The sequence below is a fragment of the Salvelinus alpinus genome, chromosome 6 (assembly GCF_045679555.1).
Source record: "Salvelinus alpinus chromosome 6, SLU_Salpinus.1, whole genome shotgun sequence".
NCBI classification, from domain to species: Eukaryota; Metazoa; Chordata; class Actinopteri; order Salmoniformes; family Salmonidae; genus Salvelinus; species Salvelinus alpinus.
Window position 1 is genome coordinate 25,000,213 of NC_092091.1, and position 254,711 is coordinate 25,254,923.

At 42.5% G+C, this 254,711-nt stretch overlaps 2 protein-coding genes across 11 annotated transcripts; one reads left to right on the forward strand and one right to left on the reverse strand.

The window, feature by feature from the left end:
* Window positions 1–37,310: 37,310 nt before the first annotated feature.
* Window positions 37,311–39,011, forward strand: LOC139578437 (leucine-rich repeat-containing protein 40-like; the record flags this gene model as incomplete). Its single annotated transcript, XM_071406007.1, has 2 exons — window positions 37,311–37,489; window positions 37,720–39,011. Coding segments are annotated over 2 exons (285 nt in total), but the record flags the coding sequence as incomplete, so codon positions are not given.
* Window positions 39,012–39,274: 263 nt separating this feature from the next.
* Window positions 39,275–242,053, reverse strand: LOC139578438 (leucine-rich repeat-containing protein 7-like). 10 transcript variants are annotated; one of them, XM_071406012.1, is made up of 28 exons: window positions 241,804–242,053; window positions 196,298–196,614; window positions 103,934–104,136; window positions 100,114–100,231; window positions 99,845–99,923; window positions 93,262–93,351; window positions 90,902–90,958; window positions 87,838–87,901; window positions 83,482–83,556; window positions 83,091–83,235; window positions 82,207–82,279; window positions 81,197–81,214; window positions 79,878–80,007; window positions 78,494–78,609; window positions 77,466–77,535; window positions 77,241–77,340; window positions 73,727–73,851; window positions 73,464–73,646; window positions 72,732–72,881; window positions 66,110–66,221; window positions 65,123–65,306; window positions 62,324–64,109; window positions 60,507–60,659; window positions 59,316–59,435; window positions 51,274–51,546; window positions 50,865–50,957; window positions 49,593–49,667; window positions 39,275–47,036 (listed from the first exon to the last, which is right to left on the reverse strand). In XM_071406012.1, exons 3-28 carry the CDS (start codon window positions 104,120–104,122, stop codon window positions 46,929–46,931), a joined length of 4,686 nt encoding a protein of 1,561 aa, XP_071262113.1. In that variant the 5' UTR covers window positions 104,123–104,136; window positions 196,298–196,614; window positions 241,804–242,053; the 3' UTR covers window positions 39,275–46,928. The 10 variants fall into 10 exon arrangements, with proteins under 10 accessions (XP_071262113.1, XP_071262118.1, XP_071262110.1 ...); XM_071406017.1 differs by lacking the exons at window positions 196,298–196,614; window positions 241,804–242,053 and adding exons at window positions 67,606–67,692; window positions 151,684–152,339 and having other exon boundaries at window positions 72,732–72,866; XM_071406009.1 differs by lacking the exons at window positions 196,298–196,614; window positions 241,804–242,053 and adding an exon at window positions 151,684–152,339 and having other exon boundaries at window positions 72,732–72,866.
* Window positions 242,054–254,711: the final 12,658 nt, after the last annotated feature.

A 254,711-nucleotide genomic window follows, 5' to 3' on the forward strand; every position in this document is an offset into this window, starting at 1 on the left:
AGTTGGTCCTGCCGTACATACCGATACGTACGCTACGGTCACAAGACGCAGGCCTCCTAATTGTCCCTAGAATTTCTAAGCAAACAGCGGGAGGCAGGGCTTTCTCCTATAGATCTCCATTTTTATGGAACAGTCTGCCTACCCATGTGAGAGACGCAGACTCGGTCTCAACCTTTAAGTCTTTACTGAAGACTTATCTCTTCAGTAGGTCATATGATTGAGTGTAGTCTGGCCCAGGAGTGTGAAGGTGAACGGAAAGGCTCTGGAGCAACGAACCGCCCTTGCTGTCTCTGCCAGGCCGGTTCCCCTCTCTCCACTGGGATTCTCTGCCTCTAACCCTGTTACAGGGGCTGAGTCACTGGCTTGCTGGTGCTCTTTCATGCCGTCCCTAGGAGGGGTGCGTCACTTGAGTGGGTTGAGTTACTGACGTGATCTTCCTGTCTGGGTTGGCGCCCCCCCTTGGTTTGTGCTGTGGTGGAGACCTTTGTGGGTTATACTCGGCCTTGTCTCAGGATTGTAAGTTGGTGGTTGAGGATTTCCCTCTAGTGGTGCGGGGGCTGTGCTTTGGCAAAGTGGGTGGGGTTATATCCTTCCTGTTTGGCCCTGTCCGGGGGTTTCTTCGGATGGGGCCACAGTGTCTCCTGACCGCTCCTGTCTCAGCCTCCAGTATTTATGCTGCAGTAGTTTATGTGTCGGGGGGCTAGGGTCAGTTGGTTACCTGGAGTACTTCTCCTGTCTTATCCAGTGTCCTGTGTGAATTTAAGTATGCTCTCTCTAATTCTCTCGTTCTCTCTTTCTCTCTGAGAACCTGAGCCCTAGGACCATACGTCAGGACTACCGGGCATGATGACACCTTGCTGTCCCCAGTCCGCCTGGCCTTGCTGCTATTCCAGTTTCAACTGTTCTGCCTGCGGTTACGGAACCCCTACCTGTCCCAGACCTGCTGTTTTCAACTCTTAATGATCGGCTATGAAAAGCCAACTGAGATTTATTCCTGATTATTATTTGACCATGCTTGTCATTTATGAACATTTTGAAAATCTTGGCGCTCTCTAATTTTCTCCTTCTCTCTTTCTTTCTCTCGGAGGACCTGAGCCCTAGGACCATACGTCGGGACTACCGGCCGTGGTGACTCCTTGCTGTCCCCAGTCCGCCTGGCCTTGCTGCTATTCCAGTTTCAACTGTTCTGCCTGCGGTTATGGAACCCCTACCTGTCCCAGACCTGCTGTTTTCAACTCTTAATGATCGGCTATGAAAAGCCAACTGAGATTTATTCCTGATTATTATTTGACCATGCTTGTCATTTATGAACATTTTGAAAATCTTGGCTCTCTCTAATTTTCTCCTTCTCTCTTTCTTTCTCTCGGAGGACCTGGGCCCTAGGACCATGCGTCGGGACTGCCGCCCGTGGTGACTCCTTGCTGTCCCCAGTCCGCCTGGCCTTGCTGCTATTCCAGTTTCAGCTGTTCTGCCTGCGGTTATGGAACCGCCACCTGTCCCAGACCTGTTGTTTTTCAACTCTTGATGATCGGCTATGAAAAGCCAACTGAAAATTATTCATGATTATTATTTGACCATGCTTGTCACTTATGAACATTTTTGAACATCTTGGCATAGTTCTGTTATAATCTCCACCCGGCACAGCCAGAAGAGGACTGGCCACCCCTCATAGCCTGGTTCCTCTCTAGGTTTCTTCCTAGGTTTTGGCCTTTCTAGGGAGTTTTTCCTAGCCACCGTGCTTCTACACCTGCATTACTAGCTGTTTGGGGTTTTAGGCTGGGTGTCTGTACAGCACTTCGAGATATTAGCTGATGTACGAAGGGCTATATAAAATAAAATTGATTGATTGATTGATATTACACACACACCATTCACATGATGTCACCAATATCAAACCAGCTACTAATACACTTACTCACTGATCTGGGCCAACTCGTTAAAAAGTTTGGGGACAAATTATTGTGCTTAGTAAAGGTGTCTATTGGAGGTGGGAACGAATGGGGAGTAAGCGAAGGTAACGAAGGAGTAGGGGTGGCACAGGTGTTTAGATCAGCTTAAAAATAATAAACCCCCTCCCCACTGGGAGTTCCCCTTTCACAAGTCCCCTGCTTTTCTTCCCAGCTGTTAAGAGCTACCTTGAACAGCTAATTCCTCACGTGATTGGCCTTTACGAGTGGTGCTGAGTCTTAACCCGGGCCTTGGAGGGGTGATTTGTGGATGACCATGTGAATAACCTTGTTAGGGCCCATATTTCACTTCACACCCAATTAAGAGACGCAGTTACTACTTCACACTTCTCCCAGGAGAATGCTTTATTGACCAGCATTAAAAATGTAACCAAGGGAGCCTAAAGGCAATCACAGATCCCTATAAAGCCCGTTGGCTGTGTGGAGTCTCTGCTTTATTCAGGCCATTAGCACACACTATTCATATAAGCACACAGCACAGTCAACTGGGAGGTACTGTATGCAAAGGCTGATGTGTAATATGCAAATGCTTTATTACGCAACAGTTTCAATTACAACATTGTTACAGTTTGATGAATACAACATTTCCATAATTCACTGCAACGTGAATCACATTGACAATACAATCACAATAATATATATATATTGGTCTTAAACATCTACAACATTAAGTAACATCTTTCAAGCTTTTCCTTGATCCAATTTCCTGGCTGGTTTAATTATTCCATTAGGGTGGTTAAACTGCCATTAAGGCCCTTTAATCACTAATGGTTCATCACTCAACCAATTACAATCTTTGGCAAGTGCTATTATTTCAGTTAGCTGACACATCTATGAACGATATCGCTGTTAATCTCAAAAATATGAAGACAGCATCAAGACAATGGTGCTGTTGCTGATCATAATCCAAATAAATGACTTTATTCACAAGGTTGTTTTTCCCCATTCCCTGTATGAGGAGACTAAGGAAAGGAAGCGACTCTCTCTGACCTCTACAAGCTCCACTCTAGCCTTCATAGCTAGGTTTATTGCTATTTGTGTGTACTATACACTCATCACTTTTAGCAATTCATAGTAAAACGGAAGCTCTATTTTGCGTCTCATTTAGGGCAGGCACAATTACAGTATAATCCTGTAACCAATGACCTGCATTGCTTGCTGTTTGGGGGTTTTAGGCTGGGTTTCTGTACAGCACTTTGAGATATCAGCTGATGTAAGAAGGGCTATATAAATACATTTGATTTTGATTATGGATGAAAACCGTCATGAAATTCAAATAACCGTCTAAACTGTTTCCAAACTATATTTTTTTATTTTGTGGAACGAACAGCTGACTGAAGACGAGACGGCTGGCCATTCATGCTGTTGAGTCAGTTTCCGCAGTAACAAAGTGATGAAAGTTGGATGCTCCTTGCTGAAACAAACAAGGTGTTGTAGCAAACAAGTCTTTGGTTGCCTAGGTAACGCCCCCCTCCTGCAGCAGAAGCACATGAAGTCAAAAGCGTCTTTAAAAATATTTTTAAACAATTATAAAGGTGAACAGCACTGCAGACAACAGTGAGGCAGGCAGGAGTCTCTCTTTGGACCGGAACAGGGACGCAGGGAAAGGGTTTCTCAGCACTGCCTGCGATGGACAGCTGTTACGCATGTCTGCTCTGCTTGCAGAGTCCCGCTTTGTTTGCTAATGCCTGGGAACCCACTGTATGTCCAGGTGAGCAAACGCTGACTATTCCATGTTTCAGAACAAGCGGAGGGCGAGGCAGCTCAATCCCTCCTCTTTCATCTCTCAATACAAGCAGTCATCCAGGCGGCATTTCAAAAACTTAGCACAGACAATAGACGCTGCTGCATGAGCAGGGAGGGGGTTAAGGATGCTAGAAATCAACATGGGAAATGGAGAAATCTGTGACAGCCTGTCAACTTGTCAACATGATTAACACTAATAATGACACAACTCCGTGTATATGTTGACAACTTGTTCAAAGCTGTGCTGTTTGGACGTCTTCATGAGTGGCAAGTGGCAGAGACTTTAAAGATGGCATAAACTGTCTTGTGGTGACTGACTGACTCAGCTGAGAGTATTGCTTTGGTGATTGCTGTGTGTGTGTGGGGGAGGGGGGGGGGGTCACTCCCCTGGCCTCCAGCTTCTGTTCAAACAGTGTTCTCTCTTTACGAGTTGGGGGGTACAGCATCCTCCCCCAAACAGGCATCGAAAAGAATGACCTAAGTCTAACCTTTATTGACACAAACTTCAAAACACAGGCCTTTACTCGGCTCCTCATTGTGCAAATGAAGGTTATTACGTCAACTGATCAGCAAACTATAGGAAACTGTTGTTGTATCCCAAACAATAGCAAATTAGGAGGTAAATGTGACCAAGCGTAAGCATTAAGTGGTTTTGAAACTTGATACAAGTACAGCAATGAATAAGTAGATAAGGTCCAAAAGCAACCAAATATCTATGAAAGGAAAAATGTAAAGAACAGAATGCTATTCATGCTTGATTCTGAAGATGAGTATGATTTTGCATTTTGACAAACACTAAACCCAATAATTATTCTAATTTTGTCACATCAAATTACCTAGTATAACTACATAAAAATGTATCACAATTACATCTTTGAGAAACTAGTAATCTGTGGGAAATGAGGGGAGTTATAATCTGCTCCATGGCATATTGCTCCCATATTCCATCACATCATTACATTAACTTACTGCTTTTAGTAATTCAAGTAAAGGCTACTTTGAACTAGCATAATGATTATGATGATCATCATCTCAATGTTTTACACCATATTATTGTGTGAGCAAATTAAACATACGAGTGCTTCTATGTCAAAGTAGTCAGAAATGAATAGAGCAATTTATCCATATTCATTTCAGAGTTTTAACCATGTAAAATGTTCTAATCAAGCAGGTGGATTGTTTGACAGGCTGCTATGTCAACTTGCATTTAGAATAGGTTATATTACAGCTCAATGAACTAAGAGTAGAGTAACGAGAGTATTTTCAAGTGTAGGGATATGAAGTCCAATCATGTGGTAATTTCTGGCCTCAGTTGTTTAGTTAAAATATTGGACAATGTTTCAAATCGCTACACAATCCAAAGATTCAGAGACAGAATGAAAATCTAAAATCTATGTTTATTGCTTTAGCTGGCTGTGGATTTCACCACAGCTTTTGTTCCTTCCAACATTTGCATAGTTGAAACAGTGCCGTTGGCTCGGATAAGGTTATCATTGTCACACATTTCTATTAGGCAGGTTAACAATGAGCATGTTTATTTTTAATTTCTACCGTGACTTACTAAGACAAAAAGCTCAAAATAACCTAGGCACAATGTTTTGAAGTACTGGTTGCCATCAAACATGGCAGCCATCCAAAAGGTCATGTAGGTCAGCCCAGAGTTCTGGAATAAGTGTCCACAAAATTGAGTGTCTGCTTCACTTAGACTGACTGTCGCTTGTAATTGCAACTGTCATCATCAATTAAGAAGGAATGCAGCACAACACAATTTAAGGCCATTGCTTAACGTTGCATCCATCCATCCACAGGTCAACTACAACCAACACTCGCTCCTCTTCAGTATGGATCAACAACATACAGATGTAGCATCTTAGTTTGACCTACTGTATACTGTCACAGCAAAATAATCCCACAGCAACAGGATTTGAACATTTAGTCCATAATGTTGCTTGATTTGTGGTTAAGCTAATAGCTGGCCAACTGTAGGCTACATGAATAGTGCAGTACTTTTAATATAACAGTGTGTTAGCGTGGGTAAAAAATAAATACAATAAATAATGGTTGGCAACAATATTATGACTGTTGTGTACACAACAAGACCTGATCATAGTTAATTAAACATTTTGAAATCAAACCACATAAACAATTTGAAAAGCAACAAAAAATCTTAACCAAAAGTACAAAACCATGAAAACTTTGCTGTATATATTGCTCCAATAAGAATATCAATCCAGTCAGGTTAGAATATCAATCCAGTCAGGTTAGAATATCAATCCAGTCTGCAAACCTGACAGTCAGTTGAACAGCCAGCTGACAAAATGCACTAAGAAGAAGCACAACAAAGATCCATATGTCATTGGTTTGTGTGCCAGCACACCACTTGGTCTCTAAGAGGTCTAAGAAATCCTGTTGCTAGGTTTTATATGTTGGACACCATCCAACAGCTCATGGAGAAGTGGACTGTTGGTCTGTGAATTTATCCACATAGACATCAACACCGTCATATTTACAATGCAAACTGGGACTGAGACTGAATGCATCACTACGGCTGGGCAACTTCAGAGGAGCTAGACTAAACACACGTTGAGGGGACAATTCCTTTGACACCATTAATCTTTAATTATAATATCTAATTACTCAACCTATTTACTTGTCAGGAGTTCAGTTGGTAAACTCACAGTGGGGAACAGCCGCTTAGCAACCCTTCCTGGCCCCTACTTTGCCCTCCCAGCAGTGTCGGCGTGGCTGGTTGCTTCACCTGCCCAGCAGCAAGCTGTCCCAGGAATGTCCCAGGCTTGTCTGGGGCCCTCCCTCCACGTCATGATTAATGCACAGGCCTCTGCAGGGTCACACTCCATGGGCACAGCCTGAAACAGAAAGAGACCAGCCTTGGGTGGTGTCCAGGAGCATCCGCTGCAGACGCAGATATTTGGGCAAACAATTTAGTGGCCCATGAGGATGGCTCACATCTCGTTGAAAAAGATGAGTACTACAGATAACTGCCCCAAAAAAACGAATTAGGACCAGACTTAGAGAACGCCTCAGTAAGGTAAAAAAAATATAGAAGTGATACAAATGTGTACATGGCTGTTTCTTTTGTATTGTTGTTTTTATTATTATGTATATTATTATTATTTTACTAATAGACATTGACACACTTTTCTAGTATTGACACTTTTTTTTCAAGCAATATTCTCATCTTGAATTTCCTATTCTTTTGTTTTATATATATACTTCCATGGTTGGTTTCATTGACTCCCCGCTTGTACAAACCCATATTTACCAATTTTTACAACTTTTGATGACCAAAGATTGACTTGGAGAGGATTAGCTTGAGCAAAGTGAGGTGTAGAATCTTTGATCTATAATAATATTCTTGGCCAAATAATAGGCGTTGTGCAATCAAGATTCAGAGAGCTACGCCTCTCCTTGACTCAAGTGATCCCTTTGACAAAACATGTGCACACAACCAGACAATGATTGATTGATTGATTGGAGACACCTTGTGTCAAATATAGAACATTTCCTAGGATTTTCTACCTGCAGCGACACTAGTCGGATAATTCTGGAAAATACAGTAAAAGCACAGTGCTATCATCAAGGCCCTAGCCATGGCTAAAGCTTTTTGAAATATTTTATGGATAACAACATGTAAATGACTCAAGAAAATGTATACTTTGTTTACAGTGAACTTCTAACCACATCACGATAGGCTGTGATGGGCCAAACGACACAACACTATTGTAATTATCATCACACACAGATGATTTATCAATCTTGTTCGACAAAAAATTATATCTTTCCTGACATTTCAGATTTCTCACGTGTGCGCAGGCTTTTGTTTCAGAGCCTCGCTGTTGTTGCAACTCACTCTCCTCCAGAGTTGAGAGCTCATACAATTTTTTACACCCTGTATGTGTGGAGGCCATCCGACTGCTAAACAACACAACAGCCACACACTAACACTGGGGAGGCCGGATAAACTAAGCTAAGCTAAGCCAAGAGGAAGCCCTACACAGCCGCTAAAAAATTGTCTGTGAACATCACTGGATTGATGAACTGTTAAATCCTAAAGATGACAAGCTCAAACCAAATTATATTTTTTCCAAAAGAGAGCCAAGGCAAACTTAGAGGTTTTTGTGCCAGTTGTTGACACAATGGATGAAACAGGAGAAAGCTTTTGAGCACCCATAAACCAATATTTACCTGAGTTGAGGGTAACAAGTTCAAGATTATTTTGATATCAGGTGTCCTTCCTTCAGTGCTAAGCTGACTGAAAACAACATGCATTCTATCATCCCTGAAATGAATTGAGTTTTAGCAGGGGACTTTGTTGAAGGTTCTGTTGAACCTATCAGAATTTCCGCTTGCACTCCAGAGGGATTAGGGTCCTTAAAAGCATGGTAGTTCTCTAGCAGCCAAAAAGCAAACAAACAAGAAAATCATTTCCATACACACAGCTGCCATAGTCATGCCTTTCCTGGACTTGCTGCCGTAGTCACGCAGGTTCCTAACCACAAGCCATCTGTTGGCAACATCAATCCACACGGCCGTCTGTACACCTGTATGGAACTTGTGATCTTTTACCCACCTCCGACAGCACTTACAAACCAGAGCACCGTGGAAAATGATGTCACTTGTAGCCATGTGTATGTGTTTGTGTGTGTGTGAGAATAAATTAAAATGTTTCTCTACAAACAAGTACGGACACATACACACACACACACATGGACACACACACACGAACACACAGATACAGTGTCAGGGAGTTTCAAAACAGCAGGCACAAAATGTGCAGAAGAGCACTGGAGCTCGACACACCACACAAGAGGAGCTGAAAAATCAATTTAGCTAAGCAAACAATCTCTCATGTAATGATGCCTAGTTATCCATTTATGTCATATCAGTCTAGCTGAGCCGGGAGAGTGAGCTGCTATATGTGACATTCGACCATTGATTTGCACCACTGCTGTTATTTTCCCCTCGACAACCCTCAACTCTCTGAAGTATATTTAGCCGCAAATAAGGGCTCCCCTGTGAGCATTGATGCTTTTGAGTCGTTGTTTTGCTGTTTTGCGTGGACATAGAAGAAAGAGTTCGGCTTTAGATATCGTTGACTTACGCCGTATATCTTTTTATTTCATTATTGTTATGAGCGAATAATGCTTCTACAGACAAGGAGTATGTTGTTCTGATTTCCCCTCTGGTTTCTGAGAAGATAGGAACTTCAAAATAAGAACTATAACAAGTTGCCTATATTTCACCTGAAATACAATGGAATTTATAAAATACTGCACAATTATATTTGTCTAAAACCCTTTCCAAATATTTATTTTCAAGTGTTCTTATTTATGATTTCTTAACCAAAAGAAGCTGGGCAATGCAATAGACTGAACGTGCAGCTACCATAATCCTACAACCAAGTTGCTTAAGTTATTCTTGATGTCCTTAATTATCTGCAATTTTGAGTATAGAACATAATACATTATCGAAAACGATCATATTCGGTGGTTTCAACAGTTCTGACATTTGGTGTATAACAGGGTAAAACTGAGGTTGGTGGAAGACTGATCCTGTTAAGGCCTGTCTATTATGTAGGCTACCGTGATTCACACACGTTTGCTTGATTTGTCTGTAGAACAATTGTAAATAAAATGTAATTACAAATCAGAATTCACATCCAATCTGAAAATAAGAAGGATCAAGAGATTGTCAACTATCTCTGTGTAGGAATTTGGAAAAACCATGACCCTTAAACCACTAGATTAGATAATAGATAGATATAATAGTTTGATTATAAATACACCGCCAGACTGATTTCATGTTAAAGTAGTGACATAAAATAATAATGTGAGAAGTGAATGCCACATTCTGTAGTGCAGTAACATGCTACATGTTTTATATTGCTTCCTTTATCTGTTCATTGGTGAGTATATAGTGCCATCTGCTGGTTTAGGGGAGATAGGACTGTGGAGATCATTCATTGTTAAGGATTGTTAGGGATGGATCGAAATTTACAGGGTGGGTACCTTGAGGAAAATGGGGGAGGGTCATGCTTCTTCAATTTCAGTGAAGGGGAGGGTTTAGTATTTTTTAAATCTAGTCCAGGGAAGGGTCATGTCATTTGTAATTGATGAAATGTCTATATTTCTCAGTGTTTTAGAATTAGATGCTTATGAGGCTATATATCGATGTGTGCCCGATGCTGCCCCTCATCTCTGATTCTCCGCTGGGCGCGCAATATCAAGTGCACCTATAGGGTATTTAGTGTGGTCTCAATCAAATGATCAATAGCCTACAGGCTACGAAGTGTATGCTCGGAAAAGCACAGAGCAAAGTTATATTTCTAAGATAGCTGCTGGGATAGTGTAAATTATATATATATTTTAAATTACCCTTATTTTAGCAGGTAAGTTGACTGAGAACACATTCCCATTTACAGCAACGACCTGGGGAATAGTTACAGGGGAGAGGAGGGAGGATGAATGAGCCAATTAGAAGCTGGGGATGATTAGGTGGCCATGACGGTATGAGGACCAGATTGTAATTTCTGTCATTTGTGTGGTATTAAAAAAGATTCTGCTAATATGTAAAATGACACAGAATTGCATGAAATACGATGATATACGCATGCAAGGCTTTTACTATAAAGGAGATCTTTCCACCCCTACTCTTTTCCACAGTGGTCTGCAAACCCACAACCTTCTGGCCCACAGCCCTGTACACTAATAACATTCCTGTGTTGCCATGTAATGCTTACAGAACGAAGAACAGTTTCTTAAACTGCATATCTAAGCCTGTGGTCTGTCCATGAAGTGAGGGTAAATGGTAGGCATGTTCTCTGATATCCACTTTATGTTTTAATTATTATTTTGGGTATTTATTTTATTTTATATTTAACCTTTATTTAACTAGGCAAGTCAAGTAAGAACAAATTCTTATGTACAATGACGGCCTACACCGTCCAAACCCGGACGACACTGGGCCAATTGTGCTCCGCCCGATCACGGCCGGTTGTGATATAGCCTGGATTCAAACCAGGGTGTCTGTAGTGACGCCTCTAGCACTGAGATGCAGTGTCTTAGACCGCTGCGCCATTCGGGAGCAAGGGTCACTTGTTTCAAGCGTTCAGGGAGGGTTTAGGTAAAATATATTTTGCGGAAGGGAAGGCCATCCATTTTCATTTCAGAGAGGTCCGATTTTCTCCATGCAACCCTTATTATAAATAACGTTCACTCCCTTACCCATATACTATTTCTTTGCCCAGAGTTAACTAGTAGCTAATATTTTGGATTCTTGTTTAGATTTATGTGCAAGTGTTTATTCAGAATGTAAAGATGAACATTAATTAAATTCAGAACAAGGCATGCAAGATTATAAACATAAATAAAGTAAAACCTAAAAATGTGCTCTGAAAGAGTCAGGCCTATCTCACCTCTAACAAATAGGAATTGAAGAGGATTAAAACTACTTGTGAAGATAAAAATATATATATATAATTTAATACTAGAAAGAAATGGATGGCTTGCTTCCTGCAGCCACTACATATGCCAGACAACATTTTTTACCTATGTACCTGATGTATTCTACTTTTGGGGGACTGGCACAGACATGTGTTATGTTCAAAGCCTGCTTCCCAACCTGCTTGCCTTTGATTCCAGTGTTTAGTAGAGAGGGTAGTCTCCTCTGGAAAAAAGCAGGACCTAAACTATGGGTGAAGAGTGTGATTAGATCTATGTGATATTAGACTCGCACCACAGCTTGGTTGGCTGTCTCTACATTTGATATAGGTAGATCTCAGAATGAAACAGAATAAAAAATACAAACAGAATACACAGCAATATCCCAGTTAGCACATTTGGTTCCTTGGAAATTGTGGGAACGTACGTTTTTGGTTTTCCATTGGTTCTGGGAACGAAGCCATAAGTTTCCTGACAGATAAAATGCTCTGAAAACGGAAGTGAACATTTCTCCTGTTCTGGGAACGTACATTTTTAGGTTGCAGGAAGGTTATGCAAACTTTTTACTATGGTTCTGAGAAAGGAAATTCGAGATTATTCTTAGGTTTTTGAAGAACTTAAAACTTTCACTGAATGTTTCAATAAGACTTTCAATAGCACTGCTTGCTTAGTTGTTTTAGGCCCCTATAAAATCCGTAAAATGTTTCCCTGATTCCATTTTCTCCATTTTGTTTTCCCAGTTTGAAATGTTTTGAAGAAAAACAAAATTGGGGGGGTTCTCTCAATCTCTCAATATCACACTTTTTAATGGAAAACAACAAAATGGGATGTTCTAAGTCCACAATAATGCTTAAACCACATCAGGGGACCACTTTTGGGATCTGGGAAATTTAGAATTTTGGGTGTAGTTACCCTTTCATGTATGTGCTCACCAGCCAGAGACCATTTTTTGGTTAGAGGGGTTTCCGTAGCGCTTGTGTCATTTCAGAGTTTGCAAAACAAATGGCAACTAGATTGATACAAATAATCATGATATTATTCTGCCAGGTAGGCATAGGCTACTTTGTAGTTAACATTTAATTCAAAAGGTTTTTGGGAAAGGCTTTCCATCTACCAGCAGACCATTATCATTAGCATTATCGCTAATGGTTACACAAAGTGCAGACTAGACACACCAGACACAACACACACAGATGGGGGCATTCCTGTGCCGTTTCAGAAGAATACAAATCACTGATGCATTTTGTTCATGTCTTATGATTAACTTGGGCAAATTAACACATTTAAGTTGATTTCCTAACAAGTTCAATACATTTTTGAATAGTACTCCCTGACCAAGGCCATGCAGCCAAAACACGTCAGGGTTTTAAACTTTGTTTCCATTGAACATGCCATACAAATAAAGGCATTTTAATTAATTACATGAAGAGTGCCTTGGTCCTCCTTTCTTTTTGATGACCAATTTACCCCTATCCCAAAGAGCACATTCTGTCTACCAAAACCTACTATTGTGTACCTTCTCTTCCTCCTTTTTTTCTACATTCTTTAATATTGTTGAATTTCGTTTTAATGTCTAGATTCCGTGATTCCATCCGCAACGCGGATTTTATAGGGTCCTACTTTTTTGACCTCCAAGCCCTAATAGCACACATGGAAATGAATTTGCTTAGCCATTAATCGTGCAAACAAACACATTTCTTTTTTTCTTGTGGCACGGCATCATTGAGATTCAAACCTATGATGTTCTGTTCTCTATCCATGGAATTAGTCCACTGCACCACCAGGATGGAGCTAACATGCCGTGTTAGCGGACAAGGCCAACACACATGAACACACTTAACAAGATAGAGGAGTGAGAGTTTTGCTGACGGTGAGAACAGAATGTATGAATGAATGTGTTTTTCAATAACATTCTTAGAGCGTTCTTTGAAAGTTATATATGATTTCTTGTGGTTTTATGGAAAGTTTTCTTAATGTTCTGAGAACATTACTTTAATTAGAACCATGAGGAAACCTGCAGAAAAGGTTACGCTGAAGAACTGAAATTCCCACAGAAGAATGTTGTTTCTTAACGTTCTCTGAACTATTTGAGAACATTCCCATGTCAAACCAGTTGGAGAACATTCCTAGAATATTACCAAACATGTAATTAAATGCAAACATGTTTGGACCTATAGGAAACGTTCTGTTAAAGTAATGAAATACCAAAAAAATAATGTTATTTTGTCATGTTCCTTAAAATGTGGTGAGAATTTCCAAAGAACATTATGGAAAGGTTGCATACAAAATAACCATAGGACAACCATCCTCTCACCAAGCGTTAAGAAACATATGGTTCTCAGAACATTATGTGCTACCTGGGATGGCATGACTGAATATTGTGTATATAAGATAAAGCCAAATGTTTTCATCTTTCTCATCAAAATCTGAGTAGAAAGCAAGGGGAGAAATAATAATGATTAGAGCAAATAAAAAATGATTTGTCACAAACCGCTGGTGCTCTCCATCTCTCTCCGCGGTCATGGTAATGCTTTAGGAAATTATTAATTCCTCTTGGGAGACAGACAGCATTGGATTAGTTAACGATTGACAGGTATACAGCTCTTCGCTTCCAGCAGTTTACATGCAAACACTCCCGACTCTAGACTACAGGTGCAGTAAACCTAGTCCCAAAATCTGGAGTCAGAGCTAGCTTTCAACTACAGTCAGGGGCAATTACTGTAGCCCTGCAAAAGTCACCACTCGAAAAAGTCACCACTCGAAATTGATTTAGTCAGGCTAGAGAGAAAACACGTTTGGATGAGACATTCAAAACCTGTCTTATATTCTGCCAACTGCAGTGAAAACAGTGTTTCTAAGGGGAATTAGAAATGACTCTGTGGCATTCTCACAGCCCAGGTCCAACACAGATACCTATATGTGACTGCATGACACTATATATGATTGTTTTGGGTTATTATAGTATCTAACCATCTTCTTTCTCAGATTGTGGGAGGGAGCGTCGTTGGGGGTCAGGAATGGCAGGAGAGGTGCTTGGAGAGCAGCCTGGGCTGCAGGTGTGTCCTGACAGAGTTTGGGCATTCTTCTCTGCCGCTTAAGCAGAAAAAACAACAGAAATTTTGTGAATTAAGACATATGCAGGTACTAACAGCTCCAAGAAGGTATTTGACATGGTACTTCAACCTCCTACAAGAGAGGTGGAGCTCACATGATGTCATGGCAATTAATTACATGTTTTAAAGGGGGAAAGCTTAGGAAACATGAAAGGCTGTAATATCTATACATGAAAGGCTGTAATATACATGACTACCTATTATTTTCCTTATGTACAAAAGACTGAAGCTTTGATCCATAACAATTTAGGACAATTTATGTTAGACAAATGGTACATTGCTTATATTTCAGTATTCTATCAGTTAATTCAAGTCATTGCTGCTTTTTGTAACACTGAAAAATCAACTACACTTATTGGTCAGACGCGAAAGGTAGGCTATTTCTCAGTATGGATGATTTATTGCATTGAACTTGGCAAAGTTTATCTGGCATCAGAGCAGCAACAAAGACTTGCAACAGCTTGATCTAGACAAGCAGTCAGTGTGAGCAGGGGGTTCAGTCAGAGACTCCATGATAACATTCACCGAAAGCACCTGGACTGTGCTTCAAGGTGTCAGATACCGCCACTCTGTACACTTAAGCAAACTGTGTTCCGCTCTTAGTCATCCCCAAATCTAGAGCAGTTCAAATAGTTTTGCAATCAAACGGAGGTCAAAGAGTTCTCGTCACCACTGCAAATACCTATCCGAAACCAAACACACTCCACTTCTGGCTGAGAAAGGACATGATTGAGTGCAAAGAAGTTATGGGTCTGATTATAGTGGGTCAGACATAGTGGGTCAGATTTTCCACAATGATCATTCAATGTCATTATGATTTTTTGCATTTCTTGTCTCATTATCACAACCCTTTCAGACTATGCAGTATGCATACAATTTCAATTCACCTCTGTGTCCTCAGTCCATTAAAGCCATCATGAATGTTTCTATGACATTTACATTTAACCCTAAAACATAACTATTACATGTATTATTTGTCTATTTAGTAAAGGGAAAGAGACTTTCCACCCACAGATACCCTGTTGCCTTTCCAGCCAGTCTGCATTCCCGCGGGATACCCGCTCCGCCATTTGGCAAAACAAGCAAGTATAGTGTAGAGAATCATTGTACAATCTAAACCGCTGTGAAATATATTTCCATATATTTTCCATAACCAAAAGATTGTATTTTCAGCTGTTTTGAAGCTGGTGTACTAAATCAAAAGCAAAATCAAAACTTCTAAAAAGGACGCATAGAAATAGCTTACATAGAACAAATTTGCTTTCAATGAGAATGACAGATCTTCATTTTGTTGGGTCGACCAAAGAATCACATCTTACAGCTTTAACCTTCTTAGGTTATTTTTGAGCATTTTGATATTGCCTATACGGCGCAAAATTGCTGGGACCATGGCTGGCAAGTGAGCTGCGTCACATAGTCTAAAATGCCTAAAATAACATTGCGGGACTGCGGTTGGGTTCGGGACCAGTTCATGCAGTAGCGGGTGGGCGGGTGCGATATGAACAGCTGTGGGTGCAGGCGGGAGCGGGATGAATAAATCACAGACTTTTATTGTAACCTCCCTGGAGATTAAAGCTGTAAATATTGTGGAGTGTGTGCAGCAGCTTTTAGTTACCAGAGGTCGCTTTCACGCCGGCGTGACAAGCAATTTGACACCACCAACACCATCAGTAATGAGTCCTAGACCACACTCCATCTTCCCCCATTACAAGACAGGAAATGTGTCACAGTCTGCCAGGCTAACCCCACAATCACTCGGCTTCCCCTTGACTACCATTAGTGTGCTGTCGGCTCAACAGGAGTTTAAGGGCTGTCAGCAGGGTAACCTTCCTTCAGACTTCATCAAGCAGCAACCTGTCCCTTTGGAAATGAAGCACATCCGAAATCCTGGTTTAAAAACTCAGCAAAATTCCACTCCCATCACATCACAGAGTAGGCCTATCCCTCTCCCCTGTTTGTTAGCCATCTACCTGCCTGGCCTTCGGCACTGCGGTCTTCTATCTAAATCCTTCACCGTTCTCACACATGCCCTGACAAATACCACCATGAAGACCACAGAACAGGCCACTGTGGTCCATTTATACTGGCATGACATTATCCTTTTCCTTAATAGCTTAATCATCCCTACATTTCTCCCCTTCACAGTGCCATGTTGTGACATAGGTTTCGTGAAGTCTTGTAGAATCTTGCAGCCTTGTAGACTGAGAGCTAGGGGTAATTTCATTGGCAGGCGCAGGCCACACAATCTACACACACACACACACACACACACACACACACACACACACACACACACACACACACACACACACACACACACACACACACACACACACACACACACACACACACACACACACACACACACACACACACACACACACACACAAACCGAATAGATACATTACAAGTGTACTGAGTTGCAAGACCTTACGCTCTTGGTCAGTGATTGCAAGGTGAGGGTGTGGGGTAAAGGATTAGTCCTTTATAGCTAGAATCCGTAATTAAAACAATAAAGCGTTCTCCACGCCCCTGGCTGGAGAAATGTAACCACTCTCAAATTCATAGCCCTATGCATGAAATGACTGACCATCCATGATATAAATGTAGATGTTTTGAGGCTATACAGTATTTATTTACACTGTATACATTGTTTACAAACATTGGAGTAAAACAAACGTATATTTTGGGTTCTGATGGGGTATGACAGTTGATGAGGCATTTATAATGTATATTCTTGAAGAATCAATGGGTATAAGTCAAAAAATGGGTGAAGCAACTAAGGATTATAGCTTTAAGAAACTCAATACCTCACACATGTGGTCAAAGAGTTGGCATGGAGCAACCAACACTTAGGAATTTAAGTGGACAATTACAAGTGTCTCCTATTAAACAGGATTGAAGATACCAGAAGCTTTTTGTTGTGAAAAACAATGACGCTATACATTATTCTTCATCTTCTTCTGTGAGGTTTAACGGCGGTTGGCATCCAATATGTTGCATTACCGCCACCAACTGGACTGGATCTTCCTCCAAAACACTGCTGCTATGTGACAATATGCTTGGCACCTGAAACACCATAATGGGTTTGGCACAAAAGCTCACACAGGATAAGTGATATAAAGTGCCTTCAGAAGGTATTCTCACCCGTTTACTTTTTGCTAATTTTGTTGTGTTACAGCCTGAATTTAAAATGTATTAAATTCAGATTTTGTGTCACTGGCCTACACATTGTACCCCTTAATGTCAAAGGGGAATTATATACAGTGTCTTCAGAAAGTATTCAGACCCATTGACTTTTTCCACATTTTGTTGCGTAACAGCCTTATTCTAAAATGTATTACATATTTTTTGTTCGGCAATCTACACACAATACCCCATAACGACAGAGTGAAGACAAGTTACAAGACATTTTTGCGACTTAAAAATAAAAAAATAAAAACAGAAATATCTTATTTATGTAAGTATTCAGACCCAAAATTGAGCTCAAGTGCATCCTGTTTCCATTGATCATCCTTGGGATGTTTCTACAACTTGATTGGAGTCCATCTGTGGCCAACACAGTGGCCTCCATCATTCTTAAATGGAAGAAGTTTGGAACCACTCGTCCTAGAGCTGGCCCCCCGCCAAACTGAGCAATTGGGGGAGAAGGGCCTTGGTCAGGGAGGTGATCAAGAATCGGACGGTCACTCTGACATAGCTCCACAGTTCCTCTGCGGCGATGGGAGAACCTTCCAGAAGGATAACCATCTCTGCAGTACTCCACCAATCAGGCCTTTATGGTACAGTGGCCAGATGGAATCTACTTCTCTGTAAAAGGCACATGACAGCCAACTTGGAGTTTGCCAAAAGGCACCTAAAGGACTCTCTGACCATGAGAAACAAGATTATCTGGTCTTTGCCCTTTAATTGAAGTCTTTGGCCTGAATGCCAAGCGTCACGTCTGGAGGAAACCTGGCACCATCCCAAAGGTGAAGCATGGTCGTGGCAGCATAATGCTGTGGGAATTTTTTTGAGGGGCAGGGACTGGAACACTAGTCAGGATCGAGGGAAAGATGACGGAGCAATGTACAGACAGATCCTTGATGAAAACCTGCTCCAGAGCGCTCAGGACCTCAGACTGGGGCGAAGGTTCACCTTCCAATAGGACAATGACGCTAAGCACACAGCCAAGACAACGCAGGAGTGGCTTCAGGACAAGTATCTGAATGTCCTTGACTGGCCCAGCCAGAGCCCGGAATTGAACCCGATCAAACATCTCTGGAGAGACCTGAAAATAGCTGTGCAGCGACGCTCCCCATCCAACCTGACATAGCTTGAGAGGATCTGCAGAGATAGATGGGAGAAACTCTCAAATTACAGGTGTGCACAGCTTGTAGCGTCATACCAAAAAAGACTTGAGGCTGTAATCGCTGCCAAAGGTGATTCAACAAACTACTGAGTAAAGGGTCTGAATACTTACAGTATGTAAATGTGATATTTACTTCTTTTTTTATACATTTAAAATATATATATAGGGTATTGTGTTTAGATTGATGAGGGAAAAATTGATTTAATCCATTTTTGAATAAGTCTGTAACGTAACAAAATATGGAAAAAGTCAAGTGATCTGAATACTTTCCAAATGCACTGTATTTAGAAATGTTTACAAATTCATAAAAAATGAAAAGCTGAAAGGTCTTGAGTCAATAAGTATTCCACCCTTTGTTATGGCAAGCCTAAATAAGTTCAGGAGTAAATATGTACTTAACAAGTCACATAATAAGTTGCATGGACTCACTCTGTTTGCCATTATAGTGTTTAAGATGATTTTTGAATGACTACCTCATCTCTGTACCCCACACCTACAATTATCTATAACGTCCCCTCAGTCGACCAGTGGGGTTTTCCAAAGCCTTACAAAGAAGGGCACCTATTGGTAGAGGGGTAAAAACAGCAACATTGGATATTCCTTTGAGTATGGTGAAGTTATTAATTACAATTTGGATGGTGTACCCAGTCACTACAGAGATGCAGGTGTCCTTTATCAAAGTGTATTTACCACGTGCGCAGGATACAACAGGTGTAAACAGTATAGTGAAATGCTTGCTTGCAAGCTCCTCAACAATGTCGTGTAAAACAAATGCACACGAGAAATAAAAAGTAGACATGAGAACAAAATAAATACATACGACAATTTACACTATATCCAAGGTCAATATCAGTACCAATAAATAAAAGGGATACTGGTTTAATTGTGTAATCAGGGTTATTAATGTGACTGAGCAGCAGAATCAATATAACAAATAGCAACAGCAGCAAATATGGTGATTTTGTGTTTGCATGTGTGGTTGTGTACAGTATGCGTGATTGTGTGTGTGTGTGTGTAGTGTGTGTGTGTGTGTGTGTGTGTGTGTGTGTGTGTGTGTGTGTGTGTGTGTGTGTGTGTGTGTGTGTGTGTGTGTGTGTGTGTGTGTGTGTGTGTGTGTGTGTGTGTGTGTGTGTGTGTGTGTGTGTGTGTTTGGGTGCCAGATGTGGGTGTGGATGTGTGCGTAGAGTCTATGAATGTAAGGAGGAGGTAAGTGAACTGGCATTGTGGTGTCATGACAACAACCTGTCTCTCAACTTCAGCAAAACAAAGGAGTTAATTGTTGACTTCAGGAAGCAGAGGGAACATGCCCCGATCCGCATCAACGGGACTGCAGTAGAGAGAGTCACAAGTTTTAAGGTCCTCAGCGTCCACATCACCGAGGAATTATCATGGAGCAACAACACCACCACTCTTGTCAAGAGGGCGCAACAGCGTCTCTACTTCCTAAGGTGGCTGAAGAAATTTTGCATGCCGCCCCGGATCTTCTACAAATATTAACGCTGCACCATCAAGAGCATTCTGACCCGTTGCATCACAGCCTGATATGTGAATTGTATCGTCCACGACCGCAAGGCCCTCCAGCGGGTGGCGAAGATGGCCCAGTACATCACGGGGACCGTGCTCCCACCCATCCAGGACATATACTCAAAACGGTGCCTGAGGAAGGCATGCAGCATCATCAAGGACCCCACATACCCCAGCCACAAGCTGTTGTCTCCCTTATCGTCAGGCAGACGGTATCGGACAATGAGGTCTGATACCAAAACGCTCAGAGACAATTTCTGTCCACAAGTCCTCAGACTGCCGAACACTTGAACTGGACTGACCAGCTGCTCTGATTCTCTGCACCTTAGCACAAATGCACACACACACCCACACACAGACACAGACCCACACACAGACACAGACCCACACACAGACACAGACACAGACACAGACACAGACACACACACACACACACACACACACACACACGCACGTACTGATAAGAGAATTTCCAATCCCAATGATAATAACAATCAATCAATAGCTCTGACCAATTCCCGAGGTTTGTAAGACCATGGGTATAATAATAATTAGTCAAAGACCTAGCTTATACAAAAGGTTAGTACAGTTTATTCAGAGAACGTTCTAAAGTGAAAAATACAAAACAATTAATTTTATACTGACTTCTCACGCCCACACATTCATACAACCATACGCACACACATACACACAACCATACGCACACACATGTCCTGTTACCCAGCCGACAGAGATTAGTGACCTTGTCCTTGAGACGTACTCCCCGTTCTCTCCCAAATCTCTAGTCAGGTCGGCACCAAGCTCAGACAGTCTGTTTAAAATACCATAAAGACATATTGTCTTTACCCTAATTCTGACTAGGACTACACATTTATTGATTATGATTTTATACATTCTAATCAATTCCATACAATTATATGTTTCAGGGCGGAATATTCTAATCATTCAATTAACAGATAATTCTCACCTATCAATCCACCCTTAATGACTAAATAATACACACTGATACATCAATTGTATACAAGAATAATCCAGATCAATACATTGCTAATCATATCCTGCTATATGTTACCCCATCTATTGCAGGCCCAACGGTTTCTCCCCTCTCTGGGTGGGGAGACCTCCTTCCCTGCTATCAGATTCACAGTAGTCATAAGTTATCTGCCACAGTTCCTTGTCAGCTATGATACAAACACACTTCCACATGTTTTACAGTGACAGGGTGGAATCCTTTTAATTATTGCCTAAACATTTACTACAAAAAATTCCACATCTATTTTTATTAATATTGTCAATGTCATTCAAAATCAATCTCACAAAACCAATATGTGTATTTTCATTCCTTATCCATCAATGACAGTTATAGGCCTACATTAGGTATCCTAACACTTCCTGTTTAGGTTTTTATTAGAATCTTTATTAAAAAACAGTCTTAACCCTCAAAAATAGTCTCATTCAACATTGGCTCCTCGTAGTTAAAATAAACGTAGCCATCTCCTAGGCCTGTAGGTCCGTATTCGTCATCACACAGGCCGGAGCTCGAAATCGGTCCATACCTCACCATCTGTTGCGTCATTGACCTCTCCAGAGTCCTGATAAGCAAAACTTTCACACAGGGGACCAAACAACATCCAAACAGAACCAAAACACTCATACAGGTGAAGGTTGCCCACAACACACATTTTTCCATTTCCCAAACATACTATCAAACCAATTTGTTAGAGCATTATCTACCCCAGAGTTCTCTGCCAATTCGTGAGCTAATGTGGTTAAACCAGCCAGGGCCTTGGTCACTGATCCGTCTGGAGCTGTGTTATCGGGGATGAAAGTACAGCATTCTGCTCTGAATATGACACACCCCACCCTTTTCAGCCAGTAACATATAGTTATAGGTCCACGTGTTTGATAAGGGTGAAGGGCATGCCTAACTGCACTAGTGCACAACTACCGGTCCAATTGGTAGGCAGGTCAGACCACAGCCTCACCCCTCCACAACCCACATCCGCTCTAGGCCTTTTCATCTGCCAGTCAGGTCCCTCATTGTCTCATCAGTTGTAACATTCTCTGTCCTATTGCATGTCCTTACTTCCCCTACGTCCTATCCGTGTGTGATGTATCGAGCCATACAATAATAATGTTCTCCTGTAACTATGAAAGGGGCAAGTCTGGATGTCCTAGGCACATGGGGATACAGATAATGCAGATCAATGCAACTGTCATTGTCTGGCTTCCCTGCCTTCATGAACAGCTTTACCATACAGGCCATTCCCCTGGGTGAATCAATTCCATCAACTGGAAAGGGGATAGTTGTCAACTGAGGTTTGGCTGTGGCGCAGGCATAACATTCTTCTTTAGCTACTGATCTGGCTGTATACTAAATCCATTCTAACCATAGGTTAGAATCCCCATAACCAGTTTCCACCTCAATCACTTCCTTCAGATCTTTCGTCTGAACTATCTGCACCGGCCCTTGGCTCTGGACGACTCCACTGTCAGTATCTGTTTTGTCAGGGGTTCTACTTGTATTCTGGCTGACTATAGAGAAATCACCTGCCCTAACCTCTTCTTCCCGGAATGGCACTAGGGTATCAACTGAAACCCTTACCTTCACTACACTCCATCTTCTTCCATACTGGGTATGTGGAACTATGTAGCGCTCTCTCTCGATGTGAGCTATGACCTGTTTCCATAAACAGGGGACCTGCACAGATATCTTCCATAATGGCTCATAGTCCTAGACTGCCAAGGAGTCAGAGACCCCATTTGGTCTACATAGAACTCCACTGAGACATCCTTCCCAATCTCCACTCTCACTTCCTGTTTATCCCAATCAAGTGATCTCTTATGCTTGGTTAATACAAAATCCACATTGTCTAAACTATGTGTCAAGTTACCACCTTCTGCATTCTCGGATGGGTCATGGTGTATTTAGGAATATTGCTCGCATAATAAGACAGCTCAGACCAATCAGCACTCCTGTAAAGCCCCACCCTTTCCCGGAGAACATATCAGCAGCTAGAGGCCAGACCATACTTCCACTTCTATGAACGCACACAGGGAGGGTAGGGCGGGGTCAGGGAATCTTCGTTAGAGAGGTAACCCCCGAACCCTATTGGTTTCGGTTCTTCTCCTAACTCTGTGATTGTTCGACAGTGTCAGTGTGTCTTACCCTCCTGCAATGTGTGATATGCCCCAGGTAGCTCTTTCAGCTATTCTCACTGCGAAGGCTGTCACCAGGAATACTTGGTATGGCCCCTCCCAACGGGGCTGCTTCCCGTCTATTCTCCTCAGGGACTGGATTGAGTGAATCACCTTCTCCTGTAATTCACCTGTGGAGCATAAAATCTTGGACATACAGGTTTGGTTAACTTCTCTAGGATATGTGGGACGCTAACGTCCCACTTGGCCAAAAGCCAGTAAAAATGCAGAGCGCCAAATTCAAATATATTACTATAAAATCTAACTTTCATGAAATCACACATGAAAGACACATTTACATTTACATTTACATTTAAGTCATTTAGCAGACGCTCTTTACAGCTACACTTGTTGTGAATCCAGCCAACATGTCTGATTTCAAAAAGGATTTACGGCAAAAGCACACCAAACGATTATGTTAGGTCAGTACATAGCCACAGAAAAACACAGCCATTTTTCCAGCCAAAGAGAGGAGTAACAAAAAGCAGAAATAGAGATAAAATTAATCACTAACCTTTGATGATCTTCATCAGATGACACTCATAGGACTTCATGTTACACAATACACGTATGTTTTGTTCGGTAAAGTTCATATTTATATCCAAAGATCTGAGTTTAGGCGGGACGCTACTGTCTCACTTGGCAAAAAGCCAGAGAAAATGCAGAGCGCCAAATTCAAATTAATTACTATAAAAAATACTATAAAAATCAAACTTTCATTAACTTCTTTGGGATAGGGCGGCGCTATTTTCACTTTGGGAAAAAATCGTGCCCAATTTAAACGGCCTCGTACTCTATTCTAGATCGTACAATATGCATATTATTATTACTATTGGATAGAAAACACTCTCAAGTTTCTAAAACCGTTTGAATTATATCTGTGAGTAAAACAGAACTCATTTTGCAGCAAACTTCCTGTCAGGAAGTGAAAAATCTGAAATCGAGGCTCTGTTCCAGGGCCTTCCTATTCATTTGCTTGAAATCTATGGATATACATGCACGTCATACGCCTTCCACTAGATGTCAACAGGCAGTGAGAGGTGGAATGGGGTGTCTAGCTTGATCTGAGGTCGAACAAGAGCTCTTGGAATGACGTGACCCCAGTAAAGTTTATGATGAGTTCTTTGATTAGATTAGGTGAGTGTCAGAAATATATCCGGATAATTTTGTGGAGTTTGGCTACGTATTCACATTGTAAAACCACGATTTGTACCGCTAAATATGCACATTTTCGAACAAAACATATATGTATTGTGTAACATGATGTTATAGGACTGTCAACTGATGAAGTTTGTCAAGGTTAGTGAATAATTTTATATCTTTTGCTGTTTTTTTTGCGATCGCTACCTTTGCGGTGAATGAATGCGGTTGTGTGGTTGGCTATTGTGGTACGCTAATATAATGCTATATTGTGTTTTCGCTGTAAAACACTTAAAAAATCTGAAATATTGGCTGGATTCACAAGATGTTTATCTTTCATTTGCTGTACACCATGTATTTTTCAGAAATGTTTTATGATGAGTATTTAGGTATTTCACGTTGCTCAATGTAGTTATTCTTGCTGCTTCGGTGCTATTTGTGATTGTAGCTGCAATGTAAAACAATGATTTATACCTGAAATATGTACATTTTTCGAACAAAACATAGATTTATTGTATAACATGTTATAAGACTGTCATCTGATGAAGTTGTTTCTTGGTTAGTGACTAATTCTATCTCTATTTGGGGGTTTTGTGCAAGCTACCTGTGCTGTGAAAGAAATGTCTGTGCTTTTTTGTATTTGGTGGTGAGCTAACATAAATATATGTGGTGTTTTCGCTGTAAAACATTTTAAAAATCGGACATGTTGGCTGGATTCACAAGATGTTTATCTTTCATTTGCTGTATTGGACTTGTTAATGTGTGAAAGTTAAATATTTCAAAAAAATATTTTTTGAATTTCGCGCGCTGCCTTTTCAGTGGAATGTGGGGGGGGTTCCGCTAGCGGGGCTAGACAGGTTAAATCACACATGAAAGATACCAAATTAAAGCTACACTGGTTGTGAATCCAGCCAACATGTCATAATTCAAATAGGCCTTTCCTTTGACGAGCTTCTGTTGTTGGCACTCCAATATGTCCCATAAACATCACAAATGGTCCTTTAATCCTGTTCGATTAATTCCGTCGATATATATATCCAAAATGTCCATTTATTTGGCGCGTTTGATCCAAAAAAACACCGCTTCCAAATTGCTCAAACGTGACTACAAAATATCTCAAAGGTTACCTGTAAACTTTGCCCAAAAATGTCAAACTACTTTTGTAATACAACTTTACGTATTTTTTAACGTTAATAATCGATAAAATTGAAGACGGGATGATCTGTGTTCAATACAGGATTAAAACCAACTATAGCCAAATTTCTGGTTACGCGCTTCTATCTAACAAGACACTTAATGTGACTCTCGTTCAAGATGGCCGTACTTCTTCATTACACAAAGGAATAACCTCAACCAATTTCTCAAGACTGTTGACATCCAGTGGAAGCGGTAGGAACTGCAAGCAGGTCATTTACAAATCTGGTTTCCCAATGAAACCTCATTGAAAAGAGAGTGACCTCAAAAAAAAAAACTATCTGAATGGTTTGTCCTCGGGGTTTCGCCTGCTAAATAAGTTCTGTTATACTCACAGACATGATTCAAACAGTTTTAGAAACTTCAGAGTGTTTTCTATCCAAATCTACTAACAATATGCATATCTTATCTTCTGGGGACGAGTAGCTGGCAGTTGAATTTGGGTATGCTTTTCATCCAAACGTGAAAATGCTGCCCCCTATCCTAGAGAAGTTAACAAACAGTCTTCTCATGTGTTCTGTCTGATTAGCTAGAATGTCATCCATTTTTTAAAGAACTAGATCCTAGTAAACCACCTCGAGGGATAATATCTTGACATAATATTTCAGTTACCATAATCGTGTCCGCCAAGTAAGTTGGGAACGCTATAAAAACATTTTTTTATAATTATTTAATAGGCCACAAAGTGTCCTATCCCATCCCCCCTTTGATACATGGCTCCGCCCTTGTATCAATACTGCCGCAAATCTAAACAATTCTCTGTCCAGTGTCTTATCTACTTTAAGAGATATCTGTGCTGCTTTGTATGGTCTTAGATGTATATGTGTATATGTGCTTGTCTATGTAAACAGTAACCTTTCTCTCCTTTCTTATTTCACAGGCCCTAGTCAATACTACTATTTCGGCCTGTTGTGCCGAATAATTTCTGGGCAATGTTTCCGTGTTTAACACCTTATTTCCAGAAACCAACTAAGCTTTCTTTCCCCTTTTGTCTTCACTCAGTAACTGTTATCTACCCATTCTGTGTCACTCCTATCTTGCTGATTTCCTGGCCCCCCTTCCCCACCTTCTCCTCTCTGCTCCCAAACCTTCATGGTCTCAGCAGTGCGAGGAGGGCTCCTCCATCTGCCCTTTCTCCTATCTGTCTGTCGCTCTTTCTCATAATAGTCAGTGTCTCACTGTCTGAACTCATAGATTTTGGAAAAATGACCTGTCTATGGTGGCCATCTCTAAAGTAATTACATAGGTTGATTAAGGTTATCTCGATGTTCTCAATAATTCTGAATCACCACAGATGTCATATATCCCTGTCCTGTTGGTCTGGATTAGATTCTAAATACTTAACATAAGTCTACCATTAATCCAAGGCTATGCCATTTCTTTCTTCTCATTGGTTCAAATTACCACTATCTCAAAGAACTATAAATTCGTTCATAATTATCAATTACTCAATTTACCTTAAAATCAGTATCACAAATGACCTTAAATTCATTATCCAAATGGCCCTCCCATGAGGCTGATCAGACCACAAGGGAAAAAGCCAAGATAGAGGTCAAGAGTCATACCACCCTTTTACAGTCGTGTTACTCAATTTATATTATACCAATTAAAGAAAACCCCTCAAACATTTTCTACACGTTGTATCCCAGATGCCCAGAACATTCCCTGATCAACAGAATTCATGTGTTTAATTAAAACTCAGAAAATAAAACTTCTGATATTCCACATGTGTGTACCCCTTTAGATATCGTGTCTCTAGGTAAATGGAAATCTCCTCAAACCCAAAGGCTAAAAACAAACACAACATATCCAGGCCTTTTCAATTTTGGTAGAAACATGCCTCTATCTCACTCACTCGCTCCCTTCAAGATTACAGCCCCGGAAAACATTTCCACAGAAAGACAATGAAGCATTCCTTTTCCCCCAAAAAACACTTTGTCAGACTACCCGGAATTAGAAATCCAAACGTTGACTACAAACAAAACCTAATAATAATGATAATTCCATTGTACTCCCTCCAATCATTCATTTTAAATTTCCTCAATGGTTCATTATACTTAATTGAATGTTCACTCCAAGCTTGCTTTGCAACATTAAATCCCATTCAGTCTGTTGTCTGCAAACAGTCTCCCAAAATGCTTAATAGGAATATCCTGCCATTAGACACCCACAACTGTGATTAACGTGCACTGTCCCTTTAAAATAAAATTAACTCAACCTGCAATCCCCTTTACCGACCGAACATGGTTCCACGTAATGGAAACAGATTTTAATGTTTAGAATACATTAACTTCCTGTTCAAATTCACTGGTGTTACCTAAACAATCAAACCAAAAATCAATAACCAGAAACTATCACAAAACTTTTACAATTCAACTATTCAGACCTGAATCGCTTACAGCCAAATATAGCCCAGTGAGCCACAACCAACCAGTGATGCCCACCTAGCCATTTTGTTGCTAGATTTAGCATCTTTTCCGACTACCCTGACAAATTTAGCTACTTTTTAAAAATGTATTTGGAACTTTTAGAAACTTTTGAAAAGTGACTCAAAGCTATAATGCACGCATTTTCCCTCTAAATGACACAAACAATTTTCTCTGTCCCACCCTCAGTCACAACATCATTGACTGGCTGCAAAAGTGCATTGTGAGTGACGTCAGCAGCAGGCGCTCAGCCCGTGTCCAGGCAGCAGCAATTTCAGTGAATTACAAATCATTGTTGGCTGACTGCAGCAACAGTAGTACGGGTTCGACAAGCCAAACCCAAGGAATATAGTTGGTCACGAATGTTTGATCTTGAACAGAACTTACAACATCTCTCAATCAAAATTGTAAGTACAGAAAAGAGTGGGAGTCTGTATCCGAACAACTGTCAAATCAATTTGAGTAACGTTATTGTGTATTCTACGTAATGACACAGTTTTACGTTATTACGCAAACATACCCCCTACTCAAACCGAGCTCCGCTTTAAGTCTATCGCAAGAGCAAAACCCAACTTTCCAACTTTCTCCACTCCAAAATAAAAAAGTACCATGTACTTCGCTAAATTTATAACGTATGTCAGTCAATCCATAAGAATAAAAACATTCCGATGGGCACAACTTTATCGTATCTCTCCGTTATTATTCAGAATTCATCAGGTTTAGGTAACTGTCTCTTCTATGATTCAGTAATTTAAATACGACTCCAGTCTCAATACATTATTCCATCAGATCATTTAGGCAAGACAACGTATTCCATCGAAATCGCCTCGCTATTATTTTGAATGAATTAGTCTTCCAATTTAACCTAAACAAGCTATTAAAACGTTCAGTTTATATCTTAAACAAACACTAACAACCGTATCTTTCCGGGAAAAACCTATAAATAGTTGAATTACAATCATAATGAATTTTAGTCTATCGGTGCATAGGCTGAGATACGAACCCGAGTCTCCCGCGTTGTAGGCAATAGTTTTAACCCTGGACCACCAGCACTATTGAAGAGAGTGAGGCGCAAATAACCCTATTATTATAATTCTCTGTAGTCATAAACTCCAGCACCGAGACAATTCCCAGAAAATAGCCCTAATTTAAAGGTCCAAGCATTTCCCCAGCGAGGATTCTCATTAATCTCGCTCTCGTTGTCCCTGCCTCTCTCCTTCTCCGACTCAGAATTTAGGAATAATTACTATTATGACTTTTGATAAGTTATTAGGTCTCACAAGCACATCATTTTCCCCCCTGCTGATATCCTTCTTGTAATTTTCTCAATAATGTTGCCAAATCCTGTCCTCCTTTCTAGTCATGCCTGTTCTTCCTCATCCTCGGACTCTTCTCGCTCTCTCATTCGCCTACGTTCCCTCTTCTGTCTCTCCCTAAACTGTCTCTGTCTACAGTTCCTTGGTGGGGCCTTACAATCCTCTGCCATGTGGCCTGTTTTATTGCAGTTGTAGCACTTTCTGTCATCGGGTTCTATTCACCTTCTACTCTCCCTGTTTCCCCCTTTCTTTTTAAAATCTTTCCTGCTCTTTCCTGCAATTTCCCCAAGAGTGGCGATCAAATGTTCTGCTCCTGTCTGTTCTTTCTTAGTTTTCTTTTCCTTGCCATTATGCTCAGGGTGTATAGCATACCTCTTTACTTCGGCCAATGTGGCTGTTCCCCACCCTATCAGAGTCTCTTTTATGATTTGGCAAATTTCAGGCTTCATACCACTCAAGAAGGCTATTTTTAACTGTTGGTGGTAAGGTCCGTCCTCTCCCTGTCAGTTTCGCCATAACCTTGTTCACACTCATGTATCTTTGAAAAGTCTGCATGTCTATGGTAATAGTCCCTAAGATTATTACAGAGCTGTGTCAATTTGTCTGCATAATCCCCATCTCCTGCCCATGGTAAAACCGGTTCTCCTCCTTGCCCTGGAACCCAGGCTCCCCTCACTGCTGCCCAGTCTTTCCCCACTATGTGTCGGACAGCCGTTTACAATTCTCCTGTATTTAGTTTAAAACTCTCGGTCAGTCCCTCCATATCTCTCCTAAACCCTTCTATTCCTGTTTTGGGATGTACTATTCCCTCAACTGCTCTTGCTACATCTCTCTGAGTCCAGGGTCGATACACTTGTAAGGTATCCGATTGGTCAGCTTCGCCTGCTCTAGGATTAGGAAGCTCTATGAGAGGACACTGATCCTCTTCCCAATCTGATTGAACCTCCCTCAGCCCTGGCTTATTATACGGTGCTAATCGCTTTTTAAGGTTAGACTCTCTTGGTTCTGGCTCTTCTTTCCTCTCCCTGGCTATGGCTTGCTCTCTCTGTTCGGGTTCTCTCTTTCTACTTTCTATTTCTATAATCTGTTATTATACTTACATCTCACTTACTCCCGTTAGTCCTAGACTAACGTAATTTACTTTACTTTATTTTGCCTTCTATATTATGTTTTCCGGCTACTGTACTTCAAACAGTTTTACTTTTAGGTCTTACTGTTAGATACTGTACTTCAACCAGTTTTACTTTTAGGTCTTACTGTTAGATACTGTACTTTGACATTTCTTAATTAGATCTGTGACCCATAGATACTTTTGTCTTAAACTTTTCTACATTAGATTATATGGACACTATACCCGATACAAATCTTACTTACTATTATTTTTACAGTTACCCTTTTTTTACAGTTACCCAACAATCCTCCCTCACATTCATCTTGCTTTAATTTTTTGTAAGTTTAGAATTTAACCCCAAACTAATGAATAAAGATCACCGACCTTATCTTGCAGCTGAGAATTCAATGTTGGTTGGATTTCGTCACCGTTTTCTGTTTTGTACCAGTTTGCCACCGGCCTGAAATGGAACCTCAATTTCCAGAGGTCAGGTCTTTAACTTACGGATCTCTGATCCGTCCATGCACGGTTTTCGGCGCTCCCATGGGACGACAGAAACAGGTATTGAAATCCGGCTTCGAAAGGACCAATTGATAAGAGAATTTCCAATCCCAATGATAATAACAATCAATCAATAGCTCTGACCAATTCCCGAGGTTTGTAAGACCATGGGTATAATAATAATTAGTCAAAGACTCAGCTTATACAAAGGTTAGTACAGTTTATTCAGAGAACGTTCTAAAGTGAAGAATACAAAACAATTCATTTTATACTGACTTCTCACGCCCACACATTCACACAACCATACGCACACACATACACACAACCATACGCACACACATGTCCTGTTACCCAGCCGGCAGAGATTAGTGACCTTGTCCTTGAGACGTACTCCCCGTTCTCTCCCAAATCTCTAGTCAGGTCGGCACCAAGCTCAGACAGTCTGTGTTTAAAATACCATAAAGACATATGGTCTTTATCCTAATTCTGACTTGGACTACACATTTATTGATTATGATTTTATACATTCTACTGAATTCCATACAATTATATGTTTCAGGGCGGAATATTGTAATCATTCAATTAACAGATAATTCTCACCTATGACACACAGACATACACACATACTGTATACTGTACATTGATGCTACACACACATCACAACTACTGCTACCAGACTCTTATTAGTCTGTTCAGTTTTTTATTGTTTGCATTGTCGAGAAGGGACCTGCAAGTAAGCAACTCGTTGGACGATGTATACCGACTAATAAAACTTGAAACTTGAAACTTACAGCGCCTTCAGAAATGACTCATAAAGGTAGTCCAACCTGTAACTAGGCAACTCAGGAAAATGTAATGTTGTCTTTGTAAGCAACTCCAGTGTAGATGTGGCCTTGTGTTTTATGTTATTGTCCTGCTGAAAGGTGACTTTGTTTCCCAGTGTCTGTTGGAAAGCAGACTGAACCAGGTTTTCCTCTAGAATTTTGCCTGTGCTTAGCTCTATTACATTTGTTTTTATCCTAAAAAACTCCCTAGTCCTTGCCGATGATAAACATACCCATAACATGATGCAGCCACCATCATGCTTGAAAATATGAAGAGTGGTACGCAGTGATCAAATCAAATCAAATTGTATTAGTCACATGCGCTGAATACAACAGGTGTAGACCTTACAGTGAAATGCTTACTTAACCAACAATGAAGTTACAAAAAAATATGGACAAGAATAAGAGATTAAAGTTACAAGTAATTCAAGAGCAGCAGTAAAATAACAATAGCGAGACTATATACAGGGGGGTACCGATAAAGAGTCAATGTGCGGGGGCACCGGTTAGTTGAGGTAGTATGTACATGTAGGTAGAGTTATTAAAGTGACTATGCATAGATGACAACAGAGAGTAGCAGTGGTGTGTCCCTGCCTCATGCAGGAAGCGGCGCAGGTCCTAATCCAGGCACTTGTCATCTCCCGTCTGGATTACTGCAACTCGCTGTTGGCTGGGCTCCCTGCCTGTGCCATTAAACCCCTACAACTCATCCAGAACGCCGCAGCCCGTCTGGTGTTCAACTTTCCCAAGTTCTCTCACGTCACCCCGCTCCTCCGCTCTCTCCACTGGCTTCCAGTTGAAGCTCGCATCCGCTACAAGACCATGGTGCTTGCCTACGGAGCTGTGAGGGGAACGGCACCTCCGTACCTTCAGGCTCTGATCAGGCCCTACACCCAAACAAGGGCACTGCGTTCATCCACCTCTGGCCTGCTCGCCTCCCTACCTCTGAGGAAGTACAGTTCCCGCTTAGCCCAGTCAAAACTGTTCGCTGCTCTGGCACCCCAATGGTGGAACAAACTCCCTCACGACGCCAGGTCAGCGGAGTCAATCACCACCTTCCGGAGACACCTGAAACCCCACCTCTTTAAGGAATACCTAGGATAGGATAAAGTAATCCTTCTAACCCCCCCCCCCCCCCCCTTAAAAGAGTTAGATGCACTATTGTAAAGTGGTTGTTCCACTGGATATCATAAGGTGAATGCACCAATTTGTAAGTCGCTCTGGATAAGAGCGTCTGCTAAATGACTTAAATGTAATGTAAATGTGTTAGATTTGCCCCAAACATAATGCTTTGTATACAGGACATAGAGTTCATATCTTTAAAAGAGGTGTCAAAGTAGATTCTAGCGAAGGATTTGGAACAGAAAAAGAGGAACCGGCTGCTGTCCCTTATCGATTGTTGAAAACCACCAGAAAAAGCAGGCAACTGAATTTATCTGGGCCGAGGGTGACTGAAGGTTACTGTCTGGGAAGAAACAGTGCCTATCCACTGGGCAAACAGTGGTTGAATCAATGTTGTTTCCACGTCAATTCAATAAAATTACATTGAACCAACGTGGCATAGACATTGAATTGACGTCTGCGCCCAGAGGGTAGTTGTCATGACATATCATTACAAAGGATAGCTATGGTATTGGTTGGTGGTTGACTGATGACCACTTGAATGCATGTACAGTATGCTAGCTAATGCTAACTATTCTCCCACTATTCTGCATTTGTAGTCCCACAAAGTGTGTGGAGGCTGAACTTGGACACATCTGAAAAGGCCAAACAGAACCTGTCCTTTGGGGCAGATGTGCGCTGGTGGGACCAGACAGATCTCACCAAGCTGCTTCTCTCTTCAAACATGCTGGAGGTTTTATCAGAGGATGTGGGTATTCTTTTTTTCTGAAGTATTTTGTGTTGTCTGATTTAAAAAGTGATAGACTAGAGTAGACCCTTTCAAAGCTTGAATGGAAGGTCTATGCACTCAAGATTTATGGGAGAAACATAGTTTGATAAGTTTGATGTTTATGATGACCCTTTGACATTCTATCCTGTATTCCGCTTTCCCAATGTCCATGACGATCAGCTTTCCTATTTACCCAAATCTATTGGAGAGTTGGAAAATCTTCAGAAACTCAGTCTGAGGTATGGAAGGATTTTTCACATCCTTTTATTGTCAACTAAAGTTACTCAACATATGAGAAATGCCACAAGACAAAGTTCCATTATAAAGAAAAACAAGGTCTCTTTTCTCTATAGGCCTGGTCTCTCTGGTCCAGTCACAACAAACTGAAATAGTTTGGAGGAGGAGTTATGCAGTGGTGTAAAAATTACCCAATCATGCTTGAGTGAAAATAAAGATACCTTAATAGAAAATGACTCAAGTAAAAGTGAAAGTCATCCAGAAAAATACTACAGTACTTGAGTAAAAGTCTAAAAGTATTTTGTTTTAAATATACTTAAGTATCAAATGTAAATGTAATTGCTAAAATACACTTTAGTATCAAAAGAAAAAGTATAAATCATTTTACTTTCTTTATATTAAGCAAACCAGATGGCACATTTATTTTATATATATTTTTTTTTTCCGATAACCAGGGGCACACTCCAACAATCAGACATAATTTACAAACTAAGCATTTGTGTTTAGTGAGTCAGCCAGATCAGAGGCAGTAGGGATGACCAGGGATGTTTTCTTGATAAGTGTGTGAATTGGGCCATTCCTGTCCTGCTAAGCATTCTAAATGTAACAAGTACTTTTGGGTGTCAGGGAAAACGTATGGAGTAAAAAGTAAAAAATAAAATTTAGGAATGTAGTGAAAGGAAAAGTAAATGTTGTCAAAAATATAAATAGTAAAGTACAGATACCCCCAAAAATTACTTAAGTAGTACTTTAAAGTATTTTTACTTAGTTTGAAGAACATCACCTGTCTCCAGCTGCAGCAGAATCCACTGGAGGAGCTGCCAGAAGGAGTGGGACAGCTCACTAACCTGGATGACATCGTTAGCTCAGAATCGGGCTTAAAACACTAGTGAAAAAAAGATGATGGAGAAAACGTGTCAAGGTAACAAAGTGATTATCTTAGACAAACTCTTTGGATTATCCTCGCTGACTTGTTTTTCTATTGTTGGTGAAAGGATCTTTCCAACAACAAGCTTACTGCCGTCCCTGACTGTCTGGGCAACTTGAATCATCTGGTGAAGCTTCCCTCAGGAATCAGTGTCATGGAAAGTAAGACAACATTAGCAGCAAGATTTTGTTTTCTTTATTGTTTAGTCTTTTTATATATTGTCTGCCGGATGGAAATGGGTGCGTCCACTTCAATATTCTTGTCATAAACATGGCTGAAGCATAACATCCTGTATGAATGCCTCCACAGATTGGACTGCACACATAATTAGCTTGAGAGCATAGCTCCAGTCTTGTCTCAAATGGTGTCTCTAGACCAGCTCTGTCTGAGACAAAACAAACTGCTCTTTCTTCCTGAACTTCCCTCCTCAAGGCTCAAGATAAGGATACTGATGGTCAGGTTTCCTCGATGAAGAGCTTTTGATCTTAATGAGATCACCTGTATGAATTATTTGTAAATTAATAAGTGGCCTATGCAATCTCTGACAGCTTTATATCACCTGTCTGGTAGGAACTGCATGTTGGTACCCAATTGGCACAGACGTCAATTCAACATCTATTTTGTGTTAATTCAACGTTATTTCATTGAAATGACGTTGGAACAACATTGACTCAACCAGTGTGTGCCCTGTGGGTTATAACCAGATTGAGGTGGAGGCAGAGCACGTGAAACACCTGAACACTCTTAGTGAATTGGAGCTGAGGGACAACAAGGTAAAGAGTGTCCCTGAGGAAATCACACTAGTTCAAGGCCTGGAGTGCCTAGACCTAATCAACAATGACATCAGCAGGTAAGTTTGCCTGATCTGATCTCCCCTGGTCTCTCCTCAGTGCATACTATACTCTTTCACCTGTGCACATAACACATGTATACACAGAACAAATACCAACAAGTGAAATACCAACAACACTAACAAGTCAAAACACCCCAAAATGTCCTGTCTAGTGTTTAACTGCCTGGAGCTATCATTGAGTGTTGTTGACTTTCTACTGTATGTCTTCCTTGTATGTGTGAACCAGTCTGCCAGCTGCCCTTGGCCTAATGCTCAGACTGAATATCCTGACCCTGGAGGGCAACCCTCTGAGACACATCCACGGCGACCTGACTGCGAGGATGACATCTCTTTACCTTCTCTCATCAATGTCTAAATACATACAAAGTCCTGTTTGTTTTACCAATGCAGTAGAACCTCAATGAACCTCAATCTCGAGTTTCAATGTAGCCAATTTAGACTCTGTAATCTGATAATGTTTTGTCTACTTCACAGAAAAGAACCAATAAACTGCTGAAATACTTGAGGGGTTGAATAAAAGGTATAAGTATGTTTCAAGGTATAAGTATGTATAAATATGTTTCACTGTCTTTTTCTGTCTATGCAGAAGGACATGTTCTCGTAATCACTGACTAGACCGTTTAATTTACTTTGTAAGGTTTTGTGGAGAGGCCACTTTTCATTTACTAGACTGTCTCGTATCACTAGACAGATGAGATTTTTTCTTCTTAATTTGGTCTAAAGAGGATCCAGATGGCAACAGAGATGAGCCTGACACTGCTCAGTCAAGCAAAGATCAACGTGCACGCCATTAAAACACTGAAGACTTTGGACTACACGTGTGTGAACTATTGTTGGTGTTTGAAGCTCTGTTTTTAAGACATTTTGGGAAAGTTAAAAACTTCTTAAACGTTCTAACACAAAATGATACTGCAATGCCATAGCATTGCTTAGTCACACTTTGAGCAGTGTTGTGATGTAATGTAGTGCTGTCAGTAAACTGTTGTTTTGTGTGTGTGACCCTGGTCCCAGTGACAAGCAGGCGGTGTGTGTTCCTGATGACCTGTTTAATGCTGTGGACAGTGAGCCCATTGCCAGTGTCAGCAAGAACCAGCTGGCTGCAATGCTCCCTAGGTACCCTGCTTACATCAGTGACTTCACACCACGGTCCGGGCCTCTGGAGGAAAAACACAAACAGTGTGGTAAGAATCCCAACACTCTGAAAAGTTATCACAGTTGAAAAAGCCATTGTTGATAGAGAATGTCAGCTAACTGTTGTAATGACATTGTTGGATGTGTTTGAGGGAGCCTCTGCTTGGTCTTCACGGTTGTGGAGATGAAGGACTCTGTCTCTGACATCACACTGTCATTCACCAGGTAAGCACTCAGATCTTAAAGGTTTCAAAGTTTATTTATCAGATGGACAGGATACAGCAGGTCTAAAACAGTACAGGGAAATTCTTACATTAAAGGGATGTAATCATCGTAATATACACAAGTACATGAGTTATACTGATGATTAATTTGACATGTCATATTTTGACAGGTTAAGTTGTTCCGGAGGTGCTGTACCAGGTTCCTACCCTGGAGACCATTCTGATCAGTAACAACCAGGTGGGAGCCATCGACCGACTGCAGCTCAAAGCTTTAGACAAGCTGTCCACTCTGGACCTGCCGAACAATTACATCATGCAGGTGCCACCTGAACTTGGCAACTGCACCAGCCTGAGGTAGGGACCAGGATATGACACTGTGTTTAGGGGACAATATATTTGGGTCAGGTGTGGTGTTGAATAGCAATCAGAAAAGGTATGAGCTTTAGGACATCCATATATGTCTTGATCCACATACTGTAGTTGTGATTTTGTCTGAGCTGTTGTTGTCCAGAGAGAAGGATGTACTGGCTTGAAGCTGGCTTGAATCTGGTCTCTCACTCATTTCTCCCTTGTCTTCCCCTCAGGGCCCTCATGCTGGATGGAAATCCTTTCCACAACCCGAGAGCAGCCATCATAGCCAGAGGAAATGATGCTGTTCTGGAGTATCTACGAAGCAGGATCCCTACATAGTGAACTGCATTAAAGGCTACAACACTCAAAATGAGATAAGTGAGAAAATAACGTTTGATGATTAATCAGTGTACGATATTTTCCTTGAAACTTACTGCATTTATTTTGACATTGGAGCCTATGATTTGAAGCGTAACTTGTCTTGTTGAACAACAACTACAGGGAGACCCTGCTGTAATATTGTTTACAAGATCATCAACCAATAGCAATGTTTCATGGCATTACAAACTGAAAAGCCTGTAGGTGGCTTATTTTTCTCTATATATGGTGAAAAATAAGTGTTACTTTTCAACAAAATGTGTACTAGCAAGCTTATTCTTTTGTAAAATGTTTCATTCAATGTTTCAGAACATAATGCATGGGTTTACTTTTGAATGTATGGTTATTGTAAGATAATCTGATACATTTCTACTGATTTACCTTGACATGTTTGATACTCAGATCCAGACAGACTTTTTAAATGTTCTATAATTCTCAAGAATGAATTTCTAAATGACACTGTGGAGATACACTGAGTGTACAAATTAGGAACACCTGCTTTTCCCATGACATAGACTGACCAGGTGAATCCAAGTGAAAGCTATGATCCCTTATTGAAGTAACTTGTTAAATCCATTTCAATCGGTGTAGATGAAGGGGAGGATATGGGTTAAAGAAGGATTTTTAAGCCTTGAGACAATTGAGACATGGATTGTGTATGTGTGCCATTCAGAGGGTGAATAGGCAAGAAAAAATATTTAGGTGCCTTTTGAACAGGGTATGTTAGAAGGTGCCAGGCAGTTTGAGTGTGTCAACAACCGCAATCCTGCTGGGTTTCTCAAGCTCAACAGTTTCCCATGTGTATCAAGAATGGTCCACCACCAAAAGGACATCCAGCCAGCTTGACACAACTGTGGGAAGCATTGGAGTCAGCATGGGCCAGAATCCCAGTGGAATGCTTTCAACATCTTGTAGAGTCCATGCATCGACGAAGTGAGGTTGTTCTGAGGGCAAAAGCAGTTCCAACTCAATATTAGGAATGTGTTCCTAATGTTTTGTACACTCTGTGTATATTTGATTGTTTAAAGTACCTTTTAGCCTAAAAAAAATTGTAATTTGTCTTCTTCAGTCACTTTCGAACAACTATATGGATTCAAATCCAACCACATTAAAAGTGCACAAGGCAGCGGTGTGTTTGGTGCTTTGATCCTTTGTTAGTGTTGTTCTTTATTCTTTTTCTAAACGGTATCACATGTGATACAACACCACCTAGTGGTAATGAAGTGAAGTGTGGAGGGCAGTGAGAATATGCCAGCCTTATCATACTGTATAAACACCTCACAAACATACACATACAACTGTATTATATGAAATATGTTCAAATTAACTTCATAATGTACAGTAGGGGAAAGAAATACTATTTTTGATATGATCATTGTACAATATAAAGACCACAGCAGACCATGAGAATAACAAGTTACATTTTTAATATTTGTACAATATACTTTCATACATTATTCAAAACACTTCTTAAATACTGAAAAAATGTACATCCAAAGCCGAAAATGGCTCTGTTATTTGCTGCACAACATTATTTGTTCAATTTTAAATATTATTTATAAAAATGTATCTTAAATATTTACAGATCGCATCTGCAAAATGCATTCTAAATCCCCCCCACACACACATACATATATATACACACACACACATATATATATACAGATATATAGATATATATATATATATATAGTACCAGTCAAAAGTTGACACACCTACTTATTCCAGGGGTTTTCTGTATTTTTACTATTTTCTACGTTGTAGAGTCATAGTGAAGACATCAACATTATTAAATAACACATATGGAATTATGTAGTAACAAATCAAAATATATTTTATATTTGAGATTCTTCAAAGTAGCCACCATTTGCCTTGATGACGGCTTTGCACACTCTTGGCATTCTCTCAACCAGCTTCATGAGGGAGTCACCTGGAATGCATTTCATTTAACAGATGTGCCTTGTTAAGTTAATTTGTGGAAATTCTTTCCTTCTTAATTAGTTTGAGCCAATCAGTTGTGTTGTGACAAGGTAGGGGCGCTGACAGAGATGGCCGCCTCGCTTCGCGTTCTCAGGAAACTATGCAGTATTTCGTTTTTTTATGTATTATTTCTTACATTGTTACCCCAGGAAATCTTAAGTTTGATTACATACAGCCGGGAGGAACTATTGGATATAAGAGCGACGTCAACTTACCAAATTTACGACCAGGAACACGACTTTCCCGAAGCGGATCCTCTGTTTGGTCCACCACCCAGGACAATGGATCGAATCCCAGCCGGCGACCCAAATCAACGGCGCCGCAGGAGGGTCAGAAGAAGCGGTCTTCTGGTCAGGCTCCGTAGACGGGCACATCGCGCACCGCTCCTGAGTTTACTACTCGCCAACGTCCAGTCTCTTGACAACAAGGTAGACGAAATCCGAGCAAGGGTTGCCTTCCAGAGTGACATCAGAGATTGTAACGTTCTTTGTTTCACGGAAACGTGGCTGACTCGAGACACGCTATCAGAGTCGGTACAGCCACCTGGTTTCTTCACGCATCGCACCGACAGAAACAAACATCTCTCTGGTAAGAAGAAGGGCGGGGGGGTATGCCTTATGATTAACGAGACGTGGTGTGATACTAACAACATACAGGAACTCAAGTCCTTTTGCTCACCTGACCTAGAATTCCTTACAATCAAATGTCGACCGCATTATCTACCAAGATAATTCTCTTCGATTATATTCACAGCCATATATATCCCCCCCAAGCAGACACATCGATGGCCCTGAATGAACTTCATTGGACTCTATGTAAACTGGAAACCACATATCCTGAGGCTGCATTCATTGTAGCTGGGGATTTTAAGAAGGCTAATCTGAAAACAAGACTCCCTAAATTTTATCAGCATATCGAATGCGCTACCTGGGCGGGAAAAATCCTGAACCATTGTTACTCTGACTTCTGCGACGCATACAAAGCCCTGCCCCCTTTCGGAAAATCTGACCACGACTCCCAGCCTATAGACAGAAACTAAAACAGGAAATGCCCGTGCTCAGGTCTGTTCAACGCTGTTCCGACCAATCTGATTCCACGCTTCAAGATTGCTTCGATCACGTGGACTGGGATATGTTCCGCATAACATCGGACAATAACATTGATGAATACGCTGATTCGGTGAGCGAGTTTATTAGCAAGAGCATCGGTGATGTTGTACCCACAGCAACTATTAAAACCTTCCCCAACCAGAAACCGTGGATTGATGGCAGCATTCGTGCAAAACTGAAAGCGCGAACCACTGCTTTTAAAATCAGGGAAAGGCGACCGGAAACATGACCGAATACAGTGTAGCTATTCCCTCCGCAAGGCAATCAAACAAGCTAAGCGTCAGTATAGAGACAAAGTAGAGTCGCAATTCAACGGCTCAGACACGAGAGGTATGTGGCAGGGTCTACTGTCAATCACGGACTACAAAAAGAAAACCAGCCCCGTCGCGGACCACGATGTCCTGCTCCCAGACAAACTAAACAACTTCTTTGCTCGCTTTGAGGACAATACAGTGCCAACGACACGGCCCGCTACCAAAACCTGCAGGCTCTCCTTCACCGCAGCCAACGTGAGTAAAGCATTTAAAGCGTTAACCCTCGCAAGGCTGCCGGCCCGGACGGTATCCCTAGCCGTGTCCTCAGAGCATGCGCAGACCAGCTGGCTGATGTGTTTACGGACATATTCAATCAATTCTTATCCCAGTCTGCTGTTCCCACATGCTTCAAGAGGGCCACCATTGTTCCAATTCCTGCTAAGGTAACTGAGCTAAATGACTATCGCCCCTTAGCACTCACCCCCTGGGACCCAATAGGTCCACAGACGACGCAATCGCAATCACATTGCACACTGCCCTAACCCATCTGGACAAGAGGAATACCTATGTAAGAATGCTGTTCATCGACTACAGCTCAGCATTTAACACCATAGTACCCTCCAAACTCGTCATTAAGCTCGAGACCCTGGGTCTCGATCCCGCCCTGTGCAACTGGGTCCTGGACTTCCTGACGGGCCGCCCCCAGGTGGTGAGGGTAGGAAACAACATCTCCACCCCGCTGATCTTCAACACTGGGGCCCCACAAGGGTGCGTTCTCAGCCCTCTCCTGTACTCCCTGTTCACCCATGACTGCGTGGCCATGCACGCCTCCAACTCAATCATCAAGTATGCAGACCACACTACAGTGTGGCTTGATTACCAACAATGACGAGACGGCCTACAGGGAGGAGGTGAGGGCATGGTTGAGGTTATTCCTTTGTGTAATGAAGAAGTACGGCCATCTTGAAGGAGGGTCACTCGAAATGTCCTGTTTGTTAGAAGCGCATGACCAGAAAGCTAGCTACAGTTGGTTTAATCCTGTACTGAACACAGATCATCCCGTCTTCAATTTGATAGATTATTTACGTAAAAAAATACCTCAAGTTGTATTACAAAAGTAGTTAGAATTTTTTTGGCAAAGTTTACAGGTAACCTTTGAGATATTTTGTAGTCACGTTTCACAATTTGGAACCGGTGTATTTCTGGATCAAACGCGCCAAATAAATGGACATTTTGGATATATAGACGGAATTAATCGAACAGGATTAAAGGACCATTTGTGATGTTTATGGGACATATTGGAGTGCCAACAACAGAAGCTCGTCAAAGGTAAGGCATGAATTATTTTTATTTCTGCGTTTTGTGTCGCGCCTTCAGGGTTGAAATATGCTTCTCTCTCTTTGTTTACAATGGTGCTATCATCAGATAATAGCATCGTTTGCTTTCGCCAAAAAGCCTATTTGAATTCTGACATGTTGGCTGGATTCACAACCAGTGTAGCTTTAATTTGGTATCTTTCATGTGTGATTTAATGAAAGTTTGATTTTTATAGCAATTTTTATAGTAATTAATTTGAATTTGGCGCTCTGCATTTTCTCTGGCTTTTTGCCAAGTGAGACAGTAGCGTCCCGCCTAAACTCAGATTTTTGGATATAAATATGAACTCTACCGAAACAAAACATACATGTATTGTGTAACATAAAGTCCTATGCGTGTCATCTGATGAAGATCATCAAAGGTTAGTGATTCATTTTATCTCTATTTCTGCTTTTTGTTACTCCTCTCTTTGGCTGGAAAAATGTCTGTCTTTTTCTGTGCCTTGGCTCTAACCTAACATAATCGTTTGGTGTCCTTTCGTTGTAAAACCTTTTTGAAATCGGACACTTTGTCTGGATTTACACAAAGTGTATCTTTAAAATGGTGTAAAATACTTGTATGTTTGAGGAATTTAAATTATGGGATTTCTGTTGTTTTGAAATTGGCGCCCTGCAGTTTCACTGGCTGTTGACGAGGTGGGACGCTACCGTCCCACATACCCTAGTGAGGTTAAACAGCCATCACTAACATTGAAAGGCTGCTGCCAACATACAGACTCAATCTCTAGCCAATTTAATAGTTAAAAGTAGGATGTAATAAATGTATCACTAGTCACTTTAAACTATGCCACTTTATATAATGTTTACATACCCTTCACTACTCATCTCATATGTATATACTGTACTCTATACCATCTACTGCATCTTGCCTATGCCATTCGGCCATCGCTCATCCATATATATTTTTATGTACATATTCTTATTCCTTTACACTTGTGTGTATAAGGTAGTTGTTGTGAAATTGTTAGATTACTTGTTAGATATTACTGCATGGTCGGTACTAGAAGCACAAGCATTTCGCTACACTCGCATTAACATCTGCTAACCATGTGTATGTGACAAATAAAATTTGATTTGATTTACAGAAGATTGCCCTATTTGGTAAAAGACAAAGTCCATATTATGGCAAGAACAGCTCAAATGAGCAAAGAGAAACAACAGTCCATCATTACTTTAAGACATGAAGGTCAGTCAATCTGGATTTTGGGGGGGGGGGAAGTTTCTTCAAGTGCAGTCGCAAAAACCATTAAGTGCTATGATGAAACTGGCTCTCATGAGGACCGCCACAGGAAAGGAAGACCCAGAGTTACCTCTTCTGCAGAAGATAAGCTCATTAGAGTTACCAGCCTCAGAAATCTGCAATTAACTGCACCTCAGATTGCACCACACAGAGTTCAATTAACAGACACATCTCAACATCAACTGTTCAGAGGAAACTTCGTGAATCAGGCTTTCATGGTCGAATTGCTGCAAAGAAACCACTTCTAAAGGACACCAATAATAATAAGAGACTTGCTTGGGCAAAGAAACACAAGCATTGGACATTAGATCTGTGGAAATCTGTCCTTTGGTCTGATGAGTCCAAATTTGAGATTTTTGGTTCCAACCGCAGTGTATTTGTGAGACGCAGAGTAGGTGAGCGGATTATCTCCACATGTGTGGTTCCCACCGTGAAGCATGGAGGATGTGTGATGGTGTGGGGGTGCTTTGCTGGTGACACTGTCAGTGATTTATTTCAAATTCAAGGCACACTTAACCAGCACGGCAACCACAGCATCCTGCAGCGATACGCCATCCCATCTGGTTTGCGCAGTGGTACTATCATTTGTTTTTTCAAAAAGACAATGACCCAACACACCTCCAGGCTGTGTAAGGATTATTTGACCAATAAGGAGAGTGATGGAAAAGCAGCCAACAAGTGCTCAGCATATGTGGGAACTCCTTCAAGACTGTTGGAAAAGCATTCCAGGTGAAGACAAGGGTGTGCAAAGCTGTCATCAAGGCAAAGGGTGGCTACTAAGAAGAATCTCAAATATAAAACATATTTTGAGTTGTTTACACTTTTTTGGTTACTACATGATTCCATATGTGTTATTTGTAGTTTTGATGTCTTCGCTACAATTTATGAAATAGTAAAAATAAAGAAAAACCCTTGAATGAGTAGGTGTGTCGAAACTTTTGACTGGTGCTGTGTGTATATATATATTACACACACACTTCACCAATCTTCGTGTTAATACATAAAAAGAATGGAAGGATTAAACTTGCATGTGCAAATAAATAGTATAATAAACTGTCACGAAATTTGTCCAACTAAACAGAATTATTCTCTTTCAATAGTTAAAATTACTTTTTGCACAAAAAATGAAGCAGCATTCAAGTCCAGTTAGTCTTCATACTGCAAAAGCTTGGAGTACATTCACAATCTATATGGATAAATTATCTCAATTTGTTTTCAATCACCATTATTTACATCAACACCGTAATTAGACAGAATAGTACCATAGTCACTTTATATTTAATTGTATTTTAAACATATACAAAAATGACTATTTTTATATTCATGTATATAATATATTTGTATAACACAAATTCACAATTACTGTAGAAATATGGTTTTATACATTTGATAGTACAGCTTTTATTCTCCAAGTCACAAGTACTTCACCCATACTTTTTCATTGTCCTTATAAAATCTCGCAATTTGAGCAAAGCTAAGGTATATCAATATATTCTGAATAATAACCTGAAAACATTTAGTAAAAATAATTATATTATCAAACTTTCTCACAATATCTTGAATATTTTAACTCGTAATTTACTGGATATTGAAGTACAACGTACCAGCTTAGCTTGGCACAAATTCAACCAGGGTCCCTCCATGGGGTTATAGGTGCTTGGTTTTGCTCAAGAATGTCACAATTGATGCTACATTTGACAAAAATAGTAATGAAACATTGTTAGGGCTCATAAGGTATATGTTTTTGATTGTAATAAAATGGCACCAAATGTCACAATATAATAATGTCTCTTTGTAAACCTCACCAGTTTGCAATGAGAGAAACTTCTTTACGAGAGAGATCCCAAAATTTGAAAACACAGAGAATGTATCCAAAAAACATGACCAAAGACCCTTATAACCATGAAAGAAAGCATGCTGTGACATCAGAACTTAAAATGAACATCCATCCAGAAATGGAACAGAGTGAAATGCTTATTCTGGTCAGTAGCATTGTTCAAAAAAAATGATACATAATTCTCACATGAATACTTTTCCAATAGTGCATTCTCATAATAAACTGAGCTTAAAATGAAGACATCGAAAGTAATTTGTGTTCTACAGAGTGGTGCTGAAAAGTTCAGCAAAATTACTTCAAATCAGTGTGAACAAACTGTTTTGTTTTTAACACAAACAGATGAGAAACAATGTTACAACTTTTCTGTATGGAAATTCTTTAGGAGTTGAATATGGGGGTATGTGACATTACATACTCCTTGGTGCAATTGCAGTACATACGTGTAAACACATAATGTAGCCAGCAGATGGCCCTCTAGGGTAGTCTTGTAATCTAAAATAAACCCTTTCAGATGTGGGATTGAATATTGCTGTACTTTTAAAATGTAGCTAATTTGTGCAAACATATACATTATTGAGCAACTACCAAAAATCTACCTCATAGAATGTAGTGACTGGTTGGGTATAACAATCAATATAGTGTTAATATATTAATGAAATAAACCGGTGGGAAAACCTATAATAATAAAAAAAAATGAAAAAAAAAACAACTTGATAAATTGGCCCTGTATTAAGGTAGGATTTCTTTTTTTTTTTTTACATTTAATTTAAACAATTTAAGAACATTGTAAACATTTATTTTCTGTACCATTCCTCTCGCTACTGTTCATGTCTTTATTGTAACTGAAAATATGTACCCACGGCATATACAAAGTTGAGGCAGTGTTTATGGCGATTAGAATTCCTAAAGAGCTAGTGTGTTTTCATGCTCTGAGAGTAAAATGAGAAGCTACAATGAAAAAGGTACAAAATAAAAGGCAATATAAATACGCAAAAAATGTCCAAATAAAAACTAAGAAAATTGCTCCAACCTACAGCCTCAGGCTGAATGACAAAAATGACTTTCCTTCACATCAACTCAAGAGATACAATTCCTGTTTACATAAAATTCATAGATAGGTTATAAGATATGTATCCTATAGTACATTTGGCACTAGTATTTGCCATTGGTCCAGCAATCGGCAAATGTCACTGTTCCTAGATAAAAACCGGTTGTATACATTTCCACAACCCGTTTGGGAGAGAAGCAATGGTGTTATAAAAAAATATTTAAATTGTGCTCTCCCTCAAGATTACTAAATCCACAGTTTTCTGGAAATTCTTCAGAAGAGACACAGCAGTTTCATGTTCCATGTGTAAAAAACTATGTCCATTGGCCTGCAATGCAAAAATTAAGCAGAGGGTGAACAGAGTGACGTGAGTGAGAAGTGGCAGGGCGGGGCAGGGCGGCACGGAGAGGACTGGGAACAGCCCTAGCTCAGAGGAGATAAACAAACAACACTGTCAAGGAAAAGAGGAGAGACAAAGCAGAGAGATGCACACAGGAAGAGGAGGAGGTCATGCTGTAAAGGAGAGGAGGAGAGAAGTGGTTCTTTAGAGGTATGTCCTTCAGCTAACACTTGCATCTGTGGAGAGAGAAGAGAGGTTCCTGCTTCTGCAGGCTACGGGTGGGCGAGGGGCGAGGGCTTCTACTAGCACACATTTAAAGCCACACAGATACAAGAGACATGCCAATAACTGTAGGGACTATTCCAATCCCATTAAATTGTATTGGCACAGAGAGCCTGGCTTGTTCATGTAGGCTTCACTGTCAGGTGTTTGACTAGCCTCGACAGTAGCTTCACATGGACCAGGAATCTGACAATCTACAAGGGGTACAGTTCCCTCTCTGCACTATGGTAAACACTTACTTTGACAGCGTCAATCCTATGTACTGTATGTGTGATGGTGAGTTCCCTTTAAAATAACAGCCCTCTACCTAAGCTAAATACAACACCACATCATAGTGTGTAATTCGTGTCTTATCGCATGGGGTGGAAGAGCTCTTATGCTCTTCCTAAAAGGTTGACTCCTGAACTATTTAGAAAAAGAGACTCAGGGATCTGATGATACTGAAGTAGAAGAGAAGACCCAATACAATCTTTGCTGCACAGTGCAAAGTTGAAAGATATAGAAAATAGTTGAGAAAAAATGGCTGCAGGGCTTTCAAGGTTATCAAAAAAGTTGAGATCAGGTGCCGTATCCACAAAGCATCGCAGAAAATATGCTAGGAATCCTATTAAAAATTGGTTTAAGACAACAAAAAACCCAGCTCAGAGTAGGTTTTGGGATGATGTTAAGACGCTGCTCATACAAACTCTGTGCCAGGAGTAATTTAATCAATTTACAAAAGTTTCACTCAGCTGGTAATCATGAGAGTTTGAGGTGCCGCAATGGAAATATAGTGATGACGCACATTTATATTGTTGCAAATGATTGGGAATAACCAATCGCGATGAAGCATCGCCAGCTGTGAACTATATCACACTTCTGATAATGTTGAATGTGACTGTAGGCTACATGAAATGTTGAAATGGTAAAACGTTTGAAATCATTTTCACCTGACACGATCACTTTGCCTATTCTTAATTATTGTCTAATATGTTGGCCTGCATAACCTTTTTTTAACCAATTATGATAATTGTTAAGTGTAATTTCTATAATATTACTGTTATATCAACACACTCGTCACTCCCGTTAAACAACTCTATAACACTTTGGCACAGTAGGCATCAAGTCAGGTTCTATCATTTTCATCAAACACAATCAAAGCTAACATAGGCCCTAGTTGCCTTCAATTGCCCAAAGATAGGCATGGTCAATTTAGGAATATTTTTACCAATGTGATATTGTGCTCCAAAGGGATAACTTGAAATAACATTATGTAGGTTAATTAAATAATCTAAAAAAAAAAAAAATGTGTATTTATTAGTCTCGTGGTTATACTGTAAGTGTTTGAATATCATGTGAAATTGCCCTTGTGTGAAATCATTGTGAAAATCACAAGGGGGAACTGTTGCATGTAGTCTAGGTCTAGATTACTAATGGATTGATCAGATATGTTTTGATATTTCTTCTTTTAACCACTTTTAACCGCACTAACATTTAGCATTTTAGTCATTTAGCAGAAGCTCTTATCCAGAGCGACATACAGTGCATTAATTTGAAGATAGCTAGGTGGGACAACCACATATCACAGTCATAGTAAGTACATTTTTCCTCAATAAAGTAGCCATTAGCAAAGTCAGAGCTATTAACTACTGACTCGCTGCCGTGCTGCACTTTTCTATTATCAAGACATCTGCTGGTTAGTCTTCACTTGTTAGGACAGCTCATGAGGTCTTCTAAATATCTGGCGATTAGGTGGGACTCTTATGAAAGAGGCTTCATGCATAGCTTTTATTTTTACTCATAAGAGTAGGAGTAAAATGTCTCTATTCTCAGCACAATCAATGTTCTACTCTTAGACGCTTTGTAGATACGGGCCAGGTTGTACTTTGACCTTCACTAGTATTTCAGAAACAAACTAATTCATCCAGCACATTACATTGCTGGTTACTACTTAGTTTTCAGGCATCTAAAACATCACATTAGAAATCGTATCATATCAGTAAAGTTACTTGTATGTGATGCACTTAGATTGAATCTGTTTCCATGGGCCTTTATTAGGAAACAATAACCACTATTCCTTTTGTCTGACTTAGGGACAAGTAAAGCATGTTGGAGGTTTGACAGAGGTCAAAACAGAGGACCATGCTCACTTGGTAGACACACGTACGTCCAGCACAAAATGCCACATGCAAAGCCTCTACAGGCAATGTGGAGCAGGGAGGATGCGCTCTCATAGACTCAGAGGACAACGATGATCGATGCGGTGATGAAGAACACGGTTACCTTCAGTATTTTGTCCCCAGGCTGTAGCAGGTTGGAGGCCGGTCCATCAGGCTGTACCCTAGTAACAAAGATACCCTATAAGTCAAAAGTGATATGAGATTAGGAACCACATGGTGAAGATGGTTTAGAATCTGTGCCTTTCAAACTGGTTGTTTGTTGCTTTTGTTTGTATTTTCCTCTAACTCAAGATCTGTGCGTGATTTTGATTGACATGCTGTTGCAAACATTAACTTGATAAGTTTAGCTAGTGGAAGTGGAAGTCTATATGTGCTGTTTGTTAAATTCAAGAACTAGGTGTACTGACATGGCATTTACGTCTACCTTTAATGAAAACATTTTAACAGTACTAAAATAGTTACTTTAAAAAAAAATCTATATTTCCAAAAATATGAACACTGGGGGATGTTTTTTTTCCATTGCATGTTTCCAAAAAATGGCTAGTCAAGGCAGAGATTATAAGTATACCAATCTTTGCATGTGTTCAAACTATATAATACTATATGAAGAGCCTCAATCAACACAGTTCAACAGTTAAACCGCACTTGAACCCGAATTACGTTACTATCATCTAATGACTCAGGTATTATTACAGCAGGTACTCCTTGAGGCATCACAGGAAAGCAGGCCCTCAGAAGATATCCTCAGCAATCAGCATGCACCACCTTTCAGTGGGGTGTTGAGATGGGAGATGATATGCACACAAAATATACAACACATTCAATGGCTATAACAATTTTTACAACATTGAATCGGAATTCTAATCCTATGGCTTACAAGACCTTCCCCATACAAATCTAATGTCAATGAGAAGAAACTAGGCTTTGATATTTTAAAATGAATAATAAGAGAAAATATTGCCAGTGGCAACAACATAACTGATTTAGAAAAATTCTAAATGGAAATCTATAAACATTTTTCTCACTGGCTCTTTTCTTTGCTGTTACATGGCAACAAGACATTATTGAACTATTTGACAATCGCCAACCTTATGACTGACTACATTACAAATCATTGCGGAAAAAGTGTTGTCTTTTCTTGATTCTTGCTTATTATTGGCGTATAATAAAACGGTTCAAACCAAGTCAACTGCAGCACCCCATACAGCAATGCAGCAGCACCTGTTACCATGGAAACTCTGAAGTGAAACATACAGTGATGTGCAGTGGTTATTGAAACACCTTAAGGAATAAGAGAAAAATGGAACATGTTCCTATGGCACAGACTGCACAGTATCAGATGCACACAGAGAACATTTAGTTGCTTTAATCTTACCATGTCAGAAGGCTTGAAGGGGTTCCCTTGGCCACTGATTCCCCCTGAGATGCTGAACCCTAAACCTGGATTCTTCTCTATCCGCACACAGAACTGCCAAACGACACAAAAACAACATCATGCCAAAAATAGACATTTGGTATTGTATAACTGTGCAATTACATGGTGCAACATCTCTCCTCTCTATATACCACTAGCCATAATATAGGCCTCTCAGAGATCTGTTGGTGACAGATTGAGAGAAAGGGAGAGAGCGGGAGAAAGAGAGTGAAAAGATGATTGAAATGGAGGGGGTGAGCGAGAGAAACACAGACAGAAACAGAGAGAGAGAGAGAAACACAGAGACAATCAAAGAGACAGAGAGAGAGAGAGAGACAGAGAGACAGAGAGAGAAAGAGTAATGGCCAACCTGCTCCTGGAAGTCGTCCATGCTCTTCTGGCCTTTGGTCTGGATGAGGCAGCGTGCGCTCTGGGGCCGGGTGGTGGTGGCCATGGGCAGAGGAGACTGGTACTGCTGTATGGAAATCTTGTTGATGGCACCCTCATACTGCTGGTTCCGCACTGAGCGGTGTGGGGGTGTGGCCGACGTGGATGTCACGATCATGGTCTGTGATTGGTGGGGGTGGGGGTGGTGGCCGCCTGCCTGTGGGTAATTCAACCCGTTAGGCAAAGAGTCAGGAAGCTGCAAAGATGCAAACGTCACGTCTTACAAAATGGCAGATAACATACAGATGAGGTGCAGCATGCTTTTTCAAACCTGAATTACCATATAGAAACTTTCCTTCAAATCCTGTCGTCAAATCAAATTTTATTTGTCACATGCACTGAATACAACTGGTGTAGACTTTACCGTGAAATGCTTGCTTATGGGCCCTTCCCAATAATGCAGTTTAAAAGTAATAATACAAATAAAATAGTAACACAAGAGGAATCAAATAAAATACACAAGAAAGGAGCTATATACAGGGAGTACCAGATCAATATGCAGAGTTACGAGGTATTTGAGGTAGATATGTACATGATTTCAAACCGATTTAAAAACTGTAACTAGGCGACTTCAGTGTCGTCTACATGATATATACTGAACAAAAAATATAAACGCAACATGCAACAATTTCAAAGATTTTACTGAGTTACAGTTCATATGAGGAAATCAGTCAATTGCCACCAATAAAATGCAATTGTGTTCGTTGTCCATAGCTTACGCCTGCCCATACCATAACCCCACCGCCACCATAGATCACTCTGTTCACAACGTTGACATTATAAAACCACTCGCCCACACAACGTCATACACATGGTCTGCTGTTGTGAGGCCAGTTGGACGTACTGCCAAATTCTCTAAAAGGAAGTTGGAGGCAGCTTATGGTAGAGAAATGAACATTCAATTCTCTGGCAACAGATCTGGTGAACATTCCTGCAGTCAGCATGCCAATTGCACACTACCTCAAAACTTGAACATCTGTGGCAGTGTGTTGTTTTAGAGGGCCTTTTATTGTCCCCAGCAACAAGGGGCACCTGTGTAATGGTCATGCTGTTTAATCAGCTTCTTGATATGCCACACCTGTCAGGTGGATGGATTATCTTGGTAAAGGAGAAATGCTCACCAACAGGGATGTAAACAACACACTGCCACAGATGTTCAAGTTTTGAGGTAGTGTGCAATTGGCATGCTGACTGCAGTGCACACAATTTGAGAGAAATATGCTTTTTGTGCATATGCAACACATCTGGGATCTTTTATTTCAGCTGATGAAACATGTGACCAACACTTTACATGTTGCATTTATATTTTTGTTCAGTGTAAGTAATAAAACAGGACACACAACCCACAGTTTTCTCTGTGCATTAATAATTCAGAGGAAGTCCCTGGTCTACCCTTATCATTATTCTTGTACTGATGGTTAGAATGTGACCACAATGAAATGACTAAGACACTGACAAACAGAGGTTGCCATGGAGACCAAGCAAGAATCGAGCGCTGCTGGAATGAATTATGGCGCTTAGACATTCCACAAGAGGAATAAAAATAAAATACACAAGAATGGAGCTACACAGTACCAGATCAATGTGATGAGGTACGAGGTATTTGAGGTAGATATCTACATGAAGGCCATAGATTTTCAAGCAGATTGAAGTCCCTGGTCTAACTGTTTCATTATTCTTGAACTGATAGTTAGAATGTGACCACAGTGATGTGACTAAGACACTGACAAACAGAGGTTGCCATGGAGACCAAACAAGAATGGAGCGTTGCTGGAATGAATCATGGAGCTTAGAAATGACTCCTGACATTTAAAAACATTGACATACTGTAGCAATCACTTAAGTGATAATGACCGAGAAGCCAGTGTTTGGAGGATATATTGGCACGGGGATTGTGCCAATATATCCTCCAAACACCGGCTTTGTTCTTTCTACATACTGTATGTTCAAGTTGAGGGAGCGTGCAATTGGCATGCTGACTGCAGGAATGTTCACCAGAGCTGTTGCCAGAGATTTGAATGTTAATTTCTCTACCATAAGCCACCTCCAAAGTCTTTTTAGAGAATTTGCATGACCAACATATTCAAATAATGATTGACATATTTTCATTAAAAATGTTATTTTGATGAATTTATTCATACTATTTCATCCTTCCACAAGATATAGTCCCGACACAAATCTAGGGTTGCTACCTAAGCCGGCTGGTCGTTTGTTCTATCGGTTCGGTTGCTAGAGGCGTGACCCAGTCTTTCAGTCTTTTTGTTCTGTATCTATGGACGCAATGTTCCACTGGAATGCTACCTGGCAACTTTCTTATCTCTTGCTTGCCAACTACGACTAATTTACAGTCACGTCAAAAAGTGCAGCCAGCAAAGTAGCTACATTTGCATTTGTTTAAGCAGTTTTCTAGTGACATTTATTTGGATACATCCATAACAATGAGCTAATGACTCTGGATTTCGCCTGGCATACAAAAAGTGCTCACTCATCAGGACACTGTTGTTTCAGAGGAGCTAGCCAACAACACAGCTAACACAATCACTTCAAACTGAAGCTGGAAAAACTACAAACTAGCTGCACTTTGTTTCTTTATACCTTTAAAAAAAGAAATGTCTTTGTGTATATATATATATATATATATATATATATATACACACATCAATAAAAATGATGCCAGCTGATTCATATGATTTTGACTGGCTGAGAAATGCTGCCTACCTGTTTGTCTCATCCCGACACGGTCATTTATATGGGACAGCTGGAGATCGAATTTCAATACATAAACAATGTTGCAAATGTCGGAAAGACAGACAACAAGGTTTATACAAATCTCCGCTGTTGAAAACTAAATGTTAGTGTAAAAGAAATGTGAGATAATGTCAAGATGTTTTTTAAAGTGGAGATCAAGTTTATAAATTGCCTGGCTGGGCTGAGACAGTGGATTGCGCAGTCCGATGGAACAGAGTAAATAAGAATTTTAACGACATAGATTTAGCCGGTGGTGACTTATGGAATGGACACTGGCTGGAATGCAGTTTTAACCAAATCAGCCTTCAGGATTAGACCCACCGTTGAATAAAAGTAAATAAATGAGCCAATTAAAAAATAAATTAAAAAAGGTGGAGGAACCTTAAGAAGTACAAAAGGGACAAGACCGGGAATCATGACGCATATGGTTTTACAAGTGCCTCCAGAATGTAATCACACACAGATTTTTTCAACATTTTGTTGTGTAACAAAGTGGGATTAAAAAGGATTTAATTGACAAGGTTCTACACAAAATTGTTGTCAATTAATGGAAAATAAAACACTAATATATCTTGTTCCTTAAGTATTCACCCCGAGTCAATAAATATTGTCTTATTTCACTGCAGAGCCCCCAGCCCTGCCCAATATGCCTTAGATAGCCCTTGAGTCCCACCCCCCACACATGCGGTGATCTCACCTGGCTTAACTGGTGCCTCTAAAGACAAAACCTCTCTCATCGTCACTCAATGCCTAGGTTTACCTCCACTGTATTCACATCCTACCATACCTTTGTCTGTACATTATGCCTTGAATCTATTCTTCCACGGCCAGAAATCTGTTCCTTTTACTGTCTGTTCCGAACGCACTAGACGACCAGTTCTTATAGCCTTTAGCCGCACCCTGATCCCACTCCTCCTCTGTTCCTCTGGTGATGTAGAGTTTAATCCAGGTCCTGCAGCCCCCAGCACCACTCACATTCCCCAGGCGTTCTCATTTGTTGACTTCTGTAACCGTAAAAGCCTTGGTTTCATGCATGTTAACATCAGAAGCCTCCTCCCTAAGTTTGTTTTATTCACTGCTTTAGCACTCTCCACCAACCCTGATGTCCTAGCCGTGTCTGAATCCTGGATTAGGAAGGCCACCAAAAATCCTGAAATTTCCATCCCCAACTACAACATTTTCTGACAAGATAGAACTGCCAAAGGGGGCGGAGTTGCAATCTACTTCAGAGATAGCCTGCAGAGTTCTGTCATACTATCCAGGTCTGTGCCCAAACAGGTCGAGCTTCTACTTTTAAAAATCCACCTTTCCAGAAACAAGTCTCTCACCATTACCACTTCTCTCAGCCCCCATCTGTGCCCGGGACAGCATATGTGAATTGATTGCCCTCCATCTATCTTGAGAGTTCGTACTGCTAGGTGACCTAAACTGGGATATGCTTAACACCCCGGCCGTCCTACAATCTAAGCTAGATGCCCTCAATCTCATTCAAATGATCAAGGAACCTACCAGGTACAACCTAAAATCCGTAACCATGGGCACCCTCTTACATATCATCCTGACCAACTTGCCCTCTAAATACACCTCTGCTGTCTTCAACCAGGATCTCAGCGATCACGGCCTCATTGCCTGCCTCCGTAATGGGCCCGCGGTCAAACGCTCCCTAAAACACGAGCAGGCCTTTCTAATCGACCTGGCCCGGGTATCCTGGAAGGATATTGACCTCATCCCGTCAGTAGAGGATGCTTGGTTGCTCTTTAAAAGTGCCTTCCTCACCATCTTAAATAAGCATGCCCCATTCAAAAAATGTAGAACTAAGAACAGATATAGCCCTTGTTTCACCCCAGTCTTGACTGCCCTTGACCAGCACAAAAACATCCTGCGGCGTTCTGCATAAGCATCAAATAGCCCCCCGCGATATGCAACTTTTCAGGAAAGCCAGGAACCAATATACACAGTCAGTTAGGAAAGCTAAGGCTAGCTTTTTCAAACAGAAATTTTTCTCCTGTAGCACTAATTTCAAAAAGTTTTGGGACACTAAAGTCCATGGAGAATAAGATCACCTCCTCCCAGCTGAAAAACTATGTCACCACCAATAAATCTACGATAATCAAAATTTCAATAAGCATTTTTCTACGGCTGGCCATGCTTTCCACCTGGCTACCCCTACCCCGGCCAACAGCTCTGCACCCCCTGTAGCAACAAAGCCAAGTTAACAAACAGATCACCGACCATTTCGAATCCCATCGTACCTTCACCACTATGAAATCTGATTTCCGAGCTGGTCATGGGTGCACCGCAGCCACGCTCAAGGTCCTAAACAATTCTAGGGCCGACTCTTTTCTCTGTACATATAAATGATGTCGCTTCTTTGGACACTGTTAACAAACCTGTAGACAAGCTTCAATGCCATACAACTCTCCTTCCGTGGCCTCCAATTGCTTTTAAATGCTAGTAAAACTAAATGCATGCTCTTCAACCGATTGCTGCCCGCACCCGCCCGCCCGACTAGCATCACTACTCTGGACGGTTCTGACTTAGAATATATGGACAACTACAAATGCCTAGGTGTCTGGTTAGACTGTAAACTCAGCTTCCAGACTCACATTAAGCACCTCCAATCCAAAATTAAATCTGGAATCGGCTTCCTATTTCGCAACAAAGCATCCTTCACTCATGCTGCCAAACATACCCTTGTAAAACTGACTATCCTACCGATCCTTGACTTCGGCGATGTAATTTACAAAATAGCCTCCAACACTCTACTCGGCAAATTGGATGTAGTCTATCACAGTGCCATCCATTTTGTCACCAAAGCCCCATATACTACCCACCACTGTGACCACCTGTATGCTCTTGTTGACTGGCCCTCGCTTCATATTCATCGCCAAACCCACTGGCTCCAGGTCATCTATAAACCTTTGCTAGGTAAAGCCCCACCTTATCTCAGCCTACTGGTCACCATAGCAACACCCACCTGTAGCATGCGCTCCAGCAGGTATATTTCACTGGTCGTCCCCAAAGCCAACACTTCCTTTGGCCGCTTTTCCTTCCAGTTCTCTGCTTCCAATTACTGGAACGTATTGCAAAAATCACTGAAGCTGGAGACTTATATCTCCCTCTCTAACTTTAAGCATCAGCTGTCAGAGCAGCTTACCGATCACTGTACATGTACACAGCCAATCTGTAAATAGCACACCCAACTACCTCATCCCCATATTGTTATTTATCTTTTTGCTCCACAGTATCTCTACCTGCACATCATCATCTGCACATATATCACTCCAGTGTTTATGCTAATTTGTCATTATTTCGCCTCTATCGCCTATTTATTGCCTTACCTCCCTAATCTTCTACATTTGCACACACTGTACATTTTCAATTGTGTTATTGACTGTACGTTTGTTTGTGTAAATCTGTGTTGTTGTTTTTGTCGCACTGCTTTGCTTTATCTTGGTCAGGTCGCAGTTGTAAATGAGAACTTGTTCTCAACTGGCCTACCTGGTTAAATAAAGGTGAAATAAATTTTTTAAAACATGCTAGAATCACCTTTGGTAGCGATTACAGCTGTGAGCCTTTCTAGGTAAGTCTCTAAGAGCTTTGTACACCTTGATTGTAAGATATTTGATTATTAAATGCTTTATTCTTTCTTGCTCTGTCAAGTTTGTTGTTGATCATTGCTAGACAGCCATTTTCAAGTGATGCCATAGATTTTCAAGCCGATGTAATTAAAAACTGTAACTAGGCAACTCCGGAACATTCAATGATGTCTTGGTAAACAACTCCAGTGTATATTTGGCCTTGTGTTTTAGGTTATTGTCCTCCGGAAAAGTGAATTTGTCTCCCAGTGTCTGTTGGAAAGCACACTGAACCAAGTTTTCCTCTCGGATTTAGCCTGTGCTTAGCTCTATTTCATTTATTTTTATCCTAAAAAATTGCCTAGTCCTTGCCGATGACAAGCATACCTAAAACATAATGCAGCAACCACCATGCTTCAAAATATGAAGAGTGGTACTCAGTGATGTGTTGTGTTGGATTTTCCCCAAGCATAAAGCTTTGTATTCAGGACTAAAAGTATATATTTTTTGCAATATTACTTTAGTGCCTTATTGCAAACAGGATGCATGTTTTGGAATATTGTTTATTCTGTACAGGCTATTCACTCTGTCATTTATGTTAATATTGTGGAGTAACTACAATGTTGTTGATCCATCCTCAGCTATCTCCTATCACAACCATTAAACATTGTAACTGTTTAAATCACCACCGGCCTCATTCCTGAGCTGTTTCCTTCCTCTCCGGCAACTGAGTTAGGAAGGGCGCCTGTATCTTTGCAGTGACTGGGTGTATTGATTCACCATCCAAAGCGTAATTATAACTTCACCATGCTCAAAGGGATGTTCAATGTCAGCTGGTTTTATTTTTGCCCTACTACAAATGGGTGCCCTTCTTTGCGAACCATTGGCAAACCTCCCTGGTCTTTGTGGATGAATCTGTGCTTAAAATTCACTGCTCGACCAAGGCGACCTTACCAGTGATTGACTTGGACTGAAAAGGTGCCGTTACTCATGTTGGTTGCCAGTACAGTTTATATGTAGGTGAAGGAGCACCACAATACCTTTGAGCTAATATTTTATAAGAGGAATTGGAGATCAAGCAGTAGAACATTTGAGGGGCCGGTATTCAGCTCCGGTGAGCTCATGCCCAAGTCAAGCACTGGACCATACAGCCAATTCTGTGTGTGGGGTACAGAAATGGGGTACTCATGTAAACACTAGTATTACACACTGAGTGAGTCCATGCAGTCTATTATGTGACTTGTTAAGCACATTTTTACTCCTGAACTTATTTAGGCTTGCCATAACAAAAGGTTGAATACTTATTGACTCAAGACATTTCAGCAATGACGGCCTACACCGGCCACACCCAGACGATGCTGGGCCAATTGTGTGCCGCACTATGGGACTCCCAATCACGGCCGGTTGTGATACAGCCTGGATTCAAACCAGGGTGTCTGTAGTGACGCCTCTAGCACTGAGATGCAGTGTCTTAGACCGCTGTGCCACTCGGGAGCCCCAAACTACCAGCCCAATGTTTCATTCAGCAAGCTAGGTGATAATGAGCACTATGTTATCAGCATAGTTCAGACGCAAACTAACAATGACATTAGAACACTCAGGCCTCCCACCCAGTCCTTTGCCAGTGTAAAGCACAAACCTTTTTCATTATGTTTTCTGGGGGCACGTCTCTCCTGCCCAGTGAGTAGGGGGCCCACTGAGTAGTGGGAGAGACCACCTCCTGGCCGTTGTCTAATATATTGCTCTGTTGAGAGGGGGTCTGGAGAGAGAACAGGGTAAAGGAACACAGTTTAGAGTATCATCACTGCTATGGGGGTAACCTGTATATGCTGCCAACATGACTACAGTTTTTGCAGAGATAAAGGTGAATCAACTTGCTGTATTGATTATAACCTTATAGTCATTGATAATAATAATACTTTTGGAGGAGTATTGCAGCTAGTAATCCAGCGTCCTTGGATCAATATCATGACCTTAACTTTAAAGTCCTATACGTATGAATATATCAGTTGGGTTGTTTGCCTCCTGTCATTTTGTCCACTTACAATACCTCTTTGATAAGAATAGACTGACAGGTTTAGAGAGATTTTGGCAGACAAAAAAGTATAAGTTGACTTACAGGCACTAAAATACCTATACGAGAAAGATAAGCAAGCGAGAAACTCTGATAAAATCTCTTTGTTTCATTACAATGTGCTTGTCTGTGTCCTTAAATGCATAGTGTCTATAAACTAGGCCAAATTGCACTGAGGCTACTGAGTGACACAGGGTACAATAATAGCCTTACACAGTAATACTAACAGAGGAATACTGCTGTAACCCATAGAGCAGACACCGTAGCTGACACACATGCAACACACTGCTTTAATATGTCAGACAACAGATAAAAGACAGCGCTTGGCTTGAAGTTGAAATGGGAGGGATTCTTAAGGCTTCTTTCACACCAACACAGCTGAAATTGTATAATACTTGGCTTCACTGTATGCATTTTATGCTGATACATGAGTCTCAGGTCTAGACTAGTTTTTTAATGCTGGTATTATTTCTGGGCTCAAGTTTCATCCTTCAAGATTAGAATGTACAATAATTGGAATACAAAGTGGACTATAATTTTTAAAAAGATATACAAGCATAGCATTTCAATGTAATAACATTCTCCATTGTAAGGAAAATGCAGCTTTTGGTAATATTGTGTTGCTTATGATGAATGTTATTTTTAAGCTTTTATCCTGACAAAATAGTAAATATGCAGTACACTCCCTGTATCAAATGAATGTGAAAGGGTTCATCTGCACTGAGACTGTTTCTGTGTTTTCTGGTTCATACTCACATTGGGTAGAGGTAGCCACTGTGTTGTTTGGTTTTCATGCTTATTCATGTTATTGTAAAAGTTTATTGTCATGCTTCTGCTGGCATGCGGTGCAGCATAGCCTCCAGAGCACAGCATGCCGAAGTTTACTGTGTTGTGCTTAAGGACAGCGCTCTGATTGGAGGGAAACAATCACGTGACATGAGTAAATGGGTGAGCCACTGGGTTAACGGGATTGCACCAAGACACATTGCGTAGCTGCAACAGATAAAGTGAGCTTGACAAACAGAACAGAGTTACTACAGTAGGCTACCAGCACAAACACATTAAAACACACTCATGGATACAGTACGACTACGTTTTTCATAAAAGCAACAGTATGTACTTTTCTTTAAGCGATGTATAGCACTGAAGTACTTGCCTATATTATCAAGGGCCGGTTTCCCGGACCCAGATTAAGCCTAGTCCTGGAGTGCTTTCTAGTTCAGAACTAGGTTTAATCAGTGTTAAGCATAATTCAGAGTCCACAGATGCAGATAGTTCGGCGTCCAATTGCGACACAGCTACATGGCTGAGTCCACCGTCCGCAGCCCAAATGCGCACCTGCCCAAAATTCCCAACCAACGCAGCTCCACGAACGCATCCTCCATTTCAATGAGGATTTGAAAGTATGAAAGCCATTGTTCCAATATTATAGAATACTGCTGTGCGTACGCGTACACATTTTGGTCTCTGACAGACCCTTTAGGGCAGGGATCATCAGCTAGATTTGTTTCTTGAGTAGATGGTATGTAATGGATAGAAGCCCAAACAGATATCATATTTGACTAAAACAGAATAATTTCAAACTATTACATTTGCATAGGATCACATACACTGAGTGTACAAACATGAAGAACACCTGCTCTTTCCATGACATAGACTGACCAGGTGAATCCAGGTGAAAGCTATAATCCCTTATTGATGTCACTTATTAAATCCACTTAAATCAGTGTAGATGAAGGGCAGGAGACTTGTAAGAGAGGGATTTTTAAGCCTGGAGACAAATTAGACATGGATTGTGTATGTGTGCCATTCAGAGGGTGAATGGTAAGACAAAATATTTAAGTGATTTTGAACTGGGTATGGTAGTAGTTGCCAAGCGCACCAGTTTATGTCAAGAACTGCAACGCTGCTGGGCGTTGCAACTCAATATAAGGAAGGTGTTCCTAATGTTTGGTATACTCAGTGTATATCTCTCTATTATGCGTGGGAATACTTTGGAACAGATATTGTAAGTCGCTCTGGATAAGAGCGTCTGCTAAATGACTTAAATGTAAATGTATATCCAACATTAAAATCACTTGGAGCTGATTTGCTGGTGTTTTTACAGTCTTTCATGTCCAACAATAAAACACTAGAAAAAAAGTTAGTTTTTGTTTGATGCTCAGAAAACTTATTGGGGAAAATAAAATCCCCCACGGGCCACCAGTTGGGGGACCCTGCTTGAGGAAAACCGACCCAAATAGTAGTAGTACAGACAGATATACTTGTCTTGTTAAAGTATGATTTCATACTAACAGTAAAGAAAATTAAGAAAATAAAAGTTAAGAGAAAGGAGAAAGGAGGTAAAATGTTTGTGTAATTTATACATATAGTGAAACACAAAATGAGACTGGTGCCACAACTGGAGAACATAACTAAGCAGTGGACTGAACACATGTCAATACTGACGGTCATGCAGTCAGGTGGCGTGTGTGTCAAGACAACAGAAGGCCACATGTAGATGGTGTGCAATCGTGTAATAAACTGGAGGCAACGGTGTATTCCCAAGGTGAAAAATAAGTTGTCAGACTTACCCGGTCTAATCGTTTGGCCTCTATATGTCTAAGCAGCTGTTGCCTCCAGTCTACTGGCATTTTAGAGGACATATCATCAGGCTTATGCTGCAGCTGCATGGTGCGCATTTTCATCTCATCAGGGCTCTTTATATTCTCAGTGCACGTGCTCAGATTATAATCTGGGGGCATCTTCTCCAACAAGGCAGCCATGGTGGGTCTGGCAGACACAGGCCTGGCCTGGGACGCCCCGAACGTCTCCGTGCTGTAACTCCTGGCCGACAGAGGCCGCCGCTGTGTCAGGCTCTTAGTGGGGTAGCCCATGATGGGCTTCTTAGGCTCCTGGTAGGAGGAGTAGTCTTCCTCGTACCTGCCATTCCTCTTGTTGTACTGTTGGTCCTGCTGGGCCATGCTGGCCAGACTGTTCTGGTGCTCCAGCATGCCTTTGAAGTGCTGCCGGCCATAGTGGTCCGACTTCTGCTGCATCTCCTGGGCCTCCTGAACCCTGCGGAACAGGGCCAGCTCTGTGGAGCTGACCAGGGAGTCGGCCCGCCTCAGGAACCCAGGCCGGGAGCGCTGACTGGGGATGGGGAAGGGTTGCTGCTGCTGGGACGGCTGGTTCTCCTCGTTGACTGAGGGCTGAGAGTAGGAGAACATCTGGTCCATGGGCGGGTAACCCCGGTAGCCCCTGGGGCTCACCAGCTCCTTGGGCAGGGTCTTCCCCGGATGGTTGACGTACTCAGGGGTGTTGGGGAAGGGTGGAGGGGCCCTCCTCTCCTGCTGCTGATTCCTCATATCCATAGCCCCCTGAGGGTTGAAGCTCTGGTCGAAGTGGTAGACCTTCTTGGGGATGGAAGGCTTCTGCTGCTGGCTATTAGTTCCGTAGGCATCATCATCGTCCAGCATGGGGGCAGACTGGCTCCGGGACATGCTCTGCTCCATGGGGCCCGGCATGTCTGGACGGTCAACACTCCCCTGATTCTCTATGCTGGAGCTGTAGGTGTCCACGGGAATACTGTACACATTGTAGGAGCCCATGTCTATCTCATCGATGCTCTGGGACTTCTTGAACTTAGCCTTCACCTCCTTCATCATGGGAGAGAGGCGCTCAGAGCTCTTGCTCATCACCATGGCCCCAGAGCTTGGTCTAGTGGGCTTCGATTGGACATGTTGGTACATGTTGGCCTGCTGGCTGCTGCGCCCCTGCCCAGAGTTCCTGGAGTCTAGGTAACCCCACGTTCCTGTGGAGGGGAACGTGCCCGGCAGCTCTCCATGATGCATTTCCTGCTCAAAGTCGTTGCGGTCAGGATTGGGGCTGTTGCATGGGGAGCTCAGTTTGGAGGGGAAAGCCGTGCGGTCCTCGAAGGGACTGGGCGTCCTTGTCCAGTTCTGCCACGGGTTGGGAGGAGGAGGCTGAGATACTTCAGTTTCGGGCGTGTTGCGGACATTATGGAATTGGTGGGAGGGGTGTTGGTGAGGGGCATCCTGCAGCTCCAGGGGGATGCCCACGATGCGCTCCTGCCTCATGAGGGGCCGGCGGCCCCCATGGGAGGTGGAGGCGCTGCAGGACTTGGAGCCCAGCATGGGGTTACCACTGCTGCTACCACTGGGAGTCTCCAGAGGAGCCTCTTCAGACACGAAGCCTGTGTTGTCATAGTGGGAGGAGTCGTTCCACTGGTCAAAGGTGTCGCTGAGGGGGCGCCGCTCGCTGCGCTGCTGCAGTGTGCTGGAGGGAGGGGTCTCTCTGGGGTCTCTCTGACTCAGTAGAGGCTTGGTCTCGATCGGCTTGGGGAACTGCTGGGCCAGCCTGCAGAAAGAGAGTGGGCACAGGTATCATAGCATATCATTTCATCAAGGTTTTATTTACAATATAGAATAGAGGGTAACATTCATAATGGACCTGGAAATATGCTTTGAAATACAGGTTTACATTTATTTCCAACTTGGAGTTTTGATAGGTCAAATCAAAGGCTGCATTAAAATAGAAAGGTACTGTGTATTTTAAAGTAATGTTTGCCTGAAGCTATACTGCTGGCATTTCAAAGGGAATCCAATTGCTTTTTTACCAATATATCATAAAAGGAAAATTTGACCTGGACTGTTTTCCATAGAGGTCTGAAAGTATCAGTAGGAATATCAAACAGGTCAACTATAATTGTATCCACAGATGAAAAAAGTATTTTTCAGTGAGAGCTCAATCTGTATAATTTCAGCCAGGATTCAGTTGGAAAAAGAACAATGTTCTTGGAAGTTCTGGCACGAACGGACTAAAACAGTTTCAAGAGCCCCAATGGTAGAGTAGTGTTTCAGCTGCATTTCAATGAAGAAGAGAGTGGAGAGGAACTGTCCCTGTGACCTTGGCTGGGCTGACAAGCAGACACACAAAGAACGAGAGAGCGAGCCAGCCAGCCAGCCAGCCAGAGAGAGAGAGAGAGAAAGCGAAAGAGAGAGAAAGCGAAAGAGGAAAGAGACAGCGAGAGAGATGTCTGTTAATGAGAGATGTGCACCACGCTTGACAACTGGAATTTCACCTCCTGTTCACCCAGGTGCCCTACACAACACCCCTCTGTCTCAGGAAACCAACAGGTGGAATCGATGCCTGCTGGACGACATATTGACACAGTACAGAACAGTACTGGAAGTGACCCAGCTAGCAAGCACTTATCAGACCACAGGTAGCTGTGAGGCCACTGAGCCTCGGATTTTGCTAAGGGCGGACCGATGCCGATCCTAGGTCACCGTAAGTTTGTTATCAGGCGAGTGTCTGTCTCTGGTTCAGTGTGAGGACTGTATGTTGAGAGTCAGTGAGCCACTACCCACCTGTTGGTCCAGTGTTGTTGAGGCACTCCTCCATCCTTCCCAGCAGCCTGCAGGGTGGCCCCGTTCCCCGGGGGGTTGGAGGAGCCAGAAGAACCCTGGGACGGAGAGTAGTCTGAGTAGGTGGCCGACGAGCCACTGTTGTTCAGGCAATGCATCTTGTCTGGGTCTGACTCATCTATAGATTCTGACGGGAGTGGGAGAGAAAAGCATTGATATGTCTCTGACAATAGCTACCTGTGAAATGAATCTGAATAGGGGCTTAAGGGGACATCTCATTTTCAAAAGGTCACTGCTCATGTTTCCACTTAAAATGTGGGTTAAAGCTGGGGGGCAAAAGATACTGGAGAGAATTGGATGCCTTTTCTCCTCAAATCCAACAGCGAGCCATTATGTAATGGATTGCAATTAATATGCTTCATACCGTACCTCATTAGAATACAACAATCCCCAAGGACATTCTATAATAATTGTGCATTTCAGGACTATGTTTTGTAATCTCACAGGAGGAAACACACACGCAATTAGAAAGAACAATAGCAAACACAGGGATTTTCACTGGAGAGCTTAGAATGCTTGAGGATTTTTCATGTCAGAACAGGATTAGAGCGGAGGGTGAGCGTTTTTACTGATAGACGGCCAGCCTCCCACCGATCGAGATATCAGCCCAAATGGCCTGTAGCAACTAGTCAATCAGCACACTCTGGTTTATCAGTGTGAGACAAAAAAATACAGTTTGAAAGTACAGCCTCAGAATATAGATACTGGCTTTAAGACATATATACTGTATAGTGTAGTTCCTATAATTGGAGCATACTGTAACAGCTCTTCTTCAACTGTCAAAGTTGACTGTAAATGCGCTAACATCACTGATAGGCTAATTAACAGCATTCTGATAGGGGAACAGAGGACAGTGATTGCGTATCCTTAAATTATATTGGTTGTGTTTGTACTGAATTAGAATACCAGCGACAAAAGTTTGCGGCCTACCTTTCTTGTCTTTCCCCAGTAATACAACTTTTGGTTTGTACATGGGCGGTTCCACCAGGGTGGGCCTCATATCAGAGATACGGATGTCATTCGGAGAGCCGCCCATAGAATCCTGAGAAAAAAAAAAAGTGTTATTACACCATCGTTATTTCTGAACAAAAGACAGAAACATAAAAACACACACACACCGCTTCTTTAACACCTTCACCGACTTAACTTGACAATCTTGGTGAGGTTCCTGAGTCAGGAACTAACTAAAGGACACAAATATAGTACATAACTGTTCATTATTGTAATGCTTGTATATATTGCACTCATAGTGTCTACAGGAACTGATATATTTTCTCTATTTCTCAGTGGAGTCCACTGGAGCATGTCCTACCTGTGACTTCCTGCTATCTTAGGGCCCAGAGGGACAGCTGTTTGCTACAGGAGAGCCTGCTTCCCACACCTGATGTCCCACATCTGCAGCCCTGCTCTGCTCACTGTTCCCCCACAGGGCAGGCTGAGGTTGCTGAGCGAGGAGACACCACCAGCCCAGGTTGCCTGGCGATCCCCAGGAACCACATCCCAAGAACACCCCCTACACAGCAGCATCTTACTGACATATCTGAATCTCACTCCATTTCCCATCTCTGTCCTCCCTCCTGTTTTCCTAGCCAATTTCCATTTTTACAATGCAAATTAAGTGGCGCTAGTGTAAAAAGAGGCTGCAACAAGTTCCAATAGTTGTGCGGTATATGTTGTAAAAGCTATAATTTCATAAGCAATACAATCCATATCTATGATGGGGCTACCATGAGGGTTTAGCATGTTCAGTGCAGAAGATAAATGACACGCAACGATGCTGTCGTGTAACGGTTGCATTCAAAGCTCAATTTGATATATATGCCTCCGTTTCAAGTATTCAAAGGGATTCAGTCCATTTTGACAGCTGCACCGTTTTCTGCTTTGGGTAAAAATGCCACCTTAAATCACTCCCAAGGTTATGTTTCCATGATTGACCAACACCTTCTCTGTGCCTGGGAGTAATTGACAAGGCAGGCTTGATGCTTTGACCACATCTCAAATGAATGCTTGATTAACTCAAAACAAACAGCTGTGTAGAAACTGTAGTGTGTGATGCCACTAAGTGCTAGAGTATGCCTTGGCACTGCCAATCTACTGCCCATTTGCACACAAAACTAACAGCTATATAAGCTACACTACAGTATACTGTATACGCTGAGTTTTACCAGTCATGAGCCACAGACTTTGCATGAAACAATTCAAGTCCAGCTGTAGTACTGTACATTATATACGTTACAGATCAACATATCTTTGCAATAGATAGTGTGGCTGTTAGCTTTCTTTCATCCTCATGGTTCATGCTAGTCAGACTTCGTTTCTCCAGATGTTTCATAGCCTTTGTCAGGGTGCACAGAGGCAGTGTGAAGTCACGCCAGCCGAGCCATGGTTGAGCAGACTGTCTAATGTCTGATCTCACAGCCACTTACTATGAGGCAGAAACAGGAAGAAGCTGTAACGGCCGATGATGTATTCTCTGGCTGTGGCAGCTTGGGAACCATGCGATGTAAAGAAATCTAAGCAAACAAACAAACACACATACAAACAAATAAAAAATGTAGAGGAAGTGTTCATGGTTCTACAAAAAAAAGTATGTGTGAGGTAAAGAAGCATGGGTTATGGCATCAGCACCCCCACCCAGTGCCCCAGTTCTCATTGCGTCACCCAAGTGTCTCTTTTCCTGGAGCTTTGCGGGGGGAGACAGCATGAGGCAATCCAAAGCAGTAATGGACACAAAGTACACAGGACATTGCAACTCTGTCAAAGGGCATTGCAACTCTGTCAAAGAGAGGTAAAGATATAGCAGAGTTTGCCAAGCATAGGAGGACCTTCCAGCTTTAATGAAAATAAGCCGTTTCTAGCTGACACCTTGGAACCTATTTCCACTGGAAGATGATATGTATTTTCATTTTACAGGTAAAAAATACATTTTAAAAAATCCCCATATCATCTTAACTTAAATCTATGCTATGTTAAAAGGACTAACAACCAGCATAAGTGCATTTACACCCCTGATGTAAATGGCCCAAACCCTGGGCTCATATATATATTTAAAAATTGATTTAACCTTTATTTTGACATGGAGTCAATGCTGCAACCAAGGTCTCTTTTCAAGCACCACAATACACATCAAAATACAATAAACACATTAAACTACACATTCATATGCACAACAAAATACACATGGCCAGCAGCATACCACCCTGCATACCACTGCTGGCTTGCTTCTGAAGCTAAGCAGGGTTGGTCCTGGTCAGTCCCTGGATGGGAGACCAGGTGCTGCTGGAAGTGGTGTTGGAGGGCCAGTAGGAGGCACTCTTTCCTCTGGTCTAAACAAAGATCCCAATGCCCCAGGGCAGTGATTGGGGACACTGCTCTGTGTAGGGTGCCGTCTTTCGGATGGGACGTTAAACGGGTGTCCTGACTCTCTGAGGTCATTAAAGATCCCATGGCACTTATCGTAAGAGTAGGGGTGTTAACCCCGGTGTCCTGGCTAAATTCCCAATCTGGCCCTCAACCATCACGGTCACCTAATAATCCCCAGTTTACAATTGGCTCATTCATCCCCCTCCTCTCCCCTGTAACTATTCCCCAGGTCGTTGCTGCAAATGAGAACGTGTTCTCAGTCAACTTACCTGGTAAAATAATAAAATAAAAATTATTATACACAATACGCAAAAAGAAAAACACAATCATAAAAAACAGACACATTCTTCAGTAAAAAGGTCCTCTAACAACAGTCTGAAATGCAGTAAAGGCGCCAATTGTGTAATGTAGATCATTCCACACTTAAGGTGTAAGGAAATTACAGGCTGATTCACCTAACTCTCTAGACACCAAAGGAGTCTCCAGAGTTAACCAACCCTGTGAACAGGTTTGATAACTTGTAATTTTAAATCTTAATAGATACATTAAGTCGAAAGTTTGTGGAGCAGGGCTTTGTAAACAACAAGAGCGTAAGGATGTGATCTACGTGACTTCAAAGAGGTCCAGTCAACCTTCTATTAAAGAATACAGTGAAGAGTAATAAAACGAAGGGCGCTATGAAAAACGGAATCCAAGGGCAGCTAGAGGCAGCTGCACTTTGATAAATAGTATCACCATAATCAAGAACAGGTAGAAAGGTTGACAGCACAATCTGCTTCCTGCTGACTAGAAAGAGACAAGATCTGTCTCTGTAAAAAAAGCTAACTTTAAATCTTAGTTTCTTAACGAGCTCAGTCGTATGTTTTTAAAACAATCAATCATTGTCAATCCAAATACCAAAGTATTTGTATGCAGGGACTCGTTCGATTATAGAACCATTCGATGAGTAAAGATGTAATCCATCTGAGACAATCTTGCGAAAACTTGAAAACAACATGTATTTAGTTTTGCCTGTTTTGCCTGTACGAGTTATAAAATCAGTAAAGGATCCTGCACAAGTGCAAAATCAGACTGTAGCCTTGTCACAGCCAGGTCAGCAGTCGGGCAATTGCGTACATAATAGTAACATCCGCATATATATTGGAAAACATTTTTTTACTGATTGACCAATAGCATTTATATAAATAGTGAAAATAACAGGTCCTAGTATCAACCCCTGCGGAACACATTTATGTAATTCAAGACTTAATCCCATCAATCACGATGGCCTGAGCTTACAAAGAAATGACAGTAAGAAGATACAAGAGACAGTAGATATTGTATGTCCTGCTTTATTCATCTCCAGATGCTGGCCACTTGACTCTGGGAACAGGCGTTTAGAGATGACCTATTCAGATCTAGCCTCTGAATACCATTGACATTTAACACTGACCTTTGCTCTGTTTGTTCAACAGCCTCTGCTGTTCGTTGTACAGTATTTTTCTAGCCTTATCACAGCCAAAACTTCAGCGCCAGGTTACCCCTTGGGGACTTGTAAATGCACTAATACTTAACATTTGAGTTATGGCCGAGATAACTTCCATTTTAGCCACAATATGATATTATGCTTGCCCAAAAAATGCACCTTTTTGCACACTGCATTAAAAAAAACAATGAAAACAGCACCTCAGCAGACATTAACTCCTCTGCGTATTCAGAGAAAGAGAGCTAACGATTTAACAAAGACCCAGTTGAGGCCATCATGGGGGCTTTGAGGCTTCCAGATGAAAGGATCCTATGATCACTGCAGGTTTTATTCACATCACCTCTAAAAAGCTGCTGAGCCACAATTCTATGGCCCTGGATTTAATACATCATCCTCTCAAGCTCTGTCATGCCTGGCAGTATGTCAAAAACACTGAAACCTCCCACTGGACAAAAATTTGTTGAATCAATGTTGTTTCCATGTCATTTCAACCCAAAAATGAAATGTGATGACGTAGAACCAATGTGGAAAACTGATTGGATTTGCAAAAAGTTATCAACGTAAGGGAATTTAGTCTTTTTTTCACCGACATTTGTACCTAAAGCCAATGACAGGGTGACATTTGTGACTCGTTTCGGGAAAATACGCCTTCACAGGAGAGGCAATGAACATAATATTTATTTATTTATTTGAATCAAAATGCGTTTTTGGACAGAAATGCCTTCTGGAACACGTGAACTTTCATGTGCCTTAATAACAAATGTGTTTGCCTGTGAATACGAATACAATTGTTAAATTACGAGCCTAGTTGGTTTAGCCATGGAAAAAGACAGGAACCTTCCAGCTAGCCATGATTGGTTGAGATAATGGATAGGCTGGACATGCCAGGAGATGAGTTCGGATTAGTCTGCCATGTAGTGCGCTTCTGTCTATAACAGGAGCTACTTAGTATGTGTAAATGTGTCATTTTTCTAAAGTGGCTTTTTTGAAAGACATCACGAAGAACTGCAAAAGTGTTGATAAGGCTCTCCACTTTCTGGAGGCCCGAGTTTTGAAATCAGTGGAATGCCCGGTGAAAGCAGAGTATGATAGCTAAGGAGATGGAGAAAATTCAGGAGTTTGATTGCAAATACGGAGGGAGTCGAAAAGAGAACACAGAAAGCTGTCGTGGGCAACCATGGCATCTGTGACAGAGAGGGAGAAGCGTTCATCCATGTATACGGGTAAGATATTCAATATAGCTACATTTTCAGACATTGTACGTTTCAAATTTGGTCAGAAAGTTGTTTTCATTGCAAGTTAAAGCGTACTGTTAGCAAGCTAGCTGGCTAGCTAAAGTTCTGTGTATGATCTGTGTAGTAACATTACTCATATCTCAGATCCATTTGCATTGCTAGTTATAGCCTAATGTTAGCTAGCTAGCTAACATTGAACCTAGCTAGTTGGTTAGCTTTAGCTACCTGTAGATTCATGCATGGTAGTAACATTATGATTTTGTATTATGATTCATTGTTTAGCAAGCTAGCTACATGTTAAACAAAATACTCCACTAGTAACCATTTCCCTGTACCGTTTACACCTTCTGTATTCTGTGAACGTGACAAATAAACTTAGATTTTACTTGATATAGTGCGTGTTTAGCAGGGATGTTAATGTGAAGAACAACATGACCTGCACTAAAGTCAAATTAGGATTTAACGTTAGGCCAACGAGACAGTGTCCAAGTTCTAAAAATCTCCGGTAGAATGCCCTGCTTTTATTAACAAGCTAGAAACAAACCAAAACATTGTTAAGAAAGTTGCTTTTAGTTACCTTGTTTGGTAGATTGACATACACTAAATTCATTTTTAAACGGATGGGTTTATTGGTGTTAAAATACACCAGTTATGCTATTTTGGACCATCATGCAGCCTGTTGTTTTTGTGTTTATACCTTTACATAACGACAATGACAAGTTTGATGTCAGACGACAATAGAATGTTCATGATGTCACTACAACAACTGTAGACATGTCTAGTATAAACCAGCCTTTAGTCATACCCACTGTTCAGAACATGGCCTCACATGTGAAATCCTTAAAGAGATGGGTGGGCCTAAGGCTTAATAGGGTGTGAACGATGCTGAATGGGTGTAGACAAAGAAGAGTTGTCCAGTAGGTCTACCTAAACATTCAAGGGCCATTTTCTCAAAAGTGGGGTTACAAGTTTATCAACTTTCAAAGCAGAATTACTATCCCACTGTTCCTCAACTGTAGTGTATGATATACCATTTTCAACCTCCGAGTCTCTACTTTTATCCAATCTAAAAAACACAATTTCAAATTTTGCTACACAAGACCGAATCGAGCCAGTCGTTCACATTTTTGGTTGATTTCACATTAGTTGACAACTGACGTCTGCGCCCAGTGGGCTGAGCCTACATTAATCTATATCTTTCGAAATGATCTCAGTTCTGTCAGTGAAATAAGTTCCCACACGTTCAATACAACTGGTCTCACCTCTACCGGAACTCTCACGTTGAAACATTAGAGGCAACTGAGGACAACTAAATCTGACATAATCGCCTGAAAGGACCTTGAGGCTGCAGTATAAACATTTATGTCATTACTCCCTCCCGCATCGTGCCCAATTCAAGCTGTTGTTTAGTTTTGTTTTCCTGGTGTTACAAGAGCGTAATAAGTACAACCTTCTTAATAACATGTCCACAAAGAGATTGTTCCTGTACCTCTGAGCTCTCAGTCAGATCCTCCTTGTCCTTGCGCTTTGGGATGTCGATGGCAGAGTTGTGGATTACGCCCTGCTCTGTCATCTGAGTCTTGTTGAACTCTCTTTCTCTCTCTTTCATCTCTCTCTCCATCACCTGGAACAGGACACTCTGAGTGAAACATATTTATCCCATTCATCCAAAAATGTATAATCTATGCATTTGTTTTTGTACACATATATACATACAGTGGGGAGAACAAGTATTTGATACACTGCCGATTTTGCAGGTTTTCCTACTTACAAAGCATGTAGAGGTCTATAATTTTTTATCATAGGTACACTTCAACACTTCACTTCAATACAGGTAACGAGTTCAAACAGGTGCAGTTAATACAGGTAATGAGTGGAGAACAGGAGGGCTTCTTAAAGAAAAACGAACAGGTCTGTGAGAGCTGGAATTAATACTGGTTGGTAGGTGATCAAATACTTATGTCATGCAATAAAATGCAAATGAATTACTTAAAAATCATACAATGTGATTTTCTGGATTTTTGTTTTAGATTCCGTCTCTCGCAGTTGAAGTGTACCTATGATAAAAATTACAGACCTCTACATGCTTTGTAAGTAGGAAAACCTGCAAAATCGTCAGTGTATCAAATACTTCTTCTCCCCACTGTATATATATATGAATGAGCGAGAGCGAGATGGTATGTGTGGGTCTCTGGGTGTGTGGTGTGACCTGGCCTGTTACCTCTTTGGGGGGCATGGGCCAGGGGGGCTCATACTGTTCTTGTTTTCGTGACTCCATATTGGTACCAGAGCAGTTAGTGCTGAGGGGATGCTGGTTCTTGCCCACCATGTTCTGCACTGACTTCACCATGTTCTTCAGATCCTCTGGGTACGGTGTAGGGTAGCGCTTCAGATTGATCTCAACCTGGACAGAGAGGACGGGCAGAAATAAGCGGGAATAACAAAATAAAAAGTGAGAAACGCTCAAAAAAAGTCCTATGAAACCTTGACTTTTCCAGAGTTGTCCTCTTCCTCCTTCTTCTCCTCGAACTCAAAGGCCACAGTCATCCTCTGCTGACGCTGCTCCTCCCATAAGGTGGGGTTGAAACTGTCACTGTCTGACTGGTAGTCTACGGAGGATGAGCAGAGAGACAGGGAGGTGTCACTGACTTATTGTGCACTGGTCTCACACTGACGCGATTCTGACATGCTCACTTCACCACCAGCATACAGTGCACTGGCACATAACCTAACCACCTGTCAACTCCCTCAAAGTAGAGGTCTTCACGGGTCCAACAGACCTGAAATTCCGAGATCCGAGCGGACCCAAGCGTCTAAGGCTCATAAACGCTGACTTCTGTTCGGATCTGGGTCGGGTCTGAAATAATTGCCACGGGTCTCAGGTATGTGCAATTCAAATGGATTTACCGACCGGACCCGATTTGACCCGTCCTCTGTTAATTTAATGTGTGAGGTGATGATAACTGCACAAGCTTGTAATCTGTGTCAGCCAATTGCAACTCAATAAAGCGTATAAGCTTATGTACAGCTGAACCTGCTTCCGGCTGCTCACCTCACGTGTGCCTGCTGTTGAGGAGAGAGAGAAAGAGAGAGAGAGAGAGAGAGAGAGAGAGTGAAAGGAGTCTTGGCCTAGGCTACTGTTGATTGTGAAGATATTTTTCATTTAAGTAAAACTAAAGTTAGAAGAGAAAGAGTATAGTGAAAAGAAGCCGACAAGGCAATGTCCTTGGGGACAAGTTTCAATATTGTAGTGGACAAAGATGATAAGAACGTTGTGTAACTGGAAATTTTAACTGTATGTGTCCACATAACTGAGTATGTGACTAACCTTGTGAAACTGTGAAACTATCCTATTATAATCTCCTGTTCTCGGGAGAATCATCCTGTGTTGCAAACCAGCTTGCTCATGTGTCCTTGTATAAAAGGAGAACTGACAGTCCCGCCCAAGAACAGGAAACGATAAACATATTTGCTTATCACCCAATGCTTCAGAATTCAGACTGTCTACACTGTGCAGTGCAACTCTGTTGTTCCCTCTGAGCTCAGAAATAAAGAACCTTAGTTTGACTTGGTCTCCAGCAAATCCTTATTTTATAATATCCACCACAGTTGGCACGGCCACATGGACTGTGTGCTATTCAGGTTTGATGGAATTTTCAAACTTTTATTTATTTACTATTATTATTGTATATACTTGTTATTATTGGAGGCCTATTTAAGAATCTGTTTGTTTCATATTGTTGAGACATTTTCTTTGGTCAAATTAAGTTCCAACTGTAATGTTGTATTTGCCACAATATAATAGAATTACCGCTAGGCCTGGGGTTACTCGCACTTAAAGCATGAAAAGCAAAAACCAAAGAGGGAAAGATGCAAACTTAATTTAATGTCGCAATATAACAACCTGTTCGGATTTTCCCTATAAACAATGACTTGACTTACTTTGGATATTACCCAAATAAAGTTAAGACACTTTAGTGTGGTATGGCTATTATTAGGCTTAGCTACTGCAGGCCTATGAAGGTAGTGCACGAACTTGAGGTGAGGAGGTTTTAGGCCTACCAGAGTTACTCGTTTAATCTAACAGTATAATGCTTATCTTTATACAAAATATTGTGATTGAAAATTAACGAATTAGCCCCCTTCTGTACGCCTATATCTGAGCAGACAAGTATAAAGAAATGCAGGTCGGTGTCGGAAACATGGCTCTGGCATATCTCTATCTTTCTCTCGGTCTCTCTAGGCCTAAGCTTCTTCTCCTTTATATTATTAAAAAAAAAATATGAATATCATAGAGTGGAAGCCTAGACCTATTGGCCTAAATGCATGCAATGCCCTGATGCATTTAGCACATAAATCTCTAACAGCTGAACCGTAAAGTGGACAATTATTGTTTTAAGAAAGTAAAAACCAATAAAAAGATGGCTATAAAGTTTTGAATATGCTACACATCAAACAGTTTTGTCATTTGTTAGAGGTTTCTATACATCTTTCTCTTCGGATCTGAACGAGTCTCTCGGATCTGAACCAGCACGGGTCTGTTTGGGTCTGTTTTTCCACGGGCTCTTTCGGAACTGGTCTGACTTTCCTCAGGTCCATTCATCCACAACTTTTTGGACCCGTGAAGACCTCTACCTCAAAGGGTAGTTCAGTGACACGTGCTCTGCACACGTACTACTATACATTACTAGAATGGATAACAGGGTATATCAAACACCATTAATTGTAAACACATATCCATGACACCTTAGTTATCACTAAATCACACAAGCGACGCTGATCCTCAACACAGGGGCCCCTCAGGGGTGCGTGCTCAGCCCCCTCCTGTACTCCATGTTCCCTCATGACTGCACAGCCAGGCATGACTCCAACACCATCATTAAATTTGCAGATGACACAACAGTGGTAGGCCTGATCACCGACAACAACGAGACAGCCTATAGGGAGGAGGTCAGAGACCTGGCCGTGTGGTGCCAGGACAACAACCTCTCCCTCAACGTGATCAAGACAAAGGAGATGATTGTGGACTACAGGAAAAAGAGGACCGAGCACGCCCCCATTCTCATCAATGGGACTGAGGTGAAGCAGGTTGAGAGCTTCAAGTTCCTTGGTGTCCACATCACCAACTAACTAAAATGGTGCAAGCACACCAAGACAGTCGTGAAGCGTGCACGACAAAACCTATTCCCCCTCAGGAGACAAAAGATTTGGCATGGGTCCTCAAATCCTCAAAGGGTTCTACAGCTGCACCATCGAGAGCATTCCTGACTGGTTGCATCACTGCCTGGTACGGCAACTGCTCAGCCTCCGACCGCAAGGCACTACAGAGGGTAGTGCAAACGTCCCAGTACATCACTGGGGCCAAGCTTCCTGCCATCCAGGACCTCTATACCAGGCGGTGTCAGAGGAAGGCCCTAAAAATTGTCAAAGACTCCAGCCACCCTAGTCATAGACTGTTCTCTCTGCTACCGCATGGCAAGCGGTACCGGAGCGCCATGTCTAGGTCCAAGAGGCTTCTAAACAGCTTCTACCCCCAAGCCATAAGACTCCTGAACATCTGGTCAAATGGCTACCCAGACTATATGCATTGCCCCCCCCCCCCCCCCCCACGCCACGCCACGCCACTCTCTGTTGTCATCTATGCATATAGTCACTTTAATAACTCTACCTACATGTACCTACTACCTCAACTAACCGGTGCCACCGCACATTGACTCTGTACCGGCACCCCCCTGGATATTATGTTATTTTTTACTTGGTCTTTAATTACTTGTTACTTTTATCTCTTGTTCTTATCCATATTTTTTTGAAACTGCACTGTTGGTTAGGGGCTCCTAAGTAAGCATTTCACTGTAAGGTGAACAAACACCTGTTGTATTCGGCGCAAGTTACTAATAAAATTTGATTTAATAGTAGTACTACATCCACTTTGAGGGAATAGTTGGCCGTCAGGATTTCCCCTCATGTCAGCATGTGTTACATGTCATTTCTACCTCACCCTCATCATGTCGTGGTTGCTGAGGGAACATGTAGTTGGTGAGGACCCTCTGCTTGGTCTCTGGATGAGCCTCGGTCTGGAGAGGGATCAGGGCCTTGGACTGCACACAGCACACATCATTAACTCTTCAAGTACCGCTGATACACAGGTATTACATCATTAGAATTCATCAGTAAATGTCAAGTAATTTCTTCCTAACAAAACAACACATAAGATCATATTTACCTGATTGTCTGATAACCAAAGAGCAGCTAGATCTTTTAGTTTTGTGAAAGTGAACGGAAGGTTTTTTAATCTGTGTAAGTGAGAAGAAGACAAAATAGGGAGTAAGAAGGCATTTCATCTAATTGAGTACATGTTTTGTTTATTAAACTTCAAAAGGTTACTTAATTTGCGATTAAAAGTGAGAAGTGATTATGTGGAAATAATTCAGACAAGTGGCTTGAGCTCAACTTCACATCATTCTCCACAGAGTGTGTGAGAGGCACATTGTGTTCTGATGTGTTCAAGGACACAGATCGACATATAGTCCAATGTGAAAAGCCAAGACTATTCCTCTGCCAAAGACAATCACAGCCTGCCTGCCTCTGACTGACTGACACCCACCACACAGGAAAGTTAACCAACACACAAAGGGGGAAAAGTAAGTTACCGTGGCAACACGCTCAGTGAACTTGGCTTTGACAACAGAAATCTGTCAGTGGGAGACTGTTGACGGCTACCGTAGGTAGAAGCAGGGTTGGAGTGACTGGGTCCTCGTTCTGAGGAAGCCTATGTGGTTGAACGCTCAGCTCTGTGGTGTGTGGTGCCGCGTGTGGACGCAGGTCTGCCTAATGGGTGCCGTGTATTTAGTGATAGTATAGTTTAATTACCTTGGATCCAGTAAATCACTGGCAGAGCAACTAAACATCTCATAAAGAGCTTAATTAGCCCGGGGGCAGGGGAAGTGCTTTCTAATGTTGTGCAGCTATCTTAATGGGCCATTAGCAAAATAATAACCACTAGTTTATATAAACTCCTCAGAAGAATGTCCCATTCCACCTACGCGCTATGTAAATAAATAGACACACAAGCCTACAGTATTAAGCTGTTTCCTTATCAAGGAGAGTGTGAGTAACATATGGATTCACTGTGTGTGTGTGTGTGTGTGTGTGTGTGTGTGTGTGTGTGTGTGTGTGTGTGTGTGTGTGTGTGTGTGTGTGTGTGTGTGTGTGTGTGTGTGTGTGTGTGTGTGTGTGGTAACCAATAGTAACCTATTGTCGCTTAAATTGAGAACATGTAGCTTGGTCATCTGCCCAATCTCGTCAGGTAGAAACTCCAGCTTATTGGAGCGCAACGACATGACTGTCACATTCTTACAGTTCCCAATCTGCAACAAAAGGGAGGCAAGCATACATTTCAATGATCACTTTCCATCTTCCATGCACCAAACCATATCAATTACAGAAATACATGCATTGTGTGAGTGTACCGTGGGGTCTGGAACTATTGGTTCCCCTGATAAAGATGAGCAAAAAAGAATGTGTAATATAAATAATACACATAATGAGATACACTATATATATACACAAAAGTATGTGGACACTCCTTCAAATTAGTGGATTTGGCTATTTCAGCCACACCCGTTGCTGACAGGTGTATAAAATTGAGTACGCCGCCATTGGACTTTGGAGCAGTGGAAACGCTTAACCATCTGGACGAATCTGGACGAATCTGGGTTTGGCGGATGACAGGAGAACACAACCTGTCCCAATGCAGAGTGTCAACTGTAAAGTTTGGTGTTGGAGGAATAATGGTCTGGGGCTGTTTTTCATGGTTCGGGCCCCTTAGTTCCAATGAAGGGAAATCTTAACGCTACAGCATACATTGACATTCTAAACAATTCTGTGCTTCCAACTTTTTGGCAACAGTTTGGGGAAGGCCCTTTCCTGTTTCAGCATGACAATGCCCCCCTGCACAAAGCAAGGTTGGTGTGGAAGAACTTGACTGGCCTGCACAGAGCCCTGACCTCAAACCCATCGAACACCTTTGGGGTGAATTGGAAAGCCCGACTTCAAGCCAGACCTAATCGCCCAACATCAATGGTCGACCTCACTAATGCTCTTGTGGCTGAATGGAAGTCCCCGCAGTAATGTTCCAACATCTAGTGGAAAGCCTTCCCAGAAGAGTGAAGGCTGTTATAGCAGCTAAGGGGGGACCAACTCCATATTAATGCCCATGATTTTGGAATGAGATGTTCGACGAGCAGGTGTCCACATACTTTTGGTCATGTAGTATATATTGTATGCTCAAAAAATATATTAAAAATTATATTTGTTTTATACTAATACAATCGCTCTTGGTAAAGTTCATGATGCCATTGACCTTAACAAGGACCCCAGGACCAGTGGTAACAAAATAGCCTCATAACATCAAATATCCACCACCATATTTTACAGTACGGATGAGGTATGTTCTGCATATGCATTGTTCTTTCGAAGGCCAAACCCACCATTGGTGTGTCTGGCAAAAGAGCTCATGTCATCGGACCTGTTTTGCTCATCTTTATCAAGGGATTGAATCATTCCCAACCCCACTGTATGTGTATGTGTGTATAGGATCAGTGTGAGGTTATTGGTGTGGGACAGACAGACGTACCTCCCTGGGTAGTTCAACAAGGAAGTTCTCATCAGCAGAAAACGTGCGGAGGTTATGCAGGTAGCCAATGGTTGGGGGCAGGGACTCCAATTCATTACAGCTGCAGTCAAACTCCTCTAAAAGCGATAAACTGGGTAGAGATAGAGAGAGGAGAAAGAGTCCCTTAAGAATCCTTCGTGCCACAGCTACTTTCACTTGGTTAGTTATTGGTGTAAGAGCAACAAATTAATAGACGCAACATAACCAACACACTATCTACAATAATACAGGCAAAACAACCACAATTCTGCATAGATACTCTACTTCACATGTCTTTGATGTACCATGTTAATATTTGCATATAATTTTGTTAAGAACCTATCAAGCACAGACCTACTTCATTCGTCTGCTAAAAATGTGCTGTGAATTTTTGAAGTGGAACATTTAGATATATCATAATGATACAAATATTATTTCACTCAAACACTGAGGAAAAGCCACCGGTAGATTCATTTCAGCCACAGGTTGCATTATTTGTTGTTGACAGATGGAGCCTCAGATGTTTGATCCCTCCTTGGTGTCCATGGAAACAAATAATAATTGGGTTCCCTTTAAGACTAGATGCATCTAAGACATGTACAAGCTACAGAGGTGAAAATGGTCAATCAAGTGGATTCGTGAGAATCATGACAATATTCAAAAACCATGACTTGATAGAATGAGATATTCCTCTAGAAGGCAAACTAAAATAAAAAAAAACTGATTTGAACAAACTGTATTAATCCCACGAGGGGTGCAGCATCTCGTTTCAATCAGAATATAATCAACAGTATGCTTTTAAAAATATATATTGAATAGTATTCTCCAATTGAACTTCATGAATGACAAACTTCACTCTATATCTTATACTCTAAAGCCACAGTGTTTATTGAGTCAAATGCCCTTGCCTCTTTGTCACATTTGAAAGGACAATGGATTTGTAAGCAAAATCAACAACTGTCCAGCTTTAAAATGTCCTCCCACAGCCTCCAACAATTCTAAATTCAAGCTCCAACAGAGCGTAGTGTACAATGTCAGTGTATATGACCAGGAGAGGACGAGGGGAAGAGTTGCCTCCCCTCACTAGACAGAGTTCATTTGTATTTATTGTACACACAGCAGAGTCATTAGCTCAACATTTGTCCCAGCTGGCCTCCCATATGCAGGACTTTCACTGGATACCCTTCCCCGGCTGGAACATACAGTACAGACAGGGAACGTTAAGGTGAGCACTTGCCTGAATAAACATGCTGTGGCGAGGAGGAACGTGTATAGGAGACAGTGATTCGCGGTCTACTTACCCTAATTTGGCGCGTCCACTAAGTGGCCCATTTTAGATGCATGTGAAATAACCACAACACACAAAACCGACCAATGACAAACCAAGAAAAAAAGGTGCACTGAAAACAGTATCACAGGCTTGGGGATAAGGATGAACATGACATGATGAGCTGTAAGTTGGTGACCCCTGACCTATTAGATCACAGTCTCAATGACAGGGCATGTTCAGAGTTGACCCACAGAATTTCCTCTGACTCAATATATTTTCCAGATTAAACTTTTGATATAATATATACAGCATATCATTAAAACAAATATATTAGGCCGGCTGTTGAAACTGCAATACTGGCACAGAGTCAACTCCTCTCAGACAGCCATATTCCACAACAAATGAATGGCACACACCCAAAATGTCAGTGCACATTTTGGAACAATGGCAAGCCGGAGGGGGGAAGAAAGAGAGAAAGAGAAAAAGAGAGAGAAAAAGAGAGAGAGAAAGAGAGAAAAAGAGAAAGAGAGAGAGAGAGAGATGGATAGATCTATCCATCTATCTCCTCTCAGTGCCGCCAACAGACACAATGTACTGCATCACTCTACTTGGTGTGAACAGTGATGGAACCAATCAGCGTTAGTCAATGTGAGGTGAGAAGGAGCAGCAAGGAGAAGGTGCCAGACTCAGCAGAGTTTCAGAACCCTTCTATCCACAGGCCGTGTTGAATACAGCTCAGCTCAGCAGCAAACCAGCGGCGGCGAAGACGAGATTCAACGTGTCAACTGGTTTTACCATCAAAATTGCTGTCTCTGACGCCTTTTAATTTGGTTATGCAATAGATGCCCTAAAATTGACTGCCATTCAGTTTCATGATAGATATTAACTAATAAACAAGACTTGGAATGTAGTTTAGCTTTTGGCGTAATAATTTCAAAACATTTTATTCGACTTGAGGGGAGTTCTGGGATTGCAATCTAAGAAGTGTATGTAAACAAAATAGTGCAATCGGTTTCATAATTGGTCTCATAAGGTACTCACCTTCCAATGGTGTTAGGCAGTGAGGTGAGCTGGTTGTCATCCACTTTTAATGTTGTGAGTTTTTTCAACATTCCTGCAATAGAGACAAACACTCATTTGATTATTTAAAAAAAGGAACAAACAAAAAGAAAAAGCGAAGAACACAGTTAAAAGGAATTATTCAAACCCATTGCCAACATAATCCTCTTACCATTTCATTAATTTACAGACAGGAAATTATTTAAAAACTTACTAAGTACAAAATAACTTCATAGTTTGTGTAAATTAAATCCCAGGATTCAAACAAATAAATGTTTCACTCCAAATACAAAGGACATTTTAATGACGCAAGCCATTTGATTGTTAATGACAAAACAACTCAGGGAAATGCACTCTCAGATAACAACCTCCGAGAGGAGCCACCATGATGAATGCAGTCATTACAGAATTAATCATCCTCTCTCCGCCTTCTTTCCTAATCATCCTTTCTTGATCCTTTCTCTATTCTCTTTAACCAGGAGATACCATTGGATGCAGACGGGAGAGAGCAGAGACAATCTAACCAGGAGATACCATTTGTTGCAGACGGAGGAGAGCTGAGACAATCTAACCAGGAGATATCATTTGTTGCAGACGGAGGAGAGCTGAGACAATCTAACCAGGAGATACCATTTGTTGCAGACGGAGGAGAGCAGAGACAATCTAACCAGGAGATACCATTTGTTGCAGACGGAGGAGAGCTGAGACAATCTAACCAGGAGATACCATTTGTTGCAGACGGAGGAGAGCTGAGACAATCTAACCAGGAGATACCATTTGTTGCAGACGGAGGAGAGCTGAGACAATCTAATCAGGAGACGCTATTGTTGCAGAGGGAAGAGAACAGAGATGTTCTATGGCCTCACCTATGGTGTCAGGCAGATGCTGCAGCATGTTGGAGGAGAGCAGGAGGTCCTCCAGGGACTCACAGCCAGAGATGTCAGTGTCCAGGCTTTCAATCCTGTTTTTAGCCAGGTCCAGGTAGCGCAGATGCCTCAGCTTCCCTATACACTTCAGCAGCAGGGGAGGGAGATACATGGAGCGATGGATGTTAGAGGGGGTGGGAGAGAGAGAGAGAGACAGAGCAAAGAAAATAGGAGTTTGAGGGAACATTTTTCAAAGGTTGCCCTATGGTGGTGCATCACTAACCCCCATGCACTGACCCACATTAACTAACTAGCGCATCACTGCCCATACACAGACTTCATCAGGGCCAATGACAAATGACACAGACAGATAATGGAGGTGTAGGCCTACCCCAGGTATTGTCTGCAGTGAGTTGTTGTCCATCCACAGCTCCTTTAGGTTATGGATCTGCTCCAGGACTTCAGGCTGAAACACCAAACACACACACATTACGTCTGTGTCTAGAACAACCAGCGCAGGGGGGCTGGACAGTAGAAAATATCCCAGAAACTAGGGCAGAGAGATAAGAAAGCCCAATTTTGTCTAATGGGCAGGCTGGCGAGTGGTATGTAGTTTTAAGTAAAGGAAATGCGGTTTTAACACCAATCAATATAAGAAGTGAATAATCTCATGCCACAATACCAATAGGCATAATTACTAAACAAAGTAGGCATGTCAATGATGGCATTTGCACAATGAGTGGTGCAAAGTCGCTCCTCCAGATGTATTCTAGAATTATCTCACGTTCCGTATTCTATAATGGAAATGGTGTGTTTGAATCTCTGCACGGGCCCCAGAGTGGGGTAATGAACGTATAGAGTACTGTGAGTGATTGTGTTCGATACAGACGTGTGGAGAGACCTAGCCAGACTGTGTGTGACTATCAGGACTAAAGGCTCTACCTGACTATGTGAAATCACTCCATTAGATCAGCCTGGGAGACTAGGTGACAGACCTCACAGTCCTTCATGCTGCCCTAATCAATTCCAATCTCTCTCATGCATTTCTTTTCGCAGCATGGTGTGGCTTTACTCAGTGGCGTAGCACAGTTTACCGGGGCCCCCGCAAGGTTCGAGCAAGGACGGACCTTTTTTTGTCTATAACATCTTTTATGCCATGGGGCGTGGAGAAAAATGTGAAGTTTTATAGCTAATCTCTTGCTATTTTACACATTTTGCCATGACGCTGAGAGAAAATGTTGCTGTTTAAGAGCTAATTTCCTGCGATTATATACATATTGCCATGAGGCTAACAGAAAGATCATCAGCTTAAACCAAATGTACTGTATTGGCCTATGACGTGTTCATATGCTATCTGGGGGGCTGGGGGTATGCTACGCCTGTGATTTTACTGGCAATCGATAAGGACTCCAAATGGTATTCTGGAATATTCTCTATTTTGAGTATTTTTGAGTATTATTTATTCTCACAGTTGTGAGGGTAGCTACAGTACCTTGTGTATTCACTAAAAAGTGGTGATGTTTTATTAAGTTTGGAAAGGGCATGCTCCTAAAAAAACTGGATGTGCTTGTTTCAGTTACATCATTTGTGATAGAAGTTGATAGAATCTCAGGATGGAATCAGGCAAAACCTAACAACAACAAAAACAGGAGGTACACAACCACTTCCTAAAACAATATTGAAATTCCTACAGTATCAACAGAGCCTTTACAATATAGCAATCTAAAATCAAACTGATGCCATGCAAATTCTATTAACTACTGAACCAGAAATTGTTAGCAAACTTCAAACAAAAACTAATTAAGTTTCCTTTCCACCAAGGGTATAAACAAGGTTGACTGGCATTGGGTAATGGAAGAGCTGCTAAAAACTCTCTCTGTAGTTTCTACCTTCCCTCTACCTTCCCAAAACATCACACAAAATCTCCAAATCCCCATTAAACTCATGAAGTGTTGAGTGTAATATGAGTCACTACTCGCAATCTACAGTACAGTAGCGCTGGAGTCAGTACAGTAGCACCACACTGTTTTGCTTGTAAGTTTTAATGAGAAACAAAGAGAGGGGTTTGGTTGGCACCTTGTCCATATCTCCGGTTCACTCCGGATAGAGATGAAACACTTGGTTAGTGCCATGGAGCTTCCTGTGCAGAGGCATGTCTTCTTGTCAATCTTTGAAGCTCCGCGATGTAATTGCTGATGCCATCTACTGCTCTGCTCTCTACACCGGCCCTCTGAGCACCAGCACCCCCCCCCCCCCCGAACCTCTCTACCTTCCCCAGGCAGGGACTAATTAGGAAACTTTCCTCACAGTACTCCCTGAATCACCCTCTATCATCACAGTGACACACACCTCAGCATCTGTTCTTGGCTCAGCTGGACCCACATGTGCTGAGGTCATCACCTCTGATGTTGCACTTCCCTGTAGTTCTGTCAGTGGCAGACATTTTTACATCTGCATCTTCTGCTTTGCATGTGCTTAGCCTAGAGTAAGACAGACAACGTTTTCAGTCTCATTCATATCAATGAGCTGCTTGTGCTGAATGTCTTCTTATGTCAAAAAAAAATCCTGGTCTTATACATGTAAATGTTTGCAGTTTAGTAAAACTGAGTATTAATATACAGCTTCTCAGCTGAAGACTGATTGCTACTAAAATAAGGCATGAGCTTAAATCAGTTGGAGAGAGCTTTCATAGAGCCTCTGGTCCAGTCAGCCTCTTAGAAGCTCTTTTGACTGAAAGCTGTCTCCCTCCACAAAACAATACCAGTAAACCAGGGTGGATAAAGTCCATTCATTATCAGGGCTGAAAAGCACTTACATAGTCTAAGATTCACCAGAAAAACCATCAGCTGAAGAAAATGCATCAGGCATGTTGGCACAAAGTATAGGGTAGACAAGGAAGCAACAACAGCTTAAGGAATGTGAGAAAATGCACTCTATTTTCCCTGGGCTTCAAAATCACCAGGCAATAAAGCTACACTAGAGGGTTCTATCTGAGGGGAATTGAGATGGCAATTGGTAATGTTGCTCACACTATCAGCAAAAATCAACAGGAGTCCTTGAATGGGGATGAGGTAGAGCAGTGGTTCCCAACCAGAGGCACTAGGACCCCAGGGGGTACTGGCCCTATGCACCAGGGGTACTTGAGAAGACTCATGAAACCATAGGCCTACTGGTAAAATGCACATGAGGGGGTACTTCAGGCAGAGCAAAAATCAGTTGGTGGTAGAATAACTGAAAAGGGATGGGAACCACTGAGAGAATGAGATAGGTCATAAGTAGAGGGAGAAATGCTTGTATTTAAGTAGGGCACAGATTGGGAGTTCAGACTATTGTATGAGAAAGAATAGGAAAACATTGGAGTCATTCTGAGCTGAGTATTTGTGCCGGTCTGTCTTTCCCCTTGAGTGAGGAGGCGGCAGGTGCTGCTGTGTGCATGACAGAGGGCTATGTGGAGGCAGCCCGGGCCTCACACTAACAGCACGTTTACAAATGCATAATTAAGGCATCAGTGGGACCTGTGGCACAGAGCATGTCATGCATGGCTTCAGCCAGCAGCTCTCCCCAGGGCTCCCCAGTCCTCAGCCCCAGTCCCAGCAGAGTGTGAGATCTTGTTAACCAGGGATGACTTGGAGACGTTACGTTACACCCTTGAAAAGCCTCCCTCCCTCCCTGAGCATTCTGCATCCTCACACTTCATATCGCCCCCTTCCAGATATCCCATGGATTGTTGGTCAATGATCATGCAGCATTTTGATCAAACCTTGCCCTCACAGTACCTCTCTAGTGTATCATCAATTTCCCATTCTGAGAACCTGGGAATAGTATGACTGTTCGTATCTCCCTCCTCTGTTCTATTACTCTGCTCTAATCTTGAGGGGTATACTACAATGCAGGATCAATGAGTTAGCCAGCTAACTGGCCTAAATATTCTGCAATCATGTTTACATTGTTTCGAAAGATAAGGTTGAAATGGGCATGGTCTCTTTGACTCAACTTCCAAAAACACATATCTAGGTTTAGCTTTCTTAATGAACCAGGAAATCAATAGTCATTTCTGGTTGTTTATCAAAGTTAACTGGCTAACTCATTGATCCTGCTTCCGGACCACTAATCAGTGAGATAAATACACAGAACACGGTCCAGAGAACAGCCAATAGGATGAAAAGGGAGGGTTAAAAGAAAGGTAAACTAGTCAGATCACTAGCTAAAAAAACCACAAATCATGGCTTACTCTTTGGTTTCAGACTCAATGTTTTCTCCAGACTCTGTGGTCATTTACCGCTTACAGACCAGGCGATTGATTTAGACAACCACTAAATTAATGTGACATGGCCAGCATCAAGCACAGTGCAGGCGGATAGGGCTGGATTGTTTGATAAATTCCCTGCCATTGTTTACTCCAGCTCCAACAGCCAATTAAAATGTGCTCGGTGGTGGGTGTCCTGATGTGCCAAGTTGTGCACATTTGAGCTACCCTAGTAAATAATGCATCAAGTGTACACACACACACCAGCCTGCCTGCACACCCACCACCCACCCACAGGCACGCACACACAAATGCCTGCCCACCCAAACACGCACACACACAGCGGGCGGGGGAGCAATGCTGGAGACCTAATGAGGGTGCAGAGCAGATTGAGGGGGGTCCTGCTCTGGCTTGTCCCCCAGGTCTTCTGGGCCATGGTTGCCTGTGTGGTGAAAGCTGCTGTCCATGTGACTGGCGTCTTCAAACAGCCTCTTTTCTTACCAGTTCAGTGAATTCATTGCTTCCCAAGTCTAATCGCTCCAGCTGTGACAGTCTGTGTATTGACCTGCAGCAAACAAGAGGGAAGAGCCTCAGATTTTGGCATAGAAACAAAGTCCCCATTTAGAAAGGCCAATCACCAGCAACACTCCCTCCAAACCAGGCTTCCTGCAACTCTGCCATCCCAGAGGGGTATGGCATGCTAGCCAGACATCCCCACACATTCACATAATATTCACTGCACATTTAAACAGCTCAAATCAAAACAATGCAGTTAGTTAGTTAATGATTAATATAACATGAAACGGCTTTCTCCATTGCACCAGGCAACACCTCAAATTAGACTCGTTCATACATGCAATGTAATGTACACAATGTCAGCCGGGGAGAGCAATGTCAGAATGATTCAATCTAAGATGTTTTGCACTGCATTACTAGCTTATTGGCTTGGTATTGCAGAGGACCTTTGTCTTGAGTGGTGAATAGTGAGCGTCCATTGGTCAAATCACTAAAGCAGATACTGCTGTTTTATGTCATGATATAGAGCAGCTGGCCCACATAGCAATTAGTCAATTCCAATAATGATGTGAGAACAAACAGATCAGAACCCTCATGGCAGAATGTCTCCCCATCCTTCATAACATATCAAAGCCTATGTGTTATCTATACCCTTCCTCTAGGATACACTTCCCCTCCAATGACTCAACGGTAACATGATAAACTCATTAATTGAATGAGGACATTAAACTTATCGTCAAGGGGAAACACGTTTCAGTTGGTTTACACAGATGAACAAACATCCCTTGCTGTGCCACAGCCGAGGTGGAAGAGGAGGAGTTTTACTTCATTCAACTTTGTTTCTCGTGTGGGGGATAAGTTTATTGGTCATGTTTGGATAAAAATAGTTTTCAAATCAGGACAACTGAGGGAGCCAGCATGCACCAACTAATGTGAGCAGTGTGTGTGTCTGTCTCTGCAGCTCAGCACTCTCCACTATGATAAATCGTAACATCATTGGCTGCGCTCCACTGGCTACACTGTACACACACGTTCCAACATGGGGCCTTCTTCACATTTCATTTAGACATCAAATAACAAGGCCTGAGCAACAGGGACTGGCCACAGCACAGCACAGTTCCCCTCTGACACATGCTACCCGTCGCACAGAGAGAGACAGATGGCTTTTGCTTTAGAAGCTGCTATTTACCATGATCTCACACTAATCTGCCCATTAGAATTCCAGCCTGGAATGTTACTCAGGCTATTTGGCCACCGGGAGGTGTATATTTCTATTTGTACTTATTATGGATCCCCATTAGCTGCTGCCAATTAAGGCAGTTATACAATTTTAAAAACATAACACATTCACAACACATGAAGTGTGCCCTCAGGCCACTGCTCTACTACCACATATCTACAACATAAAAGCCATGTGTGTGTATAGCGTGTATGTTATCGTGGTATGCATGTGTCTGTGCTTGTGTCTCTTCACAGTCCCGCTGTTCCATAAGGTGTATTTTTATCTGTTTTTTAAATGTAATTTTACTGCTTGCATGTGTTACTTGATGTGGAATAGAGTTCCATGTAGTCATGGTTGTATGCAGTACTGTGCGCCTCCCATAGTCTTCTTGACTGTGAAGAGACTTCTGGTGCCATGTCTTGTGGGGTATGCATGGGTGTCCGAGCTGTGTGCCAGTAGTTCAAACATGTCAAAACCTCTCAGAAATACAAGTAGTGATGAAGTCAATCTCTCCTCTACTTTGAGCCAGGAGAGATTGACCTGCATATTATTAATGTTACCTCTCTGTGTACATCCAAGGGCCAGCCGTGCTGCCCTGTTCTGAGCCAATTGCAATTTTCCTAAGTCCCTCTTTGTGGCACCTGACCACACAGTCCAGGTGTGACAAAACTAGGGCCTGTAGGACCTGCCTTGTTGATAGTGCTATTAAAAAGGCAGGGATAGACTTCTCCCCATCTTAGCTACTGTTGTATCAATATGTTTCGACCATGACAGTTTACAATCCAGGGTTACTCCAAGCAGTTTAGTCACCTCATCTTACTCAATTTCCACATTATTCATGACAATATTTAGCTGAGGTTTAAGGTTTGTGTGGTGCAGGGGTAATGATAAAAATCGAAGCCTTCCATATGCAGTAGTATCTTGGGCAGGGTTGGATGATTCATAGGGGCTGTATGGGCATGTTGGCTGCTAAAACTGTCAGGGCTTTCATTAACAGACACGTTTCATGGTTACATCAGTGGCTTCTCCATAAGAGAGAGGGGACAGATCTGAGGTGGGTAGGCTGGCTAGAGTGCAATGGGAAGAGGGATATCATTTATTTGAGATGCTTGGGGAAAACACAGACATTGTAATAAAGGACTCTACTAACATTTTTATTTATTTTTTATTTATTTTATTTTACCGTTATTTTACCAGGTAAGTTGACTGAGAACACGTTCTCATTTGCAGCAACGACCTGGGGAATAGTTACAGGGGAGAGGAGGGGGATGAATGAGCCAATTGTAAACTGGGGATTATTAGGTGACCGTGATGGTTGAGGGCCAGATTGGGAATTTAGCCAGGACACCGGGGTTAACACCCCTACTCTTACGATAAGTGCCATGGGATCTTTAATGACCTCAGAGAGTCAGGACACCCGTTTAACGTCCCATCCGAAAGACGGCACCCTACACAGAGCAGTGTCCCCAATCACTGCCCTGGGGCATTGGGATCTTTGTTTAGACCAGAGGAAAGAGTGCCTCCTACTGGCCCTCCAACACCACTTCCAGCAGCACCTGGTCTCCCATCCAGGGACTGACCAGGACCAACCCTGCTGGGGTTGGATAGATAACACTCAAAGAAAGTTCAGCATGATAGTTCTCTCTATTTGCAGGAATCAGTGATATTGGCTGCAAGTTACCCATGAAGTTCAGTGAAAAGTATGTTGGCAAAGAGCAAAGTTTATTTTATTTTGACCTTTCCTTTCAATCCCATGATCAAATACGCCTCTGTAGCTAACACTAGCTGCCCAGGTGAGGTGAGGTCTCTGTGTGCTGAGTCACTCACTTTGGCATCGTTTTCAGGTGGTTCTCTCGCAGTTCCAGGATCCGTAACTTGGAAAGTCTGAAAAGTAGAGGATGTCAAAAACACACGCGTCCACAATACAGAAAACAGATTTTTCCATCTCAGTATTAATACATGTTAATGCTATGCATAGGACAGTAAAACATGACAGTAAAACATAGGACAGTAAAACATGACACCCCAACCTTAAATTCCATTACACTGAGCCCAAGAGTAATACCACTGCTGTTTTGATAAATCCTGACTTTTTCTCCATTCATCATCAATCCAGATAGGAGATGCTGCTAAGTGACAGATCGAAATTGACTGGGGGGGAGGGGTGGTCCAAAATAGGGGAGGGTTGTAAAACAATTTGTTTGCTTTGGGGAGGGTTGTGTATTTTTTGGGAGTGGCATAGGGTAGGGTAGTACGTTTTTTCCCTGGTTTACATTAGCTCCTCTGCTCGTATTTTCCCTATAAACAACGGCTTGACTTACTTTTGATATTACCCTAATAAAGTTTAGAAATGTTTCTTATGGTTTAGTATGGTGTAGCTATTATTAAGCTTTAGCTACTGCAGGCCTATGATATGAAGGTCGTTCTCCCCGGTGCTCCAACTGACTCTGACAGTTGAACTGTTTCAGATCTACCATCTATCTATCAGCGCCTCCATGCTCTGGATACTACGCTGACAGACACAGCAAACCTTCTTGCCACAGCTCGCATTGATGTGCCATCCTGGATGAGCTGCACTACCTGAGCCACTTGTGTGGGTTGTAGACTCCGTCTCATGCTACCACTAGAGTGAAAGCACCGCCAGCATTCAAAAGTGACCAAAACATCAGCCAGGAAGCGAGAAGTGGTCTGTGGTCACCACCTGCAGAACCACTCCTTTATTGGGGGTGTCTTGTTAATTGCCTATAATTTCCACCTTTTGTCTATTCCATTTGCACAACAGCATGTGAAATGTATTGTCAATCAGTGTTGCTTCCTAAGTGGACAGTTTGATTTCACAGAAGTGTGATTGACTTGGAGTTACATTGTGTTGTTTAAGTGTTCCCTTTATTTTTTTGAGCAGTGTATATGCCCTGATGCATTTCGTGCTGATCTCTGACAGCTGAACCGCGGGGTGGACAATTATTGTTTTAGGAAAGTAAATGTGGCTCATTTGGCCAACATCCCTCGTTTATTGATGGCGCTGGCTGCGCTAGGTTGGATCTGAATGTATATCGATGTCCATCAAATTTCTTAAATGTCAGGTAAATTAAAATATTCCCTGTCATGTTATCTGGTGGCAAACTCTGAAATGGCATATTGTTTTTATGAAGATGTTAGAATATTCACATTCAAATCTGTCACCAATTGGAAACCTAGCTATAAACACATTAAAGACTCTGGCAAGAGTCCAGTGTACCTTTGATTATGCCTGCACATCATGGTTCACCAGCAGCCCCAAACATCTAAAGAATAAGCTACCAGCCAAACAAGCTTGTAAGAATTGTACTTAAACTTGCCCCTCATACTCATCTGGAGGTTGAGAATGTTTTCGTCTCTATCTCTGTAATGTGTCTGTATATATTTCATTGTATATGTATTTAGGTAAAAAATAGGGAACACAATGGAAATAAATCCCAGATCAATCAATAATTCAATCCAAACTGTGCAGCAGGCGCTTGGTGAATGGAAAGAGACATCTGTTGCAAAACACCAAAAAGTTGAATGACATTCAGAGATTGTCAAGCAAAGCCTTCGATATTGGGTATCAAAATGTTGAAAATCTGATTTTCCCCCAGCTGATCACTGTCTGCAGACGGCTCTGATCGTAGGCTAATGAAACAGGCAGGGAGAGAGTCTGTGGCGGTCGGCGAACGCTCAACCTTCTGACCCGTAGCCCTGTGTGGCATCGACTGGGCCACAAAAGCAAGCTGAAGTGGCAAAGTCGATATCCACGTTCATAAACACATGGTCGCTACAGTTATTGTTATTTGTGGTCATAAATATTATTTTGAGTTAATTCGATGAAGAGGTAGGGTGTTCAATTAAGGGTCATGTGAAAATATTTATAACTTTGGGGAGGGGGGTGAATTTTTGTTTTAGGACACCTTGAGTTGGACGTCCCCTCGCCCCCAGTACATTTAGATCTGTCCCTAAACCATTGCTTTATTCATGCAAGCCCCAGGCAAGTGACGTTTACAAGGCGTTGTGTGCAGAGAATGAAGAACAGTCTGTTTGAACCCACCCAGGCATACTGGTAACTGAATAAAAGCTCCTATCCAATCCATACACAGAGGGCCTCTCCTTCTGCAACTGAGGGCCCTAGGCCCCACAACACCAGAACATGGGAGGCTATAGGCTGAACTCACCTCCCAAAGTTGGCGGGGAGGTATTCCAGAAAGGCATCGTTTAAGAAGAGCTGTGTCAGGTTGAGGAGCTGGGTGAAGCCCTCTGGGAGCCTACAGTGGAGAGATGGGCAATGAGAGGGACGGAAAGGAAGAGAGAGAAAGAATCCCTGTGCAGATGTCATCACAGTACAGTACCCCTTGGATATAAAAAAATTACACAGCACGGAATAAGTACAAAAAGAAGCTCCTCAAGGACAATCCAGAGATACTATTTGCTGACCGCTACAAAGAGGGGAACGTAAGCAACTTCATTTTCCACACAGACCATCCCCTGGCATGGCACAGTGCTATAAGACCACACTACCCCTATCTCAAGAGAGAGGGTATTGGCCCAGGGTGGAAACTCAGAATACTAGACATTGAGGAAATTGAAACAACCTCTGTCAACATGTATAAGTCTGGGACAGTAATGGTGCAGGGCATGCTCAAGCAGTTCCAGCAGGACTTTTACGGGATCAAAGAGAGAGCACATCAGGAAAAGCTCTCTCTCGGTGACGATTCCCCCATCCTGGGTCTGAGTCTGATCACACCTCTTCAAACTGTCCTGCAGACGAGGATAGTCACCCTCCCAGCACTGAAAACACCCAGGTCCCACAACTGCACTGCTCCTCCATCATTGAAAGGAATGAATTCACAGAGCTGGAGAGAGACATGGAGCTCAGAGATTTAGTCCACACTATCCAGACAGAACAGACCCACAAAACAGACCACCACAACAACAGAGAAACACATGGCACAGCTAACAGCAGTGAAGGAGGAGGGAGAGAAACACATGGCACAGCAGTGAAGGAGGAGAGAGAGGCACACATAACAGCACTGGAGGAGGAGGTGAGAAAGCTGAGGTGTTACAGACACTCCCCCAGAGAAGCCAGCAAAACAACCTACCTCAGACCCGGACCACAACACCACAATGGGACCGACAACATAGGACCCACCAACCCAACAGACCCCACCCCCTCCTAACAGCCCCCGTCAGCTCCACCGATAGCTCTCCTGACAACCCCCACACATCCATTGAGGACACACAAAAGCCAGAAATGGTGCTCCTCATTGACTCAAATGGCAAATACATTCAAGAGAATAAACTTTTTCCCAAACACAAACTGGCTAAACTCTGGTGCCCAAACACTAGGCATGTCCTAGAGCTGTTGTCAGAGGACAGACTAGGGTCCCCCAGCCACATTATAAATCACACGGTCACAAATTACCTGAGGGCCCAGCAGGAAAGGATGGCCACAGCACTCAACGGAGTGATTGAAAAAGCTTCTTCCACTTTCTCCAACGCACAAGTGGCTATCTCCACCCTGCTATCACGAAAAGACATTCACCTTGCCACCATACAGCGGGTGAACGCAAGCATTTCCCGTGACTGTGCCTCAAAACCTAATGTCTACTTGGCCCACCATTCCACCCTGGACTTGAACAACCTTTACCACCAGGTCCACCTTTACAAGGCAGAAATCCCAACTTTTGCCAGGACCCGGAAGGACATCACCCTCAACCGCAGCCCCAGCACCTCACACAGGAGCAGCGAACACCCTGCCCAGACCAGCGAGACACCCTCCCAAACCTGCAAGACCCTCTCCCGAAGGACCTGCACCAAGAGGATCTACACCCAGACCACAACTTCACGAGCCACACCCCAACCAGCTGATACCATCCCAAACAAACCCTGGCCACACCCTATATAGCCCCCCCCAGATCAGACCTATGCCCCTTCTGCCACCCCCCCAACCTGGAATATACAAGGTCTGAGGTCATCTGCCTTTGGCCTAAAGAGCAGGAACCCAGACTTCATCAAAGAAATTGGAAATAGAGACAGTGTCATCCTACAAGAAACATGGTATAGACGAGACGGACCAACTGGTTGCCTTTTAGGTAACAGAGAGCTGATAGTCCCATCCACCAAACTACCAGGTGTTAAACAGGGAAGAGACTGAGGGGGTATGCTTATTTGGTATTTTTCAATTTTATTTATTTAACCTTTATTTAACTAGGCAAGTCAGTTAAGAACAAATTCTTATTTTCAATGAGGGCTTAGGAACAGTGGGTTAACTGCCTTGTTCAGGGGCAGTACAACAGATTTTTACTTTGTCAGCTCGGGGATTTGATCCACCAACGTTTCGGCTACTGGCCCAACCCTCTAACCACTAGGCTACCTGCCGCCCAGAGCAGACCTAACCAAATCTATTTAATTAGTAAAAACAGGAACATTTTACATATGTCTAGAAATTAATAAGGAAATTATCTCAACAGAGCAAAATGTCCTCATGTGTGCTACCTATATCCCCCAATAGAATCCCCATACTTTAACAATGACAGCTTCTCCATCCTAGAGGGGGAGTTCAACCATTTCCAGGCTCAGGGACATGTACTAGTCTGTGGCGACCTAAATGCCAGAACTGGACAATAACCTGACACTCTCAGCACACAGGGGGACAAACACCTACCTGAAGGTGACAGTATTCCCTCACAAATATGCCACCCTAGACACAACTATGACAAAACAACCCCAAAAAATGGGTCACAACTCCTGCAGCTCTATCGCAAGCTGGGTTTGTACATAGTCAATGGTAGGCTTCGAGGAGACTCCTATGGTAGGTACACCTACTGCTCATCCCTTGGCAGTAGTACTGTAGATTACTTTATCACTATTAGCAGTTGATGTTATTCTTCAATAACACAGACCCCAAAGTAAATCAGGGGGAGAAAAATAGGTTTATTCAAATAGAACAAATCATAGTTGTTATGCTGGGAAGTAGACGATCATTCTTCCCTGTCCTCAGTGATTCTCCCCACAGAACTAAGTGACAGGATGTAGTTTTATACCCCCAACCCTAGCCTGTGGTTGACCAATTAGAATTCCTGGCAATAACATTGGGCCAATGGCCAGATAACAAGTATCCTATTTCAGGCTCAATGTATGGACAATTTGAACCAATGAGAACTTGCCACATGTAGCTATGAGTCCCGGACTGACATTCCTCCCATGTCTCTGACACATTAATCATTTAATCCCTATTACAGAAAAACAACTATTTCCACTGATTGTTAATTCCCTCTTGACCTTAAGTCCTCTGCGTTGTGTATTTATCTTAAAATATTATTACATCAGTGACCTCAAATCAGAGTCTCTCAGAGCGTTCATAGTCAGGCCATTAACACCCCTATCAGATCACAGCAAAATCAATCTACTTAAACAGAGCAATACTCAATCATGAGGAGGCATCAAAGTCAAAATAACTGCATATTAAGAAATGCTATAGATGGAAAGAAAGTAGTGTAGAAACCTACCAAAAAACAATTAGGCAACAACAAATTCAATCCCTTTTAGACAACTTCCTGGACAAAACATTTCACTGTAATAGTGAAGGTGTAAACTTGGCAGCATAATGCCTAAACAGTATATTTGACCTTTCAGCTTCCCTATCAAATCTAAAGATTTCAAGCACAAAACCTAAGAAAATCAACAACAATGACAAATGGTTTGATGAAAAATGCAAAAACCTAAGAAAGAAATTGAGAAACCTATCCAACCAAAAACATAGAGACCCAGAAGACTTGAGTCTATGCTTTCACTATGGGGAATCAATAAAACAAAACAGAAATACACAACAGAAAAAGAAGGAACAGCATGTCAGAAATACACTCAATGTAATTGAAGAATCCATAGCATCTAACAACTTCTGGGAAAATTGGAACACACTAAACTAACAACAACACAAAGAGTTATCTATCCAAAACAGAGCTGTGTGGATAAACCACTTCTCCAATCTTTTTGGCACTATAACAAAGAACAAACAGCAAAAACATATACATGATCAATTACAAATCTTAGAATCAGCTACTAAAGACTAACAGAACCCACTGGATTCTCCAATTACACTGAATGAACAACAGGACAAAATACAAACCCTTCCAACCCAAAAAGGCCTGTGATGTTGATGGTATCCTACATGAAATGAGGAAGAAAAAAAAGTTGACTCCAATAACTACCATGAGATATGCGTCAACAACAACCTTGGGAAAATCCACTGCAATATCATTAACAGGAGACTTGTACATTTCCTGTGAAAACAATGTACTGAACAATGTACTGAACAAATGTCAAATTGGATGTTTACCAATTTACCGTATGACAGACCAGGTATTCACCCTGCACACCCTAATTGACAAACAAACTAACCAAAACAAAGGCAAAGTCTTCTCATGCTTTGTTGACTTCAAAAAAAGCTTTTGACTCAATTTTGCATGAGGATCTGCCATACAAATTGATGGAAAGTGGTGTTGGGGGAAAACATATTACATTATCAAATCCAAGTACACATACAACAAGTGTGCAGTTAAAATTGGCAAAAAAACACACACATTTCTTTCCACAGTGCCTTGGGGTGAGACAGGGATGCTGCTTAAGCCCCATCCTCTTCAACACATATATAAACAAATTGGAAAGAGCACAAGAACAGTCTGCAGCACCCAGCCTCAACCTACTAGAATCTGAAGTAAAATGTCTAAGGTCTACTGATGATCTGGTGCTTCTGTCCCCAACCAAGGAGGGCCTACAGCAGAACATAGATGTTCTGCACAGATTCTGTCAGACCTGGGCCCTGACAGTAAATCTCAGTAAGACAAAAAATAACAGTGTTCCAACAAAGGTCCAGTTTCCAGGACCACAAATACAAATTCTTTCAAGACACCGTTGCCTTAGAGCACATAACAAACTATACATACCTCAGCCTAAACATCAGTGCCACAGGTACTAACTTGCACAAAGCTGTGAACGATCTGAGAGACAAGGCAAGAAGGGCCTTCTATGCCATCAAAAGGAACATAAATTTGACATACCAATTAGGATCTGTCAAAAAATACTTGAATCAGTTATAGAACCCATTGCCCTTTATGGTTTTCACAAAATGGGACAAACACCAAATTGAGACTGCATGCAGAATTCTTAAAAAATATCCTTAGAGTACAACGTAAAACAACAAATAATGCTTGCAGAGCATAATTAGGCCGATACCCACTAATTATCAAAATCCAGAAAAGAGACGTTAAATTCTACAACCACCTAAAAGGAAGCGATTCCCAAACCTTCCATAACAAAGCCATCACCTACAGAGATATGAATTTTGAGAAGAGTCCCCTAAGCAAGCTGTTCCTGGGGCTCTGTTCACAAACACAAACAGACCCCACAGAGCCCCAGGACAGTAACACAATTAGACTCAAATAAATCACGAGAAAATAAAAAGATAATTACTTGACACGTTGGAAAGAATTAACAAAAAAACTGATCAAACTACAATGCTAATTGGCCCTAAAAAGAGAGTACACAGGGGCAGAATACATGACCCCTGTGACTGACCCAAAATGAAGGAAAGCTTTGACTATGTAAAGACTCAGTGAGCATAGCCTTGCTATTGAGAAAGGTCGCTGTATGCAGACCTGGCTCTCAAGAGAAGACAGGCTATGTTCACACTGCCCACAAAATGAGGTGGAAACTGAGATGCACTTCCTAACCTGCCAAATGTATGACCATATTAAAGAAACATATTTCCCTCAAATTACACAGACACACAAAGAATTTGAAAACAAATCCAATTTGATAAACTCCCATATCTATTGGGTGAAATACCAGTGTGCAATCACAGCAGCAAGATTTGTGACCTGTTGCCACAAGAAAAGGGCAACCAGTGAAGAACAAACACCATTGTAAATACAACCCATATTTATGTTTATTTATTTCCCCTTTTGTACTTGAACTATTTGCACATTGTTACAACACTGTATATAGATATAACGACAATTGAAATGTCTCTATTATTTTGGAAATAATGAGTGTAATATTTACTGTTCACTTTATATTGTTTATTTCACTTTTGTTTATCCATTTCACTTGCTTTGGCAATGTAAACATATGTTCCCCATGCCAATAAAGCCCCTTGAATTGAATTGAAAGAGATAGGCAGGTAGAAAGAGAATCTACGAGAACCCATTTGTTTGTCAACCTATGATTTCCCACCAACAAATGCAAAATGTATGACGTATTGCTCAGGGGTAACTCCCTTATGGTTTTCCAATGTATTTTATAGCATGAGGCACATTACGTCAAGATCTCGCAGAGAGACCTGCATTACCCTCTGTAAGGACAGGAAACTACTCAATATTTAACAAATGGCATACAGTATTTACACAATGCAGGAAAAAAATGTCTTACGTAAACAGTGATGGAATTGTTTCTATTCTTCTATGCTAATCATTTAAATTCAGACTAAAGCCTCAGATATACAAATACAACAGTCTCCCATGTAGTTAAGTTGCCATGAGGTGACAAAAAAATATATATAATTTTTTTTATTTCTACAGCCAATTTGACTGAAAGCATTTTCATAGGAATATTCATGGTTGTTTTTTATTGAGGTAATCTGTGATTGTTGCTTGGCACAAAGCAACAGACACAGCTGTTGGTAATGATAATACAGCATTACAATTGTCCCTATAGACTACAGCCATCCCATCACAATGATACACTTCTCTCTTCACTTACTTGGCAATAGGATTTACACTGGCCTCCACAACAGATAGGCATTTACAGCATTTAATGTTGTCTGGGAACTCTTGAATACCTAAAGAAGGGATGGAAACATGTTTGTCATTCATAACAAATGAACACACATTTTTAATACTCATGCCTCGTCATATTGTACATCATGCTAATATTTAGAGTGACAGTATCAGTAGAGAGTTGACAATTTAGAATATATCAGAGTAGAAACTATCAGAGATTGCTGTGGACATCACATCTCACTCGCTTACCGTTTTTACTGATGTCCAACTCCCTCAGGTTTACAAGGCTGGCTATGGTGGTTGGCAGGTTTGACAGGTCATTGTCAGGTATGCTCAGTTTACGGAGAGCCTGACAGTTAAATAGTTGCTATGGAGAGAGAGGGGCAGAACAGAAACACAAGTTATACTGGTGTTATATCAATCTCTTAGCCTGCTGAGTTGAAAAAGTGTAGACTTTGTGAGATTTCATGCACTGAGTTTCAATAAGGCCAGTCTCTAATGATCCTGCTGTGCTGTTGTTAAATGTGAAACATGAGAGAAACGCTGAGGCAACGTATTTTTCAATGTTCTGACACGTTTCCCCTTGTTCACTGTAAGAGCAGCAACTCTCAGTTGAGTAACCTTGTAGTACAACATTAGTAGTCCACAGCTCTATATGAAGGGAGGGAGAGAGCCACATCAGTCCTCCTCAGAGAGAGAGAGGGAGAGAGAGAGAGAGATGGAGCATAAAGGAGGAAGGGAGAGAGAGAGAAAGCATAGAGGGAGGGAGGAAGGGAGGTTGAAAAGGGCGCTATGCAGAGTTAGTGTGCATCATGCCATACGCAGTATGTTTGAGATAACAGGCTAACAATTACCATTCTAACTGTGTAACATGAATATCAATATTTACATTAATAAATGTACAGAATTTTAACAAAGCCAGCCTATACAGTATCAACAAGCGCTTCCTCCCATCTCTGTAGTCCATTCCTTTCTCCTTGTAAAAGAGAGATTAGAGCAGTTGATTCCTTTCTAAATGTAGAGCAGAGACTAGAGGGACAAGTTCTAAGGGTCTACATCCCAAATGGAACCTTATTCCCTATATAGTCCACTACCTTTGACCAGGGCCCATAGGGAAGAGGATGCCATTTGAGAAAGCCAGGGAGACATTACAGTCCAGTAAGGACATTACTGTAACACGCCCATTATGAGAGGCCATTACTCTATAAGAGCTATAATAGCCAGAGGGGGAGTATCTACATCAATGGAGACTGGAGAGGATCAGGAGAGCCAGCGTTGTCCAGTCTTGCCCAAGGCATCACTCTGATATACACAAGCCACACTTACATAAAAGACCACACACTTTGGATCTATCAATGCCTGGTTCTTATGCAACCCTGTGAGGCGCCACACTGGCTCTGAACTCTCTTCACAAAGACCCTGAACAAACCTCGCTGAGAACCATGACTTAAAGAAGCAATAAAACTGGCCTTCTTTAGACTAGTTGAGTATCTGGAGCATCAGCATTTGTGGGTTCGATTACAGGCTCAAAATAGCCAGAAACAAATAACTTTCTTCTGAAACTCATCAGTCTATTCTTGTTCTGAGAAATGAAGGATATTCCATGCGAGAAATTGCCAAGAAACTGAAATCTCGTACAACGCTGTGTGCTACTCCCTTCACAGACAGCGCAAACTGGCTCTAACCAGAATAGAAAGAGTGGGAGGCCCCGGTGCACAACTGAGCAAGAAGACACGTACATTAGAGTGTCTAGTTTGAGAAATAGATGCCTCACAAGTCCTCAACTGGCAGCTTCATTAAATAGTACCCGCAAAACACCAATCTCAACGTCAACAGTGAAGAGGTGACTCCAGGATGCTGGCCTGAGGTCACAAATGTATCTTTTGAACAGTTCTTTATTAAAATTAATGTAGTTATTTGCTACATTTGACCGTGTAAAACCAAGCAGTACTACTTATTTCTCTGAGAGTGAGTCAGACATATAGCGAGTCAGACATATATAAAAAAAAACATGATTATTTGTCTCTCTGAAATGAAACCATCAAGTGATAGATTTCAAACAAATACATGTCTGTCATTGAAGTGAAGAAAAAACACACTTTCATAAATTCTTTAAAAAATAAAAGTAAATTGTCCACCATTTCTGAAAATATAGTGTATTGGAAAGAAACTCTTAACTTCTTATGGCTGCAGGGGCAGTATTGAGTAGCTTGGATGAAAGGTGGACAGAGGTGCCCAGAGTAAACTGCCTGCTCCTCAGTCATAGTTGCTAATATATGCATATTATTATTAGTATTGGATAGAAAACACTCTGAAGTTTCTAAAACTGTTTGAATTATGTCTGTGAGTATAACAGAACTCATATGGCAGGCAAAAACCTGAGAAGAAATCCAACCAGGAAGTGAGAAATCTGAGGTTGGTCGATTTTCAGCTCATCGCCTATTGAATGCACAGTAGGATATGGATCTGTTTGCACTTCCTACGGCTTCCACTAGATGTCAACAGTCTGTAGAACCTTGAATGAAGCTTCTACTGTGATGTGGAGCCGGATGGGAGCTGTTTGAGTCAGTGGTCTGGCAGAGAGCCAGGTCCTGGTCATGCGCATTTCACATGATAGGGACCTGCGTTCCATTGCTTCTCTACACACAAAGGAATTCTCCAGTTGGAACGTTATTGGAATATTTATGATAACATCCTAAAGATTGATTCTATACTTAGTTTGACAAGTTTCTTCGACCTGTAATATAACTTTTTGAAGTTTTTGTCTGACGTTCGGCTGGACCTGCACGAGCTTTTGGATTTGTGTACTAAACACGCTAACAAAAATAGCTAATTGGACATAAATGATGGACATTACCGAACAAAACGAACATTTCTTGTGGAAGTGGGAGTCCTGGGAGTGCATTCCGACGAAGATCAGCAAAGGTAAGTGAGGATTTATAGTGCTTTTTATGAGTTTTGTTGACTGCACAATTTGGCGGGTAACTGTATGGCTTCCTTTTGTGGCTGAACGCTGTTCTCAGATTATTGAATATTGTGCTTTTGCCGTAAAGCTTTTTGAAATCTGACACAGCGGTTGCATTAAGAACAAGTGTATCTTTAATTCTATGTAAAACATGTATCTTTCATCAAAGTTTATGAGGAGTATTTATGTTATTTGACGTGGCTCTCTGCAATTTCTCCGGATATTTTGGAGGCATTTCTGAACATGGCGCCAATGTAAACTGAGATTTTTGGATATAAATATGAACTTAATCGAACAAAACATATATGTATTGTGTAACATGAAGTCCTATGAGTGTCATCTGATGAAGATCAAAGGTTAGTGATTCATTTTATCTCTTTTTCTGCTTTTTGTGACTCCTGTCTTTGGCTGGAAAAAATAGCTGTGTTTTTCTGTGATTTTGCGGTGACCTAACATGATCGTTTGTGGTGCTTTCGCTGTAAAGCCTATTTGAAATCAGACACTTTGGTGGGATTAACAACCAGATTAACTTTAAAATGGTATTAGATACATCTATGTTTGAGGAATTTTAATTATGAGATTTCTGTTGTTTGAATTTGGCGCCCTGCACCTTCACTGGCTGTTGTCATATCATCCCGTTAACGGGATTGCAGCCATAAGAAGTTTTAAACTCTCATTGACTGGGAGCTGTCCATGGTAACCAACCCCCTTCTCTCCTGACCACATAGCTTCTTTCTCCCTCTGAGTGTTTTTCTCTCTGCTTTATTAACAGCTCATTTACAGACAGGAAGGACATTACGCCACTCTTTGGTCTGTGGGGGTTTGGTTGGCTTGGCAACTCATTTAGACAATCAACACTGAGCGCCAAATGAAGAGAGAGAGTGCATAGAGCTGAGATAATGTTGACATCGATCATTATGCCATGCTTTGTAATATTGGGAAATGGTCTGAACTATGACTTTACAGAGTCCCTTTTATACACTTCACCCATTTCATCCCACAGCCCCAGCCCCAACCCCACAGCCCCAGCCCCGGCCCTCAGGACCCAGCCCCAGCTCTCAGACCCAAGCCTCAGCCCCAGGTCCAAGCCCCATCAGAACCCACCTTGGGCAGCTCCTCAATCTGGTTGGCATCCAGGTAGAGCTCCTCCAGCGTGCGCTCGAAGCTGAAGATCTCCTTGGGCACCTGCTGCAGACTGCAGTGGGAGTAGTCCAGCACTGAGATGACCTCTTCCTCACCCCGGAAGCACCGGCACGGCACCAGGCGCCCAATGATCTTCCTCTTAGTTGTCATCTCCAGACACTGCACTGTAGTGGGGGAGGGGTCGGGGAGACAAAGGAGAGAGAGATAAGTGAGACAACATAAACTAGCTGAGCGTTCCTCTGACCCACTCTGCTTTAAATAATCTCACCATTGCCTGGCCCTTGTATCTCCAGCCTCCTGATTAGGTCAGGACAGCACCGCAGAAGACGAAATGGAATTAGCCGCAGCCATGCTAAACCACACTCGTCAAACAGGCTCTTAATTGTCTCCGATAAAGTTAAGTGCAATTAGCCAACCTAAGTCAAAGCCCCCATTCACACTGTTACACAGCACAGTAATACCAGCCTACCTCACTGCCAGTCCCACACACTCCTAATTCAACAATGTGAAGTATAGAGTCATTTCACACATATAAAAATGTTATATTCTGCTCTTGACAACAACTCCTATAGCTATATTTCCTGGGGAAAGTCAATGGTAGATATCAGGGCTCATACCATAGTCTCTCACTAATAAATATTGATAGACTACCTGCATATCCCCACTGGGCCAACGAACACCGTGAGGAACATGTTTGTGTGAAGACAATTTACACTAAATAATTAGCAGCTCTGCCGTCTGCTCTCAAAATGATTTAAGAGAATGAGTTTGAATGTGAGTATGTCCTATTTCCATGTAAGGACGAGGTAAGATCTGAGTTGTATCTGAGTTTATAGTATCTGCAAGGCCATATTCCTCTCTCTTGGAGGTTGTATGAGGGGTCTTGTAAAAAGAAGTCAATCATTCCCCCAAGATAATGAAAGTTCTGATTAAGTAGTGGTAAAAATGTGAATGTACCCTTGTGATAATAAAACTTATTTCTATCATACTCAACCCTGTGAAGCTCATTCAATACAGCCATTGTTCAGCATCTGCTGATAACTTAGGTCCATAGTAGTCACAGCATCACAAATGCAGGGAAATCAAATTAACAAGACACTTGTTCATCCTTTTAGTTTTTCCGGTTTTATTCATTGTAAATACCACATTAAATACCAAGACACAGCAATTATCTTGTAAAGCTGTTATTGCCCCCCAAAATGGGGCTGCTCTATGTAACTACAAGTAGTCTGTGAATTACACTGTCCCTGTACAAATCAAGTGTTTACTGTAACTTACAAAGTTGTGTATTTTGTCAGCAGGGCAGGTTGAGACCAGGGGCAGCTGGGTGATGATTCACAGCCTCCACCAGCAACTCCACAGCCAACAGGCTGGGGCCCACCACTCATCTTTCTTTTCCACCCAAACACACAACAAAAACAGACATGGCACAGGCAGAACAACCTGCTTTCCAGAAGCCACGTTCTCCATCTAATAGTCTTTGTATTGTTCTGTAGTCCCATTGTAAAGGAGACAAACAACCATGTTTCAATCGGAGTGCCTTGTAAAGAGCCTCTCTTCCAGATGCAGTAGGGCAGAGCAGAGAGATGAATGACATTTCAGCTTGGGAGAGATAAATCCTTATGGAGCTGGGCTCTCAGGAGCACATATCAGACAAGGTCACAGTGAAATCCCTCTATCATCTCCCCACTCCTACTTCCAGGAACACAGCAGCAACTGCCAGTTCCCTCTCCTGTCCTCTGCTCTTCTCAACAACACAGCATCAGAGGTCACGCCCACAGAGAGGTCAGAGAGGTGTCAGCAGCCAATCAAGACGCAGGGAAGAGGCTGTCTGAGCAGCAAATCTATTAAGCCAGTGATATAGCACAAAATACCCTTAGAAATACCCAGCAGCTTCATGTGTCTCCTAATCAGAGCCTTTGAGTGGGATCCCTGCTCTGATGACTATGGCTATATAGCTTACAGACAGAGGGCCTCTCATAGAAGTATAATAGTGACTATATAGGGCCTCTTCACACAGATCAGACCTGCAGGACTCTAGGCTCAGCTGCCTGTGTACGTGAGAATTCCCAATGGGGCGAGAGAATCTGAAGTCAAATGTATACTGATGATCTGGTGCTTCTGTCCCAAACCAAGGAGGGCCTACAGCAGCACCTAGATCTTCCGCAAAGACTGTCAGACCTGGGCCCTGACAGTAAATCTCAGTAAGACGAAAATAATGGTGTTCCAAAAAAAAAGATCCAGTTGCCAGAAATACCACAAATACAAAATTCCATCTAGACACCGTTGCCCTAGAGCACACAAAAAAATTATACATACCTCAGCCAAAACGTCAGCGCAACAGGTAAGTTCCACAAAGCTGTGAACGATCTGAGAGACAAGGCAAGAAGGGCCTTCTACGGCATTAAAAGGAACATAAAATTTGACATACCAATTAGGATCTGGCTAAAGATACTTGAATCAGTTATAGAACCCATTGCCCTTTATGGTTGTGAGGTCTGGGGTCCTCTCACCAACCAAGAATTTGCAAAATGGGACAAACATTTCTGCAAATAATATCCTCTGTGTACAACGTAAAACAACAAATAATGCATGCAGAGCAGAATTAGGCCGATACCAGCTAATTATCAAAATCCAGAAAAGAGACGTTAAATTCTACAACCACCTAAAAGGAAGCGATTCCCAAACCTTCCATAACAAAGCCATCACCTACAGAAAGATGACCTGGAGAAGAGTCCCCTCAGCAAGCTGGTCCTGGGGCTCTGTTCACAAACAGAGATTTCATTGGAATACTGGATTTCTATGCAACCTGTTTTCAGTTCCTACCGCTTCCACTGGATGTCACCAGTCTTTGGAAATAGGTTGAGGTTATTCCTTTGTGCAATGAAGAAGTAAGGCCACCTGGAAACAGTGTAACGTCATGTGTACTGTTTGAGAGTTGCGCAAGACTAGAAAAGTAGCGTTAGTTTGTTGATCTCCTGTATTGAAAACAGATAGACCAGTCTTCAATTTGATCGATTATTAACGTTTACAAATACCTTAAGTTGTATTACAAAAGTAGTTTGAAATATTTTGGCAAAGTTTAGAGGTAATATTTGAGACATTTTGTAGTGACTTTGCGCAAATTGGAAGCTGTTTTTTTCTGGTTCAACCGCGCCAAATAAATGGACAATTTGGATATATATGGACGGAATTAATCGAACAAAAGGACCATTTGTGATATTTATGGGACATATTGAATTGCCAACAAAAGAATCTCATCAAAGGTAAGGCATGATTTATATTTTATTTTTGCGTTTTGTGTCGTGCCTGCAGTGTTGAAATATGCTACACTCTCTTTGTTTACTGTTGTGCTATCATCAGATAATAGCATCTTATGCTTTCGCCGAAAAGCCTTTTTGAAATCTGACATGGTGGCTGGATTCACAACGAGTGTAGCTTTAATTTGGTATCTTACATGTGTGATTTAATTAAAGTTTGATTTTATATCATTTTTTTGAATTTGGCGCTCTACATTTTCCCTGGCTATTGGCCAAGTGAGACGCTACCGTCCCACATATCCCAGAGAGGTTTTAAAGTATCTTGTGTTAATACAAGTGAGTTCTGCTCAGGGTGCTTTGGAAACCACATGACAGAGGACCAGATTCTGCAAAGGTGAGGATTGAGGACACCTGCTCAGCTCCATCTCCATCTCAGCTCTATGGGAACATCTCTGCTGGTTAGATTTAGTTTGCAAGGCAAGTCATTCCAAATGACTCTAAAGTGAGGCCTAACTCTAGAGTATAATACACTACATGACTAAAGGCATGTGGACACCTGCTCGTCGAACATCTCAATCCAAAATCATTGGCATTAATATGGAGTCAGTTCTCCCTTTGCTGCTATAACAGCCTCCACTCTTATGGGAAGGTTTTCCACTAGATGTTGGACTTGCTTCCATTCAGCCACAAGAGCATTAGTGAGGTCGGGCACTGATGTTGGGCGATTAGGCCTGGCTCTCAGTCGGCGTTCCCAATACGTTCCAAAGGTGTTCGATGGGGTTGAGGTCAGGGCTCTGTGCAGGCCAGTCAAGTTCTTCCACACTGATCTCATCAAACCATTTCTGTATGGACCTTGCTTTGTGCCGGGGGGCATTGTTGTCCTGAAAGAGGAAAAGGCATTCCCAAAACTGTTGTCACAAAGTTGGAAGCACAGAATTGTCTAGAATGTTATTGTATGCTGTAGCACTAAGATTTCCCTTCACTGGAACTAAGGGGCCTAGTCCAACCATGAAAAACAGGCCCAGACCATTATTCCTCCTCCACCAAACTTTACAGTTGGCACTATGCAATGGGGGAGGTAGCGTTCTCCTGACATTCGTCCATCGGCCTTGTGCTGAAGTTGCTTCCAGAAGCAGTTTTGAGTGTTGCAACCAAGGACAGACAATTTTTACGCACTACACGCTTCAGCACTCGGCGGTCCCGTTCTGTGAGGCCTACCACTTCGCAGCTGAAATTTGACGAACTGACTTGTTGGAAAGGCGGCATCCTATGACGGTGCCATGTTGAAAGTCACTGAGCTCTTCAGTAAGGCCATTCTACTGCCAATGTTTGTCTATGGAGATTGCATGGCTGTGTGCTTCATTTTATACACCTGTCAGCAACTGGTGTGGCTGAAATAGCCAAATCCACTAATTTGAAGGGGTGTCCCAATACCTTTGTATATATAGTGTATCTAGAGTCAATTGATGCACTGTCGTTCTGCCCCTGAACAAGGCAGTTAACCCAGTTTTCCTAGGCCGTCAATGAAAATAAGAATATGTTCTTAACTGACAGGCCTAGTTAAATAAAGGTAAAAAAAATTATAAATTGGATGCGTCTCAATCCCACCGCATTCGCCAATGTAGCACTTCCGCATCTGCGGTGAAAGGTGGAAAAGCTAGAGCGATGTTCGTCAGACAATGAGACATACCGAAAATCGGTCTCCTCACAAAAACGTCTGTAGCATCTGAACGGTTGTAAACCAACAAAATATAGTACACGATAGTGGTCTCTGTTTTGCTCTATGACCCCCACAAGTGTCACAGGACTCGTCTGAAAGTAACCGTTAACAGTTAAAAAATGTAGGTATGAAGGTAGTTGTGTGCCTACCCAGAAAAAGGGATTAAATATGTGCAAATATATATTTTTCCTAAGCTTTCTTATATATCCTAGATATAGGCCAAACACTTCAAAACCTTGTTTATTATGATTTATTTTTTGACTGTACTGTCATTGATGACTGTGTTATTCAATGAGTTTCACTGGGCTATAGTAGTAAAGGCAAAATTCAATATCTTCTTAAATATTTTGAATGTACAGTACCAGTCAAAGGTTTGGACACACCTACTCATTCAAGGGTTTTCTTTCTTTTACTATTTTCTACATTGTAGGATAATAGTGAAGACATCAAAACTATGAAATAACACATATGGACTCATGAAGTAACTCATTTTTTTTTTAACAAATCAAAATAAATGTTATATTTGAGATTCTTCAAAGTAGCCACCCTTTGTCTTGACAACAGATTTTACACATTCTCTCAACCAGTTTCATGAGGTAGTCACCTGGAAAACATTTCAATTAACAGGTGTGCCTTGTTAAAAGGTAATTTGTGGAATTTCTTACCTTCTTAATGCGTTTGAGCCAATAAGCTGTGTTGTGACAAGGTAGGGGTGGTATACAAAAAATAGCTCTATTCGGTAAAAGACCAAGTCCATAATATGACAAGAACAGCTCAAATACGCAAAGAGAAATGACAGTCCATCATTACTTTAACCTCTACAGGATCATGGGTCCCCCGCTGGACGGTTGAGCTAACGTAGGCTAAAGCGATTAGCATGAGGTTGTAAGTAACAAGAACATTTCCCAGGACACAGACATATCTGATATTGGAAGAAAGCTTAAACTCTTCTTAATCGAACTGCACTATCCGATTTAGTAGCTATTACAGTGAAGAATACCATGCAATTGTTTGAGGAGAGTGCACAGTTATGAACTTGAAAAGTTATTAATAAACCAAATAGGCAAATTTGGGCAGTCTTGATACAACATTGTGAACAGAAATGCAATGGTTCATTGGATCAGTCTAAAAATTTGCACATTCAGTTGAAGTCGGAAGAATACATACACCTTAGCCAAATACATTTAAACTCAGTTTTTCACAATTCCTGACATTTAATCCTAGCAAAGATTCTCTGTCTTAGGCCAGTTAGGATCACCACTTTATTTTAAGAATGTGAAATGTCAGAATAATAGTAGAGAGAATTATTTATTTCAGCTTTTATTTCTTTCATCACCTTCCCAGTTGGTCAGAAGTTTACATACACTCTATTAGTATTTGGTAGCATTGCCTTTAAATTGTTTAACTTGGGTCAAACGTTTTGGGTAGCCTTCCACAAGCTTCCCACAATAAGTTGGGTGAATTTTGGCCCATTCCTCCTGACAGAGCTGGTGTAACTGAGTCAGGTTTGTAGGCCTCCTTGCTCACACATGCTTTTTTAGTTCTGCCCACAAATTTTCTATAGGATTGAGGTCAGGGCTTTGTGATGGCCACTCCAATACCTTGACTTTGTTGTCCTTAAGCCATTTTGCCACAACTTTGGAAGTATGCTTGGGGTCATTGTCCATTTGGAAGACCCATTTGCGACCAAGCTTCAACTTCCTGACTAATGTCTTGAGATGTTGCTTCAATATATCCACATAATTTTCCTACCTCATGATGCCATCTATTTTGTGAAGTGCACCAGTCCCCCCTGCAGCAAAAACCCCCCACAACATGATGCTGCCACCCCCATGCTTCACGGTTGGGAAGGTGTTCTTCGGCTTGCAAGTCTCCCCCTTTTTCCTCCAAACATAACAATGGTCATTATGGCCAAACAGTTCTATTTTTGTTTCATCAGACCATAGGACATTTCTCCAAAAAGTACGATCTTTGTCCCCATGTGCAATTGCAAACCGTAGTCTGGCTTTTTTATGCCGGTTTTGGAGCTGTGGTTTCTTCCTTGCTGAGCGGCCTTTCAGGTTATGTCGATATAGGACTCATTTTACTGTGGATATAGATCATTTTGTACCTGTTTCCTCCAGCATCTTCACAAGGTCCTTTGCTGTTGTTCTGGGATTGATTTGCACTTTTCGCACCAAAGTATGTTCATCTCTAGGAGACAGAACGTGTCTCGTTCCTGAGCGGTATGACGGCTGCGTGGTCCCATGGTGTGAACGTGGTACCTTCAAGCATTTGGAAATTGCTCTCAAGGATGAACCAGACTTGTGGAGGTCTACAATTTTTTTCTGAGGTCTTGGCTGATTTCTTGGGATTTTCCCATGATGTCAAGCAAAGAGGCACTGAGTTTGAAGGTAGGCCTTGAAATACATCCACAGGTACACCTCCAATTGACTCAAACTATGTCAATTAGCCTATCAGAAGCTTCTAAAGCCATGACATCATTTTCTGGAATTTTCCAAGCTGTTTAAAGGCACAGTCAGCTTAGTGTATGTAAACTTCTGACCCACTGGAATAGGGATACAGTGAATTATAAGTTAAATAATCTGTCTGTAAACAATTGTTGGAAAAATTACTTGTGTCATGCACAAAGTAGATGTCCTAACCGACTTGCCAAAACTATAGTTTGTTAATAAAAATAAATTTGTGGATTGGTTGAAAAACTAGTTTTAATGACTCCAACCTAAGTGTATGTGAACTGTACACTGCAGCTAGTGGCCAAAATCTAAATTGCACCTCGGCTGGAATAATACATTATGGCCTTTCTCTTGCATTTCAAATGTGATGGTACAATTAATTTTTTAAAGCATGTTTTTTTCTTGGTATTATCTTTTACCAGATCTAATGTGTAGTATTCTCCTACATACATTTCACATTTCCACAAACATCAAAGTATTTACTTTCAAATGGTATCAAGAATAACCATATCCTTGTTTCAGGTCCTGAGCAACAGGCAGTTAGATTTGGGTATGTCATTTTATTAAGACATTAAGGTCAGTCAATCTGGAAAATTTCAATAAATGTGAAAGTGCATTCGCAAAAAAACATCAAGTGCTATGATGAAACTGCACCTCATGAGGACCGCCACAGGAAAGGAATCCCCAGAGTTACCTCTGCTGCAGAGGTTAAGTTCATTAGAGTTACCAGCCTCAGAAATTGCAGCACAAATAAATTCTTCAAAGAGTTCAAGTAACAGACATATCTCAACATCAATAGTTGAGAGGATACTGTGTGAATCAGGCCTTCACGGTTGAATTGCTGCAAATTAAACCACTACTAAAGGACACCAATAATAAGAAGATAATTGCTTGGGGCAAGTAACACAAGCAATGGACATTAGACCGGTGGAAATATGTCCAAATTTGAGATTTTTGGTTCCAACCGCCGTGTCTTTGTGAGATGCAGAGTAGGCCCACTGTGAAGCATGGAGGAGGAGGTGTGAAGGTGCTTTGCTGGTGACACTACCTGTGATCTATTTGAAATTCAAGGCACACATAACCAGCAAGGCTACCACAGCATTCTTCAGCGATACGCCATTCCATCTGGTTTGCGCTTAGTGGGACTATCATTTGTTTTTCAACAGGACAATGACCCAAAACCCAGCTCCATGCTGTGTAAGGGCTATTTGACCAAGAAGGAGAGTGATGGAGTGCTGCATCAGATGACCTGGCCTCCACAATCACCCAACCTCAACCCAATTGGTTTGGGATGAGTTGGTCCGCAGAGTGAAGGAAAAGCAGCCAACAAGTGCTCAACATATGTGGGAACTCCTTCAAAACTGTTGGAAAAGCATTCCAGGTGAAGCTGGTGGAAAGAATGCCAAGAGCATGCAAAGTTGTCATCAAGGCAAAGGGTGGCTACTTGAAAGAATTTCACTTTTTTGGTTACTACATGATTCCATGTGTGTTATTTCATAGTTTTGATGTCTTCACTATTATTCTACAATGTAGAAAATCATAAAAATAAATAAAAACCCTTGAATGCGTAGGTGTCCAAACTTTTGACTGGTACTGTATATTTGTTTTATATATAAAGGTGTTTATTTTTTATTTTATTTCACCTTTATTTAACCAGGTAGGCTAGTTGAGAACAAGTTCTCATTTACAATTGCGACCTGGCCAAGATAAAGCAAAGCAGTTCGACACATACAACAACACAGAGTTACACATGGAATAAACAAAACATACAGTCAATAATACAGTAGAAAAATAAGTCTATATACAATGTGAGCAAATGAGGTGAGATAAGGGAGGTAAAGGCAAAAAAAGGCCATGGTGGCGAGATAAATACAATATAGCAAGTAAAACACTGGATTGGTAGATTTGCAGTGGAAGAATGTGCAAAGTAGAAATATAAATAATGGGGTGCAAAGGAGCAAAATAAATAAATAAATACAGTAGGGGAAGAGGTAGTTGTTTGGGCTAAATTATAGATGGGCTATGTACAGGTGCAGTAATCTGTGAGCTGCTCTGACAGCTGGTGCTTAAAGTTAGTGAGGGAGATAAGTGTTTCCAGCTTCAGAGATTTTTGCAGTTCGTTCCAGTCATTGGCAGCAGAGAACTGGAAGAAAAGATGACCAACGGAGGAATTGGCTTTGGGGGTGACCAGTGAGATATACCTGCTGGAGCGCGTGCTACAAGTGGGTGCTGCTATGGTGACCAGTGAGCTGAGATAAGGCGGGGCTTTACCTAGCAGAGACTTGTAGATAACCTGTAGCCAGTGGGTTTGGCGACGAGTATGAAGCGAGGGCCAACCAACGAGAGCGTACAGGTCGCAATGGTGGGTAGTGTATGGGGCTTTGGTGACAAAACGGATGGCACTGTGATAGACTGCATCCAGTTTGTTGAGTGTTGGAGGCTATTTTCTAGATGACATCACCGAAGTCGAGGATCGGTAGGATGGTCAGTTTTACGAGGGTATGTTTGGCAGCATGAGTGAATGATGCTTTGTTGCGAAATAGGAAGCCGATTCTAGATTGGAGATGCTTAATGTGAGTCTGGAAGGAGAGTTTACAGTCTAACCAGACACCTAGGTATTTGTAGTTGTCCACGTATTCTAAGTCAGAGCCGTCCACAGTAGTGATGCTGGACGGGCGAGCAGGTGCGGGCAGTGATCGGTTGAATAGCATGCATTTAAGAGCAGTTGGAGGCCATGGAAGGAGAGTTGTATGGCATTGAAGCTCGTCTGGAGGTTAGTTAACACAGTGTCCAAAGAGGGGCCAGAAGTATACAGAATAGGTCCTTCAATTCAAAATAAAATAGCTAAATCATCCATAGTATGACCATCTTTAAAAAAAATCCGTATGACAGCTTAGAACTCCCCCTTCAACGGCTTAACATTTTAAGAAATAAAATATGTATTTTTTTGTTGGCTTTTCAAGAACATTTCTGAGAATACAGCCAACATCTCCATTGATGAGTATAAAGGGGGGGGGTTATTCGTGGCTAAAGATTTTAATAAAATCAGTCAGCTCGGTCTTATTTCTTGAAATGAAAGTTGTCATTTGTGTCTATATTAGTGGCTCCGGTGAGCGAAGCTTCTCTCCCAGGAAATGTGGAACAGCAGAACACTGTATATACACTCATAAAAAATGCATGTGTATCCAACAGCTGGAATTCCCCAGGGTCAGCTTGCAGCCAACATGACATGTGCAGCTCCTCACAAAAGCTCCAATCCGTTACCACGGTAACCATCTCTAAAGGGTCACTATGTACTTTTATAGAGACATTTATTTATTTACAGGACAGTCGATATTACACACGTTCAGGAGCCAAGGCAAATTAGCATTGATTAAGATATCCAGAGAACGTTGTGACTGCACCATATAAAATATCTCCAATGTTTACAGCATATTATTGGTTTAGAGAAGAAGGCAAAAAATAATGTTTTTTTCCTCTGTGAAAAATATGGTAATATGGATAGATGCTGCGGGATGGATTGAGAGCTATGGCTTGCCTGGCTTTAAATAATGAAAGATTACAATGGACATGAAGAAAACTGGGCTTTGGGGAAATAAATCAAGCAATCGGTAAAAGGTCCTCGTAGCACGGGTTTATTCAGAGAGCCTGTGCAGAACCTATGGCCCACTGACAGAAAGACAAACACAGAAAGATAAACAGGCAGACAGACCCTATAGTCTGTGACACAATGACTATGCTACCAGTATTAAAGCACACACCATCTGCTCCCTAGATGGCATCTCCATGCATCCTGTAGGTCTAATCGTACATATTCAATGATATGTAACGTTTTATGTGAATGTTCTGTCATAATGCTTACACAAGGTTGTCAAACTTAGCTTAGACCGTGAGATTACATTTAATGATGGTTTACAGTAACACTTACACTATATGACCAAAAGGTATGTGGACATCTGCTCGTCTAACATCTCATTCCAAAATAATGGTCATTAATATGAAGTTGGTCCCCCCTTTACTGCTATAACAGCCTCCACTCTTCTGGGAAGGCTTTCCACTAGATGTTGGAACATTGGCTTGCGTCCCAATTCATCCCAAAGGTGTTCGATGGGGTTGAGGTCAGGGCTCTGTGCAGGCCAGTCAAGTTATTCCACACCAATCAACAAACCATTTATGTATGGACCTCGCTTTGTGCACGGGGGCATAGGCATGCTGAAACTGGAAAAGGCCTTTCCCAAACTGTTGCCACAAAGTTGGAAGCACAGAATCGTCTAAAATGTCATTGTATGCTGTCAAGTTAAGATTTCCCTTCACTGGAAATAAGGGGCCTAGCCCGAACAATGAAAAACAGCCCCAGACCATTATTCCGCCTCCACCAAAATGTACAGTTGGCACTATGCAGTCGGGCAGGTAGCGTTTGCCTGGCATCCTCCAAACCCAGATTTGTCCATCAGACTGCCAGATGGTGAAGCATGATCCATCACTCCAGAAATCGCGTTTCCACTGCTCCAGAGTCCACTGGTGGCGAGGTTTACACCACTCCAATCAAGGCTTGGCATTGCGCATGGTGATCTTAGGCTTGTGTGCGTGCGGCTGCTCGGCCATGGAAACCCATTTCATGAAGCTCCCGACGAACAGTTCTTGTGCTGAAGTCGCTTCCAGAAGCAATTTGGGACTTGGTAGTGAGTGTTGCAACCGAGGAAATACCATTTTTATGCACTTAGCACTCGGCAGTCCCGTTCTGTGAGCTTGTGGCGCCTACCACTTCGCGGCAGAGTCGTTGTTGCTCATAGATGTTTCCACTTCACAATAACAGCACTTACAGTTGACCGGTGCAGCTCGAGCAGGGAAGAAATTTGACGAACTGACTTGTTGGAAAGGTGGCATCCTATGAAGGTTCTATGTTGAAAGTCACTGAGCTCTTCATTAAGGCCATTCTACTGCCAATGTTTGTCTATGGATATTGAATGGCTGTGTGCTCGATTTTATACACCTGTCAGCAATGGGTGTGGCAGAAATAGCTGAATCCACTAATTTGAAGGGGTGTCCACATACTTTTGTTTATATAGTGTGTGTCATGTCACATTATGGGCCATAAATAGGTTAGGAAGGTCTCAGTGAGTCATGCTTCATGACAGCCAGGTTAGTGGCGGAGACCAGCATGGAGAGTAAATTAAACAAAAGTAACAGCAAAAGAAAATACAAAACATTGCGATGAAACACGAGAGCAGTCGAACTCGTTTCAAACACGAGAGCAGTCGAACTCGTTTCAAACACGAGAGCAGTCGAACTCGTTTCAAACACGAGAGCAGTCGAACTCGTTTCAAACACGAGAGCAGTCGAACTCGTTTCAAACACGAGAGCAGTCGAACTCGTTTCAAACACGAGAGCAGTCGAACTCGTTTCAAACACGAGAGCAGTCGAACGCGTTTCAAACACGAGAGCAGTCGAACTCGTTTCAAACACGAGAGCAGTCGAACTCGTTTCAAACACGAGAGCAGTCGAACTCGTTTCAAACACGAGAGCAGTCGAACTCGTTTCAAACACGAGAGCAGTCGAACTCGTTTCAAACACGAGAGCAGTCGAACTCGTTTCAAACACGAGAGCAGTCGAACTCGTTTCAAACACGAGAGCAGTCGAACTCGTTTCAAACACGAGAGCAGTCGAACTCGTTTCAAACACGAGAGCAGTCGAACTCGTTTCAAACACGAGAGCAGTCGAACTCGTTTCAAACACGAGAGCAGTCGAACTCGTTTTAAACACGAGAGCAGTCGAACTCGTTTTAAACACGAGAGCAGTCGAACTCGTTTTAAACACTAAATGCTCTACTTTTACAACCCCAAAGCCCTCTGTTGTAATTTGCTAGCATTGCTTAACAAGGTGTGTTATTTGCCACAAATAATTCAGACATCAGTCAATTAATATGTACTGTCATGATGTCTAGCAGCGATGGGAATTTGCAACAGCTGGCTGAGCCCAAGTTGAAGGTAGACAACTTTGTCAATGGCTCCTTTGAATGGAGACACAGAGCAGAAGTCCCAAAGCAGTCAAAGTGTCACGTCAATATGAACACGTATGCCTACATACTTTTCAAGGGATACACACAAGAGGGAAGTTAGTACAAATATAGCATGTCTAACTCTCATCCAGCTCCCCTATTTGTTCTACTCACACTATTACTGTGCCTGCAGCCCTGTCAGAGGAGATGCAGTTTATTTAACAGTGAGCAGCACATCCTTCTGAAGCAGCATGGGCCAGTTTGATTCACTTGACTGGTCCTCTACCTCCACTGTGAATCCCTTGGGTTAGGTTGGGTTGAGAACAGGGCCCTGTGGAAGTCCCAGCCAAGTTAGGAGTCAGACCAGCACGGCTCAGTCACAATGTGCAGTCATACAACACAAGCATCACGAGCTGGACATCAGTCAACAGTGGATTACAGAAGTTTACAGATAAGACTATGGAGGGCACACAAAGTCACTAGAAACAGATTTCTTGTTGGTTTAAATGCTTTTAGAAAAATGTAAATGGGTATGAATCACACACACAGCAGCATGTATGAGGCATACTATTTCCTCAAGAGAATTTCTAACTATGTCTGTGCTATTGGAATGTCTCATCTTAACTCAGCAGACTTACACAGTCTTGTGGCGTGCAGGATACCCGGGTTCAGACGCCAGTCACTCACACTAATAAACAGCTTCTCAGAAAGAAATGTCAATAGCCTTGGTGCTGTTGGATTGGTGTTACGCCACACTATATAGCCTAGTGTGGTAGACCAGTGTTACGCCACACTATATAGCCTAGTGTGGTAGACCAGTGTTAGAGCATGCTATGCAGCCCAGGTTAACAATCCCTGGACATTAAGATTAGAAAGATACTCAAGGGCACATGACACAGAGAGGCAGTGAAAAAGGGTGAGAAAGATGATGTGTCAGACAGAAGAGCGTGTGAATCTCTCTCCAACTGGCAGTAGGAGGTAGAGACCAGTTGAATGAGAGCAGAGTCAGATCAAGTTACTGAGCACGCCTAGCCAGCATTTTATCTTTTATCTCGGGCACCAACTATATGTTTGGATTATCCGTGATAGGCATTTTCACCTCAAGGTGTCTGCAAAGCTAAATGGAGTCTAATCCTCCAACACTAGCTACATGCTAAACACAAATAGGAAGGATTGACTTTAAGATTAAAAGTGTATCCAACCAACAGTTGTAATACATTAATTAAAAGTATAGTCCACTTAGAGTAAAACTACTCATGTACTGTGTAAACACATAAAATACACTGCTCAAAAAAATAAAGGGAACACTTAAACAACACAATGTAACTCCAAGTCAATCACACTTCTGTGAAATCAAACTGTCCACTTAGGAAGCAACACTGATTGACAATAAATGTCACATGCTGTTGTGCAAATGGAATAGACAACAGGTGGAAATTATAGGCAATTAGCAAGACACCCCCAATAAAGGAGTGGTTCTGCAGGTGGTGACCACAGACCACTTCTCAGTTCCTATGCTTCCTGGCTGATGTTTTGGTCACTTTTGAATGCTGGCGGTGCTTTCACTCTAGTGGTAGCATGGGACGGAGTCTACAACCCACACAAGTGGCTCAGGTAGTGCAGCTCATCCAGGATGGCACATCAATGCGAGCTGTGGCAAGAAGGTTTGCTGTGTCTGTCAGCGTAGTGTCCAGAGCATGGAGGCGCTACCAGGAGACAGCCCAGTACATCAGGAGACGTGGAGGAGGCCGTAGGAGTGCAACAACCCAGCAGCAGGACCGCTACCTCCGCCTTTGTGCAAGGAGGAGTAGGTGGAGCACTGCCAGAGCCCTGCAAAATGACCTCCAGCAGGCCACAAATGTGCATGTGTCTGCTCAAACGGTCAGAAACAGACTCCATGAGGGTGGTATAAGGGCCCGACGTCCACAGGTGGTGGTTGTGCTTACAGCCCGACACCGTGCAGGACGTTTGGCATTTGCCAGACTCATTGCTCATGTGGCTGGAGTGTGTCAGCAGTTCCTGCAAGAGGAAGGCATTGATGCTATGGACTGGCCTGCCCGTTCCCCAGACCTGAATCCAATTGAGCACATCTGGGACATCATGTCTCGCTCCATCCACCAACGCCACATTGCACCACAGACTGTCCAGGAGTTGGCGGATGCTTTAGTCCAGGTCTGGGAGGAGATCCCTCGGGAGACCATCCGCCACCTCATCAGGAGCATGCCCAGGCGTTGTAGGGAGGTCATACAGGCACGTGGAGGCCACACACACTACTGAGCCTCATTTTGACTTGTTCTAAGGACATTACATCAAAGTTGGATCAGCCTGTGGTGTGGTTTTCCACTTTAATTTTGAGTGCGACTCCAAATCCAGACCTCAATGGGTTGGTAAATTTGATTTCCATTGATAATTTGTGTGTGATTTTGTTGTCAGCACATTCAAGTATGTAAAGAAAAAAGTATTTAATAAGAATATTTCATTCATTCAGATCTAGGATGTGTTATTTTAGTGTTCCCTTTATTTTTTTGAGCAGTGTATATTAAACCATTCAAGCATTCATTTGAAATTAACCCCTAGCATGGGTGTGCATTGATAGTAGTAGATATGATTAAGTAAACATTTCATCTAAGAAAATATTATATAATTGTCCATAAAAGGCATAGAGTCTCTAGTCTCACATTTCTAAATGCAAAATGACTTGTTAGTATTAGTACACATCCAGATGAGACAGACAGACTACTGGTACAGATCTGTTTCATGAGAGCTTATTTGTAAGACTCTCAAATGAACATGAAATGGAGTCAGACTCAGCCATACAAATAATTGGTGGACTGACTCCATACTCTGTGGCCTTAGAGCGCCATACATCATGAGTGGAGGCTCTCTCCATTTAAACATGGTGCCCAGGGATCTACTGCAGTGTATAACTCTGATGCTCTCTCAGACACAAATACAGACACACAGGCAGTGGCAGATGGTAGGGACTAGCCATCTTCAGAATGATATCATCACAGCTGCCTCTCCTCTCATCATGGGCCAGTCAACGCCATAATGTACACTGGAATGTGGATTTTAACATACTGTACTGCATGTGGTTCAAACAATGACATCGATATACTGCATTGATCTGGAGCAAATTATATCTAGCATGTATCAGTTGATACAATGGCATCTGTCTATAAAGAACACTGAACAGCAAGAGAGAAAATGTTGGTTTCATAATTAATATTACACTTTATGACAGCCACAGCTGGCTGCAGAAACAAACCTCTGTGCAGATAGAGATGAAAGATTAACACAGATAATTCTATATGCAACTTTACAAACCGGACTACACCCTCAATTGGTGATACAAAAATAAAATAAATGACTGTAGCTGGTTAAGGCGGGCAGGAAGCGGAGGCCGTGCAGACTTGACTGTGATACAGTATTAAAAGGTCACTCAGTCTACAGTAGATCTAGACAATGAAGACATATGCTACATAACAGGACTGGGATTCTGACTGAGCTATTCTAATCCTACAATCCAGGTCAACATCAAAGGCACTTTGTTTCAAAAACTCTGACATCACTTAAAAATACTTCAAGTAGAATGACCAATTCAGCTTAACGCAATGATTTCCAATAATAGTCTGACTGAACAAGGGAAATAATGTCATGTACCGTGCCATGAGTCATCCAGTGGAGGCTCCTCAGAGGAGGAAGGGGAGGACCATCCTCCTCACTGAATTTCATAAAAATAGTGAAACATTGTTTTGCAATGAAGGTCTACAGTAGCCTCAACAGCACTCTGTACGGTAGCACCATGGTGTAGCCAGAGGACAGCTAGTTTCTGTTCTCCTCTGGGTACATTAGACTTATAAAACCTAGGAGGCTCATGGTTCTCACCCACTTCCATAGACTTTTTTTAATCTTCTTTTAGGGGTGGATCAGCTTAATATTGCAGAAAGATTGTTGCTTCCATCATTGTAATTGTCTGCATCATTTCCGATCCGCCATATCTTATTTTGGTAAATATACATGCATACATACATATAACTATATAGATATACATACTTTTTTGAGAATATACCTTAATTATTCCCCGCAAACCCTACCACCCTTCCCCCAGTTGGAGTAAACTAATAAACAATAACACTTAGGCTTCTACCTTCAGTTTATACATCTTACACACATCTTACAGACACAATCTGTTTTTAGTCCTTCCTCTATTTCTGATGTCCATTTGTAACTGTACTATTTCGCAACATTTCTGAACCTATATACATTTTACAGACACTGTATGTTTTACATTGGTTATCTTGTTGTTATTAGTCCCACCCTTCAGCTCCATTTGAATCCGGCATTGTTTTGCGTATCAATTCATAAACCACGTGCCATGGAATGGGTACATCGAAAATCTCTTCCCAACTATTTTACAATTTATATTATTTATCTAATTTAATTTCACCTTTATTTAACCATGTAGGCCAGTTGAGAACAAGTTCTCATTTACAACTGCGACCTGGCCAAGATAAAGCAAAGCAGTACGACACAAACAACAACACATACAGTCAATAACACAATAGAAAAGTCTATATACAGTGTGTGCAAATGAGGTAAGATAAGGGAGGTAAGGCAGTAAATAGGCCATAGTTGCGAAATAATTATAATTTAGCAATTAAACACTGGAGTGATAGATGTCCAGAAGATGAATGTGCAAGTAGAGATACTGGAGTGCAAAGGAGCAAAAAAAAAAAAAACAACAGTATGGCGATGAGGTAGTTGGATGGGCTATTTACAGATGGGCTGTGTACAGGTGCAGTGATCTGTGAGCTGTTCTGACAGCTGGTGTTTAAAGTTAGTGAGGGAGATATGAGTCTCCAGCTTCAGTGATTTTTGCAATTCGTTCCAGTCATTGGCAGCAGAGAACTGGAAGGAAAGGCAGCCAAAGGAGGAATTGGCTTTGGGGGTGACCAGTGAAATATACCTGCTGGAGCGCGTGCTACGGGTGAGTGCTGCTATGGTGACCAGTGAGCTGAGATAAGGCGGGGCTTTATCTAGCAGAGACTTATAGATGACCTGGAGCCAGTGGGTTTGGCGACGAATATGAAGCAAGGGCCAGCCAACGAGAGCATACAGGTCACAGTGGTGGGTAGTATATGGGGCTTTGGTGACAAAACGGATGGCACTGTGAGAGACTGCATCCAGTTTGTTGAGTGTTGGAGGCTATTTTATAGATGACATCACCGAAGTCGAGGATCGGTAGGATGGTCAGTTTTACGAGGGTATGTTTGGCAGCATGAGTGAAGGATGCTTTGTTGCGGAATAGGAAACCGATTCTAGATATAATTTTGGATTGGAGATGCTTAATGTGGAGACGCTCATTTTTTTTCCGGGTTGGAGCGAGCGGTCGCACTTCGCACTTTGGTCCGCAGGTAGTATAACTTTTCATTACATTTCATTACATTTCATTATAGTACAACGGTTTAATTTGTCTAATCTTAGCAATTTCTTCTTAGCTAGCTACATAGCCGTCTTTGTATCAAAGATAATTGCGTAATTATCGTATTTCGTCGTCCTAACGCAGTCTACACTGCTATCTGCCATCTGCCCAGCAGCTAGCCAGCTAGCAAACGTCCACCGTCTACCGAATAGCAGCACTTTGGTCCGCAGGTAGTATAACTTTTCATTACATTTCATTACATTTCATTATAGTACAACGGTTTAATTTGTCTAATCTTAGCAATTTCTTCTTAGCTAGCTACATAGCCGTCTTTGTATCAAAGATAATTGCGTAATTATCGTATTTCGTCGTCCTAACGCAGTCTACACTGCTATCTGCCATCTGCCCAGCAGCTAGCCAGCTAGCAAACGTCCACCGTCTACCGAATAGCAGCACTGTAGCAACTATTACACCCAACTGAACGACTTGATTAGTGTAGTGTTAGCTAGCTACATAGTTGTCTTTGCTGTCTTCGTATCCAAGATAATTGTGTAGTTTAGAGTGTGTAGTTTTAGAGTGATTATCTTAATTTACCGAGGCTAGCTAGCCAGCTATCTGTCGTCCTTAACGTAGGAGACACTGCTAGCTAGCCAACAGCTAGCCAACGTCTACCGAATAGAACTTCTGCACTCAACAACCCGGTCGCATTCCGCTTCGCTCCACAGGTAGTATCACATTTTCATTTCATTTCATTACAGTACAACGGTTTGATTTGTTTGATCGTAGCTAGCTACATAGCTAGCTACATAGCCGTCTTTGTATCAAAGATAATTGTGTAGTCTAGAGCGATTTTCTAGGTTAGCTAGCCAGCTATTGTCGTTCTTTTAACGCAACGTAACGAAATCAACACTGCTAGCTAGCCAGCTAGCCCCCGAATAGCAGCACTGTAGATACTATTACACTCAACGGAACGACTTGATTAGTGTAGTGTCAACAACGCAGCCACTGCCAGCTAGCCTACAAAGTCAACAACTGCCAGCTAGCCTACAAAGTCAACAACGCAGCCACTGCCAGCTAGCCTACTTCAGCAGTACTGTATCATCTTAATCATTTTAGTCAATAAGATTCTTGCTACGTAAGCTTAACTTTCTGAACATTCGAGACGCGTAGTCCACTTGCCACTCCAATCTCCTTTGCATTAGCGTAGTCTCTTCTGTAGCCTGTCAACTATGTGTCTGTCTATCCCTGTTCTCTCCTCTCTGCACAGACCATACAAACGCTCCACACCGCGTGGCATCGGCCACCCTAATCTGGTGGTCCCAGCGCGCACGACCCACGTGGAGTTCCAGGTCTCCGGTAGCCTCTGGAACTGCCGATCTGCGGCCAACAAGGCAGAGTTCATCTCAGCCTATGCCTCCCTCCAGTCCCTCGACTTCCTGGCACTGACGGAAACATGGATCACCACAGATAACACTGCTACTCCTACTGCTCTCTCTTCGTCCGCCCACGTGTTCTCGCACACCCCGAGAGCTTCTGGTCAGCGGGGTGGTGGCACCGGGATCCTCATCTCTCCCAAGTGGTCATTCTCTCTTTCTCCCCTTACCCATCTGTCTATCGCCTCCTTTGAATTCCATGCTGTCACAGTTACCAGCCCTTTCAAGCTTAACATCCTTATCATTTATCGCCCTCCAGGTTCCCTCGGAGAGTTCATCAATGAGCTCGATGCCTTGATTAGCTCCTTTCCTGAGGACGGCTCACCTCTCACAGTTCTGGGCGACTTTAACCTCCCCACGTCTACCTTTGACTCATTCCTCTCTGCCTCCTTCTTTCCACTCCTCTCCTCTTTTGACCTCACCCTCTCACCTTCCCCCCCTACTCACAAGGCAGGCAATACGCTCGACCTCATCTTTACTAGATGCTGTTCTTCCACTAACCTCATTGCAACTCCCCTCCAAGTCTCCGACCACTACCTTGTATCCTTTTCCCTCTCGCTCTCATCCAACACTTCCCACACTGCCCCTACTCGGATGGTATCGCGCCGTCCCAACCTTCGCTCTCTCTCCCCCGCTACCCTCTCCTCTTCCATCCTATCATCTCTTCCCTCTGCTCAAACCTTCTCCAACCTATCTCCTGATTCTGCCTCCTCAACCCTCCTCTCCTCCCTTTCTGCATCCTTTGACTCTCTATGTCCCCTATCCTCCAGGCCGGCTCGGTCCTCCCCTCCCGCTCCGTGGCTCGACGACTCATTGCGAGCTCACAGAACAGGGCTCCGGGCAGCCGAGCGGAAATGGAGGAAAACTCGCCTCCCTGCGGACCTGGCATCCTTTCACTCCCTCCTCTCTACATTTTCCTCTTCTGTCTCTGCTGCTAAAGCCACTTTCTACCACTCTAAATTCCAAGCATCTGCCTCTAACCCCAGGAAGCTCTTTGCCACCTTCTCCTCCCTTCTGAATCCTCCTCCCCCTCCCCCCCCCTCCTCCCTCTCTGCAGATGACTTCGTCAACCATTTTGAAAAGAAGGTCGACGACATCCGATCCTCGTTTGCTAAGTCAAACGACACCGCTGGTTCTGCTCACACTGCCCCACCCTGTGCTCTGACCTCTTTCTCCCCTCTCTCTCCAGATGAAATCTCGCGTCTTGTGACGGCCGGCCGCCCAACAACCTGCCCGCTTGACCCTATCCCCTCCTCTCTTCTCCAGACCATTTCCGGAGACCTTCTCCCTTACCTCACCTCGCTCATCAACTCATCCCTGACCGCTGGCTACGTCCCTTCCGTCTTCAAGAGAGCGAGAGTTGCACCCCTTCTGAAAAAACCTACACTCGATCCCTCCGATGTCAACAACTACAGACCAGTATCCCTTCTTTCTTTTCTCTCCAAAACTCTTGAACGTGCCGTCCTTGGCCAGCTCTCCCGCTATCTCTCTCAGAATGACCTTCTTGATCCAAATCAGTCAGGTTTCAAGACTAGTCATTCAACTGAGACTGCTCTTCTCTGTATCACGGAGGCGCTCCGCACTGCTAAAGCTAACTCTCTCTCCTCTGCTCTCATCCTTCTAGACCTATCGGCTGCCTTCGATACTGTGAACCATCAGATCCTCCTCTCCACCCTCTCCGAGTTGGGCATCTCCGGCGCGGCCCACGCTTGGATTGCGTCCTACCTGACAGGTCGCTCCTACCAGGTGGCGTGGCGAGAATCTGTCTCCTCACCACGTGCTCTCACCACTGGTGTCCCCCAGGGCTCTGTTCTAGGCCCTCTCCTATTCTCGCTATACACCAAGTCACTTGGCTCTGTCATAACCTCACATGGTCTCTCCTATCATTGCTATGCAGACGACACACAACTAATCTTCTCCTTTCCCCCTTCTGATGACCAGGTGGCGAATCGCATCTCTGCATGTCTGGCAGACATATCAGTGTGGATGACGGATCACCACCTCAAGCTGAACCTCGGCAAGACGGAGCTGCTCTTCCTCCCGGGGAAGGACTGCCCGTTCCATGATCTCGCCATCACGGTTGACAACTCCATTGTGTCCTCCTCCCAGAGCGCTAAGAACCTTGGCGTGATCCTGGACAACACCCTGTCGTTCTCAACCAACATCAAGGCGGTGGCCCGTTCCTGTAGGTTCATGCTCTACAACATCCGCAGAGTACGACCCTGCCTCACACAGGAAGCGGCGCAGGTCCTAATCCAGGCACTTGTCATCTCCCGTCTGGATTACTGCAACTCGCTGTTGGCTGGGCTCCCTGCCTGTGCCATTAAACCCCTACAACTCATCCAGAACGCCGCAGCCCGTCTGGTGTTCAACCTTCCCAAGTTCTCTCACGTCACCCCACTCCTCCGCTCTCTCCACTGGCTTCCAGTTGAAGCTCGCATCCGCTACAAGACCATGGTGCTTGCCTACGGAGCTGTGAGGGGAACGGCACCTCAGTACCTCCAGGCTCTGATCAGGCCCTACACCCAAACAAGGGCACTGCGTTCATCCACCTCTGGCCTGCTCGCCTCCCTACCACTGAGGAAGTACAGTTCCCGCTCAGCCCAGTCAAAACTGTTCGCTGCTCTGGCCCCCCAATGGTGGAACAAACTCCCTCACGACGCCAGGACAGCGGAGTCAATCACCACCTTCCGGAGACACCTGAAACCCCACCTCTTTAAGGAATACCTAGGATAGGATAAAGTAATCCTTCTAACCCCCCCCCCCCCCCTTAAAAGAGTTAGATGCACTATTGTAAAGTGGCCGTTCCACTGGATGTCATAAGGTGAATGCACCAATTTGTAAGTCGCTCTGGATAAGAGCGTCTGCTAAATGACTTAAATGTAAATGTAAATGTGAGTCTGGAAGGAGAGTTTACAGTCTAACCAGACACCTAGGTATTTGTAACGGTCCACATATTCTAAGTCAGAACCATCCAGAGTAGTGATGCTGGATGGGCGGGCATGCAGCTAGCTAGTTTAGCCTACTCAAACACCTGGGGTGGGATAGGCCTTTCACAAAGCCCTGAGCTCAACCCCGTCGAACACCTTTGGGATGAATTGGAATGCTGACTGCGAGCCAGACCTAATCGCCCAACATCAGTGCCCGACCTCACTAATGCTCTTGTGGCTGAATGGAAGCAGGGCCTTGCAGCAATGTTCCAACATCTAGTGGAAAGCCTTCCCAGAATAGTGGAGGCTGTTATAGCAGCAAAGAGAGGACAAAATCCATATTAATGCCCATGATTTTGGAATGAGATGTTCGACGAGCCGGTGTCCACATACTTTTGGTCATGTAGTGTATTTACCATCACAACAACATTCACATGTTCAATCACCAGGTGTGCTATTCACTGAGAAAACAATAGTGCAAATAAGGCTCAGCTCTTCTATTGGCTGCAGTCTGTATGCAAGGTTTTGCAGTCATGGATACTGACACTGCCATTGGTCGGCTGCAGAATTGCCTATTTAGCCTCACTAAATAGGTCACTGTTTTAGCCATATGTTTCTGCCACACTGAACAGATACATACACACACACCCTCATGTTTCACTTGGTCTCTGGTCCTTGCCTGCCTGCCCATCCTCCTTTATAGCTCTAGGTGGATTTGAGGTTAGAAGGATTCATCTGTTACTACTCTGACTCTTCACGCAAATGTCAGACCATAGGCCGCTGCAATAATTACAGGCAAAATGCTCAACATCACAAAGCCTGGGACCATTTACTGAGGAAAGTTTTTAAACTCAGTGAGTGAACTTGAGAATGTCCTTGAATACTTGGGATTTACTGGCCTCAGTTGTCTGAATTACAAGTGCGGAGAGAGGTTTCATGGCTTAAAATAGAATAATTTGTGTTCTTAAACTTAGCAGTCAGGTCACGGACTCTTAAACCAAGGAGATATCCAAGCCTTCAAGTGAGTGACAAAAATCTGGTTAGAACATTATAGCATTACCAACAACCTCATCTTATGATACAGCACTGAGGGATTTAGCTATATTTGAGTGTGCCTCTTTTGAGGCCAATCTCACCACCACTTTAGCAAAAAGTCTGTGATCCATGGCCCAGTTCTGCCTCTGTTGCAGAGGATCCTTGAGCATGAGAGTGGGCAGGAACCAGAGCATAATGATGTCTCACTCTCCGTTGCTAGAAATAGGGAATCTATCACTGACAATAGAGATAGACAAACGTTGGGGTAAATAGCGAATATGGGGGAAAATCCAGACAGGGCATGTACCAACAACCTATTATTACAGGGTAAGCACGCTATGTTGTGCCATAAAGATACCGGTCTTTTGGCAGAGGCAGTATGCTTCCTATGCAGGGAGGATACACTATGTCCTCTCTTGAGAAGCAGGCCTATGTCCAAATCCCGACATGAACAGGAGCTCACTTCCAAAAAAGATCAGAGACGGGAGTATCCTATTCCTGCCACTGGTGTAGTGTCTAAGGAGGAATAGCTTGAGGGCTTTAACTATAAAGCACAGTGCTTTTCCACACAGTAGAGTGAGGCTTTAACGTCAGTTCATGTCCAGGTAATAATTATTTATGTAGACACTTTTATACATTTTACTATTTTCCCTTTACGTCAGAAAGTCTATTTTGAAAATTAGCTTGTGTGCACTACTTTAATAGTGTTGACAACAGCTAAATGTCTGGAGAGAGTGCAATGCTGAGCATTAAAGTTAGGACTGAGGATGGTGGTGATTGGTGCTGTATTTTAGGTCACATCGATCGGGCCCTAGGAACTGGGGACACTCAATATAATGGAGACAGATCCAGGACACCAGGCAGAGCAGACCTTAATAGAGAAGATGTAGGGGAAATAGAACAGGTAACTCACCCTGCTGGAATCTGGCAACGCCTACTGACATTTGGGACTGTTCTGTGGCACTCAAACTAAGGTATCACTGTAATCAACACTGAGCATTACATTTAAGTCATTTATCAGACACTTATCCAGGAGTGAGTGCATACATTTTCGTACCGGTCCCCTGCGGGAATCAAACCAATAACCCTGGTGTTGTAAGTGCCATGCTCTACCAACTAAGCTACAGGGCACAATTAATTGCCAAAAACGATTCATATGACAAGAATGCATTCAAATGTAACATCTGCAAGTGAACAAGCCTTGATATACCTGAATATGTTTCCTTACCAGTATCTGCAAGAACATTGGCTAACGACCCATTTCACTGCAATTTGTGTTCTTGTTTTGCCTGATATTTCTGCAGCACTTAAGCCTCTGTATGACCCTAGCCTTGGCCCATGAACCACTATCTAAAGCTGATCTGCATTCTGAAGCCAGACACCATGTCCACGGTCTCTGGGCAGGAATAAATTATTCCCCAAAGTAATAACCCCTTTAAACATACAGACATCTGGATTAGTCTATTTCTTCTTCATCCGTTGGTACCAACCATTAGTCTGTGTGATTAACGGGGTCTGAGCTAGAGCGGTGTTTGTGAGACATGGACGGATCCCAAAGAGGCGAGTGTCTTTTTACAGAAAATATCTGTAGAGACCGAATGGTTTGATCTACAACCCATTAAAAGCTATCTATGAAAAGTTGACTCTCACAAACACACACATGTAACAAGTTTTGCTCTATGACTATCTACATAATAGTCGATTGTTCTATCATAAGCTACACAATAGTTGTTAGAAGGTAAGGGGTTCTTCTACATAGAAGATCATAGAAAATCCAAGGACATATTGTCATTACAGTGCATTTGGAAAATATTCAGACCCCTTGCCTTTTTCCACATTGTGTAACGTTACAGACTTATTCTAAAATCAATTAAATCGATTTTTCCCCATCAATCTACACACAATACCCGATAATGACGAAGCAAAAACAGTTTTTTTTTTATGTTTGCAAAATTATTATTATTTTTTAACTGTTTTTTTTATTTATTTTTATCAAGGATGCAAACTGTTGAGGGCCCAAAAAGGTGACACTTTTTTTTTTACACTGAAACATGCAAAAAATCCCTGCTAGGGGGAAATGCAGGTTTTAACTAATTAAACAACAAAGAATATAATCTACATGATCAGTCTGTGTGTAAAATAAAGTGGTTAATGTGAACCTAACTCACAACTAAAAAATGTAAAGAAAGCAATCCAATGTTATTTGTTGCCTAGACTTTACTGCAAATGACACAAGTCTTGAGAGAAAACAATACACTAATATTGCAGCTAGCCATGACAGCCTTTATAACAGAACACTTGTGACCACACACCACACACACACATCTAAATATTGCACTTGGGAAGTATAAATAGAATGAAACAGACATTCTATTTTTGCTCTATTATAGTGGTCACTATAGACATTGATCAAGTGCACAAGGCTACATGTGTGCAAAAATAACGTTCACTGAGTAAAACATGTTTTAAACACACCCCCCCCCCCCCCCCCCCACACACACACACACACACACACACACGTGTTACTGTCAAGTTCAATACAACAAAAATAATATCTTTGGTCTACACTACACATTATTACATTGTACACTTTTTGCCTGTGGACATATGGTCTTTGTTGGCATAATTGATCTCTTTCAGGCAGAGAGTACACCTGGCATACCCTTTTTTTCCACTGTGTTGACAAAGTGAGAAAGAGGGAAAGTGTGTGGTGTTCCTTTCACCTCTATAGTGGCATCCAGCTTAAGCCAGGCCCAGCTCCAGCTACACTTGTTTAACAAGCAACGCCTCATTTTCACAGAATTCTCTCATTCTGAAAAAAACATTAAGCACATAGAGGGAAAACATTAGTTCACAGTTAGTAGTTAACTAGCTAACGAACTAACATTTCACACAGATTGCCAGGGTCCAGTAAGCAACTGACGTGTTATAACTTGTAGGAATGGCAAGGAGTCGTATAACGTTACCAGTTAATACTATAGCGAATTGGTTGGTTACTAATGTTAGCTCATCTGACATTAGCTAGCTAACGTTAGCTGTCTGACTTTATTAGCCAGCTAACTTTCACACCATAAACTCAATTATTTGATCAGTTGGCTAATGTTGCTAAACATTTCACTGACTAGCTAACGGATCATTCGATCCAGCTAGCAAGATACTTAACAATGCTAACAATACTTGTTCCACCACACTTTCTCCCTCACCTCAAACTTTCCAAATGCCAGTTGTTTTCGGTTACAGTTCATGAAGTACACTTCATCACCTTCTCACCCCAGTCTCCGTGGTCAGGCTTCTCACCTACCTCTTCGTTATTGTTCAGGGGACGCGCTGCTGTAAGTTAACTGGCAAACTGCCTTTCCACTCTCTCGCTGTCTTTCCAGAGCGCGCGCTGATGCTGTAACTAGAAAATTGGTTGTCTCTTCTCTCTTCAGTCGCGTGCTGCATTCTGTTGTTATGTGAACAATTTGCTGAGCCTTGGATACAGCCAGTATTGCTCCAAACGCACATCACTAGTCATCCAGCAGTCATCACTAGTCATCCAGCAGTCATCCTTTGCTCCGTTCATCTTTCTCTCGATTCTGAATAGTCTCCCGGTCCCTGCCGCTGAAAAATATCCCCACAGCATATCCCACTGACGTTCTGAGAACGTTCTAAGAAAGTTGCGTGATGGTCCCAAGGGAATGTTTGCTGTGGGACCTTTGTCTGGATCCCTGTACTTTCCCAGGATGTAGCTGAGAACCATTTCAGGACTTTCATTTTACTAGTCCTTAGGACGTCGTGTGATGATCCAAAGGGAACTTTGTATAATAATAAATGTATGCCATTTAGCAGACGCTTTTATCCAAAGAGACTTACAGTCATACATTTGACCTATTACATTTACATTTAAGTCATTTAGCAGACGCTCTTATCCAGAGCGACTTACAAATTGGATTGGACCTATGGGTAGTCACGGGAATCAAACCCATAACCCTGGCATTTCAATGTCCATGCTACTACCACTCTTCGGGGGACATTGTGTACTGTAGTTCCCTATAAGTTCCCAGGATGTCATGGAGGACCATGTCAGGACTTTAAGACCTTTTTAGGACGTTCTCAGGACTGACATTTTACTAGTCCTTAGAACGTTGTGTAATGGTCACAAGGGAACGTTATCTAGGGGACCTTTTTCTAGTTCCCGGTTTGTCTCTGGGAGGTTTTAGCACGTTCTTGGGACGTTGTGGCATGGTCCCCTGGAGGTTTTATATGGTTCTCAGTTTGTCCCGGGGACGTCCCCGAGGACACTTTTCTGACTTTCTTGGGTTGTTGTGTCATGGTCCCCAGGATGTTTTGTTTTGTTCCCGGTTGGTCCCAAGAATGTCCTGGTCCCCTGGAGGTTTTTTCTAGTTCCCGTTTTGTCCCGGGGACATTCTTGGGATGTTGTGTCATGGTCCCCTGGAGGTTTTGTCTAGTTCCCGGTTTGTCCCGGGGATGTTTTTAGGACGATATTTGGACATTGGTCATGGTCCCCTGGAAGATTTCTCTAGTTCCCATTTGGTCCCGGGGACGTCCCTGAGGAGATTTTAGCATGTTCTTGAGACGTTGTGTCATGCTCCCCTTGAGGTTTTGTCTAGCTCCCGGTTTGTCCCGGGGACGTCCCCAAAGTCGTTTTTAGGACGTTCTTGGGACATTGTGTAATGCTCCCCTGGTCGTTTTTGTCACGTGATGGTAGCAGGTGTCTCACACCATTATAAGTAAAGTAATGCAAATGGTATGGGGGTTTTAATGGTATGGGTATGGGGGTTTTAAGTTAAGGGGTACACTATTCAGCTATATTTGATATGATCAATATGACACCCCCTCTGGAGTGTGCTGACCTTTCTGCTGCGCCACAAAGACTGTAGGACTTTAGTCCCCATTCATTAGCTTTAATACATCTCATTATCAGTTAATCTGACTATTCTGTCATTGATTTAACTGACTTATTTCAGCAATTTGAGTTTGGGTTTTGAGTATAGTTTTCTAATGTTGGTGGGGCATATTCTATTTTAATGTCACTGAATCACTATGCTAAATATTCTATTTTTTCTTAAGTGTATTTTTAAAAGAGCTGAGATTTACTTTGAAGTGCAAAGCGTAGGAATAGGCCTACAGGTGAAATCAATCATTGATAGAGACATGGTGGCGTAGCAGGAAGATCAGAATGCTGTTGAAGTTGTAAGGACATTAAATAATAATTACTGTATGAATAAACATGCACAATGTAATCATGTATGTCAAATATATACTTTGAAAACACTGCATGATAAAAGCATCGTTAGTGTGTGTGGGCATTGTCAAAAGACAAAGAGCTGTGACTGGAACAGTGGCTCACCAATCAGGGCCTTGATGGGCTTAGCAACAGTAACAAGGGGTGATGTGTAATGAAACTAGGGTGCGCACATACCCTGGGCACAATACTTTTCTTTGCAACGATCAGGTGGCGTCCCCGGGACAAACCAGGAAGTAGACAAAAAACCTCCACATGACCATCACACAGCGTCCCAAGAACGTTCAGGGGACCATGACAACTTTCCAAGAATGTCCTAAAATGTCCTCGGGGACATCCCCAGGACAAACCAGGAACTAGAAAAAACTTCCAGGGGACCATGACACAATGTCCTAAACACGTCCTCGGGGAGGTCCCCGGGACCAATCCGGGAACTAGGCAAAACCTCCAGGGGACCATGACACAACGTCTTGATGACTTTAGGCGACCATTTCGTGACACCCTAATGACTCATTCTGCAGTGACACTCCCCATCCAACCTGACTTGAAAGTTTGAATACTTATGTAAATGTGATATTTCATCTTTATTACATTTGGAAAAATGTAAAATAAATCAGTTTTTGCTTTGCTATTTTGGGGTATTGTGTTTAGATGGATAAAAAAAAGATATATTTCTCATCAATTTTAGAGTAAGGGCTGTAATGTAACAAAATGTGGAAACAGTCAAGGGGTCTGAATACTTTCCGAATGCACAGTCATTCAGAATTTTACACCAGGAGTAGGCCTATAATTTTGCCACAGGGGATCAATAGCTTTTTTTTTTAATGCCTAGCTGTGGATTGTGTGTAACCCAATCACAAGGAATACAGTCGGGAATGAGCAGCAAATCTGTCAGTGAACAGCATGCAGCCAAAACAGGCCTTTCCTAATATTTCAAATACAATCGCAGGAAAATATGTCTATAAGCTACCAAAATATTTTATCAACTTCCAAATAGGCCTATTGAGCAAACAGCATTGGTTTACAAAGTAAAACAAAAAGAGAGATAGGCTTTTGGCACTTGAGCGCATCAGCCAGCCCTGCTGAGTGAGCGGCGCATCATTGAGTTTATTCAGTGAAACTGGAAAGCTTTTTTAGGACTATAATTTCCTCCTCATATTGTATATGTCTCCACAAACCAAGGCCTAGGCTATTGGTGGATTCAAGACGAGGTTGTTTTAATTGATCTCAGTTTGTCAGTGCCAAAGTAGCCTGTCATTTCGATCATTTGTGCGGTATAAAAAAATATTCAGTCATGTAAAATTATGTAGAATTGCATGCATTTTTCCTGGACCCTAGGCTAAAACCCCCAAAAAATCCCCACGTGTGCAACTTCTGCAACCACTTCTACACTACGGCTCTATTCCACTAGGCAAAAGCGATGATAATTCATGCGAAGCTTTATTATAAAAGGTGATTATTTTTCATGCGTTCCAGTACCTCAGAGCCCCCCAGGTCACCTCTCTATTGAACTCACTTTTTGTTCCGGCACCTTCCAATTTACAAATGAAGCACTGCCTCTAGCCTACACATATTAGACCATCCTCTGCATCCATTATTACACTCATCCCATTACGGCCCAACTTTAATGAGTCCTGGGGAACATGTGACCTTCCCATACAGAACACATTTCACTCTCACACATAACTGCTGCATTTCACAATTTCTCCATTGATGCATTATTCTGGGAAAGACTCCCCTTGCCTTTGCTAGCACCAATTTAATTTCTTTGTAGTCTGTGCCAGGCAATTTCTCTGCAAGGCTCTCCATCTCCATCTCATGTGCTCATTTATGAGCTACACACAACCCCGATAAACTACAGTACAGATTTTTCCTTTCACTCCTGCTCGCAACACATTTTACCACCTCCCCCTCTCGATATACACCATTATGTACTTTGGCCAAACTCAAGCACCTTTTCCAACACACAACATCAATTTGGTGGCTAATAAATCATTTAGCATCAGCACATGAAGCATTTAACTGTGCTGAACTAAAACTTTAAATATGAAATAACAAATAGGCCGTGTTCATCAAACCTCGTCTCAGTAAATGCAGAGAGGAGAGAAAAGGAGAGATTTTGCCTCATCACAGATCTTACAGTACATACAGTGCATTCAAAGAGTAGTCAAACCCCTTGACTTCTTCCACATTTTGTTACGTTAGTCATATTCTAAAATTGATTAAATAGTTTCTTTTCCAGATCAATCTACACACAATAGCCTATGACGGCAAAGCAAAAACCAGTTTTTCGAAATTTTAAAACATTTATGACAAATTAAAAACTGAAATATCACATTTACATAAGTATTCAGACCCCTTACTCAGTACGTTGTTGAAGCACCTTTGGCAGCGATTACAGCCTCGAGTCTTTTTGGGTATGACGCTACAAGCTTGGCAAACCTGAATTTTGGGAGTTTCTCCCATTCTTCTCTGCAGATCCTCTCAAGCTCTGTCAGGTTGATCAATGGATGATCAATGGAAACAGGATGCACCTGAGCTCAATTTTGTGTCTCATAGCAAAGGGTCTGAATACTTATGCAAATAAGGTATTTGTCAGGAGGTGGGTGTAGCTGGTGCAGGAAGTCAGGCGCAGGAGAGCAGAGATGAGTGAACAATGCACTTTACTTAAGAAATAGCACAAAGTAACAATACCAATGTACGAACAATAACGGTTGCCACAAAGCACGGGTGAAAACAGCACCCGTGAAAAAACCAGCCGGAAACGTACCGACCTGAACAACAAACAATCACACACAGACAATCACACAAATATTTGCAACAAAAACATGTCTAAACTGGTACAGGAAGATAAAAACTAGGAACTGTCTAAAACAATACAAAGCAGTCGCAGGGTTCTCCGATGTCAAGTGAAAACATTGCCAAAATTCCATGGGGGAAACAGAGGGTTAAATACATGACCAGTAATAGGGAAATGAAAACCAGGTGTGTGGGAAACACAGACAAAACCAATGGAAAATGAAAAGTGGATCGGCGATGGCTAGAAGACCGACGACGTCGACCGCCGAGCGCAGCCCGAACAAGGAGAGGCACCGACTTCGGAGGAAGTCGTGACAGTATTTTGATCATTTACTTTATTTGACCTGTTTTCACTTTGCAATTAGGGGGTATTGTGTGTAGATTAATGAGGAAAACAATTAATTTAATCAATTTTAGAATAAGGCTGTAACGTAACAAAATGTGGAAAAAGTCAAGGGGTCTGAATACTTTCCAAATGCACTGTACACTAAGCCTGTCCCACTTCACATCCCAATCTGCCTGAGAGGGGAACCTTGTGTGTGTGTGTGTGTGTGTGTGTGTGTGTGTGTGTGTGTGTGTGTGTGTGTGTGTGTGTGTGTGTGTGTGTGTGTGTGTGTGTGTGTGTGTGTGTGTGTGTGTGTGTGTTGTGAGGAGACATGAAAGTTGCTTGGAGGTAGCTGAAACAGCCTGCAATCTCATTGAGGCAGCAGTAATCAGGTCCATGTTAGACAACACGGGGCCTGACACCAGACTGTCTCTGTACCACAGAGTGGTCCAGGCCTGATAAGCAGCACAACAGTAACTAGTGCTTGTGGCTTCAGAACATATCATCAACAAGGCTTTGTAAATCTGTTTTACCACTACAGTGCTCTCCGTCAGTGTTATAGATGGCTGCACAAACAACGCTGATACACTTGGACTTAGTTGCAGCCCAGCAGCAGTTAAGAGGAAATAATTAATACAGGGCCTTTATAAACATCAAAACAAAAACTTAAAAGCCCCACTTAGAAATAATTCAATGAATAATGTTGTTTATCGACGACTTTCCAGTGCATAGCTAATGTAGTAGATATGCTGCCTGAGCATGCAGGCTCTCACATGATACCTCATTCTCCTGAGTGGCCTAGAACCACTATCAGAGATAATCCAAAGCAAGTTTAAAAATGGCTCCGTTGGAGAGCATCCAGCTCTCTTCTTCCCACCCACCCTCGCACAAGCTTCACCCTGAGAGTGACTGGTGATCTATTCTGGTGATCAAAATCCTGTTACACTTAATCAGTGAAGTTCTCCACTGACACCTCCATAATTTGGGACTGACCGAGGAGAGTTCCTGCTAAATTACTGTCCTTACATCACCACACCCAACAGGACGAAAGATGAAAATATTTCTAATAAGCTGGAAAAAAGCTAATGTTGAATTTTTTGTTTTTGATCAGAAAATAGTGATTTCATGTTGACGTGAGTGAACCGAAAGAGAGGAAAGGCTGGTCAACAGTGTGCATTAGAAAGCAGGCTGGGGAACGAGGCATTGGCAAATAATCAACCTGCATTGTCTAATTGGGATTCCAGTGGTGACGCAGCGGGCCATACCATTCAGAACTCTGGGAAAGGATTAAAGAAGAAGAAAACAGACCCAATCCAGTATGCTTTGATTTCTTATAACAATATTTGCAACAAAAACATGTCTAAACTGGTACAGGAAGATAAAAACTAGGAACTGTCTAAAACAATACAAAGCAGTCTCAGGGTTCTCCGATGTCAAGTGAAAACATTGCCAAAATTCCATCACAAAATAAAAGCTCGCTCTACCTTAGGTGCTACCCAATGGACTGGCTTGAAATCAGAATGACAGCAACAATGTGCAAAGAATAGGATTTTAGAAAACCAAAACGAGCAATTCATGAACCCCTGTCCTTGATACTATAAAAGCTACAGTAAATTCTACATTATGTATTCGCCAGAACTTAACAAGGTTAAGCACTGAGAATGAAAAAACCTTTACTATATTTCATGAAACTATTATGAGCAGCAGCAGGCCATGCAAGAATTTATAACATATATTATTTATCTCAGATTTTACCTTGACCTACTTCAGAATTCTATGCAGTGCAATATAATGGTATGAAACTAAATGCAAAGACTGATACAAAGATAGATAAGACTGCTTTACAGAAGATGCAAACAATGCACATCTTCATTCACAGAATGACTATGATGACTTTCACTGGTGCTCACCCAGCGGGCAACATTAGAATGGTACATCATAATAACGTGACATTCTTTTTGTTTGTTGGGTAATATGGTTTATCCCCTTCCCTGTTATGCTGATTGCATTGGTACCAATCAACGCTGTTGGTGGAACCGATCACATAACCCTGAGATATCAAAATAGTATTATTTATTTCAACATTACTGGAAGACTGTGCAACACGTCACAGGCAAGGTAGATTTTGTGGGTTTTTAGACCCTTATGTACAGTTGAAGTCGGAAGTTCACATACACTTAGGTTGGAATCATTAAAACTCGTTTTCAACCACTCCACAAATTTCTTGTTAACAAACTATAGTTTTGGCAGGTCGGTTAGGACATCTACTTTGTGCATGACACAAGTCATTTTTCCAACAATTGTTTACAGACAGATTATTTCACTTGTAATTCACTGTATAACAATTCCAGTGGGTCAGAAGTTCACATACACTAAATTGACTGTTCCTTTAAACAGCTTGGAAAATTCCAGAAGTGCAAATCAATCCCAGAACAACAGCAAAGGACCTTGTGAAGATGCTGGAGGAAATAGGTACAAAGGTATCTATATCCACAGTAAAATGAGTCCTATATCGACATAACCTGAAAGGCCGCTCAGCAAGGAAGAAGCCACTGCTCCAAAACCGCCATAAAAAAGCCAGACTACGGTTTGCAACTGCACATGGGGACAAAGATCGTACTTTTTGGAGAAATATCCTCTGGTCTGATGAAACAAAAATAGAACTGTTTGGCCATAATGGCCATCGTTATGTTTGGAGGAAAAAGGGGGAGGCTTGCTAGCCGAAGAAAACCATCCCAACCGTGAAGCACGGAGGTGGCAGCATCATGATGTGGGGGTGCTTTGCTGCAGGAGGGATTGGTGCACTTCACAAAATAGATGGCATCATGAGGTAGGAAAATGATGTGGATATATTGAAGCAACATCTCAAAACATCAGTCAGGAAGTTAAAGCTTGGTTGCAAATGGGTCTTCCAAATGGACGTTGACCCCAAGCATACTTCCAAAGTTGTGGCGAAATGGCTTAAGGACAACAAAGTCAAGGTATTGGAGTGGCCATCACAAAGCCCTGACCTCAATCCTATAGAAAATCTGTGGGCAGAACTGAAAAAGCATGTACGAACAAGGAGGCCTACAAACCTGACTCAGTTACACCAGCTCTGTCAGGAGGAATGGGCCAAAAATTCATCCAACGTATTGTGGGAAGCTTGAGGAAGGATACCTGAAACGTTTGACCCAAGTTTAAATTGTTTAAGGCAATGCTACCAAATGCTAATATAGTGTATGTAAACTTCTGACCCACTGGGAATGTGATGAAAGAAATAAAAGCTGAAAGAAATAATGCTCTACTATTATTCTGACATTTCACATTCTTACAATGAAGTGGGGATCCTAACTGACCTAAAACAGGGAATTTTTACTAGGATTAAAATGTCAGGAATTGTGAAAAACTGAGTTTAAATGTATTTGGCTAAGGTGTATGTAAACTTCTGACTTCAACTGTAGGTGTCATAACCAGCCATAAAATAACTCAATATATGTCACAACAGTGTTATGACCATATTTTCTGCCCAACAGGCTTCTATTGGGCACAAAATTATCTGAAACACAACCAAAAAGTACAGCAAATGCATCCAACAAATTTGTAGTAAATATTGGGACCAAATATTTAACTTTTTACTACTTTAATACACATATAAGTGAATTTGTCCCAATAGGTTTGGTCCCCTAAAATGGACTATGTACAAAAAGTGCTGTAATTTCTAAATGGTTCAATCGACAGTCTGAACTTTAACTTCATAGTCACTCTATAATTTAAAATCCAAAGTGCTGGAGTACAGAGCCAAAACAACAACAATTGTCATTGTCCCAATACTTTTGGAGCTCACTGTACAGTATCTCCACTGTTTATAGCATCAGTATGGACTCAAGTGCTGCACCTCTCAAATAACATAATTTAAAAAATGAAATCCAATGGTGGAGTCAGGTGTAACGACAGGTCAATGGAATGAGCTCCATTCAATAGCGGTTACCGTCGCGTCATCATACAAGCGCATCTAAAACAGAACATGTTTCCTCAGCAGAAAAGGACCTCTTTCGATAGACATACCTACAGTTTAAGTGAATCAAAGCTCTATGGACTCGGTCTAGATTCAGAACTGTGAGTTGTTCTGAGAGCTGTAAGGAGTGACCAGGGAGAACAATCTCTGGAAAGTTATAGGAAACCTTGTAAAACTTGTCCAATACCGTATCTTTGGTTCCTCCATTCTTTTTCTTAATATAGCGCTGATTAAATGGGGTATTTGAGCACTAGTGAATTAGGCACAACTTAAAACACTAGTCAAATCTTACAATGTCAAAGGTCCATATTTGTTATTGTTACTACAAAAAGAGATGACAGTGACTGATTGGACTAATGAGCCAAATCTGTGTTCAAATCCTGCTAGTGCTCTGAAGCAGTGTATTTCTCTTCCTTTTCATCTCAAAAGTGTTATTACAGAGGGTTGTGCCATTCCCTCAGGCCTGAGCAGAGCATGACATCTCCATCCTGATAGGGCCCTGCAGAGAGAGGGTAAGGATGGTTTAAGGTGCCCTGTAATCTGGGAGAATAGTGGAATTACACAGCAGCAATGTAAAGCGTTCTCTGAATTCAACCGTCCGGTCAGCATTCTTCACAGATCCTCCCTCTCTAAGGACCACTAATGCCACCCACAACACCCATCAACCAGCCGTAGAACCACTAACCAGAAGCATGTGAGGTTATTACAACCCCAGAGCTCATTGTTGAAGGCCATCGGCCATGATTCATGTGGAAATGATATTGCATCACAGTTGCATCTTATCAAATCAATCAAATGTATTTATAAAGCCCTTTTTACATCAGCCGATGTCAAAGTGCTGAACAGAAACCCAGCCTAAAACCCCAAACAGCAAGCAACGCAAATGACATGTAGTAGCTAGAGTCATACTCCTAATGTATGTGGTATATTCATGCACTTGACAGAATGTAGGTTGAATTAACCTCTACTTTCTATTGAAGTCCTCACTTCCTCCTTGACGACAACCTTGGCCATGTATACATTTTTCATACTTGTGGAAGTACTGCTTTGCTATAAAGACCCCAACCATGATGGTTATTCACATACTACTGAATAAATCCACAGTGCTGTGTGTCAGCCTCACACCTGCAGTGAGGCGAGAGAGAAAAAGGAGCAGAATATATATACAGCACCGGTCAAAAGTTTGGACACACTTACTCATTCAAGGGTTGTAATTTATTTTTACTATTTTCTACATTGTACAATAATAGCAGTGAGAAAAAGGCGGAAAAAGGAGAATACATTCTGCTTCGTTTTCTCTCTCACCTCACTGAGGGTGTGAGGGTGCACACACACACACTACATGACCAAAAGTATGTGGACACCTGCTCGTCGAACGTCTCATTCCAAAATGAAATGTTGGAAGGGCTACTTTGAAGAACCTCAAATATTTGTTTAACACTTTTTTGGTTACTACATGATTCCATGTGTGTTATTTCATAGTTGATGTCTTTTTATTCTACAATGTAGAAAATAGTAAAAGATCTAAATAAAGAAAACCCCTGGAATGAGTAGGTGCGTCCAAACTTTCGACTGGTACTGTAGATAAAACTCACACACATTCATACTAACACACGCACACACACACACACTGACATACTGTGCATCCGGAAAGTATTCAGACCCCTTGACTTTTGTCATTATGGGGTATTGTGTGTAGATTTATGAGAAAAAACAACAACTATTGAATCAATTTCAGAATAAGGCTTTAACGTAACAAAATGTAGAAAAGGGGAAGGAACACTTTCCCGAATGCACTGTATGCTGCTGCTACTCTTTATCATATATCCTGATGCCTACTCACATTTCCCTTATTTTTATATTTCTACTGATTACTGCATTGTTGGGAAAGAGCAAGCAAAAATGACAATTCACTGTACTTGTGCACGTGACAATAAAAACATTAAACTTGATGTGCACTTAATGACACGTGATTCAAAAGGTAGATATTCTTGATGTCATTTTTTTTATTGATATAGAAAATGAAATGCCCCTGTAAGAAAGAGTACACCGGCATTTTTACAACCATTGGGAGATTCTGGACATAGTGACAAACAGAAATAATATCAGTAGATGCTTAATACCCTCCAAACATTCTACATCCAGCTTACAGAAGCAACAGTTCCTAAATCCAAGGTATTAACAGCATATTAAGAGAATAGGTGAATCATCCAAGTATGTCTGCATGCAAGAGTTTGTATTAGTGTTATATAATGAAGCACGTTTTCAATAAATATGACAGGCTGATGTTTAGCCAACAAGGTCAAATAATTTATTTTTACCCCACATTAATATTTTTTTATTAAATCTATTCATTTTAGCAGATGCTCTTATCCAGAGCAACTTACTGTAGTGAGTGCATTTTCATACTTTTATACTGGTCCCTCGTGGGAATTGAACCCACAACCCTTGTGTTGCAAGTGCCAGGCTCTACCAACGGAGCAACATGGGACAAGAGGATCAGATATTTAAAAACAAACATACCCCATCAAAACGACAAAGAAACCATGAAAATCATGCAAAGTTATGGTTTGTACAGAGTGTAAAAGGCGTTGTATGGTCAATCAGAGGTCTGCAATGGCCGTGCAGCATTTACGATGATACGGCCTCTGCAGAAATCAGGGCATTCATACATCTTGCGCTTCGTGGAGCAGAGCAGAGCTGTTGTGAAGGAAGTTTTCAAGGTTTTGAGTTTGTGTTTATGCAGGACCTCCCGCACCCACCCACCGTCAACCAATCATGTCAATGCGGAGCTATAAGGAGCCCTCCGCACTGTTACAACATTTGGGAGGCACAAAGCCATTCAGTACGGAGCTCAATTTGGCCTCAGCATGTCTCCGGAGGCTCCGCAATTGTGTCACACACTCCATACAGAGCCTCCGACCACATTTTCGGCTCAAGCACAAATTGGCTTTTATCCAAGATAATGGTGTTCAGTTCATCATACCTATTCTTTACTTTGAAAAAAATAGTGAACAGCTGGTAATAAAGGTTCATGAAACATGCAGAATGGGACGTGTTTCAATTGTGAGCTCTGACAATTAATGCATTAGCTCATTCCTTTTGTGACATGTGCAGGTAATTTTCTATGAACCTATATCAGCAGGAATGAAATGAAATTAGGTCTCTGTCTATCTAAAATTGGACGATTTAGAACAGAATTGGTTTTTAATGCAGTATTGGAATGAGTTCTTCAAAATAAGTTAACATGAGCCAGAAACTGAAGCTAGCTGGCTAACTCGAACCCAATTGAATCTCAGGAGCACATCAGTCTCACTACACCTTCGGGAGTGCAAAAGGAGATAGCATTCACTTTAGGTACAACAAGGTAGTGTACAGTACAGCCTTACCTAATACAGTAAGCATTCGTGTAGTGTTAAAACACATTGTGAACTCAATAGCATCAGTTGACTGCAGCTTTATAAAATTACACATCTGTTTGGGTCTTCAGGCACATCATGAGTAGACATAATATAATGATTGACTAGGAGTTGTGTTGTTGTCCTGAGATCTACCTCAGAGGCTATTATCTGCCATAGTCATCTCCCCTTCGCCCTCTAGCCAAGCCTGGCCAATGGCAACCCTGCTGAGACACAAATCAAAGCTGACTGCTGCTTGCACTGTCTGTCCACTCAGACTACAGACTTCTGTCAGCTGCCTGTTAGCACATGGTTAGCTACTCTCTATACATTCAGCATAAAATCTACAACATACTGTACATTAGTCTTGCTTGGTCAGACTTACAGAACAAAAGAGGCCAGGTCTAATTTGACGAGAAGACAAGACGTGCATTGATCAAACTGGATGATTCTTAAAATGCAACTTCAGACTTTGTCAGCTTAACAAGTTGCTATGGGTCTTCCTAGGATATCAGTGGCCCTTCAGATTCAGAATATAAAAACGTGCAGAAAGACATGAGTTTTTATTACTCGTCGTCTCCAGTCAATTTCCGTAATTTCTATAGTTGAGATAATGGAACCCAAAAGGCAGGAATACTTTTACTCGCTAATGTGGGAACTCATACTAGAAGAAAAAAGCCAGTAGATTCATACAAAAACCACTGTCCTTTCAGACAGGCAGAATAAGGCACAGAGCCAGGGTGAACCTATGGCTATACAAGCCAGCCAAAGCCTACCCTTTCTAATTTTGCACTTCATATCCTGGATCAATAGTTGAGAATTATTGGAAAGGAGAATGTGCAAAAGCAAATTCCTCAAGTGATACAGTCCATGGTGCTATAACTATTAGGAGTAATAGGCTAGGTTGTCACAAAACATCAGACATCACATGGTTTCTTGTTTTCAAGCCTGAGGGGAAAAGTGATCAGTTTATTTCTGGGAGAAAAACAATGTAAAGGGTTAGTCCATTCTTTCTACACTACTGTTCTTTGTGGTCGAGGTCCAGGTAATGCAAATGCAATGCCACATAAGCATAGAGAGGTGAGACCTTACACAGAAAGTACATTTAATACTGCTCAATGCAGCAGTTTGCCTCTCTCAATTCAATTCAAGGACTTTATTGGTATGGGAAACACATGTTAACAAAGTAAAATAGATAATAAACAATAACAATTAACAGTAAACATTACACTAACAGAAGGTCCCAAAACAATAAAGACATTGAAAATGTCATATTATGTCTATATACAGTGTTGTAACGATGTGCAAATAGTTAAAGGACAAAAGGAAAAATAAATCAACTTAAATATGGGTTGTATTTACAATGGTGTTGGTTTCTTCACTGGTTGCCATTTTCTTGTGGCAACAGGTCACAAATCTTGCTGCTGTGATGGCACACTGGTATTTCACCCAGTAGATATCAGAGTTCCTCAAAATTTGATTTGTTTTCAAATTCTTTGTGGATCTGTGTAATCTGAGGGAAATATGTGTCTCTAATATGGTTAAGAAATGCAGCTCAGTTTCCACCTCATTTTTGTGGGCAGTGTGCACATAGCCTGTCTTCTCTTGAGAGCCAGGTCTGCATACGTCGGCCTTTCTCAATAGCAAGGCTATGCTCACTGAGTCCGTACATTGTCAAAACTTTCCTTAATTTTGGGTCAGTCACAGTGGTCAGGTATTCTGCCACTGTGTACTCTCCGTTTAGGGCCAATTAGCATTCTAGTTTGCTCTGTTTTTCTGTTAATTCTTTGTGTCAAGTAATTATCTTTTTGTTTTCTCATGATTTGGTTGGGTCTAATTGTGTTGCTGTCCTGGGGCTCTGTGGGGTCTGTTTGTGTTTGTGAACAGAGCCCCAGGACCAGCTTGCTTAGGGGACTCTTCTCCAGGTCATCTCTCTGTAGGTGATGGCTTTGTTATGGAAGGTTTGGGAATCGCTTCCTTTTAGGTGGTTGTAGAATTTAACGTCTCTTTTCTTAAATTTTGATAATTAGCGGGTATCGGTCTAATTCTGCCCTGCATGCATTATTTGGTGTTTGACGTTGTACACGGAGGATATTTTTTGAAGAATTCTGCATGCAGAGTCTCAGTTTGGTGTTTTTCCCATTTTGTGAATTTTTGGTAGGTGATTCAAGTATTTTTAGCCAGATCCTAATTGGTATGTCGAATTGTATGTTCCTTTTGATGGTATATAAGGCCCTTCTTGCCTTGTCTCTCAGTTCGTTCACAGCTTTGTTGAAGTTACCTGCGGGGCTGATGTTTAGGCTGTATAGTTTTTGTGTGTGCTCTAGGGCGACGGTGTCTCTCTCTCTTTCTGCCGCTCTCCTTACCACACACTGCATATGAATGAATGCAATAAGACATGGCCGACTGGCACCCTGATCCACAATGCAGGCTGATAGGGATATTTACCACACTCACAAGAGCTCTTTACCACTTTAAGCAAGAAAAGGCACTAGATAATTAATTGAGATTATGCTGTGAGAAATATGCAGTGCTTCTGCAGTCAGCACAGGTGGCAAAGGGATACAGATTGTAATCGCTGGCTCTTTTCTTATCCACTCCGAGTTATCCTTTGAGTTTTACAGATTAGAATAGACTCAACACACCTTAAAACTACTCAGCAGGAGGAAACAATATCCTAGAAGGCTTTAACAGGGGTTGTTTATAGTGGATAAAGGAAGTTAAATGGTAGAATATGGCCCAATGCTTGTAAACCCATGAAGAGCATTTTGTGACTTGCTGACAGTAAAACTTACCACCCTTGGTGACTAATATCTAAATGCCTCCATATTATTTAATGCAATGAAGTGAACAACTGTCAGGCAGGCAGTAATAAATTAAAACAGAGGAGCAATTCCCCTCAATGTGTACACTGACGTTGGAAAAGAGGCACTCAATTTATTCAAGTCATTACAGTATATTGCCCTCTCAATCAGTATCTTTTCATTGAAATGTCTAAGAAAACACAGCCTACTGTACAGATGTAGGATCTTATTTTGAGCCAGTTTGCTACGGCAGGAAAATAATCCTGCAGCAACAGGACATGTGAATTGTTATATGGATTATAATTCATGGATATTTTTTGTAGAGGTTGATACATTATACGTTAGGGCAAATACAGTCTAATATTTTAAAGTAGAAATTACAAACTTCTGAAGCCTTTTTAAACTTAGAATACACTACAAGTTTGTATTTCCTGCCAAGCAGAAAAATTCTCATCAACAAAAGAGTTATCAAATTAAGATCCTACATCTGTATATTGCGAGTAGAAAGAAAGACATTACAGCAACTTATGTTGCGTAGTTACAAGACAAACTACAGATGATTAAAAACTACTAGCAATAGAAACCCCAACCGTATCAAAACTGGTTAATAATAACACAGATGCCTCATCTTGTACCTGATGGTGACACTTAAATCATCAGAAGGACAGATATTAGCGCAAGCTTATTGCTATGTCCTCTGTTATATCTGCAATGCAAGAGTTATACCCCACTGGTAAACCCCTCCATGGTAGAGCCAGACACAGGAAGCTTTATTTCCAGAGAGCATCTGATGAGCTGAACATTGGGTTATAGGAGATAAGGATTTGACCTGGATTCTGCAATGCCTCGTCTCCAAGCCAACAGTGGGGTTCCCTTGGCAACTCAAAGCACACACACCATAAGGTAATTAAGAAGGAATAGCATGTTTGGCAGATTATGAAATTTGTCTTTAAGAGGTAGTGGGAGTGGCCGAACACACACCAATTTGGACATATTATGTGACACTTTCTGGTAATATGTTGTGGTTGAGGCGGCTGTCCAGACAGGGGCCGGGTGGATGGGTAGATGGTAGATGAGCTGCCCTTGGCGACAGGCTCCATGGCTCTCCCAGAGCGGCTGGCAGGGATCCAGGGGAATCAGGCCTGACTGCCCTGCCTGGCTCCTCTCCTCTCTCTTTCTGCTACTGAAGAGAGGCCCCATTAATCTCCTGCCAGCGCCAGGGCCCATCATACAAACATCACTCCCCTTACGCTGTCACTCCCAAATGTTGTGCTGCAGTCAGGCCTGATCCATTCCCATGGCAGTGCTTATGGGAGACCCCACCTTCGCCGCCACGCCTAATCTCCTCCGTGCAATCCCACCGCAGGCCCGGGAGAGTAAAGTCTCCTGCCCATATGACTAACAATCAAACCACTCTCCACTTTAAGCTGGCCGCTCCCATCAGTGAACAGAAAATCAACTGCGGTGTAGATACCATACCAATTTTGACAACTGACTCCTATTGGCATCTATCAAGGTAAAAATAAAGTAGAGAGTGAAGAGGAACTGAGAATAGATACTGTAGGATAAAATAGGTTCAAGCCTGTAACTGTATTCTCTCTGTAATATTGATTTCCTCTTCAGTTTTGACTTCAGAGTTGCATTTGTTGCCCTGGTATCTTGCTTCAGCAATGAACACACAGACTTGGTGGGGAGGAGGGAAGTAAAATATCTGAGAAGAATACTGTTAGTAGAAATATATTGTATTTATTTGCAAAACGAGATGGCTGACATTTTCAGTGTGGCAGATGGACTTAGCAGTGAAATATTATGAATAAGATAATGCATGTAAGGAAGCACAGACAGCAGCTGCCCATGACCATGGACAGATGCCACACCAAAAAACACCTTTTCCACTGTGTTCACAGATCCAGGAAGGGTCGCTAACATTCACATCACTTGGCACTATTTATTCTACATCTAAATTCCAGGAAAGGGTAGTCCTCTAAACTTCAGAACTATATTTAAACTTGTAAAATATGAAAATATGAAAAGATAGTAATTGATTTGTCATTAGCAGTTGTTAAACTAACAGCAACTCTACAAATTTACAATTCATTAACACACAAAAATAAAACGCATTTATGTTAATTGATGAAACCCACAAATAGGGTTATGGCCGGGGGCTTAACCAAGTTGAAGATAATTTGATTATTTCTGCTTCCACTGCAGTTGTTTTAAGAGCACTAAAGTGGCAAATGTGTAATTACTAAAGGTTGAGATATATTAAAACCCCTAAAAGTCTAAGCACTTGGGATGGGGGGTGGGGGGGGGGGGGTTCTACTAAGCTAACATATGGAATTGTTTTAAGATGGTCATATCATGGATGATTTAGCTATTTGAGTTAGAATTTTAGGACCCCTGTAGGTATTAATTACATAAAAATATTATTTGATAAATCATTGAATTTGGCCTGTACTGCTATAGCCTATAGAAACGCATTGAATAACACATTCATAAATGGAAAAACAGACATTCCTTATGATTTATTTTTATACTAAGGTTTTGAAGTGACTGTCCCATATCTAGGAGATATAAGAAAGCTCAGGAATTATATATATATATTTTTACAGATATATAACTCCTTTTTTGTGGGAGCACAAAACTACTTAAGTACCGGGTTACCTTCAGACGAGTCCTGTGACACTTGTGGGGGTTGTAGAACCAATTGGAGACCACCATCGCGTTCGTGAGAGTTCCCCCTTTCCATAATAGGGTCATATTAGTTTGTAAAACGGTTCGGACGCTAGAGACAGAAGTTGGCTCATCGGCTGTACCGACCTCAGAAAAGTCCCATGGGGCACAGAGAACACTATCGTGTTCATGAGAGCCTCATCTTTCCATAGTGTGTGGGTCAAACCGTTCGGACGCTACAGTGCGGATGGCCGACATGGGTGGATGCGGTTAATTGAGACGAAGCGCATGAGAGATATCTCTAGCTTAAACAGGCAGATTTTTATGGGGATTTTTATATTATGTTAATTAGACTGATGCTCGGGTGCGTTAATCAACTCTTAACGGGAAAGACCTGTTGTCAACTTTGAATGGCTAGCTAACTTTAACAGTACAGCCTGGAGCAGTTAGCTGCTGCCTCTCTGCCACAGTGAAGTGACTATTAACTGGCAGGTTGAGCTTTCATCTGCTCCCTTCAAAGGCACAAAATGTGAACAGTACCTGCTTACTAATGAGAATGGAAGACAGCTTTCAACCAGTAGCAGCAAAAATATGAACCAAATGAAAAATTAAACACCTTAGTCAAACATATGCAAAAAGGAAGCTGTCAATGGCAAATTAAGCTGTATCCTTGACTGGACCTAAAAACAGATACATTCCCATAAGTTGCAACAGGATTTAGACACAAGCTAACCTGTATCATGGCAATGCATTATCAGTTCGAGTGACCTAATTATTAAGCCACTCATAAAACAGCAGGCTATTCATGACCTTCTCAATAATTGATCAATTTAAGAAACAGTTGATTGGATTGAGATTGGATTGTACTATGGGACTACTAATAGACCCATATGCTTCCTTTTTTTTGGGGGGGGGGGGGGGGGGTATATATATATATATGTGTGTGTGTGTGTGTGTGTGTGTGTGTGTGTGTGTGTGTGTGTGTGTGTGTGTGTGTGTGTGTGTGTGTGTGTGTGTGTGTGTGTGAAAAATTGAATTTTTTATGAATATTGCTAGCTAAAACAGAATACCATCATAATACAATTTTTATGTATCTGTGTCCCATATGAAGAAAATTAGAGGTAGTTTCACGAGCCAATGCTAACTAGCGTTAGCGCAATGACTGGAAGTATACAGGAACAGTTAGCATGCTAGCTCTTCCAGTTCATCCATCTTTAGTGAAGTAGATAAATGGCTTCATTTTTTTTATTTTTTTATTGAACATTTTCGGGATTGAAAAACCATTTCAGTGACAATTTAAACAACCAAAACCATATCTCAGAACTAACAATCAAATAAAAGCTAGAAAGTCAGGGATAATCGAAAATTCCAAAAACTGGGCATTCAGGACCCATGCACATTGATGTTATAATGTTTGAGCAGAGGAAGACAGCATTAACCATGGCAAAATGCATAGAATTGCTGGAAATCAGCTTCAAATCTGCAAAACGTTCTCTCAGCTCAATGGAGAATCATTTTTTGAATTGCAGAAAATGTACTTTTTAGCAGCAACATTTTCTCTCCTGTTAGTTTTCACTTCCTCTTCCAATGAACTGTGGGGAGGTCAAAATAATATACCAAATCTATTCATTTTAAAATCTATTCATTTTGAAATGGTTTACTTCTACTTGCAATTATAATTCACATGATGATAAGACAACACAGGTTTGCCTGGGCGGGGGTCCCTGCCTGGGCAAGAAAAGTTAAAAAAAACCTGTTCTAAGATGAGCAGGGTTCACCTTGAATAGCTCTGATACCAGACAATCATGTCAATCATGAATATCAGGGACAAGTAGCAAGCCTGATGTAACCTATATTGTAGGTTAACGAAAAACTAATAATGGGTATATTTAATTCTAATATAAATACAACCAAGTCTTTATCAAACTTGAGTCCCAACTAAAGGAAATGATGCTGGTTTGTAACATAACATTCTCAATTAAGACACACTACTTCACTTGCATTAATCATATTTGCCTGAGGTGAATGCAGATCACTGCTAGCCTATATATGAAATGTGCACATCATCTTCCAATTTGTTTAAATCAAAATGGTAACATTTGTGATCAATTCGGTGAGCTACAATATTGAATTAATTATGTCATTGCTCACTATACAGTTTCCTATTGATGGCAAGGCTTTACAGTATTAACAATTAAATTGTCACTTACGTTGTAGATGTGAGTAATTGTCCATTGGATTGTTTTACAGAATTTCGTTGAATCCAATTGTAAATCCAACACCGGGCCGTAGCCTTCTGTAGCAGGTCTATGCAGGGGTGAGTAGCCTATTCAAGGAGCATCGAACCATGGTCCGGTTTTGGTTTGCCTTCCAGTGGCAAGGAATAAACGGGTCTCTTTCAAGACAGAACAAATGAGCGTCCACATGCTGACCATATACGCTAGACTGTTAACAAATCATACAATTGTATTCCTATTCAAAGAGCAGATTTCATGAGATGATAGGCTATTGATCAAGCTGCTGCGGGTATGCGCTTTATATCATTGTAAACCGATAGATGACCACCCAGCCATTTTCCCCATACTTTTATCAAAGTGTTCAAGTTCATAATGCAATTCTAATCTTCCTTACGCATAGGCTACAATCCCGTTTAGGCGAGGTGCACATACACCGCAAAAAGAACCGGGCTGGCTGAGGCTGATTAGGGTTTGATAGATTACGCTCATTGGGTGATTCCGTCATCGAATTTCAAGGCAAGCACGGGTTAAGTCCTCTGTCCTCGTCGACGTCCTTCTTGGTGAGGTTACTGGAGGACTACTTACGAATGAAATAAAACGAGCGTTTCCTCTCCTTGCATCGATATGAGAGAGGAGGCGAAACGGTGACGTAAGAGGAGTGGTCTGCGTGCATACGCGCGCGAGTGAAGTGCGCGGCAAGGGAAAAACTGAGTTAGGATAAAACCTGATTAAACCGTTCATAAAACTAGAACTCCACTCCACTCTGACCACTGCTCCACCGCCATCTAGAATCGCTAGAGCCTGCCATATACTATACTGTATTATATTTGGATAAAACCATTCCATGTCGATGTTAACGAACAGTATAGCCAACTTTCAGTGAACTAAAAGTACACTAATGAGGTTTAACACAGTATTTTTCAGCCTATTATTGCATATGGCTTTCACCCTTTAACTTCCAGATATAAATTTAGGCAAGCAATCTCAGCACTCTCCATATTAGACACACAGAGGAATGGTGAGCACACACACCATATTTGGCTTTATTAGAAATGTGCTGCATCTGTATGGAAAACTGGATTGAGGTCCAGTTCCCTGTTGTTTTACCTACAGTTGACCTTAGCCAAATACATTCAAACTCTGTTTTTCACAATTCCTGACATTTAATCCTAGTAAGAATTCCCTGTCTTAGGTCAGTTAGGATCACCACTTTATTTTAAGAATGTGAAATGTCAGAATAATAGTAGAGCGATTTATTTCATCTTTTATTTCTTTCATCACATTCCCAGTGGGTCAGAAGTTTACATACACTCAATTAGTATTTGGTAGCATTGCCTTTAAATTGTTTAACTTGGGTCAAACGTTTCAGGTAGCCTTCCACAAGCTTCCCACAATAAGTTGGATGAATTTTGGCCCATTCCTCCTGACAGAGCTGGTGTAACTGAGTCAGGTTTGTAGGCCTCCTTGCTCGCACACGCTTTTTCAGTTCTGCCCACAAATGTTCTATAGGATTGAGGTCAGGGCTTTGTGATGGCCACTCCAATACCTTGACTTTGTTGTCCTTAAGCCATTTTGCCACAACTTTGGAAGTATGCCTGGGGTCATTGTCCATTTGGAAGACCCATTTGCAACCAAGCTTTAACTTCCTGACTGATGTCTTGAGATGTTGCTTCAATATATCCACATAATTTTCCTACCTCATGATGCCATCTATTTTGTGAAGTGCACCAGTCCCTCCTGCAGCAAAGCACCCCAACAACATGATGCTGCCACCCCCGTGCTTCACGGTTGGGATGGTGTTCTTCGGCTTGCAAGCCTCCCCCTTTTTCCTCCAAACATAACGATGGTCATTATGGCCAAACAGTTCTATTTTTGTTTCATCAGACCAGAGGACATTTCTCCAAAAATTACAATCTTTTCCCCATGTGCAGGTGCAAACCGTAGTCTGGCTTTTTAATGGTGGTTTTGGAGCAGTGGCTTCTTCCTTGCTGAGCGTCCTTTCAGGTTATGTCGATATAGGACTCGTTTTACTGTGGATATAGATACTTTTGTACCTGTTTCCCCCACCATCTTCAGAAGGTCCTTTGTTGTTGTTCTGGGATTGATTTGCACTTTTTGCACCAAAGTACATTCATTTCTAGGAGACAGAACGCATCTCCTTCCTGAGCGGTATAATGGCTGCATGGTTCCATGATGTTTATACTTGCGTATTATTTTTTTGTTCAGATGAGCGTGGTACCTTCAGGTGTTTGGAAATTGCTCCCAATGATGAATCAGATTTGTAGAGGTCTCCAAAAAAAAAAATCTGAGGTCTTGGCTGATTTCTTTTGATTTTCCCATGATGTCAAGCAAAGAGGCACTGAGTTTGAAGGTAGGCCTTGAAATACATCCACAGGTACACCTCCAATTGACTCATATGATGTCAATTAGCCTATCAGAAGCTTCTAAAGCCATGACATCATTTTCTGGAATTTTCCAAGCTGTTTAAAGGCACAGTCAACTTAGTGTATGTAAACTTCTGACCCACTGGAATTGTGATACAGTGAAATAATCTGTCTGTAAACAATTGTTGGAAAAATTACTTGTGTCATGCACAAAGTAGATGTCCTAACCGACTTGCCAAAACTAAAGTCTGTTAACAAGAAATTTGTGGAGTGGTTGAAAAACGAGTTTTGATGACTCCAACCTAAGTGCATGTAAACTTCTGACTTCAACTGTATGTTACAGCTACTATGGTTAAAGCTTCAGAGTATGCATTATGTTCTATGTATTAGGGAATACAGAGAAAACACGTAAAGGTTTTAAAAGGGCATAGTTTACATTGCGTTGTGCCTGAGCCCAGATCTCAAGGAAAATACAAAAAAGCAGCTTTGTAAAATGCATACCGTAGTTAGGATTCATTTCAACTGACAGCTCAACTACAGGGATAAATGCCCCAGTGGATGATTCCTATAAACAAGCTCTTGAGAGATGACTAAATCTCCTATGACTTTTCATTAGATCTCCCTCCATACATTGAAGGACGACAATTATTGTAATTTCTCCATACAATTGCTAGCCAGCCAGTAGGCCACAGTATATGGGGTAAAGCGCTGGAATGGGGACAGAGGCATTGAGTTACAAAATAGATAACACACTCAGATGGAGATTTGAATGTTTCAGGCTAATTGGGGCCTGGTCCAGTACACTCTTAGAATTAGTCGAGGAACCCTGGGTATCCTCAAGGAACCATTGCTAGTCAATGGTTCATATTTGCACCTTAGGTTAGTTGAGGGTTTTTTGGAGGAACCTTAAATGGTTCAATGTAGCGACGGTTCCTGGTGGAACCCTAAAGTGAAGGTGTGGCTTAGTAGGGGCGTGGCTTTAAGATATATATTTTTTGGGCCACCCACTAGAGCAGTGGTCACCAACCGGTCATCTCACGATGTACTGGGCATTCCTAGACGATCACCAAACATTTCTGTAGAAAAGCCAAAAATGAAGGCTTGCGCTGTTGGCGGTAGGTGCACTTGATTCAGAAGTCCTGTGCACCCGGGTTGGCAAAGTCTTTCCATTTTGAACCATTTCATTTGTCTGAAAAGACTAACTCCGCCTACCAGCCAGAATGGGGGATTCCTGGCTAAATCGAGTGTGCCTACTGCGTTGGCTAATCAGATCCCAGCTAGCAATGAGGAATCGTCCAAGAGACGGCCCTCTTCCGTGGGGCCGGAACTGATTGAATCGGCCCTGATTGAATCGGGTGTCGGACTCACCACGGAAACAAACTGAATGACTGCCCAGAATCGGCCCAAGTACATCCCTGCCGTTTCCGTCTACCGGAATTCAGCCTACTTTGCTGGCATCTTACCAGAATCTCTTCAGAAGCGGCCCGATGCAAATGGAAATAAATGCACACAAAATTACCCGATTTAGTCATTTTAAATATTACTATTATACATTTTATACATACAAATTATACCCATCCACAAAAAAAAAAATCTGAGCGATAGATCTCCGGCTCGCTCTTTGGCTGCGAATGTGATCTTGAATCAGAAAAGGTTGGTGACCACTGCACTAGAGTAAATGTCATTCCTGTTCATCTGTTCTGTTGTATGGTCATCACATGTTAAGTTTGAACACTGACAGTTTTTGTAGCTTCAATGAGGCTAACAGAGGTGTATGAATTCCTCAAGAACCTTTACAAATCCCAAAATTGGAATAGTTACCACTTTATTACTGTATGAAATCAGCAATGTTAACATTATTAATATTATATTAGAATATGTAATATGCATAAATATTCAAGGAACATTTTAATAGGCAGTGTACTAACTCAACATATGTTGAATTGTCACGGATCCCTCCGGAACTTTCATTACGCACACCTGTCCCCTATTCCCACTGATTAGTACTTGTATAAGTGTGCCCTTTGGTTTCCATTGTGCTGTCGATTATTGTTACAACGTCCGTTGGTGCGTGTGAATACCTGTGCTGTGTGTTTGGCTTCGTGCCATTGTGGATTGCGCAGATGATTACGGGTCTTGTCCCGTGGGTCAATCATTGTGCGCGTGTGTTATTTATTCGAGGTAGTCCTCGCTCTTTTGTTTTGGGTTTCGACCCTGTGTTTTGTTACGTGTTTGTTTGGTCTTCATCCCCGTGCCTTTACACGGCACGCTGTAACAGGGGCTTAATAAAAACCCTTATTACGCATTCCTGCGCCTGTCTCCCGAATCATTCATACCAACATGACATGACATGCACATGGTGCAAAATAGGTTTACATTCATTACAAATGTTATTCTACACACCAAAATGTATACTTTTTTAAAAAACTGCATTGTTGGTTAGGGGCTCGTAAGTAAGCATTTCACTGAAAGGTCTACCTGTTGTATTCGGCAAATGTGACTAATCAAATTTGATTTGATTTGAATCTTCATTGTCATAAATCATACTACACAAATTAGGAAGGCAACAAAGTAATCCCCAAATTTTGCTCAATCAACACACAGCTACACTGAGATCACTGAGAGAATAAAACATCAGTGGGAAGCCATCGTAACATAGCAACATTGCCTCACAAAATCCATATATTGAAGGGGAAGTGGCAGCTGCAGTGGAATCCACTAAACCTAAGAATTCTATCACTTAATCTGTATTTCTATTTTATCTATTGGACATATTCATCTGGTCCTGGTATGACTGGATGATGTTATTGATTAATCAATGTATGATATTGCATTGTCAGGACCCTTACCCCCTCTGACAGCAGTCTACTCCACACAGTATGTCCACAACACTGCACAGTCGGCAGGAGACAGACAGCACACAAACAAATTACCCACTTTAATAAGTGATGACCTACAAATATCTAATCATCAATATTTAGGACCCTCAGATAGTTACAAAGATCTGACCAAATCATGTTTTATGCTCCTTAGTGAATACATTTCCCATGTAGTATAAACACACACAGTCCCTGGGCCTTGGAAACATGGAGCGGTCAGATCACTTTCATTTGGTTCTTCATTTGCAACTGTCTCAGTGAGATTGGTCAGGTCCTGCCTGTTTCAAGATGTGTCCAAGTCTGGTCTTTGGTGTTGAAGCAGAGGCCTGATGCTGTATGCTAGCAGAGTGCGTTGCCAATGTTAACTAGCTCGCCGAGTCCCCACGAAGAGGGTCTCTCCAGACATGCTGCGCTTGCTGTCAGCCTGGCTAATTGAATCGGACACTTCTGAATCAGTGTTGAAATGGACCCTCTCCCACCGCAGTGCACTGTGGGGTTCCACCTGGGGATGTCTGCCTGTGATGACAAGGTGGTTTAGCTATGGAAACAAGGCCACGGAGTGCATCTCATTACAAAGGGTTCACCCAGCAGTTGTTACTCATTTAATAGCTTAATTATCATGTAATAGCCCTATACAGCAACCACACTAGCAGAGCACATTAAGAGCTTGAAAGTAGAACATAGATTCTGTTTATTTTAATATTGCTTTCCATCCTAATGGAACTCGGCATCTTTGTCATGCTTATAATGGATTCTGGATCATTCATGACACTGTCAAGGTCAGTAAACTAGCTCATCATTCTCACAGGATTATGAAAATCATCCCCTGGCTGTATCTAGCAGAAGGACAGACAGCTATGAGAGTTTACAGTGGAGCAGCCATTCATTGGGCTAGACAGAGAGAAAACAGCGTAAGATAAGAGTTGTGTTAACAGTGTTAGCAGTAAATTGTCATTGATTCTTTCCTCAAAGGGAGCAGCCTACAAACGGTCCCCTTTGACTTCTCACAAATTGCACCATTATCTCATTGTTAACATTAGTATGCACACAGCCCTTGAATACACAGAGAGTACATCAAGCTAAATACATTTCAAAATCCTGAGAAGTTATAGCGCTAATACAATTTAATATTTTTCTGGTCTGTCACGTTCCTGACCTGTTTTCTGTTGTTTTGTATGTGTGTGATGGTCAGGGCGTGAGTTTTGGGTGGGCAGTCTATGTTTGCTGTTTCTATGTTGGTTTTGGGTTGCCTGGTATGGCTCTTAATTAGAGGCAGGTGTTTTGCGTTTTCCTCTAATTGAGAGTCATATTAAGGTAGGTTGTTCTCACTGTTTGTTTGTGGGTGATTGTCTTCCGTGTCTGTGTCTGCGTACCACACGGGACTGTAGCGTTTGTTCGTTCGTTTGTTATAGTCTGTACCTGTTCCTACGTGCTTCGTGTTTTATGTAAGTACTCATGGTGTAGGTCAGTCTACATTCGTTTTTTGTTATTTTGTAATCCTTCCCAGTGTTTGTTTTCGTGTCTCGTCGATTGATTTAATAAATCATTATGTATTCAAAACCCGCTGCATTTTGGTCGAATCACTACTCCTCCTCTTCGTATGAAGGGGAGGAGGAACACCGTTACAGAATCACCCACCAAACCCAGATCAAGCAGCGGGTTAACGGACAGCCACGACAGCAGCAGTGGGAAAAGGAGGATTGGACATGGGAAGAGATCCTGGACGGTAAAGGACCCTGGGCAGAGCCAGTGGAGTGTCGCCGCCCCAAAGCGGAGCTGGAGGCAGCGAAAGCGGAGAGGCGACGTTATGAGGAGGCAGCACGGAAGCAAGGCTGGAGGCCCGTGAGTAACACCCAAAAATTTCTTGGGGGGGGGGGCTAAAGGGGAGTGTGGCGAAGCCGGGTTGGATACCTGAGCCAACTCCCCGGGCTTGCCGTGGAGTAAGAGGGCGTCGTACTGGTCAGACACCGTGTTATGCGGTAAAGCGCACGGTGTCCCCAGTACGCGTGCTTAGCCCAGTGCGGGCTATTCCACCTTGCCGCACTGGGAGGTCTAGGTTGGGCATCGAGCCGAGTGCCATGAAGCCGGCCCAACGTATCTGGTCTCCAGTACGTCTCCTCGGGCCGGCGTACATGGCACCAGCCTTACAGGTGGTGTCCCCGGTTCGCCTGCATAGCCCAGTGCGGGCTATTCCACCTCGCCGCACTGGCAGGGCTACGGGGACCATTCAACCTGGTAAGGTTGGGGAGGCTCGGTGCTCAAGAGCACGTGTCCTCCTTCACGGTCCGGTATATCCGGCGCCACCTTCCCGCCCCAGCCTAGTACCACCAGTGCCGACACCACGCACCAGGCTTCCAGTGCATCTCCAGAGCCCTGTTCCTCCTCCACGCACTCTCCCTATGGTGCGTGTCTCCAGCCCAGTGCCTCCAGTTCCGGTACCGCGCACCAGGCTGTCTCTCCGTCTCCTCCCTACAGAACTGCCCGTCTGCCCAGCGGCGCCTGAACTGCCCGTCTGCCCAGCGGCGCCTGAACTGCCCGTCTGCCCAGCGGCACCTGAACTGCCCGTCTGCCCAGCGGCGCCTGAACTGCCCGTCTGCCCAACGGCGCCTGAACTGCCCGTCTGCCATGAGCCTGCAAAGCTGCCCGTCTGCCAAGAGCCTACAGAGCCTTCCGCCAGACCGGATCAGCCAGAGCCTTCCGCCAGACCGGATCAGCCGGAGCCTTCCGCCAGACCGGATCAGCCGGAGCCTTCCGCCAGACCGGATCAGCCGGAGCCTTCCGCCAGACCGGATCAGCCGGAGCCTTCCGCCAGACCGGATCAGCCGGAGCCTTCCGCCAGACCGGATCAGCCGGAGCCTTCCGCCAGACCGGATCAGCCGGAGCCTTCCGCCAGATCGGATCAGCCGGAGCCTTCCGCCAGACCGGATCAGCCGGAGCCTTCCGCCAGACCGGACCAGCCTTCAGAGCCGTCCAGCCAGGACCAGCCTTCAGAGCCGTCCAGCCAGGACCAGCCTTCAGAGCCGTCCAGCCAGGACCAGCCTTCAGAGCCGTCCAGCCAGGACCAGCCTTCAGAGCCGTCCAGCCAGGACCAGCCAGAGCCGTCCAGCCAGGACCAGCCAGAGCCGTCCAGCCAGGACCAGCCAGAGCCGTCCAGCCAGGACCAGCCAGAGCCGTCCAGCCAGGACCAGCCAGAGCCGTCAGCGAGCCATGACCAGCCAGAGCCGTCAGCGAGCCATGACCAGCCAGAGCCGTCAGCGAGCCATGACCAGCCAGAGCCGTCAGCGAGCCATGACCAGCCAGAGCCGTCATCCAGCCAGGATCTGCCAGAGCCGTCATCCAGCCAGGACCTGCCAGAGTCCCTCAGCCCGGACCTGCCAGAGTCCCTCAGCCCGGACCTGCCAGAGTCCCTCAGCCCGGACCTGCCAGAGTCCCTCAGCCAGGACCTGCCAGAGTCCCTCAGCCAGGACCTGCCAGAGTCCCTCAGCCCGGAGCTGCTGCCCCTTATCCCGATGCTGCCCCTTCATTTAGGTGGGTTTAGTTGGAGGGTGGTCATTGGGAGGGGGATACAGAAACGGGGAGTGACTATGGTGGTGTGGGGACAGCGTCCGGAGCCTGAGCCACCACCGTGGTCAGATGCCCACCCAGACCCTCCCCTGGACTTTGTGCTGGTGCGCCCGGCGTTCGCACCTTGAGGGGGGGGTTCTGTCACGTTCCTGACCTGTTTTCTGTTGTTTTGTATGTGTGTGATGGTCAGGGCGTGAGTTTTGGGTGGGCAGTCTATGTTTGCTGTTTCTATGTTGGTTTTGGGTTGCCTGGTATGGCTCTTAATTAGAGGCAGGTGTTTTGCGTTTTCCTCTAATTGAGAGTCATATTAAGGTAGGTTGTTCTCACTGTTTGTTTGTGGGTGATTGTCTTCCGTGTCTGTGTCTGCGTACCACACGGGACTGTAGCGTTTGTTCGTTCGTTTGTTATAGTCTGTACCTGTTCCTACGTGCTTCGTGTTTTATGTAAGTACTCATGGTGTAGGTCAGTCTACATTCGTTTTTTGTTATTTTGTAATCCTTCCCAGTGTTTGTTTTCGTGTCTCGTCGATTGATTTAATAAATCATTATGTATTCAAAACCCGCTGCATTTTGGTCGAATCACTACTCCTCCTCTTCGTATGAAGGGGAGGAGGAACACCGTTACATGGTCTCTTGTGACCGTTTTTCCATCTACAGCCAGTAAACCTACAGTATGATATTGCACTGGGACTGGATACGGGGAATTAATCAGAACTAGGCAATACCTTTGCATTAATTTCCTCCTTCCTGACAGCATTGTTATTGGCTACCTCAGACTATAAAGAACAGATTGATTTTGTCATTTTCAGACTGTGAGCAATACCACCAGAATTTCCATATTTTAAACCAATTTTGCCTGAGTGCCTGTAGTTTTAGCACAAAGTAAACATTTAGATAAAGATCCCTATGCTATTCAATACAAATATAGCTGTCACAATCAATTTAACCTCTAAAATGAAGTTTAGGCTGCAAAACTAATCCAAGCAACAGGTTAAAATCGACATTGTTTCATTTTCCACTTCCTACAGCGCTTGCTTAGACTAACAAAACCGAATGAAACTGAGTTGCCTTTTCTGGTTATGATGTGAAAGTATAAGATATGGAATACATACTAAATCAAATCTCAAAATGGACCGACTATGGCTAAACATACACAAATAATCTCCCACTCCCCCTCTCAGAAATTCAAAACTTCCCCCATGGTTGAACCTGAGTGTCAGCACTTCTGCTTGGAGATTAATAAATGAATGAGATTATTTTCCACAGGCCCTTTCAGCAGTATTTCAGCCCTCACCTTGGGGAAGGAGAAGTCAATGTGTGTCTTCTTAGTTCACAGCCCATGAAGGCTCTCCAAACCCCATCTAATTAACATTGGTGCAGTGTTGTCAATGATCAGTCCAGAAACTCTACCAAGGACCATTCTTCCAAAGGCTGAGAATTAGGCTCTGACACTTTAATACCCTCATTAATTATGATCATTTTAAAACACAACCTCAGGAAGTCCGCCCTTGCAAATCAATGTCATCAATACGGGCTGTATATCTTTCTGGAGCCCACAACACAGATCTTCTTCTCTCATCCATGAAATATTTACCAGCATCACATTTCCCCTCGTTAATAAAATAATACAATATCACAGAAGTATAACAAATGTCAAATCATTACCAGGAGACTTTCAATGTATTCTGTATGTAGCTGCATTGTTATAGGTAGAAGTGTAGAGGGGATAGGTGAAAACCCTGGAAAAAGATAAATAATAGCTTGAGAATAACCAGAATACATATCTTTCCTTTTCCATTGGGAGCATGCATCCTTCTAAGCTTGAAGACCAAGGGAATGCCACAGAAAGCTTTCTAAGAGAATGGCAAGCGAAATAATGCCAGCATGAGCACAAATGCAAGCAAATCATCATTACTCCAAACCGAGCTTACTTCCTCTCAATAACATTGGAGGAAACTTGCCCTGTGCAGTACACTACTACTACTACTACTACTAATAATACAACCACACACACACACGCGCACACGCACACACACAAATTAGAAAGAAAGCCTGTTCCCCTAGGAGTGTGTGCAATGGCAGCCTTCTCTAGCATAATGACAACATGTGCCTTATACCCAAAGCTTTAATAGGGCCTTTGGTCGAGGGGTCTAGTGGGCTGGATGGAGATGAACACGTGTCAGAATGTGCACTCTGAGCAGGCAAGGACATGGACATGGCCAGGGACGGAGGGAGCGGGACAGAGCAGTGAAGTGGCCTAGCTGGGCACTGTAATCACAGGTCACTGAGGCCTCTCATCACTCAGTGATCCCTCAGCATTGGCTCCTCCAGCCTTAAACACAATTTCCCACGGAGTCCCCTCCCTGCACATAAAGATTCCATACAGGGAAAACGATGGGGACTGGAATTGATCAAATTGTCAGGAGCATGTATAAGTAAAATATGTGTGGGAGCTGCAGCCTTGGTTAAGTCTACAGTACCAGTCAAAAGTTTGGTCACACCTACTCATTCCAGGGTTTTTCTTTATTTTTTACTATTTTCTCCATTGTAGAATAACAGTGAAGACATCAAAACTATGAAACAACACATGGAATCATGTAGTAACCAAGAAAGTGTTAAACAAATCAAAATATATTTTATATTTGAGATTCTTCAAAGCAGCAACCCTTTGCCTTGATGATAGCTTTGCACACTCTTGGCATTCTCTCAACCAGCTTCATGAGGTAGTCACCTGCAATGCTGTCCAGAGACAGCAGGGGTTCAGACTATAGGACCCATTTCCTACATTTGAGTATAAAATGTAGGAAACTATACTACACTCACAAAACTATACTACATTTTATCTCTGGAACACTCAGAATGACAAATCAGAGCAAGATTACTAAATGTAAGTACATTATTTACCTTCAGAGGTGAATGTATCAAACCAGTTGCCGTGATAAAAGTGTCTTGTTGTTGTGCACTCTCCTCAAACAATAGCATGGTATTTTTCCACTGTAATAACTACAACATTTTAAGATGGCACCGGAAGAAATGGCAGTTTTACGGGTGCCTAACCAATTGTCCTATTATGTGTTTTTTCGTGTTATTTGTAACTTATTTTGTACATAATGTTTCTGCCGCCGTATCTTACGGCAAAAAAGAGCTTCTGAATATCAGGACAGCGATCACTCACCACGGATTAGACTAAGATTTTTTCTTCAACAAGCAGGACGCACAGGATGTACTTCAGACACCCAACAAGGCCAACATCCCCATCATTGGCAAGAGAAAGAGACACAGGTATAGAGGACACAGGGCGGAATGCCTCATAAGGATCTACCGACGGCGAGTGGGAAATCTGCCCTTACCATCAATATTACTTGCCAACGTACAATCATCGGACAATAAATTAGATGAGGTACGATCACGAATATCCTTCCAACAGGACATCAAAAACTGTAATATCTTATGTTTCACTGAATCGTGGCTGAATGATGACATGGAAAACATTCAGCTAGCGGGATATACACTGCACCGGCTAGATAGAACAGCACACTCCGGTAAGACGAGGGGGAGCGGTCTGTGTATATTTGTAAACAACATCTGGTGTAGGAAATCTAAGGAAGTCTCTAGATTTTGCTCGCCTGAAGTAGAGTATCTCATGATAAGCTGTAGACCACACTATTTGCCACGAGAGTTTTCATACATTTTTATTGTGGCTATTTATTTGTCACCACAGACGGACGCTGGCACTAAGACTGCACTGAGTCAGCAGTATAAGGAAATAAGCAAACAGGAAACCGGTCACCCAGAGGTGGCGCGCCTAGTGGCCGGGGACTTTAATGCAGGGAAACTTAAATCAGTTTTACCTCATTTCTATATCTATCTATCAAACGCGCAAATAGAGGGGAAAAAATTCTAGATCACCTTTACTCCACACACAGAGACGTGTACAAAGCTCTCCCTCGCCCTCCATTTGGCAAATCTGACCATAATTCTACCCTCCTGATACCTGCTTACAAGCTAAAATTAAAACAGGAAGCACCAGTGACTCGGGTCTATAAAAAGTGGTCAGATGAAGCAGATGCTAAACTACAGGACTCTTCCGATGGCATTGAGGAGTACACCACATCAGTCACTGGCTTTATCAATAAGTGCATCGAGGACGTCGTCCCCAGAGTGACTGTACGTATATACCCCAACCAGAAGCCATGGATTACAGGCAACATTCGCACTGAGCTAAAGGGTAGAGCTGCCATTTTTAAGGTGTGGGACTCTAACCCGGAAGGTTATAGGAAATCCTGCTATGCCCTCCGATGAACCATCAAACAGGCAAAGCACCAATACAGGACTAAGATTGAATCGTACAACACCGGTTCCGATGCTCGTCGGATGTGGCAGGGCCTGCAGACTATTACAGACTACAAAGGGAAGCACAGACGTGAGCTGCCCAGTGACACGAGCCTACCAGATGAGCTAAATCACTGTTCGCTGTTCTGGACGACTGTGTGATCACGCTCTCTGTAGCCAACGTGAGTAATACCTTTAAACAGGTCAACATTTACAAGGCTGCTGGGCCAGACGGATTACCAGGATGTGTGCTCCGAGCATGTGCTGATCAACTGGCAGGTGTCTTCACTGACATTTTCAACATGTTCCTGATTGAGTCTGTAATACCAACATGCTTCAAGCAGACCACTATAGTCCCTGTGCCCAAGAGCACTAAGGTAACCTACCTAAATGACTACAGACCCGTAGCGCTCATGTCTGTAGCCATGAAGTGCTTTGAAAGGCTGGTAATGGCTCACATTAACACCATTATCCCAGAAACCCTAGATCCACTCCAATTTGCATACTGCTCAAACAGATCCACAGCTGATGCAATCTCTATTGCACTCCACACTGCCTTTTCCCACCTGGACAAAAGGAACACCTATGTGAGAATGCTGTTCATTGACTACAGCTCAGCGTTCAACACCATAGTGCCTTCAAAGCTCATCACTAAGCTAAGGATCCTGGGACTAAACACCTCCCTCTGCAACTGGATCTTGGACTTCCTGTCGGGTCGCCCCCAGGTGGTGAGGGTAGGTAGCAACACATCTGCCACGCTGACCCTCAACACTAGAGCCCCTCAGGGGTGCGTGCTCAGTCCCCTCCTGTACTCCCTGTTCACCCACGACTGTATGGCCAGGCATGACTCCAACACCCTCATTAAGTTTGCAGACAACTCAACAGTGGTAGGCCTGATCACCGACAACGACGAGACAGCCTATAGGGAGGAGGTCAGAGACCTGGCCGGGTGGTGCCAGAATAACAACCTATCCCTAAACGTAATCAAGACAAAGGAGATGATTGTGGACTACAGGAAAAGGAGGACAGAGCATGCCCCCTTTTTCATTGACGGGCTGTAGTGGAGCAGGTTGAGAGCTTCAAGTTCCTTGGTGTCCACATCACCAGCAAACTAGAATGGTTCAAACACACCAAGACAGTCGTGAAGAGGTCACGACAAAACCTATTCCCCCTCAGGAGACTGAAAAGATTTGGCATGGGTCCCCAGATCATCAAAAGGTTCTACAGCTGCAACATTGAGAGCATCCTGACTGGTTGCATCACTGCCTGGTACGGCAAATGCTCGGCCTCCGACCGCAAGGCACTACAGAGGGTAGTGCGTATGGCCCAGTACATCACTGGGGCTAAGCTGCCTGCCATCCAGGACCTCTATACCAGGCGGTGTCAGAGGAAGGCCCTAAAAATTGTCAAAGACTCCAGCCACCCTAGTCATAGACTGTTCTCTCTGCTACCGCATGGTAAGCGGTATCAGAGCGCCAAGTCTATGACCAAAAGGCTTCTCAACAGCTTTTACCCCGAAGCCATAAGACTCCTGAACAGGTAATCAAATAGCTACCCAGACTATTTGCATTGTGTTCCGCCACTCCCCCCCAACCCCCTCTTTTACGCTGCTGCTACTCTCTGTTTATCATCTATGCATAGTCACTTTAACTATACCTACATGTACATATTACCTCAATTAGCCCGACTAACCAGTGCCCCTGCACATTGACTCTGTACTGGTACCACCTGTATATAGCCTCGCTACTGTTATTTTCACTTTCATTTTACAGTTTTTTATTTTTTATTTTTTATTTTATTTACCTATCTTTTCTTTACCTAAATTTTTTAAAATTTTATTTTACTTAAAAATTGCACTGTTGGTTCGGGCTTGTAAGTAAGCATTTCACTGTAAGTTCTACACCTGTTGTATTCGGCACACGTGACAAATAAACTTTTCATTTGATTTTACCGTAAATTGGACACATCAGTTAGATTAACAAGAAATTAAGCTTTCTGCCCATATAATACATGTCTATATCCTGGAAAGTTGGCTGTTACTTATTTAATTTCATAAATATGGATTACTCCTGTGAAGAAACAGTGTAGAATTGCAGGAAAATGTAGATTTCTTTTTTTGCATAATTTAAAAAAATCTATAATTGTACCCCAATTTTCATATAAAGTCAATTGCCGATGTATATCTCTGTGTTTGTATTATATGATGCTAAATCTCAATCTCTTCTCAATTGTGATTTTTCTTCCCCGTACTGCACATCAATTCTACAAAGAAATCTCAGCCGTGCACATTCTCACCACTTGGCTTCCCTATGGGCTCTATGTTGCCATGGAAACCATGTCCTGTAGCTAGCACATTCTTTCTGGCTGAGAACGGTGGAGACAGATCAAATACCTGAAGAGAAAGTGGAGGACAGATGGATTAGGAGCTAGGCCTGTCCGGATGCTCTAGGTAAGACAAATAATGACAAAGAATCACCACGGTTTATATAGTGTACAGGCTTCCTCTTGGTCTATACAAGTTAGAGTAGGAGGTGGATTTATTTAAGGGAGGGGAATTAAACAGGGAGCTATGGGGTTACATGGGCTCTTCACTAAAAGATTAAACATTAACAAAACTGTTTCCTTGTGTCTCCCTGATGCCTTGTGGGCAAATAGGTGAGGGTGTACAACATTCTTAAACAAGGGGTTTTACATTTGGAAATAAAATGTTATGCTGTGGTCACTAATCTCTGTTGTTTGAGACAGTATTCTAATTAAGTCTGTTATAGTCTGTTATTGATTAGGCACGATTCATCCCATTTACATGCAACATTTATGATCTTATGATCTTTTAGGCTCAATGTACACGTCATATTAAATATTTATAATCGGAATGGAAAGTTAGATTGTTTATTCTGCTTCGTCTCCTCTTTCTTTCACAAGGAATGAAAACATAATTTCGCTGATCAGCAACAGCAGCAGCAAGGTCTTTAGACATTGAGCAGAGGCTATTGAGTGCTGTGTTTATGATCATTACCCAGAGAAGTGACACTTGGGCTGGAGGAGTGGAACTTCATTGCAGACACAGTACACTACCGAGGAGTGCATACAGCTATCTGATGGCCTGCAAGGGCCTAATGAACATCATGCAAAGAAAACAAGTCATGTGGAAAACATGGGAATGTCATGAAAAAAAAAGAATAATCTGAGGGCGATTCTGGGAAGGAAGGAATCAATGATAGGATAGAACATCCACTCATATTTGCCAAGCTAATAAGAACTATGTTGGTTTAGCTCCATGTCATTAACCAGCAGAGTGCGAGCAGCGGTGTTATTATATTTAACACTGGAGTGTCAACCGGAAGCTCTCACGCTAATACCCAAATCCGCCTGCCTGTTTGTGATGTCTGTTTGTGTATGCAGAGTATTTATGTCATTTTCTACAGGGATGGGTTGTGTATGTGTCCGCCCCCAGAGCCTGATACTATAACTCAGCCAGCCTATGACAGGATGTGGGGCTGCCTTACAGCAAGAAGCCATGCCCATGCAGCCTGAGGAACATCAGACAGATTAGAGGCTACCAGGCTGCACAGTCCTCAAACGCATTGCACGTCATCTCTTTGACCTAAAACACAGAGCTCCACCATGCCAAGCTCCAATGATAGCTTGTTCGGAAGAGAAAACAAATAACATCAGAAAGGTTTTCAAAATGATAGAATTGGTAACTCTTAGTATACAGTGCATTCGGAAAGTATTCAGACGCCTTGACCTTTTCAAAATCTAATTTAATTTGTCACATACACATGTTTAGCAGATGTTATTGCGGATTCAGTGAAATGCTTGTGTTTCTAGCTCCAACAGCGCAGAAATATCTAACAATTCACAACAATACACACAAGACACATAACCTAAAAGTAAAAGAATGGAAAGAAGGAATATATAAATATTAGGATGAGCAATGTCGGAGTGGCATAGACTAAAATACATTGGAATAGAATACAGTATATTCATATGAGATGAATAAACAAAAATATGTAAACATTATTAGAGTGACTAGTGTTCCATTATTAAAGTGGCCAGTGATTCAAGTCTATGTATATGAGGCAGCAGCCTCTAAGGTGCAGGGTTACGTAACCAGGTGGAAGCCGCTGAGTGATGGCTATTTAACAGTCTGATGGCCTTGAGACAGAAGCCATTTTCCAGTCTCTCGGTCCCAGCTTTGATGCACCTGTACTGACCTCGCCTTCTGGATGATAACGGGATGAACAACCAGTGGCTTGGGTGGTTGTTGTCCTTGATGATCTTGTTGGCCTTCCTGTGACATCGGGTGCTATAGGTGTCCTGGAGGGCAGCTAGTTTGCCCCCGGTGATGCGTTGGGCAGATCGCACCACCCTCTGGAGAGCCCTGGGGTTGCGGGCGGTGCAGTTGCCGTACCAGGCGCTAATATAGCCCGACAGGATACTCTCAATTGTGTATCTGTGAAAATTTGTCAGGGTTTTAGGTGCCAAGCCAAATTTCTTCAGCCTCCTGAGGATGAAGAGGCACTGTTGCGCCTTCTTCACCACACTGTCTGTGTGGGTGGATCATTTCAGATCGTCAGTGATGTGTACGCCAAGGAACTTGAAGCTTTCCACCTTCTCCACTGTGGTCCCGTCGATGTGGATAGGGGCGTGCTCCCTCTGCTGTGTCCTGAAGTCCACGATCAGCTCCTTTGTTTTGCCGACTGAGTGAGAGGTCATTTTCCTGGCACCACACTCCCAGGACCCTCACCGCCTCTCTGCCGTTGATACCATCGATCACCACATTATTTTGGAGAGATTGGAAACCCAAATTGGTCTACACGGACAAGTTCTGGCCTGGTTTAGATCTTATCTGTCGGAAAGATATCAGTTTGTCTCTGTGAATGGTTTGTCCTCTGACAAATCAACTGTACATTTCGGTGTTCCTCAAGGTTCCGTTGTAGGACCACTATTGTTTTCACTATATATTTTACCTCTTGGGGATGTCATTCAAAAACATAATGTTAACTTTCACTGCTATGCGGATGACACACAGCTGTACATTTCAATGAAACATGGTGAAGCTCCAAAATTGCCCTCGCTAGAAGCCTGTGTTTCAGACATAAGGAAGTGGATGGCTGCAAACGTTCTACTTTTAAACTCGTACAAAACAGAGATGCTTGTTCTAGGTCCCAAGAAACAAAAAGATATTCTACTGAATCTGACAATTAATCTTGATGGTTGTAAAGTCGTCTCAAATATAACCGTGAAGGACCTCGGCATTACTCTGGACCCTGATCTCTCTTTTGACGAACATATCAAGACTGTTTCAAGGACAGATTTTTTCCATCTACGTAACATTGCAAAAATCAGAAACTTTCTGTTAAAAAATGATGCAGAAAAATTAATCCATGCTTTTGTTACTTCTAGGTTAGACTATTGCAATGCTCTACTTTCCGGCTACCCGGATAAAGCAAAAAATAAACTTCAGTTAGTGCTAAATACGGCTGCTAGAATCCTGACTAGAACCAAAACATTTGATCATATTACTCCAGTGCTAGCCTCCCTACACTGGCTTCCTGTTAAGGCAAGGGCTGATTTCAAGATTTTACTGCTAACCTACAAAGCATTACATGGGCTTGCTCCAACCTATCTTTCCGATTTGGTCCTGCCGTACATACCTACACGTACGCTACGGTCACAAGACGCAGGCCTCCTAATTGTCCCTAGAATTTCTAAGAAAACAGCTGGAGGCAGGGCTTTCTCCTATAGAGCTCCATTTTTATGGAATGGTCTGCCTACCCATGTGAGAGACGCAGATTCGGTCTCAACTTTTTAGTCTTTACTGAAGACTCATCTCTTCAGTGGGTCATATGATTGAGTGTAGTCTGGCCCAGGAGTGTGAAGGTGAACGGAAAGGCTCTGGAGCAACGAACTGCCCTTGGTGTCTCTGCCTGGCCGGTTCCCCTCTCTCCACTGGGATTCTCTGCCTCTAACCCTATTACAGGGGCTGAGTCACTGGCTTACTGGTGCTCTTCCATGCCATCCCTAGGAGGGGTGCGTCACTTGAGTGGGTTGAGTCACTGACGTGGTCTTCCTGTCTGGGTTGTCCGTGGCGGAGATCTTTGTGGGCTATATTCGGCCTTGTCTCAGGATGGTAAGTTGGTGGTTGAAGATATCCCTCTAGTGGTGTGGGGGCTGTGCTTTGGCAAAGTGGGTGGGTTATATCCTTCCTATTTGGCCCTGTCCGGTGGTATCATTGGATGGGGCCACAGTGTCTCCTGACCCCTCCTGTCTCAGCCTTCAGTATTTATGCTGCAGTAGTTTATGTGTCGGGGAACTAGGGTCAGTCTGTTATATCTGGAGTACTTCTCCTGTCTTATCCGGTGTCCTGTGTGAATTTAAATATGCCCTCTCTAATTCTCTCTTTCTTTCTCTCTCTCGGAGGACCTGAGCCCTAGGACCATGCCTCAGGACTACCTGGCATGATGACTCCTTGCTGTCCCCAGTCCACCTGGCCGTGCTGCTGCTCCAGTTTCAACTGTTCTGCCTGCGACTATGGAACCCTGACCTGTTCACCGGACGTGCTACCTGTCCCAGACCTGCTGTTTTCAACTCTCTAGAGACAGCAGGAGCGGTAGAGATACTCTTAATGATCGGCTATGAAAAGCCAACTGACATTTACTCCTGAGGTGCTGACTTGCTGCACCCTCGACAACTACTGTGATTATTATTATTTGACCATGCTGGTCATTTATGAACATTTGAACATCTTGGCCATGTTCTGTTATATTCTCCACCCGGCACAGCCAGAAGAGGACTGGCCACCCCTCATAGCCTGGTTCCTCTCTAGGTTTCTTCCTAGGTTTTGGCATTTCTAGGGAGTTTTTCCTAGCCACCGTGCTTCTACACCTGCATTGCTTGCTGTTTGGGGTTTTAGGCTGGGTTTCTGTACAGCACTTTGAGATATCAGCTGATGTAAGAAGGGCTATATAAATAAATTTGATTTGTAGACTGTCTGGTCATTGTTGGTAATCAGACCTACTACTGTTGTGTCGTTTGCAAACTTGATGATTGAGTTTGAGGCGTGCGTGGCCACACAGTCATGGGTGAACAGGACGTACAGGAGGAGGCTGAGCACGCACCCTTGTGGGGCCCTTGTGTTGAGGATCAGCGAAGTGGAGGTGTTGTTTCCTACCTTCACCACCTGGGGGCGGCCCGTCAGGAAGTCCAAGACCCAGTTACACAGGGCCGGGTTTAGACCCAGGGCCCCAAGCTTAATGATGAGCTTGGAGGGTACTATGGTGTTGAATGCTGAGCTATAGTCAATGAACAGCATTCTTACATAGGTATTCGTCTTGTCCAGATGGGATAGGGTAGTGTGCAGTGCGATGGCGATTGCATCGTCTGTGGATCTATTGGGGCTGTAAGCAAATTGAAGTGGGTCTAAGGTGTCAGGTAAGGTAGAGGTTATATGATCCTTAACTAGCCTCTCAAAGCACTTCATGATGACATGAGTGAGTGCTACGGGGTGATAGTCATTTAGTTCAGTTACCTTTGCTTTCATGGGTAGAGGAACAATGGAGGACATCTTGAAGCAAGATGGGACATCAGACTGGGATAGGGAGAGATTGAATATGTCCGTAAACACTCCAGCCAGCTGGTCTGCGCATGCTCTGAGGACGCGGCTAGGGATGCCGTCTGGGCCGGCAGCACGCTTAAAGGTCTTACTCACGTCGGCCATGGAGAAGGATAGCCCACAGTCCTTGGTAGCGGGCCGTGTCGGTGGCACTGTGTTATCCTCAAAGCGGGTGAAGGTGTTAAGCTTGTTCGGAAGCAAGACGTTGGTGTCTGCGACGTGGCTGGTTTTCTCTTTGTAGTCCATGATTGTCTGTAGAACATGCCACATAAGTCTCGTGTCTGAGCCGTTGAATTGCGACTCCACTTTGCATCTATACTGACATTTTGTCTGTTTGATTGCCTTACGGAGGGAATAACTACACTGTTCGTATTCGGCCATATTCCCAGTCACCTTGCCATGGTTAAATGCAGTGGTTCGCATTTTCAGTTTTGCGCGAATGCTGCTATCTATCCATGGTTTCTGGTTAGGGTAGGATTTAATTGTCACAGTGGGTACAACATCTCCTATACACTTCCTGATAAACTCGTATCACTGTATTTGTCAATGTCATTCTCAGAGGCTACCCGGAACATATCCCAGTCCGCGTGATCAAAACAATCTTGAAGCGTGGATTCCAATTGGTCAGACCAGCGTTGAATAGTCCTTAGCACAGGTACTTCCTGTTTGAGTTTCTACCTATAGGAAGGGAGGAGCAAAATGGAGTTATGATCAGATCTGCCAAAAGGGGGGCGGGGGAGGGCCTTGTAGGCATTCCAGAAGTTGGAGTAGCAGTGGTTGAATGTTTTAGCAGTGCGAGTGCTACAGTCAATGTGTTGATTGCACTTCGGTAGCGTTTTCGTCAAATTTCCTTTGTTAAAATCCCCAGAGTTACCGCCGCTCTGACATTACAGTTTATTCTAAAATGATTTCAATTGTTGTTGTTTTTTGTCAATCTACACACAATTCCCCATAATGACAAAGCAAAAACTGGTTTGTAGAAATGTATAAAAAAAATAATAATAATAATAAATATTACATTTACATAAATATTCAGACCCTTTACTCAGTACTTTGTTGAAGCACCTTTGGCAAGGATTACAGCCTTGAGTCTTCTTGGGTAGGACAAGCTACAAGCTGCTACAAGCTTGGCACACCTGTATTTGGGGCGTTTCTCCCATTCTTCTCTGCAGATCCTCTTAAGCTCTGTCAGGTTGGATGGGGAACGTCGCTGCACAGCTATTTTCAGGTCTCTCCAGAGATGTTCGATCGGGTTCAAGTCCGGGCTCTGGCTGGGCCACTCAAGAACATTCGGAGACTTGTTCCAAAGCCACTCCTGCGTTGTCTTGGCTGTGTGCTTAGGGTCTTTGTCTTGTTGGAAGGTGAACCTTCGCCCCAGTCTGAGGTCCTGAGCGCTCTGGAGCAGGTTTTCGTCAAGGATCTCTCTGTACTTTGCTCCGTTCATCTTTCCCTTGATCCTGACTTGTCTCCCAGTCCCTGCCGCTGAAAAACATCCCCACAGCATGATGCTGCCTCCACCATGCTTCACCGTAGGGATGGTGCCAGGTTTCCTCCAGACGTGACGCTTGGCATTCAGGCAAAATAGTTTCATCCGACCAGAGAATCTTGTTTCTCATGGTCTGAGTCCTTTCTGTGCATTTTGCAAACTCCAAGCAGGCTGTCATGTGCCTTTTACTGAGGAGTGGCCTCCGTCTGGCTACTCTACTGTAAAGGCCTGATTGGTGGAGTACGTGCTGCAGAAATAGTTGTCCTTCTGGAAGGTTCTTCCATCTCCACAGAGGAACTCTGGAGCTCTGTCAGAGTGACCATTGAGTTCTTGATCACCTCCCGGACCAAGGCCCGTCTCCCCTGATTGCTCAGTTTGGCTAGGCGGCCAGCTCTAGAAAGAGTCTTGGGGGTTCCAAACCTATTCAATTTAAAAATGATGCCACTGTGTTCTTTGGGACCTTCAATGCTGCAGAAATGTTTTGGTACTCTTCCCCAGATCTGTGCCTCGACACAATCCTGTCTCGGAGCTCTATGGACAATTCCGTTGACCTCATGGCTTGGTTTATGCTCTGACATGCAATGTAAACAGTAGGGCCTTACATAGACAGGTGTGTGCCTTTTCAAATTATGTCCAGTCAATTGAATTTACCACAGGTGGACTCAAATCAAGTTGTAGAAACATCTCAAATATGAAACAGGATGCACCTGAGCTCAATTTAGAGTCTCATAGCAAATGGTCTGAATACTTACTGTATGTAAATATGGTATTTCTGTGTTAATTGTTTTTATACATTTGCAAACATTTCTAAAAAACTGTTTTTGCTTTGTTATTATGGGGTATTGTGTGTAGATTGTTGAGGGAACATTTTTATTTAATGCATTTTGGAATAAAGCTTTAATTTAACAAACATTTTGAAAAAGTCAAGGGGTCTGAAAACTTTCTCAATGCATTGTACATGGTACTGGAAATGGTGTTCTCCTTTTAGAAGCAGTGTGGTAACGGGCACAGGCTGTCCTCAGAGCATGCCACACTGGCATAATTAAACCAGGCTTGAGTGGCAGAGCTCTGATAGGGAAAGGGTCTCACTGGTACATCACAGGCTGTGCCAGCTTCAGTACTACCAGGTGGGCAGGTCTGGCACGCAGCCATGAGAGATGTCAAGACAATGAGAGGAAGTTGAGATAGTCCTTAATTCGAGGTGACAATAACACCTTCAAGTGAAGAAAATTTAACGCTGCAATATGTAACCTTTTTGGTGACCCGACCAAATTCACATAGAAATGTGAGTTATAGATCTGTCATGCTCATTGAAAGCAAGTCTAAGAAGTGGTAGATCTGTTGGAAATGTGCTACAGCTATGCATCCCATGCTTAAGTTTTGTTTTTGCGTCTTTTACTTTCGGTTTTGTCCACCAGCTTCAAACAGCTGAACATACAAAAAAATATATTTATATACACTACCAGTCAAAAGTTTGGACATACCTACATATTCCAAGGGTTTTCTTTATTTTTACTATTTTCTACATTGCAGAATAATAGTGAAGACATCAAAGCGTTGAAATAATACATATGGAATCATGTAGTAACCAAACAAGTGTTAAGGGATCGGTGACAGTTGAGCTAACGTAGGCTAATGCGATTAGCATGAGGTTGTAAGTAACAAGAACAATTCCCAGGACATAGACATATCTGATATTGCACTGTCCAATTTACAGTAGCTATTACAGTGAAAGAATACCATGCTATTGTTGGAGGAGAGTGCACAATTTTGAACATGATAAGTTATTAATAAACAAATTAGGCACATTTGGGCAGTCTTGATACAAGATTTTGAACAGAAATGCAATTGTTCATTGGATCAGTCTAAAACTTTTCACATACACTGTTGCCATTTAGGTGCCAAAATCTAAATTTCACCTGGGCTGAAATAATACATTATGGCCTTTCTCTTGCATTTCAAAGATGATGGTACAAAGAAAATACAAAAGAACGGTTGGTCTTTTACCAGATCTATTGTGTTATATTCTCCTACAATCCTTTCACATTTCCACAAAATTCAAAGTGTTTCCTTTCAAATGGTACCAAGAATATGCATATCCTTGCTTCAGGGCCTGAGCTACAGGCAGTTAGATTTGGCTATGTAATTTTAGGCAAAATTGTAAAAAAGGGGGCGGATCCTTAAGAAGTTAAAGCGTTTGAGCCAATCATTTGTGTTGTGACAAGATACGGGTGGGTATACAGAAGATAGCCCTATTTGGTAAAAGACAGTCCATATTATTGCAAGAGCAGCTCAAATAAGCAAAGAGAAACGACAGTCCATCATTACTTTAAGACATGAAGGTCAGTCAATATGTAACATTTCAGTCAATACGGAACAAGTGCAGTTGCAAAAACCATCAAGCACTATGATGAAACTGGCTCTCATGAGGACCGCTTATCCTCCTGCAGAGGATAAGTTCATTAGAGTTAACTGCACCTCAGATTGCAGCCCAAATAAATGCTTCACCAAGTTCAAGTAACAGAAACATCTCAACATCAACTGTTCAGAGGAGACTGAGTGAATCAGGCCTTCATGGTCAAATTGCTGCAAAGAAACCACTACTAAAGGACACCAATAAGAAGAAGAGACTTGCTTGGGCCAAGAAATACGAGCAATGGACATTAGACCGGTGGAAATCTGTCCTTTGGTCCAAATTTGACCGCTGTGTCTTTGTGAGATGCAGAGTAGGTGAACGGATTATCTCCGCATGTGTGGTTCCCACCGTGAGGCATGGAGGAGGAGGTGTGATGATGTGGGAGTGCTTTGCTGGTGACACTGTCAGTGATTTATTTAGAATTCAAGGCACACTTAACCAGCATGGCTACCACAGCATTCTGCAGCGATACGCCATCCCATCTGTTTTGCGCTTAGTGGGACTATCATTTGTTTATCAACAGTACAATGACCAACAACACACCTCCAGGCGTATTTGACCAAGAAGGAGAGTGATGGAGTGCTGCATCAGATGACGTGGCCTCCATAATCACCCGACCTCAGCCCAATTGAGATGGTTTGGGATGAGTTGTAGCACAGAGTGAAGGAAAAGCAGCCAACAAGTGCTCAGCATATGTGGGAACTCCTTCAAGAGTGAAAATCATTCCTCTTTAAGCTGGTTGAGAGAATGCCAAGAGTGTGCAAAGCTGTCATCAAGGCAAATGGTTGCTGCTTTGAAGAATCTAAAATCTAAAATATATTTTGATTTGTTTAACACTTTTTTGGTTACTACATGATTCTATATGTGTTATTTCATAGTTTTGATGTCTTCAATATTATTTTACAATGTATAAAATAGCAAAAATAAAGAAAAACACTTGAATGAGACTCATTTCTAAACTTTTGACTGGTAGTGTGTATATTTTTTAAAACTTTTATCCCTTTTTCTCCCCAATTTTGTGATATCCAATTGGTAGTTACAGTCTTGTCCCATCGCTGTAACTTCCGTACGGACTCGGGAGAGGCGAAGCTCGAGAGCCATGCGTCCTCCGAAACACGACCCTGCTTCTTGACACAATGCTCGCTTAACCCGGAAGCCAGTTGCACCAATGTGTCAGAGGAAACACCTTACAACTGGCGACCGTGACAGCGTGCATGCTCCCTGCTCGCCACAGGAGTTACTAGAGCGCGATGGGACAAGGACAACCCTCCACTAACCCGGACGACACTGGGCCAATTGTGCACTGCCTCATAGCTCTCCCGGTTGCGGACGGCTGCGACACCGCCCGGGATTGGACCCGGGTCTGTAGGGATGCCTCAAGCACTGTTAAGCAGTGCGTTAGACCGCTGCGGCACTTGGGAGGCCAAAAATACAATATTTTTGCTTATGGAAAATATATTTCACAGCAGTTTATATGGGACAAGGATTCTCTACACTACACTTGCCTGTTTTGTCACATAAACTGAAATTAGGCGAACTATTAGAATTTTAGCAACCAGGAAAAGGCGGAGTGATTTCTGCATTGTGCATATTTAGGTATATGAAGAGAATGCTTCCTCAGTTCTATTATTAATTTCAATATAATTTGTTTTATTTCCTACATGTCAATTCTCAGTAGGTAAAAGATTACATCCAGTATTTACCATTGTTTTCCTGACTTTGGGACAACGACTACCATTGTTAGGGCGGAGACAAGACCATCTCGTCGTTATATACAATATCTCTCTTTCAGCATCACTGAGGAGGTGGGTGGGGCGGGGGCACAGATACACACAGTCGGTCTGTTCCCATAGTGGGCGTCTCTGAGCCTGGATACCATCCTTTTCAGTGCTATTCTGTTCAGGTCTCAAGGTCTCATTACTTCAAAGCACAGAGAGTTATTGACCTGTAAATGAACAGACAAGAAACAGATTACTGCCATGATGACCCATTTTTTCTTGTGTGAATATCAAACGAACTACACGCTAAATGTATTCACCACAGCAGACCAATCCAGATGCCAGTCCAGAGCATAGCTTTAAGAATTTCCAATGGATTATTTCCCCCTTGTTTTGTTGTTCTACAGCATAAAGTACAGTATGGCAGCTGTCAGCTTCCTTAATCTTAAGCACAAAAATAACCTCCAACACCACAGCAAGTGGAAGACTGTGCTAAGAGTGCAATATATATCTCCTAAAATTCACATGAAGAGTGAAGACAAAGATGAATAAAATAGTGTCCCTGTTCTCTGTGTTACGGTGAGAGTGGCATGCCTGCCTCCAGTGTGGGTGGTGGTAGAGAAGAGGTATAAAAGCAGCAGCAGTGAACACATCCCCTCGCTCTATGAGGACTCCAGTTACTCTCTGCTGCTCTCGCTCTCTGCTGCTGTGTAGCTATGTTCCATCTGCTGCTGTTGCTATGGAGACCAGTCCCACTGATCTAAATAGGAGACAGTTGGAGAAGATTTGCTAGGGCTGTTCCTATTAGCATGATTCAACGGCATGCAGCATCATGGACCCCGCCAACAGCCTTTCTTTCTGCCTGGCCACATTACATAATTAATGCTCATTATTTTTTCTCTCGTTGGGTGGAAATTGTAAATGGGAAGTCACATCATTCCCAGTGTTCTCATCACTGTTCAGTGACCTTAGGTTGTTGTATGGAGGAGCTGCATGGGGCAGAAGTGATGATTCACCATGACAATTTAGAGGGAATAAGAACATCTTGTGAAATATTGATCTCATGATTGTGTACCACAGAGACATCTTTTATGGGTTTTCACATTGATTTTATGACTTAAGACCTCAAACCATGACCCAAATCACATACTGGTATACATGTATTCCGGTATTCTGTTTGTGTATATTGTACCATGCTTTATGCATTGTGTATACATTTTTGCCTTCGTATCAAATGTATCAACCACCACACTCTCTGAGGTTTCACATGAGAGATAGAGGCTTTTTCCTAATGTCAGCTTTGTGGCATGAAATGGTTTTTTAAAGAAGAAGAAGAAGGAAATTAACCCTGACTGGCATTATTTAAATGTCATAATATTCACGGCTGGTTGACTATGCTGACCATCACAGCATGACTACTGAGCCAAATCCACACTTTTCCACGGCTATGTGGGAGTTCCTAAAGAAAACAAGAAAGCACTTTGAAAAATTAATCCAGATCAACAGCATAACGCTAGCCAAGGTCATGATAGGCTGTGACTATCACAATTGATATGTGCATATATTACTCTAACAACGGGTTGTGTTTCTGAAGAATGCCGCTGGAATGTATAGCGGACGTTTTACGGGCTCCTATTTTGTGTGTTTTCTTTGCACTGATCGGGACTTTTTACATAATGTTTCCTATGACCGAAAGAGCTTCTGGACATCAGAACTATGACCGAAAAAAGCCTCTAGACATCAAAACAGTGATCACTAACCTTGATTTGGATGAAGATTTCTACTTCGGCAGCGCAGGACATACTGATCACCCCGGACCAGGCTCTAATCCCTGACATTTGGAAGAGAAAGAGACGGCAATATAGAGGTTGACGTGCGGGCGCCATGATAAAATTGCGGTCGGTGAGGAAATAAACCGCCTCTACCCTCTGTTCTATTGACGAATGTACAATCACTGGAGAACAAACTAGATGAGTTCCGTTCGAGACTATCCTATCAACGGGACCTGAAAAACTGCAATATCCTATGTTTCCCAGAAACTTGGCTGAACAAGGACATGGATAATATACAACTAGCTGTTTTTTCTATGCATCTGCAGGACAGAATGGCAGCATCGGGTAAGCTCAATGGGGATGATGTGTTACCCTGAGTTAGAATATCTCAAGATAGTTTTCATCTATATTTTTCGTAGCTTTCTATTTAGCACCACAGACCGATGCTGGCACTAAGACCGCACTCAACGAGCTGTATAGGGCCATAAGCAAACAAGAAAATGCTCATCCAGAGGCGGCGCTCCTAGTGGCTGGTGATTTTAATGCAGGAAAACACTTGCTCTTGGCAAATCTGGCCTTAACTCTATCCTCCTGATTCCTGCTTACAAGCAAAAACTCAAACAGGAAGTACCAGTGACGAGCTCAATATGGAAGTGGTCCAATGACGCTAAATTACAGGACTGTTTTGCTAACACAGACCGGAATATGTTTCAAGACTCCTCCAATGGCATTGAGGAGTTTACCACATCAGTCACCGGCTTCATTAATACGTGCATCAATGACGTTGTCCCCACAGTGACCCTATGCACATATCCTAACCAGAAGCCATGGAATACAGGCAACATCTGCACTGAGTTAAAGGCTAGAGCTGCCGCTTTCAAGGAGCAGGACACTAAGCCGGACGCTTATAAGAAATCCCCCTACACCCTCCGATGAACCATCAAACAGGCAAAGCGTCGATAAAAGACTAAGATCGAATCCTACCACACCCATCTGACGCTTGTCGGATGTGGCAGGGCTTGCAAACTATCACGGATTACAAAGGGAAACCCAGCCGCAAGATGCCCAGTGACGCAAGCCTACCAGATGAGCTAAATGCCTTCTATGCTCGCATCGAGTCAAGCAACACTGAACCATGTGTGAGAGCACCAGCTGTTCCGGACGACTGTGTGATCATGCTCTCAGTAGCCGATGTGAGTAATAGCTTTAAACAGGTTAACATTCACAAGGCCACAGAGCCAAACGGATTACCAGGAAGCTTACTCAGAGCATGCGCTGACCAGCTGGTAAGAGTCTTCACTGACATTTTCAAACTCTCCCTGACCCAGTATTTAATACATACATATTTCAAGCAGACCACCATAGTCCTTCCGCCCAAGAACGCCAAAGTAACCTGTCTAAATGACTATCGCCCCGTAGTACTCTTATCTGTAGCAATGAACTGCTTTGAAAGGATGGTCATGGCTCACATAAACACCATATCCCAGACACCCTGGACCCACTCCAATTTGCCTCAACAGATCCACAGGTGACGCAATCTCTTTTGCACTCCACACTGCCCTTTCCACTTGGACAAAGAAACACCTATGTGAGAATGCTGTTCATTGACTACAGTTCAGTGTTCAACACCGTAGTGCCCTCCAAGCTCATCACTAAGCTAAGGACCTAGGGACCAAACAACGGTGGTAGGCCTGATCACCGACAACAATGAGGCAGCCTATGGGGAGCAGATCAGAGACAACATTCTCTCCCTCAACGCCAACAAGAAAAGGGAGGTGATTGTGGACTACAGGAAATGGAGGGCTCAACACACCCCTATTCACGTTGACGGGGCTGAAGTGGAGCATGTTCCTCTGTGTCCCCATCACTAAGAATCTATCATGGTCCAAACACACCAACACAGTTGTGAAGAGGGAATGACAATGCCCCTTCCCCCTCGGGAGCCTGAAAAGGTTTGGCATGGGCCCTTATATCCTCAAAAAGTTATACAGCTGAACCATTGACAGCATCTTGATTGGCTGCACCACTGCCTGGTATGGCAACTGCTTGGCATCCGACCACAAGGTGCTACAGAGGGGGAAGGGGCATTGGGGCCGAGCTCCCTGCCATTAGTACATCACTGGGGCCGAGCTCCCTGCCATCCAGGACCTCTATACCAGGAATTGTCAGAGGAAGGCCCTAAAAATTGTCAAAGACTCCAGCCACCCAAGCCATAGACTGTTTTCTCTGCTACTGCACGGCAATCTGTACTAATGCACGAAGTCTGGAACCAACAGGATCCCGAACAGCTTATACAAGGCAATAGTTAGTTAAATAGTTAACAAAATAGCTACCCAGACTATCTGCATTGACCCTTTTTGCACTAACTTTTCATACTCTGCTGCTACTGCTTACTATCTGTCAGATTATTCAGATTATTATTATGTAAGATTATTATTAATATTATTTTTATGTGTTTTACTTTTCTATTATTTCTCTATTTTCTTTCTCTCTGCATTGTTGGGATGGGCCCGTAAGAAAGCATTTCACTGTTAGTCCACACCTGTTGTTCACGAAGCATGTGACAAATACAATTGTATTAGATTTAGGTAGTGACTGGGTTTCGGGTTGTAAAACATATAGAAAGAATTATATGACTTCTAGGAATGGACGATAATCGTCTCTCTTGGGGAAAGGTCGGCTTTGGGCCAGGAAGTCATCTCAGAGCCATTTCCCTTTCCAGGGATGGGATGTAGCGGTTAATCTCCTGATTACACAGAGAACTGGTCAAGTGATCCTGAATCTGTAAGGCTCTTCAATCAGAACCACAGCTCTCCTTCAAATCAAATCCAGCCAGGGATGAAATTCCACTAGTAATTAAAACTGAACATGCCTGTATCCAGTTATGCTGGGTCTTGTCAGCTAGTAACATATGGGATCCAATCATTATGTCTCCTTGGTCTCTGTCTCTGTCAATCTCTCTCTCTTTCGCTTCCCATCTCTCTCTCTCTCACACAGTAGAGTGGAGAAAGGCTCACAATGCAGATCAGGCCCGGTCTTGGCCGATATGCCGCCCTGGGCTAGACAAAAACAAATACCGCCCACCTCCTACCCCCCCCCAAAGTAGAATAGTAACCTAGACTATACAGTGTATGCCGCAATGCACTTTTATGAATGCCTATCATTGTGATTTGTAAAACAGGTAGTAGCATTGGCTTTATACTCCTGATACCTGACAAAGACTTAAGACAAATCATTTTGGCTATTCAAGCTCTCAATATCAGCTACCATAGGCGTCTTCTAAAGTAAATTTAAATACATTTGCCATAATTATATAATTACTCCTGTCTTTACTGAAATAAATTAAACCATTCAAAATACTTCACCAGAGAACACGACTAAGCTGCAGAGGACCATTATCTTCTTTTAAAAAATGCTGTGGATTGTTTCAAATCACAAGAGCAGACCTATGCCTAGTTTGGTAGCCCGCAATTTGGGTAGGACACGTGGCAATAGGCCTAGCTGATTATTGAATTGCATCTGTCAGTGAAAAGCATCTAAAATATGTGTGAAGATAATGTGTCTTGAGCAATATTCCCTCTAAGCTGCAGTTGCCTGAGAATGCAGTGCAGCTGCCCAGGACCTCTGTGCAGAGCAGAAGAAATATTAGCCCACGAAGAGAAGCACGAGATTGAACTTCACTCAACTTTCTAGAGTTTTCCCTGTTAGTTAACACTATCATCATTTCCCTTTTTACTGTGGCAATTGTGATCGAATCAATGCAATATTAGCAACTTTCAATGCAACATACCGAAACAAAACGAACTATGCAAGAGATTTTGTAGTAGGCAGAACGCATCAGAGTAGGATTCTATTGCTCACGACTCAGCCCGTACTCTACAAAAGTGTGGCATAACCATCAGAGCTGCAGTAGGCCAAAATCCAAATAAACCATTGCCATATATGAATCTGTGCCATTTACTTTGAACTGGACTGTGTTTACAGCTGTGGTCGTGAGTAGATGCACTTGTTTTGAGATCAAAGCAAGAGCTGTGTCACGACCGTTAACAGAAGAGGACCAAGGTGCAGCGTGGTGAGCGTACATTTTCTTTTATTAATAAAAATGACGCCGAACAAAACAATAAACACTACAAAAACAAACCGTGAAGCTAAAGGCTATGTGCCCTAAACAAAGTCAACTTCCCACAAAGACAGGTGGAAAAAAGGGATACCTAAGTATGGTTCTCAATCAGAGACAACGATAGACAGCTGCCTCTGAGAACCACACCCGGCCAAACACAAAGAAATAGAAAACATAGAAATAAAGAAACTAGAATGCCCACCCAAGTCACACCCAGCCTAACCAAAATAGAGAATAAAAGCCTCTCTATGGCCAGGGCGTGACAAGCTGCATGTAGCCATGTAGCCATATGAACATTTTGTTCATATCCTTTTCTAGTTAGTGAGTTATTAGCACAGTTATAGATCATTTGTAGTCAGCAATAGAGGAGTGATTGCTTCCTACAAGAGCACAAAACGTGTGCATTTCTAGACATCTTTGGAAAGCGAGTCAGGTAAATATATATTTTTGTCTTAAAGCACAGTTGTATTTTGAGACAGGCTTGAATAAGCTAAGTAGCCAATAGGCAGAGGGTAGCATCATTTTTATGATTTTCTGTAATAATGATATGGGAAACAGGTTAATGTCAAGCCCTGCATGTTTTTTTCCAAAAGTCTCATGGAAAGACCAATGGCTGGTACTGTAGGCTGAATGACAGAACAGCTATGTCCATGTTAAAATGTTATGGAATGCATTTTCTCCATTGCCTTTGATGGTAGGCCACTCTGGTAGGCCTACATTATGATCAAATAGCCACAGTAGCCTACTTGGCCACAGTTAAAACTGTAACTTAAAGTGGATACAGAATTCTCACAACATTCAAGTTTGTGCTCAGGACACCTGAAATTTGCTCAGTGCCGGAAAAAATTTGAGAGAACATTGGTCTTAAGTATACATTTAAATGTTGAGACAAGAAGAAGGGGAGTGGTGGGTATCAAAGATATAGGTGCATCTCTCTCCAGAATGCACCCAGCTTTCCAGAATGCACTCAGCTTTCTTCTGACAATCCTTGATGAATTAATTGTTTCTTTGTGTGAATTGTTTGCCCTTTGATTGTTTCTTTTTTAACAATTCCCCATTACATACTGTACCAGGCAAAAGTTTGGACACACCTACTCATTCAAAGGTTTTTCTTTATTTTTATTATTTCTACATTGTAAAATAATAGTGAAGACATCAAAACTATGAAATAACACACATGGAATCATGTAGTAACCAAAAAAGTGTTAAACCAATCAAAAGTACGACCAATTGATTACAGCATTACCCCAAAAATGGAGGAGGCAGGTGGCAGCAGGAGAAGGTAGGTTACTGGTCTGTCTGCCCAAAAAGTGTTAAACAAATCAAAATATATTTTATATTTGAGATTCTTCAAAGTAGCCACCCTTTGCCTTGATGACAGCTTTGCACACTCTTGGCATTCTCTCAACCAGCTTCATGAGGTAGTCACCTGGAATGCATTTCAATTAACAGGTGTGCCTTGTTAAAAGTTAATTTGTGGAATTTCTTTCCTTCTTAATGCGCTTGAGCCAATCAGTGGCTACTTTGAAGAATCTCAAATATAAAATATTTTTTGATTTGTTTAACACTTTTTGGGCAGACAGACCAGTAACCTACCTTCTCCTGCTGCCACCTGCCTCCTCCATTTTTGGGGTAATGCTGTAATCAATTGGTCGTACTTTTGGATTGAGCAGACCTTACCGCACAATTCTGAAAACTTCATTAAGACATAACTCTCCATTCCAATTTACAATATAATATATTTTTTTAAATACCCTTTTCAAACATCTTTCCCATAAATACTGATATTTTATCAACCAGCACATTTGAGTTGAGCCATAATATTTGCTGTAATATATGTTCTATCTTTTCAGGGGGATAAAATTGAAATTGTAACCAGCTCTGCAATGCTTGTTTGAAAAAGAGAGATACTTTGAAAAAAGTATAATTTTCAATTAATAGAAAATGAGACATGGCAATCTGCACAAAGGCAAAAAGGCCATTTTGAAACAATGGATGAGATTTTGTTAGTAATCTACTTGAGAACCATTTAGGGTTCAAGTAAAACTTTTGAATAAGTGAAGCTTTTAGAGAGAGGTTTAGTGCTTTTATATTTAATAACCTCAACCCACCCAATTCATATTCATTATATAGATAGGCAAGCTTTATTTTGTCTGGTTTAGCATCCCAGATAAGGCAAAATATTTTTTGCTCATAGTATTTGAAAAACGAGTCATCAGGAGTAGGCAGCACCATAAGTAAGTGAGTAAACTGAGATATGACTAAGGAGCTAATCAGGACAATTTTTCCATAAATAGACAGGTATTTACCTCTCCATGGTTGCAGGATCTTGTCTATCTTTACAAGGTTTCTATTGAAATTCATTGTGGAGAGCTTATTTATATATTTTGTGATATGAATACCAAGTATGTCTACTTCACCATCAGCCCATTTTATAGGTAAACTGCAGGGTAATGTAAAAGTTATATATTTTTAAAGATGCAATACGTAATATTGTACACTTATCATAATTAGGTTTTAGTCGAGAGAGTACAGAAACGTTAACTAGATCTTTAATGAGACATTGCAGGGATCTATCTTGCAGACTTAATATAAAACTTGAGTCATCCGCATACATGGACAACTTTGTTTTTAAGCCTTGGATTTTTAATCCTCTAATGTTACTGGATCTGATTTTAATAGCTAGCATTTCGATGGCCATAACAAATAAACTCCTCTTGACAATTCAAAACTATGAAAAGTAGCCGTTATTTACTATTTTACACCTGGGGTTGCTATACATTATTTTTACCCATTTTATAAGAGAGTCACCGAAATTGAAAAGATCCAGGCATTTATAAATAAAATCAGTCTTACTTTATCAAATGTCTTTTCAAAATGAGCTATAAATACCAGGCCTGGCTTCTTATATGTTTCATGATGTTCTCTTATTTCTTGTAGTTGTCGTATATTATCTCCAATGTATCGTCCATGAAAAGAAACCTGTCTGATCAGGATGAACAATACCTGGTAAAACCCTTTTAATTCTGAGTGCTATGCATTTCGCTAGTAATTTTGCATCACAACATTAAAGTGTAAGGGGCCTCCAGTTTTTTAGATATACTGGATCTTTATATTTGTCATCTGGGTCTTGTTTTAATAATAGAGAAATCAGACCTTCCTGCTGAGTACCTGACAGACTACCATTTCTATAGGAGTAGTTAAAATAATCTAACAATGGAGCTTTTAGTATATAAAAAAGGCTTGATATACCTCTACCGGTATGCCATCAAGCCCTGGGGTTTTTCCAGACTGAAAGGATTTAATACCCTCAAAAAGCTCTTCCTCTGTAATTTGGCATTCACACTGATCTTTCTGTTCATTTGTTCGTTTTACATTTTTTAAATTATTTGGAAAGAATTCCTTACCGTAATCTTCATTCAGTGGGAGAGGATGAGATGGAAAAGAGAACATCTGCCTAAAATATTTTGCTTCCTCTTGTAAAATATCATTCGGAGAATCATAGATGACTCTGTCTTCAGTAACGAGTTGCTGCAAATTCTTTTTTTTAGCGTTCCTGTATTGGAGATTCAGGAAGTATTTTGTGCATTTTTCTCCATATTCCATCCAGTTGGCTTTATTTTTGTAATATATTACATTAGATCATTCTTGAATAAGTTCCTCAAGTTCTTTTTGTTTTTCCTCTAAGTTATTATGTATCTCTGTAGTATCGTTTTAATTGCTATCTACCTGTACTATTAGTTCATGTACTTCCCTTGTTAGTCCTGTCTCTTTATTATTGATGAATATTGAATTGAATGACCTCTGAAGGTACATTTAAAGGTATCCCAAACAATAAGGGGATTTGTTGAACCTATATGATACTGGAAAAAATCAGTTGTAAATTATTTTGTCTTATTTAAAAATAAGTTGTCCTCCAGTAAACTTTGATAAAATTTCCAATATCCCTGTCCATGTGGAAATTCTATAAGAGTTATGTGAAGGCCAATTAGATGATGATCCGATCGCATTCTGTCTCCTATTAAAACTTTAACCTTTGATGCAAGAGAGAAAGATACAAGAAAGTAGTCAAGACGACTAGCTTAATTAAGTTGCCTCCATGTATATCCCACTAGGTCGAGATTTTTTAGTCTCCAAATATCCACTATTTCTAATGTGTCCATAATATTTCATAACTCTTTCTCAATAGGGGGGCGCCATTTCGACTTTGTAAAAATTCGTTCCCAAATTAAACTGCCTCGTACTCAATTCTTGCTCGTACAATATGCATATTATTATTACTATTGGATAGAAAACACTCTCTAGTTTCTAAAACCGTTTGAATTATATCTGTGAGTAAAACAGAACTCATTTTGCAGCAAACTTCCTGTCAGGAACTGAAAAATCTCAAATCGGGGGCTCTGTTCCAGGGTCAGTTTATAATTTTCCATGTAATCTATGGGTCGACATGCACTGCATATGCCTTCCCCTAGATGTCAGTAAGCAGTGAGAATTGGAATGGTGTGTCTAGGTAGATCTGAGGCTGTATAAAAGCTCTTGTAACCGGGTGTGCACTCTTTTCAACGTTCATCATGACGCAAGACAGACCTCAGGATTGCATTCTGAAAAGCTCTCGTTATAGGCTTTAGATATATCCGGCTCTGATTTTATTCGATATAGGTGTTAAAAACATCATAATGTAGTTATTTTAAACCGAGTTATATCAGTTTATATCAGTATATTGCGATTTTCGGTATTTCATTTGTGCTGCGTTATAGTGAGTTGGGCACATCTTCGCCACATGGCTAATGTTTACTGCTAATTCCAAAGTTGAAGACGACAATCTACAACCGAGCAACGATTCTTCTGGACAAAGGACAACTTGCACAAGATTCTGATGGAAGCTCATCAAATAGTAAGAACTATTTATGATGTTAATTCGTTGTTCTGTTGAAAAATGTTAAACTACTATTCCGGCATTAATTTCGGTGCGGTCTCACTTTAACGCACGCTGTATGTCGTAGTAACGTTAATTCTTAAAATCTAACACAGCGGTTGCATTAAGAACTAATGTATCTTTCATTTGCTGTCCAACCTGTATTTTTTTGTCAAGTTTATGATTAGTTATTGATTAGATTAGGTGCCTCTCCCAAGATTTCTCCCGACATTTTGTTTGCAGCTTGGCTGCTATTCTCATTGTATAACCACGATTTGTGCCGCTAAATATGCACATTTTCGAACAAACAATATATGTATTGTGTAATATGATGTTATAGGACTGTCATCTGATGAAGTTTTGAGAAGGTTAGTGAAAAATGTAATATATTTTGCTGGTTTATTCGCTATCGCTAACGTGCATGAATCAATGCTGCTGTGTGGTTGGCTATTGTAGTAAGCTAATATAATGCTAAATTGTGTTTTCGCTGTAAAACACTTAAAAAATCTGAAATATTGGCTGGATTCACAAGATCTTTGTCTTTCATTTGCTGTACGCTGTGTATTTTTCATAAATGTTTTATGATGAGTATTTGGGTAATTCACGTTGCTCTCTGTAGTTATTCTAGTTGCTTTGGTGAGAGTTGTGATGGTGGCTGCAATGTAAAACTATGATTTATACCTGAAATATGCACATTCTTCGAACAAAACATATGCTATACAATAAATATGTTATCAGACTGTCATCTGATGAAGTTGTTTCTTGGTTAGTGACTATTTATATCTTTATTTGGTCGAATTTGTGATAGCTACCTATGCAGTAAAAAAATGGTGGAGAAAAAAAAGTTGTGTCTTTTGCTATCGTGGTTAGCTAATAGAAATACATATTGTATCTTCCCTGTAAAACATTTTAAAAATCAGAAATGATGGCTGGATTCACAAGATGTGTATCTTTCATCTGGTGTCTTGGACTTGTGATTTCATGATATTTAGATGCTAGTATTTACTTGTGGCGCTATGCTAGGCTATGCTAGTCAGCTTTTTTACTGATGAGGGTGCTCCCGGATCCGGGATTGGGACCAATTAGAAGTTAAGAAGAAATTCTTAATTACAATGACGGCCTTACAATGACGGCCACATATAAGCATGCGCATAGTATTTGTGGGCCATACACCCATTGGATATGAGACACTAGAACCATTACAATTGGAGTAATGTTATTTTTCAGACGGATTTTCATGATTTCTTTTTATCACAGTTGGCAAACAGCTGGTGGAGGGCACCAAAGCGGGTTACCCAGACAACACGCTGGGCTCAGACTTATCCCGTTTGAGACTCATGGACTCGGACTCGGGGGGCTTCATGCGGCCAAGCTCTTCCCAAATGACTGTATATTACTCTGGGCTGTGGGTAATGGTACTCGGGCTGAGTCCACTTCGGCTTATCCGGCCCGATTCAGGAGAAGGTCCATTTGAGGTTTTCATCCAGCAGGTGATGAAATACCAATTTTAAAAAAAAGAAGAAATGTGATATATTTCAACTCCAAATGATCAAATTCGGTAGGTAATTAGCAAGCAAAAATGTGTGACAGTCTCTGCAGTACTATAGTTATCAGAGATGGTCCCTAATTTAGAAAATCTATTATGCTATAAATACTTTTGATTTTAATACAGTTGAAAAGTGCACATTCACTTCCATAATATTTGTTCCAGGCTACCAGCATGTAAGATAAACATGCACAATAATACAGCATACCCTTTTGTTATTATTCTTTTTTTTTTACGCCCAATTTTGTGGTATTCAATTGGTAGTTACAGTCTTGTCCCATCGGTGCAACTCCCATACGGACTCGGGAGAGGCCAAGGTCGAGAGCCGTGCGTCCTCCGAAACACGACCCAGCCAAGCTGCACTGCTTCTTGACACAATACCCGCTTAACCCGGAAGCCAGCTGCACCAATGTGTCGGAGGAAACACCGTACACCTGGCGACCGTGTCAGCGTGCATGTGCCCGGCCCGCCACAGGAGTCGCTAGAGCGTGATGGGACAAGGACATTCCGGCCGGCCAAACCCTCCACTAACCCGGACGACGCTAGGCCAATTGTGCACCGCCTCATGTGTCTTGGATTTGAATCTGTGCCTTGCGCAACAATAGATACAAGACATGATCAAAACTATGTGACATCCCTTCAAATTAGTGGATTTGGCTTTTACAATCACACCCATTAATGACAGGTCTATAAAATCGAGCACACAGCCATGTAATCTCCATAGACAAACATTGGCAGTAGAATCGCCAGTACTGAAGAGCTCAGTGACTTTCAACGTGGCACCATCATAGGATGCCACCTTCCAACAGGTCAGTTCGTCAAATTTCTGCCCTGCTAGAGCTGCCCCGGTCAACTGTAAGTGCTGTTATAGTGAAGTGGAAACGTCTAGGAGAGACAACGGCTCAGCCGAATTGGTAGGCCACACAAGCTCACAACCTTGTTTGCAACACTCACTACTGAGTTCCAAACTGCCTCTGGAAGCAACGTCAGCACAATAACTGTTCGTCGGGAGCTTCGTGAAATGGGTTTCCATGGCCGAGCAGCCGCACACAATCTGCCACTGTAGGCGGATGTCTAAACATGCCTAATGGGCGGGCCGCCCCTGCTGCAGATGATTGACATACAGTGCCTTCGGAAATTATACAGACCCCTTGACTGTTTTCCAATTTTGTTACGTTACAGCTTTATTCTAAAATTGATTAAAACGATCTACACACAATACCCCATAATGACTAAGCAAAAATAGTTTTTTGTGTGCAAATGTATTATAAGAAACTGAAATATCACATTTACATATTGTAAGTATTCAGAGCCTTTACTCAGTACTTTGTTGAAGCACCTTTGGCAGCGATTACAGCATTGAGTCTTCTTGGGCATGACGCTACAAGCTTGGCACACCTGTATTTGGGGAGTTTCTCCCATTCTTTTCTGCAGATCCTCTCAAGCTCTGTCAGGTTGGATGGGGAGCATTGCTGCACAGCTATTTTCAGGTCTCTCCAGAAATGTTAGATCGGGTTCAAGTCCGGGGACTGGCTGGGCCACTCAAGTACATTCAGAGGCTTGTCCCGAAGCTACTCCTGCGTTGTCTTGGCTGTGTGCTTAGGGTTGTTGTCCTGTTAGAAGGTGAACCTTTGCCCCAGTCTGAGGTCCTGAGCGCTCTGGAGCAGGTTTTCGTCAAGGATCTCTCTGTACTTTGCTCCATTCATCTTTGCCTCGATCCTGACTAGTCTCCCAGTCCCTGCCGCTGAAAAACAACCCCAAAGCATGATGCTGCCACCACCATGCTTCACCGTAGGGATGGTGCCAGGTTTCCTCCAGACGTGACGCTTGGCATTCAGGCCAAAGAGTTCAATCTAGGTTTCAGAGAATCTTGTTTCTCATGGTCTGAGAGTCTTAAGGTGTCTTTTGGCAAACTCCAAGCAGGCTGTCATGTGCCTTTTACTGAGGAGTGTCTTCCGTCTGGCCACTCTACCATAAAGGCCTGATTGGTGGAGTGCTGCAGAGATGGTTGTCCTTCTGGAAGGTTCTCCAATCTCCACAGAGCAACTCTAGAGCTCCGTCAGAGTGACCACTGGGTTCTTGGTCACCTCCCTGACCAAGGCCCTTCTCTCCCGACTGCTCAGTTTGGCAGGGCGGCCAGCTCTAGGAAGAGTTTTGGTGGTTCCAGACTTCTTCCATTTAAGAATGATGTAGGCCACTCTGTTCTTACTCAAACTTCACATGATTGATTAAGAAAATATATTAAAGCCCTATATTCATGACATTCCATTAGTTGTACAATGGAAAAAGTTATTTAATTGATTGGATTTATATAGTTCTTTTCTACCAACTGAGGTACTCAAAACGCTTTACATAGCAGGGAGAAACTCACCTCATCCACCACCAATGTGTAGCACCACCCTGGGAAATGAACAGCGACCATTTTTCTGCCAGAACGCTCACCACACATCAGCTATCAGGTGGAGAGGTGAGGAGTGATATAGGCCAAACACACTTCAGCCCAGCTTAAACAAAAAAGGAAATCAGGTGCTTTACTGAGGTACTTGAAAATCCCTCCAAAAAATTGCCTTCATCATTGCTGCGATTCATGCTGAAATGTAACAGTATTGTTTGTTTGTCCTATCAATAAATCTACCAGATTTATACAGAATTGCTCCTTTTTCTTTATTCTCCCGAATAGTCATTAGTTGAAGAGTCCTGGGTTAAGGAATGTTTTTGGAATGGATTCCATTAGTTGTGTCATGTTTATAACCAGTCTGTCACGGCCGACGAAAGAAGTGGACCAAAGTGCAGCGTGGTAAGCGTACATTTCCTTTTATTATAGAATGTCGCCAAGAAACAAAATAAACGACCGTGAAGTTTCCGAGGGCTATAGTGCCACTAACAAAGTCAACTACCCACAATCACAGGTGGGAAAAAGGGCTGCCTAAGTATGATTCCCAATCAGAGACAACGATAGACAGCTGTCCCTGATTGAGAACCATACCCGGCCAAAACATAGAAACACAAATCATAGAAATAAAGGACATAGAATGGCCACCCAAACCACACCCTGACCAAACCAAAAAGAGACATAAAAAAAGGCTCTCTAAGGTCAGGGCATGACACAGTCTCATTAAACAATAATGATACGTCAAGTAATCATTAAATCATCAAGCAATTACCAGAGTAAATATATAGCCTTATTCAGATAATGTTGTTAGTGTTATTCATTGAGGATTGTTATTCAGTTCATAAACTTCTGAGCAGATTACATTGAATGGCCCTGTATTCTAATGAAAAAATAGGGCAGAAATGTAGTGATACAGGACGAGAGGACACTAAATGTGCCACCCTCCTCCCTCCCTGGGGGCCGGGAAGAAGGTGCTAATGAGAACACCTGGTCAAATGGCTGAGAGCGAGAAGTGTTCCCGAGACGTTCAGCAAGACTCCTCTCAGCTCCCTTCTCCAAAGTGGATCACATTTACTATTCACTCTGCTGTCGTCTTTCTGCTGCACAGTCTGAATGGTCAGTAAAGCCTGAATGAATTACATTTACAGCATCATTCATTAACCCCATCCTAATTTCCAGGTTCTAACCACAAACAAACAGGTCTTATTTTAATAAAGATAGATCTGGCTATAATATATATTTTATTTACTTAACCAGGCAAGTCAGGAATGTTACTTCATTGAGTAATACAGAATCAGATACCACTGACTTGACTGATTTGTGTACCGTAAACAATATAAAGCAAATTTGAGAAGTGCACTTTAGTAGAATAATTGCAATGCATTACTACTGTTTATTATCTATCTCATATCAAGACCCCTGCTTATTATTCATCTCACATATCAAGATCAGCACTTGCGTCATAGCTCAAAGATACAAAAACACAATGGAATACAAAACAGTTGATATTCCGCAGCAATGACCGGTACATTTATATTTTTTTCGCTACAGCAAGCATTAGTTCCGCTCCAAATTCTATCTGCTCCTGTTCTTAACACCTGGAGCATGAAGAAGCCTAATCCTCATACTGCCCAATGGCACCACTAACTCTCTTCTCATAATGACTCTTCTCTTTTACCAACCCAACAATGCAACAGGGAGATGTGTGTTTGGCATTTGGTCATAAAGAGTGGCATTTAAGACAAGCCTATTATATAAATGACATTGGAATTACAGACATTTAATGTTTTGACAGAATGAGTGAGTCAACATTCCAATCTGCCATGTTCAGAAAGGCCTTCCTCTCCTGTATCTGTCCACGGATCATAATCGCTGCACTATTGTATCCAGCTGTTGCCAAACTCTCCCTGGAAGTGGAGGCCAGAAGTTAAATGACTGTATTATTGGACCCATATCCTGGCTGTAGAACACATCAGTGAGTCCATAACATCATTCAGCCTTTCACTAGACCTCGATCATCACTTTAGTAGAGGACCCAGCTGCACTCAGATGACATCAGAAGAGCCTCCCAGGCCCAGTAAGTCTACAATATTTAGTATTTTAGTATTTTATTAGGATCCCCATTAGCTACAGCCAGAGCAGTAGCTACTCTTCCTGGGGTCCACACTAAACATAAAGCATGACATAATAAGGAACATGAATAGACAACTACATAAAATGACATAACACTGTACATAAGATGAATAGACAGGTACAGAACTGAATAGATGCAATTTACATAAATTACATTCCTACAGTACTGGGAAATGGGGCCAGTAAGTCTACAGTACCGGGAAATGGAGCCAGTAAGTCTACAGCACTGGGCAATGGGGCCAGTAAATCTACAGCACTGGGCAACGGGGCTAGTAAGTCTACAGCACTGGGCCAGTAAGTCTACAGCACTGGGCAACGGGGCCAGTAAGTCTACAGCACTGGGCAACTGGGCCAGTAAGTCTACAGCACTAGGAAATGGGGCCAGTAGGTCTACAGCACTGGGAAATGGGGCCAGTAAGTCTACAGCACTGGGAAATGGGGCCAGTAAGTCTACAGCACTGGGCAATGGGGCCAGTAAGTCTACAGCACTGGGCAACTGGGCCAGTAAGTCTACAGCATTGGGCAATGGGGCCAGTAAGTCTACAGCACTGGGCAACTGGGCCAGTAAGTCTACAGCACTGGGCAATGGGGCCAGTAAGTCTACAGCACTGGGCAACTGGGCCAGTAAGTCTACAGCACTGGGCAACGGGGCCAGTAAGTCTACAGCACTGGGCAACGGGGCCAGTAAGTCTACAGCATTGGGCAATGGGGCCAGTAAGTCTACAGCACTGGGCAACTGGGCCAGTAAGTCTACAGCACTGGGCAACTGGGCCAGTAAGTCTACAGCACTGGGCAACTGGGCCAGTAAGTCTACAGCACTGGGCAACTGGACCAGTAAGTCTACAGCACTGGGCAACTGGGCCAGTAAGTCTACAGCACTGGGCAACGGGGTCAGTAAGTCTACAGCACTGGGCAACGGGGCCAGTAAGTCTACAGCACTGGGCAACTGGGCCAGTAAGTCTACAGCACTGGGCAACTGGACCAGTAAGTCTACAGCACTGGGCAACTGGGCCAGTAAGTCTACAGCACTGGGCAACGGGGTCAGTAAGTCTACAGCACTGGGCAACGGGGCCAGTAAGTCTACAGCACTGGGCAACGGGGCCAGAAAGTCTACAGCACTGGGCAACGGGGCCAGTAAGTCTACCATACTGGGAGCTTACATCACTGCAAAATTAACCCCCAAAATAGTTTCTAAAAAAGATTAACATAAATTAGCCAACTCTGACTGAAGCTCTCAGAATGCATGGAAACAACTGAAGTACAGCATGAAATCATTGAACATAAGCATTTCAAAGGGCTATTTTATTACTTACCAGGGCAGACAGGGGACAGCCTTCGGTTTGTGTTGCCTATGTTGGAGTCGTTTTGGCCAGGGTTAGTAGAAGGCCCCTGGATATCACTGGTGGTGGATGGACACAGTTGCCCAGTGCACTGGCCTGCATTTGTTCATGTTGTCCTGCCAAATGTTTGCCTCCCTGTCAGTGTAAGTCCTGCAGGGCACTAGGCTCTGGAAAAGTCTCTCATTACATCATCCGTGTCATGTACAGTAGGTACTCCTGCCACTTTGTCTCCTGCTCTCAATCCCAATGTGATGATGAATGCTCGTTACTTATTAAGCGACAAATCATTCCTGAGAAAATGGAGAAAGGGAAAGAAAATAACATATTTAGTTCTGTTTCACAGGTTGCTCAAGCAGTTTACTGTCCTTTAGTTTGTTTTAATACAGAAGAAGACAATGTCAAAAACAAAAAATGAAACAAGAAATCCCCCATATCTAACAACATAATACACAATACATCAACATGTGTATTATTGTTATCTCTGAGCAGAGGGAATCCCAGAGGGCAATGCGCCACAAGAAAGATGGGTTGAGGGCATGGGGTACATCATATATCTTGCCATTCAAAATATCCTACAGTTGAAAGCCTCATAACCATTTTTTGTATTATTATTTAAGCTTTATTTAACTAGGCAAACTAGGCTTTATTTAACTAGGCAACTAGGCAAACTACAAGCCGGCCAAACCCTCCCTTAACCCGGACGATGCTGGGACAATTGTGCACTGCCCTATGGGACTCCCGATCACAGCCTGATCACAGCCCAGGATCGAACCAGGGTCTGTTATGACACCTCTAGCACTGAGATGCAGTGCCTTAGACCTCTGTGCCACTCAGAAAGTCCTGCTTTCATTAGTGAGAGAAACATTTTCCTCCTTTACTGAGGAGCAGCTGGACCCCGATGCCTGTGATGGCCACCCGATTCACGTCTTCAAGCAAAAATTATTTTGAATTTGAAAAGAATAATAATAATGCACAAGAAAAAGGCATTTAGCAATAATGTCCCCATTTAAAAGATCTTAGCCCACAGTTTAATGTTTCAAAACCACAGACAAATACTGCATTCAATGTTCTCATCAATATGCTTCAAATCACAACAACAACACAATGACGTCTCTGTAGAACAAAACAGACCTTACATCATCACCCCTCAAGCAGAGAATGCAGATAGATTAGGTTTATGTAAATTCTCTGAAAGTTATTTCTGTTCTGTGTCATGATTCCCTGTCATGGCAATCAAATCAACCCACTGTCCATATTGAGTCAATACTAAGAGCGAAGTATATCAATCTGTAGCCATGGCGAGCATGAGTCAAAAGAACGCAGGTTCATTTGACTGAGGCTATTTAAATTCTTAGTAGAACAACCTAGATACCAGTGATGTATACGTCCTCAAAACACAGCTAGATCTCAATTTATTGTCTTCAAAACTACAGTTTGTAATTGATGCCTACCTAAATAGTGCAATGTAAACTCATCTAGGTTTTATTATCATAGAAATCTGTTACATTTTGAAGCTGATTTTATATCATTCACACCCCTTCCATTGGAGTGGTAGTGAGTGTCTGTAATGTTAGCTGGATGGGCTGAGCCTCACTGAGGAGAAAATTAAATAACACATCCCTGCTCTTAAACCGTGGTGCCACAGAAGAACTAAACATACCCTCAGATTCAGAAGGAGAACGAGTGAGTCATAGGCATGAAATGGAATCGCGGGTATTAAACCCAAATCTGAGCTGGAGGAGAAAAGAGGATGCTGCTGTGAGCGGCAGCAGGCAGCATCAGGGTTGTGGTGGAGACATGGCTATTTTCAGAAGCTTTATCCTCAAGAATACCAAGCTCCACGTTACGGATGTCTGCCCTTCTGTTCACGTTTGTTTGGTTGCCATACCATGGATCTCAGAGGAGTGCCTCTCCCTGTATAGCCTACAAAGCAGTGGCATGATAATGACTACAGCGGCGATTAGGGCTTGGATAATCACTGCCTCATCAATATTAACTCCTGATCTTTGACTTACTCTGTAAATATATAGCAGATTCTAGACTACAGGAGGGTCCACGAGCAGACTTTCTGCCCTCCTCAAAGATATGTTACATAGCCCTTTCCTGCAGTCAAATGACCTAGTGGCCTCGTGTGGAATGTCATAAATATTTTTCATAATTAATCAACATTATTTGAAAAACCCGCCGCAAATCCGGTGTTTCTATGTCAAACGGTTTTCTTATATTTCAGTCTTCTGTGATGTATATAAAGTATATTATTAGGAGGCAAACTCAAAATTGAATACCTTTCAACTCTATATCTGTTGACAGATGTCTTCTTTTTTAAGCCCATAATCATGTGTGTGAGGTGTATACTTCTGTTTCAAAGTGGGTTGTTTAAGACTGCCAAGAAACACTCTGTGTGACCCTGATTTAGCCCACGGCAGTAAAGGTTAAGAAGATCTCATTATGCGCACAATGAAAATGAATGAATGTTTCATGATTATATTTGAGTGGTTTTTGAATATGACATTGACTAGTACAGTATTAATTTTGCTTTCTGAGTTTAGATATTAAACCTAAAGTACTTACTGTAGTCATGTTTACTTAACTTATTCATTCTTTCATTTAATTATTTTATATTTTCCCTTGATTTGATTTGGGTTTGATTTCAATCCCCATTAGGTGGCACCATGATGACAGCTAGTCTTCCTGGGGTACGACCAGTGGTGTAAAGTACTTAAGTAAAAATACTTTAAAGTACATCTGAAGAAGTTTTTGGTTTTTGTTTGTACTTTACTATTTATATTTTTGACAACTTTTACTTTACTACATTCCTAAAGAAAATATTATACTTTTTACTCCAAACATTGTCCCTGACAACCCAAAGTATTTGTTACATTTTGAATGCTTAGCAGGACAGGAAAATTGTGAAATTCACGCACTTATCAAGAAAACCAAGCTTATGGTCATTCCTTAAAACAGAAATGTTGCTGCATGCTTTCTCAGAGGTAAATGCCAATAAGTGAAAACACAAATGCAATTTTACTTAAACTATGTTGCAGAAATCAATTGTCTTTCTCAACGCATTTAATTATGCTGTAATATAATGTTTTAGTGAGTATCAGCCGAGATGTGTTTAGTGTGGTTTTGTAAAGTGGGCTTCCGAAGTTGGCAAGTGTAAAAGAGCACAGAGGGAATTGTTTACTATACTGGAGGACAGCAGTCTGGGGTAAAGATATACTTAGCCTGACAGCATGTCATCTTAACCCATGTAGTCATGGTTTCTCCCTCTTTCACTGCATCAAAGACATGGTAAAGCGCCATACAATGACTATGTAAAACTCACTGGGCAATACCCCAGTGTATTAACAGCACATTCACGCTTGTAATTCTCCCACGCACCCGCACAGCAGGAAAAGTGATGAGTAATCTCATCTGCAGCTATGCTCCAACACTGTGCACATAAAGATAAGCCCTCACACCAACAACTTGCGGTGATGAGTAATATGTCACCTCCCACCACCACCCACAACACCACCGCCTGTCCAGGTAAACAATGACTGACCCCTTCAGATCCCCATTCCTCCCAGCCTCGTGACTCCCAGGCCATGGCAGCTTTAGTGTAGGTAGTGGTGTTAGTGGATTCCCATGTAAGACGGGGGCGACCTGATGAAATAAGGCTGCGGTTTATGGAGCCACGCACAGACTCAAAGTGGTTCAATCACAGCTTCTGTGCCATGCGGGTGAATCAATGGAGAGAAAGAGTCTCACACTTCGTTCCCCCAGTGAGCAGCATTTAAACGTGCCCTGATGGGCCTGATTTAGTTTAGGGTTATATAGGCAGTAGCTGGGGGAGACACAGAAAGCCTCATCTCAAAATGGTGATGTATTGTATAGCTCAGATGGTATGATACAGAACATAAAAGGACGATCTGCAGCATATTCCTCCGAGCTTTTGTGACAATTAGAGCAGAGCAGCCATCTTAAATTTGGATGTTTATTTTTAGATTAAAGCCAAATGTTGCTAAATGTTTTCCGTTTGAGTGAGTCAAAACCACAAACATGGTCATTGAGCAATATATAACCCACTATAGATGGTTAAAATGGCTTACATAAGTTAGTTAGTGAGCATCTGCATCTGTGTCTCTCCCACATACTGTAACACGTGACTCAGTAGTCAAGTGGTGTCAGTCACGATGGCAAACAGATTCACTTAAAGTAGTACTCTAGCTCCAGCCACTCAACTCAATCATGTTAGAATCCTGACCTTAAGACAAACATCAGACCCAAGAGGCAGGATGCATGGCCAATGAGCCAAAATCAGAAACATATCTCCTTTCTCTGACCTGTTGAGCACAAATCATTCCTTGCAACATGCCATTTTCCACAAAATGAGGTTGAAAAAAACTCAAATTTAATATACAGTTGAAGTCGGAAGTTTACATACACCTTAGCCAAATACATTTAAATTCAGTTTTTCACAATTCCTGACATTTAATCCTAGCAAGAATTCCCTGTCTTAGGTTAGTTAGGATCACCACTTCATTTTAAGAATGTGAAATGTCAGAATAATAGTAGAACGAATGATTTATTTCAGCTTTTATTTCTTTCATCACATTCCCAGTGGGTCAGAAGTTTACATACACTCAATTAGTATTTGGTAGCATTGCCTTTAAATTGTTTAACTTGGGTCAAACGTTTCAGGTAGCCTTCCACAAGCTTCGCACAAAGTTGGGTGAATTTTGACCAATTCCCCCTAACAAAGCTGATGTAACTGAGTCAGGTTTGTAGGCCTCCTTGCTTTTTCCTTGCTTTTTCAGTTTTGCCCACAAATTTTCTATGGGATTGAGGTCAGGGCTTTGTGATGGCCACTCCAATACCTTGACTTTGTTGTCCTTAAGCCATTGGTGTCCTTAAGCCAAGTATGCTTGGGGTCAACGTCCATTTGGAAGACCCATTTGCGACCAAGCTTTAACTTCCTGACTGATGTCTTGAGATGTTGCTTCAATATATCCACATAATTTTCCTCTCTCATGATGCCATCTATTTTGTGAAGTGCGCCAGTACCTCCTGCAGCAAAGCACCCCCACATCATGATACTTCCACCCCCGTGCTTCACGGTTGGGATGGTGTTCTTCGGCTTGAAAGCCTCCCCCTTTTTCCTCCAAACATAACGATGGTCATTACGGCCAAACAGTTCTATTTTTGTTTCATCAGACCAGAGCACATTGCTCCAAAAAGTACGATCTTTGTCCCCATGTGCAATTGCAAACCGTAGTCTGGCTTTTTTATGGCGGTTTTGGAGCAGTGGCTTCTTCCTTGCTGAGCGGCCTTTCAGGTTATGTCGATATAGGACTCGTTTTACTGTGGCTATAGATACTTTTGTACCCGTTTCCACCAGCATCTTCACAAAGTCCTTTGCTGTTGTTCTGGGATTGATTTGCACTTTTCGCACCAAAGTACGTTTATCTCTAGGCGATTGAACGCGTCTCCTTCCTGAATGGTATGAAGGCTGCATGGTCCCATGGTGTTTATACTTGCGTACTATTGTTTGTACAGATGAAAGTGGTACCTTCAGGCATTTGGAATTTGCTCCCAAGGGTGAATCAGACTTGTGGGGGTCTACAATTTTTTTCTGAGGTCTTGGCTGATTTCTTTTGACTTTCCCATGATGTCAAGCAAAGAGGCACTGAGTTTGAAGGTAGGCCTTGAAATAGATCCACAGATACACCTCCAATTGACTCAAATGATGTCAATTAGCCCATCAGAAGCTTCTAAAGCATGACTTCATTTTCTGGAATTTTCCAAGCTGTTTAAAGGCACAGTCAACTTAGTGTATGTAAACTTTTGACCAACTGGAATTGTGATACAGTGAATTATAAGTGAAATAATCTGTCTGTAAACAATTGTTGGAAAAATTACTTGTGTCATGCACAAAGTAGATGTCCTAACCGACATACCAAAACTATAGTTTGTTAACAAGAAATGTGTGGAGTGGTTGAAAAACGAGTTTTAATGACTCCAACCTAAGTGTATGCAAACTTCCGACTTCAACTGTATATGTTCTTTGTGGTTATATGTTCTATAGGTATTCATAGAGTTCAAATGCAGGGAAGCTTTATTGTGTTTAATGCGTATGTGGAGTACTACTGCTCCTCCATTGATTCTAACGAATGTACCAACACATAGGCCTACACTCTCCAATCGTAATGCAAGTGCGCTACTCTGTCCTTGGAGAGAATTTAATGCTCAGCATTTTGATATTAAATTATAGGTTGAAATTGATATAAAAGCAGATAACAGGATTTACATATTGCATTCTATGCTGAAAGAATATTCACGTCTAAACAGTTTATCTATTTTCTGACTCACCTGTTGTTGGAATCTTCCAGGATCAAGGTGGAGCTACAGTGCACACTCCGTGGCCAGTTTATTAGGTACACCACCCCGTTCACGAAAATGGTTCGCTCCTACAGACAGTGAGTTGCTTGGCCGCGGCTTGCTATATAAAGCAGACAGACGGGCATCGACGCATTCAGCTGCTGATCAATTGAACGTTAGAATGGCCAAAATTAGTGTCGGAAGCGACTTTGAGCGTGCTATGATCGTCATTGTCAGTCGCACTGGTTCCAGTATCTCAGAAACGGTTTGACTCCACAGGTCTTTACACAGTGTCTAGGGTTTACGAGAATGGTGCGACAAAAAAAATAAAAACAAGTCAGCTGCAGTCTTGTGGGCGAATACAGCTTGTTGATGAGAGGTCGAAGGAGAATGGCAAGAATCATGCAAGCTAACAGGCAGGCCACAAACAGGCAAATAGTAGTGCAGTACAACTGTGGTGTGCAGAACAGCATCTCGGAATGCACAACTTGTCGGTCCTTGTCATGGATGGGCTATTTCAGCAGAAAACCACACCGGGTTCCACTCCTATCAGCTAAAAACAAGAAGAAGCAGCTCCAGTGGGCACCCGATCACCAACACTGGACAATTGAGGAGTGCAAAAACATCACCTTGTCCGACGAATCCTGGTTCCTGTTGCATCATGCTGATGGCAGAGTCAGGATTTAGCGTAAGCAGCATGAGGCCATGGCCCCATCCTGCATGGTGTTAATGGTACAGGTGAGTGGTGGTGGTGTAATGGTGTGGGGAATGTTTTCCTGGCACACGTTAGGTCTCTTGACACTAATTGAGCAACGTTTGAACGCCACAGTGTATCTGGACATTGTTGCTGACCAGGTGCATCCCTTCATGTCTACAGTGGGGTCCGACCCGAAACTAGATGGGTGTACCTAATAAACTGGCCACTGAGTGTATAACCAGCTCTCTGGCATTTTAGTAAAAGAAAGGGCAGTGTGGCTGAGGCCAACCTACAGGCCACAGCTAAAAGCTATTGTTATATTCACCTTCTGGCGAGGATGCCTATCTGGGCATAGTGTTCTGCAGGTCTTGGCAGTGTTTCTAGTCTTGATTTAAGCAACTGTTAATCTTAGCTTTGCTTTCGATGCTATTGCAACTTTATTTGAATTAAAGTTCCTGCAAACCTTTTCCCGCTATTGCTCACTGGAGCTCCGAAAAACAACCTAAACTTGGATTCCTGTTGTCACAACCCTCCTTCCACTCCACCAACACCATCTAGTCAACAGTGCTATTCTAGACTGAGGCCCTCGGTCTCTTTCTTACAATGCCATTCAACAATGTCATTCCTGCAGCCCATTGAGATGAACACATGTAAGTCCTGCTGCTCTTTCACTTAAAGACCATCTCACAGACATCAACCTCCCGTCCTCAGTCCAGACAGGCACAAATATTAGAGAGATTAATGAATAAACTGAGGGAGGGGAAAGTGGAACAGAAATCCCTTAGGTCTCCCTAAGTTCTAGACCTCAGCTGGATCTGGTAATGAATGGTGTGGCTGTTGAACAAGTTGAGGAGACTAAATGACTTGCCGTTACCTTAGATTCTAAACTGTCATGGTGAAGACATATAGATTCAATGGTTGTAAAGATTTTAAGAGGTCTGTCCGTAATAAATAGATGCTCTGCTTTTTTGACACCACACTCCAAAAAGCAAGTTCTGCAGGCTCTAGTTTTGTCTAATCTTGATTATTGTCCAGTCGTGTGGTCCAGTGCTGCAAGGAAATACCTAGTTAAGCTGCAGCTGGCCCAGAACAGAGTGGCACGTCTTGCTCTTCATTGTAATCAGAGGGCTGATATAAATACTATGCATGCCAGTCTCTCTTGGCTAAGAGTTGAGGAGAGACTGACTGCATCACTTCTTCTTTTTATAGAAACATTAATGTGTTGAAAATCCCAAATTGTTTGCATAGTCAACTTACACACCCCACCAGACATGCCACCAGAGGTCTTTTCACAGTCCCCAAATCCAGAACAAATTCAAGAAAGCGTACAGTATTATATAGAGACTTTATTGCATGGAACTCCATTCCATCTTATATTGCTCAAATAAACAGCAAACCTGATTAAAAAAAAACAGATAAAGCAACACCTCACAGCACAACGCCTCTCCCCTATTTGACCTATTTTTTTATGTACTTCTGTCCTTGAGCTGTTCTTCTCTATTGATGTTCTGTACTATGTCATGTTTCATGTTTTGTGTTTTGTGTTTTGTGTGGACCCCAGGAAGAGTAGATGCTGCTTTTGCAACAGCTAATGGGGATCCTAATAAAATACCAAACAGCAAATACCATTTCTGGGACGCATATTAACATAGCTCACATGGATGAGAAGGAGAGCGAGGCAGAGCACAATCCATACATCCTATACATACAGCCTATGTTTGTCACAGTCAGGATCCGGGTGGAGGGAAGAAAGGGGAGGGATGAAAAGTGTTACCATGTGATATTCAAAATACGCTGTGATTTTCACTAAGTGCACCATAAATCATTCATAAATATATTCCCTCACCTGCCTGTATTATCTATGTGTCTTTAATCTGCTTTCTGAGGTAAAGTGCACTGGCAGTGAACTCAGACAACATTGTTCTCATGATACCTTTTCAATGCATATCAATGATATTCAGAATTCAGCATTTCTTCCGTCACTGCATTCTACATTGTAGAGGAAATGCTACCTTCTGTCAGTGTAAGAAACCTTTCCTAATAACTGTAACTTCTTACATCATCTGTGCTCATTTGGCCCAAAGACCTAGAGCTCTTTTCTAATACAGTGAATTAGTTAACTATTTTTGAGTTCATTATGTCTCTCTATCACTGACGTAAAATGAGAGGGGTCTTCTTCCTCAGAGAACAACATACGTTGTACTCCTATTCACATTCCTGAATAAAACAAATTGCAGGCAAGGAAACATTTGGATAAGTAATATTGGGTTAACAGAGCTTACATTTTACAATATCAAATCACAAGATGGATTAAATTCGATTTTTTATTGTTTATTTTTTCCACCTTTATTTAACCAGGTAGGCTAGTTGAGAACAAGTTCTCATTTACAACTGCGACCTGGCCAAGATAAAGCAAAGCGACACAAACAACAACAGAGTTACATATGGAATAAACAAACATACAGTCAATAACACAATAGAAAAAAAAGTCTATATACAGCGTGTGCAAATGAGGTAAGATAAAGGAGGTAAGGCACTAAATAGGCCATAGTTGCGAAATAATTATAATTTAGCAATTAAACACTGGAGTGATAGATGTGCAGAAGATGAATGTGCAAGTAGAGATACTGGGGTGCAAAGGAGCAAAAAAAAAAAATAACAGTATGGGGATGAGGTAGTTGGATGGGGTATTTACAGATGGGCTGTGTACAGGTGCAATGATCTGTGACCTGCTCTGACAGCTGGTGCTTAAATTTAGTGAGGGAGATATGAGTCTCCAGCTTCAGTGATTTTTGCAATTCGTTCCAGTCATTGGCAGCAGAGAACTGTAAGGAAAGGCAGCCAAAGGAGGAATTGGCTTTGGGGGTGACCAGTGAAATATACCTTCTGGAGCGTGTGCTATGGGTGGGTGCTGCTATGGTGACCAGTGAGCTGAGATAAGGCGGTGCTTTACCTAGCAAAGTCTTATAGATGACCTGGAGCCAGTGGGTTTGGCGACGAAAATGAAGCGAGGGCCAGCCAACGAGAGCATACAGATCGCAGTGGTGGGTAGTATATGGGGCTTTGGTGACAAAATGGCACTGTGATAGACTGCATCTAATTTGCTGAGTAGAGTGTTGGAGGCTTTTTTGTAAATGACATCGCCGAAGTCAAGGATCGGTAGGATAGTCAGTTTTACGAGTGTATGTTTATTAGCGTGAGTGAAGGATGCTTTGTTGCGAAATAGGAAGCCGATTCTAGATTTAATTTTGGATTGGAGATGCTTAATGTGAGTCTGGAAGGAGAGTTTACAGTCTAACCAGACACCTAGGTATTTGTAGATGTCCACATATTCTAGGTCAGAACCTTCCAGAGTAGTGATGCTGGACGGGTGAGCTGGTGCTGGCAGCGATCGGTTGAAGAGCATGCATTTAGTGTTAGTAGCATTTAAGAGCAGTTGGAGGCCACGGAAGGAGAGTTGTATGGCATTGAAGCTTGTCTGGAGGTTCGTTAACACAGTGCCCAAAGAAGGGCCAGAAGTATACAGAATGCTGTCGTCTGCGTAGAGGTGGATCAGAGAATCACCAGCAGCAAGAGCGACATCATTGATGTATTCAGAGAAAAGAGTCATCCTGAGAATTGAACCCTGTGGCACCCCCATAGAGACTGCCAGAGGTCTGGACAACAGGCCCTCCGATTTGACACACTGAACTCTGTCTGAGAAGTAGTTGGTGAACCAGGCGAGGCAGTCATTTGAGAAACCAAGGCTGTTGAGTCTGCCGATAAGAATGTGGTGATTGACAGAGTCAAAGGCCTTGGCCAGGTTGATGAATACAGCTGCACAGTATTGTCTCTTATTGATGGAGGTTATGATATCGTTAAGGACCTTGAGCGTGGCTGAGGTGCACCCATGGCCAGCTCTGAAACCAGATTGCATAACAGAGAAGTTACGGTGGGATTTGAAATGGTCGATGATCTGTTTGTTAACTTGGCTTTCGAAGACCTTAGAAAGGCAGGGTAGGATAGATATAGGTCTGTAGCAGTTTGGGTCTAGAGTGTGTCCCCCTTTGAAGAGGGGGATGACCGCAGCAGCTTGCCAATCTTTGGGGATCTCAGACGATACGAAAGAGAGGTTGAACAGGCTAGTAATAGGGGTTGCAACAATTTCGGCTGATAATTTTAGAAAGAGAGGGTCCAGATTGTCTAGCCCTGCTGATTTGTGGGGGTCCAGATTTTGCAGCTCCTTCAGAACATCAGCTATCTGGATTTGGGTGAAGGAGAAATGGAGGAGACTTGGGCAAGTTGCTGTGGGGGGTGCAGGGCTGTTGACCAGGGTAGGGGTGGCCAGGTGGAAAGCATGGCCAGCCTTAGAAAATGCTTATTGAAATTCTCAATTATCGTGCAGTGGGCAGCTGGGAGGAGGTGCTCTTATTCTCCATGGACTTTACAGTGTCCCAGAACTTTTTGGAGTTTGTGCTACAGGATGCAAATTTGTTTGAAAAACCTAGCCTTTGCTTTCCTAACAGCCTGTGTATATTGGTTCCTAACTTCCCTGAAAAGTTGCATATCGCGGGGGCTATTCGATGCTAATGCAGTACACCACAGGATGTTTTTGTGCTGGTCAAGGGCAGTCAGGTCTGGAGTGTTCCACGGGCTATATCTGTTCCTGGTTCTACATTTTTTGAATGTGGCATGCTTATTTAAGATTGTGAGGAAAGCACTTTTATATGTTTAATCTATTCTATGCAGTCATAACGTTAAACTGAAGTATTGACAGGATGTAAACATGCTTTAATTTCGAGAATCTACCTGTAAAATGAAACAATGTGGAATAAATGGAAGCTATATTAAATAGATGTCTTCTTCTGTAGAAGCCCAGGGGGTGTCCTGGCATCCCAGAATGCCTCACACTGGCCTACTTTTGTATTTCTGTTCCTGCATTTTGTCACCGCAACACAGTGAAAAATGAAGACCACTCAATACACCAGTGAGTATAGCCTATCCATAAGTCCAAGAATGTGACGAATATGGTCAGCACTATACTCAGAAATAAAGAAAAACAAAAATGCATCAAGGTCTGATACCATATCTACAAACAATAGACGAGGAGCTACAGGAACATTGTGAACAAAGTCAATTCCACTTTTCTTCGGAGTTATAATGAGTTGTCCTTGATGTTTTGTTTTGTTCGCCCCCCCACCCCTCCGAATGACAATTTGTCATGTGATCTGGTTTCAGGAGCAGCATCCCATCAAACCAGAGAGCCTCAATTGCTTTTATTGCCAGTGTGTTTCACTTTTATTGAGACCATTAATCTCGCATCACAGCATGTGAATGGCTTTATAATACTGAATCAGTGTGCTGAACACACATTTGCATTAGGGCCTGAGAGGAGAGGAGACAGACGAGACACATTGTCTCATCTACGTCTTATTGCAGAGCGGGGGCTCAGGATATTTCTTGCTTTGTCAAACGAGAGGCTCTAAATGCTGACTCACTGACCCTACCCTTGTAAAAGTTTATCTTCTTACAGTAACAGGATCGTAGAACTGTCGTCTTCCATTATCATGCTAGGGAGAGGAGATGCTATTGAAATATGACCCCTGTCTGACTCTCCCAAACAGGATCCAACTCAACCATCCTCTGCTGGTTCTTGTTAAGGCAGTCCTGATGCATAACCTCCTGTAAAACCATTGCATTATCCATTATATTTCTTTTCATCTTAATTATCTCCACAACTCACAGCAGGCTATTACTCTCTAATCCAGATCCAGTGTCTTTAGTGCTTTACTTCCTTTCCCATTGAAATACACAGCCTTTTCAGGATGTCTTGTTTGTAGTGAACAAAGCATAAAACTTGATTTGCTTCGGAGGGTGAGGTTGAGGGTTATATGGTCTTAGTTAATGAGGTCAGTGCCCATTGATATACAGTAACTATGCCTGTGTTCATAAAAACCTAGGCTCCAACTCACCCAGGGTTTGGAGGGCTAAAGAGAGAATGGACTAGTATGAGCTCATAGCAGTGAGATGGGACACATGAAGTCTGAGGGTTGAAGTGCCTGGGTCTCTCTCTCTCAGCTGTTGTGGTGGTGAGATGGTGTGATGGTGAAATGAACGGAGAGAATGTTTTATTTCTGACTTCACACTAAGAGTACTGCGCAGTACTGCACTGCCTGAGTGGGCTGACAACCAGTCATGCAACACAGAGTTGCCATGGAAACTGCAGGAAAGACGAGGGGAAAAGTGTAAGACAGTGGATGAGGAGAAATTCTGTCTTTTTCACCTAGAATGTTGACTGTGCAACGTATATCTGGCCTCAGTGTAGCATGGGGTGAATTTCTGTAAAAAAACGTCTTTCGCCCATTCTTGAACTAGTGTGTGTTACATAGGCAAGGTTTTGAACAGTTGGTTTGTTCCACATCTGCTTTTTTTAACCCAACAAAACAAACATGGCCATGACACACATCAACACCATCATCCAAGACACCCTAGACCCACTCCAATATGCATACCACCCCAACAGATGACCCTATCTCAATTGTACACACTGCCCTCTCCCCTGGACAAGAGAGAAAATAACTATGTGAGAATGCTTTTCATAGACTACAGCTCAGTGTTCAATACCATAGTCCCCTCCAGGAACATCACCAAGCTAGGGACCCTGGGACTGAACCCCTCCCTCTGAAACTGGATCCTGGACTTCATGACAGGCCGGCCCAAGGTGGTGTTGGTAGGCAACAACACGCTGACCCTCAACACGGGGGCCCCTCATGGGTGTGTGCTTAGTCCCCTAATGTACTCTCTGTTCACCCACAACTGCGTGGCCACGCACGGCCAACACCATCATCAAGTTTGCTGACGACACGACAGTCGTCAATCCATTACATGATTGACCAGGTGAATCCAGGTGAAAGCTATGATCCTTTATTGATGTCACTTGTTAAATCCACTTCAATCAGTATAGATGAAGGGGAAGAGACATGTTAAAGAAGGATTTTTAAGCCTTGAGACAAATGACACATGGATTGTGTATGTGTGCCATTCAGAGAATGAATGGAAAGACAAAAAATGTAAGTGCCTTTGAACAGAGTATGGTTGTAGGTGCCAGGCGCACCGGTTTGTGTCAAGAGCTCCATGGCTTTTCACGCTCTACAGATTCATGTGTGTGTCAAGAATGGTCCACCACCCAAAGGACATCCAGCCAACTTGACACAACTGTGGGAAGCATTAGAGTCAACATGAGCCAGCATCCCTGTGGGAAGCTTTAGCGGTGGGGGGAGGGAAACTCAATATCAGGATGGTGTTCCTAATGTTTGGTATACTCAGTGTATACACACCATATACAGTACACACTCACTCACACACACTACATTGACACTCCCACACCAAACCCACACACATAAACTACATACGCACACACACAAAATACACACGCATACCGACACAACACACACACATGCATACACATTAGACACACACGCTTTTACACTCATCATTTGCTGCTGCTACTCTGTTCTTTATTTTACTCTTATAATTATCTATCCTGATGCCTAGTCACTATACCCTGCCTTCATGTACATATCTACTTCAAATACCTCGTACCTCTGCACATTGATCTGGTACTGGTACTCCCTGTATATAGCTTCACATTGATCTGGTACAGTTACTCCCTGTATATAGCTCCACATTGATATGTTACAGGTACTCCCTGTATATAGCTCCACATTGATATGTTACAGGTACTCCCTGTATATAGCTCCACATTGATCTGGTACTGGTACTCCCTGTATATAGCTCCACATTGATCTGGTACTGGTACTCCCTGTATATAGCTCCACATTGATCTGGTACAGTTACTCCCTGTATATAGCTCCACATTGATCTGGTACAGTTACTCCCTGTATATAGCTCCACATTGATCTGGTACTGGTACTCCCTGTATATAGCTCCACATTGATCTGGTACTGGTACTCCCTGTATATAGCTCCACATTGATCTGGTACAGTTACTCCCTGTATATAGCTCCACATTGATCTGGCACAGTTACTCCCTGTATATAGCTCCATTCTTGTGTATTTTATTTCTCTAGTGTTACTATTGTTATTTTTTTTTAACTCTGCATCGTTGGGAATGGCTTGTAAGCAAGCATTTCACGGTCAAGTCTACACCTGTTGTATTTGGCATATGTGACAAATACAATTCGGTTTGAAGTATCTAAAAAGGTTTTCAAAAGAAATTTAGCCTATTCATGAAATATTTCACAGTTGCAACATGGAATGTTCAGGCCAGTGATGTGATTTTAGTTAGTTAGTTATTACATAGCCTCAACCCAATACACCAAATATTGATGTTTTAAGAGCAAAATTAGCACATTCTTGCTCCAACCGTTCCAAAGCTGCACCAGTGCTCCACCTGCTGAACAGAGAAGAGCAACAGACAGGGACCTCAGACTGGGACTTAATAGCATTATGTAGCATATACAGTATCTTCCGTATTTGATCTGCCATCCATACCAGTAGGTCACAACAGTGGAAGGAATAAGGAGGGATAGAGTTTTCATTGGTAATGTATCAAATTAAGCACTAAATCTTCAAGAAGAGACACCAAGAGCATCTCTTTGTAGTCCACAAAGTCCTTCCTCATGACTCATTAATCCATACGGCACATTGGATACATTTGTTTGATCAGTGTAACACAGACGCTGGGAGTCAGGAAGCAAGTACAGGGGGTGAATTTAATAATACAAAAAAACATGGAACAACACAAAACAAGAGTAGCGTCTAGACATGAGAAACATAACTAATACTGCCTGGGGACAGAACCAAAGGGAGTGACAGATACAGGGGAGGTAATCATAGAAGTGATGGAGTCCAGGTGAGTCTCATGAGGCGCAGGTTCGCGTAACGATGGTGACAGTTGTGTGTAATAATAAGTAAACTGGCGACAACGAGCGCCAGAGAGGTGGAGCAGTAGTAGAGTTTTGACAATCAGAGCAGGTTGGCCTCTACTTCAATTAAAAACTCTGCTGATTTATGTCCAACTGCTCCAAAGGATTAGCCAGGGCCCATGCAGAAATGTACAGTCAGGCAGAGTTAAAGAAAAAAAATGATTTTTATGTATGTAACTTGGCTGACTAAACTTCTAAATGTCAACTGAAACATTCTTAGTTCCTATTACAGGATTTGAAAGTACTGTAACTGTTGGATGTTGTTTTTAGATCCAAAACTCTGCTAGATGATGCAGAAAGCGATTGATAAAGTTATTTAATTGGATATTTCTAGTAAATAGATCACATATTGTGAAACATTCCATGTAGGTTTAACAAGCAAAGCATTGCCATATTTTCCCTACAAGCCTTCCGATGCAGTTTGAGATGTGGATGTTCTTTTCTTTTGGCCAGTATCAAAGACTGGAGCTGTCTCCATTCGGTTTCGCCCTACAGTTGAAATAAATGACGATATTGAGGAATAAAATATTAAAGTAATCGCTCATTTCAATTCAGGAGTGTTAAAGTAAAAACCCCATAAGAAAGCAGTATATTCTTTTCTGAATGATATTGAAGAATGAATCTAAAAAGTAATATTGATCATCAGGGAGTAAACAATAGCTCTCCAGTGATTTAATACAGAATAAAATATAAAGTGTTATTTAACATGAATGCCAATATAAAGGCGATTTCAGGTACGTTACAGAATAGTGTAAATGTTGATGAATATGGGAAAAGAGTACCTTATAATTTATGAGTAGACTTGCTCAAGCTTATGGTCAAAGTTTTAACACATTAATATGGTTCGCATCTAATGCAAAAAAACTGATAATCTGAGTTAAATGAAATACGTTCTTCTATGTATTTCTCTAGCCAGATTGATTGTGTGCAAATTATATCCTCTGCCACCAAGCAAGGAAAGCTGCAACTAGCTAGCATAATATAACAATGTTCTACAACAGAGATCTTCTGGTAACCTTAATCATAGCACGCCAGAGTGATTTTCTACAACAAAGACTTCAAGACTATTCTCACACACGCTCCTGTGAGAAAATTGCCAGTGTTGAACTCTTCCGAATAATTCTCACAGCATTTGTGAAAGTTAAGTAAAACACTTGCTTCAATTAAGGAATACTTGCGAGGAGTTCATAGAGTAGGCCTACAAATAGCTATACATTCATTGCCAAGGGCTGTGACTTTCATTACATGTAAGTTTTTTTTATTGTTTTTTTATTTAACTAGTCAAGAACAGTTAAGAACAAATTCTTATTTACAATGACGGTCTACCCCAGACGACACTGGGCCAATTGCCACCCTATGGGACTCCCAATCACAGCCAGATAAGATGCAGCCTGGATTTGAACCAGGGACTGCAGTGACACCTCTTACTTATCTCCCCTCTTGACACAGTACAGTACAGACTCCACAACCTCCCTTCACACCTCAGGCATACAGGTGCCAGAGGCCACAGCAGTCATTCCTATCTAAATTATATGACTTCCATCCACTGAAAGCAAACACAGATAAGAAAGTAATTCTTTCATTGCTCCCCCAACACGACAGTCATTGTTTATAACATAGCCAGGGAAGGTGATGCTGAGGTGAGAGACACTTATTGAGCTGTAGGAGACACACTCCTCTCTCCTCCCTCTACACACTCCCTGTCAATGCTATAACATTTAGAGACAAAAAAATGTCCTGTGTTATTACCTGCTACGCATGTATTATTATGGTGTTAAGTTATTACACATCAAACATGTATTTTCCTATTGGATCAATACACTGCGACAGCAAATCAAATCAAATGATCTTTCAAAGTCACTGCATTCAGATATGAGGCCACACAGACTAAAGGGTCATTAAAAAAGCTACAGGTGATTTCATTGAACTTTTCTAGCAACAGCCCCATAGAGAGCAGACCCTAGTCCTATGTCACTCAATTTAATTTCAAATGCATATTAGTCTGTGAAACATATAAAGGCAGCTACATCTGCATCTGTTGAATACAAATCTGCTGGACAGGTTATTACAACTTATGATCTTTAATAATGTAATCCTATTAGCCCAATAAACTCGTCACACATTTCATGATTCATGCATTTAAATTACAGCAGTGTCATTTGAATGACCAAGTATTATCACTTTGGCAAGATCTAATATCTCTATAACGAATATGTTCATTATGAGAGTATCAATTACATTAATGCTCTTTCTTTCCTGGGTATTCCTGAGAGGAGCATTTGAATTACACTGCCACTGTCTGTACAGAATTCAAGGATTTGGCTCCATGGCAAACAAGGTTTTGAGAATTGATGTGTCTCAGTAGCCAAATGTAAATTGGCCTTCTCCTGCTGGTTGTATGATTACGCGACATCATCATAAAATGTGAAGTGATTGAGATCCGGCTTGTATCATCGAGCAATCTAGCCGTTACACATACTACAGCATTTTTTAACTCTCAATTTCAAAACTTCTGACAGAATAAAACTGTCTTTATTAAATCAAACTCTGGAGGTTACTCCAGGACCAATGTGGCAGAAACTGTTCAAGCCTTTTACCAAGGCCTGCTCTGACTCTGTACCTGGAGTAGAATCTTTGATTGAGAATGGGCTTACTACAGTAAAAGTCACAAGAACATTGTCCTTCCCACCCGCATGCCATGATGAAACTGTCAGGACCCGGTGCGAGAAACAGTCACTAATAATCGTCAGAACCCAGAAGATGAGGCAGACACAGCAGTACTAGAGATGGTGGTTTAATTAAAGAACAAAATCTTCAGGCAAAGAAACTAAATCCACAATGTCCAAAAATAAAGCCAAGAGGCACAAAATGGAAATCCTCCAAAATACAAAAGAAACTCCACAAAGTGGTAAAAAACAGCAGGGAAAAAACAAACCTCAAAAGACTACTCAAATAATACACAAGAACTAAACCAGAGAACCTCTGGAAAATCCAACAAGAGAAATATCTGTATAAAACAAGGCTTGGGCTGGGGCTGGGTGCTAACTTACAAACACTGAGCAAGGAACTGAGGATCACACAGGGTTTAAATACTAACAAGGGAACGACCCACAGGTGCAAACAATAATTAGAGCAAGAAAAAACAAAAGGTACAAAAAAGGTGCAATGGGGACATCTAGTGACCAAAACCCGAACAGTCTTGGCCAAAACCTGACAGAAACCTGCTGCATGAAGAGCCAACACTGTGTTACATACAGCCGGCTGCCCTGACTCACAACTGAAGCACTTGACATTTTGTCATGGGAACATTTATTAGAGCAAAATGAATACATTAACTCCGCTGGGCAAATTTAGCAGTCAGATTGTTTAATGGGAGGGAAATAAACAAGGAAATTCCTTTTGCAGCATTCACACAAAAAAAGGCATTGTGGGAACTCTTAGATGAGTGGAGCTGACTAGCGACAGCAAACACAGCACTTTACTGCTGGGGACCAGGAGACAAGTACATGTCTTTACAGTGAGCTGCCCACTGATAATTAGTTTGGGATGCCGTTCTGGTGCAGTTGGCTAAAGAGTGTCCATATATGAGCTAAGCTATGATTCAACCCCAGTGCTCAGGGTTGAGCAGCATGTCATGTCCCTTTCCTGTTGAGCTGTCTCCCCCTAACACCACTACGGCCCCCCAACACCTTACGACCCAGACACTGGGTTTAAAGGTCAAGGATTATGTTGCGATGTGTTAGCAAAGCAGCACTGATGGCATCAGGTACGCCTAATTAGCATGCTATAAACACACACACACACACACACATGCATGGATGCACACGCACACCTTCCTGCATTATCTGCTGCTGGTTTGCATGAGAACAGAGTGGGTATTTAAAATGGATAACACAAACAATTAAGAAAAACACCGAAACGAAATGTTATTACCACCTAAATCTAATTTATGGGGAAATGGAACTGCTGGGTGACATTTACTGTACATACAAATGAGGACAAACCTCTGATGAGAAGTTGATATTCCTTTAACTCGACATCAGGTAAAATGAGCATTTAGAAAAATCAATAGTAGTCAGATTAAAGTCGGGGTGTTAAATCTCATTATAGTTTAACATGGCTGCATTTAATTGTACAGCAATGCACAATTACAGGCAACTTTTTGTACAGACGAAAGCAGCATGTTTTGTTAACTTTTCACAATATTAATGAACGCAGAAAAGCAACTGCTCACAGATAAAATATTCTATACTATTCCCTGAAACAAGAAGACACTGCAGGGAAAACAGCTTCCAGTGATCTATGCGCATTCTGCTGTAGCGTGAATACTTTGTGATGAGGCCATGCTACTCAATCTGCACACCAATGAAAGAGAATGGAGAGACAGAGAATGATAGAGAGAGGAAATGGAAAGTGAGTGAGAGACAGGGGGAGAAAGAGACAGGGAGAGGGCAATAGAAGGAAGAAGAGAGAGAGATAGGGGGGAACTCTGGCATCAGTGTGTATTCTACTCATCCCACAGCGGACCAGGCTCTGGAGTGCTGTAATAAGGAGCTGTGAAATTGGAAAATGGAGGATTGCTTTACCCTGCTGCGTTACACTCAAGCTTGACGTATACAGCTACAAGACACAATGGCCTAATGGCCTACATGGGACCATCACTAACAGGCTAGGGGTAGATCAATCCTAAAATCTCCAAAAGAGACATATCGGTTAATATTGATTGTTGTACTGTATTTAGCTCCTCACAGCAAAATCTGTTCAATCTTGAAAGGAATGTGGGTAATATGACACGTTCGGGTATACAATGTATGTCACGTTTCGGAACCACACAAAGTGTAGTTTCCAATTTTCCTACAAGCAGCTCTCACACAGGCCTGGGAGAGAGAGAGGCTCATGCTGTGGGAGATGAATGTAACTCTGTGTGTCCTCTGCAGCACCACAAACCGAGGGCCCAGAACACAGTGGAATAGGGAAATGGTGCTGCATGCAGAATATCTCTCACATGCACACAGACACACACACACACACACACAGAGCCAGTTTCCCATCCTGCAGCAGGCTCTCTTTACTTTCCCCGCAGCAGGGGCCATTTTTGGCTTGCTGCTCTCGTCGGCAGCAGGGGCCTGTAGGGGCCCCCACTCGGTTGCTGCCTGAGTAACTGTTCAGAGTGAAGACACCCACGCTTTGTTACAAGCAAAAGCTTGTCACAGATTTTGTCTGTGGGCGGACAAGCCAGAGCTGCAGCCATATTCTGGAGTAGCGGAGAGATCGGAGATGGACTCTGCATATTCATGACCTACCCAGTTAAAGCCAGTCAAGGCACCAGCTCAGGAACCTCAGCATGGCACACCCGTATGCACTCAATGAGCCCACAAGTACAACTGACTTTTTCTCTGTTGAAGTATTTACAGATATTACCATCATCCGTAAACTGGAGGTTAGAGGGCATACCGCCCACATGAGTCAGATGAGGAGATCATGCAGTCTCTATTGCACACGACTATCCTACCGATCCTCGACTTCGGCGATGTCATCTACAAAATAGCTTCCAATACTCTACTCAGCAAACTGGATGCAGTTTATCACAGTGCCATCCGCTTTGTTACTAAAGCACCTTATACGACCCACCACTGCGACCTGTATGCCCTAGTCGGCTGGCCCTCGCTACATGTTCGTCGTCAGACCCACTGGCTCCAGGTCATCTACAAGGCTATGCTAGGTAAAGTGCCGCCTTATCTCAGTTCACTGGTCACGATGGCTACACCCACCCGTAGCACGTGCTCCAGCAGGTGTATCTCACTGATCATCCCTAAAGCCAAAACCTCATTTGGACGCCTTTCCTTCCAGTTCTCTGCTGCCTGCGACTGGAACGAATTGCAAAAATCTCTGAAGTTGGAGACTTTTATCTCCCTCAACAATTTTAAACATCTGCTATCCGAGCAGCTAACCGATCGCTGCAGCTGTACATAGTCCATCTGTAAACTACCCACCCAATTTACCTACCTCACCCCCCATACTGCTTTTATTTATTTACTTTTCTGCTCTTTTGCACACCAGTATCTCTACTTGCACATGATCATCTGATGATTTATCACTCCAGTGTTAATCTGCTAAATTGTAATTATTCGATTAACTCCACACTGGCCTTTCCCACCGGGACAGAAGGAACACCTATGTGAGAATGCTATTCATTGACTACAGGTCAGTGTTCAACACCATAGTGCCCTCAAAGCTCATCAATAAGCTAAGGACCCTGGGACTAAACACCTCCCTCTGCAACTGGATCCTGGACTTCCTGACGGGCCGCCCCGAGGTAGTAAAGGTAGGTAACCACACATCCGCCATGCTGGTCCTCAACACAGCTGCCCCTCAGAGGTGCGTGCTCAGCTCCCTCCTGTACTCCCTGTTCACTCATGACTGCACGGCCAGGCACGACTCCAACACCATCATTAAATTTGCCGATGACAACAACGAGACAGCCTATAGGGAGGAGATCAGAGACCTGGCTGTGTGGTGCCAGGACAACAACCTCTCCCTCAACGTGATCAAGACAAAGGAGATGATTGTGGACTACAGGAAAAAGAGGACCGAGCACGCCCCCATTCTCATCGACGGGCTGCAGTGGAGCAGTGTCCACATCACCAACAAACTAAAAGGGTCCAAGCACACCACGACAGTCGTGAAGCGGGCACGACAAAACCTTTTCCCCCCAGGAGACTGAAAAGATTTGACATGGGTCCTCAGATCCTCAAAAGGTTCTACAGCTGCACCATCGAGAGCATCCTGACTGGTTGCATCACTGCCTGGTATGGCAACTGCTTGGCCTCCGACCGCAAGGCACTACAGAGGGTAGTGCAAACGGCCCAGTACATCACTGGGGCCAAGCTTCCTGCCATCCAGGACCTCTATACCAGGCGGTGTCAGAGGAAGGCCTTGAAAATTGTCAAAGACTCCAGCCACCCTAGTCATAGACTGCTCTCTCTGCTACCACACGGCAAGCGGTACCGGAGCGCCAAATTTAGGTCCCAGAGGCTTCTAAACAGCTTCTACCCCCAAACCATAAGGCTCCTGAACATCTAGTCAAACGGCTACCAAGACTATTCACATTGCCCTCCCTCCCCTCCCCACACCACTGCCACTCTCTGTTGTCATCTATGCATAGTCACTTTAATTAACTCTACCTACATGTACATACTACCTCAACTAACCGGTGCCCCCGCACATTGACTCTGTACCGGCACCCCCCTGTATATATTGTTACTTTTTACTGCTCCTTTAATTACTTGTTACTTTTATCTCTTATTCTTATCTGTATTTTTTGAAACTGCACTGTCGGTTAGGGACTCGTAAGTAAGCATTTCACTGTAAGGTCTACACGTGTTGTATTCGGCGCATGTGACTAATACAATTTGATTTGTTGCTGTGTAGCTCACTGAGCCAGTGTGGATACTGGGAGGAAACTGTGTGATGATATACAGTATAATAAAGGGGAATGATAACAAGGTGTTGAAGAGCACTGCAGGAGGAGGAGGGAGAGTAGATCTGTGTGCGGACTGGCGTCTCTCCTCATCTCTCTCGCTCTTTCGCACAGATGATGCAGCACCATTGAAACGTGCAGATATCTGCAGCCAGTGGGGTAAAGTACTCAAGTAAAAATAATTGTAAGTACTACTTATGTCGTTTTTTGGGGTATCAGTACTTTATTTTACTATTTATATTTTTGACTACTTTTACTTTACTACATTCCTAAAGGATATTATGTACTTTTCACTCCATAAATATTCCCTGACACCCAAAATTACTCGTTACATTTTGAATGCTTAGCAGGAAAGGAAAATCGTCCAATTCACACACTTATCAATTGAACATCCCTGGTCATATCTACTGTACTGCCTCTGATCTGTGTTGGAGTGTGCCCCTGGCTATCCCCACCAAATTATAATAACGAAAATTGTACCGTCTGGTTTGCTTAATATAAGGAATTTTAAATGATTTATACTTTTACTTTTGATACTTAAGTATATTTTAGCAATTACATTTACTTTTGAAACTTACGTTTATTTAAAACCAAATATTTTTTTACTTTTAGTAGTATTTTACCTGTTGACATTTTCTATTAGGGTATCTGTCACGGATCCCCCCCGGTACTGCTGCTCATTCCGTTCACCAGCTCCAGAGGTCTATGTCACCGGCCTTCTATGCATCACTGAATTACGGACTCCTCTTTAAATATGCGTATTCCTCCAAAGCTCAGTTGTCCTGAGTCTGCACAACTCTGCCAGGACCTAGGATCAAGAGAGACACTTAAGTGTTTTAGTACTAAATCTCTTGACACAATGATGAAAATAATCATGGCCTCTAAACCTTCAAGCTGCATACTGGACCCTATTTCAACTAAACTACTGAAAGAGCTGCTTCCTCTGCTAGGCCCTCCTACGTTGAACATAATAAACGGCTCTCTATCCACCGGATGTGTACCAAACTCACTAAAAGTGGCAGTAATAAAGCCTCTCTTGAAAAAGCCAAACCTTGACCCAGAAAATATTTAAAAACTATCGGCCTATATCGAATCTTCCATTCCTCTCAACAATTTTTGAAAAAGCTGTTGCGCAGCAACTCACTGCCTTCCTGAAGACAAACAATGTATACAAAATGCTTCAGTCTGGTTTTAGACCCCATCATAGCACTGAGACTGCACTTGTGAAGGTGGTAAATGACATTTGAATGGCATCAGACCGAGGCTCTGCATCTGTCCTCGTGCTCCTAGACCTTAGTGCTGCTTTTGATACCATCGATCACCACATTCTTTTGGAGAGATTGGAAACCCAAATTGGTCTACACGGACAAGTTCTGGCCTGGTTTAGATCTTATCTGTCGGAAAGATATCAGTTTGTCTCTGTGAATGGTTTGTCCTCTGACAAATCAACTGTAAATTTCGGTGTTCCTCAAGGTTACGTTTTAGGACCACTATTGTTTTCACTATATATTTTACCTCTTGGGGATGTCATTCGAAAACATAATGTTAACTTTCACTGCTATGCGAATGACACACAGCTGTACATTTCAATGAAACATGGTGAAGCTCCAAAATTGCCCTCGCTAGAAGCCTGTGTTTCAGACATAAGGAAGTGGATGGCTGCAAACGTTCTACTTTTAAACTCAGACAAAACAGAGATGCTTGTTCTAGGTCCCAAGAAACAAAGAGATCTTCTGTTGAATCTGACAATTAATCTTGATGGTTGTACAGTCGTCTCAAATAAAACTGTGAAGGACCTCGGCGTTACTCTGGACCCTGATCTCTCTTTTGACAAACATATCAAGACTGTTTCAAGGACAGCTTTTTTCCATCTACGTAACATTACAAAAATCAGAAACTTTCTGTCCAAAAATTATGCAGAAAAATTTATCCATGCTTTTGTTACTAGTTAGTGCTAAATACGGCTGCTAGAATCCTGACTAGAACCAAAAAATCTGATCATATTACTCCAGTGCTAGCCTCCCTACACTGGCTTCCTGTTAAGGCAAGGGCTGATTTCAAGGTTTACAGCTAACCTACAAAGCATTACATGGGCTTGCTCCTACCTATCTTTCCGATTTGGTCCTGCCGTACGTTCGCTACGGTCACAAGACGCAGGTCTCCTAATTGTCCCTAGAATTTCTAAGCAAACAGCTGGAGGCAGGGCTTTCTCCTATAGAGCTCCATTTTTATGGAATGGTCTGCCTACCCATTTGAGAGACGAAGACTTGGTCTCAACCTTTAAGTCTTTACTGAAGACTCATCTCTTCAGTTGGTCATATGATTGAGTGTAGTCTGGCCCAGGAGTGTGAAGGTGAACGGAAAGGCTCTGGAACAACGAACCGCCCTTGCTGTCTCTGCTTGGCCGGTCCCCCTCTCTCCACTGGGATTCTCTGCCTCTAACCCTATTACAGGGGCTGAGTCACTGGCTTACTGGTGCTCTTCCATGCCGTCCCTAGGAGGGGTGCGTCACTTGAGTGGGTTGAGTCGCTGACGTGATCATCCTGTCTGGTTTGGCGCCCCCCCTTGGGTTGTGCCGTGGCGGAGATCTTTGTGGGCTATACTCGGCCTTGTCTCAGGATGGTAAGTTGGTGGTTGAAGATATCCCTCTAGTGATGTGGGGACTGTGCTTTGGCAAAGTGGGTGGGGTTATATCCTGCCTGTTTGGCCCTGTCTGGGGGTATCATCGGATGGGGCCACAGTGTCTCCTGACCCCTCCTGTCTCAGCCTCCAGTATTTATGCTGCAGTAGTTTATGTGTTGGGGGGCTAGGGTCAGTCTGTTATATCTGGAGTACTTCTCCTGTCTTATCCGGTGTCCTGTGTGAATTTAAGTATACTCTCTCTCTTTCTCTCTCTCGGAGGACCTGAGCCCTAGGACCATGCCTCAGGACTACCTGGCATGATGACTCCTTGCTGTCCCCAGTCCACCTAGCCGTGCTGCTGCTCCAGTTTCAACTGTTCTGCCTGCGGCTATGGAACCATGACCTGTTCACCGGGCGTGCTACCTGTCCCAGACCTGCTGTTTTCAACTCTCTAGAGACAGCAGGAGCGGTAGAGATACTCTTAATGATCGGCTATAAAAAGCCAACTGACATTTACTCCTGAGGTGCTGACTTGCTGCACCCTCGACAACTACTGTGATTATTATTATTTGACCATGCTGGTCATTTATGAACATTTGAACATCTTGGCCATGTTCTGTTATAATCTCCACCCGGCACAGCCAGAAGAGGACTGGCCACCCCTCATAGCCTGGTTCCTCTATAGGTTTCTTCCTAGGTTTTGGCCTTTCATGGGAGTTTTTCCTAGCCACCGTGCTTCTACACCTGCATTGCTTGCTGTTTGGGGTTTTAGGCTGGGTTTCTGTACAGCACTTTGATATATCAGCTGATGTAAGAAGGGCTATATAAATACATTTGATTTGTCTTCACCTGGAATGCTTTTCCAATAGTCTTGTTGAGCACTTCTTGGCTGCTTTTCCTTCACTTTGAGGTCCAACTCATCCCAAACCATCTCAATTGGGTTGAGGTCGGGTGATTGTGGAGCCCAGGTCATCTGATGCAGCACAACATCACTCTTCTTCTTGGTCAAATAGCCCTTACACAGGCTGGAGGTGTGTAGGGTCATTGTCCTGTTGAAACACAAACGATAGTCCCACTAAGTGCAAATCAGATGGGATGGCATATCACTGCAGAATGCTGTGGTAACCATGCTGGTTAAGTGTGCCTTGAATTCTAAATAAATCACTGACAGTGTCACCAGCAAAGCACCCCCACACCATCACACGTCCTCCTCCATGCTTCACGGTGAGAACTACACATGCGGAGATCATCCGTTCACCTACTCTGCGTCTCACAAAGACACAGCGGTTGGAGCCAAAAATCTCCAATTTGGACTCATCAGACCGATCTAATGTCCATTGCTTGTGTTTCTTGGCCCAAGCAAGTCTCTTCTTCTTATTGGTGTCCTTTAGTACTAGTTTATTTGCAGCAATTCGACCATGAAGGCCTGATTCTCCTCTGAACACTTTTTTGGTTACTACATGATTGTCCATATGTGTTATTTCATAGTTTTGATGTCTTCACTATTATTCTACAAATGTAGAAAATAGTAAAAATAAAGAAATACCCTTGAATGAGTAAGTGTGTCCAACCTTTTGAATGGTACTATATATTATACTATAGTATTTTTTCATGTGGGAGCTCAGTGAGCCTATGGGTCCTTTCCATTCCTCTCCTCTGTTCTCCTCTCGTCTCTGTTCTCCTCTCGTCTATGTTCTCCTCTCGTCTCCAAAACTCCCCCCTCCCCAAAGTAATCCGAGGGGTACAACAGGGCTTGTGTCAGCTTGTAAAACCCGTCTCACTAAAGTATACAACTATATTAACGTAAATAACAGAGTCAGAATACATCCCTACATACAATATGAGTGATTTACACTTTTATGCTGTGTTGATCCAGTACACTGTTGCTATGGTGATTGGAAGAGGTGGCCAGTCCACTGGCAAGTTGTGCAAAGCTCTGTCTGAAGCGTGAAGGGAAGTGATTTACTGGTCTGACTACACATAGTGGTAATTGGGCCTCGCCAATAGTTTAATGAGGTACCGTAGCTAGAAAGATGTCTTACCAAAAATAGGGGCACTTCTATGTCAGGCAATATTTGATATCATTACTCTTAAGCAGAGCATATGGTGAATCTTCATTACAAGGAAAATAGGGCTGAAGATATGTTAATTGGTGCTAAAAGTTGGCTTAAAGATCACGGAATGAACAGTTACTAACGTTGATCAAACCATTTCATTCCCATAATGTTTCCTTGAACCTTAACGGAATATCTTTCGACAGTTTGCTTAATTTACAACAGTTTGTTCGAGGAGAAAAGGTTTCTTGTCTCCTTGTAACAAAAATTTTGGGGTGGAAGTCTGGAAGAAGAGGTTTCCACAAATGTTGTTTGTCTAAGAAATGTGATTACGGTAAATGTGCCTACGGTAAATGTGCCTACAAGACATTTGATTGTAGAGCAGAACAAAGTCAATATACTTAATCAACTGCATCAAGTGAATGACCTTGCTCTGTTTGTATACTGTGCATGATACTCTATACCAGGCGGTGTCAGAGAAAGGCCCTAAGAATTTTCAAAGACTCTAGCCACCCAAATCATAGACCGTTCTCTCTGCTACCGCATGACAAGCAGTACCAATGCACCATGTCTGGAACCAACAGGACCCTGAACAGCTTCTACCTCCAAGCCATAAGACTGCTAAATAGTTAACAAAGTAGCTACCGGAGTATCTGCACTGACCCTTTTATGCATTAATTATTTTGACTTGCCACATATGCTGCTGCTACTATTTATTATCTATCCTATTGCATTGTCACTTCACCCTTACCTGTATGTACATATTTACCTCAATTACCTCGTACCTCTGCACATCGACTTGGTACTGGAACCCTGTGTATATAGCCAAGTTATCATTACTCATTGTGTTTATTTCTTGTGTTATTTTATTTTCCAATAATTTTTCAATTTTTCTCTCTGCGTTGTTGAGATGGGCCCATAAGTAAGCATTTCACTGTTAGTTTACACCTGTTGTTTACAAAGCATGTGACAAATAAAATGTGAGTACTGCTCTAAAGTACTCACTTTAAGGGACAGGGAGCAGCCAGGGTGAGGAGGGAGCCCTTTTTTTACCCCATTTTCTCCCCAATTGGTAGTTACAGTCTTGTCTCATCGCTGCAACTCCCATACGGACTTGGGAGAGTCCGAAGGTACGGACTTGGGAGAGGCGAAGGTTGAGAGCCGCACCAATGTGTCAGAGGAAACACCGTGCACCTGGCAACCGTGTCAGCGTGCACTGCGCTCGCCACAGGAGTCGCTAGTGCCCGATGGGACAAGGACATCCCTGCCGGCCAAACCCTCCCCTAACCACGACAATGCTCGGCCAATTGTGCGCCGGCTGCAACAGAGCCTGGACTAGAACCCATAATCTCTAATGGCACAGCTAGCACTGCGATGCAGTGCCTGCCTTAGACCACTGCGCCACTCGGGAGGCCATTGAGGGACCCTTTTTTAATGACAAGATGGAGCTCCATCAAGTGCATCAAGGCAAGGCTATATTTAGACTGAATGCAATTCCAGAAAGCTTCTGTTCATCTTGAGGGAAGACTATGAGGAAACTTGACTTATTGAATCATTTATCAGTGTTGTGGATCTATCTCTCTTCAATCATCACTGACTCCACCCTCTACAATACTATCACCTTCAGATGAAAGCAATGACCAACAGAATATCAATCTGAAGTCAACGTGTCTGTATAGTCATAAGAAGTGTACGATATTACACTTTTGATTAACACATCAATAGAACTCTTTGCAATTCCTTGAATCCTTAGCCAAAGGAAAAGAGAGACTTGAAAACCAGAACTGATGTTGAGAGTGTTGTGGGGATGTCAAAGGTGAAAGTTTGAGATGGTGCTGGAATAAAGTCTGCAACATGTAAAAACCCATACACAGTTCTCTGTCCTTAACAAAAATCTTAAAATGTATTGAATTTCATAATCGAAGAGTAAATGATGCAACAACTGAGTAATGCTCACATAGGCTATGTCTTTGGCCATATTGAGCATGTTCTGAATTGAAAACTTCCCTTTGCCTTTTGTTATGAAAAAGAATGGGAAAATCAGTCAAGCTATTCCATGGGACGAGTGAATGTAGGCCATAGTGACCTAGATGACATAGGACCTACTTTCATCTGATTGGCTTTATCAAGCTTTATCCACTACCAGTTCCCAGGCTTAATCCAAAACGGACCTGTCTCACAGCCATATCCTCCTCCTTCCCCTGCAGATCCCAGCTGAAACGTGACATGTCACAGAAAGTAGCAGTACCCGGCCTTAATGCTCAGCATCAGCAGTACATATCAGATTCCCCCACTGTGGCAATATGTTCGCTATTCAAAGTCATGTTTGCCATCACTTTATTAATCTCTGTAGAGGTATTGTGGGGAACAACCTCTGGATTGAAGAGAGTGAAAAAGCATATATTATACATAAGTCATATATTTAGTCATACACTAATGCTTGTCATCTATCTCATGGTAAAGACAGTTCCTGCTGAATTGTTTTTTATTTTATTTAACTAGGCAAGTCGGTTATGAACAAATTCTTATTTACAATGATGGCCTACCCCGGCCAAACCCTCCCCTAACCCAGACGACGCTGGGCCAATTCTGCGAAGGCCTATGGGACTACCGATCACGGCCGGTTGTGAGACAGCCCAGGATCGAACCAGGGTCTGTAGTGACATCTATAGCACTGCGATGCAGTGCCTTAGACTGCTGTGCCGCTCGAGAGGATAAAAGTAACGGCTAGCAGACATTCTGCTTGTTTGTCCCAAATGTGTCCTCTTACAGTTACCCACATGAAAAAATACTAGTGTATACTATGGTAGAATAATATAGTATTATTCACTGTAGTGTTTTTGCGGACGTTACTGTTGTTTTCCCTGTAGTGTTACAGTGAATATTGTAGTATTTACTGCAGTATACTGTAGTATTTACTACAGGATGTAGTAAAAAAAATGTAGAATATATTGTAGTAATTACTGTAGTGTTTTGGGGGATATTACTGAGTGTTTACTAAAGTTATTTTGTTTTATTATCTTTGACCATAAGGAACACAATATATGGTCTATACTTGGCATGTAGGTTTCTCACTTATGGGTGGCACAAATTGGGATAAGGGCGAGGGGAATGGGCAGGGTTAGGTATATGCAAATTGTATACTGTTGTATTTACTACAGTTTAAAAAAGTATGTGTATTTGCGGACTGTAGTATTTTTGACATTTCTGTAGTATTTACAAGTGTTTTGTGGATAATACTGTAGCATTTACTATAGCATTCTACAGTATACTACACAATTCTATACTAAGTACTACACATGATCGAGGGATACTACAGCATGTAGCATAGTATTCTACAGTACACTACTGTTTACTACAGAATTCTATAATAAGTACTGTAGTAATCCATAGAAAATGGTAGTATATTTTATGTGGATAGTTCCACCATGATTTCCACAATAAGACAACAACTCTGACATATTTTACTCCAAATGTTATACAGTACACAATGACAACAACTAGCCTCATGGGCTTTTACTAGAAGGTATACTACTTTTGCTTCATTGTCTTAGTTATGTAAATGGTGATGCCAAGGCCTAGAACGAAAAATGATGACACACACACACACACCCACTCAATGAAAAACTGTGATTTTAATGAGGGTTGGAAAATTATAATTGAAAAGGAAGTCTATAAAAACGGTCTATATCTCCTCCTCATACTTTGTATTGTTACAGTATATGCTTGATTCTTTTCAACAAACCCTCTCTGTCTCTCTCTTTCTCCAGCAGAAAATCAGATGTTAGGCTATGGCTCCTTCTTCTTCTTGGCTAGTTGCCAGGTCCACTGGCTCTCCAATGACTTTGAAAAGGAAAACCATTCAGGGATGTGACCTTTGGCAGGAGAAACATCAAACCCTCCAAGGCATGAATATCATCCCTCAGAATAACTGGAGACGAATTCAGATACTTCCAAGGAATTACATCAAAATGATCAAAGCTTGGATAGTCCAAGTGGAAACTAAGGACATCTGTATGGAACATAAATTTATAGTCAATATACTGGACCAAACAATGTATTGCTTGAAAAGTGAGTAATTTTATGAGATATGTCTGATATCTATACAATGGCTCTTTTCTGTCAGACCAAAGTATTCTGTTTGTGGGCTGAGTCTGAAAGAAGTTTAGAAAAACTGTGCTTGATAGCTTGAAATGACAAATTAACAATTATTTCACCTGAGACACCTGCCATTTTGTTGTATTATAACAGTAGGAGTGTAGCTGAACTTACGAATCATGAGCTTCCAAAATAATGGAGGCAATGTGAAGGCAAGGGGACAAACAATATAACTTGTCTGGAGGAAGGTCATGAATCAACTGAGAGGGTAAGTATAAGGCAGTCTGCTGAGGTTGCTGTGCAATCCTCAAAAATATATATTTCTTCATGGTGAGGATAAATGCATGAACATCAGATATGATCGCATCCAGAGCAATGAGACAGATAACTGATGGCTCTTCATTTATTCCAGTGGTTAAATAGAAAGGCTTGGTGCTGAGAGGGTACATTTTACACTGAGCAACCAAATCTCTCTCAGCCAGAGGCCATAACGCCACTCCATACTCAGTGCCTTAGACTGCTGCGCCACTCGGGAGGCCCAAAAATGTTGTTTCTAAGGAAACACAGGGCTCTATTTTAACAAACCTAACACAATGGTAAATCTTAGAGCTGGCGGTAGCATTATAGGTTCGGGGGGGTGTCATAAATATTTTTGCTATTTTCACAACTGGAATATGGGCGCAGTAGCTGTCAGAGGTGCAAAGGGGCTGAGTTTTGATGAATAAACAAGTTGTGGGTATGTCGAGGATTGGTCCATCACTGGCCAATCAGAACGTGCTCCATGGCTAAATATGTGTTTGCTTCAAGTTGTCTATTTATGGTCTTTTATGTATTTTGCTTGTAATCAATTCCAATTCGAATGTTAGTCCGTTATGGCCTCGTTCATTAAAATAGCCAATCCCATATTTTCTAAATATGTTGAACATGTTTGCAGTCCACATTGTTCTAATTGAATTGCTTCAATATGGAAATACATACTTAAACATAGGCTATAGCATTCACACTGATATAGCGGCTAGGCCTACTGTAAATTGCAGTCTGGACAAAACCTAGTCAAGAAGCAAGATTAAATTCCCTAGGCTACTGATAAGGCCTAAAAAGACAGTATATCAATCTAATCAAATGCTAATAAAAAGGAAACAACTTGTTTGAAATAAGTTATGTCTAATGCAGATACCAGCATCATAATTGCTCCCCGTGGGCGTATAATACAGACAAGGCAACTTAAAGTATGGACGGTTTTACGCACATCCAAACTTTTCACAGGAGCTGGATAAAGATCCAATATAAAGAGAATGGGGAAATGTCCACTCACCATTATACTGCTCACAAATTGAATGTTTTATAAACATCATGGAACCATCTTATTGGCACTTCTCCAGAAATATCAGATTAAATTGCATTCGAGCAATGTACATTATCACCATAAACCCATGGATGGTGTATCTTTCTAATTTTGTTATAATCAAATTAAAAACAATCAAATTGTTTTTTAAACCAAAAACAATATTTCTAAATAGGATCGGGTCTGAAGCATGATATCATAAGTCGCTTCTCTCGTTCCATGGCACTGTGGGCACACATAGGCCTAAATGTCTTTACGCATAACATTCGCACATCTATACAAAATACTAGTCTCCTGTCAATTGTATCATTGCCTATGTGCGGGGCAGAAAAAAAAGAACATCTGGCGTTTATGGTATTATAGGAGGACTGAATAGTTTGGAGGAGCTTGTCTTTGGTAATAGGACAAGGGGCACTCTGAAAATGGGGATGGATAGCCTATGCACAAGCGAAATGCAGGTATGTGAATTGTGAATACAATGTGAACGCACTCTCAGTAGATCATTTAAAACCCCTTTATGTATATAGGCTACTTTTTGCTAATGGCCAGGATAAAACAACGCACCTATGCGACGCTACTAAACTAGCCTTGAAGTATGATATGCTTGGTTTTTAATAAAATTAAACGAAATTATAGGAAACCAATCTTGTTTATGTTTCTACTCACTGGGCACAGACTTCATTTATACGTAAAATGTTGATTTACATTAGATTGAGTTGTCAACTAACGTGAATTCAACGTGAAATCCAATCCAATCAGTTTTCCATGTTGATTCCTACATTGTCACAGTGAGTTTTTGTTGTTGAAATAACGTGGAAACCACATTGATTCAACCAGTTTTCGACCAGTGGGTAAATACGAGATTCACGACACAAAAGGCACATCTATCCTTCCATGCCATTATCAACTGCGTTACTAAGAACTGCTTATTGTGTGTCTTAAAACTTCCAATTAGCGCTGCATGAAATTGTAACTTTTCCTCTTGTTTTTAAGGACACACCTCAAATATTGCCACCACTCCCACCTCAGCACAAGCGAGCTGATGTTAGACAGGTAAATTGCCGAACCTGGCGGTAGCGCTGGATAAGGCTAGTGCGCCAGGTTTTGCATGACGTAATTGCAAACTAATGTGCCTTCGAGACTTGCACCTTCTTAGCGCCAGCCGAAAATAAAGCCAACAGTGAAAATAGCCTTAAAATTTCACGACACAATCAGAATGATTATGCTGTTGTCTTTATGCTTGTTCCCTATATCATGGGTAAGAAACAAGCAGTGTGCTGCAATAATGCCCAAAGCCAAACCATTCAAGCCATGGTACTCTCTGTCAAAGTCATTATTGACAAGGCAGTAATGGAATAGCATTTAGCATTACATAAATAACCTGATTAATGTATTTCAGATCATACTAATTGGAATATACAGAGCTCAACAGGCTATCCTAATACTGTACACTCCTTGGGGCACTAATGGAAAACATCAATATTCATACATTTCATAAGGATAATATCCAGGCTGCATCACATCCAGCCGTGATTGGGAGTCCCATAGGGCGTTACACAATTGGCCAAGCGTCGTCTGGGTTTGGCCAGGGTAGGCCATCATTGTAAATAATATTTTGTTCTTTAACTGACTTGACTAGTTAAATAAAGTTTAAATAAAAAATACAAATAACAAATATCAAAACATGTTTAATGTATGAAATGAAGAATGGACATCCATTACTTGGAGAGGTATCAGGTTAATGGTATTGACCTGCACTGCTTGCTTATTGAAGATTGTATTACATTTTACAACTAGTGTTTTTTTTCACCAAACAATAATAGGCCCTATTTTATTTCATGATTTGTTTGTGCATTAGGGAAAGGTTCATTGGATTTGATTGGAAGTAGCTGGAACTTAACCCAGATTGCTTCCAGTTTAAACAGACTTTGCAATGTAATTAGGAATGTCATTACAGGTTATGCATGGGTACATCCCAAACCTATTTTATAACTGTCTGAATATTTAAAAAAAGTGTTTCTCTGTTTGTCCTTATAATGCTGTGTTCATGTCATGTCGGAAACTCAGGACCTCTGAGTTCAAATAAGCGTAAGTTATTTGTGTAGAGTTTCCTATTTGTTGATTCTGATACCTCGCAAGTGGGAAATTCGGAATGCGACATTTCCTTCGGAGTTAACAAGTTGGAAATGTCAGAGTTGCCGATATGACGTGAACGTGGCATAAACCTCTACACTACCATGTGCACTAGAGAGTGCCCGTCACGTGGGACATTTCACTCCGCTATCCCCAGTATAATGCCTCGTTCACGTCATGTCAGAAATTTGAAAACTCAGAAATGTCCGACTTGCTTACCTAGGCGGATGGGTCGGATTCTGAGGTTCCCACTTGAGAGGTATCAGAATCAACCAATAAGAAGCTCTAGTCTACGTAATTAACTACCGTTAATTTTAACTTGGAGGTCCCAAGAATCCGACATGAAGTGAACATAGCATTATACACGAGCCATGTTCAACCAGTTAGCAAATCGAACATTTTCGAATTTCCTGATTCCGAATAGTACGTGAACCCAGCATTAGCACAAAACACAGATTCTAAATGGTTGCAAATGTTTGTTCATGATGCTAGCGATTACAAACATTAATTGTCATACAAAATTTCACACGCTATTAGAACTGTTAACATTGTTTAAAGTTAGGCTACTAAGTATACAGTTGAAGTCGGACGTTTACATACACTTATGTTAGAGTCATTAAAACTCGTTTTTCAACCACCACAAATTTCTTGTTAACAAACTATAGTTTTGGCAAGTCGGTTAGGACATCTACTTTGTGCATGACACAAGTAACTTTTCCAACAACTGTTAACAGACAGATTATTTCACTTATAATTGTCACGTTCCTGACCTGTTTTCTGTTTAGTTTTGTGTGTTAGTTGGTCAGGACGTGAGTTTGGGTGGGCATTCTATGTTGTCTGTTTCTATGTTGGTTTAGGGTTGCCTGGTATGGCTCTTAATTAGAGGCAGGTGTTTGGCGTTCCTCTAATTAAGAGTCATATTTAGGTAGGCGTTGTCACAGTGTTCGTTGTGGGTGATTGTCTCCTGTGTCTGTGTCGATGTTTGCACCATACGGGACTGTTTACGGTTTGTTCATTTCATGTAGTCTGTTCCTGTTCATTTCGTTCTTCACGTTGTATGTAAGTTCGTTGTTCAGGTCTGTCTACTTTCGTTTTGTTATTTTGTATCATTTTCAAGTATAGTTCGTTTTCGTGTTTGTTCGTTTTGTTTATTTAAAATAAAATTCATGTCATTTCAACGCGCTGCACCTTGGTTCAATCCCTGCTCCTCCTCTTCGGATGAAGAGGAGGAGGACCGCCAATACAGAACCACCCACCAATCCAGAGCCAAGCAGCGGTGTAAACGGAGTAAGGGACAGCGCAAGAAGGAGGAATGGACTTGGGACGATGTATTGGACGGTAAAGGTTGCTACACATGGGAGGAGATCCTGGCTGGAAGGGATCGCCTCCCATGGGAACAGGTGGAGGCACTGAGGAGAACAGAGGCAACCGGAGAAGGGAACAGGCGTTATGAGGGGACGCGTCTTGCACGGAAGCCCGAAAAGCCCGTGAGTAACTCCCAAAAATTTCTTGGGGGGGGCTAAGGGGTTGTGGGCCAAGGGCAGGTAGGAGACCTGCGCCCACTTCCCAGGCTAACCGTGGAGAGCGGGAGTACGGGCAGACACCGTGTTACGCAGTAGAGCGCACGGTGTCTCCTGTACGTGTGCATAGCCCGGTGCGGGTTATTCCACCTCCCCGCACTGGTCGGGCGACCGGGAGCATTCAACCAGGTAAGGTTGGGCAGGCTCAATGCTCAAGAGAGCCAGTACGCCTGCACGGTCCGGTATTTCCGGTGCCACCTCCCCGCCCCAGCCTAGTACCTACAGTGCCTACACTACGCACTAGGCTACCAGGGTATTTCCAGAGCCCTGTTCCTCCTCCACGCACTCTCCCTATAGTGCGTGTATCCAGTTCGGTGCCTCCAGTTCCGGCCCCACGCACTAAGCCACCTGTGCGTCTCCTAAGTCCTGTACACACTGTCACTTCTCCCCGTACTAGTCCTGAGGTGCGTGCCCTCAGCCCGGTGCCACCAGTGCCGGTACCACGCACCAGGTATAGAGTACGCTTTGAGAGTCCAGTGTGCCCTGTCCCTGCTCCCCGCACTAGTATGAAGGTGCGTGTCCTTAGCCCGGTGCCTCCAGTTCCGGCACCACGCACCAGGTCTACAGTGCGCCTTATCCGGCCAGAGCCATCCGTCTCCCCAGCGCTATCTGAGCCATCCGTCTCCCGAGCGCCATCTGAGCCATCCGTCTCCCGAGCGCCGTCTGAGCCATCCGTCTCCCCAGCGCCGTCTGAGCCATCCGTCTGCAATGAGCCTGCAAAGCCGCCCGTCTGCCATGAGCCTGCAAAGCCGCCCGTCTGCCATGAGCCTACAGAGCCGTCCGCCAGACAGGAGCCGCTAGAGCCGTCCGCCAGACAGGAGCCGCTAGAGCCGCCCGTCAGACAGGATCTGCCAGAGCCGCCAATCAGACAGGATCTGCCAGAGCCGCCAATCAGACAGGATCTGCCAGAGCCGCCAGCCAGACAGGATCTGCCAGAGCCACCAGCCAGACAGGATCTGCCAGAGCCGTCAGCGAGCCATGAGCAGCCAGAGCCGTCAGAGAGCCATGAGCAGCCAGAGCCGTCAGAGAGCCATGAGCAGCCAGAGCCGTCAGAGAGCCATGAGCAGCCAGAGCCGTCAGAGAGCCATGAGCAGCCAGAGCCGTCAGCCTGCCATGAGCGTCCAGAGCCGTCAGCCTGCCATGAGCGTCCAGAGCCGTCAGCCTGCCATGAGCGTCCAGAGCCGTCAGCCTGCCATGAGCGTCCAGAGCCGTCAGCCTGCCATGAGCGTCCAGAGCCGTCAGCCTGCCATGAGCGTCCAGAGCCGTCAGCCTGCCATGAGCGTCCAGAGCCGTCAGCCTGCCATGAGCGTCCAGAGCCGTCAGTCAGCCATGAGCTGTCCCTCAGCCAGAAGCGGCTAGTAATTCAGAACTGCCCCTCAGTCCAGAGCTGTCTCTCTGTCCGGAGCTGCCCTTCAGTCCGGAGTTGCCCCTCTATCCTGAGCTACCTCTTTATCCTGAGCTACCTCTCTCTCCTAAGCTATCCCTCTGTCCTGAGCTATCCCTATGTCCTGAGCTACCTTGTCCCAGAGCTGTCCTTGATTCTGGTGTTGCCCCTAAATTTAGGTGGGGTTATTTGGAGGGTGGTCATTGTGGGGAGGATACGGAAGCGGGGATTGATTATGGTGGGGTGGGAACCACGCCCGGAGCCTAAGCCACCACCGTGGTCAGATGCCCACCCAGACCCTCCCCTGGACTTTTTGGTGATGCGTTCGGAGTACGCATCTTGAGGGGGGGTTATGTCACGTTCCTGACCTGTTTTCTGTTTAGTTTTGTGTGTTAGTTGGTCAGGACGTGAGTTTGGGTGGGCATTCTATGTTGTCTGTTTCTATGTTGGTTTAGGGTTGCCTGGTATGGCTCTTAATTAGAGGCAGGTGTTTGGCGTTCCTCTAATTAAGAGTCATATTTAGGTAGGCGTTGTCACAGTGTTCGTTGTGGGTGATTGTCTCCTGTGTCTGTGTCGATGTTTGCACCATACGGGACTGTTTACGGTTTGTTCATTTCATGTAGTCTGTTCCTGTTCATTTCGTTCTTCACGTTGTATGTAAGTTCGTTGTTCAGGTCTGTCTACTTTCGTTTTGTTATTTTGTATCATTTTCAAGTATAGTTCGTTTTCGTGTTTGTTCGTTTTGTTTATTTAAAATAAAATTCATGTCATTTCAACGCGCTGCACCTTGGTTCAATCCCTGCTCCTCCTCTTCGGATGAAGAGGAGGAGGACCGCCGTTACAATAATTCGCTGTATCACAATTCCAGTGGGTCAGACGTTTACATACACTAAGTTGACTGTGCCTTTAAACAGCTTGGAAAATTCCAGAAAATGAAGTCATGCTTTAGAAGCTTCTGATAGGCTATTTGACATAATTTGAGTCAATTGGAGGTGTACCTGTGGATCTATTTCAAGGCCTACCTTCAAACTCAGTGCCTCTTTGCTTGACATCATGGGAAAATCAAAAGAAATCAGCCAATCAGCCCTATTTTATTTTCAGAAAAAAAATTGGAGACCTCCTGTAACGGGTGTCGTCTGAAGGAAGAGACCAAGGCGCAGCGTTCTTAGAGTTCCACATAATTTAATCACGAAGTGAAACTAAAACAGGACAAAACAATAACGAATACTACGACCGAACAGCTTCGATGTGCAAACTCCCTGCACACAAACAAAGAACAAGATCCCACACAGAAAGAGGGAAAAGGGCAGCCTAAGTATGATCCCCAATCAGAGACAACAATAGACAGCTGCCTCTGATTGGGAACCACACTCTTAGGTGGCGCATCTGGAGCGGGGACCCTCGCCGCCGACCCCGGACCGGGGACCCTCGCAGCGGGCCCCGGACTGGAGGGCGCCTCTGGCAGCTCCGGACTGGAGGGCGACTCTGGCAGCTCCGGACTGGAGGGCGACTCTGGCAGCTCCGGACTGGAGGGCGACTCTGGCAGCTCCGGACTGGAGGGCGACTCTGGCAGCTCCGGACTGGAGGGCGACTCTGGCAGCTCCGGACAGGAGGGAGACTCTGGCAGCTCCGGACAGGAGGGAGACTCTGGCAGCTCCGGACAGGAGGGAGACTCTGGCAGCTCCGGACAGGAGGGAGACTCTGGCAGCTCCGGACAGGAGGGAGACTCTGGCAGCTCCGGACAGGAGGGAGACTCTGGCAGCTCCGGACAGGAAGGAGACTCTGGCAGCTCCGGACAGGAGGGAGACTCTGGCAGCTCCGGACAGGAGGGAGACTCTGGCAGCTCCGGACAGGGGATCGTCGCTGGAGGCTCCGGACTGGGGATCGTCCCTGGAGGCTCCGGACTGAAGGGCGTCCCTGGAGTGGAGAGACACACAGGAGGCTTCGTGCCATGGATCATCACTGGAGGCTTCTTGCCATGGATCATCACTGGAGGCTTCGTGCCATGGATCATCACTGGAGGCTTCTTGCCATGGATCATCACTGGAGGCTTCTTGCCATTGATCATCACTGGAGGCTTCTTGCCATGGATCATCACTGGAGGCTTCTTGCCATGGATCATCACTGGAGGCTTCGTGCCATGGATCATCACTGGAGGCTTCGTGCCATGGATCATCACTGGAGGCTTCGTGCCATGGATCATCACTGGAGGCTTCGTGCCATGGATCACCACTGGAGGCTTCTTGCCATGGATCACCACTTGAGTGGAGAGACACACAGGAGGCCTGGCTCTGGGAGAAGGCACAGGACTCACCAGGCTGGGGAGACATGCAGGAGGGTTAGGGCTTAGCACAGGCACAGGACTCACCAGGCTGGGGAGACATGCAGGAGGGTTCTTCCTTGGCCGAGGCACCGGATTCACTGGGCCGTGGAGGCGCACTGGCGGTCTCGAGCGCAGAGCTAGCACAACTCGTCCTGGCTGGACACCCCCTGTAGCCCGGGAAGTGCGGGGAGCTGGAACAGGCCGCACTGGGCTGTGCTGGCGAACCGGGGACACCGTGCGTAGGGCTGGTGCAGGATAACCCGGGCCGAGGAGACGCACTGGAGGCCAGATGCGCTGAGCCGGCACCATCCCTCCAGGCTCGATGCCCACTCTAGCCCGGCCGATGCGAGGAGCTGTGATGTAGCGCACCGGGCTATGAGTGCGCACTGGGGACACCTTGCGCGTCACCACATAACACGGTGCCTTTCCGGTCAATCTCTCCCCACGGCAAACGCGAGGAGTTGGCTCAGGTCTATGACCTGACCCCGCCAATCTCCCCGTGTGCCCCCCCAAAAAAGAATTCTGGGGCTGCCTCTCGTGCACGCCTCCTCGTAGTGTCGCCGCTCCGCCTTAGCTGCCTCCAACTCCTCTTTGGCGATACTCTCCCGTCTGTGCCCAGGGTCCCTTGCCGTCCAGGATTTCCTCCCATGTCCATTCCTCCAGAAAACGCTGCTTGGTCTTTTTGTGGTGGGATCTTCTGTAACGGGTGTCGTCGGAAGGAAGAGACCAAGGCGCAGCGTTCTTAGAGTTCCACATAATTTAATCACGAAGTGAAACTAAAATAGGACAAAACAATAAAGAATACAATGACCGAACAGCTTCGATGTGCAAACTCCCTGCACACAAACAAAGAACAAGATCCCACACAGAAAGAGGGAAAAGGGCAGCCCAAGTATGATCCCCAATCAGAGACAACGATAGACAGCTGCCTCTGATTGGGAACCACACTCGGCCAGAAACAAAGAAATACCAAACCTAGAAATACAGAACATAGAATGCCCACCCAAACCACACCCTGACCAAACCAAAAGAGACATAAAAAGGATCTCCAAGGTCAAGGCGTGACACCTCCACAAGTCGGGTTCATCCTTGGGAGCAATTTCCAAACGCCTGAAGGTACCACGTTCATCTGTACAAACAATAGTACGCAAGTATAAACACCATGGGATCATACCGCTCTGGAAGGAGCGGTTCTGTCTCCTAGAGATGAACGTACTTTGGTGCGAAAAGTGCAAATCAATCCCAGAACAACAGCAAAGGACCTTGTGAAGATGCTGGAGGAAACAGGTACAAAAGTATCTATATCCACAGTAATATGAGTCCTATATTGACATACCCTGAAAGGCCGCTCAGCAAGGAAGAAGCCACTGCTCCAAAACCGCCATAAAAAAGCCAGACTACGGTTTGCAACTGCACATGGGGACAAAGATCGTACTTTTTGGAGAAATGTTCTCTGGTCTGATGAAACAAAAATAGAACTGTTTGGCCATAATGACCATCGTTATGTTTGGAGGAAAAAAGGGAGGCTTGCAAGCCGAAGAACGACATCCCAACTGTGAAGCACGGGGATGGCAGCTGTGTTGTGGGGTTGTTTTGCTGCAGGAGGGACTGGTGCACTTCACAAAATAGATGGCATCATGAGGTAGGAAAATTATGTGGATATATTGAAGCAACATCTCAAGACATCAGTCAGGAAGTTCAAATGGGTCTTCCAAATGGACGTTGACCCCAAGCATACTTCCAAAGTTGTGGCGAAATGGCTTAAGGACAACAAAGTCAAGGTATTGGAGTGGCCATCACAAAGCCCTGACCTCAATCCTATAGAAAATGTGTGGGCAGAACTGAAAAAAGTGTGTGTGAGCAAGGAGGCCTACAAACCTGACTCAGTTACACCAGCTCTGTCAGGAGGAATGGGCCTAAATTCACCCAACTTTATTGTGGGAAGCTTGTGGAAGGCTACCTGAAACGTTTGACCCAAGTTAAACTATTTAAAGGCAATGCTACCAAATACTAATTGAGTGTATGTAAACTTCTGACCCACTGGGAATGTGATGAAAGAAATCAAATCTGAAATAAATCATTCTCTCTATTATTATTCTGACATTTCAGATTCTTATTAAATTAAAGTGGTGATCCTAACTGACCTAAGACAGGGAATTCTTACTAGGATTAAAATGTCAGGAATTGTGAAAAACTGAGTTTAAATACATTTGGCTAAGGTGTATGTAAACTTCCGACTTCAACTGTATATATTGTATCGCCGAGCTGTAGGCTTTGCCACCGCGGAATCAGTACACTGATGTAGCCCTTTCCTGCAGTCAATGACCAAAAGTGCCCTCTTTGGTCTCATGGGTGGGATGTTATTAATATTTTTCCTAATTTAATCAATAATTAAGTTTTCTTTTTTTTACCACAAAAATCCAGTGTTTCTATGTCAAACAGTTTTTGTTATATTTCAGTCTCCTGTGGTGTATAAAAAGTGTAATATTGGAACGCAAACTAAAAATGTAATACATTTCAACTCTATATCTGACACCGTACAGGTGTCTTCTTTTTTATAAGCCCATAACCATGTGCGTGAGGTGTATACTTTTGTTTCAAAGTAGATTTGTTTAAGACTACCAAGAATCACTCTGTGTAAACCTGATTAAGCCCACTGCAGTAAAAGGGAAAGGGGAATGCCTAGTCAGTTGTACAACTAAATGACTTCAACTGAAATGTGTCTTCCGCATTTAACCCAACCCCAAAAGTTATTAAGGAGTACGCTCGGGTGAAGTCAGCATACTTATCCAGCGGGTGAGAACGCTCAGTAATTAGAATGTTCTACGTTGAGGGGTGTTGTCCCAATGTCTTCATTAGTGATCCTAAAATGTTGAAATGTTTAGGCCATTGATATTGAAACTAGTGTAAAGGATATATTATTAAGCGAGATACTAAACTCATCTGTGTGAGCAAATATTGACACTTTGTAAAAGTTAAAGACACTCTGTCTAGTTTGAAGGCGCTCTGCCTTAGAACCAGTTGTAGCTTCAGTGAATTGGCCATTTAGGTTATTCTCTATTATTTTGAAGGTGTACATTTATGTCATTGTTCATCAATGTCTTGTAAATATCCATGGATCCAACTCTCCTTCGGCACCTGTAAATATACCTCCATTTTGCTCCTGATTTCATCTGACTCATAATGATTCGCACCCCCTGACAAGACCACCTAGGGTCCACTATCTTACACATTGGTGCCTGAGAGGCTTTGGTAGCTGACACATTTTCCAAATAAGGGTCCGTTTTTCTAAGGTCTAAAAAGATACCATATCCGGTTCTGTGAGTACCAATAACATAAGTAAAACCACCTGCGTTACCGGATATTGTTTTACTGGTAATAATTCAATACATTGCCTTTTGATTTCAGCTCTGGTCTGTGAGTGGTGTCTCAGCCCAACTGAGCTGGCAAGGACATGGAGAACCCCTCCCCTCCATAAGAAACAAATAGCTTAGGTCAGCAGGCATCAAAGATCATTTTAGAATGTGAAAAATATATTTCTTACAAGGGCAAAAAAAGTTAGAGCACTTATAGCACAAAAACATTTGATATGATCATTGGTATTCGGCTGAGAGCTTGGAGTGGGTTTTCCAGGGCAAATATTTTGTTCTGGAAGTTTATGATGGAAGTTTATGAGGCATGAAGTCCATCCAGTACAGGAGTTATGTACATGTGCTCTTAAGTCTCAACTGTACTAGTACAAAAGTGCTAGTAGTGATAGTCAAGAGATTGGCCAAACACAAAACATACACAAAGCGGATGATATAAAATGACAGAGTGCTTTCCAATCAATCCTTTCATAGCCTCAGCCTACTGGAATACAGCCTGATGAATTATATTATTATTTCAGTCTCGTTGACGTAATGTAAGGCATCAGCAGCTTTACACAGCACTGTGAATGGAGTTTTTAGAGTCAGAATGGATGGACTTCAGAAATCATATAATTTGGCATAGTAGGGATGAGGTCAAGTCTGTATAGGCATCCACTCTAGTATATGCCTATTCATAGGAGGCACCGCTCCGGGCACATAAGCAAAGCTGTCTAAGAGCTGGTGATGTTTACATGCAACATTGTAACCTGCAATGTAACCAATGTAAACTGCCCATTCACGATTGATGACAACCCTCATATGCAAATAAAGCGTTGCTGGAGTTTGTGATGAAGCTAATGTAATTCCTTGAAGTTGTGTATCATTGTATCGGCTCAGAGTAAATATTAAATAAACAACTGAGCCAAGACACTCGCTTTACTAAATACAAGTGTTTACCTGAATAGACATCTGCCTAATTCAGTAGGTGTAGTTTCTCCTCCACAATGCAGATACAGTACAGTAGACTACAGCACTGGACCCGTACAGTAACATGATGTAATGAGCCTCCTGCATAGCGTAGAGAACATTCACATGCATAATCACTTGTTTAAAAAATGACCTACCTTATTGAGCAGGTCGTAGGATACCTTTTCATAAAACCTTCACAAGGTTAGTATAGCTTTCCCTCTGTCAAATCCTCTATTTTACGAATGAATCACGTTCTTAATAAAATTTTCCCAAATACCTCCTTTCAGATTGTGACGGTTGGAGTAAATGTAGGTATGTGTTATCGCTACTTCCTCGCATGGTCTTTAGATTTCTTAATCATTTATCTACATATTTAGCTGTGAAATATTTGCTGCGATTGGCACAGTGCGCTGCGCTATGGACTTTCAAAGTCAATCACACAGGTTCATTGGCAATTGGAGCTCCCACCCCTATAACGCGGATTGGCTCATTATGTTTGATTGACATTCATTTTAACGTAACTGCACCGATGTTCACATACTGGAAGCCAGATTGTAAACTCACAGGGTGCAGGTTGTTGATACAGATGGTTACATTCCATATTTTATTATATTTATCCACAATGTATGCATACATTTTCTGATGCACATATTTTCTAATCACCTCGGATAATTGGAGGAAAATTACGTTTTATGATATTGTAGCGATCCTCGCTATATGAGTCACGTTACAATTCTCATCAAATATATAATTATATTTGCGCGATGCGTAGGGCCTTTCACCCCAGCGACCCCCGGTTCGCTTCCCTGACCTACCGTTCGCTACTATAACTACCTAGGCCTATAGGTGTACTTACAACAATACCTGTTTGTGTTATTACACAATTACATTTATTATGTATATGATTTACAAAACAAAAAACATCTATGGTGTTAGAATCAATACACAGTAGGCTTAATGCATATTGTGAGTTTAGCATAGTTGTAAATGTGCACCTACACTTGAATTGCACTGTACTTACATGGGTATTATTACAGTGTTATAATAGCATTGTCAATAATACAATGAATTAGGATAGGCTATTCCAGACCCAACCCAGGTATCCCCGTGTGACAGAGCAAAAGTAGCACCCTGTCACATAAACCTATAACATAGTTACTTAAGATAACACAAACTCTTTTCATTATCCACAAGCAGGGGATCAGTAGGCTAGGAGGAATCATATCGAGGAACAAAGACTAGACCTATGCCACATGAAGGAACTGATCAAACTTTTATTCAGAGAATTCCATTAAGTGTATAGACTTCAACAATCTATAAAGACATTTCTTCTAAATATAATTGTATGTTGCTTGTGAAAAAGGCCATCATAATCACTCCCCTCAAAATCCTCCCACTCCTATGTAATAATCGAAAGGCCCATATCTATGCTGTGAATATGAAGTGGAGGGTGATTGGTAGGAGGCTATCTGACTTCAGAGGTTTTCTGCTTTATTTTACAGTTGCCTAGCAACAGACTGATCTGTGGAAAGTGAAGCAGAGAAGGGATGTGAAAAAAAACTGTTAAGAGCTGATGGTCTTTAGTTATCAAGTTGTTGACTCCAGGGCCGTTTGAAATGTTTTTATTTAGTCGGAATTTAGAATATTTCAAGAACCTCTGTATATTAATTGTTGTTTCTTTCTTTTCTATGTAGCGCCTTGAGAGGAGATATGCATGAATCAGGCTACTCATTGGATATGTGCTATTCAAAGGCAATACATTATACTACTGTATCATATGCTTGTATTACGCATGCCTCTTCATTCATCACAGCCAAAAACATAGTAAAGCTCTTATTCCAACACAATTTATTGGCCACACTTGAGGCTGAAAAGATTTGCATCCACCCTCAGATCCTCAAAGTTCTATAGCTGCACCATTGAGAGCGATTTGACTGGCTGCATCACTGCTTGGTATGGCACTGCTTGGCATCCGACCGCAAGGCGCTACAGAGGGTAGTGCGTGTGGCACAGTACATCACTGCGGCCGAGCTCCCTGCTATCCAGGTCCTCTATACCAGGCGGTGTCACAAGAAGGCCCTAAGTCATTGACTGTTCTCTCTGCTACCGCACGGCAAGCAGTACCGATGCACTGGAACCAAAAGGGCCCTGAACAGCCCCAAGCCATAAGACTGCTAAAGACTTTGTTAAATAGTTAACCAAATAGATACGCAGACTATGTGCATTGACCATTTTTGCACTACCTTTTTTTGACTCATCATATACGCTTCTGCTACTGTTTATTATCTATCCTGTTGCCTAGTCACTTTATTCCTAGCTACAGTTGAAGTCGGAAGTTTACATGCACTTAGGTTGGAGTCATTAAAACTAGTTTTTCAACCATTCCACACATTTCTTGTTAACAAACTATAGTTTTGGCAAGTCGGTTTGGACATCTACTTTCTGCATGACACAAGTAATTTTTTCAACAATTGTTTACAGACAGATTATTTCACTTATAATTCATTGTATCACAATTCCAGTGGGTCAAAAGTTTACATACACTAAGTTGACTGTGCCTTTAAACAGCTTGGAAAATTCCAGAAAATGATGTCATAGCTTTAGAAGCTTCTGATAGGCTAATTGACATCATTTGAGTCAATTGGAGGTGTACCTGTGGATGTATTTCAAGGCCTACCTTCAAACTCAGTGCCTCTTTGCTTGACATCATGGGAAATCAAAAGAAATCAGCCAAGACCTCAGAAAAAAAATTGTAGACCTTCACAAGTCTGGTTCATCCTTGGGGGCAATTTCCAAACGCCTGAAGGTACCACGTTCATCTGTACAAGCAATAGTACGCAAGTATAAACACCATGGGACAAAGCAGACGCCATACCGCTCAGGAAGGAGACGCGTTCTGTCTCCTAGAGATGAACGTACTTTGGTGCGAAAAGTGGAAATCAATTCCAGAACAACAGCAAAGGACTTTGTGAAGATGCTGGAGGAAACAGGTACAAACTATCTATATCCACAGTAAAACAAGTCTTTGTCGACATAACCTGAAAGGCCGCTCTCCAAAACCACCATAAAAAAAAAACGGTTTGCAACTGCACCTGGGGACAATATCGTATGTTTTGGAGACATGTCCTCTGGTCCGATGAAACAAAAATAGAACTGTTTGGCCATAATGACCATCATTATGTTTGGAGGAAAAAGGGGAAGCTTGCAAGCCGAAGAACACCATCCCAACCGTGAAGCACGGGGGTGGCAGCTGTGTTGTGGGGGTGCTTTGCTGCAGGAGGGACTGGTGCACTTCACAAAATAGATAGCATCACGAGGGAGGAAAATGATGTGGATATATTGCATCAGTCAGGAAGTTCAAGACATCAGTCAGGAAGTTCAAGCTTGGTCGCAAATGTGTTCCAAATGGACAATGACCCCAAGCATACTTCCAAAGTTGTGGCGAAATGGCTTAAGGACAACAAAGTCAAGGTATTGGAGTGGCCATCACAAAGCCCTGACCTCAATCCCATAGAAAATGTGTGGGCAGAACTGAAAAAGTGTGTGCGAGCAAGGAGGCCTACAGACCTGACTCAGTTACACCAGCTCTGTCAGGAGGAATGGGCCTAAATTCACCCAACTTTATTGTGGGAAGCTTGTGGAAGGCTACCTGAAACGTTTGACCCAAGTTAAACTATTTAAAGGCAATGCTACCAAATACAAATTGAGTGTATGTAAACTTCTGACCCACTGGGAATGTGATGAAAGAAATAAAAGCTGAAATAAATCATTCGTTCTACTATTATTCTGACATTTCACATTCTTAAAATAAAGTGGTGATCCTAACTGACCTAAGACAGGGAATTTTTGCTAGGATTAAATGTCAGGAATTGTGAAAAACGGAGTTTAAATGTATTTGGCTAAGGTGTATGTAAACTTCCGACTTCAACTGTATATGTACAGTACATATCATCCTCAGTTACCTCATTACCAGGCACATCGACTCTGTACTGGTACACAGTGTATATAGCCAAGTTATCGTTACTAATCGTGTATTTATTACTTTTATTATTATGTGCTATTACTTTTCGTTTATTTACATTTTTTCTTTCTCTCCACATTGTTGGGAAGGGCCCCTAAGCATTTCACTGTTAGTCTACACCTGTTGTTTACAAAACATGACAAATACACATTTTCTTCATTTTATATGAGACTGAAATCGTCCACTGCTGACCAAGAGCTGTCGAACAGTGATCCTCAAATTAAATGATCGGCATCACAGCCTCATGCCCTTTCTCCTCTGCCTTTACATCACTTTCACTCAGTGGCGGACTTACCATTAGGCAACTAATGAAATTGCCTGGGGCCTCACACCATCAGTGGGCCTCGTGAACTTGGCATAATTAGTTTAATAATAGTGTTTATGTTATCCTACCTTCCTCCTCTGTTTGAGGCCCCTCCTCCACTCTTACGTAATCTCCAATGTGCGCTATTTAGCAAAATTATCAGTTTCTGTTTCCTTCCTCTGAATTTGGCTCTAGCTTTTGAATGGTTGGGGCTATTAGTTATTACGACCCCATTCCTGAAAGCTATGACTCTCAGGAAAACGAAAATGTATTGTGTACCATTTCCTTCTACGATGCGCACAAGCCGCGCAGGACACGCTAGAAGGGACTGTGATTGTTCTACAAACATTATTATTACCTGATGATCTACCCTGATGATTTCTGGAACTTTCCAATACCTTTTTGATGCATTTCACTTTCCAATATTCAAGTTAATTGAATTTTTTTTCTTATTAACCTCATGAACATAGAAACTGTGTTTGCAGTTTGTATTTGTGCTAGAATGGTTAAAAAGTCGATAAAATTAAGAAGAAAAATATCGGTATTGATCGAGATTGCAAAGAAAAGATCAGATATTGGTATTGGCCCAGAATTTACACATCATGAATCCTTAACTTGATAGTGTTATAAACAGATTGAATCTGTAGAAATTATAATGGACCTACAGTGCCTAATGAAAGTCTACACACAATTTGCACAGTCTGAAAAGGGATTAAGTTTTTTCCTACAGATCTACACAACCTATACTCTACATTTTCAAAGTGAAAGAAAATCATAGAAGCATTTCCAAATTAATCGTATTCCTTTGTCCAACGGACTACCAAAACGCAACAGGCGTAGACGCCGGAGATGAGGTGGAGTCCTGTTGAAATTGAGGCGAAGACAAAAACGTGCGCTCCTCTTCATTCTATAGGCAAATGTCCAGTCACTCGAGAATAAGATGGATGCGCTTCATTTGAGAGTATCCTATCAGAGAGACTTGAAAAGCTGCAATATTATATGTCTTACTGAAACGTGGCTGGATGATGACGCTATGCACGTAGTACTCGGTGGATACTCCATGCAGCGGCAGGATCGGCTTTGGGGAAGTCAAAAGAAGGTAGAGTGTTTTTTCATAAATAACAACTGGTGTGGTGCTTCAAGTGTGAAGGAAATGTCAAGCTTTTGCTCAACTGATATAGAATACTTAATGGTAAGCTGCAGACCCTTTTATCGACCAAAAGAGTTCTCATCCATAACCATCACAGCTGTCTACATCCCTCCACAAGCCAACACCACTCTGGCACTCAACAAACTGTATGGGGCCATAAACAAACAAGAAACCTCTTACCCAGAAGGAATACCAGGGCGTGTTCTCAAAACATGGACAGACCAGATGGCAAGTGTCTTCGCAGACATTTTCAATCTCTCCTTGTCCCAGTCTGTAATCCCAACATGTTTCAAGCTGACCATCATTGTCCCTGTTCCCAAGATCTCGAAGGTAACCTGCATTAATGACTATCACCCTGTAGCACTCACATCTGTAATTATGAAGTGCTTTGAAAGGCTGGTCATGACACACGTCAACACCATCATCCCAGACACCCTAGACCCACTCCAATTTGAATACCGCCCCAACAGATCCAAGATGACGCAATCTCAATTGTACTTCACACTGCTCTCTCCCACCTGTGAGAATGCTGTTCATAGACTACAGCTCAGCATTCAACACCATAGTCCCCTCCAAGCTCAACAGCAAGCTAGGGACCTTTGGGACTGAACCCCTCCCTCTGCAACTGGATCCTGAACTTCCTGACTGGTCGGCCCCAGGTGGTGAGGGTAGGCAATAACACCTCCGCCATGCTGACCCTCAACACGGGTGTCCCTCAGGGGTGTGTGCTTATTCCCCTCCTATACTCCTAATTCATCCACAACTGCGTGGCCATGCACAACTCCAACACCATCAAATTTGCTGATGACACAGCGGTGGTAGGCCTGATCACCGACCACGATGAGTCCGTCAGAGACTTAGCAGTGTGGTGCCAGGACAAAAACCTCGTCCTCAACATCATTAAGACCAAGGAGCTGATTGTGGACTATAGGAGAAATAGGGGAGAGCACGCCCCCATCGTCATCGGCAGGGCTGTTGTGGAGCGGGTCAAGAACTTCACATTCCTTGGCGTCCACATCACTAAGGACTTAACATAGTCCACACACACCCGCACAGTCATGCAGAGGCTGAAAAGATTTGACAGCTGCATCACCGCTTGGTGTGGCAAATGCACTGCCCTTGACCGCCAAACGCTACAAAGGGTGGTGCGGACAGCCCAGTACATCACTGGGGCCGAGCTCCCTGCCATCCAGGACCTCTATACCAAAGACTCCAGCCATCCAAGCCATAGACTGTTCACTCTGCTATCATCCGACAAATGTTACTGAAGCATCGGCCCTCAGACCAAAAGGCTCAGAGACAGCTTCTACCCCCAAGACATAAGACTGCTAAGTAGCCAGACTGCTAAATAGTCAATTAATGGTACCCGAACTATCTGCACTGGCTCTATGCACACTCACTAGACTATATATACACACCATATACACACTCACTCACACACACTACATTGACACCCCCACACAAAACCCACACGCATATCAACACAATACAAACACACATACACACACATTACACACACACACGCACACACTTCTACACTCATCATTTGCTGCTGCTTGTCTGTTCTTTATTGCACTCTTACTCATAGGGCGGCGCACAATTGGCCCAGCGTCGTCCGGGTTAGGGAAAGGGTTGGCCAGGGTAGACCAACATTGTAAAATAAGAATTTGTTCTTAATAACTGACTTGCCTAGTTAAATAATGGGTAAATAAAAAATACAAAAATAATATTATTATTATCTATCCTGATGCCTAGTCACTTTACCCTGCCACATATCTATCTCAAACACCTCGTACCTCTGCACATTGATCTGGTACTGGTACTCCCTGTAACGTCCTGACCAGAGTTCTTATGTGTTTTGCTTGTTTAGTGTTGGTCAGGACGTGAGCTGGGTGGGAATTCTATGTTGTGTGTCTAGTTTGTCTGTTTCTGTGTCCAGCCTTATATGGTTCTCAATCAGAGGCAGCTGTCAATCGTTGTCCCTGATTGAGAATCATATATAGGAGGCTTGTTTTGTGTTGGGATTTTGTGGGTGATTGTTTCCTGTCTCTGTGTTTGTGTTCTGCACCAGATAGGACTGTTTTCGGTTTTCACATTTATTGTTTTTGTTGTTTGTAGTGTTCACACATTTTTTATTAAATATGTTGAACACTAGCCGCGCTGCATTTTGGTCCTCTCCTTCACCAATGGAAGAAAACCGTTACACTCCCTGTATATAGCTCCACATTGATCTGGTACTGGTACTCCCTGTATATAGCTCTATTCTTGTGTCTTTTGTTTTATTCCTCTTGTGTTACCTGTTTAAACTCTGCTTTGTTGGGAAGGGCTCGTAAGCAAGCATTTCACAGCAAAGTCTACACCATATGTATTCGGCCCATTTGACAAATAAAATGTGATTTGATTTTGATTTGAGTCCCTGCCGGTGACAAGCATACCCATAACATGATGCTTCCACTACAATAGTACATTTTATTTTTAGGCAACAAAATGTCAATAGTGTGCAAGGGGTGTGTAGACTTTCACTAGTGACTGTATTTATTTAAAACAACTGCCCTTTTTCTGTCCCAAAAATTGCTTTTAACCTAAAAATCTGTGTAGCCTTCCGATTAATTTTAAATCCTGATGTGGCCCTCAAGCCAAAATTACTGCCCACCCCTATTCTATGTTTTATTTTTATTTATTTAGTTGAAACTTTATTTAACTAGGCAAGTCAGTTAAGAACAAATTCTTATTCACAGTGACGGCCTACCAAAAGGCAAAAGGCCTCCTGCGGGGACGGGGGATTAAAAATGTAAAAATTAAATATAAATATAGGACAAAACACACATCACGATAAGAGAGACAACAAAACACTACATAAAAAGAGACCTAAGACAACAAGATAGCAAGGCAGCAACACATGACAACACAGCATGGTAGCAGCACAACATGGTAGCAGCACAACATGGTAGCAGCACAAAACATGGTACAAACATTATTGGGCACAGACAACAGCACAAAGGTCAAGAAGGTAGAGACAACAACACATCACGCAAAGCAGCCACAACTGTCAGTAAATGTGTCCATGATTGAGTCTTTCAATTAAGAGAATGAGAAACTGTCCAGTTTGAGTGTTTTTTGCAGCTCGTTCCAGTCGTTAGCTGCAGGGAACTGAAAAGACGAGCGACCCAGGGATGTGTGTGCTTTGGGGACATTTAACAGAATGTGACTGGCAGAATGGGTGTGTAAGTGGAGGATGAGGGCTGCAGTAAATATCTCAGATAGGGGGAAGTGAGAGGGTTTTATAAATAAGCATCAACCAGTGGGTCTTGCGACAGTAATGATGGCGACCACCTCACTTCGCGTTCTTAGGAAGCTATGCAGTATTTTGTTTTTATGTATTATTACATACATATTACACTGTTACCCCAGGAAATCTTAGGTCTTACTACATACAGCCAGGAAGAACTATTGGATATAAGAGCAACGTCAACTTACCAACATTACGACCAGGAATGCGACTTTCCAGAAGCGGATCCTCTGTTTGGACCACCACCCAGGACAATGGATCGGATCCCAGTAGGCAACCCAAAACAACGGCGCCGCAGAAGGGGCAGATGGAGCGGTCTTCTGGTCAGGCCCCGTCGACGGGCACATTGCTCACCGCTCCCGAGTATACTACTCGCCAATGTCCAGTCTCTTGACAACGAGGTAGACGAAATTCGAGCAAGGGTTGCCTTCCAGAGAGACATAAGAGATTGTAACATTCTCTGTTTCACGGAAACATGGCTCACTCGGGATACGTTTTCAAAGTCGGTACAGCCACCCGGTTTCGCGCCAACAGAAACAAACATCTCTCTGGTAAGAAGAAGGGCGGGGGTGTATGCCTTATGATTAACGAGTCGTGGTGTGATCATAACAACATACAGGAACTCAAGTCCTTTTGTTCACCTGACCTAGAATACCTTACAATCAAATGCCGACCGCATTATCTACCAAGAGAATTGTCTTCGATTATAATCACAGCCGTGTATATTCCCCCCCAAGCAGACACCTCGACGGCCCTGAAAGAATTTCATTGGACTCTATGTAAACTGGAAAACACATATCCTGAGGCTGCATTTATTGTAGCTGGGGATTTTAACAAGGCTAATCTGAAAACAAGGCTCCCTAGATTTTATCAGCATATCGAATGCGTGACCCGGGCTGGCAAAATTGTGGATCATTGCTACTCTTACTTCCGTGACGCATACAAAGCCCTCCCTCGCCCTCCTTTCGGCAAATCAGACCACGACTCCATTTTGTTGCTCCCAGCCTATAGACAAAAACTAAAAGAGGAAACGCACGTGCTCAGGTCTGTTCAACGCTGGTCTGACCCTCTGGTCTGACCCTCCACGCTTCAAGATCGCTTTGATCATGTGGACTGGGATATGTTCCGGATAGCCTCAGACAACAACATTGATGTATACGCTGATTCAGTGAGCGAGTTCATTAGTAAGTGCATCGGTGATGTTGTACCCACGATGACTATTAAAACCTTCCACAACCAGAAACTGTGGATTGATGGCAGCATTCGCGCAAAACTGAAAGCGCGAACCACTGCTTTTAATCATGGCAAGGCAACCGGAAACATGACCGAATACAAACAGTGTAGCTATTCCCTCCGCAAGGCAATCAAACAAGCTAAGCGTCAGCATAGAGACAAAGTAGAGTCGCAATTCAATGGCTCAGACACGAGACGTATGTGGCAGGGTGTACAGTCAATCACGGATTACAAAAAGAAAACCAGCCCTGTCGTGGACACCGATGTCTTGCTCCCAGACAAACTAAACAACTTCTTTGCTCGCTTTGAGGACAGTACAGTGCCACTGACACGGCCCACTACCAAAACCTGCGGGCTCTCCATCACCGCAGCCAACGTGAGTAAAACATTTAAACGTGTTAACCCTCTCAAGGCTGCCAGCCCAGACGGTATCCCCAGCCGCGTCCTCAGAGCATGAGCAGACCAGCTGGCTGGTGTGTTTATGGACATATTCAATCTCTCCCTATCCCAGTCTGCTGTTCCCACATGCTTCAAGAGGGCCACCATTGTTCCTGTTCCCAAGAAAGCTAAGGTAACTGAGCTAAAAGACTATCGCCTCGTAGCACTCACTTCCGTCATCATGAAGTGCTTTGAGAGACTAGTCAAGGATCATATCACCTCCACCCTACCTGACACCCTAGACCCATTCCAATTTGATTACCGCCCCAATAGGTCCACAGACGACGCAATCGCAATCACACTACACACTGCACACTGCCCTAACCCATCTGGACAAGAGGAATACCTATGTAAGAATGCTGTTCATCGATTACAGCTCAGCATTTAACACCATAGTACCCTCCAAACTCGTCACTAAGCTAAGGACCCTGGGACTGAACACCTTACTCTGTAACTGGATCCTGGACTTCCTGACGGGCCGCTCCCCAGGTGGTGAGGTTAGGTAACAACACATCTGCCGCACTGACCCTCAACATGGGGGCCCCTCAGGGGTGCGTGCTTAGTCCCGTCCTGTACTCCATGTTCACCCACGACTGCTTGGCCGCGCATGACAACACCATCATGAAGTTTGCCGACGAAATCCTGGGTCTCGACCCCGCCCTATGCAACTGGGTCCTGGACTTTTTGACGGGCCACCCCCAGGTGGTGAGGGTAGGAAACAACATCTCCACCCCGCTGATCCTTAACACTGGGGCCCCACAAGGGTGTTTTCTCAGCTCTCTCCTGTACTCCCTGTTCACCCATGACTGCGTGGCCATGCACGCCTCCAACTCAATCATCAAGTTTGCAGACGACACTACAGTGGTAGGCTTGATTACCAACAACGACGAGATGGCCTACAGGGAGGAGGTGAGGGCCCTCGGAGTGTGGTGTCAGGAAAACAACCTCACACTCAACGTCAACAAAACAAAGGAGATGATCGTGGACTTCAGGAAACAGCAGAGGGAGCACCCCCCTATCCACATCGACGGGACAGTAGTGGAGAAGGTGAAAAGTTTTAAGTTCCTCGGCGTACACATCACGGACAAACTAAAATGGTCCACCCACACAGACAGCATGGTGAAGAAGGCGCAACAGCGCATCTTCAACCTCAGGAGGCTGGAGAAATTCAGCTTGTCACTAAAAACACTTAAACTTTTACAGATGCACAATCGACAGCATCCTGCTGGGCTGTATCGCCGCCTGGTACAGCAACTGCTCCGCCCACAACCGTAAGGCTCTCCAAAGGGTAGTGAGGTCTGCACAACGCATCACCCACCGGGGGCAAACTACCTGCCCTCCAGGACACCTACAACACCCGATGTCACAGGAAGGCCAAAAAGATCATCAAGGACAACAACCACCCGAGCCACTGCCTGTTCACCCCGCTATCATCCAGAAGGCGAGGTCAGTACAGGTGCATCAAAGCTGGGACCGGGAGACTGAAAAACAGCTTCTATCTCAAGGCCATCAGACTGTTAAACAGCCATCACTAACATTGAGTGGCTGCTGCCAACATACTGACTCAATCTCTAGCCACTTTAATAATTTAAAATTGGATGTAATAAATGTATCACTAGTCACTTTAAACAATGCCACTTTATATAATGTTTACATACCCTACATTACTCATCTCATGTGTATATACTGTACTGTATACCATCTACTGCATCTTGCCTATGCCGTTCGGCCATTGCTCATCCATATATTTATATGTACATATTCTTATTCATTCCTTTACACTTGTGTGTATAAGGTAGTTGTTGTGAAATTGTTAGATTACTTGTTAGATATTACTGCACGTTCAGAACTAGAAGCACAAGCATTTCGCTACACTCGCATTAACATCTGCTAACCATGTGTATGTGACAAATAAAATTTGATTTGATTTATACAGAGATGACCTGTTTACAGAGGAGTATACAGTGCAGTGATGTGTCCTATAAGGAGCATTGGTGGCAAATCTGATGGTCGAGTGGTAAAGAACATCTAGCCGCTCGAGAGCACCCTTACCTGCCGATCTATAAATGATGTCTCCGTAATCTAGCATGGGTAGGATGGTCATCTGAATCAGGGGTGAAATCAGCAGCTGGGGTGAAAGAGGAGTGATTACGATAGAAGTCAAGTCTAGATTTAACTTTAGACTGCAGCTTTGATATGTGCTGAGAGAAGGACAGTGTACCATCTAGCCATACTCCCAAGTACTTGTATGAGGTGACTACCTCAAGCTCTAAACCCTCAGAGGTAATAATCACACATGTGGGGAGAGGGGCATTCTTCTTACCAAACCACATGACCTTTGTTTTGGAGGTGTTCAGAACAAGGTTAAGGGTAGAGAAAGCTTGTTGGACACTAAGAAAGCTTTTTTTGTAGAGCATTTAACACAAAATCCAGGGAGGGGCCAGCTGAGTATAAGACTGTTTCATCTGCATATAAATGGAGGAGAGAGCTTCATACTGCCTGAGCTATGAAAAGTGACGTGGTGATGAAAAGGTTGTTACTAGTAAAAAAGCATTTCAAGTATTTTCAGTTAGCCTTTTCATTCTGCTTAGTTCACCTAAAAGAGATGGCTCAGAACATCTCTTCATT

Coding starts and splice junctions, on each gene's coding strand:
- LOC139578438 (XM_071406017.1), bottom strand. CDS start 151,708: ATGGACAATTACTCACATCTACAAC. Junction 83,236..83,481: donor CACTGCAGACAATACCTGGG/GTAGGCCTACAC, acceptor CTGCTGCTGAAG/TGTATAGGGAAGCTGAGGCA. Junction 65,307..66,109: donor ACTGGGGAAAGACAAGAAAG/GTAGGCCGCAAA, acceptor CACTCCCGTCAG/AATCTATAGATGAGTCAGAC.